Source organism: Falco punctatus, assembly GCF_963210335.1.
Source record: "Falco punctatus genome assembly, chromosome: 4".
Classification (NCBI taxonomy): Eukaryota; Metazoa; Chordata; class Aves; order Falconiformes; family Falconidae; genus Falco; species Falco punctatus.
In genome coordinates this window covers 111708657-111933303 of record NC_137583.1, presented here as the reverse complement: position 1 = coordinate 111933303, position 224647 = coordinate 111708657, and the positions used below count along the sequence as shown (strand labels likewise).

At 43.4% G+C, this 224647-nt stretch overlaps 1 protein-coding gene across 3 annotated transcripts; it reads right to left on the bottom strand.

Moving 5' to 3' along the window:
• Nucleotides 1–49946: 49946 nt before the first annotated feature.
• RAPGEF5 (Rap guanine nucleotide exchange factor 5) lies at nt 49947–223444 on the bottom strand. 3 transcript variants are annotated; one of them, XM_080382162.1, is made up of 27 exons: nt 215211–216137; nt 184817–184867; nt 183590–183696; nt 182478–182599; nt 181452–181620; nt 175381–175447; nt 167308–167356; nt 151130–151206; nt 145395–145520; nt 116623–116726; nt 116196–116284; nt 87370–87448; nt 85171–85315; nt 83401–83498; nt 82600–82630; nt 81590–81668; nt 78434–78583; nt 75618–75715; nt 73774–73896; nt 72396–72574; nt 69041–69131; nt 66348–66398; nt 65150–65237; nt 61745–61809; nt 57154–57208; nt 53509–53623; nt 49947–52721 (listed from the first exon to the last, which is right to left on the bottom strand). In XM_080382162.1, the coding sequence occupies exons 1-27, from the start codon at nt 215397–215399 to the stop codon at nt 52565–52567; spliced, it is 2754 nt and encodes a 917-aa protein (XP_080238288.1). In that variant the 5' UTR covers nt 215400–216137; the 3' UTR covers nt 49947–52564. The 3 variants fall into 3 exon arrangements, with proteins under 3 accessions (XP_080238288.1, XP_080238287.1, XP_080238286.1); XM_080382161.1 differs by having other exon boundaries at nt 49947–53623; nt 215211–223444; XM_080382160.1 differs by having other exon boundaries at nt 49947–53623; nt 81590–81647.
• Between the last annotated feature and the right edge of the window lie 1203 nt (nt 223445–224647).

Below are 224647 nucleotides of genomic sequence, written 5' to 3'. Positions count from 1 at the left end.
TGCCATGTGGGTTTGCCTGTGAATATCCCATCTCTACATTAGGGCTGAGAGTATAGTGAAAGGAGGGAGGAAGAATGTTTTTGCTGTCCAGGTAGTTTAAATTTCAGGTGAAGGAGGTGGTGTCTTCATTCTGCAATCTTCCCCTTTCCTTCTGGTGCCCTCTGGGAGCTCACGCAGTAAAGTATGCAAGCAGTAGTGTAATATTATGAATGGCACTGCACGTTAAATAACGTATAATAAACAGGTATGTCATCGGTGTCCAGTGTGACATGGGTAGAGGATGCAAAACCAAAGTATAATGTGCTATGAAGTTAAAGTGTCAGATTTCGCCTTCCTGTGATCCAGAGCATTGTGCCACCTGGATTCTCCCCACAATCCAAATCATATAATGTCCTACTGCTTTCCACAGCCACTAAACTGAAAGTGGAACTACCTTATTACCTTATACCAGGAGTTGCTAACAGCGCACCATTTACTAAATCTTTGCAGCAGGAGGAAAAGGAGCCAAGAAAACATGCCAGAGTGGATTGAACAAAGTGCAAAGTGAAGCTGGAAAATCAGGCCACAGCAGCGCAGGTCTGGATCTGGAGGTGAGGAGAACTGGGAGATGAAAGTGCAGAGGCAGAGAATAGGCTCCTGCAGTCTTTGCTTGTCCTCTTCTCTGGCCGCCAGAGCAACACATCCCTTGAGGATTCAAGCCTAGTCCTGACCATGCCACCACCTTTCTACCTTGCTATGGCAGCCAGCTGGAAACTCACACCAGAGGCTGAGCTGCCCTGTCTCAGAGGGAATGGCATGAGATGAGAGGTTCCCAGGACCCCCAGCTTGTGACCAGTATACTGACAGTCTGTAATACTCCCCCATGGGCCATGGCACTCTGCTGCCCCAGGTCTCGGATGGTTTAGGTAATGCATCACTGTTGCCTATTTGCCTGTACTTTATTTTCTGGCAGCTGCACTACGCCTTGATAAATGCCTCTGTGAGAGAGAGAGAGCCTCTTAGAGGAGTTTTTTCGTTACTGGCTCACATTTAATTCTAGCAAGTGGGACTAAGGTGACTACATTCAGTAGTCAGAAACTCTGGCTCTCACACAACTTTTCCATATACCTCCTAAATTAATTTACACAGAGCACAAAAGTGGTACTTATGTTAAGGCACCTTCTCCTCGCAGCCCACTCTTATGGGAACAGCGTTATTTCCCAGTTCTCCTGGATGTAGTCTAAATTCTCGAGGTGCATTCAACAGCCTCCTGGTACTCATAAAAAAAAAAAAAAACCAAAAAAAAAAACCAAAACAACCCCCCAAAAAACAGCATTGCCAACACTTTCTCCTTTTCCTCCCATAGGCTGGGCAGGATCATTGAGTGATAATCTGCCAGCACCACACATCTGCTCAGGGCATCATAAAACCTTCAGCTGGATGTCTGAAATTCAAGCTGATCATCATGCCCCAAAAAATTAGATGGTAGAAGACTACCAGCATGCTGCCTGTCAGGTATCATTTCTTGGCACTTGGAAGCTGCTGGTGGGTAAGTGTCCGTAGGCTTCCTCCAGAGGGAAGCAGATAAGGGCCTCCCATGCGCCCTCAGTGGCCCTGCTCACTGAAAGCCTGCACTTACTTTGGGAACACTGCCCTTCTTTCACCACCTGCAAATGAACCAAAGCACTACCTGCCTTCAGCACGCACCTCTAGCTATGGGTTTAGTGGGTGACTCGCCACTTCCTAACTGATTAGCCAGGGACTTGTAACAATCCAGCCCAGCATCTTCTACCTCTTTCCACCCGAGTCTGTCAGAACTGTGTGGGTCAAAACAAGCTCCTCACACAGCTCCAGAGGTACCGTCTACTCATGCAAAACGTATAGGCTCACTGTCAGGTGTTCCATGTCTTGCCGAGGGTGCAGTCTGTGACTGCAGTGAGATGGGCTTTCCCATCAGTGAGGAGTGTTGCCTACATCTCCAGCTCACCAAGGAACAATACACCCTCCCTCAGGAAGAGTTATCTAGAGCCATAGCTGTGAAAAACTGTTCACCACCATCCTCTTGTGCCTTATCACTGGAGAGAATGAAATGTGTGCAGTGCTCAGCACCTGGTAGACACAACTGCCTGTGTTGGATCTGTCTATGTTTTGTCATTGGCTGGAGCACAGATTGCAAACACAGGGCTGGAGAGTGCCCCGGTGGAATTAGCTTATTTGAATGAACTTTTTTTCCCCTGGCTTCATCCACCCTTCAGCTTCTAAAGGAGCAGGTAAGTCTTCTCACAACACATGGGAAAAATAATCAAGTAGCAGTGCATTTCATTAGAACTCCATCATGAAGGGATTTTTCGACACTGTCTTGCTAGAATAGTTTCAGAATCTCATAGGTTTCATAGGAAGGTAACATGCTCCTGGAAAGCAGGTATTGAGTATTTTAATATCTGCATTTAAAAGTTGCTCAAGTCAGGAGAATTTCTGTTCTACTGCAGAAAACTTGGAAAATGTTGTCTACTAGGCAAGTTAATTTAAATCTGGATTAAATCCAGCCCATAGAGCCTCCAGTGGTCACTTCAAATCACTTTAAAGTGAAATCAAAAAGCTCTTATGAAAACACATCAAGGTTCTTTGATATTCTAAGAAGGATGTTTTAGGCATAAGTTTTGAAAGGCGTTAGCAGCATTGAATGCAAGAAGGCCAAACCCCAGCAAGAGCCCACACGGTACCTAATCAGTACCTGGTGCTGGCTGCCAGGGAGTAATTCTCTGTCCCTCACAGTGTAAGAGAAGGAATATGTAGATGCAATGATCAATAAGTGAGAATGAGAAGAAGAGTCACAAATTCAAGACAGGTCCCAATGGTATTTGTGGTCCCAAACCACCACGATTTCCTTTTCTGGGACAAAAATGGTGCACACAATGGGATGGTTCAAGGGGAATCTTTTGACACATCTATCACATTGCATCTGACTTTCTTTTGATCCTGAACACTAGGTACCTAACCTGGGGTACCAGTAAGGTAACTGGTAAGGTCAGCAGGATCTTGTGGAAAAAATTGTGAGTGCTTTCTTTGACTAAAACAAAGGAGTGCAGTAAGATTCTCCACCTTGTCTTCTAAAGCACAAAATCATAATTTGTTCTGTTTAAAAAATCTTCCTAGCCAATCAGTATTGCACTGTGGCTCAAGGAAGTCAAGAATGTAAAAATAGAGTCTAGTATAGGAACAGCCCCTCTTCTTTCTTTTTATTTTTATGTATAGATAACTAGAATTATCCTCTCTACTGTATCAGTGCAAAGCCTCTCTGGATCAGACCCTATCTTTAATAAAGGTAATCCATAAGCCTTATGGGCATATCTATTAGAGAGGTTTACAATTAGGAGCATATTCTATATTTAAGAGTCTTTATGTCATTTGTGAAGATCTCTCTTTTTTTCTTTTAAATAGTTGTTATAGACTCATTACAAGTAAAGCTTGCTCCACACTTCAGAGGAGGGTAAGGTAGTAATTAGGTGAATTGCACACACTTCTCACCTGCCCTCAGCAAAAGTAGAGTTCAAAGGATTGGTGAGGGAAAGGTCACACTCCCCACAAACAGACAGAAGCTTCTACACTCTGCTGGGCAACAAAGCCTCCATTCCAGGACTCCCTGTGTTGTTCTAGCATCTCCCCTTCCTGCTGTGTCTCCTGCTAAGTAGCTATTACCAACTGACTGAAAGAAGAATACATCCCCTTCTCTGGAAGAGATGCAGTAAGGGATGCAATCTGCAAGATTTGCATATTCAAGAGGGGTCTTGACCTCCTTTATGCTCCCAAACCACAAACTTTTCCCCGAGAGGCGTCAAAGATGGATGGGCAGAACAGGGAAGCCTGTTGATCCTGCCTACCTTTTTCCAACATTAATAAGGCTCGGTAGCCCCCAGTGAGCCCTGTCCCATATGCACGCACATTATACTGAATCTACTTTTGAGCAATTCGTAAGGCAGCAGGTACTGCTGGAGCCTAGTGTAGAGAGGAACAGACAGGAAGGAGAACAGTTTCACAGAAATTAAAACACCAGCAAAAATCCAAGAGAACATTTACGTATCCTTGGTGGTTGGGTCATGCTTTGCCTACATGTTACAGCACTACATACATCAGGTTAGTTAGAGAGCTCATCATGACAGGGACAGTATCTCACGCGTTTAAACAGAGCCTAACAAGGTAAGGCCTCCAGGCAACTGGCAACATGGTTAAAAACCCTATATCCAGCTTGATTGACAGAATGTAGAGAGACAGATCACTGTGCTTAGATTTCTTTTGGGAAGCTCCCGTTACAAAAGTGGCAAATCAGTCACCAAATCCACCAAATCCCTCAGGTCAGAAGATGAACCCTTTGCTAACCTGCCACACCGAACGGCAACGAAAGCCTGGGATTTTTCCATGGGGAAGCATGCCATGAGAAGAGTGTTAATGGCTGGCTTGGCCGATCTCCAGGACAGGCTCTGCTCCTACTGTGCTCAAAGAAAGTAAGGATCCAGGTGATGGCTGAGGAACAAACACTTCTACTGTCTTTCTGAAACCCAAACCCTTGGCTGACATCAAATATTTATTCTCAAATACTACCTCCCTTGGAAACCGGCAGGAACACAAGGAAAAGAAAGACTCACTATTTCCCTGTAGTCACACAGGGAATGCAGGAATGGGGGCAGGTTTGCATGAGCACTAACTCTCTGCCTTACCCTCCTTTCCTCACACAGCTTTGGTCCCACCAGACTGCTAGCGTGGCTGGCAGGGCCCTAGCTCTCTGCCTTGGCAGGACGTGAAGGCAGTGGGGGCTGGCCCAGTCTAGCTGGTTTTTCCTTCCTCTCTCCACTGATCACCTCCCCCCCTGCAGCAAGGCATCAGCCATGTGCCACTTCCCCTTCTTCTCTCATCGATTCTTGGCAGCAATTCTCCTTCCATCATCAGGAGGGTAACAGCTGGACCGAGAAAGTGGGACTTTGGCAGACCGGGAAGAAGCTGAGTTCTCACATCCCAGCAAAGAGGGGGCGGTGACAGCCACAGCAGAAGTAATACATCTCCTCAGAATGGCTTGGCACCAGTAAACTGTGATTTGAGGAAACTCAGATTTGTCTGCTGGGGTTGTCCTCACTCGCAGGAGAGCCTGTCAGGAAGGAAGATTCCTTCAAGATAACTGGGTGATGGCGCAACTGCCACTAGTGCATGTTTTCACTCTGGTCTGTGCAGTGCTAAGGTGCATTTGATACAGCGAAGCTCGTTGAGCAGTGAGGGCACAAGGCGGTCTCCAATGGCAAAGCATGTCATGGGTGCCTGAGATGTTCAGCACAGTCCAAAGCAACATGAGTTCCAGCTCCGCAGAAGCTGAATAACTTGGGCTGTGTGTGTGCACCCTGCCAAATGCAGGGAAACAAAAGGTTCTTTTAGCAGGATATTGAATAAATTAGGAGGCGTGAAGATTTGTATTGGCCTAAACCTAAGCCTGTTGCTAAAAATAAAGTTTCACTAGTATTTTGATGGAGATCCTTCAAAAGTCTATCTGACCGGCCATCTCTTGGACTCACATATTCTAGCCACCACCTCCATCCTCCACCTCCTGCCCATTTTTGGGTGAGTTTCACAAATTTGTTGAAGGGTACCACTTCTTTTCAGGAAGCATCATGTTTTGTGTGCTTTTGATGCCCAAAAGGAGGGATGGCGCATTGCAGTAATGACCACCAGTTGTTGCATCTCCCAAGAGATGGCCTTTTTGTAAGCTGCTCCCTTGGCAGGGGACTAGGCAGGAAACATACCTTCAAGGCTCTTATTAGGGTGCTGTATCTCCAGCGTTATTACCACACAAACCTTTTACTTTGAAAAACCAGACCAGTCACCCTGAAACCAGTTCTGTACCTGTATTTTACTGCCTATACGTTGCACTGGAACATGGGTTATAGAGAAATATGAGCAAAATGTATTTGCTTGTTCAGTCTAGCAGGCAACTACCTTGAGGCAAACAAGTAAAACACATTTTTTAAAAAGCCTTTTGCTTTCTGTAGAATACCGCTTTGTTTGCCATCATTGTTTGGCAAATAGGAAAGAGCTTATCTCTCCTTCCCAGAAACTAGTGCAGCTATAGAAGAGCTCCAGAAACTTGTCAGTCTTTACTAAGAAAAACATATTGGTTTAACAGCCCTTGCCAAGAAATTATCTGAACCTTCAAAAAGAGAGAAGGTGTAAAAATTTGTTCACTTGGCTATGCCATTCTTTCCTGATTTTTAGCGTTCAGTTCCAATTCAAGGATCTTATCAGGTGTATTTGCAAAAGCAAACTACAGTAACCTTTAGCATTAGCATGTTCCCATATTAGATATTTCTTGGTTAGCTGCAAAATTAGCACTTACTCCTCCAGTGCAAAATGTACCATATTTTTGTTTGATTAATTTGTAATTAAAATTTAAGCAAGGATGTTTGGTTTCTAGCAGATGGAGGCAAAGGCATAGCTTTGACCCTAGTTACAGTTTTGTTTAACCCCCTCCAGAGAGACATAGTTACTGTGCGTTAATATACAGCCTTTCACCACCAGACCTGTTAGTGTACATTATGGACTAATAATAATAATTATGTTGTCAAACAATTCAAACTGTGTAACAATACAAGTTCCTGTGAAATGTGAAGCACTATAGGTAGTGAAACCTACTTTTCTTTATACAGTCAGCTCAAACCTCTTTTTGAGCAATCTGGTGTTAAATAAATAACGGGCCTGGCTGCCCCCTCCTCCAGGAGAAACACAGGAGGGAGCAGAGTGGGAGGAATTCTCCGGGAAGTTTTGCCTCCTCGAGACTGTGCCTAAGCTTTTGCCTGAGGGTGGAGATGCTCATCCCCCAGGCTGCCTTCTCCTCCCATGCCTGTGAATGGGGGTGTAAAAGCACGCTCCACCTGGAGGAGATTTTGGTGAGGGTGTCATCTCAGGAGGGCCAGCAGAGATGTGGGCTCTTCTTGTCACGGCTGTAGTGCTTGTGGCTCGCTGGGCACGCAGAAATGTCAAGCCTGAAGCACAGCATCTCTGCTACAGCAGTGCCTGTCCTTCTTCCCGGGAGTGGGGGGGTTCGACAGCCGTGCAGCGATGCATCCTCTTGGCTCTGGGGCTGTGGCCCAAGCGCTGTGGTAGGACAGGAGCCAGTTTTGACTTTACTGTCCACTTCTGCAGCACAGCTTTGCAGTTCTCTATGCCACAGATCAACTCCGTTGACTTGTTCTCATTAGTGCTTCATGTTAATTTAGTCCCTCATCGTAAACTAGAGCTGCGAGGGCAAGTGAAGCTCAAAGCCTGAAATTTTGGTATGGTGGAAGGTGAAGGAATCTGAGATGTCTTCCTAATTCCGAGCATACGCAGAGTTAGGGCTATGAGTGGAAGACAGAGTGCAGCAAGGCCAGACTGGCTTGCCGGGGAGCGCTTTGAGAGGCTTTGTTGGGAGCTCTTCATTTCCCACCTTCGGCCCGGAGGTTGTTTCCCCACAGATGAGATGCTGCAGCAGCTGCAGCCTACGGGGACGGCAGGAGCACACACAGGTTCAGTGACTGTCTGCCAGGGTGACAACCTCCAGCAGCAGCACAGCGACAAGCGAGCAGAGACAATAATGTCTTAAGCTCCTGTTGTCTCAGACGCCGCTCCGGGCCTCGGGACAGCATGGGAAGCAGATGCAGGGAAAGCCGGGGTTAGCGAGAGGGTGTCATGGTGGGGTAGGGGGAGATAATCCATACATCCTCCTCACACCTTGTGGAGCCACCTATGTCAGGTGCAAACCTGCTCTTCTCGATCAAAGCCACGTGTGGGAGGTGTGGTACAAACCCCAGAAGATTCAGTACTTTTTCCACAGACATTCCTTAGCCTTTTCCCGTGAAACCTCCCTCTCAGGTACACACAGGTGCACTTGCCTTCGAAATTTCCTGGCACCTACCTTCGGATTTGCTTCGCCGCCTCGGTCTTCAGACCCACCTGGAAACAAAAAACACCTGGGGAGGAGGGGGGCTCCGAGCCGGGCCGGCCGGGGGGGAGCGGGCGCCGAGCCGGGCCGGCGGGGGGGAGCTCCCGCGCTCTGCCTGCGGGCGGGGCCGCCGCCGTCCCGTTGGGCTGCGGGCGCTGGGCGCTGCAATGCTGCCACCTGCTGGCGGGACGCCGAGGCGCAGGGCCCGGCCGCAGGGCCGGAGGGGCCGGGCGAGCGGGCCGCGGGGCTGTCCTCGCTGCCGTGGCACCCGGTGCGCGGAGCACCGGCCAGCCGGGGGGGAAGGGGGAGGCAGGGGCACGTCCCGGGGCTTGGCGGCGCCGGAGGCGGCAGCGGGGCAGGGCCGGCGGCTGGCGGAACCCGGCAGGCGAGGCAGACGCCGGGGCGAGCGGGCTGGGTGCGCCAGGCTGAGCGAGACTGCTGCGACCCCTGCGGGGAAGCCTCGGGTGGGAGATGCTCGGCCGAGGCACCCGCACGGCCGAGCTCCCCCGCCGTGCGCTGCGGGGCTGCCTGCGGCTCGCTGCGTGGGCCCCGTGCAGCCGAGAGGCGAGCTGGACCCGGAGCAGACCACCGGAGCCTGACTTACCCCGCTGAAAATCGGGCTGAGCCATCCCAGCCGGGCTGCGGGCTTTGGCCACGGGGAGCAGAGGCCCCTCGTTCCTGCCCTCTGTCCCTGCCCTTCTCCCTGCCCCGAGCGACCTGCCCCATAGCAGCGTGGGCAACCTCCGGGTGAGGGTCAGCCCAGTCAAACTGCCGTGCTGTTCCTCCCAGCGCAGAGCAGACGGAACGATGGTTAGTACTGAAGTAAGGAAACAACCGGGATCTAAAACATTGCTGAGAAAAAAATACCAATACCAGAACACCGAAGAGGCCCGTTAGTTTGGTCCAGCTGCCCCCGGCAGTCGGAGAAGCCGTGAGCAACGTCTGCCCTGCAGCACCCTGTGCCGTACCGTGTGGGTCCCGGTCCCCCCCCAATACACAGGTGTACATCCAGAAGCCGGTGGTGTTCCAGCATTATCGGTTCCTGGGTCTCTAAATATGACTGAACCCTACTGCTGGTTCTTCTTTGTTTGCCCGTTACAAACTATTGTTAAAAAAGCACACGCATTTATCCGTAGCACACTGTATCATGTGAAGGGCTCCTTTTATTGGCTTTGATCTTTCTTTTTCCTTTTATTATTTCTTTGAAGAAATGCAGGATTATTACCTCAATCTAGCCAGCTGGCCTGCTGGGGCTCCCTTTGCTACATCAGGGGTTTCTCTTTTTTTTCTAATCCTCTCTTTATGGATAGACCTTCTCTACCTTCTAATGACTCTTGGCTAAGGAGCATATTTTGTTATTACTACCTGTTGTTTAGAAATTCATTTTATTTGGTGTAGGTGTTGCTAATTGTTTGCTAATGAAAACCTTACTACAATCAATGTGGTCAGGATTACGACGGTCTTTGTGGCAATTAACCCTTTCTTCCTGTCAGTTCCGATTTAGATTTCCCCATGCACTTTTCAGTTTTTAAATAGCAAGCTTAATTCTATTTCTTGGGGCCCAAGGTAGAGGTTTCTGTGCATTTCCACGTAGCACAGGGAAATTTGACTTCCCATGAGAGATTTTAGAAAGGCAGAAGCTGGCATTTTGTAATCTGCAAAATACTTGTTACACGCAAATGCAGTGATGCCTAGGGTAAGTCCTGGAACAAAATGTGCAGGACAAATCTACAGCTTAGGACAAGGAATGGACATCATTCTGTTTCATGGAAACATAGATAATCTGGAGGCATGGAAGACCGATACTTCTAAAAAGTCTTTGTATTCCTTTGTATGCTGTTTAGATGCAATATGTATCCCCTTTACTCACAAAGACTGAATAATAAGCCCCACTTTGAAGAATCTACAGTTTAAGAAGACAAAGAGCAACATTTGCACAACATAGTAAATATACAAAGTTTGTTACTATTCTCTCCTCACCTTTCATTTCATTCCCTCGGCCCGACCTTGTATCTCACCTTACAGGCACCTCATCGAGAGGAATAATGGATTCAGGCAGCTGGTGGCCCACCCACACACCACCCAAACTGTAAGATCTCTGAATATTGAGGTGTGCACCAAGACCAGGGCCTTTAGGAGGAAGGTGTGGTGCAGGTCACATCTCCTCGGGCAGAGATGCCCAAGAAGCAGCTCCCCCCCTTCCCTATCCATGCTTTGGAGAGTGGAGTTTCGCCTCCACTTCAAACTGTTGAAAAAAAGGATGAAGCTGGGGAATCATAAAAAGGAACCTGCCTCTGCCACCATCCCTCTCTTCGTTAGTACGGGAGAGGGGAGGCAGCTGACATGGGTCCAGGTGGACCACAGTGCACTGTCTGGGGGAAGCAGCAGTCGCAGCCCTGGCCCTTCAGCCTGGAAAGCCCAGGGGGCTCTTGCTGATGAGGGATTCATAAATCTGACTTCTGGCTCTGCTAAGGGCTCTCACAGCTCATCTGGAGCTACACATCATTCCACTCCAAGGAGCTTCAGAGCCTTTTTGAATTAATTTCACCTTAATTAATTTACCTTGAATTAATTTTACCGTTAATTTAATTTAACGAGATTTGTTTTTAAAAACCTGAGCCTGAAGTATGTCCAGTTTGAATACCGTGGCTCAGAATAGGACATAACTTCATGCTTTGTGTGCCATATACCATGTTAGCTCTTGGTATGTGACAAAGAATTCAGCACTGCAAGTGACCAAAGTAAAACCAGGAGTGCTCCGCTATTGCTGCAGGTAACAGCTGGGACAAGCAAGGAAGAAATTAATATTGAAAAAAGAGAGGGAGGAAAGGGTTGTATCTTAAAGGTCTAAACAGCTTTTGTTTGCTTGCTTCAGTATCTTCCTGGTTGCTGAATAATAATGCCCTTTAACTCTTTTTCATCAGTCTAGACTTTTCTGAGTTTCTCTGACAGCCAAGGCATTATGGTACATCACCAGGATGTTATTCACCCAATCTTGCCATAATAAAAATATAAATGTCTTTATTATTTTTTCCAGGAACCATTGCCAATTCTGCAGCATGCCAGACAACGGTGCTACTGTGTGTGACTGATGGCACCCAGCCAGCCTTGTGTAACCATATTATTCATTTGCTCATTTAGGCTCAAAGTGAAAACAGGTTGGCACTAGCTTTTCAAAGCTGGCTCCAGCAAAGACTCCTTTATTTGAGCAACCAGTCAGCAGAAGGGGAAAAAAGAAGGATAGGAGGACTGGGGCAAACGAGCAGCCCAGAGAGCAGCATCTCAGCTTGCTCAGGTTAACTTGGTGCTACCTCTTTGGGAAACGGAGGGAGAGAGAAAAGTCGGGTAGCCTGGATAATACGACAGAGCTGTGCCGCTGCTGTGCCAACTTGGGTATGCTTCTCATGCTCTCCCATACAGCTCATGCTTTCTGGGCTCAGGCAGAGAGGCACAGCACCAGCACGGGGCCAGGACCAGCCAAGCTGCATGCTCACTGCACTGGCCCCGAGCTAAAGGCCATTCTCGGCAGCCCACCTGCTGTGTGGCTCCAGCCCCGGCGGTGCTGAGGCTGTGCTGAGCTGTCCTGCCAGGCTCACGCACTGGCAAAGCTTCTTACCTTGGGCTTGATGCCATGCAACTGCAGGTGACTGCTGGCTTCAGCCATAGCACTGTGGTGTTTGCACGGCAGCCTCAGGGATAAGCTGATGGGTCTGGTTGGACCTCGGCTGGGTTTCCCTGAAGTCATCATGAGCATCTCTGCACCCAGAGTAAGCCATTGCCAACTAAAAGAATTGAAAGCATAGGGCAGAACACAGTTGTTAGCCTGAATAAAACGCATTTGGAGTCAGAGGGCTTTTAAAATCTGGGTAGAAGTTTTCTTTCATCTTTGTTTCCTTTCCTTACCTTCGAACCATCTCTCTTGCTCTTCTGCCCATTCAGCTTTTCATTACTGGGGGCAGATTCTTCTCCTGCCTTCAGCCCAGCTCACCTCAGCACGGTTCCAAGGTAAGCTTTAGAGACCAGACAGCAGTGGCTGCTGCTGGCATGCCCCGGTACCAGGCACACATCCTGCTGCAGTCCGACTCCTCTAAGAGCAGAGGACTTCAAAGGGCTCCTGGGTGTTCTTCTTCTTACAGCTTGGGCCTCTCCACGCAGCTCAGCTGCAGCCAGAGCATGTCTGACAGACACCTGGAGCTGTGAAAGCTCCGCGAGGGGATGCCAGCGCATCATTTTGCTGCAGACTGGTGCTGGGGGACAAGGGAAAGGCAGATCGGTGTAATGACAGGGAGAAAACAGCAGTGCCGAGAGCTGGAGGCAAAAGGCTTGGGTTCTGATTTTGTTTGTAGAGGTTACTGAAGCAACAAAATCTGTGGGCAGGAGGTTAGTTCAGGCCTAGCTTCAACACACTTCTCTATTATTGAAACTCTGCTTGGATGGTAATTTTGTCATGTGAAACTTTTTTCCTTCCTCGTACCAGCAAAGCTGCAGATACATTTGGCTACCTCATCTCACCAGCTATACTTTTACATACATACACCGGTGTTCTTGCATTAGAAATGAATTGTTCAGTTTTACCAAGGTAAGATCTTGCTGGCAGGATGCTGAAATCCTTAGGGGGTTAGGTTATTGTTTGGTTTTTGTTTTAAGAACCTAGGTGAAAGGGATAATGTGCTCTGAAAGGTGTAACAAACTCCTCAACAACATCACATTACCACATACTCTCTTTTAGCTTAAGACAATTCTGTAGTGTCCCTTACCACAGCAAAGTTTGCTGCTTTAGCAGAAGTTGGTTTCGTATCCTTCTAGCTCAGAGAATATGACAAAACATTTTCCTTTGGATGCCCTCACAGTGCATTTGTCAGGATTTAACCTGAGCCCTTTTTCATGGTTGATGGTGCAGAGCAGATTGTGTTGTACTGTACCTTATTCTGCCAGACTTGAATTTTCACCTGCAGCTTCTGCAAGTCCACAAATGTCTGAAGAGGTATAATCCAGTTCTTGGAGCGTGAGCTAGACCTGAGACACGTGACCATTCACTGGTCACCATCCATGATGTTTCAGCCCATGCAGAGTACCCAAAGTCTCGTGCTTCACATGTTCTTATAATCATCCATTAACCCCTTGCCCAAGCACATTTCTGTAAACTTTGAAGACTGAACATGACAGATGACTGCCACATGCATTTATTTGTTCTTTTTTTATCCACACAAAAAAAATTTGCAGTGCAACATTTTGGAATGGTCCTTTGGAGGTCCTTATATAGTTTTATACCTGAAGCAGAGAAAGATTTGTCCCAATGTCTGTACTGCAGAGTTCACCCTTATAGAAAAAAGGTCATTTTGAGCTCAGGAGTGGTCAAAGACTGTCCTGAACTTTGGGGTGACATTGGAGTTAGTAAGTGCCTTGAAGATGAAATCCCATGACCTTGAATTTGACTTGGGCAGAGCACTGCAGGGTGGGGGCAGGGGTGTGTGTGTGTGAAGGGGGCACTTAGAATGTTGGCAAGAAGCGCTGGTGATCTTTTGTGTAGGGTGGACATTTCTTAGGGATCGGTTTGCTACTCCAGCAAAGTTGGCAGTGTCATTGAGTTGTCTGCCTTGACAATCACCTATTTCTTCAAGTGTCTTTTCTTAACCTTTTGCTTACCTTGTAATACTGTGGCAGAGGCTGTGTATACTTCGGGATCTGTTGCAGTAGCCCATTTAATCTTGTGTACTCCAAAGGAACTATCCCAATCCATGAAACACTGCACTTTATCGTGTGGTCATCTGGCTTCAGTCTTGCTGAGTTGTCATGATATATTTGTTCCTATGAAGGTCAGCCCTTCTTTGAAAACAAGCATCAGTGAAGTTCTGTCTTACAATGGAAGACTTTTCTTCCTGACAGCAATGGATCGAGTTTTTTAGAGTACTAGTTAGTACAATAGTACAAAATCAGAGATCCAGCCTAGGAGGTAGGAGATGTAAGTTTAAGCTCCAGTTCTGCTTGATGAAAATCAACCCTGGGCCCTGACACTGGAAGCGGAGGTCATGCTACTGCTCCCCTGCCTTGTCTGTTAAGCTTGAAAACGCTCTGGGGCAAGTACTGTTGGACTGGGCTTTGCTGTGTCCCAAGGCTAGCTGGAGCAGAAAGCACAGCTGTGGCAGAAGCAGTCAACTTAAGCAGTCATTTCATCAAACCTGTTCGAAGACTGACACATGCAGCATTAAGCTTCTATATGCATCCACCACATAAAGATGAAATTCAGTATGAATTTCAGTGGTTTTTTTTACCCTGCGTGCAAAAACAAGTGTTCACAGAATGAAGCTGGAGATGCATTCATTTCCAGCAACTTTGGCTAGACATATGGAGACAAAAAACCTAATAGCAGAGGTGCAGGAAATAAAATGTAGCTAATTTAAAATATCTTTTTAATCACATAGCTGGCTTTCCTACATTAACACAAAGGCTTCTGAATGGGGAGATTGTGTTTCCCATAATAGTAATTTTTTTGCTATAAAATGCTTTTTTTATCCTTCTCCACTTCTGGACTAAATGAATGATGTGGAGACACATGACTGGCTTGGTGAAATCAGCCACTTAGCAACACTAGGACCAGATGCCCATGCAATAGAGTGCCAAAGCAGAGCGCTGGCGTCCTCCACGGCTTGGACAAATGTCTGGGTCTAATGACTCCACGGCAGCCCTGTCTGCAGAAACTTCAGAGGCACGATCGCAGCCCACAGAGAGCTGCACCCAGCGGCAAAGCCTCAGGTGGCAAATTTGGGTGGCTATTGTGTGTCATCCAACCGTTATTCTCACAAAAGTCTTGGAGACTTTTTGCAAGTCTCCTGGTAAAAAGCACAGTTTCTGTGTCTTTGCCCCATTTCACTAATGGTGACAATCAGCCCACTAAAGAAAAAAAATCCAAAAGCAGCAGCATTCCCACAGTCGCGCAACTTGCGCCTGTTCCATTAATTCTTATTTCATCTTTGTGGGGATTTCAGTGTTTACTCCATAACAAAAATCTGCTTCATGTAGCAGCTCAATAGCTTAATGTGATTCCACTGCAAAGCACTTACTTAAATAAAAAAGCAAACTTCCAGCCCTCCTTTCTGGGGAGAAAAGATTGAAGCTGTGACTAAATTAAACCCACACTTCCCAAGAAGAAAGGAAATACAAAAGCTCAAAAGATATTTTGTTTCTAAATTCATGGCTTTTAAGCCAAGCTCATGACTTTCTTGGTGACCGAGAAATGTTTTTTGAACATTTGATGGCAAGACTTGTATTCAGAGCTACATTTAGTGTTAAGAAAAATTACCATATTGTTAAGACTAATTCTTAGCAGCCAGTCAAGCAAACCCTCTGCATTGGATGCTCTGGTCATCTCCTTACCATTCACAGGCCCATCTATTCTGTAGTGACTGAAGGCACTTGAACATCTGAATAAACAACCATTTGATGACAAATCTTTGTCACCAATGTCCTGGGTTGATTTGAATCATAATCCACCTGGAAACACACAGCCTGTGTGGCTGCACAAATTTTACATCAGTGTCATTTTCCAACGCATGTTGGTTAAGAAGTCAAAGCAGCAGCGTGACCTTTCATCTTCCATTCCTGGCAGGTGAGAGGCAGAAAGGTGGTCTTCATCATTCGAGCAGTTGGCTGGCGCTGAGGAGATCGGGGCTGAATTTCCAGAAGCTGCTTCAGATTTTCCTGCTTGTCAGTGAGCAAACCCCTGATATACACCGATGTCAGTGTAGGAAATTCTTCCCTACATCTCAGCAACATGCTCAGTACTTCTGGTTTCTTAGACTCCATGAAATGTAGGTGGGTGGCTAAATTGTACTTGGGACCCCTGTAGAGGCTAAGGACACTGGGCTGCAGTAGGCAGGGATCAGAACTGGAAAACAGGTGGAAGCAGCAACTGCATCTGGAGCTGCCTACCACACAGCAGAAGTGCCGGATCCCGAAGGTCAGGTCTCGGACATGTGGGGAAAGCTGTGAAGATGCATATTGTTGGAAGCTTTCATCGGTACAAACACTTGTCTGTCACTTATTAGACTGTGAGAAGAAACCTAAATTGCAGCTGAGCAGAGTTACAATGGCTGATTATAATACAGAGCAAAGTATTTCTAGCAACAAAGGCCCCAAGCATATCAATTCATTCAGCTCATTGCATTGTGTGTAATTCTTGCTTACACTTGCTGTCATGCAATAGAGTTAAAATTTACAATCTTGTTGATGTAAGAAGATATTTTTATATATACTACTTTGTTAGCCATTTTGCTTCCTAATAATTAATCAAATCCCCAAAGAAGTATCATGTTGGGGAGTGCAGATTTATTTGTGTTATTAAGCTATTCTAGCAGAGCATTTCTGTGTGGTAACAGCTCTGTTACAATATGGCCCACTTGTTTTATGACAAGTTACAATTTTCTTGTAACGTTAGCTGCAATTCATCTCAATAATTATGCTAAATTAAGTACTCATGCACATATAGAAATAAACATTAAATACATTAAAATAAAGCGAGAAACATAATTTCATCTCTCTCAAGCTAAATAGAGCAGGGATTGCTTAGCAGTCCTTAACTCACCCATCTAAATCTGGCTGAAGAGCCCCAGGGCTTTTAGATTTCTGGAATGGGGGGGCAACGTGGGTCTGGGAACGACTCTGTGGGTCACTGATCTCTGCTGCCTTCTAGGAAACCTGCAGCCCTTCCTGCTCCTGGTGGGCTCCAGCCCTGCCCTTACCCACGTCTGCCCGTGCAGCCCCCCAGCACCCGCCCCGAGCCTCGCTGCTTGCACAGCTGAAGGTCTCCTTGGCCTTCAAATCCAGAAACCAGGAGATGTTATGGTCATGCTGCTGCCTGGGGATGTTGCTTCTACATCTCGGGAGGGGTGGCTCTGGGGAGAGCCCCGTGCTGCAGCCCAGGGGTTGCCGCAACTCCCATCCCGCTCAGCCAAGCTGAGCACTTGGACTGGGACTTGTGAAAACTAATCAGAAAAGCAGCCACAGTGCTAGGGACTGGCCTCAGCTTCTTGGTAGAAGCTCCTGGGGAAGGCTGCTGGTACTACATGGGCAGGAGACGGTACTGAGAACAGAGGGGCTGTATGCTTGCCCCTCATACCCAGCGTTTGTCCCTGGTACAGAAAGCTGAATGCAGAGGGAAGACGATGCGCTGCTTACTTTTAGCCAGCAGCTTTGGACAGAGTCCTGTTGCTGCAGCTGGATAGAAAAATACAAAATACTGTGTCCCGTCAAGGAACGTGGTTTTGCTCATCATGTCCAAGGGCTGAAAAGCAAAGACCTTTTGCGCTCACTGCCATAATCTGGACACTCCACAGGAGAGAAGGGGGACTTTCAGGACCACCCAGGCGATGGACCTTGTGTGGATCCTGCAGTTAGGAATTACTACCATCAGGATGGCACCGAGGACTACTAAGGCCAGCACCTTAGCAGACTCTGCAAAGACATAGCATGAAAGAATTCTCATGGAGTCGACAACACTGGCATACATCCAGCAGCAGAGAGCATTAGGCATATCCAGGAGCACCCACAAGGCATCAGCTGTGTGCCGAAGTCCTAGGGAGGCTTGGGCACGAAGCACCCCTCACCCCCCCGTGTCTTCCCTTGGGGACACAGTGATATGCAGTGAGAGCTGTTTGACTGGGCAAAGGGATGGTGAGGAGCCTGGGAAGAGAGTAGGAAGGAGAATATGTTATCCTATTACTTTCAAAAGTTGCTTAGTCATCCAAATAAGAATTATTAGAAAAGCCTGAAGACAGTTATTGAATCCACTGTCAAATTCTTTGTACGTGAGGTCTATGCTGTTAACTATTTTTCTCTTTTTTGTCTCTCTTTTTCAGTGCTGTTGAAAAGACTTGTATTAAAAGAGCTTTCATAGAGGATTACGTTCAGGATGGCACCTCTTTAAACATCCATCATGAAGCGTGCCTTGTCTGCGGGTTAGACCTTTGAGCCATGCACGGTTTTTGGAAAGGCTCCATTTTCACCTTCCCCCAGAGAAGAAAGGTGGTAAGGGTAATACACAGGAGACCCTCACCTGGGGCAGGTCCGCTGTGAGGCATTCTAGTGAACAGCATGTTTTTCTTCTCTTTCTTTTTAACAGAAAAGAGGTTTCCCTAGAAACCATTTTTCTGGTAAATAAAGTCACTGTTTGTAGGTAGATTTGCTTAATACTGCTGAAAATGCTTTAATGGCCTCAAAACATAATGACAGGTTACATGCCTCTGACTGTCACTGTGAAAAGGAAACAGTGACATAAAGGAAATAAGACAAAGACCACTGGAAAAGCAAAATACTTGGAGACAGAGATCTTCCAAGATCTCTTGCTTCATGCACGTTTCCATCGTCAAAACTACCCAGCTGGCCAGTGCTGTGCCTGTTCCCAGCATTAGCTAGAGTCACAAAGCCAGGCGGAGTGACTACATGGTCACCAGTCTCAGTCAAGCGGCATTGTCCCATGGCTATGACTAGGACTACACTGTTGCCCCAAGAGCTGCAGAAGAGAGTGGAGCAGCACATGACATCATGATTTTTCCATGATACAACACCTTCTTCTATCCGTAATTACAGCTGATGCATCATTGGTACCATCCCAGATAAAGCAGGGACTTTGGGATAAAAAAAAAAAAATAAAATTCTATGGTCATACACTTTTGCAGAAAAAAAAAATCTAGCCAAATGTCTCTCTGAAACATCTCTTCCACATTGCCCCACCAAGCTGAAGTATTGGATTGCTCTGTTTGCTCACTTGGAAGCCAAACCAATCCCTCAGACACAAAGTACCCTGCGCTGCACAGTGAATTATACAAACACATTTGCATGAACAGGTACTGAGGTTTTTCAGTGGTTTTTTCTTCCTTTAAGGGGAAGTGCCATTGCTGTGGCTAAAAAAAGACGTATCCTCTTTTTTTCCAAGCAATTACATAATTTTGATACATTTTGTCATCTAAGAACAGAAACACCATCAAAGATAAAGCCTTGGATGACTTCAGGGCCATAAATGGATATGGAGTTTGAGATTGCTCCAGCTTGTCTGAATCTGGGCTGACTTACCTGATTTATTCATCATCACCAACCAGGAAGGGACCAGCAGATGCGTTCAACATCTGGGAATTATTCTTTGCTACCTGTTTTTTGCTGTAAATCCATTTTCTGTATGATCTGAAATATAAATAGAAGCATCTTTAAGAAACAGACAATTGCTTGGAGCCAGGTTTGTTCACAAGACATGAAGAGGTCCCTGGTCCATGCACACCACCTTTGCCATCTGTGCTCTGTTGTGATGAGCATTAGTTTAGCTGAGAGTCAGACTGATTCAACATCGTGCCCAGAGAAAAATCCCACTAAGCTGAATTTTCTTTTATTGCCATTCAAAAGTTTTAGATGTATGAGTTTGACTGACACCAGTGGAGACAATGGCTTATGTACTGTGTTGTTTATTTATTCCACCCACTTGTCTCAACTTTTTTTGTCTCTTTACCCAGGTAAAGGCATAATCTTAATTAAGACTGAATTAGGGGCAGAATGGATTCCTGTAGGCTATTATACAGTGTGTGCTATAAACAAATAAACAAGCATGATGCACACCACGTCTGTAATTACTGTGCGCAGCTGTATAACATCAGTGAATCGGCTTTGCCTTCCCCACATCTGTTCTCTGCAACATCCTTGCCTTCTCTGCTGCACTGTAGGATCTGGAAACCTTTCCTGAGATGGGTGACTTGTTTCAGGTGACTTCAGTGAACACAGCTCCAACTCAAAGGTCTCCCTGATGACTGTACTGGGTGGGCGACAGGCTGGGCATGTGGCAGGAGAACATATGGCACGTCACTGCTTAGGGTGTCCCTTAGGAGTACCGGTTCACCTACAGATACTACTTGTGCAACTGCTTCTGCTCCTGACAGATGACAACCGTTTTGCCCTTGCAGTTTGCGCGCTCTTCCAGAGCTGCTGTAAGACCAACGCTCCCTCCCTGCCTGAGAATATTTTTCCATTTCGTATTTCTATGGGAAGCATTTTAATTGTTAGTTTGTTCTTGACTGTTTTCAGTAATGGCATATGCCACACACATTTCAAGTGTGAAAATTTCTTGTGTCAAATTTCATGTGCTACATAAGTGAAAAAACTTCTTGGGGATATGCTGCTCTACAAATAGCAACATATGTAATTATAAACATATTATTATCTTTGAGCGAGTAGGCAAGTATTTTCAGGCCCTGGATTTTATTTTCGAATTCATCCTATTACCACTGGTGCTTCACATTCAAGAATTTCTAACCAAGTTCTCAGATCACTCTTTTTTGTTTACTGAATTTAATTATTGTGTTTTCCAAACTGGATTTAACTTACAATTGAAGGCACCTTTGTTTTGTAGGTGTTCAGCAGAAAGGAGCTCTGAAATGTTTTGAGTCAGTTGTGTTCAGATTTGTAGTAAGCTAGATTTTTTTTGCTTTCAAAGCTGATTAAACCTATTGTAAGAGGCTGAATTAAAGAATCTATTGTCCTTTAGATTTTTCCGTATCTGTTAACACTGTCCTGAAATACTCTGTGCTTACTAAATGCAGCTTGGGTATTGGAAAGTAGATCAGTAGCCAGAAATCCACATTTCCTTGAGAAATTTAGAATGTGTTTCAAATGCAAATCAAAATAAACAAAACTATTAGGTCACAAGCCTTGGCTGTTGAGGCAGTTGTGGATTATTCTGATCTTTGGAGGCCATGTGCGATCTCCCTTTCCCCAACCAATAAAGGGCATATCGAGCCACACACCAGTATGTAAACCACCATACATGTTATGCTTCACCGACCTGGAATACAGTAAATTGATTATTTCCAATGTATTTGGAAATGGTGATTGCTCAGTGCACATGAGATACTGAAGTTCACCACTTTTGTTGCAATTCTCTCATTTCTTCAAGCTTTGCTGTATTATTTTCATCCCCAGTGCTTGTTGATGCCCATTGTAATGAAATGCCAAAAAAACGGGTGTCCAAATGCTTTTTCAAATACTGTAATTAACCTTACATTCACATCAAATACATTTGGTGTGCCATCTGTTGCAACACATATAGTGTTTGAGGTATCAATATCAATTTTAAATGATCATTTGCACTATTCACAGGCATCCTCACCCTTCTCTGTTCTCAGAAGTTTTAGCAACTTTACTAATTCGTCTTTCAGTTCAGTACAACTTTTAGATGCTTTCATCTAGTCAAATGGGACACAACCCACCTTTAAGTTATTTCATAGGTAATTTTTAATTCGTCATACCTAATTCTTTATATTCCCGCTGCATAACATGTATTTGACACGTCATCTAATTTTACTTTCTTAATCAAAGTCTCCGGGTAAGGAGTTTGCACAAAACACATTGTTTCTTTTGCGTAATTGCTCTCAGCTATAGTTTCCATCGCAAGCCACCAGTGTGCCAGCTGACAGCATTCTGCAACAGCCTTGCTACTGCAGACCTCCACCACCAAGGGGTGTGATGGTAGGTACGCAACTACATTATAGATAGATAGATAAAGTGTCTCTGTGTGATAGATACGCAACTACAAATATGCGGCGAAACTAAATTTAGTTCATGTAATAGATTAGTCAATTTGCTTTTCTTCCTCTGCTTTTGCATCTGGCATGAAAGTTAAAAAACGGAGAGAAAGCCAGCATTTACACTGAAGTTCACTAACAAAACTCACATTATCCACCTAACTTCACATATTTTTAGCAACACCTGCATAACACGCTTTTTGCACCTAGACCTCAAAACTCCTCAGGGAAGAGTATTGTTGGGATTTCCACACGCGGTGCCACGTGAGAGTGCATCAACAGACCCCCGGCGGGCTGCTGGCAGAGCCACGCACAGAACTGAGGTTTTCCAAGCCCCAGCCACACTCACTGGGACGCCTTGCCTTCCACAAAGCCTGCAGCTCATCCCTTTGGATCTGCAGCAGGGAATAAAAGATCTGTCATTATGATCTTCTCTAAAAGGCCGTGCTTTAAATCTGGAGTAGCTTCACATTCGTTAAAGCTAGCCTGAGTTTCTGCTCCCAGGAGCGCAGCAGAACCACGGTTGCCGGCTGCTGCAGGACCCCAGCGGATGAAGACACTCGGGTGTCAGGATCAATATTGACACTGCGCAAGGCAGCTACCTTAGAGCAGAATAAAGACTTTTTCTCTGCTACTTGGCGACTTTATGGAGGGGGAGGGAGGGAGGGAGATTTTTCTTTCAATAGATTCTTAAAGGTGAGCATTTAGACAGCTACAGAAGAAGGTCTCGTTAAAACAGCATAGCTCTGACTAATGAGCGGGAGTTAAGGAGTTTAATGACTGCTTAGCTCCTCCGAGGCTTGCTCTCCTGCTAGGCTGACTCACAGCAGCCATCCACCGGGAAGAGGCACTGCCTCGGGGACCAGTACAATGAAACCATGGGATTCCTACAAACAATTTACTCTGTGGGAAAATCTCCCTCTTGCAACTACCATTCTTTCCCGGAGCCTTGTTTGACTTTTCATTGCCACAGCAGGGGCAACTTTTTTCCTCTCAATTCCTTCGCTGAAACTCTGCCTGTGACAATGGGGGGAATGTGGCTGCAGAGGAGGCCAGGGCTGCTGCCGCTCTGCAGCACGGAAAGGGTTCCTGTGCTGAGAGAACTTTCTTTTCTGCCGCTACACCATTTTCACCATGGTGGATGTACGGGCTTGCCCCTGGACACGTTGAAGAGAGAAGAAAGGTGAACCGACGCAGCTGAACAAATGCAGGATGAGGATTGTGCAAACAGACTATGTCTGCCTGGATCCAGCTTTCTTATTTCCCTCTCACTGAAACAAACAAATGAAAAACTCACCCGGCTGAAAACATTCCTTTCAACTCTTAATGAAATACCTTGGGTGTTGCTGAAACAAAAGAAGGGCTGGATTCACAAAAGGGGAGGAAACAATATCTCCTGTTTTCTCAGGAGCTCAGCCTCTGATGTGCTAACCCCAGAATAAAGGAAACTCGAGTTTAAACCCCTTCTCACCAATCTGGGACTTTCCCCCTCCTCTCTCACCCTCACACCTTAACCACTATGCTGTAAGCTGCCCTGGAAGTGTGCAAACTTTGTCACATTTTGTACCACTTTGTAAAAATACATTTATATTTTTCATTTTAAAAACAGATAATTTAAAAAACATTTATGTGCGGAAAACATGACAGCAGGTGAACAGGCGTCCAGCTCCATTACCTGTGGCCTGAGGCTGCGTAGTTTTAAGGAGCAGGAGTTTTGTGGTTTAGGGTGTTTTTCTGGAGGTTTGGGGTTGTTTCATGTTATTGCCAGGAACATTAAGGCATGTGTCAGTGTGACCGGCTACAGAGGTATCGTCAGTCTCTCTCGTCACCTACCTGCTGGAGCCTGGGCACTGAAATACAGCTGCCCCATCGCCCAGGGCGGGATGCTGGGGCCGAGCACCACACGGCTCTGCTGTTCCGTGCAAAGCACCACAGCTCGGGCCGGCAGCCCGGGTCACCTGGCTGTGTAGCGGTGACGTACAAGCCTGGGAAATGAATGAGCAGCTGCAGCCAGCGTCGGCTTTGCGCTGGCCTGGGCAAAGGAAGAACACCAATAAGGAGGTTTTTATCAGACTTTGAGAACTCTCTTCAGGTTATCGTAGGATCATAGGATGGTTTGGGTTGGAAGGGACCTTCAAGACCATCTAGTTCCAGCCCCGCTGCCATGGGCAGGGACACCTTCCACTAGACCAGGCTGCCCAAAGCCCCATCCAGCCTGGCCTTGGGCACTGCCAGGGATGGGGCACCCACAGCTTCCATGGGCAACCGCATGGATTATGAACAGCTTCAGCAGTGCTGGCGTTTTCCCCAGTGTCTGGCAGACTCCCTGACCACCCAGCAGGATATATCTGTGTAGCTGTAGAACTGAACTAGATATAGAAATGTGTGCAATGTCTTCCTACTTTCAACGCTGAAGAGGTTTATTCAAATACCTATTTTTTTTTTCTAAAGATTTCTATTACAAGGGTACAGAATATGGGATAGATGCAAACTACACTAATGCTTTTAGCTGAAGACAAAAGTGGCTTATAAAAAACAAAATGTGGCAGGAAGCACTGACAACCATGCAATTTGAGCATTGTACAGGAGTGCCAGCAGCAGCAGCATAATTGTGTTTTTCAGTTTTTGTTTGGTGCCCATGCTGGCTTACAGTGTTAATCTCCATACGATATTTTTTTTTTTTTTTTAATTCAAGTAAATAAAAGAAAAACAAGGCTTTGGATGTGTATACTGGTTTTACTTGTTTCTTTGTCTAAATGTGAGAGGAGGATGGGTTATGGAGTGATATGTAATATACTGAAAACTGATCCAAAGCTGTTTTGCTGCTACTTGCTGGTAGGGGAAAAGAATGTCATTCACAGTTCCTTGGTTAGGAAAGTAAAACCAAGCTAAAAATTATATTAAAAGAAAACTTTCTTTTCCACCAGATAGTCCAGGTTTTGCTGAATGCTAATATAATTTTCATTTTGATAAGCAGAGTATGGCTTTTCATTTTTTTATTCATACCAACTGAAATTAAGAGAGATATGTTTCACTGTTTAGTTGCTTAGAGAGGTAAGTATATTTTTTTCTTTACACCTCTTGCTTTCCATTTCTTCATCCTCCCACCTCTTTATCGAAGTTCTCTTTTCTGTCCTATTTTGCATGAACTTCAAAATCTAATTAACTAATTTTTATCAGTTTAATTTTGATATTCACACAGTTTTTCTGGGTTTTTTTCCTCTTTTTTATGATTCCTGTGATACTGAGCTGAAAAAGTCAGTTCCAGTGTGAGTGTTTGTACATCAATATGCTTCGGTTCCAGAGTCTAAGTCCTGTAATCAGTCTCCAAAAATATACGTCCAGACTTACAGCTTACACTGGATCGAGCCTATCTAACTAGCAGGTGATTATTCCTAACACCAGCAATTTACTTCCCTTGACAGACTCTCTCAATGTTACATTATTGACAAGTCGTAATGACTTTCTTTTAAAAGCAGAAGAATTAAAGGTAATAAAAATAGCAAGCCCTTAAAAAATGAGGACTGCAGTATTTTCTAGAACATCAGTTGTAAAACGATCTTATATGTGGTCACTTTCTTTAGCTGGCTGCCCCAGTGCCACATGCATGAGGAAGGAGACAGGGATCAGGGAAAGAAATTAATTTGTAAGTACTGTTGCCTTATAGGAAACAAAACAGCCGTGCCTGTTTGCCTGTCATATGATCAAAATTTGATACAGAGATGATAATCGAGAGGAATTCTGGCTATTTTTTTGTGCCCATGTGGGACTGTATAGCAAACCAGGTGTTTGGTTTTGAGTCTGGTACACCTGGAAAGCCAGGGCTTGAGCACTGGAGATAAGCAAATATCTCCTCACATGCTGGTCATACATAATTTTAATGATATAGATATGGACTTTGAAGGCTGAACTAGAGACTAATACAGAAATATTTAGAAAAAAATCCTGATTTGAATACTGGAGAGTTCCAGCTGAACTAAGAAAAACCAGAAATATTTTGAATTTCTCTTTTTTTTTTTTTGTACCATTAGGCTTGAAAGATGGGGACAGTGATCTGACTCATCTTGAATTAAATTCAGATTAATTTCTGAATATAGTTTGAAACAAGGATATGAAAATAATTTCCTTGAACTTTTTTTTTTTTCCTCTTTGACTCCATTTCATTTTTTTGTGGGGAGCTTGCAGATAGCTTTGGTTGCCTCCTACATGAATTTTGGAGACCATAAAAAGTGGTGGAAGAGGCCAGACAGGTCTCTTACGAGGATTTTTGAAGATGCTCTATAAATCCTGCATTGTTTCTTTTGCTTAGTCCACTGCTTTTTTAAATAAACTGTTGGGGTTTTTTAAAGGAACTCTGCCACTAGAGATATTCTCAATTCAATGAGTAAATAAATCAACTGCAAAAACATTTCTTAAACATGAGTCATTTTACACAGGCAGCTGTCAGTGTGAGGTCGTTGTCGTCGATGAGGAGGCAGACACTGCACCTCACCATCTGAACACAGGAAACTCGCAAACTCAACACAAGCCAGCTTCTGCTAAATATTTTACAACTTTAACAATTACAACATTCGGGTTAAACAACCGTTCAGTTAGCCAGACTTCACAGAATTCACCTTGCAGTACTTAGGAATGCCTGTCTCAAAGACATTTCAACATTGTTGTAAAGACATTTTTTCATTATATTTGAATAACTGAGCTTTTCCTGTCTCAGCACTGTGCTGCTGAGATGCTGCTCCACTGCCAGATAGAAACACAACCAGCCACAAGCATCTGTGAAAGGTTGTACAAAACTACTTAAAGCAAGAAGCTGAAATTTGCTAGGAAGGCCACGAGTGCCCACATGCCTGGTGTCCTCCAAATCAAAACAAACCTACAAGAACAAAAGACTCTCCCTGTTCATTAATATTGCTGCTTCAACTTCCACACCAGCTACTGGGGAACTATTCTATGTGCCAGGTGAAAACGTACTGCCTTTTATTCATTTCAAAAGTGCTGCCTGACATCGCTCCTGTACGGTCAGGAATTCAGAGTAATCTGCACGCACTCCTTATGATCGTATGGGTCCCTTGGTTTCCACCACTGCGTCTCTTTTCTCAGATGGAAATCCTGGCCTCCAGTCTGGGATTTTTGCTGCCCCTCTCTACACCTTCCATTGCCCTGTCTATGGTGGACCAACTACATGGCCAAACGGTGCCCAAGGTACAAGTTCATCTGTAGTTTACAAAGCAGCAAAATGACGGTTTCTGTCTTGTTCTCAGTTCCTCGCCCAGTAATCGCCAACTTTCCATTCTGAGTACTCAGCTGTTGGAAGACGGGAACTAGTAACTGTGGCCATCTATCACATGAGGTCACTTGTCTAAAGGTTGCAGCACCTTCCCATTGAAGAACAGATTGGTGGATTGCCAGGAAAAGAAAAAAAAAAAAAAAAAAAAAGAAATTCAGAGTACATAGGCCTAGCAAGTTTGAACTGAGCAGAACAGAGAAATCCCATAAGTCTTCAAACAAGGGATCTACAATACCCACGGAAAAACTTTTACTTAGAGTTTATAATGCCATTATCACTTGCAAGTGAAATTAACCTCCTTACATGTAAAGGTTTGCATACTGGGGTGGACAAACAGAGATCTACTAGGAAAACCATTCAGCATAATCTCCTCCTAAGTAGATGCAGCTTGGTAAATCCTGGAGATCTGGTACCTCCTGCTCTGGGGCTGGTGGACTAAGACTGGTTCTGTCCCAGCATTGTAAAGAATCCTCCATAGCTGAAAAACCAGGGGACATGCTTAATGAAGTAGAGGCTGCAAGCTGACAGGAGTGTTGGAAGCGGATGGAGGGAATCGGCGGATCACAGGCGGAGCTGGCAGGCGAGGCGGCTGGCCGTCAGCCAGCGGGAAATCGAGTGGAGCTGAGCGCTGGCCGTGGCCAGCTGGTGAGAACAGAGAGGGAGCACAAGGAAGTACTAAAATCACAAGCTCAGGCAGGACAGGGTTTGTTGTAGAAACCCAAGTTACTCTTGAGGCAATAAACCTTAAAAAAAACCCCAACCCTGCCAGCACTGTACATTATGGTAAGACAATGAGACGCAGAAACTCCCTTCTCCAAGTCCTGTAAGCAAGCACAGAGAAGTGAAAGCTTCTCCATGAACAAAGGCCAGACACGAAACAGGAGAGGAAAACCAAAATGCTTTCACAGAAGGACTCTGGGCCTGAGTTTCCTGTTTTGCATTTTATCATCAGTTACAAAAAGTGAATTTCAAGTTCTGCTGAACAAACAGCGATGTGCATCAGCATAAACAGCCATGCATTTAAGAAACGATTGCATTTTCCTCTTCAATGCAAAGTTCCAGTCCCTCCCTCCAGCATGTTTTTTCTGAGTAGCCTGCTACCAAAATCACTAAAAATGGCATAATTAAAACCTTCCGATTTTCCAATGTTTTTGGACAATGTGTAGCTCAGCTGACACTGGCGGAAGCCTTGCCTAGCTAAGAATGAGGATACTTCAGATCCATGAATTCTTCCAAGTTTTTGGAAGAGAAAACTATTTCTTCTTTGGGAACAATGTTCTCTTGGCTCGTAGGATTTCATTATTTAACTTTATAAAAACTTGCCTCAGCAACGATTCCTGTTATTTGACTGAAGGAATCTACATGCTCTGATCTTGCTTTTTTACCAGTTTGAAGAGACGGGATGGCAGGGTATGTGCGTACGCTTGAAACAAGATGGATTATGAATTTGAAAATTGCCAATTATGTTGCATCACACAGTTCAGAGCACTGGCACAATGATAAACCACAATCCAGATTTTTCAGCTTAAATGGCTTTACATTCAAGCAAGCAAATTAACCATAAAATAAAGGGGGGGGGGGGGGGGGGGGATTTTACAAAATATCCCAAGAAAGAATAAACTGCAGATAATAAGCACCAATCTGGTGTTGAATGCAGCCCAAGATACCAATTGTTTTAAGTCACGACAAAGACAGCTGAATGCTCATCTTGTGGATATAGAGCATGGATGATTGCTTGCCATGAGTATCTTCTCTCACAAATAACAGTTTTTTCGCTCTTAATTTTCTGCTAAATTGGAAGCTAACTGCTTCCCACATTGTCGTTGGAGCACCTGCAGCTGTGCTGGATTTCTGCGCACCATTTCTTTTAGGTAAAACAGCACTCCACTTCCTTGAGCTCATCATTATGTTTATGTCTTCCTTTCATTGCACTGCCGCACTAATGATTCAGGCAGGCTGGTCAGTCATTAAGTGACAAGCAAATGATACCATATGCAACGTGTGACTAATCGGTCTGAACAAATGAAATCACAGACTTGCTTTTCCCATCATTCATTTCACAAACAGTAGCAATGTGGTGCACAGCAGGTAGTTCAGTTAAAACCAGCCTTGTAAAACAAATTTCCTGCAGCCGTTTAAGCGCGCTATGATGGACTCAGTGCTTTAGCTAGTAGATGATGCCCAGGGGAACTAAGGATGGTTTGGGCGAAGGGAAGTAGGGAGGAGGAGAAATGCTTGGTACGTACACTACAGTAATTAAAGGTTTAGTTACCTTATTGGTTTGGGTATTTTGTTTGTATGGAACACAGAAATGACCACTGGATTACCAAGCCCAAAACATGCGTAACATACACAACGCTTACCAAGACAGAATACACAGCTCTTTAACTAAGTTCCCAAAAGGTGCATATTTTATGTAGCAAGAAAAATTACCTCTGATAGCTATAATGGTAAGACGTACCTATGCAAAGGCAGAACTTAAATCTTTACCTTCTCTGTGCCCAAAACGCCTTTCACTGATTTTAATGAGATAATTTTCTCAGCAATACTAGCATAAAAATATTTAATATTTGAAATATTTAACACCTGCATTAAAAATATAGCATAAAAATTAGATGTATACCCTCAGTAAAGTCTAAAGGTACAAAAATAATTTTGTCTGCTGTCATTAAAATTTTGCTAATATTAAATAAAGGTCCTGACTAACTAAAGCCATTTCCTAACTGGCCAGTTGAACTGTTTTACCTCTGTCATGGTTACATGCTAGCTCAGAGCTACAGGCTGTTAGTATCTCACTGAGAAGGTAGCAAAGACGACTTCTGATTTTAATATTTTAACTACTTCAACATGGGCATGAAGGGCCCACTGTCCTAAAAGAAGATGTTCTTTACTCAAAATCATGTTTTAGAGTTGAACAAACCCACAAGGATAAAAAGGTATCAAACCAATCCGATTTTTTAAATGTAAATAAATGAAGAAAATCCAAAAGCATGGTAAAAGGCAGAACACAGATGCATTCACCTAACCCAGATTGAGATTTTGAGAAGTTACCGTCGTAGTTAATGAGGATACACAAGAGGAATTTCTTGAGTTGCTCAGGTACCAATGTTAGGACCCTTGGTAAGAAAGCATGGGACTCATTCACCTCCCAGCGTAAATGTCACCCCATAGGTATTTCTCAAGCCTTGTGGAAATATTGACATAATTAGAATGTGGAAACCAATTCTTAACCAGGATCAAATAGCCAAAGGGGACCCTCTTTTGACCTTCTGTGTCAAAGTAGCTTTACGGGTTTCTGAATCATTGACAGTTCAGAGGTGGAGGATCATGAATACTTATGGACCGGTCATCTAACAGATAAAAACACAAAGCAGGAGCAGGTGGTACTTTTTGCATGTCACAGTAGATGACCACCTTCCACAGGATGCTTCCATGGCAAAGACGGTACAAAGTTGTGCTCGTGGAGGCAGAGCAGTCTGAGTGGTTTGCAAAAGAACCCAAGCAAGGAATATGCATTTGTATTTATAAATCTGGAAAAAAAATATGCAGCACGCCTTTACTGAATGGGGATCTGCTTGGGCAAAACACTAACTGAGGGTAAAAGCTCGGAGTTCTTGGAGACAGTGAAAGTGTACATGTCTTCCCAGCAGGCTACCACTGGCAAAAGGCTAACGTGATTGGTGTGTATACCAAGAAAGGGCTGTCACATAGCTGTAGAGATGTTATATTCTGTTTTTCTTACTGAAACACTGCCTGCAGTTCTTTTACAATTCAAAGCCCGCACTGATGCATTCATAATGGTCAGAGTGCCTTCAGTCAAATCTGCCAGAGAGCATCATCTACATATTCAGAGAGCAAAACCGATAAAACCCTAATGTGTTACTTAACAAAACTTGTAAATACCTGCAGAAGAACTACAAGAACACCCAGAACGGATCAAAAGAACCCATCAGTTCAGCTAAGTATCATCTCTCCAACAGCACCAGATGTGGATGCCTGGGAAAGAGGGTATGAGAACAGAGCAAATTTATGATATTTCTCTCTAAAGTCTCCTGCCCCCAAAACATTTTTTGTTCAGGAACTTTTCTGGGCCTCATGTTGATTCTATGCATTTAGCAATCATCCATGGATTTCTCTCTCAGGAACATGTCCAGTGACCTGTAGAACAGTGGTAATGAACTAGCAATTAAAGGCAATAAGAAGATCTAAAAGCTGGAAGTGGAAGCTCAGCACATTTAGAATATGGATTTTGCAGTTGGGATAACTGACGATTGGGATGAAGTAATGAGGTCTGTAGACCACTAACAAATCTTACATCAATTTGACTAATTAATTTCTGCAAAAACTTATTCTAGTTCAACGGGCTGTTTAGGCAACCAGTAGCCCAGTACTATTCCAAATGCCAGATAAAAACAACACAAAATCCAGCCAAGGACCTTTTAATCCATTAATTTTACAGTTGGGAGATACCTTGCTACTATTCTTCTACAGAAATTTAAAACGCTATGCCTTCAGTGGCATGAATTATTGCATGCCTAAGAGTAGGAGAGGACTTCTTAATTTATATCATGTTGTGGCTTATTGCATTATTATAACCTCAGCAGTCTCCACGAACTAAAGACGTACTGATTTGGTCCTGTTTATTAACGTCACTCTAGTACTCCAGTTTCCACATGCTATGCAGGTAGTGCTACAGTTTGCAAAGATGCCTTTTTGGAATCAAATGTTTCTGCAACAGGATTTTTCCCCCAGTGTTGCTGTTTATTGCTTAAGTCATTGCAACAGGGAGAAAAATACCTATGGCCTGTCTCTACTGCATTTTTTCCTTATGTCATAACACAGGAGCTTCTGGCACAGGATCGCTCACTCAGGTGTGTATTCTTCAGAGAGAATAAAAGGTGTAAATATTCCAATTGCAACAAATACGGGATTTCATAGGGGGCCACATGCCGTTCAATGTAATTTAGTGCTTATCGAATACATGTTAACAGTTCGACTTGATGATCTTAAAGGTCTTTTCTAAGCTAAATGATTCTATGCTTCTATGTTTATCCAGGCATTTGCTGATACCTAGTACACATTTACAGAGTATGCCAGGAAGCCGCAGGACACATTAATGATGTACCTTTTCAATATGTTGCAGTTCTGAAGAATCTTTTTAATCTGTTATGAAGTAGAGCTAAAGAAAAGAGAGTGGTAAAATGGGACGCCACATAAAAATAATTTAAAAAACCTTCCTGGTCTTGCAAACTAAAAATCAATGCTTAGAAATTTCCTAGTGACTTTTGGTTCTTCCTCTTTTTTTCTTTTAAACACTGCCATTAAAAAAAAAGAATTACAAAAGAAGCCCCCCGTGGCTTTCTGTCAGATACTATCTTATTTGTATATACTTTTTGTGGTTTAATTACTCCCTTTGTTGTGTTTTTCCCCTCTTGGTTAAAGAACAACTCTCCAGATTGTTCTGTGATCATTTGTGTCTATGCAGATTAGATTTGGAAATTAAGGAATCTTGCATCAGCTACATAATTAAGTGCATAAAGAGGTCTGCCACACTTTCTTGTTTTTTATTGCTAATAAACACATATAATATGAAACATTTGAAGGTTTTAGGGTTTAAAGAAATATCTTCTGGGAAAGCCATACCATCAAGTTGTGTGATTAATAAATTGCTATTTTAGTAGAAAATCTTTCCACTTTTCCAGTCCCACCACCCCTGTCCATTTGGCATTACACCTTCAGCCCTTCCACCTACTTTAATGAAATATATAGCTGTCTTTACTTATGGCTGGTTTTGTACAAGCATCCCTGAAGTGGGCTGTACAAAACAGGTTACAAGCAAGAAGGTTGAAAAAGGAACAAACCAGACCGTACACGTGGGGCTGGGAACATCACGTTGCTTGTTCCTAACTGGTAGCAAGCCTTTCGTACCCCACAGAGGTTTTTAGGAGGATTTGAACACAGAGCTGCTGTGGTACAGTTTGTCATAGAGTTACTAATGCACTAATCCTGTAAACAGCTGAAGGGGGAAGTCACAGGTTATTTGATTCATCTTGCATGTCTATGCAAGGAGGTTCAAGGGTGAAAACCTGGTCAACACAGAAGACACCTTTCTCTTATGGTGAGTTCAACAGGGAACTTGGCACATGCCTCCTCCAGGCAGCCAAAAAGGCGTTTGGATGAAAAGGTGCCTTCCCCAAGGTCATGATAAACAGGACTTGTTAGCAAAGCTAGGAAGGATTTTACAAAGACGTTCCCAAATTGTCAGTGGAAATGGAGATGAAAACCTCAGTTATTCCTACTCAATAGCTCATTTTGATCACAGGCTACACAGGAGACAACCTGAGTCCCTGCAAAGGACGTGGGTTTCAACGCCAGCAGCGCTTGAATGTGAGTCTGTCACGATCCAGCACAGCCCATCCTCATTTACTTTTCCCACCATGAAAGCACCATGCGTTCTGCTCTGCTCACGCTCTGATGTGGGGCTGTTTCCCCAAGAAGATACTGAAAGGCTGCTGGTTTTATAGCAGAGCTCGGAAGGGCCAGCTGTTCGTTTGAATCCAGCTCAGCCAGCCTTAAACGCCCCAATTCCCACCCAGGGAGCCCCTGAGCCCCCGCACCGCACAGGGGAGGCAACAAAAGGCAAAAGCAGAAATATTTTAGCACAGACTCAAATCCCAGGAAGACCCTGTCACCGTCTGACATACAGCTCGCAGTTCTTCCACTGCCTCGCCGTGCCAGGTGTTTCACTGTCACATTTCTAACAAAAAGCTCAGTGCTCTGCCCAGGACACCCTTTCAGCGGGGCTGTTGTTTGGGGAGCAAAAGGGAAGGGCTCCACAAATGCATTTCCATGAGAGTTACGCGGAGCTTTGTCATTTCACAGTCTCCTTGTGCAGCCTTGCACGAAATGTGAAAGGCTCCAAACATGCATTTAGAAACTAATAACAATTGATCGGTAAATACATGTGTATTTATTAACTCTCCTAGAAACTGCCTCCTGGCTTGCACTTCCATTGGGAAAGTACTGAGACCTAAAGTGTATGTGGGGTCATTCCAGTCTTAAAGACAACTTCAAATGCATGCACAAACCCCCGTACACTTCTGGACAGCTGTTTGGAGGAAGGCTGAGTTCCTCTCCCATCCGTTATGCCACTACTTTTCACTCTCATCAGGGTTTTTTCAGGTTACCCATTTCTCTTAAGCTTTCCCTACATCATCAACGTCTCCCATCGCCAGCCCTCCAATTTACTCATCTACTTTCTCCAGTCAGTATGCCACCAGCTGTCCTCCAAGTGCTCTTCACATGCTCGTGTATCCACAGGGCTTGGACTTCCCAAGCCACTTTAGCCTGGTTCTCTAAAGAAAGGAGACTGATGCAATTGCATCATTCATTTACTATTTAATCCCCCAATTTTAACTCATTAATTCTTTAGCCAACTACAATTGAACTTGACATATAAATTTATCATATATTTTCTGAAAAGTTGCAGCCGGGGAGAAGGGAGACACTCAGGTAAGCATCTTCCCTCTTCCCCTGAAAAACTGTCGAGTGAGGTCAACCCTGTTGTCCATCAGGTTTGTCCTAGCCAGAGCCCAGCCAGGCAACCCAGCCGGCACGTGCCCACCTTGGGGTGAGTCGCGATGGACACAGCCTGATGGCCACTGGCAAAGACCTGAGGGTGCTGAGCCCTGGGGAAAGCTGGCAGGGGCAGAGTCGGGGCCAAAGACAGAGGGAAGGGAGACTGAGAATAAAACGGGACGTGGGAAAAGCAGCAGGTTCTGTTCTAGTAGACATGAAAGGATTGAAAGTATAGAAATTAACATAGAAATTCTCAACGTAATTAACTGAAAAACAGGTTTCATTAATTTCACTGTTCACAGAACGATGTGTTTAGAGAAGAAATTATTATTCAGCATCTCAGTGGGTTTTAATGATAAATTGAGGAGAAACAGAAAGAAATTAATTTTACCCCCCAAAATGGTATTTTGCTAATGCAAACCTGACATCAGCCTTGTTGGTAGCGCTGAAATTTGCAGCTACATTTTTTAAGGAAACTATGTCCTCATGCAGAAACTGCAGGTAAAGGTAGCGCTGCCGCCTAGCTTTAACCCCAATAGCCAGTACGGCAGGGGTTTTGTTAGACTCTCGGAAGCAGGAACAAGAAAATACCATGGAAAGTTTTGGAAAAAAACCTGCAGAACTGGTTGTGATCCTGATGCACTCCCAGAGAAGACCTTGAAATCACTTTGCCAAAACCTGTTGTTTCAGGGAAGCATGAGAGGCACCACCAGGCAGATGGGGGAAAAAAAAAAAAAAAAAGACACAGTAAGAGAAAAACAAATGCTCTTTCCCTGTTACCCTCCTTCCCCAAAGGCAGCGGAAGGGCATCCAGAGGGCTGCGCTTACAGCTAGGTTGGATGAAATGAGGACAGCCCCACCACGTAATTCGGTGCAGAGACCACTCACGTTTGTCACTGCTCAGAGGGGTAGTTAATCTCAAGGATTTTGACTTTCTGGTTTGCTAGCAGATAATCTGATTTATATAACCGATACCATTCTTTAGCAAACTTGCTGTGCTGTGTAACAAACCAGTCTCTGGCACTTGAGAAAAAGCAAGCACTTGTTTAATTTTATTCTTTTTTCCCTTGAAGATGTATAAATGTGTATATGTTGCACATAGACATGTGCCTATATATGAATTTCAGGTTTTTGTATCATAGCATCTAATTAACAAAAATCAACCATCTCGACCTGAAAACAGCCATCATTGTACCTAAATACTGCAGCACCTTCCTACTGCCAGTGTGTGACATTCGTAGCGGCAGGTTGGACCTGAAAGCACACAACAGGAGTTGTGCTCTATTAAGGAGGGAAAATAAAGCAGAAGCAGCAGTTCAGTTTTCAGTGCTGTCTGCAAACATTGCCCTGCCAAATTGTGCAGAAATGGGCAGAAGGTTTGAAATGCCATTCCAAAAGAAAAAATTCCCTCCAAAAAATAGAGGTGGCATATATTATAAAAATGCATCTCCATTTCTTCCTCTTCAAAAAAATATAGTTTCCTTGTTTTCCCCCTCCCCTAAAAAATACCCTCTCTCTTTTTTCACTCCCCTGACACCCTTTCGTTAAGGCTCTGGTTTAGGTGACACTATAGGTTGGGTGGCTGGGGGGTGCCTTCCCCCTGAGCAATAAGGAGCACCACCACCAAGCGCCAGCTCTGACGGGCTGGGCTCCCATGAGGAGCTCACCCTTTCTGTATTAAGATACACGATGTGCAAGCGCCTGTGTGTGCTGGGTTAGGAGAGGGAGGAGATACACATCCAGGTGTAAATACAGCGTGTGTTCAGGAAATCTCAGGACACTGTTTACCCCCAGACAGGATTTTTACTCTTGTCTGAGAGGCGCTGTGCAATGTTGCTGATGTTTCTCAACAAGGGCTACCACCACACCAAAACAAAATGAACAGAAGGTGCTGGATGGAAAAGCCTTCAGGCTGCTGTCTGAGGTCAAGAAGGTGTGGGACCTGTCCCACCTCAGGGCTGGCCTGGTGTCCACCGCCAGCCGGGGGAAAGCAGGAACCTCAGAGGCAACGGGCCAGCGGTGCATGGGCTGTGTAGCCAGGGGGTGGGAAGAGGCCAAGTTGCAAAAACTAAATTTCAGCAGTGAAAGGGTAAAATCCAAAATACACTGAAATACAAATGCGTTGTTGATGTCAACAGAGACTTGGCCAGCGACTTCACTCACCTATACAAACTTATACGGATTGGTACTTAAAGGTAACATCATATTGAATTTCAGAGAGCAAGCCACCACAGTAACGTTCTCCTGACATTGCATCTGATATGATAAACGTGACACATGATTCAAACAGAGCTTTCTGCTCAGTTTTCCTTCAGCTTAATCCTCATCATGCCTGGTACACTCGAGGGATGGCAGGTTACAGACACAGAGGTAAAATCTGAGTAATGCTGCCTGGTGCATGAAGTGATGCTCTTTTACCTGGGGCACAACAACACAGTCTTTAAGAATTCTAATATATATGAATAAAATAATTAAATAATCTACATTTTAATTGTGCAAGCCTGTCAGTTGCAAGCAGATTACCTGGAAAGTAAACAGGAAAAAAAAATCTGAACTAGCACTGCTGTAACCAGTCAAGTTACACCAAAAAAAAAATATTCCTGAGGATATGTGTGTTGCAAGTCAGTGGTTTAGGTCACTTAATCACCACCAAAGGTATTAGCAAAATAGTTCTAATATGAATTTGTGGGAGTGCAGCTTCACAAGCTCAATGGCAAGGTTCACTCTATTATTTATTACATAGATGAACCACATGAAGAATCAAACTAAAATTAAGCTGGAATCATTTACATGGAGACATTTACATTACATGTAAAAGAGTAAGAGAGACCCTCCCGTTGAGTCACAACGTTCCGAGTGAACCCCCTTGCTTTCTAAACCCTTAACAGACCTTAGATGCAGCTAGATCCAATCTTAGTCTCAGACTTAGACAATGTTTTATATTTAAAGCAATAGAAGGAAAGAGGCATATCCTCCTGTTGAGTTACAAGGTTCAGAGCGGACCCCTTTGCTTTCTAAACTCTTAATAGAGCTTAGATGCAGCTGGAACCCATCTTAGTCTCAGACTTGAATGTCAGTTTTTATCTAAAGGATGTCTAAGGTTTACTTACAGCTTAAGGCTGATCATAAGACTCTAGCAGACCTTAATCTTTTACTACGTTTAACATTTACAAAGTTAATTTAGGATTTACTTAAATTACAGATGGGGTGTAACTGTGGATTCAAAATGGTAATACTTATACTGTACTTACTAGGAGGTTCCTAAATCAATTCACACACATGTGCACACAAACACAAAGGAATAGACGTATAGAGATATACTTAGGACTGCTGTTTATAGGGTTGGAGATGACGTGCTTTAATCAACAGTAAACTTCTGTCCCAGCCACAATCCAAGTGGGTAATTACTGGAATTTTTCAAAATTCCAGGGGTGGTGGTACAGTACCGCTCAGATCCAGGTAAGTCAGGGCTATCAGGGGATGTTGATCCAGACGAGGACTGTTTCTGGTACGGCCAGTGCTGTTTCCCAGCTCAGCCATGCAGGAGCTGCTGGTACAGCCAAGGGCACGATCAAAGCACACTTAACCACCCAACTCATTACACAGAGGCCAATGCCTAACAGGGATTCCCAAGATCATAGAGCATCGCAGGGGAGCAGGTGAGATGCACCACCACAATCCGATGTGAAGCAGAGCTTGAGTTCTTAGTTTTGCTGCCTTAAAAATAAGAAAGGACTGATTGCCTTGGAGAGACTTTAGAGTCTCTGGTCTGAACCTTCTGATAAGTTTCAGACGGAAGAAATGGCACTAACAGAGCAGAGCTGCCCCTGCTGCTCTGACGCCTACCCAGCACGGGGGAGCTGCACGGTAAGGGTTGTGTACGCAGGATTACACTCCCTGCGTTCCCGCTGTACAACCGCCACGTATCGTATCCTGGGACGAGCTCACCCTACAACATCCTGTAGGTAGCTGTTAAAGTATTAAACCCTTGATTTAACCTCGTGATAATTGGTAAGTACTGCACCAAATGAGAAGGAATCTGAATGATTTTCCACTCATAAACAGAGCTCTTCAAGCTCTTTTAAGCAACACAGCAAAGCGGCAGGCAAGGCCTTGCGTGGTGCCTCTCCACAAAGCGGAGGAGGCGGAGGATTATTCCAGGATGCAGCATGGCAGCCAAAGGGCTGACCTGGGGTAAAGACGCTGGTCCGAGGCTCAGGGTTTGGAAATTTAACTCCCAACTCTGTCATACCCTGCAAGAGCGATCCGGGGCACAACAGCTAAAACTAGTGCCAGTAGAAATCCTGGATGCTTAGAAGTTAGGACTTGCCTCCAAAATCGGTGCTGACTGCCACCCTGGCCACCTGTGCAGGGTGCGGGGAGCACCAGGCGCTGGGAAGGGAGCTCCTGAGCCGTGCGGGTGCTGAGCAGGCAGGGAGCAGGAGGCAGAGGGCTCAGCCGTGAGCCTCCCCTGCCCGCACACCCGCGGCTCGCGGGCTCCCAGCTGGAGAGCGCTCCAAACCCTCCACGGCACCTGCACCGCTTTGTGCGGGATAATAAACCTGATCCAGCAGGGCCAGTGCTCTCCACCTTGCACCTGCGCTGGGAGAATATAGCGGTCAGAGGGACGACACGGGAGATTGGAGTTGTGTTTCCTCCTTAGCGGGAAGGAGATCAAAGCCGTATCTGCCACCTCCTTGCAGCTTTTCTGTCCTGAGTGGGGCACCCCTCTGCCACTTCGCGTCAGAGGGAAAGTCACAAGATTTGACTTTGGGGTCCAAGTCCTTGCATACCACCAGGGGCTGAGGAGTCCTGGAGGCTTGCCCTGGTGTCCACAGGACTTTGTGCCCCTCAGGCTGGGGTCACCGAGCAAATACAGAGAGAGCTCTGAGCACAGGGACCGAGCCCCAGCCCCCCCCTTGCCCCTTCCAACACACAGCCAGGAGCCTTACCAGGATGCAGAGTCTGGCTCCCTCTTGTGCCCTCTCCTTTTAACAAATTAATTTAGGAAATACGATGCAGTGGAATCATTTTAACAGGCGGTCTAAAAGCAGCTCTAACGTAGGGCTGAGGAATGCTGCTCTGAACTGGAAGCCATTCATGTGAAGAACTCAGCTTCACTTGGGTAAGCACGCTTTTGGACAATAAAAAAAAATGGAATAGAGCTGCCAATAGGGTTTTTACATTTCTAATCTTTTTGCAGAAGGCTTCCCATTACTGTCGAGCTGCAGGTTGTGACCTGGGACGCGTTTGCACAGCCTGGTAGAGAAGCCGTTTCTCTGGAGAGACGCCTGCTTCAGCTCTGCCGGAGGGAAACTGGGAATTTCCAAGGGCAGAAGCTGCAATGGGAAGATGTGACATGTCTAGCCTTCTACAGAAGGTGTCATTGTTGCACCGTTCTGTTTGACAACCCCCTCACCAGTGTTCAGCACTCTTGAGAGGTGCTTTAGAAAACGAATCTTTTTTCTCTCGTTCAGCTAGTCTATTCTATATTAAGCTCAAGATTAAATATTTGCTCTTGCATAATTTAACTATACGTACAGACAAATATTATAGGCTACTTCTCCACTTTATTCCCTTGTAAAGAAGATTAATCAAGTGTGTGTAATCTCACAGAATTTAACCTTAAACTTCTGGTAATAAAAGGAAACGTCTGCTTTAACCGGGTGTCAATAAAAAGCACGTTGGAAAGAGTGTGACAGTCATTATAGCGTGATATCTGCACTGTTTTGCCATGTCCAGCATGCCTGTGCTTGGGAATGCTTTGATTATGACACAGGTGCTGGGAATACTGGTTCCTGAGAAGAAACGTGGCCCAAGGAATGTATCTAGCAGCCGTCAGGAACATGCTGGCTACCCCTGTTCAGAGACATCGCAGTGGTTATCAGATACCCCGAATACCATACCTCTCTGAAGAATGCCCTACTTCTTGCTCACATAATTAAAGCAGGGAAAATCCTTCACATACAAAAATAACAAAAGCCTAAAATAGGTTCTACTATGGTGGCTGAGGAATGGCCCAGGGTGCCAAAAGCCCATACCTTACTGGGGCCTTATACACTTCCAGTTTAACCATCACAACCCAGAGTCATTCCTGCCACTAGTGTTGCTGTGGTTGTATTCGATATGATACCTTTGTTCCAGCACTTCTGCTTCAAACGAACTAAGACCATGGTGGTGCCACTTCCCCAAATCACAGTCTGCCATAGACACTCCACCCACAAACGAATTTAGACTCTCCACGTTTTCAGCAAAGCAAGCGCGAAGCCAGGCCATAGAAACAGGAGCAGAAGAAGGTGAGGACCACCTTTCCTCAAAAGAAATGGACCATTCGATGCCAAGGCCTTGCTACTGTGCGGAGAAAGAAGTCTGACCCGGTTCCCTGCCAGAACTAAGATTATTCTTTTCTTGTTTGCAGCCAGATTAAGGAAATAGCGAATACTGATCCACGTGATTTTCAGATGTGGAACTTACACAAGATATCCCAGGGATCAAACGTATATGCCTATACCTTTAGTCATCGCATCTCTGTGATGTTGTATGGCTCTCCCCCATACGACAGGGCGCTGAGTAATGAACAGGTATCATCCAGTCTGGGGACTGCTCATCCAGTTTGGGGACTGCTTTTGCCAAGGTAAGAGCAGCTAAAATGCATTGCCAGCCCCCAGCTGGGGGAAACTTCAGCATATGCGTCCCCTCAGGCACGGGACCCCCTAGATGGCACTGCAAGACTCTGCTGCCACTCACCAACACTGGGCTGAGATGGGATTTTTTTCTGCCTTTCTGTTTCATTTTCGGACGGACACACACACACACACGCCAAAACCCAACCACTACCTAAATGTTAGTTCACATTACTTGGGCTCACTTCCACGCTACATATTTGAAGAGAAGATGGGAAACTTGGTCCAATTCCCTCCCAGCCTGCTCCACTTAGAAGCATCTCTATCAAATAAAAGCCAAACCACTATGTCTTAGTCGTAAAGTGCGCTTGTACTGTTATCTGCTTTGTGTAACAGCAGTTCTGCCTCAGGTTGGTCCTATTCTGGTCTGTTCAAATTGTCTTGCTTGGCCAAACATCATTTAGGACCTCTGTGGCTCCTCCTTCTTGGAACCCCTAAAGCACTTTGCTTACACTGCTTCAGTGAGCTTCAGAAGAGGTGCTGTAAGGCAGTTAAGCATTGGTCTTTACATCATAAAATGTCCAGGGTAGAAATAGGACTAATACTCAGTTTCTCTTTCTCTGAGCTGCTCTCCTCATACTACAGCTGAAGACGTGAAAAGCGAAGTAGGAAGTAAAAATTACTCCCTCTCCCACTACCAACTAAATATCAAAAATGATGCTGCTATTTTACTTGTAGTAATTAATTTGGAATGGGGCAGCAGTAACACTAGGACATCAGCGTCATGTACAGAGCTCACAAATGGTCAGCCTCCTGCCTGAGACACTGAGACAGCTCACCCTCTTTGTAGGGTGTACAAAAAGGCAGGACTGGAAAAAGGCAGGAGGAAAGGACTGTGATGTGGAACAAAAGAATATCAGCAGAAATTACTTGCCTAGGGCGCTAAAAGCAGGAACTAGATTATGACCCTGAATCAATGTCTTGCTAGCATCACCAGACATTGAAACGCCAGGATAAAAAGCAAGACGTACGAATGGTACTTTGCTCAAACACACGCACACGCTGATTCCTGTGACCAGCAAAATCTCCACTGGGCAAGAGCCAACATGCATCAGGCAAGAGCTGGTTCCTGCTGGCCACAGAGCACCGCGGGGGTGAGGAGCAGTGCTGCAGCCTCCTCTTTGACACACACCCACACCCCATCTCTCAGCTGCCCCCCGAGTTCCCTCACAGGCACATAACTCATAATTATTTCTGAGCCTCTCACGACTCTTCCAGATTTAGTTGAAAATGTCTCAAGTACCTAGAAAGCTAACAAGGGATAAGACAGGGAAGCAAATGAGATATTTGTTTTTATTTAAAAACTAAGTTAAAAAAGCTTCTTCTTTCCCCTCAATTGCATCAGAAGCAAATTCTTGCTCCTGCAAGTACTGCCTCTTACTCCAGAAGTGACTGCTAGCACAAAGGAGACCAAAGCTCAAAAGTAGAATTTAGTCTTGTAGTTTCCTCATCTGTCAATCAACCGATGGTGGAATCCTGTGCACAAGACAGGACAATTTTCTAGGTCAGGTTACCTGGTTTTGGTCACAGCATGCCCTTGCTGGCGTTCAGCCCAGGATACTGCAGGCTAGGAGTACAAAAGTAACCTCCCCTCTTCCAAGGAAGGGATTCACATTAAAAATAAACCCAGTAAACTAAATACTGGTAAAGCCCGAACCGCTAACAACCGGTTGCTCTTCTGGGAGAGTAAGAGACCCAGGGAATAAACTACTGCTAATGCAAGCCATCGAGCAGGGTGCCGAGGGTCAGGCTGGAGACGTGCCTACCTGCAGAGAGCCAGGAGCCCCCCCAGTGGAACAGCCTCCATCCTGGGGGGCTCCCCGTCTGCTGAAGCAGGAGCCTCAGAAAGGTGCTGCACCTTCCTCCAGCTTCCCAAACGCCCCCTGTGTACCTGTGGTTGTGGGCTGCGTCACGTACCCTCATGCAATTCACCTTCCCTCCTCGTCAAACGACTTCAGTTTCCCAGATGAGGCTTCTCAAGCAGCCACTGGCGGTGGAGGGGACTGCAAAGGGGCAGCCACGGTGGAAAGTTCACCAACCGGGACGGACACCCTTCTCGAGAAGCAGGTCTCTAATCCACAGGGGAAGATTTTCCATGTTCCACTGGTCTCCTCAAAAGGAGGTACGAAAAGCCTCAAAGCGTGTGGAGTAAAGGGCCCACACAAGCAATGCTACAGCTGCGATGCCAAGCAGAAAGTTGGGCGATTGCCTGGAGACGGGGGGGCCGTGCCCTGCCGCACTCCAGCTCCCCGCTGCCTCCGCCAGGTTCTTGCCTCTTTTGCCTTCCCTGACTTTTGCTCAGTGTATAATTGGGTTAGTGAGCGAGAGCAGGAGAAGCGCCGACGGTCTGGAAGTGCTCAAGGACAGGTAAGAGCAGTCTGGATGGTGTCCTAGCTCTGTGCGACCTCAGCCACATCTCTCGGGTCTCCCTTTCTGAAGTTTCTTCATCTGTGAAACAGGGACGGCAACTCCCCTCTGCCTCCTGGTGACTTTAACCAGTTAGCATTTTCTATTTGTCCTCATATCCCTCTGAGTGGCACTAAATGAATGAGGGGGTTTTGACATTTTTTTTAGCTGCTGTTCACAAGCACCCCTCTTCCCAATTCCAGGGAAGAGCAAGCGTTAACAGCCCCTGTTATCACCCCAGACCCATCAGTGACCGTCCCTGTGTCCCTGTGACCGTAGTCCCAGTATCACAGCAGCTAGTCTCTGGGGAGACCCGCAATAAGCTGCAAGCACCAGGCCCAGTAGTAGGGTAAAGTACAGTTACCAGCTTGCGTACCTCAGATATGAGGTTTATTGTGTAGAGGAGGCTTGCCCTGGGTGTGATCATTTCCCAGGTTCGTTATTTGTCTCGGTGTGCAGGCTCAGGAGCAGCTGCACCAGCGCAGCAGTGGGAATGATTGATTGCGGCTTGTCTTTCCTTCCTCACAGCTGAAGTCAGCTCATCACAAAGATATTTCTTAAAGTACTTCCCTATTAGTTGTTTCGAGCCTTTTGCTGAGTATGCACGATTTCTCAAACAGCTACAGCTTAAACAAATATTTGACTCTTTTGGATGCTTCTTCACAGCTGTGTATGTGACAAATTCACAGTCCTCCTGCTCGCCAAGTCACACCAAAACCTGATTGACCTGACTTCCCGCAGAGTCCCTACGGCTGTCCCTGGCCAAGAGCAGACACGGTCAGCCTTTCGGGATTTTGCTTATTTTAGCTGTCACTGGCTTATCAACCAGCAACTTACAACCAATTCCCAAATCCTCCCATCTTTTCTATTTGCAGCTTCCCTGGGACACCACATGGCAGCTCCAGCTGTGCTCATGGGAGTACTGCAGATACGGGGAATTCAGGGTGGTTTGCCCACGGTAAAGAGGACATGACCCATGATGGCACAGGGACAGCAGACCAGCCCCAGAGCCCCTTCCCCAGGGCACACAAGCCAGCACAGCCTTGCTTCACACCCTGATGGCCGCAGCATTTAAGAGCTCTAAACTCAGGAGCACCCTTTTTCCTTCCATAGTCCAATTCATTTGCAGCACACGGTATCCAGGATCAAAGCCCAGCACTGCTACACAAAGCAGTTAAGTTGCTCAGGTCTCCCCCTTATCAAAATTTGGGTGTAGATAGCTGCGAACTGTCATCAAGAGCATGCGTACACCAGCACCTTCCAGGGAAAACCTGCTCCGTGGGCTCACAAAACCGCTCCTTTGGTCGCACAGTGAATTCAGCCTCACGCCATTAACCCGGCAGACGGGGGATTTGCTTACTTTTGTGAGATGCTCCCAGACAGCGCTGCGGTGTGTTTGGAGAAGCTGCCCCAGACCAGCTGCTCACACTGCGGCCAACCGCTCTGGGTGAGACGCTGACTGCGGGGCGACCGACAGCTGAGAAGGCACCAGCCTTTATTCCCGTTAGCATCTGTCCTAAGTGAATGTGCACTCTCATCATAAAGCCTGAACGCTAAACCCATGGGGAAACGTGCACAAAAAGGCTGAACAGATAATCCCATCAGGCCACTTAAATGGGAATCTGAGTCAACAAATCTAATAAACTGGGGTCAGTGGACCACGCAGATGACAGAGGAGCCTCTCACCGCTGCATTATGTCCTGCAGTCCCTGGAGGTCACACAGGCGGCTTCGATGCAATAAACTGACTCTCCAGGCACAGGATTTCACCACTAGATGTCAAAGGTATCTCGGCTTTCAGAAGGGATGAGATTGCCTGAAGGAGGTTAGCTGCTGGAAAACCTCGTTCTAGCTAGCAGCAGCTTTTGCTGCGACCAACCACAGCCAGCCAAGCCCTCTGCTTGGCCAAAATGGTGATGTGCCCTTTGCAGAGACTTCCCCCATAAAAACCCTGCCTGTCTTTTTGCAACAAATAGCTCTGGCAGGTTCTTGTCTAGTTATTTCTAGGAAACGATACCCACCTTTGCCACATTACTACTACCTCTCGATGTCCTCTGAAAACCTTAACATTTAGCCTAAGTCTTTTTTCATTTGCACTTGTACAACAGACCAAGTTCCCTGGAGTCACCCAAATTGCTCTGAGAAATAAATCAAGCTGACAAAAAGCACAAAATGAAATCTGATTGGCTAAACTAAATTACTTTTAAATAAGAGTTTCTGCTGAAGAATGTAAAGTGAATTACCTCATTTAAAATGAAGTAAACTTCATCAGACAAGCACTAACAAGGGTGTCTACATGCACTTCAGACATGTGACTTTTCTTCAAATTTGTATGTTATTTTCCTCTGCCATGCTGGATTTATTCAATTCATTCCCAGTCCTCTTTTATACCTCTCTGCTAGCTCCTGCTATCACATCATCAGCTACTGGACCCTCCAACCAACGACGTGCCCTGATGCTGGAGCAGATAGCTGTAGCCTCGAGCCAAGGTCGATGCTGGCAGCTAGCATCAGCCACGACAGTTTTCATCCCTATGAATGTGACAGGGCGCCCCACACCCAGCAGCTCTGCCTGGCCCTCTTCTGGCACAGCACCACGACCAGAGGTGCTGACCTTGTACGAAGCCCAGCATCAGCAGCAGATGAGGCAGTTTGCAGTTATCGGCTGCTTTTGCATTCAGTTTCGTAGTGTAGGCAGGGACTCGGCCTGCCAGCAGACCTTTGGGCATCCAGAGTTTTTAAAGCCCAACAGAAATCAACAGAAAACCAACCTGACTTCACGCAGGCTTTCGGAACGAAAGAGAGAGACACCCAGCAGCTGGCCTTGTTTTGATGGAAGTTTTTCCAAGCTGCTTGATGTAACGTGAAGACTTCAAACTTTTGAAGGATTTATGGCTGATGAAGGAACGTCAGCTGGAGCAGCTGAGCAGAATTCCTCAGCAGACACTTGTCTGTGCCACAGTCACCCCCACCGACAGGCACACTTTGCTGGGAGCAAGCCCCCACAGAAATCAGGCCCCCACAGCCCCATAAAGCTTCATTGCTTCGAACCTTCACCGAGCACGACGGAGATGGAGATGGAGATGGAGAGCTCTCACAAGCATTTGTCAAAAGCCTGTATAACTTACCATGGATGCGCTCGATCTGGGGCTCGATCCTCACCATCCTTTGTCATCTCTGGGTCTGAATCATCCCTGGTTACATTTGCTGGTAAATTCCCCTCCAGCAAAGCGCAGCTCTGCGCTTCCAAGCCATCTGTCACAGCTGGCAGTACCTCTCTCAAGAGGCACTTCACCACTTCGGTTAAATGGGCAAGTTCTGCCCATTCCTCTCGCTTCTCCCTGCTAGGTGACACTCCCGTCTCACCCGTTTTCCTGCAAAGGCAGCTCCACACTCAGCACAGTCAATGGCAGGACTTTTCCTTTCCTCCCCCCCCCCCCCCAGTTTTTTGGTTGGTTGGTTGTTGTTGCAGTGCCATTTACCTCGTGCCTAATTATTACAGCGTACAGAGCGGCTGTTTGCCGTTGCTAACCGCTTTTTCTTTACAACCTTACTCAGAGCACTAGCAGTCCCTCTGAACTAGCTCTTCCTACCACTGCAGGCAGCAAAGGACTTGCACCGGTGACAGTGACAGCAGGAGACCAAAACAAAAAGCTGCAAGTTGCAGAAGCCCTGACAACTTTCTGCAAGAAAACATGTTTGAAAGACCAGGCAATCAATAACCTGTCTCTTTCCACAAACCATCACCTAAGACCCATCTATTCAAGGCAGGCAGCGATTGTCCTTCATGCTAAAAAAGGCAAAGTAAGTTTGGTTTTCTGATCAAATGCTACTCTAAACTATGTTGATTTGCTATTTCTTAGCACCCCCAGCACTGCTCTGACCCCTTCCTACACAGATGGGAGCTGAAACTACATGGAGAGGAACTAACAGCACCAGGACTGTAAAGAGCATCGCATTAAAGCCACCCCACAAAGGTCTCTCGTTAGGCCACAGTACTACCTGCACACAAACCCAGCACTACCCACCTCTCCCTGCAAAGTAACAAACAGCCAAATAGCCAGGTGCAATCAGTCAGACCCCTGCAGACGGCACAAAGGGAGAGCTTCCCTCTCACCTGCTGGGTTTACGTGACCTCCTGAATGGCTCTTCTCCTTCCTGACCCCCAAATAAAGTTTTTTCCTGGTTTCTCTAGGAATGTTGTGGCTTTCTCAGTGGGGAGGTAAGGACGAGGATTGCCTCTACCCTGAGGATTCCCCCTGGGGAGGTGAGCCTGGAAAGGGTCAGCAGCACCCTTCAGAGCAAAGGAAGCTTTCCAAGGCTTTCAAGATGATGCCACTTCTCCTCCTCCCGTAGTCTGCCTGGGATAGGAAAGGGACAGAAAAAAAACATGCTAAAGCCCAGCCAGTTCCCTGAATGCAGATCTGCAAAGATCTTGGTGCCTCTTAAGCAAACGGCAATACAGACCTCCTGGGGAGACAGCCAGCGGCCGCTGCTTACCACTGCGGTGGGCAGTGAAAATCAGAATTATGCAGAGTCTGTTATTGCCATTCTTTGGTGTCTTAAAGGCTCTGAGGCTGGGCTGCTGCTGAAGCTCGCTTTTGCCAGGCTCTCTGGACCTTTACAAGAGTCTTATGAAATCCATTGACCTCCCAGACAGGAATGCAGGGGAGAACACCTCTCTCCTTGCTTAAGAAATTGTTCGTTTGCCCCACGTTTGCAGGCCCCCGGTTCTCCAGCTGTTACTAACCGCACCGCACGCTTCTCACCGATACAACTACGGGCATCTTACAGCGCTGCTGTAGCCACGAGGTAGGGTGCCATCACGCAGCTCTCCAGTGTGAAACGGTGATCACTGCAGGTGCAGAGGTGAACAGCCAGAGGAAGACTCACCTTCTTCGGGTTTTGCTGCGTGTGTAACTTGGCTGCCATTCCCACGGCACAAGAAAGCAGGACTCCAGGGCAGATGCTGCGTGGCACGAAAGCTCACTGGGATGTGAAACAGAGAAAATATTCAGGGGGTTTGCTTTTCAGGCTGGACGTCTTTTTTTCCACTGAGAAGCAGGAATCACCTCTACCCCAGAAGAGCAGCGATCCCCACGCAGGTCAGTCCCACTCTGCACAGGGCTGTGCCGGCCCCAGAGGAACCTGCCCCCACCTGCTGCCTCCCACCTTCGCTCAGCTCCTGCGGGAACAGCTCATCACAGGCCTCTCTAATCACTTCAGTGACAATTCAGAGTCCATTGAGCAGCTTAAATTGAGCAAGCCTTTGCCAATAAAGCTTTCTGGTTGACAGGAATAGAGGAGCCCTTGCCTGAAGTTCAGCAGGATGGTCTGAAGCAGGCGCAGCCGCCTCTTCTTGTGGCTCTTCTAGCACAGGTGGAGCTGTAAGGCAGCTGCCCTCAGCTCTACACCTTCCCGTCTGCAAACCAGCCTAAAGGTACTGTCATTCTAGCTCCTTGTGACAAGGTCCCAGCAAGGCTGCTGGGTGGAAGGAGAGCCCTTTGGTGCCGAGTTAGCTGCTTGTATGTAGCTGCGTGTGGCTTGAAGTGATCCAGCTGATTAATTGCAACTGGTTAGGAGACACTCCCCAGGTCTCCTTCTGAGCTACACTGTGGAGAGCAATGGTCTCCATTGAAGGGACAGTGATGAACAGCTGGGACTGTAAATTCTTCAGCTTGCACAGCTGGATCTGGAAAAGAATGTCTGGCTGTAAGGTATCTTTAATCATCATTATAGAGCTGTGTCAGCAATTTGGGCTTGCACTGTTTTAACTGTTCCAGTTAAAATTCACCCTACCTGTGTATTAACACTGGCACAAACACTCTGTAGGTCAGGCTCAAGGCTATTTAAGGTGCAGGCCCTCGGAGGATGAAGTACTGCCTAATTGTAAAGCTCTTCGAGCAGACATCGTGCTGCAAGTTACTCCTGTGTGAAATAGCCAGGTCTGGCTTAGTGGTACCCAGGGTTCGCAAGTGGAAAGAGTGGAAGGGCAGGAGAAGCCCCAGCTGCCTTACGGCACACTTGCAGCCCATCACGGGTTCTGCCTTCCCTGCTGCAGGCCAGCCAAGAGGAGGGAGAGGAAATCCCATCAACAGGGACATCTGATGACAGGGGAAAGCATTTTCGGCCCCCAGTAAGAGATAAGTGCTGATAAGCAGACTCCAGAGGATATGAAGATAGATTTACTCCTCCCCTCTCCCACACGGACTTCTCATGGTGGCTCCAGGCCCCTCTTAGACTGTGCCGTGATAACAGGGCACAGCTGAGACCCCGTTAACAGCATCCCTGCTTCTGAAACATCCGCACCAGTGAGTCCCGCTGACCAGAGGCGGACACACAGCTCTGAATGGGGTCAGGCTCCAGGGCCTCTACACGGGTCTGCATCCACCTCACAAATGTAGCAAGGTTTTGTGGAACTGAAAGACTGGAAATAAAATACTCCCGTTAGGAACAGTAAGTGCATGTGATAGGCATGAAGGCACAGAGCCCAGACTTCATTAAGGTAGTTTTTATATTTTGTAAAGCAATATTAAAAAACACTGGAAAATGCAAGATAAATGTAACTGTTGCTTCTACAAGTTTTAACCTTGTATTGCTTGGCCATTTTGACATATAAATTATTGCTTACTAGCTCTCATAAATACACAACACAATAATATATACAGAGGCAGACAAGCATGAAATATGAAAAGGACAACATTGGCAACATTGATTCTGGTAAATCAGATTATTTCATACATACCAGGTCTCGTAACGGTGGATAACTACTAGCTGTAGTCCCTGAGAAGTTAGGTAAACACCTTGATTTGGGGTTTTCTATTTTATTACTTTTAATGCAAGCTGACAGCGCGATGGCACTCAGAGAGAACAAACAGGCAGGTGTTCTTACCTCAGCTCACTGACTTCATCCCAGTATTTAACAGTGTATAAGATGACAATAAATAGGCTATGCAAATAAATACTACTCTGCTAAAATGTTTAGTATTTACATCTTTCTGTGTAATGTTACAGCAGCACATCTTATTATTTCTGATAACACCTTTTTTGTTGCCACCGTCATGCAAATGTGCTTTATTTCTATTCAAGATGGGGCTGGAATCAAAAAGCTGTGTCATAGAAACATATAAATTTGATGCAACAAAATCCTGTGCCAAAGAAGTGACCCTGCTTTCTCCTTTGTTCTGTCTAGTTACTCCTCCTAGCTACTAAGAAAATATGCAGAGTATTTAACCTCAGCGTGATTGCAATAAACTGAACTTAAAAATTCATGGATTTTATCCTATGTAACACAATTGCAATATTGAAGGATATAAAAAAATCCTAGTGTCAGCAGTGCTGGACCCTGGCAGAGGCTGTATAGTGTCACCCTTCCTTGTCACAGGGCTCACTTCCATTTCTCCTCCCAACCACACCTTCAAGCTGCTTGCCAGTCTGCAGCCCAGTCCTGCAATACTTCACCTGTTGAACACAGACTCTGAAGGGCCTTTTTTTTCGTACGAGACACGTTACGTACAGATTTGGGCTGTCTGCCTTTCCTTTATGCTAACAGTTTCAAGGTCCATATTTTCAAGTGAAACTGATGCACCCACCTCGGCTCCTCAGACCAGCAATTTATATCCCAAGTTATACAGGCCCCAATGAAAACTAGTTTGTAAAGTTTTCAACAGCAGCCCAAGTAGCCACCACACAGATAACGAGGTTAATGCTGGTTATGTGCCTTCAAACCATTCAGTACAAAGTCGCAGCAGTGCAGATAGCCAGTGCCTCAGCTGGCTCGAAGCCTACTGGTACAAGTTAACCCATCCATTTGCTTCAACCATTTTGAACTGGCAGAGGTGGCTTTGCATGCTTTCAAATCAAAGCCTGAGCACAGAGTCATCTTTCCTCTTCTGTTTTTTGAGGGTTTCTTATTTCTTTTTTCCCCCTTCTTTCATTTCCTGTCTTTCATTCTTCGCTGGCGCTGCTGCTGCTTCACCAGCAATAACTACCCAAACTATCACAGAGCCAAACGCAGCGAACTGAGAAACAGCCCCGCTTTCTCAGCCTGAATCTCTTCTAAAGCTCCCTTTCCCACAGCTTCCAACAGAACAATTTGTGGACTAGAATGTTACACCATATGACCCGAAGCATGCAGGCTGGGCTACACACAGGCTCCTAAAAATAATGCCGTGTTAAAGATTTCACAAGGGGGAGCTGAAAACCCAGCAAACCACAGTCAGGTAACGCCGCTAAGGTGGGAATTCTGCAAGTGCTGTACCCAGAGAAAGAACTGCAGGGACACAGCATCTGGTTTGTGTTCCTGCACCGCAAAAAGGAGCCCACGGCAGCTAGTATCCTCATCTGAACAGTTTTGGTCTGTTTGCACAAAAGAGTTATTTACAATATGTGCAGTCACATCTACAGAAGAACATAGGAAATTTTTACTCCATGGCCAGCAAGAGTTTATTTTTTTTTTCTTTTTACTGGGTAAAAAGAAGATTTTTTTCTAAAAAAAAAAAAAAAAAAGTCATATAGTATTTGATAATAACAAAGTACAAGCAAATACATTTCTGAAACATCTGTTTCCTTTACAATAATAGATCTATACAATATTTCACAGATGGGAAAACCGAATGCATCCTACAGATTCCCCCACAGACTACTTGTTAAAGCTGCTTTTTTAAAAAATCCCTTTAAACCAGAGATAACACAATGATGAACAGCATGCTTACTTCAGTATTCCCACATTTCAGTAAAGGAGCATTTTCTTGGAAGTCTTCATGTGGAAAACATACAGTTGAGATGGGCAAGCAATGCAATGTATCCTCCCTGCCCTGCAAAGGGACCGTTACGGTGAGTGTACAAACACATGCCAGACTGCACAGCACACCGAACACTGCCTGTGGCATTCACTAGATTATTTCAGGGCAACTTCTTAGCACTGAAAACCAGAGCCACGGTGACGGTGATGCTTAGATGTAGGTCAGCTACAGAAAAGACTTTAGAAGTGCTGCCTCAGTACATGCCCAGTAGTACTTTTAGCTACAGGAGAATTGGCATGGGGAGGGGTGTGAGAGAGACAGAAGCAGTAAAGGGACGCTGACGCTGACAGCCTGCTGTGTACGCAGGTAATTACACCGGTACCCTGTAAGGTGTACCCATTTGTTTTTTAAAAACTAGAAGCGCGTGCAAGTTAGGCGAAGTTTTAGCTGCTGAAACAGTATTTCCAGGAGGTGAGTTAGGAATGCAGGCGGACCTAGGCATTGCCTCTGAATAGACACCAAGAAGTCCGTAATCCAAGCAAAGCTCCTGCTATCATAATTTATAACACGTTAACTGCAGGAGCTGGTGCTAAATCTGAGATAACTGAAAGGAAGAAAATAACATTTTTTCAGCGTACAAACAATTGTGTCCATAAATTGCAACAAAAGTGGATTGGCTCTTACAGTGTGATTTATAAAGCAGATTCTTAAGGGGCCATGCCGGCGTGAACAAACGTTTACTGCTGACCTCTGCATCACCACGTGCTCTTGAGTTTCATCTGGTGCACTGTCTTTTTATATTTCCATTCTTGTTTGTCCGCACTTATCTCAGATGAGATACTCCAGTGGGCTCAGGGGAGCTGGATTGCACAGTATTTTTGGCAACAATACTTTGGCAGCCTTGAATTAGTGAGGTACATACTGCGGTGAACTGAAAATCAATCCCTCTGTGGCATGTTGCTTGCTGAAATGTTTTGCTGCTGTGACACGATGATTCCTTTCATTCTAATACTGGCAGAATCTGCATTGAAAGCTACACTGGACCAAACGATATTTTCACAGAAACCAAGCTCCTGAGCTCAAAGGACGCTGCTCCACGCCCTCCCATCCCGGTGACCAGCGCGGATGGCACCAAGCTTGCGCTGCAACTCTACGAGCAGCTGGCTCTTGCCTGATTTTCCTGTGCATGTTGTGTGAGCTACTGATAAAACTCAGTAAACTGTTCTTATATAGGGAAGCAACATGCTTGGCATAAACATTCACTTAATTCAAAGTGCTGCAGTTACAAGGTTATATGAAGCTGTGTACGCTCACGCTCGCGGCTCTATCCTGTGAGAAAGCTCAAAGAGAGCTTGCTGGTTGTCGATGACATGCAGGTGATGGATGTATGGCTTCAGCTCATGATGCTCTTTCGAAGGAACTTCATTGCCTGCAAGACAGGAGAAAGGAGGTGGATCAGAAAGCCGTGCCTTGCCCGCTGCTCTGTCCTGGGCATTGCCAAGTCCCCGGTGTTGGGTGCCAGACAGTCACAAGTACGATGGGCAGTGATCCAAAGGGCTTGCTGTTTCCGTGCAATGCATGAGGTAACAGATACAGAAAAGGGGAGAAAAGGAAAGGAAGGAAGGAAAGGAAGGAAGGAAAGGAAGGAAGGAAAGGAAGGAAGGAAAGGAAGGAAGGAAAGGAAGGAAGGAAAGGAAGGAAGGAAAGGAAGGAAGGAAAGGAAGGAAGGAAAGGAAGGAAGGAAAGGAAGGAAGGAAAGGAAGGAAGGAAGGAAAGGAAGGAAGGAAGGAAAGGAAGGAAGGAGGAAAGAAGAAGTAAGCAACGCTAGGCAGCTAGCGTGCACACAGAAGGAATGAGTGGATGGCAAGAAGCTGACTCTTAGCAAGTAGAAGATTTACTCCTGCTGGCAGTGCAGGCAGTCTGTCCCCTGCAAGGGTGGCTCAAGGTTTCCTTTGTGCTGCTCTGGCAGCACAGTGGGACCTTGAGCTGGGGTGGGCGACCCAGCCTGTAACTTCTAAACAACCTTAACACGAGTACACAAGACAGCAGCCCCCAGATAATTTCCTTCAGAGCAGGTGAAAGGTGACAGCACAGCAGATGGATACGAGCCCTTCAAAGCTGCTCTGACAAGGCCCCTGCGTTTTGATCTGTTATGCTTTTGATTTCTGATCTAGTAACAGAGACGAGAGTCACGCTGTCATTTCATGGGTGTTTATGTGGCAGGAGGAATTAGCTGTGTAACAGACAAACTGAAGGGTGGCCTGAATAGCAGATGGTTTTTGTTACAGGCTCGATGCGCGACATCGGCTTGTGGGAACTTGCCACCTGTGAAACCCTCCAGCACGGCTGGTGACCAGCAGGAGTGGAAAAGGAAAAGCTAAGCCCATGGCCGCGAGACCCACCAGAAGACAGGCAGAGCAAGCAACATCCCCTACATGTTGCTGACTGCTGACAAACGAGTGAAGGTTGAAGAGCTTTGTTCTAACTCCATGTCCTCAAGGAATGTTTAATAACATTGCCATAAATTAAAAAAGAAACCCCCTCAAAATTCCCCAAACCAATCAGCTTAACTCACACCCCCCCTCCTGTCCTTTGTTTCATTATCATCCTTTTCTCCACGCTCACCAGAGAGATGAGAAGCTTGCTGGGAACCAGCCCCCCTACTTGTTTTTAAAGAGCACCGCGGGATGCTGTGGGTAGCGTGGGATGCCAGCGCAGCCAGGTCTGCATGCGGCTGCTGACAGGGCTCCTGGCAGCTACCCCTGAGCAGCTCTAATGCAGAAACGTGGGAGAGAACGGGACAACGTGGTAAGTTTGTGTCAGGATACAGAGATGATCTCTGTGTTCTGAGGGAATACAATCCCCACAGCTGTGCTGAACGTCCTGGAAAACATTTGTATTTCTCATTAACACCTGAAATGACAAAAGCTTGAATTACATTATTTTCTCAGGCTGCTTTGCCTCTTTGGAAATGCTATTATTTGTTTTCAGGATTATGGTATAAAAGTGTTATTTCCATTGAAAAGGTATTTCAGTCTTAATTGGAACTTAACCAGTTTCTAATCCAGGAAGACTTTGGCCTGCAAGCTTAATACACATGATACAGTTCATGAACAATAATTATATTCCTTGCTTAGTTTTGTTTGAATTCTTCCCTACAGTGAGATGCCTGCTGCTCTTAGGTCAATCTGGGAATTGATGCAGCAGAAAGATTCACATTCCTGAGAGCAAAATAAGCCCACTAGAAAAGGAAACTGTCCATAAAGTCTCAATAAATATTCAGTGAATTCATTTCATGCCTAAACGAATTTAAGAAAAAAAAAAAAAGTGCCTACAGGGATGTCTGTATAAGCTGCTTTTTAAATGCCAGCTTCACAATAAATCAAGCCTGTGGTAAAATAAAATAACAATCACATATTTCAAACTACTAGATCATATGATAAATCTCAGGTATTAACCTTGGATTTATGTTGCAACACTTACAAAACCATTTGGGGAAAAAAAGGCAAAAACGAGATGAAAGATTTACAGCAGAGAAGCTGTAAAAAAAATTCACATTAAAAGAAACCAAAACTCCATTTTATAATGCCAAATAAGAGATGTTGTAACTTACAGAGGCATAGTTTGGATTAATCAATATTTCCTTCAGTATCCAGTTTAACAGAGTAAAACCAAAAGGCACGTCCTTATCCCTCTCCTTCTGTCTCTCTCTTGTATATGTATGTATCTCAAAATAACACAAAAACCGTAATACTGAGCAGCCTTTGTTTAAAAAAATGACTGCACACACACGGCACACGGTAAATCTATAGAACAAATGTTCAGCAAAGCTCTTAACAGTATCTATCATTCTCCGAGGAATACGTATTTATACGTAAAATTATTATTATTATTGTTCTTTTTGTCACAGTCCATGCTGACAGCTGCTGAAAATTCAGCTGGAAAAAAGAAATTATTCAAACTCTTTTTTTTTTTCCCAAAGGCTACAGCACAGTTCTAAACTTCTTTCTGGAAAAGAGGTTTTAGTGGCCTCAATAAATGACATGTTTCGTGGGTTTGGCTTAAAACCCAACCACTTCCTAAAGTAGCACTGTGTTTGTCCCCTTGCTGTGGTTAACCTCTCCACAGAGAATGAGAAATGCTGAGCAGGGAGAAACCAAGGTTCTCCACTATGAGCAGCAATGCAAAGCGAGCTGGGGTCCTCTGCATGGTCCTTTAGGGTTGGATTCTCTGGTGGCTAATAAGGTGGAAACACAAAACAAACGAGAAGTCTTTTGTGCAGCTGAGGCACCTGGCCATCCCCATCAGGGTATATCCCCCGTGCCCAGAGCAGGCAGAGCTCTACCTGCAGGCTTCCCCCAGCAGAGGTATTAACCATTAACACCCCCCCCCCCTTTCTATGTCAACCACTTTCACGAAACCTGCAGGACCTCAGTGTCTTCAAAACCTCTACCATTTGGTGAAACGACCTCAAGAACCCAAACCAAGCAAACAAGCGCTTTTGGTGAAAAGCCAAGTGAAAAGCTGTGGTGATGAATACCACCTTTTAGCTACTGAAAGCCAAGACAGCTGCGAATCCATCAGCAAACCCCAGACTAGCAGGAGCCTGAGGTAACTCAGTTACAGCAGGGCAAGTGAGAAAGAGCAGCATACACCAGAGGCCTCATTATCAAGTGGCACAGATCTTGCACTGTATTTTGAAGACGTGATAATTTTTGCAGGAAAATAATTTATCAAGAATTTGAAAGCTGTTTCTATAAACATTTTGTAAAGCAAAACCTCATCCAACTGTGATTTCTGTTACGTTCCAACAATGACGCCCCCTCTTACCAATGGGTTAAGTAATCGTCGACCATGTTTTGCTGCTGTAGTAAACCTGAGCAAGTGGAAAGAAAGTGGGGAAAAAAAACCCTCAAGGATGTACAAAGGCAAAGTAAGTAACAAGTTTTGACTACTCACCAAACTGGTTATTTCTGCAATGTCTCAATGACCGAACAGTATCCGCAATCATGTGCTGCAAAGACCAAATATAAAAAACATCAGCGTAAAAATCTGAGATGAATACTGTCATTAGAAAAGCCTGAAAAAAATCTTCTTACCCTACGCTGTACAGCAAAAAGCAATGGCAGTAAGGTAGAAAAAGAAGACAGCAGGAGAGAGACTTTGCTTTTTGTTTTAGTGATAATACATGATGAAGCAGAGTTAGTCTAGAAGGTCCTTATTGATATCACACAGATCAAATGAGAACTCCCTGAGAGCCCTAAGGAAAGCGGTAAATGAAAAATAGCTCAAAACTGGCTTATTTTTGTTCCTGTGACTTTTATTAAACCAAAATCCTACAGCAGGGCAGGCGTGCAGACTGGATGGGTACTTCTGGGTTCAGCCCCCAGCTTTATTGCACTATCCAAGTCTGCAACCTCACTTTCTGTCTCCATGTGTTGTCTAATTAGGCTGCAACCCCCTTTGTGGTACAGACTACACCTTTACGTACACCTGTACAACGCCTAGCACAATCAGGCACCAGAATCAGCTCGGCAGTTTTCTGCAGTATGATAACCAACACCAAACCCCAGCCCACAGCCTAAACCCTGCAAAGCAAGCACCCTGACGTCTCTGCGGACACCTACCAAGTAAGACTATACCCTAAGTGTATTATTTAACGAAAAGCTGGTGCTAACAAGATGTTGGATGTTCACTTAGATTAAGCAGAGAAAAGAAAAGGTTTAAGTTTGGTTTCTCATTCAGGCTCAGGTCTATAGGTTATAAAAAGTGGAATTGTTCACTATAAATCGGTGGAGTGTGCTCATTTTCACTAGATGTCACCCATAAAGTTCTTGAGGTATTACATTTTTTTTTCTTCTTTATTTGACCGCTTCCGTGGCAACTCTTCACCAAATCTAGTAACTAATTAAAACAAATTGCAGTTAGCAGGAATGATTTAATAGCTCGTGCAAACAGCTGAGGCTCTTCTCACATCTCTTTAAAAAATAATTAGAGCCAGAAAAGATTAACTGTCTTGAGCAGAGTATGTTTAAGACCAGAATGACACAGAACCGCTCATCTCTCAACACTCTGGGAGTGGCTTACAAAGCTCCTCCATAGAAAAGCTTATTCAATGGAAACTTTGTATTCCTTTCATCAGTAAATCAAAATATTTTTTCCTGTTACCCACTGTGCTTGATTTGCCATGAAATCATGCGATCTCTTGTGTTAATGTCTTTGCACTGATTATAATGAAGTTCTAATGAGATGATCTAGATTTCATGCACAATAGTGTGAGTACTGGGAAAGCTACAACTTCCCCCAGTGCTGCTGCTGTGGTATTTTCCAGCTGATATCCTTTGCCCTTGGCTCTTAGAACTGAGAGACCCCACTATCACACACACTGACATTCTTTGCTGTTTCTCCTTTGTAGTCAGTCAGTGTGGGGTCCACCCCCAGACTGGCTTCTGAAGGTGATGCTCTCCTAACAAAAAAACTCTTTGTGTAACACTCTCTTAAAGCAGAATCCCAAATCTCCTGCTTTTAGTAGCCTAATTAGGCATTTCTCTCTGACTGTTTTCGACTCTTTGAGATCCAATTGTAATACAAAAAAAAAAAAATCAGTCAATTCATCTGCAAAGCAAATGCTATTTCCTGACTGTTTTAACAGGTGCTTGCATACCATTAGTGTGATGAGTAACACATTTCTTGTGGCCTTTCAGCCACAAGATCTGGGATCATTAGCACTCCTTTAGCTGCAAAGGATAGCAAAACCTCAGGTTTAGGAATTGCATAGATATTTGGGGTGGGGGTGGTGTTTGATGTCCTTCAGCTGTGTGTACACAGACCTCAGGGCGGAAGGCACTAGGAGAGAAGGTATTTTCTACAACGGTAATGGCCACTGACCTGTATTAAGAGTTTGCTGGAGTGTGGCTAAGACATGTCATTGCTAAGATGTGGGTGATGGCTGACTGGAGAAAAAAAAAATTAATAAGCCACATTTCAGTGAAGCTGGTTAGTAAATACCATGGAAATACCTTGAGATGCAAGAGTATAAGACCATATTCCTTCAGATTTAGCTGGGGAAGTGGGCATGGTATTAAATATTGATGTAACACTATTCTAGACTAGAGTTTACCCACACGGAGTGAAGCAGACCACTGCAATCCCTTCAACTTTCGCTAAAACTAGGTAACGTTAGAGCATTTCATTCCCTTCTGTTTGCAAATTCCCTTCTTTATATTTTGAATTAACTTCGCCTTCACTGCAATGATGTCATGTCAAATCAAGTTCAGTCACAGCAGGATTGTTGAGGTCCTGACAGTCTAAGAATATAAAAGAAGTGGGGATTGCAGAGGAAGAGAGTATCTTTTATTTAACCAACTGATAAAGTTGGAAAAAACAATGGTTCAGACTGACAGGTCCTCGTTCTTCAGGTGAGACGCTTAATACAGAAATGAAATATTTCAAAATACTGATCTACAGGGAGATACAAAAAACCATCTTTGCTTTGAAGTTCATAAGTAGAAATTCTATGCATTTATGACAGCGAGTAAGTTCCTTCCCCAAAGCAGTAATCTGCTACGGTAGAATGATTCTTTTCTTCTTTTTCTGCAACCGCAAATGTGCAGGTGAGGTTCAGTGGCTTGATCCAAACCAAGCAGAAGTCAATGTCAACCCTAATTTTCCTCAGCAGAGGCCAGAAAGTGCTCAGCACAGTACAGAACACCAAGGAAGACGCTCTTCCTTGGGACAAAGCCCTTATACATTAGAAAAGGAACGTGAACACACTGTGATCTGTGTGATGCATCTTGTCGGGAAGTTCACGCCCATTGACTGAACACCTTGGCATCCAAATGAACCAGTGCAATACACATACTGCCTGAGCCTGCGTGGCACTCACAGTCAAATCTCTCTTAAGCCCCCATTCCTAAGTCAGCACTATTGCCTGCATTCAGATGTACACGGGGCTCCTGAGACAGCATGTTCCTGAGGGCGTGATCTGACTAATAATTTGGAGGAAGCGTCAGTCTGAACAACCCTCACCCCACCACCATCACCCCAGACTCCCCCCCTGCCATGCGGAATGCCCAGTCTACATCTGCATGGGAAAGGTGAAATCCTGGCTCACGGAAGTCAATTGGTGAATTAGCAAAGCTCCCAGTGCCTCTGGAGACACGACGGTGGCAGAAAGGATCGGGAATCTTACCCAGCGAGTCCAGCATACAGCATTAAACAACAAACAACCAAACTAACCAGGTCTGGCTAAGATTGAACAAGAATCAGATCCTGCACATTCACTAAATAAATCTATGGACCAGTGGGGAGATTTTAGTATCAATTATTGTGCATCAAGGGCTAGTTTAATTTACATGTTAATTGGATGTACTTCCAAGAGGCAATGAAGAAGAACATGCTAATGAGTTTTATGCAAACACCTAAAGGTCAAACAGTTAATGGACTTGGGACAAGAAAACCTTTCAGCAAATGCAAATCGGTGTTCTTGTAAACTCTACAACAAGAAAAGGTACAGAAATCAAATAGAAAACACAAAAAGAGGAGCTCAGGTTCAAAAGTCAAAGTCTACATCTGCTTGCAAGTTGGAAGACAATGTATATTATGATAGGATGTGAAAATAAGTTCAACATCTGGTTCATGAATAACTCCATGGTTCCACATTCATTCTCTAACAAGTGTAAACACGTGGAGAAAACAGTTGGGAACAATTCATCTGAACAGCCCCATGGCACATCTAGAGCGAGCGGGAAGAATATTTTGGTTTCTTGATCCAATAATCCAGGCCAAGAAAATAAAAATTAACTGAAAGTTTCTCCTCTCCACTCCACCACTGTTCAGATACACAAACTGTAGCTTTCAGTGCTACGCAAATGTTATCAACAAAGAAATGAAATATGCAAATTAGAGAAATAAAACCTCTATCAGTAATATCATGCCAGAGTAGATGTCATATGATATCTAGAGTAGATGTGGCCAAAGATACAACGTCAGTAAGTGCCTTTATGCATAAAAATTAGTGTAGTGGTATTTACAGACAGTTTAATTCATATTTCAGGCATTATTTTCTTCATCATCTAACCTAGATCAAAAATATTACTTTCATTTAACATCCCTGGAATTGGCATACCAGTGGCAAGTGATAAACTAGAGAAACCTTTAGTGCCTTGAGGGAAAAAAATAGGAAATATAATTCAGAGAAAGCTGAGGCAAGAGAACTGAGGAGAAATAGCCCACGAGGTGGTGCAAAGGAATAGATCTCACTGGGGGGTGGGGGTGGGAAGAGCGGAGTGTGACAGTGATGCTGGCCATTGCTGGCTTAGGCATTTTAAACAGGAGTGGGGGAGGAAGGAGTCAGAAAGGAAAGGAGCAGTGAGAAGGGGAAGGGGAGATGGACTGTTGGCTGTTTTATCCTGCTTGCTCGTTTTTAACCCTGTTTATTTCTTCCTGATTCAGCCAGAAGAAAACCTTTCAGTCTTACGAGATGAGGAAGGGAAAGGGAAGACGAAAACATAAACCTTTTTGAAAAACAGGAAGGACAAAATTAGCTTACCAGCTTTTCAAAATTAACAAGGTTATCCAGAAAAGTTTTATTTCCTTCATGGATGAATGTTACATCTGAAAAAAATAAAGGAGAAAAAATTATTTTTCACGGCTTTGTTGTTCAATACAAAGAAATAAAATGACTAAATGACAACAAAAAGAAAAAAAGCGGAAAAGTATCCCATTAAGGATTGGCACAATACCCTGTAACAGTGGAACAAAAGCCTGGCATCAGGATGACATGGAGAGATTATTAGATAGCCCTATGTACACTTCGTGACAAGAGGATTTTCAAGCGGGAGCATGGATTTCTTATTATACCTGTTCTGTGCTACTTCTGGGCACCCCAAGGGATGGCCCTGCATGGCATGCCTGTGCTCGGCACCCTGCGTCACCCATCCAGCCACGCTGCCCACGGCCGTGCCCAGGCTGGGGCTGGCTGGTCCTTGAGTCTAGAGCTCCGTAGGGGCAGGACTGCCAGCTGCTGGAGTCAGCTCTGACACCCCCTTACTTCCCTCTGGGGGACACCACCACGCCGAAGTCTTCTTCAGAGACACTGCTACAGCAGTGGCCAGCCAGGGAGGTTAAACACAAGCTACCAAACCAAAGTTCAAACCCTTGAAACAAGCATTGTGGCTGGGAAACAAATATTTTTACGCAGTGGCGTTGGAGAGACTTTGCAAAGGTAACAAAAAGGTCAGCGTTAGGAAAAGGAAGAGGTCTGTGTTTGGCTCCAGGAAGGGAACTGAACACGGTGTAATGAACTGGGGGTTGGGGAATATCAGGAGAAACAAATGTTGCTAAATTAAGATTACAACTAAAACAGTAGCTTGAGGTCATTTTCTCTGTTTTTCTCATGCACATTACGGACACGAAGTGAGACCTATCTCAGACACGAAGTACTAAGGACATGGAAAAATTCCCTGTGGGGACTGAAGCTCTGAATCCCATAGTGCATCCTCTGCGTTGCCGAAAATACTGGCAGGAGCACCGCCACCATGCCCCCTATCAGCTCTCTTCTGGATGTGTGTGTACCCAGGAGTACCAGAAGTCAGCACTATTGCGATGGGACAGCATTCCAATACCATTACTTCTTAAATGTCACAGCTGTGTCTGCCAGGAGGCAAAGGGCACAGAGTCAATGGGCAACATCTCCCTCTCAGCAGAGGTGCCAGCCTCCAACCCACCAGTTTAACTGTGCATCTCAGCATTTCTCCTGTGCCCATCTCTAGGACTCCCTCTGATGCCCACTTGGTCCCCCTAATTTCAGGGATTTTAGGACTGGGAACCTGCAGCTGACACTGTGGGATGCTTTGTCACGCCATACACCCCCTTCACCCTCCCCCAAAACAGCCAACCTAATTTATTTCCTTTTGTTTCAAAGACTCACTCTGTGCCTGAGGGGCATTTTGTAATTGCTCGGAATGGAAATGATAACGGCTTCATAGCTGGTGGAAACCCAGAGCTGGGACTCATTAGGCAGAGGTCTGCGCCAGGGGTGCAGAGAGCTCCCATGCCCCCAGGGCAGCTGGGCTGGGGTCCACCTCGGGCGGGTGGGCAGGATGGCCACCACGCCAAGTCCAGCCAGCACTCCTGAGCAAGTGGGGCAAGCGTGGCATACACTGGGGATGCCTCCAGCACCTCTCTGCCCCTGGGCAGCATCCCAAAAATCAGGGGCAGCATCCCCAAAATCACAACCTTCTTAAACCTCCTCTACCAGGTTGCTTCGGGGTACACCCAGAAAAAGGGACTTGGAAAGGACACAGCTTCGTGACAGAGGCATTACTTATCCCATATCAGTGCAGTTAAAAATCGTCCATCAGTTTAATGAAAAACTTAGACTGGAAGCAGAAATTTCCGCACAGCTTTTTAAGTCAATGACAGCAACGTGTGTATCTCTGAGGGTGGAAGGAACAGAAATCTGCTTTGCGGCCAACAACTTAGAGTCTAGATAAATTCAGTGGAGCAGAAAATTGCATCTGAGTTGGGTTGTAAGGGTACATCACAGTATTTCATTACACATTTGAAAAATCTGGCCAATTTTCAAAAGCTGTGTCTATGTGCTGTAAGAGAGCCCTACATTTATATTTAATTAACTTTAAAAGGACACTCAACTTATTTTTCATAATTAAACGTTATTAATGATTTTCATTTATTTCTTGAAATTACTTTTGTTCCTTTTGTGTTGAAACAGTAATCTGTTCAGTTGCTAATGATTTCTATGTGACCCACGCATACTGCATAGGTCTTGGAAATGACACTAATACAAACATGCTTGACATGGAATAAAGTCCTACATACTGTGCAACACCTTGGCAACACCTCCTGATGGATTACTGTATTGAAGAAAATTACTGTATTAATTTTCAAAGTCTCCTTGCTGTCTCCAATACAGTTTAGAGCCATGAATGCTGCTTATGTGCACGTTCTTATACACCGTATTGTACTGCTGCACAAATGTCACTGCTACAAGCTACTTGTTTATGTTTGGTGCCTTTGTTTGCAGGCAAGACATGCTGGAGAACACTTAAAGGATATTGATTTTGAAGCCTTGATAATGGTATCCATCTGAATTAATGCAAACTCCTTTGATGTGTGCAAAGAGGGGAAGTGCCTGATGGCTCCCAAACTGTCACTGACTGATCTGGAGAACTGTCTTCAAACATTTTAAACTGGCAGCAGCAGCAGCAGGTTGGAATAAACAGCCTAAAGAGAACACTTTCGGAATACAGGAATAATCAAATGAATTTGCCATGTTCAAAGACAAGGCAATTAATAATTAATGACTCCAAGACAACAGAATATTTGAAATACCTGCCACTTAATTAGCTGCCCTGCTTACTGTGTTAACCAAGTAGTTGTATTTTATTTCAATAGATTTTTTAAAAAGTATTTTTTTTATAGTAAGAATTTATCTCTTCCAGACCTACAAGAGACCCCAAAATCCCCTCTCAGGACAGACAGATGGGGCAGGTTCTGCCTTTCGGGTGATGCCAGGTAGGTCCAGCCTGGCGAGGCAGGGCAAGCATCCCAGAAGAGCAGCATGACCAAGGCCGCTTGTGCGGGTACCGGGTGGCCCCATTCAGGGGTCTGCAAAGTCTTGCTTCTCCACTGAAGAGGACGTGGCCAAAGCATTAACACACCGCTCTACCCACACCTGATGGGAACGTACCGAAGTTTGAAAACCCGTGTGAAAACTGCTCTCTTCCCCTTGTCTGAAAAGGCAGCTGCTTTTTATCCAGACCAAGTATCTTGTAGATACTTTACTACACGTACTGTACTACTAGATACCATACTCCTGTAGTTCCATACTACATCTGCCACGTGCTGATCACAGGACCACATGAAGGAAAAATCACCTTACACTTATTTTAATTAAACACAACGAAGAAAAGCAGCCAAGCTTTAACATTACCTTTCAGAAGTAAGGGCATGAAGGGGATTTTCGGAGATTTCATTTTCTTGAATGCATCTCTGTAAGCTTTGTGATTCAGAGAAGGGTCCTACAGAACAATTTGGGTAATAGAGAGAAAAATCAATAGGCAATAAAAAGAGCAATTCTAAATCCATTACGAGCTTATGATCTGAACATGATTTAGATATAAAAGGTTTCTTCAGGAAATGAGGTAGATAGAGGTTCTCTAAGCTAGATGACTTACTAAACTGAACAGGAAATGTAAACAGTGAAAGGAACAAGAGCGATTGCATTCCTCTAGATGAAGCAGTGCTAAAATGGGAGTGAGCTGCAGAATAGTCACTTGGACTGCTCTGTAATTTCCCCACAAATTTCTATTGGCAAAATCTCTTCAGCTTACTATCTAGCACAAAATGTATCCCAGAATATATTCCTGATTCATTTCTTCTTTTAAAAAAAAAAAAAAACAACAAACAACACACCACTACCACCAAAAAACAACAAAATCCCCACAAAAACTGTTCTAAGATCAATGGATCATACTGGAGAATTGCAAAGTAAATAAGAGTGTATTTCAGTCGTGCTGTGTAAGCAATTCAGAAAGTCATCTCAGTTTCCCATATAAATGAATGTTTTTGTACACCAGCTTGTGCACAATACCGAGAACACATCAATTTATAACAGATCCCAAGTACAGAAGCGTAACAGCCACCGAAGGCTGGATTGCATGTTCCCCACACCAGGCAGCGAGCTCACCATGCACCCACCTCCATGACAGCCAGAGGAAACACTTGTTTATTCAGCTTTGATAATGCTGACAAAGACCCTTAGCCCTGGAATTTTATTTTATTTTTTAAAAAAACTTCAGCTGTCCTCCTTTCCTCCTGACCTACAGCATGTTGCTTTAGATAAAGACTGATTAACCACCACAGCAAAAGAACAGCTTCCAAATTGATGCCGGGGAACCACCACCACATTCTCCTCTCTCTGCTATTCCTCCAGCTGTCAGGAATTCAGCCTTCTCCCTTTTCGTGTTTGAAGACCGCCTCGGAGCTCTGGAGAGCTGCGAGGCCTTTGGCAAATCACAGCTCTGACACGACAAGTTCCAGCTCCAGACAATAACAGGCAGCTCCAAATAAATTATGAAGAAGGCACGTAAGGCCAAGCGATGCCGTTCTGCTGTCAACACCATACTCACCGTCAAACTTTCAAGTTCAGTGAAAAGTTTCTTGAATTTCCCAGGAATTTTCTGAAGTGGGAGGAGGGGGAAAAAAAAAAAAGGAAAGTTGATTTAGGCAGAAAAATGCTGAGGCATTTTTTTTTTCCATGAGACTGCTGTGGGTGAAGCACCTGCTGAAAGTGCAACAGGTAGTTAACCCGCACCCCCCAGCTCCTCAGCTCTAATGACAGACCGTGATCAGTGCAACACCAGAGAGGTACCAGACCCCGCAGCCCTGCCTCAGGGCCCGGCATCCTTCTTTTACGGAGGCTGCTTGTTAGCAGCTGGTTTTATTTTCTTCCCTAGCTCCCAGGCCTGCTGCATTTACCTTACTGTCTGTATCGAGTTAGAAGCAGTAACACCAGCTGAGAATTCCAATAATGTGATCACATCCAGGTTAAATCATTTGCTGTAATCAGTCTTCCCCTACAACATGGGTTCTAGAAATTAACAAGCATCATGCTTAGTGCTGTTTGATATACTGCTCCCAGTGCTGACTGGTATATGCTGGTGCCAGAGAAGGAGATCTTTCCTTTACAGACGACTACTCCATCTCTGATTTCTCATCCTAATCCCACGGCGAGGAGCACAAAGCACCTTCCAAGGGAGCCCGGGGAACAAGCTACCTCCTTGCCCCACACGCTGACACCTGCTCTCCTCCACAAGCATCCGCTTCCTTTATCTGTGAGGTGCTTTAATGGATTCGCTTCATTATACCCAAAGCAATCATTCTACAGTTTGAAATTTCCTGCTGATATTTCAGACTTCAAGAGTGGAGCGTGGACCTTACAGTCTGTCTATTTTTTCCAACCATACTACTTTGTATTGTAAAAAGACATCCCCTCCTAGTACAAATCCTGTCTTGTTTTTGTCTTTAGACCCTGACACCCAGTGACACTACCAAGAGAAAAAAAGATTCAGAACAACTAAGACTAAGTGAATGTGCCGTATGATTAAAACGCTAAAATACCTGAATATGGAATTGCACTTGCACCTTTTTAATATCTTCAATCAGAGAAAGTTAGGCTCATTAAAACACTGCATACTGTAGAAAAAAAGGAGAGGAATATGCTTGGGAGCATACTACTACTTGGTTAAGAATTCAAGTGCAGAGCCAATATAATTTAGTGACTAAATGGTTGCTTAAATTTAGGTGGTTTCATTTACATGTGTAAGTAATTATAATTAATTTATAAACATTGCTCTACTTTCTGGAAGTCACATTACTAATGCAAATAACCTTCTGTTTTTGACATTTCCAGTGCAATGAAGTTTTATAAATAAAAAAAATATGCATGCGACTTCATAAATATTTTACGCACAGAAACATGACGTATTTACAACAATACATATGCAGACGCACTCCCTGTTCCAACAAGCAATATTTTCTGCTCTTCCTGAGAGAAGTCCACCAGCAGCACACGATCTCCAGAGGTCTCACCACACAGCAGAGTTCTGTGTGTTTCCATGTGGGAGAAATCCACACCACTGCCGCCTGGTGCCTTTGATACAATACTTAGTTCCTTCTGCTCTTCTACCACAGCTCAGAGAAACAGGATGAAGGCAACCCGTAAGAGCAGGCAAGGGCAAATGTTCCCTATAGGGGCATTTTAGAAATAGGAGAGACAAGGGGCTTCTGTATCATCATCCTCAGGTATGTTTTTTTCCATAAAATTTTTGCTTTATCTGTTATTGAAAGTTAGCTTCTCCTTGCCTGCCTGAGCCCCTGTAACTCCCGCAGACGCAGTCACTGCCCTTGTTTCTCTGCCTGCCAAAGCCACTGACATATGCAGCAACGCCTCCACATGTCTGATTTCAGCTAAGGGGGAAGACTTTGCTCTGGAAAGTGTTAGATAGGTTTGTAAGTCTCTGATGGCCGTTTGATTTCAGCTGTTGGTGCTCAAGAGTATCACCAAGGCAGGAGATCACAGCCGTTCTCTGTCGCTTTGTATTACAGGTTGATATTTTTCTGAGTACTGCTCACTTGTGATGTTGAGGGCATGGAAGAGGGATAAGCCTTCACCCCATCACACTAAATTACTCCTTCGCCAATCCTTGGTTCATCAGCAGGTATAGCAAGCTTGCAGATACTACCACTCAATAATTTACCTGGATTGAAAAAAAAATCCTCAATATAAACACAGAACCCAGTGGGACCCTCCTCTAAACATCCCATGCTGTTTAGCAACCGGTAGCTTCTTTAGCAGATAATCTTTGCTCCCCAGTATGCTCTTTTCTCAGGGTCAATTTCCTAACTTTGTTGTTCAAGATGAGCAGCTGCAAAAGAGCTGATAAAGGAGAATTAAAGAAGGTTTATTTCTACTTTGTATTTTTTTAAATGACATTGTTCCACAATAAGGTATTGCCACCTTTATAAGACTTTCTGTTCTGACATCTACTTAAAATGCTAGGATAATTTATCGCACTTTTTTTTTAAGAGGGCAAGATCTCCCTGCTTTGTTCTTATTCAAAAACGCTGGAAGGACACATTTAGTTTTAGTTGAATAGCTGTGTATCTAAGGTTTCAGGTTGCAGGGAAGTACTGACACTAACTCTGTGTTTGATTTCAGCATGAAAAAACAGTAATTAGAAAGGAAAGGTAATTCGCCAGTACACAACCTTTGTAAGAAATGGTTTTGACAGCATCTAAAAGATAGGAAGATGCATCTTACCTCCCAGGTCTGAGACAGCCGGCTGACAGATGCAGTGTTGAGACCCATAACAATAGCAAAGAATGAATTCAGATTTCTTTGGGCTTTACAGCTGTGGAATAAAAATATGAATGCTGTATTCTGAGTTTTTGTACTCAGGATCAGAGATAAATGGAATGCACAGGTATCCTAGGTTACTGAGTCACATTTCAACCCTCGGCACTAACATACAATCATCTTCCACATAATGAACTCATTAAATGTCCTCTCATGACCACCTGCAGTCTAGGTGATAGGGCCTCTAAGAAGTTTTTTAGCAAACGTTCCACTGTCTCATCAAGCCCGTTGTTGGCAGGTTATTTTTTTCCCTTTGCTGTCAAAAGTAATTTTCCATTTTCAGTGTTCAAGTTGCTCTCAGCCATCCTTTACCATACAGAGTAATTCCTTGACCTCTATTCTGTTGTAGTATAAATATTTTCAACCCCTATTTCATCTTTTCTCAAGTTGTACATCATTGGTTCCTTCAATTTCTCTTTGTGGTCATGGCCTGCAATCTACTTTTCCATATCATTATTATCCTTCACTGAATTCTTTGTAATTTATTTTAACTTTTCTCTCATCTGTTTCCTTCTTACCAAGGAGATGTAGTGAGACAGTGGGGAGGGAAGGAGAAACGTAATTACTGTTTGGGATCTAAGTTCTTACACCTTTCTCCTACGCAAGTATAAAACAAATAGCAAATTATTTATTTGGAACAGCATCACACTTTGTCCTTGCCTTTAATTTGTCATCTATTATCACCCAAGGACCTCTGTCACAGCACTGTTCTTTACAATCATGCATTTATTTCTTCAGCTCAGTATTAGCATTCTCTGGCTGAATTACTTTGCATCTATCTAAATTAAATCTTATCCTACTGTTGTTTGCACATGCCACTAGACTCCTTAGATCATTCTTTTTTTTTTTTTTTAATCCCCCAATGCATTTGCAATCCCTCATCATTTTTATTGTCTGAAAATCTGATTAATGTTCAAATTACATATCCCTATAAATTAGTTGCAGTTAGCACTGGTTCCAGTCCAGGTCCCTACGGAATGTCCTTGATACCTCTATTCTTTGACATTTTACTATATACGATAAGATCCTGCCTATTTCTAGTCCATAAGGGAATTTGAAATCCTGAAATATTGTGTCCTTTTCAAACAAAAAAGATTCCCCTTTCCCCCGCAGATTCTTGAAGACCACTATAAACATAGGTGTGTGTGTGAGAGAGAGGGAGAGTAAGAATCCTCTTTTAAGATAATTTTAAGTACAAATGAATCTACTGGCTTCACTGGGATTTATCATCAGAGAAAAGTACATGCCCAGGCCTTAGACTGGGAACTTGCCAGCACTTGTTACAGGTTTTACAAAGCTTGCGCTCACCGCTCTACTATCTTGAAACGGTGTGTTTCTCACTTCACCTGTCTTAGTTAATCCTAACTTTGTTGCAAGACTCCTTTTATTATTAAAGTCAGGCAGCTCCCGAAGGTAACTCATTCCAGGACAAGGAAGGTGTCCAACACCGCCTGAGCGAAGTGCCTGCTGGCTGAGCCCATGTCTCACAAAGAGCTGTAGAGAGAAGGTCTGTCTTGCAGTCAGTCACTGCCTGGGCTGCTGTTACAATCCCTTTACTCTAACCCTATGTTGACCTGGTCTGTAACTCCTCAGGACGTTAGTTTCTAACAGCATGCAAATTCATTTTCTTTACTGAATTACTTGTTTTCTGTTTTAGACTAACTCATCAACAGAAGCATATGTATCTGTGTTTCAAAACCTCTGTTTCCCTTTTATGTATTGACACGCTTGTGTAAAAGCCTTCCATCTTCTTCAGGTGTTCCTCAACAGTGAAGCACACAAACGTTGAACATCACATCTTAGTCCTGCTGCTTTCCTGACAAGCTGAAAGTCATAGACAAAGATCAGGGCTGAATCCAGGAGCAGAATACAGCTGCTCACAGCTCCCTACTGATCTGCCTTAGTCATAAACAAAATAGCAGGGCTGCTTGTCTTGTGCCTCGCGGGGAGAGTCCTGTGCTTAGCATGCTGTCTTTCCACCCTAACTGTTCATCTTTCATCAGCTCCTCCAGAACTGATGGGATATGATAATGTCTTCTTTCAGAAAGCTGCTTTCCTGATTAAAATAAAGGATCACGAGCAAACACCACACTCGCTTATCTGTGCATCCATTATTTCACCATCTACATGCTATGGTGATGGGTGCTTCTACAGTGCACTGGGAAAGCCTGTCTACTGTTTACCGACAAATGTATTTAGTCTCCAGAACTTCAGCTTTTCACTTAACCGAGATGGAAATAATTCAAATACAGCAACATTTTAGTCGGATGACATATATATCCCTATTCTTGTGGGACAGACATGAAACTTTTGCTGGAATGCAAATTAATACCTCTGTGGTGCAAGCAAGGCACAGAGAACCAACCGTTTCTGACATAGTTGGACCAAACTTGGCCATTGATAAGGCAGAAAATGAACGTATTACTGGATACCAATCAGCTTACAAACTACACCAAATTACATTTATGAATTACACTAGATCCCATTAGAAGAATTCATTTCACCAAAGGCACTGCTTCAGCAGAGGAGTCCTTTGTATATAAGTGCCTTGCAAATTAAATCAACCCAGCTGATGAAGGGAACAAACTATGTATTTTTCCATGAATGTGCATATTCAAATATTGCAGAAGACCAACAAGTGGGGAATGTTGCACATATTTAAATTGCTCCATTTTCTTTGTTACTAAAATTACAGAGAAAAGTTGTCTGTGTATATGTGTATATTGTATATCTCTATTCTGTTCCAAGGCATAGAATAAATGCTAGCACTATTTAGTAGTACTGCAAGAAATCAAATCTCCATAAATACAAGAGTAGTCCAGAGAAGATTACATGGGGCAACACCTTACTGCAGCTAGTTTCTTCTCTAAAGGTAGGACTTTCAAGATTGTAACAGTTTTTTGGTTTCTGTGTAGTCTTTAGTGAACGGCTGCTCAAGTAGTTTTGTATTATGGTCCTCAGGTTATTTCTGCTAAGAAAGGAAATATCTCTGCACCATCGGGAATTTTGCAGTTGATACTGGAGATAGAGCAGCTAAGCTGCTGGTGAAGATTTGAGCAGCATATACTCTACCACATCCACATCTAGCTTTGGCCAGTGTATGCTGTTGTTACTTAGGGATTGCTTTACCCAGGTATGCTTACTACGCTACTAAAACACAGGATGACAAATTAAGTTTCCTTTCTTTGCTTTTACACCTACTTCTCACCAAATAAAGCGTGTGAATTCAAGGATTTTTCTTGCAACATTAGTAACTTACTGGGCAGCAATCTTGATGAACTTTTTGACTAGCTGTACACGTTTGCAGAGCTGGCTGCAGAGGAGTATCTCGGTGGCAACCCAAAGCTGGACCTCGTTGCACCTTTGAAGCAGAAGACTGAGATTCTCGGTGTTTTCAGCGCTGCCCTGTCTACTGAACGTGAAGTATATCAGCTCTTGCTGGAAGACATTGGCAACATTATTAGGGATATAAAAACAACTTAAATGTAAATAAATCATAAATTATTTAGAAGTACATTTTTGAAACGAGACCTGGTTACAAATGGTTATTTTTTTCATTGTCAATGAGCAAATCTCAAATGATTCAGGGTCCGGGTTTGGCTTAGCAACCTCTAGGGGCTTATCACAGTAGGCAGGTGGCCTCGACGTCCTGCGAGACATGCTCTCCTTGTGAGATTTCCTGCAGTTCCACTTCTGGCTACAGCCAGCTATAGGACATCAACAATCTGTCTCTTTCTATATTTCATCACTTCTGTTCCAGCATTAAAAAGCAACTGTTGTAGGACCTGAAAAATTTCTATTCAAACTCCTTCCCAAAGATAGCCAAATTTTCATCAATAGAGATGTGGGTCTTGATTTCTGTCCAAAAAACCCCAAACGTGACTAGCTAGCAAGTGTCTAACCTGAATAAAAGAATCTGAAATGAAATATCAACGAAATTATCTGATAAGCAGCAAGGGAATTTCCCACTCATTTTCTCAGAAAGCCACCACGCTTTTCAACGAGTGATATTTTAAAGTGACATTTTGTACTGTGTACTGCATATTTTACTCAGCAGCTCACACCAGAACCTATCAAAGTCATTGAAACAACCCAATGGGCACTGAAGTGGGCCATTATCCCATTTTATAAAGCCTGCCCAGTATTTTTTATCTCAATGAAGCCTAACAAGAACAGTAATGTCACCATCAAATTTGCTGAAACTGTGAATTCTTTTGTGGTTAAAGTGATATCAAGGACACCTATTTGTGGAGTCCTGTATTTACTGGAACATTATGGAGTGCAAAGGATAATTTGCATATTTAACATATTCAAACTGTTTCAGACAGCTTTTAAAGAATAATCACGCTCTTGGCTCTCTTGAGACAAACCTCAATAAAACCTACCAGGTATACAGGGAACGTATGAGATGCCCCAGGACAGGGAAGCTACAAACCTTTGACAATTTTTTTTCAGTATCAAGGATTGCAACACATCTCTTGGACCTGATTCAATGCCCCCATCAATAAGACCTACCAAACCATGCTGTTATCACAGCAAACCGAGCATCAAGGAATACTAAGGCCCCCAAATGCATCGTAATGGCACAACTGCTGCATGAGATTAATACACCTGGAAGTGGGCATGGTGCTTCTTACCTCATGAATTGCATTGAAGAGGCTCCAGTCAAAGTTTGTTAGCTCTAAGGCAAGATCCCAGGTGTTGATTCCCAAAATTCTCACAGACCTTTGCTGCAACTCCTCATTTTCAGCAATTGGGTTCTAAATCAATAGCCAAGAGCAAAAGAATCCTCAGCAAATGCCAAAAGTTCTGCAATGGAACAGCTACTGGACCGTGGCACAAAACCGAGCTGAGTAAGCAGTCCTCTTCACGTGCACTCCGAGGGTTGTTCCTCCCCACCCCCCAATCCAAATCAAGGGCTTACAGCCTATTTAATAAATAGCTTGAAACAGTAAATGGGTCACTAGCATCAATGATTTGCTGTTGGATTAAGCCTTCTCCCTCTTTCTCTAAACCTTGAATACAAACCGCAGACAGCATAATGAAAATAAAGTCTGAATTAAGACACCAGGAAATTTTTGTATTATAAGATACAGGAACCATTCTGCAAACGCACCGGATTTAGAATAAAACCACAGAATTTGCCCACCAATCCACCTTTACAAATAACATAAATCTGTACTTTTTACGTTTAATCTACTCCAAATGTGATCATCAACAAAAAGCAATATACTGTAGATCCTGATTCATAAAAGTTACTTAGCACATTACTGTGGAGTGCACTGGTACTGCTGGTGTTAAGGGTCATTTGACATTTCCATTATTAGCTTGGATTTTCAAAGGTTTGCATTTCTCTTGGGTTATTTCACCTCATCAGGCTGAAAACTTGGCACATGAACCGTCTGCCAAGATGAAAGATTATTCTTATCAGTTAAGCCATTACTTTGGTGCTACATTTCTGACAGTTACAGCAAGTTTTGAGATTTTTATTATGTAACTAATGAAACTAGATTGGCTGTCACCTGTCTGCGCTGGAAACCTTCCCTTAATATTCGCATTTTTAGAGGTGGCAAGAACGCCGGAGATAATGGGGATGACAGATTACAATGATAGTGGCGTGTCAGTTCTTCGGGGCACATTGATCCAGCAAAATGTAAATAGACATTTCTCATCCCTAGGATGAATGCACAGATCCCAGCAGTACTGACAACACGCAAAAGTCAGTTGCGATACCAGCCTCCTTGAAACACCTGCATAATTAGCAGAAAACTATCAAAAGAGTAATTTTTTGAGTGCCTGATTGTTCCTGCCTCACTGAGGTTTTGGGAAATCATGGGGGGACGGACTCTGCCGTCCTGTTTTCTGGGGACAGAGGGAATGAGAGAGACTTGCTGCCCTTCGACCTGCTCCCCTCCCCAGCACCAGCGAGAGGATGGAGAGACAGACAAAAGGAAGAGGACATACCACCAGCAACGTATGCCAGCCACAGGCTGACCATGCGGATGCCACAACACTAGGTCACACTGGTGCCCAGTAATTTTGGTAGAACTCACACAACACCCGTTTCTACATGGAGTAATTCCATGGAGTTTGTCCATCATCTTGTATGATTACATTCCGGCCAATTCAAGGGTTACAGAGGCACAACGTGGGGAAGCAAGAGTCACACAAGCCCTGAATAATCCTCATCCCATCCAGTCCTTTACAAGCACAAGTCAGCTTTTCCAGGCTGATGTAGATTGAAAGATTTAAGCTGTAGAGAAGCTTTGGTCTATTTGAAATTGATGAACAAATTCCATTACTGTTCAAATAACTGCTGTTAATGCAAAATATTTTTTTTCCAGGTAGACAGCAGCTCTGTAAGCTTTACTAAGGAAGAAAAAGTAAATGCTTTATTGAAAAAGTTCTCCGAGAGAATATTAAGTTTTTGATCTGGAGACAGACAAATCAGAAACGGGAAGTGTACAATACAGATCCTTACCAAAGAATCAGCCAGATCTTTTCGGTAGACAAACATACGACTGGATGACTCAAAAGTTTTTGAGATAGCCAAGTCATTTGGTTGTAGTTCATGTTTTTCTGTAAAAACAGAAAACAAAATACAAATGCTTCAGAAAAGGAGTAAAAGCTGTATATAAACATGAGAAAAACATCACAAATATATTTGTAAAGTCACATCAGCTTCTCAGAATGCATCTAAGAATCGAATTCAGTCCCTGTGGGGACCATCATCTCCACACTATTCAGGCACAATAAAGGCAAGATGTCTCTGATGGTGGACTAGAGCACAAAAACTTCCAGCATCTGCTTTCAACCTGGACTTCACATAGCACAGAACTGAAAGAAACCCTGAAATCATCTAGTCTAACCTCCTAAGCGTTATAGAACATTTCATTTCAACCCAGTGTTATCTACTGTAAATGTAGTGACTTTCGTTAGGGCAAAGTGTTTCAGCCTCCAGAGACTGAGCTGTTGCATGTCACTGGCAGAAAAGAGCAGGGGTGGAGATGTCATCGGTAGTTACAGCCAGATGACAGCAAAAGAAGTTTAAAGGATCCCAACACCGATGAAATTCACTCCATGGAGCAGAGTTGAAGAGTCCTTTATAGTACAGTATTTACAGAAATTTATCTAGATCTAGAATAATTCATTTAGGAAACATCTGAGTAAAAAAAGCAGGACACACCGAACCAGTAGCAAAGAGAAAGGATGCTTTTTTCTCCACTCGAGAGTACTAGTTCAGCTCTGGGCAATCTTGGATGCACCAGAGAAAGGCATGGGGGAAAAGAAAGCAAAATCCAGAACACAGCTAAAAAGCTGCCCTGGAAAAACTGCCTCTTCTTGCAGGCTGCAAATAATCTTCTGGAGACCTGACACATGAGATTTGATTACAGTGACTGTATTGATGTAGACCTGAAAGCACTACAAGCATGTTGACAGCTGCCTTGGACTTTTCATTGCCCATGAGGGAGGAGTAGGACCAGGAGGAGTCCGAGAGCCAAACATCATTTCAGACAATTTTCCCTCTTCCCCTCCTACTCACACTGACACCAAATACGTTTATGTTGAACTACCAATATGCTTCTTCAAGGTAATTTTGAATAAAAAGAGTTTATTTGCTCAGCATATCAAGAGTACCATAAAAACATGCTCTCCAGTGCTCATACTGCTGCCCTCCAAAAGGAGGGCAGCTGACAGTTCTGAGTCATGAAAAGAGCAAAAAACCCAACCAACAAACAAAAGCATGGCAGGCTGGTGTTTATTGCTCACAGCACAGGAGCGACAATGCATAAGAACAAAGACACTGAAACAGTGGTATCTCTAATTAACTCAGGCAATGTGACTAAATAACATTTTAGGGGTTACAATGGTCATGTATAAATGAAACTCCTATTGTACCTGCATTTTAATCACTGTTTCTTATTGAACAGCCAAGGGGCAACCACTTCTATTGTGTGGCTTTCTTGCAAACCAATGTGGTCTAAAGATAATAGTGTGCTTCATTATTTATGAGTTGTTGGTTTTCTTTAGCTAAGTAGGCAGTTAGCAGCAGATTTATTGCTATCAGAGCAAAACTTGCCCTGCTGTTGAACAGGAGCGCATGACCTGAAACACAACAGCAGCACGGTGATTTTGCAGTGCTGTAAAATGCACTGGAGGCAAGCTTGGGTACACACAAGGGTAAAAAGAGTATGCCTGCAAATGACGTAGCCTGGCTGGCCAGGACACCTACACATAAAGCTCCTGTGCGACCACTCTGTGCCCAGGCTCTCAACAGCCAGAGCAGGGCACCTTCTCCCTGACACCCACATTGGTATCCTGCAGAAAAATGGTTATTTAATTAAGCTCAGCAGGGGTGAGAAAAACGTGACCTTCCACTTCTGAATCAAATGAATCAACAGAGCCAGCCAGCATTTGTATATATTTCATTTAACTAGACTGACAAAGTAGCAGTGCGTGCTGTGTCTCCAAGGGTGCTGCCTTTGTCCCAGGGGGTCAACACCAACTAATGTGATCTGAGAATATGACCAAGATACTCTACACTCTTCGCTCCTCTTTGTAGATTCAGCTTCACATTTCTATGCACCTACCTCAATTGCTTCCTTTATATCCCTAAGAGCCAAAAGACACCACAATGAGCAAAACAATCTCACCAAAGAGCCTGAGACCTGCCAGACACCAAAGAAAATTCTGGGGGTTTGGCTGGTCCCCAGTATCGGCTCATGATCAGTCTGGTCTTCCTTAAAAAAAACAACAATAAGCCTTCCTGTTCAATGAGAAATGCTACAATAATAGGCAAAAAGCATCAGCTGTAAGCAAGACTGCTTACAAAATATTGCTTAGATTGCTTTCAGCATCTCAACTGTGCAAATACGTCTCGCTCCTTTCTGCTGGAGAATATTCATTACCCATGCCGTAAATGAGGAAACAGCCACGCATATAGCATTTGTTATTCCCTTTTATATTTTTAAAGCAAACCATGCCTCATTGCCTTCCAAATTAATTTAAATGTGAAAGTAGAAGATTTATCAGTGCGGAAAAAATAAAATCTTGCAATACTGCTGGAGACTGAGTCTCCTTTGCACTCCCTTCCCAGCGAGATGCTGTATCTGGCAGTACCCAAGAATGAGCTGTTGCCATGGAAACAACTCTCTGGGAAGCAGCTCCTCATTGTTCCCGTGGTCATCCAGCTGTGGGCCCGCACAGGAACAGCTGTACCCTTGCACCAGAAAATGTCAGCCCTCTCTTACGTGATGCATTAAAAGGCAAGTAATCAGATGAAGGGAAGTTATTTACCACCAGAGAACGTGACTGTCACCAGCGCCAACTCCTCCTCCGGGTGCTGGATCTTTTCTGCTACAATCTTCAGTATCTCCTGAGCTGAAGTGGATACTTGAGCTTTCACACTGACATAGGAGTGCTCCGTTATATACACTCGGCAGAAAACTGCACAAAGGAAGACAGACAGGCTCAGCAGCAGGCAGAGACACCCAGAGAGCAGGGGAGCATGTCGCAGACCCGACCATGGCAGTGCCCCGGCTGCCTGGCTGCTGCGGCTGCAGGAAGGGCAGCTGCTGCGCCCTGACCCACAGGGACACGAAACTAAGCATCAGTGTCACCATTTCCCCCCTTCCCACCTCCTCTCCCTGGGAATCGAGAGGGGCAAGCAAATGGAAACAGATACCCACAGCAATGCTTGTGCCAGACATCCTGCCCTGAGGATTTGTCAGGGTTACCCCTCTACTGCCCATCATCTGTGCAAACCCAGCTGCTGCCATCTTTTCGCCCTTCCTTTTACATTCACAGATTGCTGTCCTTTCAGTGTACTTCATACCCATTGCAGAAATTATTTTGGAAGTCCACTTCCACCTGGACAGGAGGCCTTGCAAGAGCAGCGCTCCCTGGTCTCAAACCACTCCTGCTAGCTTATCACCAGAGTATTTTAGCACCAGCAGAGTCTGCCTAAACAGCAATGCAATTAGTTCTGACAACTCTTCCCTTGAATCACTTGCAGCACACATAAAAGGGACTGGTTTGGAGAAATTCCCTGCGCCCATCACTCCTACTGAAGTCCATGAGTCGGTTCGGCTCTGGCAGGGAGATTCCCACCAGTAATGCTGTGGTCACATCAGCTCAGCTAACAGTTTGTTTCTGTTACATAAAGGGCCGTATGCTCTCTCTGCTTGCCAGAATTTTAGGTGTACATCTTTTGCCAAGTTTGCTGTAGCCAATTCTTTGGAATACATCTGCATTAAAAAGGAAAACCCAGAGCTGCAGACTTGCATAGGTATTTCAAAAATTGCATCTGCTATTAAGAATCTCCACAGCTCTTGGTTTCATACTCACTTCAGTGCTTAATTACAACTTTCCATTTCCTTCTACTCCAGAACTTCTTATTGCGGACAGGCTGCTACCATGTCAGCATAAAACAAAACTTATTTTCTCCAGAAATGCTGTATTTTTTAAATTGTTTTTATTGACGGATGTATGTAGCAATGGCTCTTTGCTTGTCCTACAAATCTTCATGCCTTCAGAGCACTTTCATTAAAGGAGACCATGCCAGAAGCAGTTAAAAACTCTATCCATGAGAATACCTTTTTTTTTGTGTGTGTGTGTGTGGTAGCAAAGAAAAAATCAAGATGAGAAGGAAGGAGGAGCTTAATATTTAGCCTTGGGGAAGAAAAGTAATTTGATTTTATAATTTTTTTCTTAACCTGTCTCAGCTGACAGACTGACAGTAAATCAGATGCTCATCCTATGGCAGAATATCTCTTCAGAATGGATATAACTCATGAAAAAATAGAGACATCAAATGGCACTGTAAATTACTAGGTAGAAAAATACATTTTAAAAAATGCGATGGGAATATTTGGATTTCATATGAAGAGTGTGACACAACTTGCTTCCAGTGAATTTGTTTGAAATGTCCTCCTCTCTGTCATTTGGGAGGGGAGAATGACAGCAATGTTAATTTATAACTGGGCTGTTGACATATCCTTTGTTTAACATTGAACTAAACCACCCCACAGGTCAGGTCCTCAAGCACAGCCATCACACTGGTTCCCCCAAAGCCTGTTTCCCCGCGTGCCTTTCAGACAACCTGTCTGCAGTATCTATGGGCATGGACCATTCCATCTCTTCCAGGAGCCTGTGCTGCTCCTGTGAGGTGCAGAAGGGAATGCCAGTGGGATGAAGCAGCCATGGGCTGCAAGTCGCCCTGGTAATGCCTACAATCGGGGATAAAAATGCCTCCAGTCAAGTGGCATGGTGTGGCTTGGACAGACCCATCCTTCACAAGCACCATCAGCCGGCAGCACCCCACCACCACCTACTTAGACGTCTACCCTCAACACCCACCTCCTTTCTCCAGCTCCACTTCTGTTACTTCATTCTCTCAACCCCATCAGCTTCTGTAGCTCAGGCTCTCAAAGAGTGAGATAAAAGCCATTTAACCCCGCTGGAGCTAGCCTTGCTGGGTCCTTCCCTTCCCGTCCTGCTGGCCATGCACTCTGTCCCCCCATCTGGTGGCACCACACTCCCCTCCCCACTCACCCATGAGCTTTGCCTGACTTTTTAAGAAGAATAATGAGTGTGGGGGTTCTCATCTGGAAATAACATTTTTAGAAGCAGCCTTGGTAACATAAGCCTCAAATCTATATTTGAAGCATGGGAAGAAGATACCTATCAGCAGCACGTATTGTGCAGAAAGACTTGGCACTGAAGGAGCTCGCGTTTTATTCTGCCACAAACAAGCACTAGAAATACACTGACTCTATCTGAACCCCCAGAGTTTTGTTCCCAGTGAGAAATGAAGATATATTGCCAAAGGCTGAGACGTCCAGGTAGGAGGTCCTTCTCCCTGTTCTCCGCTCATCCATGGTGTTCCCCCTCCTCTCTGCCTCCTTCCTTGTGCAGGCACTACAGGAGGGTGATGGTCTCGCTGTGTTTGTGCATTAGCCGTGATGAAGGGAAATTGCATTTTGGAACGGTTGCCACTAAAGTGAAGTGGCACTTTGCACTCCACACAGGGAGACGTTTTCGAGAAGGAACTAAGGTGGGTTCCCAGTGAGCAGATCCTGGCCCATTTCATGTGACAGGCTTATTCATTCACCTTTCGCAACCAACATCTAGGTCAAGAGGCTGAGAGCATGAAATTCAGCATGAATAATGCCTGGTAGACGGGCAGCCCATCCCGGGAGGCACACAGCTCTGCTGCAGGGCTGCTGGACAAACTGGACAGGGCAAAAGCCCCTTGAGATACCATGTCACTGTTGAACCCCTGCAAAGCAGGGGGCAAGAAGGTAGTCTTACACAGCCAAACTTTCTTCTTTTGTGACCCTAAGGTCCTGTTCAAAAGCTGTATGACAGTTTTTTAAAAAAATAAATTACATTACGGGCACCTCATGAGAAACAATTTTGCAGTTTTTCCTCCACTCTTCCAATCATACTTACTTTCCTCTGTTTCATTCATGGTTCCTCTGTGCTGCAGCCAGTTCTCCTTTACACTGAACTGGTGGAAAAAGGTTTTATTCTGTGAGGGAGTGGGAGAGAAGAAAAAAAAAAACAACAAACAACAAAACAGTGATTCTTTGCATCCCTGCCCTTTACAAAGCAGTAATTCACAGGACACAGCATTCAGCCCATACGCCTTTCCAAAAAGGTTCCTGTCTAGGAAATCCACCCACCATTTCTAGGGTCAGTAAACTGGGAGTTGCTTTACTAACTGATGGCTAAAGTGGGGATTTTGGAGGAAGTGGGACACGCCAAAGCTAAGCAGCCTGTACGATTCAAGGTTCTCTGTAGCCATGTTCAGAGCTCATTTCTTATACACTTATTCTTATATATGTTTCCTATGTACCAATCTGCCTATTTAGCAATTTGACTACAATCTCGTGTTCTGCCTTCCAGATTTCTGCAGTAACATTTTAAGCTTATTACACACTTCAGCTTCAGCCTAGTAAATTTGACAAGCACAGCAATTCACCTCTGTGCAGTTTGTACGCCAACTTTCACTGCCTGCATCTTCTCCCTCCGGTTAAATAGACAGATTCATGTTCCTCTCTCTCCTCCTCTGTCCCTGTCACAACAAATCCCCTCTTTGCTCTGTCTTCTTGACATCCATGTCAATGCCTGTGCCCAGCCTGGTTTGCCCAGGTTTCTACATTTCTCCACCCCAGTGAGGACACGCTCCCAGGCCTCTCCTGAATTCTGACATCTCAGAGCATCTTGTTAAGATGCTAATACAGTCACAGTCACTGCAGCTGATATCCAGGCTGCACTGGCAGGAAAATAAAATTCCTTAAGCAACATTGCAGGTCTAACCTCACTGATGTACCCTGTCATGTTTTTGGCCATCAGTCACTCTCAGCTGAGAAGCCAAGAAAAGACAGGGAAGCAGGCAGAAGGGGACAAAGTGAGGTGATAAGTTATCTAGCAACCAGCAACAATCAGGTTTGTGTTACCTTTCGATGAGGTGAATACTCATCTACAGTGCTGAAACAAAAAGGAAAATCCAAATTATTCTTTCCAGCCAAAGTTTAGGAAAAGGAAGTTTTGGCTATTACAAAGTTTACAACATCACAAAGTTTTTTAACATTAAATAGTCACCACAGAACAGCTGCAGAGCTCCTTCAGGGAAACGTAAGGGTGTCTGGCTCAGCCGGAAATTTTTGATGTGACTTGCACAGCCGATGTAGTGAAAAGCAATGCTGGCAGCCCACGGAGAGCACAGACACACAGGCCCCCAGGGCAAGCAGTCAGGGTCACTCTCAGGGACACAGCTCCTTCCACTTACCCAGTGGCCAAACCACGGACACAAATGCCATTTGTTGGAAAAACGTGCCAAGGAAATCTCTTTTACAAATATCATAATTATTAGCAAAATAATAACCCTGAGATGACTACTGCAAAAGAGATTTGCTTCGCAGTACTGCAGGCTGCAAAGATTGAGAATGAAGGTACCATCTGAAGTCACAGACTGCAGCTTCTGAGGGAAATTTTGCCAGCTTTTCCACAAAGAACCGCTTTACTGCAAGTCATCCCAACCAAAACTGATGGGAGTGACTGGTGAACCACACGCACCACCCAGCAAACATCAGAGAAGACTGAATAATCTAGCTTCGGTTTAGAGAGGAGACGATTTATAAAAATGAATATAGTGCTTGTATCACTCATCGCTTTACTGAATTGCAGCAAGATGACAACAGGAATAGATTACGCTCTAAATAAAAAGGGACTTGATCACAAACATAATCAATACTTACTGACGGCGATGCATCCCAAGTATCTTCTGAAATTCTTTCAGGTCCTTCTCAAGAATGGGATATTCATACACGTCATCCAACACATTCCTGTATATCGTCTACAAAATAAAACGGTATCTGCAAATATCTGATAACTCAAACATAAATCTAAGGCATCACATCAGTGGTCTAAATCAAATCAGGCACTAGCCTACTAAAACAAATATCATTATATTCATGCAAGACTCATAAGGAGAGAAAGTTCCTGTTTCCATTTCCCAACTGATCAAAATTCAGCTTGCCTTTGGAGAAACACTCTGTATCATCACCAAGTGAGAGAGCAAAACATTGACACTCTTGTCTACAAACAGGAAGATTTAAAACAAGACTTGTGGCTGTTACATGAAGTCACTTATCCAAAATGATAACAGGTTCGTTTGGTTAAGACTTTTAATATGGAGAATGTTGTCCTTTACTTTTCCACATGTTTTCATGCACTTTAAATTGAGTTGATGTCTCTGACAAACAAATAATACACTCCTAGGTGTATACCAATAAATAAATAAATCAATCCTGTTTCTTCTTTTGGGGGAGGTATTGTTTGGACATCATCAGGGTATTAATCAGGAACCTCAGTTAAATGTAAAAGACACTACCTCAGATAAGATGTAAATAAACTGAATCGGCTTTTATATTGTAAGCAATATTTTCTCCATTTCAGAATCTGCACGTAGATCCTTCTTTTTTCCCTTCCAAGAAAATGAGGATCATATATATGAGCTGAGTCATCAGGTTTGCTTTAGCCCAGTTAACACTCCTGCATTCATAAATCTCAGCATGAATGATCCTGGCCTACAATCCTATATATTGCTTTTTGCACATATAACTTCAACCATCATGAATATTACTGCTGTTTAATATTGCACAGAAGCCTCAAGCAGAGAAATTGTGCAACAATACCCAGTCACACACCTCCAGGGTCAGAAAGACAAGCCCTGCATTAAGATAGGTGCAACACAGCGTAACCTAACTGATGGATCTCCAGTTGCAGCCAAAGAGTCTTATTGGGAAAGGTGGACGATCCTGCAAAGTCTCGTAAAATGCTTTCATCTTTCAAACAGCAGGGAAAAAAAACGATTAAAAAAAAAACCCCAAACAATCAACAACCAGATGGAGCTTGGGTTAGTGACAACATGGCTGTTTGCAAATTTACAAGGGAATTACAAAAGCTTCTGGAACTCATTCAGAAAGATCAGAAGATCCTTCTTAATAAGTAAGGGTGTAATTTTATTTATTAAAAATAACATAAAGCTGTGCTGCTTTCTATGTGCACCTGACACAACACTGTGGAACAGCATTTCACTCCTCAGCTGAAGCGGCATCTCTTACAAGGCTCTCAAAACTCTCTCTTTGTCCACGATCCTCTGGATAATGACTGTTGACCCCGTTCTGGCAGACACACCAGTATGTCTAAGGAACATGCCCATCTTTGTAGTTTTATTTCTTACCTTCCTAATTTTTTCCATTGTCTAGAGAAGAGAACATGAATTTCTATAATTTTCGTATCTGAAAGTAGTGTTTTTGACATTGAACATACTGACATTACAGGCTTCCTACCCAAACTATCTCTAAGGCATTCAAGGAAGACACATGTGAATCATTTTATATTATAGATTTCATGGAGAAAATTTAGTATGAAAAATTATGCTCTATAGCTTTTGCTTCTGGGACTTTTTAGACATAGAATTTTAATTAAACAGCGCTGAAATGCATCAGAAAGTGTGTTAATACCTTTAAAAATTGTTTCAAATGCTCATCTTCATGTAACCAGTCTTTGTAGAGAGAAGTCCACTGAGACACCAAATGCAAGACTTTTCGTTTTCTACAGGACACATCAGAGTCATCCTCTTTCCCTTGCTGGTTCTTAGCACAATAGGTACAATAGATTAAGGAACAAATAACAACATTTCACTGAAATTGAAACATTAAAGTGATGGAAAAGGCTCTGCAATCATCTCATTTGCTAATGAAAGATTTTTTTCACTACACTGCTGAGTTTTAAATGTTTTATCCCATCTGGAGCTTTAGGAGTTTCATCAACTTTTTGGAATGAAATTCACAGTAATAGAAATGCCAGTTCATCCTCTGTGCCAACAGGATTTTTTTCCTTTATAGATTAGAGAGGCAAGTCTATAAAAGTAAAATCAATTCAAAAGGAATTATACAATGTTGAGTCATATCTTTTCTGTGGAACTGGGAATAAACCTTTGTCCTGCACACCGACGCCAACTTGAATGCCTGTGGGGAGAAGGGCAATGCATCATTAACAAAAACAAAAAACTCAGGCAGAGGAAGTCAGTTTCTTTTCCTCTGCACAAATTACGCCATCTGCAGAAATAACCCTATTAAAATAAAAATAAGGTGAAAGAATCTATTTCCACCACTGTCCTCTATCCACAAAGCAGAAACACTAAATGTCAGAAGATACCCACTATGTACATTGTTCCTGTCCCTTCACTGTTCTTTCTTTTATTAGGTAAAAAGATGTTTTCACCACAAAAGGTAAAGAGGAAAAAAAGTAAAAGGAAAAAAAGAAATGCAAGCTCATTTTATAGCTTCAAGTTCATTCAAACAATGCTTCATAGCTTACGGAAGTAACTGAAAATACAAGAAAAAAAACCTTTTATCTCCATATGAGTTAGACTAATATACCGTATCATAGGATAAAAGGAGCAGAGATTGCAAAATACTTTATTCTTCATTTCTTCTCTTCATGCATTCTGAAATGTATTACACAGATATAGGTACTCTTAACAATTAACATATAGGTCTGGGTAGGTTTTAACCTTACTTTATATGTTACTTTGTAACAGTTATAGAGGTTTATTTATCTTTAAACAAAACCAGCAGACATAAGATTGCATTGTTGCTGTGAGTTAGGAGTCTTTCAAGCATTCTTGTGAAGTAAGTATGCACATACACAAATGTGTATGTTTTGGATACAGGTTTATTCAGGGGCAGCTTTAGCTTTGTACATTCAATGTCAGAGCAGGAGGTTTCTGTTTATTGATTCCTCAGCTATGCAAATTCTAAACATTTTAACAGGTGAATATCTCCCCCCGGCCTGGCACATGCCAGTTAGGGGAGCTCATATCCAAATTTGAATTTAATGTTTCCAGATTGAATCTTTTCCTCCACAACCCATTTAAGTTAAAAAAGCCAACATAACCTGAATTTTGGGAAGCTACAGATCTGAATCCAATTCCAAGTATCATAAAACCTTATGAAAATCAGAAGGAGAAGAAAAGACCTTGAAAGATCAGCTAAACTAGTCCATCCAAGTCCACCCTAAGAGAGGCTTAAGTATGCCCTGTGTTATCCTCGGAACATATTTTCTAGTTTCTTCTTCTTAATATTCTTCAGTATCGATGATTCTACTGTCTCACACATTTTCCATTCCAGTGTTTCTTTTCTTAATGTAAAAAAAAAAAATATTCCTAATATCTAATATTTAAACTGTCTTACACCAGTTTAATCTCACTGCCTCTTGTCTAGCATCCATAAAGGAACAGATTCTTCCCCTCCTCTTTAGGTACCTGAATATCGTCTCATTTATAGTTTCCCTTTTTTAGTAACACAGCCCAAATTCTTTGCACGTCTTTTTTTTTCTAGAATGCTGGCAATTCCCACTGCTCTCTTCTGAAGTTGTTCTTATTTATTCATGCATTTCTTGGGGTGTGATGCCAAACGCTCAGGTGCAGTCCACCTTCTAAGGATGCCACAGTAAATATTAGACAACTGCTCTCTTCTTCTCACCATTTTTATTCGCAACCTCAAAATAATCACGTGGGGTTGCACTTCAATAATATCAATATGCAAAGAACAAAATTATCCCAGGCATGGAATTTACTATGATATAAGGCTTGACAATAGATAAACCTAGGTGTAAGTGTGTGACCTCTGTTAACAGAACACTTAATAAAAGGATATTGCCTCAGAAGTGCCTGGCACAAGTCATCAGTGGTCATGAAGACTGTGTATGTGAGAAGGAAGTCATCCAGGAGAGTTTCTGCAGAGGAAGACAAAAAAGCCCATGGTACAATACGTTAGTGAAAGGAGGCAGAGAGCTTCTACTCCTGTTAGTGTGCATGGCAGGAATAGGACTCCCTCCCCCCAAAAAAGTCCTGACAATTAAACTCTATAACTCGAAAGTTATAAAGTAGGTATGTTTATTGCGCGCAGATGCACGGGGGATCGCTCCTCCACAAGCGTGCATGCCCGAAGTGACGAACCATCTCACATTTATACAATGAAACAAATGAATATTCAATTAACGCCTATACATATTCGTTACCTAAACCCGCTTACTCTCGTTTCGTATGTTAATTAGCTTATCAGTCCTTTGCCTGGAATGTGGTGGTCTTGCAAGTTTGCAGCTAATTCATGTCCTTGTCGGCCATCTAGTTTTCTTTAGCAAAGAGATTTAGTGCTCCCTCTAGATAACACTGGAATGTTTCTCATCCTTTTTATAAATAGCCCCTTTTGTTAGAGGAAGAAGAACAGACTCTTTCTTTCATTAGTTATTTCCTTAAAACTATATGGTTACGTGACCAATCACCCCACCTAAACTCCTTGAGCATATACAATCACAATCGATGTTTATTATCCCTCTTTCGCACTGTTTCTTCATATCAGTCCCAAAGCATACAGAATACATCAAACTTGAAGTTTCAAACAGTTAATAATATGTTGCCACTGCAGAGATCAGATCTTTTATTTAAAAAGCACATCCTAAGCTCTCAAAGAACCAACAAGCACAAATATGTGCAAAATGAGCCACAGTTCAGGAATCAGTAAGACAAGAGTCCTTATCACAAACACCACCATCCTGGTTGGCCCTGCTGCATGCAAAGCAACCTTTCCATCAGCTAAGTTGTTCTAAAAATTCAGAAGAAAAAATTTTACTAATAGGAGAGAAAAAAATGTGATCAGCATGTACTGTGATTAACACCTACGCACAGTAGTTGAGAACCATGAAACAAACGTATTAAAATCTTTAGCAGGTTAGTCCACTGGGCATCAGTAGAAGTGCTGAGAATTTTTCTCTAAGGTTTATCTAATTAGATTATGGAAGGGTGTTTTCTCTACCCTGGTTTCTAAAAGTCCTGCAGAAATGGGCCGCAGGTACTTGCTTACAAACAATCTCTACTCACAGCAGTTGCAGCATCTCAGAGCAACTTCCTCATTCCTCATTCCCATGCCACACTACTTTTAGGATTTTTCCAAACCTTTACCACACACAGTAGGAGGCTGAAAGGACTGGGTTTGCTCTAAGATGAGAGCTCAGGGCTTATCTCATGGTGGTCTTCAGCAACTCAATGGCAGAGCAGAGATAAGACCAAGCCAGACTTCTCCTGGAGGTATGCACCATCAGAGAGTGCAAAGGAAAGTCTGTCTAGACACAAGGGGTTACGTTCTTTCTCCTGTGAGGAGGGTCAAGCACAGGGATAGGCTGCCTGGACAGACTGCAGAATCTCCAGCATCAGGTATATTCAGGGCCTGAGCAAAACTCCAGAGCATCCTGGCCTCACTGGGCCTGCTTCGAGCAGGGGTTGGACCAGATTCCTTCACAGATCCCTTCCAACTGAAATTATCCCACAATTCGTAAACAAATTGGCTTCCAATTTTAGTAATCTACTCATATATGATGCATGATCTAGGAATGAATTTGTATTTGGTTCACAAAACCCCAAAATCTAGCTTTCTGCAAACAGACAAGAGAATTATATTGGTTGTCTTAACCGCCAAATAAAAATGTTTGGATATTCTGGTTGTTTTTTCTTCCCCAAATGGTAAGATTTTCCTCATGTTTTGAGGAATTCTTATTCACCGTATTTCTCTGAATTCCACCAGGTATACTGTGTTCCCTTTAACAAGAAAACAGGTTTGCACCACCTTCTTTATCAGGTAAGAACAGGAACAAGGACAGAGGCTGAACAGTAACAGAATTCCAGTTATACTGCAGAGCAAAAAATACTTTACCAATATAACTAGTTGTTACTAATTAGGACCAATTAGTTGTGATTTACGTGGTGGTGGATTTAGAACTGCAACGACTAAGGGCCGAACCATACCTCACAGGAGGAAGATAAGGCTGAGCCCTGGTTTCCCTACTCTGATTTTCTCACGAATTTTGTTTGCAATCTGTACCAGCCCAAGCTCATGATTGTGTATGAGTTTGTAACTGAGAGCATCCCAGCAGCATTTCACACCAAGGCTGCAATTGCACAAACATTTAGACCAATTTCAGTTACAACCGCTTTGGACCTCTTTGTCAGTGAATTATTGACCCCATAGCAGCGGTGCAGGATGGCAATAAGAATTAATCCATTTATCATTCAAAGCCAGATATCATGTGGATATCAGATGGATGGATAGCTAATGACATCCCACCCTCTGAGCATGGGATTCAAAATACCTCCATTGTCTTTAAAAAAACCCAACAAACCAGCTAGATCAATGCATTTAACACAGCTGGTCTAGAAAGAACCCTGATCTAAAGACACATAGCTAAAACCCCCTGCATTCAGAAACAATTAAATTCTTTATATTTCACCAACACTGTTAAAAACTTTGGGAAGTATTATCTCTCCATAAAGAGAATATTTTGTCTCAGTAAATGAGAAGACATTGTGAACAGCTTGTTCTTTATCTGAAAGGTCATCTATTCATTCTGTTGAATCATCTTTTGGATGATACAATGCAGCTATTAAAGTTGGAGGTTTCACAAACATTTATTTGGAAACAGCTGATCTTGGAGTCAACAATCACATTTTAGTTCTTCACTAAACTATGTGTCTGTGCGGTGATCCTCATGAAAACAGAGACATTTACAACTGATTATTTCCCCAACTTTCTATTCTGTATAGATGATCTCTGGGGCCCCCAGCATAACAAGGACATGGACCTGTTGGAGCAAGTCCAGATGAGGGCCACGAAGATGATCAGAGGCTGGAGCACCTCTCCTATGAAGACAGGCTGGGAGAGTTGGGGTTGTTCAGCCTGGAGCAGAGGAGGCTCCAGAGAGACCTTACAGAAGCTTTCCAGGACCCAAAGGGGGCCTACAAGAGAGCCGGAGAGGGACTTCTTACAAGGGTGTGTGCTGATAGGACGAGGGGTAACGGCTTTAAACTGAAAGAGGGTAGAGTTAGATCAGGTATTGGGAAGAAATTCTTTACTGTGAGGATGGTGAGGCACTGGGACAGGTTGCCCAGAGAAGTTGTGGGTGCCCCATTCCCAGGAATGATCAAGGCCAGGTCAGGTGGAGCTTTGAGCAACCTGGTCTAGTGGAAGGTGTCCCTGCCCAAGGTCGTGGGGTTGGAACTACATGGTCTTTAAGGTCCCTTTCAACCCAAACCATCCTATGATCCTATAATATCCGAGTTTCAGCAATACATAGCCACGTGTTCAGAAAAGAAATTAAGCACTAGCTGAAGCAAAACTGCAATGCTTATCAGTGAACTCCTGCAATTGTTCAAAATAGTGTTACTTTATCATACGAACTAACATACCAACATACTTACTAACACACCAACTTAAAAGTTTGTTTTGACTACCTGATCATCTGTTTTCCAGATGTCTATCTTCAGTTATTCCAGCATCCCTAAGTGGTGGAGTGGTTAGAAAGGCTGGTTTTGACATGATTTGAGTTTTGTTGCTTTTTTTGCTTAAATTTTTTGCAAGAACTATGCTACAGTGCTATTATGTACTAATGCAATTCTCTGGAAAAAAATTAGTGAAGGGAAGATTAAAACTGTATGTTTGTTCACATAACTTACAACTGTTTTCAAGCCCTCTGTTCATCTCCCTCACTCTCCGTGCTCAATCATACATCCATCTATTCACAGCCTCTGGCTTCTAACCACCTTATGAAAACAAGGTATATCACTCAGCCAACTTAAAAGTTGCACATACGTATACATAGCGATTTCTTTTTTCTTCTAAATGGAGGAAATGCTAAGAAAAAGAAGAAAAACCTCATAAATTATGATTCCAACAGCCTGTACGTAGGGTAGATCTTTTCAGATCTTTGCCTCTGAATTTGTTTAGAAATTTAAACCCTAAAGGAATGTTTTGAACAAAAAGAGTCTGGATTCTACATGTGGCCCATTAATAGCATCACTCATCCATTAAATTACTTTAATAAGTAAGCAATGGAAGTGCTTTTGCTAGATTAAATATCTATTACCAGACGTCACCTAAAGACTTCACGTTAATATTCACATTTTTTAAATGCCTGCACTAGCTTGTAGGTATTTCCCTGAAGTCCTACTGTTCCCTGTAACTATCTTCTGTATTTTTTTCCTAAATGCACTGTAATTTAAAATCATTCCAGGATGGTTCTTCATGCCATAGCAAGGACACAAAACCTGAGGGTGTACAGATTCTTCAAAACAAACAACTGCACACTTCTCAGATACTTTTGGGCAGTAATACATGTCCACAAATAATGATTTGCTGGTCTTAACCTGCAAACAGACAGAAAGGCTAACCATGAAAGGCCAATTTATCCAAAGCAAATTATTCATTCTGTTACTAATGGCCACCAAAAGCTGTAAATTTGAATGAGGAAGGGCTCCAAGTGTACAAGTTGGGCTGATAATTATGAACAGAAATCTTTCTGGAATTTTTCTATTTAGACACAGTTGATTTAAGAGGTCCTTTTTTTTAAAAAAGGCAATTCTAGTCAGACCATTAATTATTCACAGTGCACCATACCCCCACTCAGAATGGCAATGAAATGCATACCTCTGCTTTTCTATTTTACTGCATCACGGTTTCTGCATAAATTTGTGATCATCTTCCCCATTATGCCTGCAGAAAAAGTTTTTCTAGTATTTGTAGCTAACAGGGTGAATAAAGTGCACAGCAATAGTTGGAAAAGAAAAGCTTCCACTGGAAGGGAAGTCTTTGTGTAAAAGCTGTGATGCTATGCCATTTTTATTTCTCTTCTTCATGAATTTTTTATTTAATCATTTTCTTCTAGCCATCAATCTAATTTTCCTTTGTTCCTCACAATTTTCCTTTATTTGGCTAAGCAATTATTACAAAGCATGCAGTTAGCTTGCAGCTACGGAATATTTCATTTCAAAGAATCTCAAGCGTTTTAAAGCTTCATTAAGACATGCAACAGAACCAGCATGAGTTCAACGGGCTCCTGTTCTTGCAGCTTTTTGGGGGCAGCCTCAGGCAGTCATCTCACTGCACCAAACATGTGCAAGTACATAGGCATAAAAATAATAAAAAAGCAGGCACTGTGCTTGTTCGTTATTAAATAATCAATTCACACCAGCTTCCGATGAGACAGTTCCTCACAGGCTGTGCATGTCCCTTCCTTTCCCAGGTGAAATAAGGCAGCACAGACACCCGCTTTACCAGGAGCAGTTAGTACCACTCTTCCCATCTTTCTGCAATCTACAGGTGCTTCTGCAACATACATTCAGGGTGGCTGAGGGATGGAAAGAGCAGTATATAGGCATGGGATGTTCTCACAATGTGAATTACCCAGGGAACATTTGCTTTCAGCTGGCAACTAAAGGACGCAGCAATATGTCTACAAGGGAAGTTGCAAGTGTATTGCACGTATAAAGTGATGACCGCCAGCAGCAACGACGGTGTATTTGGTGGGGAAGGGAGAATCTAGAATCTCAGACAGTAAATGGTCATTTATTTGGATAAATAACACATATTCCCACGTACTTAAAATATCCAGAGGATTCCCTGCTGCTTTCCACGTGCCCACTTACCTCTCTAACCAGACCATACACTTTCTCAGCAAGAAGGCAACTGTACAAATATTAAGTCATTGTGATGGCACAACTGTAAATGCCAGTAGAGTAGAATGGGTTTCTCACATGGGTTTAAATACCAAATTTGATTTTTCAGTGGTTTCTTTTCTCCCTTCTCCACCCTTTTCTCTAGGCAGAGTATCAATTACTAAGCCTTAGGACAGAAACGAATACAAACTGTAGCAAGAAATTGCCCGTGATGCACATTTAACAAATCAGGACAGGCAGTATATTTCATGGTGTTTCCATCTTCAACACCTGTAAGGTCTCAAACCTGAGCATCTTCTTAAACAACCACAGTGGTACAAGTCATCAGTGGAGCAGCCGCACATTGTCAACTTGTTACATAAACATGAAAAGAGACTTAACCTGAAGGAAATGCCTTTGTCAAATGGAGTAAAAGTTAAATTATTTTTATTAAATTAAGCATATTTGAGGACAGCTTTTAAAAAGTGAGTATTTCAGCTTAGATATCACACAGAATGAGTACAGAAGGAAAACGAGGGAAATATTTCAGAGTTACAGATAGATACACCTCCCTAACTACCCACCTAGCAATTCCTATGTCCACGTATTAGTTACTAGTATGCGTGTGCAGCAACCAGTGTCTTTAGACCATCACAGCTAAAACAAAGCTCTACACACATTTACATTACAAACATGTTCAATAGCTCAAGCTGTGTTCAGAATATGCCTATTGCTCTATTGCTAATATTAGACACCTGTCCTGCTAAGCCAGATACAATTATTCCTAATGGCAGCCCTGAGTCATTAATCCCTTTATACCCACAGGAATAGATAACTTGAAGGCAAGTTCCAGTTTTTCCTGGTTTTCTGATCACCTTGTTACATCCTGAATAGTTTTTGCTTTGCTGCTTTCTCAATGGCTACCAAGAAAAAAAAACAACAAACCCCAAAAAACTGGTAAGAAATAAGCCAAACGAGTCCCTTCACTTTCAGTGACAAACTGAATGCTGAGATGACAAGAACCATTCTCTTTTTCATACTGAACTCTACAGAGCAACTTTTCAGACCCTATTCTTCCTACTCCGTAGCATTTCTGTTTCCATGTTCTTTCCTTTGCATTACATGTTTATTCAAATATTAAGAAAAAATAAAGCTATGCAAAACAAGGTGACCAACAGAATTTAAATATGCAATGCATCAGTCTTTTTTCTTACAATTACATGGTTTACAAAAGGCAACTTCCTCTATAAAGAGGAGTATAAAAATATACTCTGCGCATATAGACTCTATATTCCTTTATCTGCAGATTGTCTACGTCACGTACTGTTAGTTAGGGAGAGGATACTGATAGTGAAAACAAGTAATCTGTTCGTTTTGGGTTTGTTTGTTGTTGTTTTTTTTAATAAAACTTATCACCATTCTCAACCCACGTCTCTTCCACTTTGCACTGTACAAATCTATTGTGAATGGCTGTGCAAGAATTACAGAAAGATTTAAGGGTTTTTCAGGCTTGTATTCCCCACTAAATCGGATTACAAGAAAATATAGATAAAGTACTGGAATGCAAGTCTTTTTTTCACTTTATGCAAAGCAGCTATACAGCTTTCTCCAAGGATTTGCTGGAGGAGGCCAAACCTGTACGGAGACTGGGGAAAAAAAAACAACCCAGGAATGGAAAAAGAAGAAAAAAAAAGAAAAAAAAAAAAAAAAAAAAAGATTGCGTGAACAAACAAGCCACTGGAATTCAGTTACCTTGTAGGTTAAAATTACTCTTATGGCAATCTTGCGGTGTCAGTTTGGCAACCCTATCTCATGCCACACAGCAGTTGTGGTTTTCACTATATGAGAAAATTAAACTGAGTAAAAGGATGGAAACTCACGTACTGAATTAAGAATATTACTCTCTAAACTCCCTTTCTTCAAAGCCGAGGAAAACACGAAATGCCTTTACTGCTCAATTTATCTTTCAGAAGCATACCAAATCGAAGGAGATCATAAGATCTTCTTCATCCTGAAGCATGTTAGAACCCGAGTATAACGCACTGGTGGGCAGCGCGCAGGAGCTCCAGCAGCATGAATCATGAATGGGGGCTACACATGCACTGCTCAAACATCAACGCAAACTCCAAGTTTTGTGCGGTAACGAGACCTCGTTGGTGTTTTGTGGAGTGGGTGGATTTTTTGAGAAAAACAAAGACAAAGAGAGAAAGAAATGTATTGTATTTACATACAACATATTGTATATACATACATATATGTATGTATGTATATACATACAACAAATTCTAAAACTCTTCAGCTATGTCATGCCCCATTTGTGATTAGGGCTAAGATGACGGGATGACCATATGGTCAGCTCCTGACGTCCCCTTATATTAATATACTTACCAGTATTAGCCAGAATTCTGAATTTAAAGCTCACCAACAACTTCAAAATCTGCTCTCATTTACACTCACTGTGTCATCCCTATCTTGCAGGACCAGCCGCTTCCCTCTAACCTTTAGTGAGGCTCATCCTCCAAAGTATGGTTGGGGGAAATAAAACCAACAAAACCCACTGAACCTTTTCGGGTTTTCTATCTTCCTATGCATGACTGAAAAGCTAGGCTCGGCGACGCTAATGCACCTTGTGAGTTCAAAGCACATACCGGAAATCATTTTTTAAAAGAAAATATTCACCGATGGGTTTAGCAACACCGTAAGTGCTTGGGAATAGGTAAAACTTGCATTCCTCACAGTCATCAAAAAAAGCAGCCCTGTGAGATGGGGTTACAGCTGGGCAAACAGCTGAGCTCCCTGTGCCTGAGTAAAATGGATGCCGATTACTTACTATTCTATAGGGAATACACATTTTTTGCTATTAAATCTTCACTCACTGGGTTCAAATTAAACTAAATGAGGGCTACAGCAAAGAATTTTCAAGTTTTTCAGCCTCTCAGTGCTGAAAGCTCTTAAGCCTGATAAATTCTTGTCACCCCTCTTACTCCTTTCTGTCAAATGCGAGAAATTATAATTACACCTCAAGGCAGACAGTTACATGCAGATTTTTTGCATGTTTTCGTTCACATAATACCACAAAATCTGAAACCTTTCAGCAATGCAAACGCATGTCCAGAGAGTTGTAGTTGTAATCAGAAAAATGCTTGTTCTGCAGAAACGGAAAAACGATTTGAGGGCAACGCTTTCCAAAGATAGGAGTTTCTCAGTAATCTGCAATTCCACTGCAATTTACAAAAAAATGTCAGGACGTGTCCGAGTACAAACAGTAAATGCAAATTGCTATCATTACTATCTGATCTAGCAAGACATTGTTCATGTCTGAGATGGTGCCGAGTGGTCCCAGATTTCCCTTGCATTCAGCAGATGGCCATGGTGCTCAGTACCTTGCAGGATTAGCCCTCAATTCCAAATCAAATCCTCTAATAATGCTATGCCACTATGGACACAGCATGAAGCAAAAAATGAAAATTATGCTGAGAAAGAAAGGTCAATGGAAAAGAGAACATCGATATATAATTTGCTGCTAACGTATTAAAATAATTATAGTAGTTATGTCATCTAACCACCGAAGCACCAAGAAATCAATGCACAAAGGAATAAAGAGCAAGCCATTTATTTCTGGTATTAGGCTAGAAAAAGAAAATATATAAGGGCAAGATATTTAACCTGTACAACCAGATTTTTTATTAGAGCACAAAAGTCCGAACTAGGAATAATTTCTAAGGTCATCTCCCAGAAATTTCTGGCAGTGTTTTAACATCTGCAGAATGAATCAAACACATTCTGTCTGGTAAGGTCAAAGATCCTCCTAAAGTTCCATTCCAGTTGCTGCTATCACATGTATTGGAGCAGTTTCTTATTTTGTTTGAGGGACAAAAAGCCCTGAAACCACAGGCAGAGAGCAAATGTCAAACTTGTCTAGCTTTAATGAGACACTAATTTTTCCACATAGAAATCTGAGGCTCTTTCATTTTTCCCCAGGTAGGAGGGAGCCCTGGTGATTAATGTGCAGCTATAATGGTTTGGGTTATTTGAAATTACTGGACAAATCCACTACGCTTTATACATTTCTAAGTACTAGAAATATTGCCTATAGCAGTCACCCTAAAACATTGCTACTTTTTGTTAAAAGAAGCCCTTGACTACTGCAACTAGAACACTCAAGTTTTCCATGCAGTGAAACTTCACTTGACAGTAAAATGAGGTATTTTAATGCACATGTGAACTCCTCACACAAGCCTCACTGCAGAAGGCAGCCACTCTGTTCCGATCAGGTATCTTCCAAAGTACTTTAGGGAAAAAAACCCATCCTCTCTTTCCATTAATTGTTTCAAATAAGCCAGCCAGGCCAGGAGCAGCAAGACTGAGGATAAAAGGTTTAATGGTTGCCTTTCATCCTTCTGCCCAGGGTCCAGCTGCCTTATGGGGCAGAAGAACCCCAAAAATATAAATATTTATATATATACACACACACACACACACACACACAGAGACCTTAATTGGCATTATTTTAAAATAAGTTAGGACTATTAGTCCAAAATGTTTTAACTTCAGTACCTAGCGACAGGCTCCAAAATCCACTGTGTTTGGACAATACAAAGTTCAGCAAATTATGATGAACACGGTATGGCGACCAGAGTACATTCCATACCAACACTTAATACGGATAAAGGACAGGACAAACCATACACGGCAATACCACATATAAAGCTCTGCAGGTCAGGTGCAATGCCTGGACTTCAGTGTGCAGTGTTATCTCCATCACCTGCTGCTAACTGCTTTCCATACCAACCGGAGGGAGAGGTCCCTTAAGGGAACAGAAATGTATGGATCTGCACTGTGTATTTTTAAAAGCGTTTAGCGAGAAGCTTTGATCTGTTATTTTCCCCCTACAAAGCAGCAAGGGGAAATTTCTTTGTGCTTTGGCCCAGGGAAGGAGATGTAAGAAGAATCTTGTTTGCCCCTGGGAGCCCAATTATCATAAATATGCTAAGCAGTGCAGGCTCCCCAACATGTGGCACTGGAGCATGTGCAGTAAGCATCACAGCATCCCTTCAGGGAAGCCTAGCATGACAAAGCCTCCACCGGCAAAACGCTCCTGGCTTCTGTAGATTTGGCAGAACTGCCTACAAAGGGAATGACGGCATTTTCATTTAAGCAAGAGCTGTTGGATTTTGTCCAAATCTCTGCGTAAGACAGCAAGAACATGCGCTACACTAACGTGCAGATCACGCACTTCTTCCAGCAGAGACAAAAGCAATGCGCTGGGTCAAGTGACGGGACATCTTTGGTGTACTGGGTCGCACCGCCCAGGTTAGGGTCTTGCACGTGCAGCTGCGGCCCACTGTCACGTAACCTCAAAAGCGGCAAGTCATTTGCCAACATCTTCTGACATATGGAGGCAAAAGGCCCAGCAAAGGTGGGTAGGGCTGAGATGTGTTACAGGCTTTGCTGAGCAGGGGGAAGGAACAGGGAGGAATATACTTTGCAAACCCCATAGGAAACCCAGAGGCCGTTAGCATACCGAAGTGTCACTGCAGTTCTGAAGGACGCCGCTTTTTGCATATTTTGCCCCAGGGTGTACAATACCTCAGGCTGACGGGCACACACTTCTCAGATACCTCTGAAATAACTTAGGCAATATCTAAACACCTACAACACACAGCAGAGACCTCCTTGTCCTGGGAGGGAATGGCAAGAGGGACACAACACCCAAAAGAACCTGAAAACCAAACAGGGCCAATATTTGCATCTTAGATTTCCATACGTGCTTTCCCCTCAGCTCCTCGGGGCAGCGAAGCACGGCTTTACAGCGTAAATCCGCAACAACGAGCATCAGAGCAATCATAAGGCAGTTGCATTTTGCTTCCCTGTGTGGTGAACGGGTTCCAAAAAAATCCTGATGAGTTTTGTGATGATGATATTAAAACACAAGGTTACATTAATGGTAAACGTATTTACATGATATATGTCCTTGTATTTAAGAACTTAAAATTGTACTTGCTATACTATGACACCCAAATCATTCTAATGACAGGTTAACATGTAATTAAAGACATCTTTTCTCCTTATTACAACTTAATGGAAGACAGCAATAAAACCCCACTTTGTACATAGTCTGTGTATGTATTAGGAACATCTAACAACTTCAAACTATCGGGTTTGTCAGCACAACACTGTACTGACAGCAGAATGAAAGAAATAACAAAGGTTTTTGCTTGCACAGTTTAAAGATCATACAGGGGTAAGACATGAGGGACAGACATCATTATCCACAGTTCAGCTGCTTGCGAGTATTAAAATACACGCACGGGCATATTTCCCTGTGGCAGCAGAACTGTGTTCTTGTGCAAGCACCTTTGGCTGCTTCCAATATGCTGTAGTTCAATGTGACACTTTTGAGAAAGAACACCTTTATTTTGATTATTTCCAAATTATTTTCACTCACCGGGGAGCTCAGCATTAGATCCTTCATTCAGCTGTACCAGAATTACTCAGACTATTTGCCAGCCTTGCTTATTTCAGTTAAATAAAGTGGAGATATTAAACAATTACTGGATGAAAGCCCGGTGGGGTAATTTTCTAAAGCTGTATATTCACTTTTACCATTATTTTGGATTTTTTAGTGCTATCTATTGATTTAGTCACAAAAAAATACATGTGGAATACAACTCTCTGATAGGCATAACTTTGCACTGGTATAGTCCAGCTTTCTTCTTTTGCATTTTTCTTTTCCAAGTCTTACAACGTACCGTATGTTTCATGCACACACTGGAAAATGTCTACTGCAAGGGATTTCTTATGCAAGAAGATTTCTTGTAGAAATTCTTTGTTCAGTTTTTTACCCCTTCATCAACACTGCCACTGTTCCTTGGACTTCCACGGGGCAGAGAGGAATCTCCTTGGCCAAGACATAAACACTACTTTTCTGCGCAAGCATACATTAATCTAATGCAGTGTTTAAGATAAAGGTAAAAACCACAAACTGCAGTAACAGACTGGATACTGGGCCTCTTGGCTCATCTGCTCCATGACCGTGTTTCATCACTACACAGAACATCCAGCTGTGACTAGTGCTTGCTGCCATCTTTCATTTCTATAGCTCTTTTTGGCCGTAAGTACCAGCACATTTTTATAAAACGTGGTTTATTTTTCCAGTGTACAGAGAAAGGGGAGGCAGACAGGGGCGCAGCAGAGGCAGGATGTACCTGCCACAGCTGAGGTACAGACCCAGCCTCCTCACTCCCGCCCTGCTCACCTCTCCATGGGCCCATGCACACACCACCAGTGCAACTGGTCTCCTGCTAGCAAGGCCAACATCACAAAAGGTGAAATTCAGATGGTGACCCAACTCCAAATCACATTTCCCTATGAAATTTCCAAACCCTCTTCAAATTAAATAGGACAACAGCAGCATACTTTCTAATTTCCCCCAGCACTTCTTTTTTTCTTGTTCCCCAATGGAAAATGGCTTTTGCAACTGAACTGTCTGTCCAACTGTCTGTCAGTCTCGCCCTCCCTTGTCCCTGTAACCTTTGAATCTGTTGACCAATTTCAACCAAATTTGAGACAGCACAGCAAATTCTCAAAGACATCATGTTCCTATAAGTAATGGGAGTAAGCGCATCTGTGGAAGAAAGAGACAAATCATTGTCTTGCTGAAGTAAAAGGCTGCCATTAAGCACAGCTATGTTTGTAGATATGAAATAACTCAGCCAAAGCAGATGTACTGATAGCACCTCAAGCTGCTGCTGGTAGGACTGGGGTTTTTTTTGATTAAAAGATACAATCTTGAACACTGGGACTACTAGCATCACTGAGATATCCTTTTTATTTAAAATTCTGCAAACTGTGTCCATATCCAGTTTCTCTTACAGGGCTTCCTGTCACTATTCTTCCCATCTCCCTGCTTGCACCAGGTTGCTGGGTCTTCTCTTAGTGGACCCTATAAACTCCCGGGGCAGAGCACTGTCTCTCACTTTGTCTTTGCGTAGCACCAGTCACACACACTGTGGCTCCTGAATGCCTGTATATATGTAAAATGATAACTCCTTATCTTTATGAAAATAAGGTCGTTTTTTTCATTAAACTGCCTTGCTTATTCAGTTAGTCATTAAGGTCAATTATAAAATCCATTCTTAATTTTTTTTCTTACTAAGAAGCAGTATCCTTGCTGTATTCACCCCTGGTCAGTCTATAGAAAACAATCAATGACACGATGACAGGCCCAGACTGCAATCACTTGTCCATGGCTGCAGCCTGGTAGACACTTCTGCTACACGCAACGCTTCCTATAGCGTCTTTCAGGTTACAAAACAGTAAGCATGGATTTATTTTTACTACAGAGTGCCTGTCAGAGAAGGTAGCAAAGCATCTTAAAGGAAGACTCGGAGGATTACATACCACTCTTAAGCTTGCTAAATACTCCCTATATAAGAACACAGATTTAGAAACAATTTTCCAAATCAGTTTTTAGAAACACATCACCGATTACAGTAAATATATAGGAGCTGGAATCAATTCCATTAGGAGCTGCTGTTTTAAAGACACAGCAGCCCACATCCCAGAAGAACAATGACGTACAATATGCAAGCTCATTTAATCACTGTATCCAATTACAAGGAGGAATAAATCATCACACACATATCTATGTCTGAATTTTAAAAAGTAAATAAATCATGAATAGTCAAGCCAAACGCTGTGAATCTCTGGATTCACTGATTAACAGAGTAAGTGGTGCATTCCCTTCCTGTTTGAAATGAGAGCATCCAAAATCTATTAACATCATCTAATTATGTTAAGATAAATAAAAAAGCTGCCTCTTTTTTGTCCAGTTTGGTGCTCGATCATACACTACTGCCATTCTCTGCAGTAGGGAACACAAAATCATGACAAACATTGACCTAAATGGCATTTGTGTACGGTCTAATGACTTTCCTAGTCTCTCTGCCCCGATTCATACCCAGGTCTCTCCTAAGTCACAGGGGTTCAACAGAGGAGCTGCCCTTCTTGCTAACACTACATAATAGCACTTTGGGCAACTGCTCCTTTGCTGTAAACTCCCTCACCCCAGACCTACACCACCGTACCCTCTAGGAGGATTTAAATGTTCTCCATTTGTCAAGAAAACCCAAACCAGCAGTCTCTTGCAAGGCTGATGGCATTTTCATGTTTTTTTCAGACACTTTTGAAAACTGTTATTAAAGATTCACCATTCTTTGTAGTCAAGGACATAGCTGTAACTGCCCAAATTGCTTCTTACTAACTTTGATTCCCTGAACAAATTTCAGTCCTTTAAACTGGGATGTTAAATCAAACGCCTTATTGGTCCATCTGCATGTCAAACCCCTAACCCAAGCAGGGAGATCAATGACAATCTGATACTAACATAATCTGTATGCACACATCAAATAAAAAAAGCTGTTCAAGATATTTAGATAACCTGAAAAAGCAACCCAAACACGTCTTGAAACTTTTGCCTAGAGACGGGCCATCGTGCTGGAGCAAACAACTTGCCTCAACCCAGTGGTGCCTCAACCGCACCAGGACAGGTCCCAGGAAGATGCTATCCTGCTGCTTTGCAATAGAAGAGAAATATTTGGGAGAGTACTGAAGGGGACCCATGGGAGAAACGCAGCTTCAGCTGGCAGAAACCCTCCCCTGCCTACAGGTTTAGACTTCGCTTGCCCAACATGCCCAGGTTTCCCAACTGACCACATCCCAAATCTCCACGTGTGTGTTTTGGGGTTTCTGCCCACAGAACACCTCACAGGTCCAGGGGGGTCCCACAGTGGCAATGGCTCCCCAAGGTCTCACACTGCCCTGGGGACGAGCTCCGAGCCCACCAAGCAGCCCCGCAGGGCTGTTTCCTCGCGGTCAGGTTGGGCTCAGGCAGGTCGATCCAGGTGTGTGCCTGTTTCCCCACCTTATGAATTACTCGGCCGTCCCTGTGCAGCCTCTTTGCTCGTGCCCGTGCAGCTGAAGGGGCAGGTGAGGGGGTGTTTCACCTCCTGTGAAGGAATGCGTGTGTGGGCGCTGAACTTCCAAATCATCCAGTTGTTACCTCCCTGCCACTGCTTGCTGGCACATACCAGGATGGCCGTTTTCCACCTGCCCATTACAGAGTTACCTCTACAGAGGGCAATGCAACAGTAAGAGGAGCAGCTGTAGTCACCTTAACAGGGAACATGCTTGCATTTGCCCATTATCGGTGGCTTCTGTGCTTTGGAGCAATGCTGCACACCCACTGCGGCTTTAAGACTTTGAATGAAAACCCCTGACAAGAGGGATCTGACAAATGCTATTTGTTTGTGGTTGTTTTTCGCTGCTGTTTGTTTGCTTCGAGCTTGTGGCTGTGCATGCCCTATGATGTACTAACAGTAACAAGGAACAAAATCCCACGGACCAGGCTCCTATCGGGGCGGGGACTGAAAACCAACAAGGGTTTCATTATTGTATTGATGCCAGGGCTCTGAATTCACGACTGGAAAAGAACAAAACCAGTATCTGGCTTTCTGTTGTTTTTTTTTTGATCTGCGCTGGTTCCTAGAGAGAGGTCAATCAGTCCTACACCCTAAGAAATGGGGGTGGGGAGGGTTAAAGAAAGGCTGCCTGGGAATCAGTAGAGCCTCTGGGAAGGAGGAGAGGAGGGGGGGTATAATGGCCGAAGGGGGAGGGAGGGTACAGGAGAAAAAAAAAATGGAAAGAAATTGAAAAGCAATAGAAGGTGAGGTATAAAGGCCTCTAGCAGTCCCAGGTCAGACAGCATGATTTCTCCATGATTACATCCCTGATTCTGGCAATTTATACCTCCATCAAAACTGAAGTTCAAGCAAAGGAATAAAATCCTAATTCATCCCAAATGCTGTCACAAGAAAGCCTAAGTTGGTTTTTTTTATTATTAGCTTCCATCAAAATTAGATCCATCAACACTGCCACTTTATTTACATTGATCTATTTTCCCTGTTCTCCCACCCCAGAATGTTTTTGCACTCGCTGTCCTTGAAAACAAGCCATCACATTTTCACTTCAGAGAGAGTACTGATTTGGTTCCGGAAGGATCTCACAAGTGTTTCTGAACTGAGACGAGGTCATCTCATGATCTCAGCCTGGCTCAGGAGATGGTGATGTGAGCTGCTGCTACAGCTACAACTCACATTGGTGTTTTTTACCTTGTCTAAAATACGGGACAAGCAATTTACTTTATTGCAGTAAACTGGTGCTATATTGAAAAGCTTTCTGCCAGAATCGGCTATACTCCATGAGGGTAACTGACATCTCACAAGAAACCTTTGGTCGTCAGAGTAATGTAATTCTACTCTTATTTCAATCTCTGAAATGATCAAAATTGACTTTAAAAAAACAAGCAGGCTTGTCTCCAATGCCAACTACATAGACTCTCCTGAAAGGTGTTATATACCCCAACTGATACCAAACTGCATCAAGCTTTTTCTTCCAAAAAAAGCAACAGCAATTTAAAGCCTGCATTACAAGCTTCCCAACTGCAGTTAATGCACAAAGCTTCCGAATTAATGCCAAGCACATTCTGCTTCACTCTTAGACAGGCCCCTCCATGCTCACAAAAGTGTTCCGACTACAACCACCTCTTCCTACATCCAACAGCCAATCTTCTCACTTGCCCACTAAAATCAGAATCTAGCAAAATAATACAAACCACAGCAGAATCCCCTGCCAACCTCATCCAGCACACAGCAAACCAGCCCTTCAGTAGCTGCTGTCGCAGCTGTCCCTTCCCCTCCTTTTTCCCTTGGACATGACAGCGAAGGCAGCAGCCAGCGTTAGGGCAAGGCAGAGCCAACCTCCACGGCACTTGATAACCCAGAGTGTGTTGGCACCAGTTTGCCAATGCCACAGACAGGCTTTCTCAAGCAACCGTGTTTATTCAGCTACGCAGCAAGCAGAGGTATTTGGTGCTGTAATGCAGCTCAGGGTTCACAGCTATTAAGGGAGGTCTTAAAATCCCACAGAAAACCTCATCAGGCACTATGTATCAGGAAATAGGCATCAATCTGTTTCAACTAATGGTCCACAAATCACTCTTGGGCTGTGGCTTTTTTGTTCTTGATTTCCCTGCATGTCTTTTGAGCACAGGGATTTACAGAAAATGGTAACGTGGGAAAGAAAACGGCTGCATCAGCATACTATACAACAAAGCATCACCTACTGGTAGTAAGGGCAGCATGACAGCGAGCTTAGTAAAGTAACAATAATTGTAGTTTGGCTATAGCCAAAACCAGTCCCACTCCTGCGTACAAAAGGACTGAAGCTGCTACTTCCATAATACCATGAAACTGTTTGAACTCAGGGCATGTTAAGAAGGATTGCAGGGGAAGAAGGAATTAACAGCGTGAAAGTAAATTTAGTTCACAAGGGGGAAAAAAGCAGCTTTGAAGAACAGATTTCTTTCAGATTCTTAACACAGAACCTCAAAGCACAGGTCTTCAGTGAATCCATCCTTCCACCCTGTGGGCAGCGAATGAACATGCTCTTTATATTCCTCAGAAAATGTTAATCTCACAAGAAAATCATTGTATTATAGCAACTTTGAGCACTGGAACACTGGAATTCAAACCCTGAAGACAGTGCATGAACTGTATTCTTGGACTCAAAGATGCAGCAAGTACGTCAAGATACAGTTTTCTGTTTTCAGCATTCTTACAAAAAAATTCCACCACTCGGGGAAAACTTCCAAAAACCTCTAAATTTCAGAGCACCATCTCAGGGTTTTATAATGTTACAGAGAGCCTGCTCTTGGGAAGGAGTGCATTGCTGTATTCTGAAAACAACCTTCCGAAAGTGCTGACAGCAACACAGCAGTCATTAATGGACAAATTATTTATTTTTATATATCTTATAAATATATTTATATATTTATTTATGAATCTCTGTGTTGCAGAAGAAGAACACAAAAAGAGAGTACTGAAGATGGTGTCCAGTTTTTTGACAGTCTGCAGGTCAGGATTCAATAGTAAAAAGCCTCAAGAAGGAAGGAAAGGAAAACAACGTTCAGCGGTGAGAATGAGTAAATACCCAGGAGAGGTGGGGGGGCCGTGGTAGAGGGGACACGGTTGGGGTTCCTGAAGGCCTGCATGGTCTGCAGCTCCCACTGAAGGAACAGGACGTGCAGACACTTCATAAGAAGGAGCAATACGGATATTTCAGTTTTGCATTCCCAGTTCTTACCCTCACAGTTAACTGACCTGCCAGCCCACACGCCATCTGCTGCTATTATCTCCTACAGATCAGGTCCCACTTCTCCTCTACTAGAAACGGCAGCTCTGAGATAACTGGATATGTTTTGTAATCGGTCGGCTTCAATGAGCCACATTCTGGGGAGACAGGACTGTACCTGGGGGCTGAGAGGATCTAGACAGTTGTGTCACCTTCACAGTTCATGGTTGTCTTCTCCTTTCAGACACCACGCGTGGTGGTTTGATCCCTGCAGAGGAGCGGATCTCCAGCAGAGAGAGAAGTCAGTAAGTTACCATGAGTCAGACTGATTTCAGAATTTGGCCGTGACTTGCTGCTAAGCTGGTGCTGACTGCCTTTGCCGTTGCTTACTAGAACCAGTATGACATTAGGCGCAACAGAAGGAAAAGCTCCTTGTCTCCAGACCTGCAGCTGTGGAACTGACCCAGCCTCCAGCGGAGCATTTAAGCCAGACAGGGAATCAACCCAAGTGGCTGGCATACATTTAAGATGACAACTCCCCTGTCACGAGAGATCTCTTTGACATCACCTGTGCAGTGACTCAGTTTTCCTTTTTGCCTTTATGGCCCTCAGTCCCAAGCCTTCCGACTTCAGAACACTAGTTATTTCTACTATATTTGACACTGACCAGCCACACTCGGGTGATTAGAAAAGGACTCAGAGGCAGAAAAGGCAGAAACTAAGAGGCAATCTCTGCTATCCTTTTTATCACTAAAATACAAGCATTTTTATGAAATAAAACCTTGCCAATTGTTTTTTATCCCTTCCATACTCACTTCTTGGCTTAACACCACCAAACAATCATGAATTATCAAAAGCATCATTCTGAAAATTGTTCTACAGAAATATTTCTCAAATAGAAAAACACGCCTCTATAATCTGAGCTACTTAATGCACCTGTTTATATATATATATATATATATACACACACACGAGACCATGTAGCCTTTCATACATCTGAAACACTTACTCCATTGGTTTGATAATTTGTATCACCTAGACTTCCAATGTCATTAAGGCAAAAGTGATTTCACAAATAACTGATCAAAACTCTTTAGGGTCACATTAGCTTTCCAGAAACCTTACCAAATTCACAGTGTCAAAACAACTTGTCTTCCAGGTACCCCATCAAAATGTTTGTATCACCCAAGCTTATTTTGCAGTACAACAAATTAATACATTCTGCCTTTTACAACTTTAAAACCAAAATAAAATTAAAAGCCTTTTTCACCGACTGAAGAAAATTATTGTTCTTTACCTCCAAAAAAACTGTCCTGTTAGACCTACACTTCCCAATTTCTTTCTGTTTAAACCACTAAAATCATCAAAATCCCTCATATTGTCTACAATGCACAGCATAATAAATGGTTTCACACTAGGTTTTCACGATGGCTCCTTATCACGGTCTCACACAGCAAAAGGTGACGACTAGCTATAATGCACCACAGAATTACACAGAAAAAAACGAGGAACTAAGAATCCTATGATCTAATTGATTATCATATATAATGGGTAACTTTTTCCTCTGCAAATTTGACTCAAACACAAACCCCATTAAACCATTGCCTCAAGCTATTCTTGTACATGGTACAAAAACTTTTATTTAGGTGCCCAAGGTGCTCAAAGGTGCCCTGGTTCTTAAAGGTTCCTTGGTGCTTCTGGGCACGTTGAAACCATATGTTTGTCTGATGGCTACCTCAGTTCCTTTCCCACCTTGCTAGGGTGTGTTTACGCTATGAAAAGTATTTGTGGTGCTGAACCGAAAAAACACCATCAGTGTCTACAGAGAGAGTCCTGATCACGAAGACAGCTCTGATCACTCAGACTTATCACCATTCCCCACGCTGCCTCTAGTTCCCCAGGCACTGGGTATCATGGTGAGACGATCCAGGCGCAGCATTCCTGGACTCCACCTTTCCAAAAGTTTGCCCCAAACAAGCTTTAGTGCCCAAGGGCAAAAAAACCCACTTTTTCAGGTTTCAAGTCCTCATTTCCCAGAAATAACTGTCTGAGCTCCTGCCAGAAGACGGCATCTTAGACATATTCCCCTCCCTGGCGTTCCCTATTAGCTTAGGCATGGCTGCAGGGAATCCCAAACACGGCACTCCTCCTGCAAGCTGATTCACCTCACTAACGTTGCTGAAAATAATTCTACCAAAGGAAAAAAAGAAATAGCTTCCTACTAAGATACTTAGATCTACTTGGCACGAGGTCAAACCAAGTACAGCAGAGAAGGGGCTACATGGCAATGAACTGGAGAACAACTGGAGGATGTCAGATCTTCCCATGTGAGTAGAAGCCAGTGTCACTGCCACCAGCAGTCCCAGCTGGTGTCCCACCCTCATGCTATCCCCAGGGCTTCTGCTTCTCTTGTCCCAGCTCCTACTAGCCCTTTGCAAAGCCATTCAGCTGAAAACTGTTAACTCTGCTGCCAACTGAACTGGCAACTTGCTCAGTTGTTCTACCTGAAGGAACTAGTCTCTTACTATAATCTGATTAATCACTCCCAGACTGCAATGTGCTGCACGTGATACACTGGGTCAGATCAAAGGTCCCCATGAAAGAGAACCAGGTCTTTGACAGGAGCCAACAGAGGATACCCAGAGGAAGAAAAAAACTAAGAAAATGACAAATTCAGAGTTATCTCTCTGATGCAGCCTCCTAGCTTCCAGGGTGCAGCGCAGACTTTCCGAACGGGAAGCTGTATCAACAACACTGCAGCCATAGAGTTTCTGCCATGATTTTGCCTAATTTGGTTTTAAACCCTTCCAGCCTTCGGCTTCCACAAAATCCTCACAACAATGAGTTTCACAGTTTTGCTCTTTATTAGTTATAAACCCAGTAATTTCACTGTGTTACAAAACACTTCCCACATTATGAGAAACAATGAATTATCTTTCTATACTCACCTTCCCCACACAATTCATAGTCTCATAGGTCACCATATGCCTCTTTTACAGATACTGCTTTTCTATGATGACCAGACCTAGACTATGTATTCTTAGATGTATTCAATCTATACTTCCAATCACTCTTGCTGTTGTTTTTCGGCTTTCTTTAGTTCATTTACAACTTTTCTGAGCAAGGAAAGAAGGAACCATATTATACACACCATACTGCACAGTTATACAATGGTTGTAACTATGGTTCTTGCTTGTCTTCTTTCCTAATTGTCTCAAATACTGTTTGCCTTTTTGATCAATGCTGATCAAAACTTTCCAAGAACTATCCACACTATCTCCAAAGACCTATTTTCTGCATATTAGCCAATTCAGCACCTCTGCTGAATATGTATAATAAGGATTTCCTTTTCTCCATGTTAGAAAACACATTACTCTGCACTTTTCAAACTCAGATCTCATCTGCAATTTTATCACGCGGTCACACAGATTTTTATTCCTTTCATCTTTCTTCAGCTACAGGGCTGCTTTGAGGGGGCCAACTCCCAACTTATTTTCCCAGTCCTACTCTGCCCCATTCTTACTACTTTCATGAGGCTATTTTTGACTTGGATCAGCTTCCTGATCTAACTCACCTTGCAGGGACACCTAAGCAAAGTTTGTCGGTACGATGACAAGACAACACGACAGCTCAAACAGGCAGTCATAGGTGGGGATAATGGAGTATACAAGAACATCATCTTCAATGGTCACCAAAGGTGAAAAACCATGGCTTAATTTATGATGAGACCCTCAACCATTTAATATTATCAGTACATGCTGTTACCTCAGTTTTCACCCCACACTCAGCAGCGCCCAGTCTTCAGTGGAGACTCCTTTTCATTTTAAACACTGACACAATTTACTCTTACCTTTCATTTTCTCTCTTTTAAGTCATCACCAGCCCTGAAAAGTTTCTTCTCCCTTATCAAAAGGATCTTTAAATTTCTTTATGGATTTCTGGCAAGGGACTTTATCAAAAGCATTCTGGAAGTACAAATATAAGATATAGGCAGACCAGACCATATATACCCTCATACTCCCTCAAATCTTTAACAGCTCTAAAGGATACACAAGATCTGACTTACCTCTGAAAAAGAAAAAAAATGCCTTCCCTCATTGCAGTATTTCTGCATGCATTTCTTCCTTCTACATTTACTGTACTGCCACTCGATTTCCCAGCACAAAGTCCTAACTTTATGCTGCAGTTTTGCATCTAACCAAACTCCTGCAATAAGTCCAGCTGCTGAAGGTCCTTCTCTCCTGTTGTCCTCACCTGCACACCTCCTGCTCCCTGCCACCCTGTCCCTGTGTCACCGGCAAACTTTGTGCCACTGACAGACAAAGTGGGTCAGGAGACCACTCCATCTTAAAATTAATAATTTAGTATTTCCTAGGTTAGTATCAGCTAGGACCAGCTCCCTACCTGAGCCTGCTACAGAATCACATGACAGGCTGCAGAGACACAGAGGGACCAGTACAGAGGCAGGAATGAGTGGCTAGGGAAGGCTGAACTGCTACGTTTGACTACAGCACCAGTTTATGCTGGAATAATGTACTGGTAAAACGACAACCTTATTGCTCAGATGTTCCCCAAACAGAACAATTTCTTTTAATTGGCATCACATTTTCCCCCTTCCTCTGCCACCCCATCTGATTTATATGATAGATTACACAGCACTGTTAGGAGTTCAGTAATTTCATATCTGAGATCCTTTAGAAGTCTTTGGGGAGTAACATCTGATCCTGGTGATTTGCTACTATTCATTTTATTGATTTATTCTAAACCTACTTCTACAGATAAGACAGCTTAGACTCATGCTGCATGAAGCAACGGTCCTGTGCAAGAACCTCCCCAGGTTCTCTCACACTGAATATTGAGACTAATTATTTTAGCTTTTCTGTTATTCCAATGCTGATGTTGCTCCACGCAGTCTGCTAAACTCTTTGCCTCTCCTGTGGGCATGGCAGTAATATGTGTTTAGCCCACTCAGTTCACCAAGCTTTCCTAAGACTTCAGGGAAAAGTTTACAAAATCCCTCAAAATGATGACAGCTAACATTTCATTATAAAGGACTGGTAAGAGGAAAGGCTAGCAGACATTTATTGTCTCCATCCTAAGAGCTGGGAGATAGGATCACAAAGCGTTGGGCAAATATTCAGTCCACGTGCATCAGTTCCACTGACGTCGATTGTATGGAGTCACAGGACTGTTTTTTAACACCTTTTACTCACCAAGAATAAAGCGCAGTGAGCAAAAGTCCTAACAACATCCTTTATAGCCAAGACACACAGAAAAAATATCAAAAAGCAATCAGATTTTTTTTTCTGGGGTTATTAAACTAAAGACAACACCTAGAAAGGAGGAGGCGTATTCCTTTTTTGCAACATCATTTAGCTGCTGACTACGATCAGCTCATGCAAGACAGCACTGTTCTCCTAAAAAAGTCACATACAGTTAATTCCGCAGAGAGTGCTCTTACCCAACATCAAAGCAGTGTCATTGGTGTGAGTGTAGAAACAGGATGGATTAAATAAAAGCAACCCTTACTGCACAGCACTTCCAGGACAAACTGACATGGTCTGAAGGCCCCTCCTAGATGCTAGGTCAGGATCCCAAAGCTAAAACTGCTCCTGTGTGTCAGGGCACAGTTCCCACCAATGAAAGGATCATGCACAGTCCCAGATAAGGTGACACAGCACGGTACAAAGGTCATTACTTCTTTCTTTTCCTATTCCTAAGAAATTCACACCATACTTACACCTTTCTGCATCTGTTTTATCTACATCGTGAAGAACTGTTCCCTTTTTCTGTCCCATTAACACTTCTCCAGGCCATCTTTTGTCATTCTTCCCCCCTTGCCACAATCCCTTCCACCCAGTTCACTAAAAGCTGGTACATCAGTTAAGACCGACACCATCAAGTTCCTCCAGACATACCATTCCTCATTCACATTCTTTTTCCAGATCTCCACTTCCCACTGCTGCTTGCTCTCAAAGACCTTCACAAATCAATCTCTTCTCTCTACTCATTCCCTAAAATGAACCCCACAGTAGGGAGGTGAAAGACATGTAGTGTCATCAGATGCGAAGAGGAAGATGATGTTCTGCTTCGGCGACGTTCTGCACTTAAGCTGCCTGAGAGCGGTGGCCCAGTGGCCAGAAGGATATGGTCTGGGGCATCCAGGCAGGCCTGGAGAAGTAGCAGTGGATGTCATGATCACTGTGTCATTCCAGAGACTGCCAAACATTGAATGTAACCACCACAAAGCAAAACGGCATGTTTGAATAGAGACCACCAGTCAGAGGATATTTCCAAGACCAGATCAAGATAACATCCAGAGAAGTAAATGCTGGTAATGCTCAAGAAATAAAAGGTTTTGCAGAAAAGGATGACAATTCTGAAAGAAATGTTGTAGTCAGTGGGAAAGGACTATTGATCCTGAGAGGCTAAGATTTGGCCTCTTGGAGATTACTTGTTCAAATCCCCGTCCTTGATGAGGATTAGCCCAGGAGGCATGCCTTGCATTTTCTGCCTGGATATTGACATATTTAAAGTGTCTCACTCTGTTCAGTTCTTAAAACTTCAAACTGTCCTCTGAAGTACACACTAGGCAGACATCCCCCAGTGATCCCAACAACCTTAGAGATGACTCAGAGAAGTTGTTCGTCACGGGAAATTTGAAATTTCCATCCAAGTCATGGTAGGAAACAAGAACAGTCTTCTTGGGGGTTGGTACATTACAGGCTACAGTAAGTCGGCAAGATGAAAACTTTCCCCTTTCAGTTGGAAGCCTGGCAAATCTTTGTCACTGGCAAGCCCAAATTTAAGGTGATGCCACAAGAACTCACATATACTCCCTGGCATCACAAATAAACCCTCAGTCATTAAACAGTTATTAAGTACATTAAGCTTAAAGAGTCTTGCAAACCTCAGGCTTCCAAGACATCCTCGCCTACAGAAGTCATCTGAGCAATAGAGTCCAGCATCCTCTTTAGCGTCCTCATTTGCTGTAACAGTGCTCAGCCACGTCAGACAATGGGACGACTCTTCTGGTCAGGTCCCCACTTGTTTATTATAGCAGAGGATGCCACAGCAGACTGCTTAAGGTATCTTGCTACAGGTTTAGCAGCAGCTGAAGGGAGCCTTGAGGCCTGGACTGGAGCCCAGCTAAATTTATTCCAGACCAGCCCCACAGCTTCCTTTACTCACCCAGCTACAAACAGTACCTGCTGACTTGGGCTAAAAAATGGAGGATGGCTGGGAGCAATACATGGAGCATCATTCAGCCACGTCAGTGTTTATAAAAAGCGGTGCTCTGTGACCATGCTAGCCTCATGAGATAGTGGATTTTTTTATTATTTTTTTTAATGACCACAGAGGGTTGCGGTTATGATTTGTTATACAAAGGCTAGGAATGAAAACGTGCAGAGCATCCCTCCTTGGGAAGCAGTGCAAAGAGTCAAACAGAACAACAGTCCCCCATGCACCAGCGTATGTAAGAACAGCTCTTTCTCATGTTCTTTACAGACACAAATAAGCAAACTGGGCTGGGGGCTGCAGGGAAAGCAGGAGGCCAAGGAAGTCATCCTGGAATTGGCAAACTGACAGCAGGAGCAGCAGCTGGGTACAAGAACATCGTCCTTTTATGTTCCACAAATCTATGCCTGCTAAAACACAAGCCTGCGGGACTCTTGCGACATAACTGTCCTCTGAGATTGGCCAGACTGGAGCTACAAAAAATACAAAGAACGGCAAATCCAAGCACACAAACAGCAGGATGCCTTCAGGTACACACACAAAGATGTACACACGTACAGCCGATATGCCATACATCCTCATGTCAAATATCACCGAGTCTGCAAAACACAGCGATAAAAGCCATTACAGGGGCATCTGCCACATAAAACACTGGGAAACATAACTCCCAAAGTCTTCTATTTCGACAAAGTTCTGTATCACCAGATTAATCAAGTCAGAAGAAAACAGTACCTGAGGAACTACCCTTGAAGTGGAGGGCGACTGGGCATGCTTCTTTTGTGATGGCAAACAACTGAAGCCACAGCCACTTTGTTCTGTCCCCAGGATCAGGTTAACCTTGGCTACAGGGCAGAGCTAATTGTTTCTTTCTAAAAGGAGTTAGGATAAGGCACAAGAGGTGAGGGGAAGCCAATCAACCTTTAAATACATCGCCATCTGTTAACAACCAGTCAAGTAGTGGTTTAGCATTTGTTTTGAGGGCAGTTTACCAGCCCCTCTCTGTAACAATAAGAACAGGCTTAGGAACAGCCTCCCGGAGATGTGAGGGAGAGAGCGCAAAGAAGAATGAAAGAAAAGGTAGAACACGTGAGGATGTATACAGCATCTAATGCTTTATGTACGGAGTGCTTTGTATTTACTAACACTAAAATATAATGCGTATCGCTAGTGAAAATTTCATTGTTTTCCAGCAAGCTCGTGATCTTAAAAAAAAATCCAAACAAGCAGATTATAAAGGCGGACAGCTAATGCTCCTTAATCTGCAAATGATAAACATTAACGGGGAAACTTAATCTGGATCCAACATTTGACCTAAAGGGCCAAGGAAGGACCCTTACTACACCGCCTAAGAGCTGGCTCAAGTAAATTACACCCAGAACTAGTCTGCTGAAGGAAAACAATCGCAGCCTCTCTCTGCACTAAATATTAATGCCTAGGCAGACAAAAGCAGCACTAGGAATACCGTAATAATATCACCAGGAGACACTCTATACGTTTCTTCGGGGCATTCATACATCAGGGCTAGGAATATGCCTATTGTCCCACATTAAACTAATGACTTGTCCCGAGAACCCAATCCTGACATTCCTCTGGGAATTGCAGATGTTATTTCTATTTTCAGTCACTTAAAAGGATTAAAGTGTGTTTATTCTCAGTAATCTCATTTGCAGAGAGAGAGAGATACAGAGGCAGCAGGAGTATGCGTTTTAACCCTAGTGGGAACGATCAAACGCACAGCTCCATTTACAGCCAGCTGCCTTCCTCGGCTCTTCGGTGTTCCGGACCTCCGGAAAGTCTCACCAGCCTGGCCGCTTCCACTCAAACCATCGATGATTCGCAGCTTGCAGGCACTTCTGATAAACTGCCCCAGGAGCTCTTGGTGACAGCAAGCTGTGCATATAGCCAAGAGATCCAGCTGAAAATTAAACTGCACGTCAAGTAGCCCGATCAATATAATAATTGCTTTAGGCTGGAACAAACTACAATGTCTGTCGAAGACACACAAGTACAGCACCAGGCTACACGCTGTGCCTCGGGTTATGAGGAAATTTATAAGCCGTGCTTATGACACAGAAGATGAGCCGAATTGCCGGGCGGTGGCAGAACGGTAGTTAGCCCGGGGGCTGGAGTGCGCGGCAGGTATTCTCATCCCTGTAACAACAGCTTATGCTCATCGCCGTAACAACAGCCTGGCTGCGAGGGATGGCAGCCTCTGCCGAGGCGGCCGGTGCTACACGGAGCGGGCCGGCCCCGCGGCCCGGGCAGCGGCGAACGCGCAAGGCAAGAGGGGCTCAAGCTGCCGCCGAGCGCGCGGCTGCCGAGGGCTGCCCCGGCCGCTGGCGTCCCCGCTGCCGGCGTCCCCGCTGCCGGCGCCCGCCCGCGGTCCCGCCGCCCGCTGCCGGTTGAACACCAGGCCGGAGCGCGGCTCTCGGCCGGGGGTGCCCCGGAGCGCCCGCCCCGCTCTGCCGGCCCAGCACCGGGACCTCTTCCCCGCTCCCCCCCCGCACCGGGGACGGGCGCTCCCCAGCCACTGCGCCCCCCCCCCCCCCCCGCGCCCGGTTCGCTCCTTACCCGTCTCTTTGTCCTGGGCGGCTTCCAGGTGCAGGTCGCTGAGGAGATGCTCCAAAATCTTCTCCGGCGTCCCCGACACCACCACGTATCTGTCGGAAAGCAGAGAGTCCCCGGAGTCATCCTCGGTGGAAGACTGCGAGCGGCTGCTCCACTCGTCCTCCTCGTCCTCCTCGTCGATGTACTTGAAGTAAGGCACGTCGAAGGTGGGCAGCGGCCGCTCCCCGCCGCGGCCCGCCAGCGCCTCGGGCACCCGCACCCTGCCGCTCCCCATGGCGCCCCGCTCCCGCCGCGCCGCCCCCCTCAGGCGCGCCCCCCGGGGGCCATCGCCCTGCCGGGGGCCGCGGGCCGCCGCCCCGCCCGCTGCCGCCGCCGCGGAGCCCGGCCCGGCCGGCCCAGCCCCGCGCTCCCGGAGCCGCGGAAGCCTTACCTCCCGCGCCGCTCGGGGGCCGGGCTGCGTGACCACACCTTCCGCAGCACCAGCGCTGCGCCGGCCTCCTGCCGCGCCCGCTCGCCGCCGCCTCCATCGTCCGCCTTGGTGCGCAGGGGGGGAGAGCGACAGAGAGAGCGCGGTCAGTGCCCGCCGCCGGCCGGGGCCGCGGGCTCTGCCCGGCTGGGCTCGCTGCTGGGGGCTGCCCTGGGGAAGGGGCTCCCTGCCCTGCGGGGCCGGGGGGAGGAACGGGCTGCGCTTTGCGAGCCGCGCTAGGCATCGCGTGTTGGATGTAAATTCGCGGGGGGGCGGGGGAATGCGGTTTCCGTGCCCCCGAGGTGACGGCTCGCTCAGTTCCCAGCCGGCCAAACAGGGCAGGGGCAGGTAACAACGGCCCGAGAGCGGCGAGCGCTCCCGAGCACGCCGGTAACGCAGCAGCATATACACCTTCCGCGAAGCATCTCCCCTGTACCTCAACAAAGGCGATAAAACCACTGGGACAGGCACGCGATGCGTGCCGCTCAGCGCCTCCGGAAATACTCCGCGTACAAACAAATCCCGCCCCCCCCCCCCCCCCCCGCCTTTTCAACAACTTTTCAACTTGGGGAAACAAACCGCCCCACAGAAAGTTATGCCCAGTGACCGCCTGGCGTGTGAATCTCGCTGCGATGCGGACACTGACTTTCTCCCCGGAACGGACGGGCGCACAACGACCCCCCGTTTGTGCCCAGCCCGCCCGGCCGCCCCGAGCAGCAGAGGAGGCCCGGCTGTTGCCCGACACGGAGCGCTGCAACGCGGCGGCTGCCGGAGAGCGGCTCGCAGCCCCCTGCCAGGTCCCGCCGGCAGCCTCCGCCACCGGAGGGTGAGCAACACAAAAGAGGCAGCAGGGTCAGTGCAAGTGCATCCACTAGCTGCTGTTCCTCTCGTTCTGACCCGGTTTACTTATATCGTTTAGTATGTCAAACGCTCGTACAGATACTACTCAAGTGAGAAAAAACAGCGTTTGCGCATCAAGTGCACGGCATCCAGCAGTGACAAAGTCTTCAAGTGGGCTACAGACTGCTGAGGAACAGATCTTGGCAAAACAAGGGAAACAAACCACTTTATGATCCCTCTTTCTGTTATTTTATTTCCTATTCCAAGACCCAGCGAGACTGATTGCTGCTGCTGGTTGTCACTGTGGTGCAGGCATGTCCAAAGATTCAGCCCCTGCCCTGAAGAAGTTTTCTTTATCAGTAAACAACATGTAAAATTGATCTGCTAAATTTCTACAAGGTCAGATGTACAGGTACTGAGCCAATTAATGTCAGATATTCATTGTAACGCTCCCAGGGGACATTACTGAGCAGCCGCGTTACAGGAATACTGATGCATTAATTGTAATCTTCCATTTCACCGGCCGTGGGTTTTTGTTGCCTGCGTATCTGAAAAGCTGCAATGAAAGAAGCAGCAAAAGAGAAAGACAGGAAGAACAAGAAACAGGTGCAGCATTAAAGCCATTCACTAACAGAGAGGTTTACCCAAAGAAATAAATCTCTCCATTTCTGTCTTTTCTCTGGCATCCTCTAAACTAGCCCCGATCCTCATTTCCCTGTGCTCGCTGACATTCCACATTGCAGTGCATACAGGGCATATATGTGATGCATAGTGCTGTTTATACAAACCATCTATTTCCACATATATGGGGATGGATTTTAAGCATACCTACATACATTACATACATGAGCAGCTGGCAGCAAGTCAACAGGGAGCACAGGGAGGGTGAAAGCTCTCTCATACTGAAAGGACATTAACAATGGTTGTTCTGGAAGACGGTGTTTCTCCTTCAGCTTCTCACCAAGCAGAAACATTTTCAGAAACCCTCTTGGGTGACTGTACGCAAATTAATTGCATAAAGTGCCCCAACGGTAAGATTTTCATAAGGCTCTTCCTCTTGTCCTTGCTGTTTTATCAGTTTTGAGGAAGAGAAAAATCAATCTATTTTATCAGGAAAGACAAAAATTGTGCAAAATCAAGGCCAATCAGGTTTAGTTTGGATTTTCCTTACCTATAATAACTATTTCCAAAAGAGAAATTCCTTTATTTTGCTATCTTCTTATAAAAATAATTTCACTTTAAGGGAAGAATTATTATTTCATTAAAATCCCAGTTATGCACGACATTTTTGATGTTCAGTCAGACCCCTTAATCGTACTACAAGCAGCAACAATTAATGCAAACAAAGCAAAACACAAAGACAAATCCTACGTATTTTCCCCGTTTTTACAAGTTCTGATTTCACTACAGATATTACTCTAAAATGACATCAAGGCACACTTCATTTATCAGAATCTTGAATGGTCCGTGAAATAATTAATTCTTTCTGGAAGAAAACCAGGCTGCTTGCAGCATGTTCCATCTAAATCCAGTGGCAGATGAAGAGGAGGATGCAAGCGGCCCCCAAGTGACAGCATCGTGCACTGAAGAATAAGGCAGCACCCTAGCTGAGTCCCTAGAAGTCAGCAGGCTGACTCAGGGACATCCTCATCATACCCCCGATCAACAGCAAAGCCTCCTTTTTCAGACCTTTACGCAGCCCTTGCTTGAGCAACCTGCACCAGCCGTGCAGGAGCACAGCCGCCCAGTGTTACCGTCTCATTTTACGGCTGCAGAGATGAATAGGGGCAAGGAGGCTACCGCAGGGTCGTGCTGCAGATCAACAGCGGAATTGTGGTTCACTGGGGTGATGCTACACTGGCACCTTGGCTTTGAGCTCCCCACACTGTCTGTCTGGCGTTTATTTCACTCCAGTGCAGAGGGTAGGGAACAACTCCCAGCTGCCTGCGTCAGAATATATTTGGACTTGTGCTTTCATAGAGGTGGGACAGGATTGTGTAGAGCACCAGGAATGCTGCACTGTCTCAATTCGCATGTGGCCATAAGCAAGTCACTCGTGCAGACTCTCCCTGTCTCGGTTCTCCCTTCAAAAGCACCATTTGCATCCTGCTGGGATGTTAGAATCAGCTGCTGGTGCACACCACCCATCACAAGGAAATTTAGCTAGCATCCATGAAACTGTGCGTGGCAAACATTGAATTTCACACTTATTACAACTTTTAATTAATCATCTCTTGACAGCTAAACACAGTGCTATGAACCTCTACGTCACTTCCCAGCAGGAGTTTCAAGTAAACAGTAAGGCCCTCTGGACTCAGTGGATGTTCTAACCAATATTATGGTAAATTTTCCATTCCTCTCATCCATCTTCCCAATACTGAGATTAGCCATTTATCTCCCAGGTAATATATTTTAACAGCAGACAAGTGCTACCTTTATTTTCATCATGAAAGGAACCCTGGGGTGGTATAAATATTTATATGATTATAAGAATGAAACAGCTGGAAGTCCTCGCTTAGCAGGCCTTAACTTCTGTAAGTTACACTTTGCATCAGTAGGAATATGACCCTCTGAATTACCACTGGGGCAGAAGAAAGCAGAGGTATGTACGGTACTGCTGAAAATAGCCAGTGTGCCGGCTTCCTTATGCAAGACATTAGATTTCTGGGTTATTTGCAATTGGCAGGGAAGAATCTAACCTATGGCCAAAGGAACCGGTAACTTTGGTGTCAGTCAGGGATATTTCCATATTCCTTGAATTCACAGAATCACAGAATGAACCACAGAACGGCTGGGGTTGGAAGGAACCTCTGGAGATCATCTAGCCCAAGCCCCTGCTAAAGCAGGCTCACCCAGAGCAGGTTGCACAGAATTGCATCCAGGTGGGTTTTGAATTATCTCCAGAGAAAGGGACTCCTCAACTGGGCAGCCTGTTCCAGTGCTCTGTAACCCTCAAAGTAAAAAAGTGTTTCTTCATACTCAGATGGAACTTCTCGTGTTGCAGTTTTTGCCCGTTGCCCCTTGTCCTGTCGCTGGGGACCGCTGAAAAGAGCCTGGTCCCATCCTCTTGACACTCACCCTTAAGACAATGGATTACGCTGATGAGATCCCCCCTCAGCCTTCTCCTCTCCAGCTACACAGCCCCAGCTCTGCCAGCCTCTCCTCACCAGGGAGGTGCTCCAGGCCCCTCACCAGCTCCGCAGCCCCCGCTGGGCCCTCCCCAGCAGCTCCCCGTCTCCCGTGACTGGGGAGCCCAGCGCTGGGCCCAGCACTCCCGATGGGCCTCACCAGCCCGAGCAGAGGGGCAGGATCAGCTCCCCGCACCCGCCGGCCACGCTGCCCCTAACGCGCCCCAGGGTCCCACCCGCCTTCTCGGCCACAGGGCCACCGCTGGCCCGCGGGCAACCGGCTGTCCCCCAGCACCGCCCGACCCTTCCCCGCAGAGCTGCCCCCCAGCAGCCCCCCCCAGCCTGTGCTGGTGCAGGGGCTGTCCCTCCCCAGGGCAGGACCCCGCGCTGGCCCCTGTGGGACCCCACGAGGTCCCCTCCCCCCGGCTCTCCAGCCTGCCCAGGCCTCGCTGAGGGCAGCACGGCCTGCTGGTGTCCCGGCGGTTCCTCCCAGTTTGTGCCATCGGGAGACCTGCCGAGGCTGCGCTCCGTCCCCTCAGGTCACCCGTGACCCAGCTGAACGGGACGGGACCCGGTGCTGAGCTGGGGCACAGCGCTGGCTACAGGCCCCCAGCTGGGCTCTGCGCCGCTGGTCACAGCCCCCGAGCTCTGCCCTCAGCCCCTGCTCAGCCCATCACTGCCCACCCGCCTGACCCACGCTCCTGAGCTTGCCCGGGGGCTCTGGTGGGGGACGGTGTCAAGAGCCGGGCTGAGGTCAAGGTAGGCACCATCCACCGCTCCCCTCATCCACCCGGCCAGTCATTCCGCCGTAGGAGGCTGTCAGGTTGCCAGGCACGGCTTCCCCTTGGTCAATCCACGTTGACTGTCCCTGGTGACCTTCTTTTTCTCCACGTTTGGAGCTGACCTCCAGGATGAGCTGTTCCATCACCTTTCCAGGGGTGGAGGTGAGGCTGACCAGCCTGTCCTTTCCTGGGTTCTCCTTCTTGCCCTTTTTGTAGACTGGAGTGACACTGGCTTTCCTCCAGTCCTCAGACACCCTCCTGTTCTCCATGCCCACCAAAGATGATGGACAGTGGCTCAGCAATAACGCCTGCCAGCTTTCTCAGTGCTCGGGGGTGATCCCATCAGGGCCCATGGGTTTGTGGGTGTCAGGTTTGCCTAAACGATCTCTAACCCGATCCTCCTCGACCAAGGGAAAGTCCTCCTGTCTCCAGACTTTCTCTCTTGCCTCCAGCATTTGGGGTTCCTGAGGTCCGGCCTCAGCAGCAAAGACGGCATTCAGTACCACCGCCTTCTCTGGGTCCTTTGTCACCAGACACCCCCCTCATTCAGCAGCGGGCCCACATTTTCCCTAGTCATCCTTCTGCTACTGATGTACTTGAGGAAGCCTGTCTCCAGCATCTCTCCACATGCTTTTATTAAAAAGGGACCAGACCCAGAACTACCCCAGCAAACCCCAGATCCAGAAAGACTCTCACATTGCTGGCTTCAGTGGGTAAAGGAGTAATAGAGCAATTAAGAGGTAACTTATAAGCACCTATAAACTTAATGGAGCATGGAAAATCCAGTCTGCAGACAGATTTTCCTGCTGCCAAACAACCTAGCAAAGGCAAAGAGAATCTTCTTTGGGCAACACGCTACAAAGCAAACTTTACACAGGCTATCTGCTTCAAAATCACATTAAATAACAAAGAAATTCCCTCCTCTAAGAGTTACAGACGGCAGGAACATTTTGTTTCCATAGCACAATTTTGTACAACTGACTCAACGCCATCAGATAATGCTCATCACTTCTGCTGCTATGTCTTTTGATGCTGATGCCAGGGCATGGCCTTGAGAGGTACAGGAAAAGGCATACACAAAGGATTCCTGGGGCTGTTTGTGTTCTGAAAAAGAGACCACTCCCCTCAGTGAACACATGGAGCTTCCCTGCACACACGGATACACTTCCATGTAAAAACTGTGAAATACAAGAGTGGAGGCTGGAAGTGGGTTCAGAAGCACAAGTGTAGAGAGGCTTCCACTGCAGTGCAGGGAAGTACTCAGAAAACTGACAGAACGGGAAAAAAGCCACAAAATGACAAGATCCTGATTTCAGAAGACTGATTGCTTTCCTGGGCAGGTATTTTTTTGCTTTGATGTTATAATCAGTTCCTGGTGCATATTACCCATGCAAAACAAGAATTACAAGAACGTGATTAAGACAGAAAGGTAGAGTCCGAAAACTGGAAAACACTGACTAGTATTCTTTAATATAGATTCTTTTAAAACATAATAAAACTTTTTTTTTTCTTGACTATGCCCTGCTCCATCCCTACAGCTCTGCCTTGTTCAGCACATGTTGAGGTCTTGCTCTGGGACTGGGTCCAAGCTGCGACAAAAGGTCCTTGTCTGTTGGGACCCTGCTGTACCCACTGCAAAGGCTGGAAGCACCTGCCTCCACAGTGTGACACTGAGGTCCCCAAACCCAAACCTGCCCACTGAGAACTAGTTTGAACACAGCAAAAGTTACAGTTATAGCTGCTTTAGCTCATTACATCCTACAAGCAGATCCTGGCCTAAGAGCAGAGAGCTACAGCTGTAAAGGAAACCCTTCACGGCTCAGGCTGAAGCATGCTCAGAGCTTACTGAGCCTTCAAATATTAACCTGCAAAGCTCTAGAAACTCTTTACACAGCGTGTATAAACTGCATTTTTTGGCTCTAACTTGGGCCAGATTTGGGCAGATATTTATGAAGATGGTACAAAAAACCAAAGACTTTTCCCCAAAGGGATTTCAGATCCCACTTCAGAAGTACAAGAGGAAAAGAGCTTTTCAGAGAACTACTGCCAGATTTTTTTTCAACAAAGCAAAACAGTATTTACCCCTAACCTTACTCTCAGCAGCTTCTGAAACATGTTGGCTGCATTTTTCATTAAAAATTTAAATAGGCTGAGGCAGACACCTTTCAAAATAACCAGATAAGATGCAACAACTCTTAGAAGCAATGGAAAATGAAGTCTTACAACGTGAGGCATTTGCCAGTGCTAGTAGTAGACAATGAGATGAGTTCTGGCTATAAAATACAAACATATTTATATCACAGACATGAAAGAAAGTACAACCCCTCCCTCAACATTCTATTAACAACTCCTCCTGTAAGAGACACTCTTTCAGACAGCATCTATCAAAGACTAAGATGATTGCCTGCCTACACTTCACTCTGTTTTCCCCTGGAATCTGTCATTGTGGAAACTGCAGAATTACATTTAAAGTCACCAAAGCACAAACAGATGTACAAAAATGACTCTATTCTTTAAAGGCTATTCCTCTTTATTTTCCAAAAATGAAAATGAAAACACATCACAATTAAGTGGAGATGGATGACAATATATCTGATCTCTGTGGATAATCCATCTCAGAATACGTTGCTGTATTTCGCAGAGTTTTGAGAGAGACCAAAATCTGCATTAAGAGGTTTGATTCTCTTTCAACGACAGCAGGAGAAAAGCATTCCAAAGTCCCCAGCACAGCTTAACCCAGCTATATAAGCAGAAGACTGGTATTTTTTCTGTGGTGGCTACCCTTTTTTTATTCTAGAAAGACAAAACCAAATATGAGCTAGTACTCTACCTCTATTTAAAATACCACAGCACAAAACATTTTCAGTGGAACTGCCTACCTTGTAGTCAGTTGCATGATAACCACTTTTTCCAGATTTCAAGGGGAAAAGTACCTTACAGGACTGCAGGAACATCAACAGCAGCTTTTCATATCACAATTCTTAAGAATCAAGAAAATTCTTACATAAGGCTGTGTTATTTTATATCACTATAAAATACAGCTCATAGCATATACATATGACATTTTATTATTTTTCTCATCCAATGAACTTTTCTCAGGTTCTTCTTTGTACTCTGATATTTTTTGTTTCCTTCTGCAGTTGCTAAATCTACCTTCATAAACATGCACTAATTCACTGTATACTGAGAGAAACAGAAATCCACCAATGACAAAACATAAAATACTTTAAATTATTTGACCACCATGTTCCCCAGTAAAGGGCACCCAGGGATCATACCAAAACTTCCCGCTGGTCTCACGCTGAGCTATCGGTCTCAGAGATGAACAACAAAGAGCCGATATTTGGCTCAACACAACCACCTCTGAATTTATCAACTTTGCAAATGGTGATAAAATAAGCATGAGCTACATCAGAGAAAAAAAAATCAAAATCCTTTGTTGCTGAAGCCGATTTTGAATATTGCATCTGATAATGCACAGAACAAGCCCTTTTAGAAAAACTGTTGGTGCTGTCATCTGCATACTGAGTATCTGCGGCAAAGGCAACGTTAATAACAAGTTACCCTTGTAGAGGGGTCAAAAGGACAGTGCTGGTAAGACAGAGATGACAGACAACAGGCATCAGGGAAAAGATTAATATCCCTACACAGTCATACATCAAGGAACTCAATTTTTGCCTGTAATCCCAAAACTGCTGAGAGTAGGATTATTTCTGCTTTCCCTATTACTAAGAAGAAAGAAACTGCTCATGGGAATAGGGCACTGCTAAATGCAAGTCCTTATGTGAGCGGAAAAGCTGTGGTTAGGTCCTAGGGCAAAAAAAATAAAGCTCAGCCTCACGATGTTCCCAAGCAGTGGTCCCACCACAGGTGAGGTTGCGGCTTCATTGTGCAGGCGACTTAAAAAACATGAAAAAAAAATCTATGTAGCTCAAGAAAGACAAAAGGAGTGAGAGAAGAGGACCCTCACATGGCATTTCATTGCAGATTAGTAGCAAGAAATGCCCTAAATTGAGACCAAATTGTCTGTACCCCTGACTAGCCCCCAGTTACCTCCAAATATCACCATTTAAGGTGAGTGCACTTTTACAGATCAGGCTTTAATGAAAGGAAACAATATGTCTAACACAGGGAAAAGGGCACACTTTCTAAAATGACATGAAAAAACTCATTACTGGTGTCACAACCACCGAAGTAACGATATCATAACCTTAACACTCCACAACTCTTTGTCAGCTAATGAAAAATGTCTTTTTAAGACGACTGAAGGCTATGCATGTTGGTTTTCCCTTTCTTGCAGCACATGCTCTTCAAAGCTCTTAGTAGGTACTTTTGACAGCCTGACAGAGAGCTACTTCCTTGGCAAGGACAACCTAGGAGACGTTCTCTCTGTAACCATACAACAGCAGAGGTGAAAAAAGGGGGGAGGGAGGGAGGAGAAAGAGACAAAAGATACGAGGACGGTATTAATATTGTTATCATTCTCTCACAGCTGCCAGGGCAGCACTTACTTCAAAAACACCAGGATATGGAAGAATTGCAGGCCTGGAGCATGCGTATTTGTAGAAAAACCTGCACCACACCAGGGCAAATTAACATGACTGTAGAACAAAAGAGGCAGGTACCAACCGTCCCTTGCAGTGCCCCTGCAATTAACATGCTGGGGTGTGGAGCTGGCTGGAAATTTTCCAACGCAACTTTTTTTAAAATGTGGATTTACTACAACTCAAACAGTGCCAAAACACATCAGTTCAAACAAAAAGCACCCTGCCAGGCTCCCTGCACCGCCTGCAGTACTGCCCACCCAGGCTGGCAGGGCTTCTGCATCCCCTGCCCTCCAGGAGCTCATCAAGCCTGGAGGTCCAGGTCCCAAGGGAAGTGGTAGGAAAATTAAATCTCGATGTCTATCCTAAGAGAGTTTTGCAATTGTACTATTTTCATCCGAATGGAAACTTCCCCTGCCCCCCACCCCCCGGCCCAAGAATGTAAAGTTTCCTGTAGGACAAAAATTCAAACGCCAGATGCAAGTATCTCATTTGCTTATAGAGTAGAATAGAATAGAATAGAATAGAATAGAATATGTAGATGAAGCAACAGTTCGAGCCCACAGCTACAGAAGAGTGTCTTCCAGTGACGTCAGTGGCAGCGGATAAAGCCTTATCTGCCCTGAAAAGCATGAGGGAAATAATATAAAAAGTGCAGGAGTGCAGGACTTACATCTTGGTCGGGAAGGGGCAGGAGTGCTGAGGATTTGAGGAGGACTGCAGAGTTAACCTAGATACCCCAGGACTGATAAAATATACTACTATTACCATACACCTCAGGGAAAGAAAAACAGAAGATGATTGACTAGATATACAGAAGTTATACTTGAGAATAATCTTAACATCAGAAGAGTGAAATTCTAGAAATTACTGGGGTATGAGGGGAACTAGGTAACAACCTGATTAACATCTAGCAGGGCTGGAACTTGGCTTCTACGGCAGCCCCCAGACAGTTTTCACACAAGAACGAAAACTGCAGCTCACTGACATTAGTGGATTTAATTTATTAATGTAGACTAATATTCACCTTTGTAAGGACACGTGTACAAAGGCCTTACAGCCTTTATAATGGATATAGCGATAAATAAGGTCTCCTGCAGGAATGAGAGAGAGATGGCAGTAAATATATGACACTGTCAGCGTTATATTGCTCTAATTACCCGTGTTGGACACATACGGCTTCTAAGTCAGACAGACAAGATTGCTGATCTCTTTCTTCGCCTTTCCCTCCAATTTATACTTGCTGTGAAGTGAAATATTATTTTTAAAAAACTGACATTAGTTACTACCTACCAAAGCAACCTTTGTCTCTTGCACCTCTCAATGCTGCCAGTGCCGTTACTCCAATAAAAATAAAATAAAATACATACTCTATCCACATTATATGCTACAATTCCAAACTAGGAAGGCTAAAATTTGTCTACTAAACTGAGGTGCTGCTCATTACATTTACCACTGTAAGGCATATATCTTTTTGTTGAAGCATTATGCCCACAGAAGGATTCAGCTGAATTTTCACAAGTGAGTACTCAGCAAAGGCCAGGAGCTGGTTCTGGCCTCGCAAAAGCCTTAAGATAAACTCTGAAACTGAGAATACTATATAAAGCTCGGACTCATTCTCAGGAACTCCAGAATTAAACTCTTTCAAATGCACTGACATTTAACACAATCTTCAAACAGCAAGTGTGAAAAAGCACTGAGTAAAGGAGTAAAAAAAAAAAAGACATCTAAAGCTAATGTTTAAAATAAACCAAATGTATTTAACTTCTAGCCCAACAGTAGATGTCACAAAGTAGAGTGTACATTCTGTGTTTTGGTGGTTGTTTTCAACTAAGTTAGATACAATGCAGTGATTTCTTTCAAGAAAAGCATGAATCACTACAACTACAGTTTTCTTGGGTTTAGATGATGGTTTTAACTCCCTTCAAAACAGGCTGAAATGACCAGCCTTTTAACTAATGCTTTCTAATTCATTCATTTCAATCATTCAAAAAATAGATAAGCCACTAATCACTCACAGATTTGATAATGTATCCTAAGTAGACAGCAATGCGTAGAGCATGCAATCAAGCTGCTAAAAAGAAAGGAAAGAGGAGTTAGAAGGAAAAATAAAACTCAATTCTTCCACCTAATAGCAGGAGATTTGATTCTGCATTTGTTTTGTAGGATGCTCACTGATGTCAATGAATAGTCTACTAAAGAAATGAGAAAAATCAGGCTGCTTCTGTACAGGATGCTTTTTTCTAACTTTACATGCACAGGAGCAAATTAAAGGCTTCTGGGTTAGTTTTTTTGTTTGGTTTTTTGCTTTGGTCCAAGGTTTGCTGTCCACATTTAGCAAAAGTAAAAAAGAAAAGAATGAGGGAGGTGAGAAAGAGCGAGTTAACAATTAACTAGCTGTTGTCATCAATAATTCATTCGAAAGTGGAGGTTACAGCACACAAATAAAGAAATCTTATTGAAAAATTACAAGGAAAAGAAGAAAAGTGCTTTTTTTGTATGCCTATGTAAAGAATAATATAAAACGATAAATTTAATTAGATTTTCAGTATTGAAGAAAACTGAAGTGTCACAAACAATAAAAATTACAAAAAAATATACAATGCCAATCACGACATTTTGAAGTAGCACTTTGTATTTCTCCCATTTTATGATTTTAAGTAATCACATATTACATTACTTTTATTTTGTTCTAGATAGAATCACGTACTTGCTTCTTAACTAGCTATGTGCTCAAAAAATTATTTCAGTACGAATGCTGGCAGTTTCTCTTCTTCTTTCTTTAGATAACGCAATTGTGCCCAACTTTGGGAAGGAGGTAGGTTAGTTACACCGAGGGCAATCTCACCATTTATTCAAGTTTTGGAATGCAAAATGCATGTTACCATGGGAACTGATAAATTACATGGTATCTGCAATAAGATGCAAGGCATCTTGAGTAAACACTTATCTGCGCACTTGTGTGGCCTCCTCCACACAGAATGGTTCCTTTGTGGAGGAATGAGTGCAGAAGCATGGCAGAGTCCAGATTTCACTGTCTCTTCTGCAAAAAGTTGATAGAAGTATTTTAAAATGTTATTTTTACATGGGGTGACTTAACCAGATCTATCATTAGCATAGGAGAAAATACTGAAAAAAAGATCAAACAATGTATGTCTTGCTAGGATTTGCCTCAATTAAGACCGCGAAACCTTACAAATGACCTCTCAAACTCATTTAGTGCTCTGGCATCAGAAGACCGTTCGCAACAGCACGGGACAGCAAAGCCTTCCTAACAGCGTGAAGAGCTGCCAGAGGTGCAGCAGCACATCGCCCTGGGGCAGCTGGAGCTGTTACCGCCTCCGGCCGCCTTCCCCATCCTTCCGATGGATGTGGCCATCCCCAAAACAAGGACATCTGATCTACCCTTGCATCAGCCCCGAACCAGGCTGCTGCCTGCCTTGCTGCACTCTGACCCGAGCAGCAGCGAACATCCAACCTCTCCCTCAGATGGCCTCCCCGCCTCCCTGCTCTTAAGAAGACAGCTCCCCAGAACAACCCCCAAACCGTACTGCTCTTCTGCGAGACCATCCTCACGTGTCAAATACCCATCAGTTGCTGGGCTTTGACTGTACATCCCTCCTGGCCTTTTCTGGCTCTTCTTCTTCAGACGCTGTCATGCCCACACAAAGGCTCTTTCCACATCCTTTTGATTCACCTTGAGAAGCAACACTGACAGCAGATTCCCCAGCAATGTCCCTTGGATCACTGCCTTTTTCCTCCCTCAAAATATCTCCTCCTTCTTGAATTCCCGAGCAACCTGTGGTGCTATCTATAGGGAGAGGCAGAGCACTTCGCCATGATGCCACTTGCCAGCTTCTGATATTACACTGTGTCCACAGTGGTTTCTTCAGCCAGCAAGGGCTCCTCTTGGAGACACAAATGTCTACTGACTCACAGCTTCTCCTGATCCCGTTCTCTTCCTCACGCTACATCCCATGACTGTCAGACAGCGCAGTACAGACTACTCAGACACTGCCAACACCTATGTCACCCAAGAAATATCAAAACTCTCAGTATTTAAAAGGCGTATCGATGTGGTGCTTAGCGACATGGTTTAGTGCACAGTGTTAGGTTTACAGTTGGACTCGATGATCTTAAAGGTACTTCCCAACCTAAATGATTCTGTGATTCTACATATCCCCCATCCTGACCTACCTTCCCTTATTTCTGACTTTGATTCCTTCCTGACCTTCGTAGCTTTGTACAAGTTACATAGCTTTCTGCAGGTTTATACTCTTTTCGTATATAACCTTGAGCTCTCATCTAACATCTTCTTACTCAGGAAATTATTTTTGCGCCTTATGTCTCAGAAAGTCACCCTATCCCCTAAGCCCTTCCAGTAATACTTCTTAAATCTGTTTACTTTGTCATTGCTGGGCTCTTCCTTCCCACCTTGTTGGTCATTTGCTATTTGACCTGAACCTTGACAGGTAAGGAGATGCCGTGGGTGAATTAGAGACATGCTCTGGAATTCATCAGCTGTCACAGAGCATTTGAGTAAAGGAAAGATAAAATGAGATGTGTGAACAAATGACCAGGTCTTAACTCCCTAATAGAACCCTGTGGAGAGGGTTACAATATCCAAGTACTCCAGGGAAATAACTAATGATCCTTTCTTCAGTTCAGTCATGTTTCAAGAAGCAATTGCCTGAGTTACTAAGTGCTTGAGACTGCCTCAGTAATTGCAATGATTTATTTTATGCATCATTATAACTACAGCACTAGGTCAGGAGGACTTGTGCCTTCTAGATGCCTGGAATTTTAACACAAGCATTGGAGGATTTTGAGACTGCAGTCAGAAACACAGAGACCACAATGATTTGAGGGGGGGGGGGGGGGGGGGGGAGAACAAAGTCTAAAATCCTTGGTATATAAAACATTAGGTTTCTGTTAGATTTTTAATAAAATGAATGATGTTTTCAGCTGAGCCTAAGCAGAAGTTGCTGATTTTCCTCTGCTCCCTTAAAATGCAAGTGATAACAATCTAATGTTCCTCAAGATCTTTGTTAGGATTTTTATTTTTTTTCCAGTGTAAGTAATGAATGTGCCATTTACAGTGTAACTACCCACTCAGTAAAGACAAACCCTGTTTTCTCTGTCTTATACCTCTATCTACTCCAGAAGAAACTCTCCCTGTGCAAAGCATGTTTCTTCCTTTACCCCAGCCTGCACTGGTGCAGTAGCTGTCTGTTAACAACCAGCAGAGAGGGGTAAGACCTTAGGCTTGTGAGCATTTACTTGATGTAAGAAGTATGTTTACACATAGCTACTCAGCTGGCCTACCAAAATAATGCTGTGCCAAAGGATATTTTGTGAGGACACACACCCATTGTGCAGGTGGATATGTTTGCATAGCAACGAAAGGGTGTGAGCAGCAGCTTCTCAGGCATCCCCATCGTCCTGACGTTACTTAAACCCTGTTCCCCAGTCACCTTTCCTTTTAGCTATGTGAGGCTTCACTGGCACGGAAGGACCTTTTTAGGATTAAACGATAATTTAGAGTGCTGTCATCACCAGAAGTTTCAGGCTATTTGAAGATCCTGAAGACCATTCCCCTCCTCCCCCACAAACTTCAAACTGCTCCCCCATGGTAACTGAAGTAAAAGCGTTGCTAACCTTCAGCGCTGTTTTTCCAATTACTGTGTTTCAAGGTTAGCAATGTCGAAAATAGTAAATCAACCCAGTTTTCAAGGTCAGAATAAGAATCACAGCAACGATAGTCCACAGTGGCATTCATTCATTTGGTATTCGAGACACATTCTTTCTGAATATCAAATCACAAAATCATTGCCAATTCATCAGATTTTAAGCTTTAGCTTATTAAATATTAGACTATGCTAAAAATGAAATGCAGGCGTTTATTTGATCTTATTAAGATGTTTCTGTACAGCATGATCTAATCCCCTAATTATCTATATCTTTGTATTATCTCAATTGTTATTTCAATATAAGTAAATTCATAACAATCCATTTTAATGGAAAATATTCATATACTAAAAAGTGCTAAAGCAATGCAAGTAAAAAACCTGAATGTCAAGATGCTAAAAATGAAAATGTTTCTCTACATTGTGTGAGCCAGGAAAGCAAGAGCTCACATGACATTTGGCAGTGATTTTCCATGATGAAGCAACTCTTTGGGGCTTTCATTTTCGTAAAAGCCCTAGTCTATTTAGAGCTAGCTCCTAGCTCCTTGCCCTTAACAATGCAATACAGATAAAGTTCATTAAATATATTGTCTAAGGTAGGAAAACCAAGTTTTGCTCTAGCAAGCACTTAATGTGTGCATGGCAAATTGGAAGGAAAAAGTAAAAAGGACTGGAACAAATTATTTGTTATAAAAGCAAAAGTGGTACGGGCATATTGGTATTACATGTTGTGCTGCATCAGCAAAATTGCTCAAATGAAGAATCCCCAGAATGGGAAGTATTATTAGATCGTAATCAATAGGATTTTTTTCAAGTAGGCTGGGCACCCAACCATTTGACGCAGGTCTCTTCCATGCACGAGAGCACTGGAATACTGGAAACCGCAGCTTTAATGAATTACAAGCAAAATGGCAAATGCCTATGATTTTATAGATAATTTTCACATTATAATGGTCAAGCAACTTTTACAGCTTTTCAAAATTTCTGCCGGAATGCTAAACCTTTGTTTCTTCTTACAGCAGGTAAGACATGACTTTCTACCATAATTAAATTACTAAATTGCCTTTTTTTTTTTTTTTTACTCTTTCTGTTCTTAGGGGATCCTTAATACATATTGAACATCACACGAATTAAAAACTAATAGGATTTTAAAACAACAGTTATATGCATGATTTACTGTATAGCTTTTGTCTTATACAAGTATTTACTATGTACATGTCACTGCCATGAAAACAGTGTGTCAACTGATAAGCCAGCAAATCTTAGACAGAATTTAAGTGCATTACTACAGCGGCTGAAAAAAGAAAATTATGTAGTGGAATTGTAGCCTTTTTCCCTACACCGTATGAAACAAAGTTTTGCACCAGGGAAGAGCCAGTCGTACCTGTACGTACACATATGTTATCTGCGTGATAGCTGAGGGTGGGAGAGTGAGAACAGATGAATTACAGGGAGCATACGGCCACCCAGTGCAAGAACAGAGCAGCTCTGCTGTAAAATTGGAACAGTTTCTGCATACACACCTACAAAGAAATATCTAAAGTGGAATAAGAGAGGCAGATTTTTAGGGGTCTCCTGAAATGAAGGCTATAGCTGCTCCTCTGGGAAAAAAAAAATTAATAAGGGCCACCTTTAAGAAAGTATCTGATTTGGGGGTACCCTATCTATAGCATCCTTCAGCCAACCAGTGCAACCTAACTGCTCAAACACCACATCTGCTTGGCAGCGTCCTGAGAGCCTACGTTCACAATGCTCCTGAAAGCAGGGAAGCGGCACTTCCATATACAAATGAGGATCTGAGACACAAAGACATTCGGTCATTAGCCCAAGGTCTCAGAGGAAGCCTACACAGGATGGGGAGCTTCTGAGTCCCTGTCGGACACCCCAGCTCCACCACCCACCCTTCCCCTTCAGGAAAGCAGCTATGGCAACGGATACCTACAACTGTTATCTGCAAGATAACCCAGCGAAGGGACAGCCTGCATCTATCACTTCCTCCACCAGCAGGCACTGGATGGAGAGCAGGGGAAAGGTGACCTTCACAGCCCTGATGTCCCCAAGGTAGGGGCACAGGAATTTGTATGGGTCTCAGTTGTGATGCCGGAAATTGAGGTTTCAACCTGAAGAATGGAAAAGGAGGTTGAAACTTTTCAGAAACTGCTAGATGAAAACTCGATGCAATCTGAAGAGAGGAGGAGGAGGAGGAGGAGGAGGAGGAGCAGGAGCAGGAGGAGCGGGAGTGAAGTGTCAGAACAGATGGGTCACCAGGAGAAAGCAGCTTCTTTCTGTTACCAACTGAGACTGCGTGTAAATGACTGGTTATTTCTACAGTGTGGAAGAAGGTTCCGTAAGTAGTCCTTGTAAGTGACCAGCTTTGCTTTTAGCAAGGTTTGCAGTCTGTTTAACGGATAAACACATACAGCACATGCATACACAGGCATCCATCTCTACGCAAGGAGAACTGGGGGACCACAAGCACCTCAGCTTTCTTGGTGGAGGAAGGTACTGCCATATCCTTGCTGAAGTCCTGAGAAAGGCCCCAGATGCAGGATTGCCACCTGCAACATGCAGGATTTGATGGGATCCCACTGGGGCACTGGGCCCTGCTCAAACTCCTCTGGAAAATCTTGCAATGCCAATGATAAAGCAGTGGGACAATCCTCCACGTGGGCTTAATTTACTTCTTCTGCCTCTGCGGGAAATAGGAGTAAAGAACTCTCTGCAAAGGGAGTTTTGTTTAGAAGCCACATGCTTCTTTTACACAAGTTCATCAAATCTAGGAAACGAAAAAGAAATCAATACAGCCCAATGATTAGCTCACTATAGGTGCTGCGTACAGACTGACAGATTGTTTGGACAGACTGAATCAATGTGTTGATTCCATTGAAAAGATTCAGGTTTCACACATGAGGAGACAAAGCCAGCGTGTTGGCACACTTTCCAGCTATTTGCCATCCACAGAGGAAAACCCAAGCCTGAATGTGTCTGTTTTTTAGCTCAAAGCTTGAACAACCAGGCTTTGCATATGAGAGCTGAAATCCTGGCCTCTTCACTCCAGCCAGCTCTGATTAGTGTCTTCTCCTCTGACCCTGACCACATCAATTCTCTCTATTAACCTGCTAAATATGGCCAAATAGCAAACACTGCAAACAGTAAATCAATCTAACAGTTGTATTTGTATCCACATATATGTTTTAAAGGTTTCTGTAGTGAATAAACCCCTACTTGAAATACCAAAAGTATTTTGTAAAAAGGCCTAAACTGATATTGTGTTCATTGAACAAATGTTAGTGCTCTAAAAAAGGGAAAAGACACTGTTGTATTGCAACCAAACCAAAAAGGTAATGCATATTTACATTCTGTGCTTGGCTTCTACTCTATGGAAAGAGCAGGTTCTTTTTTCCCTTCCAGCACCGGGCTAAGGAGAAATGCTGCTCCTGACAAAGCACGCACAGGTCTGCTCCCCTCACCTTCCAGAGAAAATGGAGACAAATTAAGGGACGGTGCTCTCAGTCCAGCCCCTCCAGGTGAGACAGCAGTGTCAGCCAGGCTGGTGGGGGGACAGAGCTGATGCACAGCAGCCAACAAAGGGATGTGAGCTGTATGCCTTTCCCTTGATCAAAAAGGGCAGCGTAGTTCAGCATCACCCCCTGTTCAGGGCTTACCCTTGTTCAGAGCTTGGAAATTCATCTAAGATGTGATTTTCAGCAAGCTGTTAAAGGAAATACCATCTGCTACTCACGCTCTTCCTGAGTTAGGTCATTCTATTATTTTCCCAATCACCAAATGAGGCTAAAGTACTTTTTCCTGCAACCAGCAACTGCTGCCGCTCCCACACGTCACAGCCTTCCCTGCCTGGATGTGCACGTTCCAACCAGTGACAAAAAAAGCAGGGGACTGACTGTCTGCCACATGGTATCAGAAAATATATTCGAGGAAGGCCGCAAGGTCATTGTTAATTTCAAACCCTGTTTCATGTCTCCACATGAAACATCTAATTAAAACTTTTCACTGGGTAGTTAAAATGAAATCCACGCATATGCACTTGAGACCTCATTTTCATGTGCTGTGAATTAGAATATAGGAGGTGCTGCACACAGCAGTAGGAACACTAACCAAGGAAGGAGAGGGGAATACCTGCTTTGATTTAGAGGAAGACAGTCAGCAAAAATACCACTAATCGCCTGGGTTTTCATTTCTTTGCTCTTTGTGCTGCCACATGCAACCAAGAAAAATGAATGCAAGCAGCGTATTAACTGCTACCAAATCAGCATTCTCCACAGGTGACTGCATGTCAAGCACATCTTGCAAAATGCCACCACCTTCCAAGGCTATGACACGACAAAAGCATTAGACCCTAAGGGCTATACTCTGCTCTTACCAAAAAATACCTATCAACATCAGCAGGAGCCAAATTAAGCTTTAAAATGCAGACACAGTGAGTGACAGAACAGCCAGAGCAAAAGGACAAGGTTTGGAGTTTTTAGGGATGTCTCATGATTAAAATAAATCCTGGGAAAAAAAGAAGCCTGCAAGAAACGCAAGGTCAAGTTGCCCTTTCTTGCACGGAAGAGGCTTCAGCAGTGGAGGCAGAAAGAGACACTATACAGCTGCCCCTTTCCAAAAAGTCCCCAGTGCAGACAGCCTGACTCTGGCACAGGGGAGGCAGCTCAATATAAGGAAAAGGCTGAGTCTTCACACTGGCGTGCTCCAGGTAGTCTCCAGCGCCTGCCTACAGGAACAAATGCCAACAAATGCTGGTAGCATTTGTTCCAGTGAGGTCCTGACACAGGCCGTTGGATCTCCGCAGAAAGCTGGGTTGCTCTGGCAGCCGGGGAGGGCTGTGGTGCCAGCCCAGCAGCACCTGAAATCAAACGTGACCCCACTGACTGCAGAGCATCCTGCCACTGAACAGCACTGACCTTAGCACAGACCTGCAGATTTTAGTAAAGAGTTTGCTCTGATGCAGCTTCTACTCCAAACAGGACCAAAGCTTGCCATGTGGAAGCATGTTGACCTGTTTAACGACACTAGCCACACATGTTCTGCATTACTGGCCCAATCTCCACTTCAATGAAACTGAAGATTCTTCCTGAACTTATTTAGGAGGTTGGGGGGGAAAAAAAAAAAAAAGAAAAAAAAAAAAGGGAGAACTGCTGAAGCACTGAATCCTTTTTACATGACTGATCTCTGGGCAGGCTACCAAATCTCAGAAAACTTCCAAAGAGGATGATGTGGTGAACAGCCATCAGGTTCTGGCTTATCAACAAAGATTTCCCATTATCTTGGCTGTTTCTTCTCAGCCAGGTCCACTATAAGCCAAAGCCAGGTGTCCTTGATTGGTTTCAATTCCAAGAGAAAAGTCTAGTAAAACAATGAATGACTTAAAAAGATCTGCACCATTGAAAGTTGAAGGACAAAATTACTTCTGAATTTCAGAAACTGCTTGGAATTTCTGACTTAAGTTTGCATGGTGCATATTCAAAGCATTCTCACTTTCCTTTTTAATCTTTTCAAATTTACATAACAAATCCCCTAACTTGACAGAGAGATCAAGGCACTTTTGTTACTCGGAGTTCCCGGGACAAGAGTAGAAGTAATTACATGGAAATAGATAGCAGGATAGGTCCACTGTATTAGCAGCATAACTGGGAGTTTATCGATGTCATAAATCAGAAAAATAAAGAACATTCAGAACATCATCAAATGTATCGTTCACACAAAGAGAGGGATGGAACAGTAAACTTAAAACTGGAAAACATTAGAGCAGGTGCTTTGAATTCATAAACTGGCAACTCCTACTTCTCTAAAGGGAGAAAATGATAGATTAACTTTATGGAAACCTTTGGGCAGAAACAAGCAAGTAAGTGGTTCAGAATTTGGAGAGAAACACAGAATCAGAGGAGAGTGACAACTTGCAGCTGACAGCTTTCAGAGAGTTCCTCTGCTTTTTCACATAGATAAATGCAGCAGAAGGAACCATGTTTTCAGTGTTGGGGCTACCAAGAACTGTGTAGTCCCACTGCCCGTGAAAAACAGCACTCTTGTCCTCTACTTGCTCCCCAGATGCTGATCCCCACTTGTCATTCATCCCCTTCTTTGTGCACGTAAGCCTTCATGAAGCCACGTGGTGAAGGACAGATGAAAATTATGCCAACCAAAAAAACCGCAAGAACGTTTAATTTCACCCAGGTCTGTTTCTGGGTTTGGTAAGTCACAAGGCTTTGGGGAATGGAGGAAGAAGGCCACGTTTCACTGTGAACAGCAGAGCAGCTCTTGCCAGGAAGGGCCATCCCTGGCACCACATTTCATTCTCACCCCAGATCCATATTCCCGTGTCATGAGGGAAACTAATCCAGTTGGAAAACAGGCGTGTTTATTTCATTTTTCAGCTGCACTATTCCATGTCTCTTCACAGAACACAACACGGGGCAGCCCAAGGCTGGGGACAGGTTGGGTCGGGGTAGGGATGCTGCCAACGGCACAGCCACTAAAGCGATGCCTGAGGAACTCAAGGGCTGCATAGCGACTGCAACTGCTTGGCCTTGCCTCAGCTACGCTTAGGTTTTTAAAAAACATCCCCCAGCCCTCAGCGGTTCAAAGTCCAACGCACTTCCAGCTTGCTGGGATCCCCAAACCACCTCTCAAGGATCTCAAAGCAATTCCATCAACATTCATTAACTGCTGCAGGTTTTATAGCACCCCTTCAAGGTCCCACATGTTTAAGACCCCATTTTATACCTGGGTAAACAAAGGTGCAGAGAAGTGACATGATTTGAAGAAGGTTACTTATTAAATATCCAATGGAGTCAAAAATAAAAATTCAGTGTTCTGGCTCCCAGGTTTTAGCCTGCTAAATACCTTAGGCCCTTTTTACCCCTTTCCCACCAGTAGCTGAAGTATTGTCCCGTACAGGAATGAGTCACCGTTCCACACCAAAGAAAGCCCAGCATGCGAAATGTGTATGTGGAATTTCCTTCTATACAAAGTAGTTTCACGGTACAGAATAAATCAAAGAGGAGCAAATTAGGCTTTCTTTTCTTTTAAACACTAGGCCGAGCATCTGGAGGAAAGAACGTATTATGGGAATTTGTAACTTGACTCAAAGGGAAACAGTGACTTTCCCACTCAGCATGTTCCTACCCTGTTCTCACAACATATCATGTAAGCACAAGCATGTCTTCTCCCAAGTGTTTTATTCTTACTGGAAGAAGGACTGCATCATTTCACCACTATTTTGCACTCCTGGCAAGAGGGCATTCTCCTCCGAAAACCTGGCCACATTCAATAGACTCAACAAAAGGAGTAGTAAGTCCTCTTTGAAGTATGTAGTAAATAAAAATTACTTTTCTTATTATTTTAATAAATGTGTTGAAAGAGACTGAAACAAAGCTTTTCACAGCAGCCAAACGATCCCAGTCCCACACCTGAGCAGGAGGATCTTTATCTCTGGCAAACTTTTCATTTCAGAAAGATGCCTGTGACTGTTCTGCACTGAAAAAGACATCCTAGGACCTGCAGAAGTCTTTTATTCTCAAGATAAAGAGATGAAGAACAGGTGATCCCCTGGGGCTATGCATTCATTCCAGCAGATGAAAGATCGACCGCGTGGAATAGGACACTCTCTCCAGAACATGACGGAACTAGATTCAAGTCCCTGTTCCTCCTGATTCCGACCAGAGACTTGAACTTCAGGTTACCTCCACAAAAAGCATGTACCTACCTCTTAATTACTTACTTTTACTCAACACAGAGCTATAAACTGACAATCTCATTGATAGACTCGTTTTCTTCTTGGCTTGTAGTTGAAGATTAGGTCAAAATTGCAAACTATCATCTTACCCTGGTACAGCTCTTTCTGCTAATGCTGGCAGATCTAAGAGGTATGAAGGGAAATGGTGAACTCCTGTGCTGATGTCCTAAATCCATTCTCTTTCAATGACTTCAGACATCTATACCACTTTGCAGCTATTCAAGCCACAAAAGTTTCTGCAAAAACATGTACAGCACTGTAGTTGTTATGTCCGCTTGATCCACAGCTCTGCAAGAGATGCAGAACAGCTTCCAGAAGCAGTAAAACTGCACTCAAGCTACCCAGTAGATCTGTCCCAGGCAGAGCAGATACAACAAAAGCAGCGATGATTTTTTTTTAAAAAAAGTAAAGCACAGATTTCAGTCACTGACTGCGTTCAGACATTATTTGATGTCATTGGTTTAAAGACATCAGAGCCCTGATGACTGACCATCAATTCAACAGTACATCAGCGCAAGGCCACAGCTTTGTCAAGCTACAAAAACTGCAGCTCCGGACACGTCCTGACCTTCATTCTTGTCTCCTTGCAGGTGACCAGCTGGACAGGTAGGTGCACCCTAAAAATAACCTTGATGTGTCATGGCTGGAATTTCCTCAAGAAATTCCTCGGTTGTGAGTAATCTATACAACGTGAGGCTCTAAATCGTTAATCTTCTTTTGTAAGCCTTTTTAACAGCTTTAGCCCAACCACCAACCTGCTTCAATGAGCAAATCATCTGTCTTCTTAATGAGGCCGCTGATTACAAAAGTTAGTACCCAGTAAATTGACAAAACTATTCTTCAGTATCTGTTGCCCTTCTGAAAACATACCTCTCCCCCTATAATATACCTCTTTCATCTTGAACTGGCTAAGTCACAGAATCAATACATTCAGGCTGTATGTACTTACATACTTTTAAACAGTATGTAACTCTAATTAATATATACATTAAACTGTAAAGAGATTACAAGGTGGATTCAGGAAACATTCCCCTCCCCATTGATGCATGGAAGTACTAGAAGAGCCCCAGCCTAGAATACAATTTATGTAGTTGAATGAAGAAAATCATATTCTTTAGTTCTCTAATGAACGCATTAGAGAATCTTAAATTTCCTTTGAACATTGGTGTCAGTTTGTAGAAAGCTTATTCCGTTGATCTGACCATGAAAACAGTACTATACATAATCTAAAGAGTATTTTCCCCATATTGATGAGGTGAAACATTGACAATTTTTCTAAGACAATGACACTATAAACAGTCATGATTTTCTTAATGAATGCAATGCTTCATTGAAATGATAACTGGAAACACTGTACAAACAGTATCATGTCTATTATAAAGGCATTATTTGAGTTGTAGTTGCTTAAAAGGAGTTCCATAAAAATACGGTTTAGTGCAAATATGCCTCAAATGCATCTCAAATGTATGCTTGAGCAAAAAAAGCTATGACAAATTACTTCAAAAGGCTTCACATACAGAGCTTGCTTTCTATATTATAATTAATGCTAACAGTAAGCAAAATTCTCAAAAAAGCAGGCTCATTTTATAGCTAAATATTTCAGTACAGATTTTTCATCTATTTTCTGTCAAAGCAATTGTTTTAAAGGAATGTAATATTTGAATAATATAAAAATACAAATAGCTAGTTTTACATTTCCCTAGGCTTATGAGTCTGATTTGAATGCAATGATAAAATTAGAACTGCAAGCTTGCAGTGTTATTTTTATTTTATCCCACATATGGTAATAAAATAATTTCTGTTTTAGACAACCATTTTATTTTATTTATTATTAATACATTGAATCTCATTGTAGAAATGCAACAGCACAGGGAAGAAGCTTATCTACCTGTTTAGAAGCTTATTTACTACTACTTAATTCTACTCATTAGCAAAACAAGTTTTAGGAAACCTAACACATATGGTAGATTCAATGCCTTAATTAAGAACTTTATTCTAACACATTAGCAAGTGGGAATGGGGAAAAAAAGTCACTATAATTTAGCTTGTGTTTTCCTCTACAAGCCTGTGAGCAGCATTACAGTTAAAGCACTTTGCAAACGTTATATTCACCAGAGAGGATGCTGGCACTGTGTGCTACGGAAGAACACCGATTCCAACACAGCACTAACCTGGTCACAGCAAGCTTGCGGTGCCAAAACCAAGCAGCTCACATGTAACAGAGTTTGAGTACAAAACTTTTTAAATTACAGGACTTGTTCAGGACGCTCTTTTTTATCTAGACCGTAAATCTGAAAAGAAACGCTAGCGTACCAGAAACCCGAAACAAAAGCAGTATGGACTTTCTGACTTGAGCATTTGAAGTAAAAATGTATGCAGGTACAAAATCTTTGCATATATATACCGCAATTTTGCACCCTACAGAACGCATCCAAACTCAGGGAATCTATTCCCTCTCCCATCACAGTCCCAAACCAAGCTTCCCTCCAGTGAACCACCCCAGCTGTCACATATTTTTCCCTCTTTCAGACCATCTGCTTTTTCTGAGAAAACACAATTGTATTTCATCTCCTTCTGAACCAGCAACCTAAACCAACCCATGCTTCACCTGCCCATTGTGGACCACAGATGTCCAACAGCACACCTTGAAGAATACCTTTAGGTGCTTTATCTGCCTGAAAACCTCTGGAAGACCAGACTCTTGTGCATCCACATGTCATCTACCTTTCCTACATGAGTCACTAAGTTCTGTCCTCAAATTCAGATGAAGATGGTGTCAATTTATTTGAATGATAGGAGGGCTCACCAGCACTCCTCACAGCCTGGCTCCCCGTCATGCTCCACACCTCATCCGCCATACAGGAAAAGTTACTGGGGTCATTGGGTACCAAATTCTTCAATTAGACTGAGTTGTCTTCCTTCTTCAAAGGAATGCAGAAAAATCAGCAAAGCCCAACCATACTACATGTGTGTTTGCTGTTAATGCTGAAAAAATCATGTGAGGTCGTACTAATCTGAAGGGACCCGCTTTAGAAACACAGTGGGTAGCACTGGTGGCCCAGCTCCATTTCCCATTACGTCCATGGGACACAGTACACAGACAGGAATTATGCACGTGTACACTTCTAACCCTGTGTTTGGGGAGGGGGGTGGTGGGGGTTGTGTGTGTGGGGTGGGTGTGGGGGGGTGTATGTGTGTGTTGGGGGGGGGATGCGTGTGTGCGCGCGCATATTCCTGGAGGAGAACAAATGAGAACTGCTTCAGGCAAAAATTCCCCCTTGGCCATCTTGGAAAGAGCAGCTTTACTTCCAGGTGGGTTACAAAGCCCCCAGCCTTGAACAACCACACTGCCCTGGGCTGACCAAAACACACAATCCTGTAAACCAGCAGCATTTCTGCTGCAGGATGGGCTGCCAGGAGGCCAGGCCAGGTAGCCAGCTCTCCAAGTGCAGGAAGAAGAGCCTGGCAGGGTGTTCAGGCATCTCATTTAAAGCCTGGATGCCATCCCTTTGCGGAAGGCAGATCATCCATGAAAGCACAGTTTGAGGTCCCCAGCAGGGAAAGCTGGTGAAAGCTTTAGTCCAGGGATACCTCCTGAGAAATGAGGGTCCTGTGGAGAACGAGCAGAGCCACTCCTTTTTACTGTCTACATTGGGTGCCCATTACCCTGTGTTTCTAAGAAAGTGATGTACGAGTAAGCTATGCTTTTAAAAATAAAAAAAGAAAGATGGGCATGTTACACATAATTTTGTAAGGACACCACACCCTGAACATGTTGTTCCTCTAACATTTACAGTGAGCACAAGGGACCAGGCAGCAAGCCGATGCCAACGAATCTGCCATCACTTCTGTAGCAGCAGGATGAGATGGAAAGGTCTGAAAGCCCACATCCGAGCAGTACTCACCACAACCCAGCCTGCTGCTTTTCTCCTTGGAGAAAAGAGGGAACAGCTGCCCCGAGCAGTGAAGTCTGCCCAGCCAGCCAAATCACGCCACCTGCACATGCACCAGGGCAGCTCTCAGACCACAAGGGAGGAAGGGAGGGAGAGGAAGGGATGGAAGCTCACAGCTTCCTGGACGTATGTGACCCACTGCTCCCACCAACGCAAAGCGTGGGGGTTTTTCCAGGGAAAGTAAATGACCTGAGTCAGCTAAACCGAGAACCCTACAACAGCCCTTGTCCACGTTCAGTAATGCTTTCTTGGTGGCCACAGTAGAGTGGCTGGGGGCTTGGCAAATAGACCCACACCGAGGGCTGCAAGTCTCTCTTACATCTGGGCATGGGCTGCCCAGAGCGTAGGGAAGAGTCACGTCACCCTCCGCCCTGCAACAGCCAGCAAAGTGCAGAACAGGGTGGGGGAAGCACACCGCCATTTGTTATTGCTAGCACTAGCTGCAAGATGTTCCCCGCCCAGAAAAAAAGGGCACAGGGGAAATGACCTGGGCTTCTGCGGTCTCTCAGACGACATTTCTCTTTCCTGTCCCCTCCTAGGTCTAAAGGCACATCCTTGGCTGAGAGCACTAGCTGCTGCCTTATACCACTCAGAATGGACATGCGCAGCTTGCTCTAGCTCCTGCTAAGCTGAAGTCACTCGTCTTTCTAAAGAGCAGCAATTGCTAAGTACCATACTTTTCAAAGGAGAAGAAAAGCTGAGCACTTCTTTCCTTTCCATTTTTGGAACTGTACTGTAATCCATGCAGCTACAGAGCTGCAGCTGACACCACAGCACCCTTTGCAATGACCGCAGCAAGCAGCAGAAATTTCTACTGAATTTTTGGAGTATCAGTCCTGACATTCCCCTCTCTTCTATGCCCACAGCATCTATAATCTTGCTTCCAAATCCTGAAACACAACAGAAACCTTCCCTGGCTTAAAATCTTTTAAGACTAACCTAAACTTTTAATTGTGCTTTGCTGATACAGTTTAAAGATATACAGAAATTCTGCCAGATGTCCACGGCTAGCAGCTCAGCCGAGGAACAATCCAGTCTCAGGGATTTGAGCCTGGCTAATTACCGTCTTCCCTCATGCACACCTACCGATACAATTACATGTTTAACTACACCAGACTAGACCTTATACACTGCCGAACGGAACAGTGTGAAGCTTGGAAATAAGACTTCATCTTTCTCTTTGCCTTTGTGCAGCCTTACTTCAGTAGGAATGAGCTTGCAGATGAGCTGAAAAGTATTTCTTTTCTAAATCACATGCCTTTTTTCTACTGTCCAGTGAGCAGAAAATGGAATAAATTACTTATACATAATAGCAAGACATATGAGGACTAGGTAGGATTTTTGTTGTTTCTTGCAGTTATTATCCCGGGCACCTTTAGATGAATATGCAATCAGAATAGAAATCTTTCCTAGGAGAACAAAATTAGGATACATTGTGCTATAAGCAGAACAGTCAAGTTTTAGTGCATTTTAAATCCAGTTATTAACATCTGAATAAGTGTTTTCAGAAGCATTACACAGAACAGAATGCTGCTTTCTTCAATGTAACTTTTGGTTGAAAACACAATTTTTTAAAAGCAACTGCTGAATTCTCTATCCAGACCATTCTTTTTAATTCACACTGAAAAGCTCCAGCCAATACGTGCAGCGAAATGTATCAGCAGCAAAGTAATTTTAAGACAATTTAAAGTACATGAAGCACTCTTATACCTTAATCTTTATTTAAATACATCCTAAACCCCAAATATTTCATAATCACTAACCACAATTTGGTAGAAAGCATCCTGAAATCATCTGCTATGTCCTGTGCGTGTAAGACATTAATAACAATAACTGACAGTTAATGACAACACAATAATTTAAGTGTGTTGACAATTATTGAACTGAACGCACTTCAGAGAAATGTAAATGCCAGAGGAGAGCAGCTACAGTTCCATGACTAATGTGTGCCCTGGATCCTGACCATCAGCTTTGCTATTCCAGTTTTGTGACCTAAATCTCCCTCCCCTACCAGAAAGAAACAAAAAACCCAAACGAGAAATGTCTTACGTGTTCTGCCTTCTCCGGTGGTTTTCTATCCGCCTGCAAAAACTGGCAGTTCTCTCTTGCCAGCTTCTGGACCAGCTCAATCCGTCCGATGTCATCTCTTCCCTGAAGCTTGCACAAAACCCCTGCCTTAAGGGTGGGAGAAAGAGCAAACAAATACTTAAATCCACAGTCCCAGGACATGACACCACCACAAATTTCAACCTTAAAAGAAATGCATCTGATTTCTCATGTTTGTGGTACTTCTGTGCTGCTTGCTGACCACAAACAAGTTGCTGCTTCCTGGGAAACAACTGGAGAGGAGCTGAGGCACAGAGAATCTGCAAATGTATCTACTTTGGAAGAGCGAAGGCAGGGCTAACTAAACCAGCGCTCCTCTGAGTGTGACTACCAGATACACTGTGTTTTATTTGTTCCTGTCAGCCTGTTTCCTGTTACATAAGAGAACAAGAGCAAGAGGTTAAAAACTCATGGGAAAGTTAGCCAGGAACAGCCCTGGAAAAAGAATGAAGCGCAACACAAGGCACTCCTAAAAATAAAAGGCTACAACTCCCTCTGCTCCCGCTCCAAACATTTTTCACATATGCAAGCCTCAAGATTTAAGACAGTTGTGCCACGTTTATTTATTCTGTAAATAATAAATCAGTATCCCCTGGTTTTGTTTAGGGAAGAAGATGAAATTTGCTTTAAAACTACATTACAACTATTTTTTGGCTACTGTTCAGCCAGTTATTCAAGCTATGCTGACAGTATTTCATCAAAACTTTCAGCACTGGTTGTTTTCTAAAAATCCTATATCTACCTGTCTATCTATATCCATATGCATATATATATACATATATACACACACATGGAAAGCGAGAGGGAGGGAGAAAAAGACAGATTTGTGCTTGCACACAGGCATGCCAGACCCACTACAAGGTTAGGTGATGAGGGCTAAATCGCTCCCAGCAAAGTCAGTGGCTAATATCACTGTCCGTTATTTGCTTATGTATGTAGCGTCCGCGTAACTGAGACCTGGCTCAGTGGTACCACATAGCTTTTGGTAGCCCAGATGTTTCCTGATGGGAACAGCATATGCCTTGGGAGGGCCAGTCACGCGACATGGCTACGGTATTGCTGTATCACTTTAAAGGCAATCTGCAAACAAACCTTTTTGCCCACTTCCTCCACCCTTTTCATTCTACTATTCATCCTGAGTTCAACTGAGTTGGTATCTACTCCAAAATACACAAAACATCTTGTAAGTCAGGTCCAAAAGCCAGGGATGCCCTGACCACTAAACCACAGTGTCCTGCTGGCTCCAAGCCTTTGGCCTTGAGAAACTGCTGCTCACGACAGCTGAAGGTGTGAGAGTGCCCACCCAAACCATCCTACAGCCTGCTGGTTTCTCTGAGGAAGAGGGAAACGTGGGTTAAGGTTTCTTCAGCTGAGGAGTAAAACAAATTTACTTTCTAAATAAGTACTTTAATGCTGATGGAAAAAAATGGATTCTATGACTAAGTGCAAAGAGTCATCCTTACGGAATTATTCGAAAGAAATTTTTACATGCCTACATTGCTCCAGTCTGGATGAAGGCATCTCCTCACAAGCTTGCATCAGGCATCTGTGCTCTGGAGAAGAATTTCAGATACAGCCTGTGCTTTGCATGTCCTATGCTTAGCCCTCAGCCCCCTGAGGAACCCAGCTTTCCCACACAAGGAACCTACGTGCTGGTTTGAAGGTCAGAAATCCAAAGAGAAAACAAGGAATTGCAGTGCCTAACCTGAAGGTCCTTACGTTTTCTATGAGATTAGCTTTTTAACTTCTGAATTGAGGACACAGATTTATAGCACAGCATTTTCACCTGCAGATCAGGAATAAGACTGATTTTATCAAATGTGGAAGCATATACTGAACTAGTTGTCCAGACTTATTTAATCAATAGAGATAAAGAGGTACCTAAGAAGGTAATTTTTTTTACTCTACAGTAGACATTTAAAAATAGTCAGATGAGTCGTTTCCTAAAATTCTCCTTCTTCTCCACTACTTTACACAGGGAACATAGGCAACCATCGCAGACTTGGCTGAAGACTGATGTCTGCACTTCACAACACTTCGATGGCATCAGCGAGAGCCAAACCTGCTTATTTCATGGCTTTGGGATGTTTCTAGCAGAGTATAACATCTGGTGCTGTAATCCCCCCAGGCTTGTAGGCTTAGGACAACTCAAAGTCTTAGGGCCTATTAGGGTCTCGAGACTATAAAGATGTATAGTCTTTCTGGATCTGGGATCTTAGTACTATGGAATCACTTTTCACACCTTCATGTTTCACCCAGACGAGTCAGACCGTGACTTACGAGTGGCATAGACCGTTACAAGTCCCCGTACTTCAAATGGCAGATGGACATCAGCAGAAACGCGGTGTTCCCTCTGCTGAACAAACACTTCATGATCTCCAGTGTATGAAGCAAACCCACTTACGTTCAGATGAGGGACTTCAGCTGTGGGGTAACAGTTGGCTTCAGCATGTTCAAGTGGAGGAAACACCCCACAGAAAGACAACTTTCTGGACACGAGCCCCTCTTTCACCCCTCGGTCTCTGCCGGTGTCCAGACAGAGCATATCAGTGCTTTCTGCGTGAACGCGCAGCTCAGGGAAGAAGTAACTCTAGATACAAGCCAATTAGCCCTGCCATAAATATGGTCTGTATTCAAATCAGCAATTTCATTAAAGAACCATATTGTCCTGTTTCAAATAACTCCCAAGAAGAAATCTTACGTTTTAACCTGTTCCCTCCTTCCTCAATTATTCCTTAAATTAGGAATTACAGAGAATGTGAAAAATACATTTATTTTATTTGGTTTCCAGAGGATAAAAGATCATCTAAAAATTTTCTGGGAGGGCTAAGGTATTATTAAATTAATTGTATATGCTTGGCTCTGGGAGTAAAGTACACACTTGAAATATGAAAAAGCACGTTCAGCCTTTTGTAATTAAGAAGAAGATGATGAATCCCTCGCTTTTAATTCTGATTTCCTCAATTATTCTTACTTTCCGCTATAAATCTTTCTGCTGAGTACTTATAAGAAAGCATCCTGATAAACTAATTAACTGATGACAGCTTCTAAAAGTTGGTTGGGAAGATGTTGTTAGAGTCTCCTATTACTGGTCATTTTCACTTGTCAATATAAATTGAATTTTCAGGCAGTGCTTTTGAAGCTGTTAGAGGAAAGGATAAAGGCAAGTCGCCCTACTTGCAAAGTGCAGTTTCCATTTGTATTTTGTGCGGGCACACACCCTCCAAAATCCCACATGCCCAGATATTGGTGCTTAGTCCTCTAATTCACATACACCAACAGATATACAAATACTAACTTATGTGAAGGTGACAATCGTAAAGTTATGTATTTTAACTGGCTTTAATTTAAAAGGAATGATAAAAGAACGTAGGAGCTTTATAGTAAGGCTCTTACTACCATTCACAGCCCAAAATTATTACAATTAGAGGTGTTTATGCAATATGTGAAATGAAATCAAAAAGTTTAACGGGAAGGAAAGTTAATTAGTCACTACTGAGTTTGGAAAAGCAAAGATGCTGACAACACATTTTCTGTTTCAGCACATCTATTGGAAAATATTCCCTCTGTGAAGGCCAAAAATGAATACGCTAGCAGTGACATGGAGGTGAATTAGGACATCCCTAGGCAGACAAGATGGGATTTTTTTTATTTACAAGCATGCTTGCACCAGTTTTGTTAACTAACTCCAATGTAAATGAATCCTTAGTCCCACAGTGTGGTGGTTAGAGCAGCCACCACACCCTGCAACTCTGCTAACAGAAGAGGTTTGTGGTGGTTTGGGTTTTTTTCCGCAGCACCACTGTCTCCCATGTCTGGTGAGAAAACCCACAGTTATTACAGGCTTCACCTTTGATGAACCTGAAAACTTAAACCCATATGCTACTGCCTCAAAAGATCATTTGCTTTGCCCCAGCCACATGCACAGTCTCAGTAGAGTGGAAAAAAAACCCATTCACACCCTGAAAGCAACCTGTATTCTGTGTTTGCAGGATGCTGCGTTTATGGCGCTGACAAACAAATTGGAGCAACAGGTGCTTTGATAACGCTCCTGCTCTCCTCCTGGTTGTGTACATGAACACTTGTTAACTGCTCGCTTCATAATTGTTTAATTTTAAACATGTTTCAAACTCTTTCAAACCTTAGAAGCTGGTTTCCAGCTAAATAAAAGCTGAGCGAATAAATATCCCAATAATAAATTCTTAGGGGCTTTTATATCCTGCCCATGTAAATATATTAGCTGGCTACTTAGGGCTTCGAGTACACATGTCGTAGTCTTTCTTTTTACACCTCTGATATGAATGTGAACATTTTCAAAAAATAATAACTACAACAGTCAAGCAAGACTGAGCATACGTGAAACTTGAAAAAGAAAACAGAAAGCCAGGTCTTTTGTGCAGTCAGGTCAGTATTTCCCCTTGGGTCTTTCCTATAGCTCTGTAACGTACACCTGAGCTCGAGAAGGCTGATCCTCAACCCCACACTGATATGAATTAGGAATCAAAGTCAGGTAACAAAATTGTCACACATTAGGGCTTCTACTACACTTTGTTGTTTGTTGTTGGTTTTTTTTAATAGAGTTGGAACTGTGTGCAATTAAGAAAAGAGCAGGCCATTTCTGAACATCCTGCTTAAGCATGACTCCAAAGGGCAGGCTAGTAAAGCCCACATACATCCTGATGCAGTAGGGATATCTGCACGGTCCCCAAACCTTCTGCCTGCACTCTCCAGGTGCCTGCCATGGTCCAGAGCTGCTACCAGCGCTGCCTAGAGCCCCTCCTGGGCTCACTGTGGCTAAGACAGCCCCTGCCTTTAGAAAGATACACATATTGCTTCAGCCAGGCTTGCTCACAGACATTAGTGCAAATCCTGTCTTTCTTGCACACAAGTTTTTAGCAGGCAGGGTGTTAGGAGATAAATCAGACAGGAACTACAAGTTGCATCTGTGGGAAGGAGAAAAGCAACTGGTGGGGAACATAAGATTTCAAGAGGAATAGAAGAAAAAAAAAGTCAAGACTGGGTAAAATCGATTTTAAATTAAAAGCAATAATCAGTACCAATACAATGAGCAATATAGTTGCATTTGCACAGTTTGAATGCATGAACTAAATGATTGAACGAACTGGAAATTAATCAAAAAAGATTCACAGAATCAAAAAGTGTAAGCAACTCCACAATAAAATACTCTAAAATGCAGTTACATTTCTTCTGAGCAATATCTAGAAGCGTGCTTTGGTTGTAAATGAGGGACATCAGGAAAGGAAAGAAAAAGGATGTTGCTTACACTCAAGTGACCAGTAAGTATCCTCATATCATTGCATGTCTACTTACAGTGATTAAAATTCAATCAAAATGTCACATGCCCTTGCCTCCTAAAACACACCTTATTTTATCTTCACATCAGGTATATTTTAGAGCATTACGTGTATGCTCTAAAAAGAGCAGAGATACAGTTGAAGAATGCTGTCCGATCGCAAAACCATGGGATTAATTCCCAGCATAATCATCAATCTTATTCTAAAGAGTCACATAAGACAATATATAGCAGACGACCCCCTTCCTAGGGCTCCCTGTGCAGAACATTGAGGAAAATCCATTTCCCAGAGATACTGAAAGCAGATCTTTCAACTTGTATGTCTGAAAAACTTCCCAAGACACTATTAATCTCACACATTTACCTGAGCATCAGAGGTATCCTTGAGTTCTTCTAGTCCTCTTATTTCTTGACTGCTGTTCTCTTCATTTTGATGAATTGCTAAAATAAGAAAGAGGGAACGTATTGGAAGCAGGCAGGTTTAAAAAGAAAAAAAAGTTGTGGATCAAACTTCTAATTTCCAGAAGGGTCAAAATCAGAGTTATCAGTTTACCTAGCTGAAGAAACGAACACCACTTTTGCAGGGACACATCAGACTTCTGTATTGCAAACAGCTGTATCTATAGGTGGGTTTAGTATCTATAAGCCAAGATACCCTTCCAGTCAACATACCCACCTATTATATTTTGGTGGGACATTAAGCCCTCAGATGTTCTGAAATGTAACACATGGCGGGTTAGGAGGGTCAGACCCGATGAAACACATGCAAAGTGACTTTACCTTACCCCATACTCATTTACTTACAAGCACCATAGTCAAATATCCATCTTGTGTATGCACCGAGTGCTTTGCCAGTGTAGCCATAGCAGTTGTGACTGAAAAACCGTCCCTGGAGTGGCAGAGCTGGCAAATCCAAAATGCCAGGCTCATGGTTTTGCTGGAGGGGCAGGAGGGTTCAGCTGGTGTGCTTCCTCTTGTCCACCTCCTCTCGCCTTCACCCCTGGGTACCTGAGCTGGTCATCAGGCTGCGTCCGAACAGCCACAGTGGTTTGGGGCAAGGATCACCAGTCCTGTTTTGCTTTAAAACAAAATCCTGAGGCAGCCCAGGATTCAATTGATGAAAAAACTGGCTGTTGAGCAAGCAAAAGGGCTGGCAGGTAGCAGTGCCACCTTCACCAGTCACCCTCACCTAAGTTCTCCTCAACCCTTAGCCCGAATCTTTACACATAAAACCAGGTTACCACGGCTGAGCTTAAAACATAAAACCAGGTTACACACGGCAGTGTGAGCCGTGAGGTGTAGCTTGGTGTGTCTGCATGAGTGCTCTGGTTCTACTGCAGACAAAAAGCAGCCTAACCTTTAGGCAGCATCCAGCAAAGTTAAAAGTAACTTTAGAGTGTTCTTGACCTCTAAAATAAAGCACATAGATTTATTTTCTTTTTACTGCAAGATTTCTGCTGATATTGCTATGTCATATAGGGTATAAGTCTTCTTTCTTCCCCCACAGTCATGCTATCAATAAAAAAAAAGTAATAAAAACATAATTATAAAAGGAGGGGTTGGGAGGAGTCATTTTGTCAATACAGTTTATTCTATTCAGGGATCTTTTTTAATCTGTTACCAAAGGAAAACAGGTCTGGTATAAAACTTCACTAGTGGGTCTGCTGGCATCACTTTACCAGCCAGCCTCTGAAATTCAAGGTGAATGCTGAAAACACAGGATCAATCTATAGCTATAACAGAAAACAAGTATAATGGGGTTAGATAACCCAGCAGCATTTACAGCCAGGCAAAATGAAAACACTGGGACATTGTGGCACATCTCTGCCCCAGGTTGGAAAAGTAACAGCCCCAGGCAGCAGTACCCAGTGACTGCCCCAACAGCCCCGTGCGGCCCCTGCTTTCCCAGATTTCCCAGGGCAGGGTTTCCCAGGCCAGCCTGTTCCATCCACGCAGACTCAGGCTCTTGCAGCCCCTTCCCTTGTAACCCACCTCCCAGCCTTCTTCCCCAAGAGCCACCTCGATCTCTTGCACACTCTCACGCATACGTGACCCCGTTCTACTCACTGCCGCTGTGGGAGATGCAAAGAATTCAGGACATCCATTGCAGAACGCTAGTCAGAAGAACCAGCACAACACAGAACACTGTAATGCCAGAAGGCATTAGCAAATGCTAAAAAATCATTGTTTGAGCAACCGCAAATCACTTATTTCTGTGGCTGTGTTAGCAGAAACACAACATTTCCCCAACTCTCCTTTCAATTTTCTGATTTCTCCTAAAATCAATTTGCTGTAGCCACTGATGGGCAAAACACCCTCACAGACACTGGCTATTAATCACGGCATTTAAAGGAGTGGCACCTTGCTAGTAACAAGAACACAGGTCCAGGTTTAAGTGATTTCCATTGATCCCACCAGCTTTTCCGACAAGCCGGAGCAGATGGGCACTCCGCAAACAGCTGGGCCAGGGGAAAAGGTTAGTGGCAGCCAACTGGCTTCTCATCACCAGCTTCTAAGTGTCCCCTTCCCTGCCCAGTGCCAGGATAAGCACATCAGAGCATTTTCCACCAAAGCAAACAGGCCGATGTTCAGGAGCAGCACGCTGTCGCTAGCCTGGCTGGCTGGCAGGTGAGCGAGGGGACGGTATCTGGCCCGGGAGCTGTCACAAGCAGTGAACACCCAGGGCTGAGGGCAGCAAAATCTTATACCTGGCACAAAAAGAAAGAGAAAGAGGGTGCCTGTCCACAACCGCAACAGACACAGGTATCCCTTTAGTACTGAACAATTTTAGCATCAGCAATTTTAAAGATGATGAGAAAAAACCCTCAACTTAGATGTACCCTAAAGGGAACAGCTTAAAAAGAAGAAAACTGGTTTTATCAGCAATTTCACAGCTCAACTCTAAAAAAAGCTGAAGAAAGTTCATAATCCAAACCCAGCTCTCATTGGCGTCAATGTTGTTTAGACAGTGTAAGGAATGTAGAAAAGAACCAGTAAATATTTTCTTAAAGGAAAAAAAAAAATCACCCAGAACTCGCACTGATGTTCTTGCAGCCCTCTTGGGAGAGAGGGAACAGTCGGCCTCTTTTTCATGGAATTTCCATCATGAACTTGATTTTTTGTGTCCTGTCCTCTCTGCCTCTTATCCAAACCCGTAAGAACCAGGCACTGTTGAACCATTTAACTACATGCAGGGAGCAATACTGAAGGAATCACACCGCCTCATACATTTTTTTCCACTGCAAGAATGTAGACCCTTGAAGGCTGAAGTGGCCACACAAATGAATAACAACCCTTAAATATATTTTCTTGGTTTCTGTATGAAAAGTTTACTACATATTTTGCCTATGAAATACAAAAAAAAACCACATTAATTTCTTAGAGTGTTTCTGTGTATTCAGAAACTTATGTTACTGGGGATCACCACACACACATAAGAAACCAATTTCGATACACCTCGTGCCTCCTATTACAACTCACAGGCACCCCCTGAAGTGGCCCAGGCGCTGCCCTCATGGGCTTTTGTGCATGCAATAAAAGGTGTGTCATAAAATATAAGAATTCAAGGATAACTTCCCACTCACTGTCGGTTCGCCATCTATTTCTTAATAAAAACGCCTGATGTTGCAAACTCAACCATAGGAAAAGTGACCGGAAGGTTAGGGTGGGGTGGGAAAGATTTCCCAGGCAAGTGTTGATTCTGGGACAGTTCCCTGAAAATGTAACATGTACATACAAAAAAGTTGTGAACTTTGGAGCTGGGCCAAACCCTTCCTTCTCCGCCAGCATAAACCCAGCCTTGCTCCCTGGTACAAATACCCCAGCAGGTCTTAACAAAGCCGCAACACCAGGGAAAGGCAAAGGTGGTTTACCCTGATCTATAGGTATCTGTTTGATATTATGTTTGGGTTCATGCTTGAGACCCAAGACAGGAAAAAAATACAAACAAAGATAGAGGGACCAATCCCCTTTTCTATAGGCAGCATTTCTCCTCCTTTGGAGGTCACCATGAATGGAAGAAAAAGATGTTAAATGAGCATTAGCTTGCTAATATGCAGTTCAAATGTGTCCATTTGCAAATTAGCCTAGGGAATTCAGGATGTTGATTTTTTATGGTCACTTAAGGATCACAAGGGCCAGCGTTTGATCTGAGTTCCTTGTGTCCCCATGGACCAGAGCTAAGATTTTGCTAGCAGATTCTTCGATAAAGTAATGTTGGAACAGAGAATTCTTGCGGGGGAGAGCCTTGTCCTTTAGTAATCCCATTTCAGCTCATTAAATCAGCAGAAAAAATAACAAAGAAATAAGAAACAGAAGTAAATCAGTTTATACTAGCTACCTCAGCAGAATCAGCCATCGCATGGCATTGTGAAGGGAAAGGGAACGTAACCATCACTCTCACGCTGGAACCGAGCACATCCTTTCTGTCACCATTACCGACTGAGAGCACTCCCCCACTTTTACTGCCACACCACAAAGTTTAATGTAGATTTAAGGCATCGGAAGGGACTTGTCTTCCTCAGCAGCACAAAGCATTACAGGCACGCTAAAGGGCTCACCTTAGCTAGACAGCCTGGCATGCAGGGAGGGTCACATCAGCCACCCGCAGCAGGATGGACCTTCTCCTGGCTATGGAAGAACCCTGCCAAGGGCTACTCACAGACCTGTGCCTCCACGATACGCTCTTCTGTACGCCCCCAGACTTGAGGATAAATTAATTATGTTTGCTGAGTAAGATTTTAAATACACATTATTTCATTTCAATACTTTGTCTTATTCAACGCAGAAGAATCTTTCAACCCAACTGAAAGTGGAAAGGACAGTTTAAAAAAAAAAATAATCCACACATAAACCAACTCCTGGAACCCGTGGCACTGCAATCTTCCCAGAGGCTTTGCTGTATTGTGTTTTCTTCCTTTTCTATAAATGAAGTTTCTTCTTTCTACCCCTTCTGGCTGCAGAGATAACCTTCACAACACAAACCAAGGCACTAGCGTCATTCTACTGCTGCAGCCAGCCAGACTGGAACAATAACAGCAGCAAAGGTGTGAACTTCCTCCCTTTGGCTTAATAGGGTGTTAACTTTGAAAGCTAATTATTTAAATGTTTGAGAGAGGACTGCCATCACAGTTAACCATTTTGCTGCTGAACAGCAGACAGGAACATCTGTCCATCCGTAAGCAACTCACTCTAGGTAGCACCCACATGGTCATTCCAGGACAGAAAGCCAGCTTAGCTCTTCATCACTGCTGGCTGTCCCACACCTCCTGTACTTACTAGTCCCTCTCCGTACTACCATCAACCATTTGGAGTTGGTGAATTGGCAAAGTATTACTTTTAACCTGGCTCAGTTTGATGGTCTGGTTGTGAACAAAGCCCCCCAGCATCAGGCAGGACAGGGGACAGGACAACCTGCAAGCCAGCACTGCTGCCAGACCCCTCGTGCCACACAACTCCAGCTCCAGCCCTCGAGCTTGCTGTGAAGTCCAGCTGTGGGGACCAGGGCTGCCTGCCTTTTGGGGGACAGGGAACCCATAAACGTCGCCCTCGGCAGTCATGCAGTTTACCTCTGCACTGCCCTAGGCTGCTCCCAAGGCTGAACTTGCCTCACAGGCTGCAAACCCCCAGGCATCGCCCTGGGAGCAGCCCAAGGGTGCAGGGACCCCAGGTGCACAAACACACCCGGCTCGCCCCCACAGCCTGAGCGGGAGCTGGATGAGTTCACTGGCCCCACGGGCAGCTCTGCTTGCCACAGAAAGCTCGGTCACGCCTTGGGCTACGTCCCTCATGTTTTCAGATGTTGAAACCCTTCATTTCAAATGAGAATGTTAATTTATTATTTAGTGTTCTTTAACCTGCTAACATCCTAGAACACCAACACACTCTGCCCTTTGTAAGATTTCAATCCTTTCAGTACTGTATGATCAAAATTCATATATGCATCTCTTTTTCCTAGCCAGTAAGCAAAAGGCACCTACGTGCCCTCTACAGATAGGAGACACACACCACCCTGGAACTGGTAGAGACCACTTCTGAACAGAAGAACTTTGTTTATTTGACAAGCCAACAGATTTTCACTGTCTTATCCCTCCTAGATGGTTATAGCCTGTTTTTTTCTGTCCCTGTCCAAGTATCGCTGTTGAAAAGACCTCAGGAATCTGCAATAACATTCCCCAGGGTAAGCCTCCAGTGCTCTGAATTGCCAGCAGCCTGCACCAATTGATTTATCATCAGCTGCTGGGAAGCTCACAACTTTTAGCATTCTCATATCCCAAATTTTTTGAGAGGCATGTTTCTTTTCTTTTTCCAAATGAAGTTGCTAGTGTAAAGCTTTTCAGAAACAAAGAGCAAAAAAATCATGTCATTCTAAGCTAATTTCATGATTTTTGAAAACTTTATTGTTATTTTGAATATCCGACGTTATTCTTTGTGGAGGACATACAGCAAGCCTTAGTTACAGCTGGTTACTATGGCACCTCTGAGCTGTTTGACAGTGTTAAAATGTTTGCTGATGCTTATTAATTTATCAGAGTGGGAAAAAAAATGAATAGCTAGCTCATCCTGATACCGCTGGGGAAACTAAAAACCAGATCCTCTAGGTTATGTAAGGCACTAGCACTGAGCAGTGGAAAGGAAGATGAGCAGCAAGTAAATGCTTTACAAACCTCAGATTTGGGGACCATTTTAAGCCAAACCAGGTCCTCGTGCATACTCCTGTATTTTCCAAGTCCATTTTCCAAATTAAAGGGGGAAAATCAACACACTGAATACCTCTGAAATCCCCCAAATCTGCATATAACAGACAGCGATAATCCCAGGAATAAAACCCTCAAACTGAGAATTGGTTCCTTATTTACCGTGAAACTGTAATCTTTTCCCAGAAATTACTGAAAAGAGAAAGCTTTTTAAGCTCATCCTTAACATGTTTCCTTTTATTAGCAATAAAAAAATTGCCTTTGAGCTTTCTCATTCCTTCCCACTATTTCTGCATATATATATGCAAATTACTGTACAGATTTTCCTTCGCTGTATCTCTGAAACAGTTGGCAGACCCCTGGGGGGGTGTTGCCCAGACAGCTGTGCAATCAGCTGAGTAAATCAGCTAATTAAAGAAACAAAGAAAATGCAAAAATTATTAAAGACAGACTCCTGCTTACAGCATTATTCAGCACCTCTGTATCTAAAAAAGCACAGCAAGCATGGGATGGAATAAAGGTGCTTGTAAATTGGGGAACAAATTATTGCACAAGTGACAATGATGCCATTTTCTCTCAAACATTAATCTGGGATTCATGATATTTATGCTTTGTAGTTTAAATCAATTTAATATAAATTACTCCATCATTTCATTTCATTTCATTTTAAAATTACAAAACCGTGAAATGTAATGTTGGTTTCATAACTGATTTCTGTATGTAAAAAATGGTCATTAACTTCAGCTTGACCTTAGGTGTAGAACTAATATTGAATTTGCACAGAGGCTACTCATTATGCTGGTCTAGTTTCCACACAGAAAAATAAGTTCCCAAGGGTCCTAGTGCTACAAGCCATTTCTCAGATCTCAAATAGGAAACAGGGCTCCCAAAAATGATGCAAAAACATTTCCTCTCATTGCAGAGTTTATCAAAAGGAACAGATAACGGCAAGGGTAGGAATCTGCAATCTAAACAGAGCAAAGCCAGTGTGGTAAGAAAGGAGGCTGACCGATTTAGATTTGGTCTTGCTGATCCACACACCATTAAGGCGCTGTTCCTTTCCGCTGCATCTGAATGACCACAGGAAAGACAAGCCTCAGCTCTAACGAGCCACGGGCTTGCCTCTGTTATATAGCCGGTGTAAAGTAAAAACGAGTGGACCACGAAAAGCCACCGGTATTTCCCAGCTAAGTCAGATTACAGCCAGGAGCCTTTGCTGCTGTTCTTTTCACTTTACCGTACAACTGGTTTTACTAGGAAGCTCTGTTGATTTTATTTATCAGAACTGAAGCTTTTCCTATGGGTTCGAAGGCCCGCATGTCATCCAAGGTGGTAATGCATTAGAAGAACATAATTTTAAAACACCTCTGCCTAAACAAGGGAGGCATTTTTTAATAGATAATCAACTACTGTCGATCCATGTGGCCGGGGGAGGTTTGGTTTTCAATGCCTGGCACTTTGTGATACATACAAAGGAAACCCTACATCTGATACCCACTTTGTGAACATAGGAACTCACAGAATTTTTTTATCACAGAGGAAAAAAAAACGGAAAACGAGTGGCAAACACTGTAGGATTACTACAGGAACAGACAAAGGCACTGTTCTTTGCAGCAGTAGCAGCCCAAGGAAAACCATTCAATGGCTGAATACAGAAAGCTTTAACTTTTACCCCATGCTTTTAGACGTTCATTCTCACGTGCACGATATTTAAAATTTTCAAAAATCAAGTAGCAGTGGTGCCTGAGGTGTTGGAGGTGTGGAGAAGAGCCCATTACATAATCAGCAGGCATGAGGAGAATGATTGCTGGGAACTGATCAAACGAGGAGGTAAGGGCAGTAGCTGAGCAGGCTGGTGCAAAGCAAAACTCTGCTCTCTGTTCCATGGAAACATCCTCCAGGCACGGCCAGGAAGGGAGCAGGAAATAAAGAGGACTCTGAATAAATAAAATTCTGTGAGCTGTCTGTAAATGCCTCTCCCAAAACACTGGAAACAAAACATTCACCTGGGAATTGGTTTTTCGCACAACTGCTGTCTTTCCGACCTTACGGTGCAATCCCTTTTTGCATATGTGCAAAATGTCTGTCACCTACACAGCTATTCAGCATTGCTCATTTCTTTGGTGTGGCTCACAAATCACACAGAAAGTCTAAAAAGTTCTGCAACAACTGCAAAAAACAGACCATAAACTGCCAAACCCCCTCTCAGTGTAATTCCCTCCAGAGAACTCTCTGGACCTCTTTTTCTTCTTTTTCCAAGACCGAGTCCATTCTGCTTTACATCAGCTGTTGAACAGACCAAGGCTGGTGAGTGTGACTGCACAGAACGTTCACGGGTGTTGTCCAGGGCACTTCCCACCCCCAGCATTGCCCGGGGTGGTCACAAAGCGGCTGGTCACTGCTTGAGACACGGCACAGCAGAGGGGTGGGTGGGTGTCTGTGTGTCTGTGTGTGTCTGTGTCTGTGTGTGTGTGTCTGTGTGTGTCTGTGTGTGTGTGTCTGTGTGTGTCGGTGTGTCTGTGTCTGTGTGTGTCTGTGTGTGTCTGTCTGTGTGTGTCTGTCTGTGTGTGTCTGTCTGTGTGTGTCTGTCTGTGTGTCTGTGTGTGTGTGTCCGTGTGTGTGTGTCCGTGTGTGTGTCTCTGTGTGTGTGTCCGTGTGTGTGTCTCTGTGTGTGTGTCTGTGTGTGTGTGTCTGTGTGTGTGTGTCTGTGTGTGTGTCTGTGTGTGTGTGTCTGTGTGTGTGTGTCTGTGTCTGTCTGTCTGTGTCTGTCTGTCTGTGTCTGTGTGTCTGTGTCTGTGTCTGTGTGTGTCTGTCTGTGTGTGTCTGTCTGTGTGTGTCTGTCTGTGTGTGTCTGTCTGTGTCTGTGTGTGTCTGTGTGTGTCTGTGTGTGTCTGTGTGTGTCTGTGTCTGTGTCTGTGTGTGTCTGTGTGTGTCTGTGTCTGTGTGTCTGTGTGTCTGTGTGTCTGTGTCTGTGTCTGTGTGTCTGTGTGTCTGTGTGTCTGTGTGTCTGTGTGTCTGTGTGTCTGTGTGTCTGTGTCTGTGTGTCTGTGTGTCTGTGTGTCTGTGTCTGTGTGTCTGTGTCTGTGTCTGTGTCTGTGTGTGTGTGTCTGTGTGTGTGTGTCTGTGTCTGTGTGTCTGTGTCTGTGTGTCTGTGTCTGTGTGTCTGTGTCTGTGTCTGTCTGTGTCTGTGTCTGTGTGTGTCTGTGTGTGTCTGTGTGTGTCTGTGTCTGTGTGTGTCTGTGTGTGTCTGTGTGTGTCTGTGTGTGTCTGTGTGTGTCTGTGTGTGTCTGTGTGTGTGTGTCACACAGTGTTCCTGACCAGCCACCACAATGAGCACCATGTGCCAGGGCCACAAGGCATCAGGTCCTACCCTTCTGAAGCGCTGCTGGTTTCTTCGTATGCCTGATCTCTGGAGTAATGGAAGAATCCCACGGGATGCAACAAGACATTGGCCCTGAGGGGTTAGCATACCCTTCAATAAGGCATAAAATGTTTAAAAAGGATCACTTAAAGAAGTCAACAGGATTATGTCCCTTCCTTCAAGGCACGAAATCCTTAAAGCACAGTTAACTTTATTCCTAGCCGTGTTCGAGGTGCAACTTTTATTTTGAACCACATTTCAAAGCACAGAGGAAAAGTAAAGATAAAGTTACCAAGTTCTATCAGGAGCGTGACACTCCCGCACCTTTACTTTGAGTGGCAATTTCTCCAGGATGAGTGCTATTAGTAACACTTGCAGAAGAACTCTTTATTCCACACATTTTGATAAGTTCAACCCTTGCTTTAAAGAAGTGGATGCTTGAAGGAATTGAAAGTTATAATGAAATAATGTCTTACTTAAGTAAATAAACCCACTGAAAAGAGACATAAGGGGACAAGACAAGCAGTAAGATCCTACTGATACTAACCTTTTCCCACCCTTCAAACTTTCTCAATCTTTCCACAAGGGACAATGCACATCTCTCTGGCACAGGACTACCACTTTATTCTGTGAACAGGAGAATGTTTTTTCATCCCTCTTTATGCCCTTTTTTCAGTGGCATAAAATAAGTGCACATTTTACACCATAGATACTGTAAATCTGCTTGTTTACAAAACCTATAAATTCAAAGGTTACTTAATATGTTTGAGATTTAGACACAATGCTGAACTGTTCCGTTCTTGAATGACCTCTTGTATTTGTAACCTAATTTTTCAAGTATGCGTACAAATCTAATTCAAATTCACAATGATTTCCATTGTCTATATAACAAGTCTGTTCTACAAGTAAATAAAACTAATGACATAACACAGGACATTCATATAGCACCCAATGACAAAGTTTTTGCTAATTATCGTGGAGTAAAGTTGCCAAGAAGTCTCTCAAGGATCTGTGCTACTTGGGGAAAAGGGCTGAATGGTAAAGATGCAGTTTCCTGAATTAACTAAGCTGATAAAAGAGCTTACTGCTGCCAAAAGTGTCTTACTGGGCTCCTTCCCACAGCCCTCCACCTCCCCACCCTGATAAGAAGCTTCTCACAGGGGTATGACAGAGGTGCACAAAATCCTGAACAGTATGGTGATGAACTGGGAATGGAAAATTCACCATTTTCCACAACCAAAGAGCTATGTCACAACAGAGTAAGGGTCGTGGTGAATGTGTTTAAAATAAAAAAAAAAAACAAACAGAAAAAATATGCTTTCACATAGCACACACCTGAATTATGGGACTCGATGCCAGAAAAGGTGATGAAGGTCAGGAGCATAAGCAGGCTCAAAAAGTAACTTGATAAATTAACGGAGAAAAGGTCCACTAAGGGCTACCTAACACGACAGTGTGGGTATAGCAAAATCCCTCTAGCACAGACTGGTAGACGCTGAGTATATACATCAGAAGGAGAACTGTACTTGCTCTGTTTCTCTGCTCTGAGCATCCCCTACTCATCACTCAAAGTAGGATCGGAGCTGGATGGACTTCTGACCTGACCCAGCCTCGCTGTTCTCATGTTTTTAACCGGGATGACATTGCCTGGAGTGTGTTCGAATCAAGTCACACAGTCAGCTCTGACAGCAGTGCTGTCGAGGTGGCGCACGGGCTGGGAAAAGGAATAGCTGTTCACAGCTTGCTTTTTATTCATGTCCACAAAGCTCAAGCCCCAGTGACCGCTTCATATTGAATCATCTGTCCCAAAATAAAAGTACTGAGCAAATCACATAGGCAGTTAAGTCCGGAGAGAATCAATACAAAAGAAAAGGGGAAGAGTGGATATGCATACATATATGTCAGAATAGGGTGGAGGTAATCCAGAAGATCTCAAATATAACGTTAATACATTGCAAAAGCCATATTATAAACAAAATGTAAATGACCCTTCAAAAAAAAAATATCAACAGAGCTTGTCAATTTAAGAATGGCATGACTAAAAAGTATCTAACTATATTGTGGACATCTGAGTATCATTCTTAAGAGGGAGCAAAACAACAAAGTGCTGGGGCTTTTGTGGCTGCCCTGCCCTTCTCACCAGCCCGGTCGCTTGCCGCTCCAGCAAGCTTGGAGAGAAGCTGCAGTTGCCCTCTTTCTACCTCATCAATACTCTGTCAACTGTTATCTTAATTAGCCTCTAATAATACAGAAACACAAGGACCAGAGTCCTGCTCTTATGAATGGCCCTTTGCATGAATGAAGTTACAGAAATTCCTTTAGATATAAAGTTAAAGGAATTTACTGGGTGATGTCATAGGATGCAGCTATGTTCATGTACAGAAATGCAAGGCATCTTGTTTGTGGATGGGATTAACACCAGTTCCTGACAGATTTTGATCAGTTCAGAGGTACCTGTGTAGCTACGCCACCAGCTAAAGCCTCCAGCCTTAGGCTATTTGCTGCTTTTTATCCTTGTTTTAGCTACCATCTCTAACACATAAGAAACATGTCATGAGTCATGACAAGCAATTGAGATAAATGCCAATCCTTGTAAACCTCCAGATGAGAGGCTGCTTTTCTGTTCTGTTTCAGCACACTTGCAAAAGCCAGCCAGATATAAACACAATTCTAATGCCAAGTGCCTACAATTAAAAACAAAGTTCTCTTCTTCTGCTCCAGTTATTTGCTTCCCCAAGACCTTTTTTTACCAAGCCAAGGAAGAGAGCATTTAATCTATTTATTTCTAAGGTTAAGCAAGAACAATGTTAATGCATTTTTATAAGCCACAGAGAAGCGCGCAAGCTCATTTCCTCCTCTTAGGTCACCTTTCCCATGAGACCTTTATTCTAATGAAATATAAATGCGCTTTCTAGTCAACAGTGTTACTGAAGGTCCACCAAAACTTCAGGATTACAGGCATTAATTTTATCCATTTTTTATTTTTATTTGCAAAAAAACCTAAAAATACTGAGCTCCCTCTGCATGAGGGCTCTCAAGTACCTCTCTGTTGGCTTATGCCTTGCTCTTGGAGTGGTATACCTGTGGTACACATCTGAAATACAAAAAAAGAGCTTTTTTCCACAGAATTTTTTCTTTTTTGGGGTTCTTCACTTGTCCTTGAGCCATCTGTCAGTTTTATGTGTTTCTCCTATTCTTCCACCCCACAATAAAAACAGAAGAACACCTCTTGGGCAAAGGCATTCTCCCCCACACACTACTGACTTTTTGTTTTCTGGTAGCTGACATTCTGCATCAAGTCAGATCCTGTACTAGCAAGAATTTGATACTCTGCCCTACCCCATAGCAGGCTCAGGTCCCTGCTTTGGTTTTCAAAGCATTTTGTAAGTAGATAACAACGTCTAAATCTCCAAAGCAACCATTCTGGCCCAAGAACTGAAATAGTAATTACTACTTCTCATATCCATACACTAGGTAGCAAACCCACACTTCATTTAAACAAAAATAAAGTGTTTCACCCGGTAACCAAAGGCAATGTTTTCCCCCTCCAAGCATAGAAAACCTCTCTAGTTGGACCCTCTTCACCTCTTGCAGAGGGAGCTATGGTGTTTGTGTGATTGTATAGCATTTTCCACGCAATGCAACCCAGTTATTAATACAACAGCTCTAGACAAGTAATATTAAAGCTTTAATCAGCCAGTTTTTCTAGTACAATTAAATCACTGTGAAGTGCCTCTCTAATGACAGAAATATATCCAGAAATTAAAGTAATCCAGGAACAAATTATACAGTCCTTCCATTAAGCAAAAATACTCTTTTTTTTTTTTTTTTTCCCTCTTAGTGGTAGTACTAACCAGTTATCTAGAGGAAATATTTTGAAACACTGTAATTTAAAAACCACCAAACCATCAAAAACAGTACAGGAACCTCCGCACAACAGCTTTGGCTTTTGGGCTGCCAATTCCTAGGAAAGCTTTTGGTTAATGAACCAATTAGCCACTGCAGGCAGGTTTCAGCCAGCAGGTTAGGACCATGCCCATCATCAGCGCTCGCCACTCATGAATCCCAGGGCAGATGAGCCAGGCACTCAGGCCATTCATACCAGTCTGGAAGCCACCCAGGGCAGCAAGCCCAATCTATTTCTGCCAAAATAAACTCTTTGCCTGATCTTTGTTGGTTTATTTCCTGTAATTATATGGAGTCTTGGAGAAGGTTAGAAGAACAATATCTTTGAAAGCTACTGTGGTTTTTAGCTCCAGAAGCGCTTTCTCTGAAATAAGCTTCACTTCACCAGGCACAGCATACCATAGCTTGATTGCTAACAGTGACTGCTACGCTGTGAATTTAACCATCAGCAATAAAGTAAAAAAGCATAATCAACCACCCTAATTTACTCTGCTCCTACTGTACTAAAGGCATTAACTTAAATTAGACCTTACAGTTATGCCTGATCATGTACCCATTCTTACAGCCATCCAAGATGAGGCATAAAGAAATGCAAATTCCAGCACAAGCATGCACTAGTTAAACTTTCTAAAGAGGTATCTTTTGTTCAGATCTAAACCCATATTGTAAGTGTTTACATTAATTTATTAGGAAAGCCAGGTCAGCGCTTGAAAGGTCTATATAGGGAGCTTTGTTTATTTAAGGCTGTGCGTTTTACCTAAAATACGTCTACCTTCTCAGTGTGGGTTGCAATTACACCAGTATAAAGGACACTACAAGAGCTATACTCCTTTGCAATTTTCATCTCCTGCAGCTCATTCCTTATCCAACTCCCACCCCATTTTCTACTGACAACCATTATGCAGCCATCCTCCAAAAGGAAGTGAGAGGGCAACTCAGGTTGAAATCAACTCTTTTGGGGAATGGAGTTCTCATTTATTGCCAGTAGCAGTAGTAATATTTGCCAACACAACTGCTGAGAAGCAGGGAAAGAGATTCCTTAGAAACCTATAAGCACTAAATGAAAAGGTACATGGCACCATACTCTTAGCCCATTTTACAACAAAACAAAAGGTTACCTTGAGCCCTTCTTTAAAACAGCCTGGGTTTCTCTGCACTGAAGCAGAGCAGAAGCATTTCCATGTTCAGCCATTATAATTCAGGTGGGACTGGGGTGATACCAGGTAAGTGCAAGCAGCTGAGGGGTGTTAACTTTGTAAACTACCATAGCAGTTTCAGAAGCAAAGCTATTACACAGAAACAATTTAGGTCTGAATTCACATTTAGACTTGTGTTTATTTTCTGCGGATTTACATTTACAGATGACTGTGGATATAACCTATGGGTACTTCTATTTCCAGCCAAAAATGAATTAAACCATGTCTAGAATATTTTTGTAATACTGACATTTTCACAAGGAAATATTTGCAGGTATGCCAGCTACATCTTCCTGATGCCTCCAGTTTAAGATAGCATGTTGTGTATAATGACTTTGTGCTGTACAGGTAAGCCACAGATAGACAAGACACAAATATTACAACACAGTATTATTAACAGGTCAGAAAATAGCTCAAAAGGTGCAAGATCCACAGTCTTAAATTCTAGCAAAATCACTGAAGATCATAAGAGATGCTCAGTGCAAATGCTCCCAAAGACCTCAATGGCTTCAGGAACACACCAATGATTTAAGGCAACTCCCCTCTGTTTTACTCTAGAAATATATTCAACTCTCATTTTACCACGTGCCATTTGCCCTTACTGCAGATAACTGCACCGTACATGAAGACACCAGAGAGTTAACCCTGTATAGAGTCAGGTCTGACCAAGAAGGTTTTGCCACTCCCCATGCAGTGCCTAGAAAACACAGCTCAGCAATGCCGATACCTTCTGAAAGTGGCTGTGCTACCAAACCCCGACAGAGCTGACCTGACTACGTATTTCAGTGCCTCTGCACTGTATCACCAGCATTTGCTGTAAATGTTTATGTCAGAAACTCAGTTATCCATTTGCTTTTCTCCTTCTACTACCCTGATAACCGAGACTTGCTTTTTACAGCCATACGGATGTACAGACAAGTCTTCAGGAAAGAACGCTTTCATGCATGATGTTGTCCTTTTGCTTTAGCATAAAGAAATACACCTGACTGGGCAGGCAAAACAGGGAAGATGGCATGAGATACTGGGCCATAAAAGGAAACACAGGAAAATTATCAACTTATTTGTCTTAAATGTAAGTCACATAAAGAAACAATCTTCTTTTATAAAGCGCAAACCCTGAGAAAATAGTGAATTTGGCCAGAAAGAGAACCCAGTTCACATTCAACTGTAACACTCCGATTTTATCAGCTAGGTCATTAGATGTGACTATCTAGGGGAAGAGAAGCTAGACTGTAATTACATTGTGCTATATACACGGATTCTCCAGTGAGAGAGGAACACGATCCACTGTCTTTGCTTCCCCATGTTAGTAAAATGGCAATGGCAATTCAAATCCTTCAATAAATTGCAAAAGGGAACAGTGTTACAAAACCTGCTGACTCACCTGACTTCCTTGCTTTTAAGGCAATGACAGCAGCCAGTTCTCTCTGTACCTAAAATATCAGGAAAGAAAAGGATGGTTATAGTTACTAGCACAGTTGAACAAACCAAAAATGTAACACTGGTAAGATGCTGGTTATCAATCATTTGGAGCAGTCAACTGCATATGGAATTATGCAGGTACTTGGTTTTGAAACTACAGTCACTTTTCTTAGCAAATCTATTTCCTCTTCAGCTGGGAATTCTGTGGTAACTATTTTTTTTAACTTTAATTTCATGTAAATACTGCACATTCTTTAGGGAGTGGGCAATTCAGCAGCCTGACCTGTAATTTATTTGCACAGCATACCTCTTTACCTCTTGCCACAAGCACACACTTGAAGCTTCTTCCTTTCCTGGTTAAATGTTTGTTTTGCCTCTGCTGAGCACACCGTAACGTTGGATTTATTGTGTGACATTTGCTTTTTGGAGCTTTCAGAAAAAAACAACCTCTCCTAACAGCATGCCTGAGCATTTCAGGAGCAATTTAGCTTGAGATGAACACGCAGAAGTAAGATCTACATGATTTCCTGGTTTACAGGCTACAGCCAGGTAGTAGCCAGCTCCCTTCCTCAGCCTCTTGTCTCTGCATTCTTCGTATTTTCCCTATAATCTCTGCATAAACCGTCCCTTTAGCCAGCTCAACTCTACATCTACTTCTCTCCATAGGTCAGTTCCTTTCTCTATCAGTAAAATTCTGTATTCTGCATTATTTTTATGCTTCATTCTTTCTCACTGCCATCGTCCATCCCATTGCGGCTGCTTTAAATGGCCTGCACTGAACCTACAACACCCTAGACTCTCTCTCCTGCATACACCTCAGATCTTCCCTTCCTCTACCCCATCCACGCTCTCAGGCTCTTCTGTTCACCTCCCACCTTCTTCCAGTTTCCCTCATTTTCCCAAGATAGCCTGTCTTTAGTATTAAAAAAATTATGGGACATTCAACTATTTGTCTAGGGATTATCTTACCTCTCTGTACAGTCTCCTGCAGTGCATACTAGCCATCTCGTCCTAACAGAACCTGGCAAAGTTCAAGACCATTACGCAGTGGGAGTTTTGACACCCAGTTTCTGAGAGCATGTGAAACTTAAAACGTCATTCACAAGACGTGTGGTATGATCAGAGTAAGGCACAAAGCCCATGAAGGATCCCTGAAGTAATACAATTACTAACAACCGTCAACATGTCGCTCCCGCAGCTCTGAAGAAAAGTTTAGAAGTGTGAAACAAGAATAGTTAACGTTACATTGGTCTGAGCAGAAAGACAGACAAAATCACCCAGGACATCTCAGTACAATGGTAACTTCAGCATCCACTGATGAGATACTCAGCAGCCACGCAGCTGTATGATCTAATGTGGCAGAAGGCAGTCATACCAGAGGCCACATCCTTCCTCTCCTTGCATCCTTCGTTCCCTTGTGTCAAAGGACCAGGAAGGTTTTTTGTCCTTGCAAGGTAAAAGGATCTTCTCTACTCCTTGATGCTGCCCCACTGAGAGGGACAGAGTTTTCTGCCACTCCAAGGGTGAAAATATGAAGCTAGTGCCACAGATTTCTTAAATGTCATCCTGTTTCCAGCACAATTGTGCACGCTGGCAGTATTGCCTTCCCTTCCTTCCTTCCTTCCTTCCTGTACACTCATTCCCATGTCTGGAGAACCATTAATCATGATTAATGTAAGCATAAACTGCAAGTAAAACGGGAAAGAACATTTCTTCTGTGGAAAAACAACTTCTGTGCATGCTTGCTTGCAGCAATATACACTAGTAATAATACATACGAGCTATCCAGAGTTAGAGTGGGGTTTTCAATGAAAGCCCAAGTTGTTTCTGAATAACACCACCACCAATTCCCTAAACTGCTCAGATCCTCTCCCTTCATTAAACTCAGCAGGAGGTACCAGTGTCGATGTCTTGATCCTGGTCTATTCTCGCAGGTTACTGACAGTAAAAAACAGTGCACTGCTGTCTCACCTTTATTTTTTAGCATTTAATAAATATGTTATCTCAAGATTAGCCTTAGGAGACATTACAATCTGCAACAGTTATAAACATACCAATTAACCCAATCAAACAATTGAAAAATGCAAATCTCTCCATAAGTGTCAAGAAACCCCACCTTTTCAGAAGAAAAGACAGCAAGCAGCATTGTGGCATCCTACAGTTATATTTGCAGTATTACATTTGCTTATATGGTGGCACTTTTCAAGTTTGAAAGACAATGCTAACATCACAGGCAATAAAAAGGTTGGGTTTCAGTATTTTGTCTATGTTATGCAAAGTATCTCATTGTTTGCTGTGTGCCAGGAACACAGCTGGTGTATTACTTAATCTGAGCAAAAACCTTCAGTTAAAGCAGGAGAAAAAGAAGTTCCTCTAGTCTTAATGTTAAGCAAATGTTCCTTCATCAAAGGGTTTAATCCTGACAGCCTGAGCTCCCTCTCGTAGGACTCATGCAAATCACAAAGAATTGGTATTGCTGAGCATCCTTCTGGATTTGCCTGGTGTCCTTAGATTTCATAATCTATGTGCTTTTGTCTATTTTAGCATAAACGCACTTGACGTCTCTGCTGGACATGTAATTCCTGTGCATCATGACATCAATGGAAATCCATGTACAACATTCATTCTGCACTGCACACAAGCTACATAACATAATATCATACTTCTTCCTAATAGGATTCCAGTTACTGCCTGTTTGACAACATTGATAGTTGCGTATCACATTGAAGATAATAATGTGGGCTCAAAGTAAAACACACATTCAGACAAGATCTATGTTTACCATATAGAGATATTAAATACAAAAAATTGGTTTATATGTATAGCTTTTAGCTACAATGCTAACACTCTCTAAATAAGCGTTACATTTTGAGCAGCATTGCAGATGTCAAAACTGATTCCATTTAAAGGCCAGCTTACCACACAGTATTTACAGAAATATTATGAAAATTTGAAAAAGAACATTCTGAGTAAGCGTTGTTGGCATGTTACCACATCTTAATCAGTTTTCTTTTTTCGATATGAAAGAGCAAGAGTATTCATACAGAGTGGAACCTGTGTATACTTCTGCTTGATTAAATACAAATGGAATACTTATATGATGAATCTTCTCATCTTCAAAGGGAAGAGGTAGAGATTTTTCAAAAGTAACTACTGTTACTACTGTTCTTTTCTTGTCTACAACTACTACAACCACTGTTCTTTTCTTATCCATGAATCTGGTCATTTTATCACAGAAGACATAGTTGTGCACCTAGTAGATGGCATGTACCACCCAAACTTTTTGCCTTCTGTCTTTTTTCTGCCTATAGTAGTATTTTGTGAAACAGTATTCTAGATGTCAATGTGCCAAACAGGACTTCATATCTAGAGACAAAATGTCAATCCTTACAGAATCTCAAAATGAAATCCTGTACCAGAAAGCTCTAAACAGCAAGGTTCTGCAAAAGAAGAGTCTTCACATTTTTGCATCTCAAGTAACGATAAGTTGATGGACTCTAAATAAACATACTATTGGCTGACATCTTAAAGTACCAAAAAACTGTATTTCCCAGATACACTACATTAACATCCTGATATTCTCTTCTGTCCCATCACAAGGTAAGGTAAGAGCTTTGCAGTGGAAACACTCATCAGCCATCCCACTGTGCTCTGGTTTTAGCAGGCAAGAGACTGAACATGAAGCTGCTTTTTGGGACATGACATGGGATGCATGACAGCTCTGGAATACTTCTTTAAACCTAGGGGTAATCATTGCATTTTCTTAAAAATTCATGATGAAAAAGATTATCTGATGTAAACATATTTCAAATGGCACTTTGCACTGCTTGCACGTCAGCTGGCTTTACAACTGACATTTGATGGTGTTGTCAGTGCCTCACTGTAATGGAGCATATGATATGAGCATATAATTCGATAGGCTCCGTTCAGTTATCTTGACTGACTCTGCTTCTTCCATTGTAGAATAAAGCATAAAGAAAAAGTGAGACTCCCCCAGCAAGTTAGTTTCTTATCTTTTGTATCTGACTCTGCTCTTAAAAGAGGTGTATTCCATACATTATCCACAAATTAAGATGATAAAGAAACTTCTGAAATTTTTTCCCCGCTGCCCTTCTGACTTGGTATCACTCACCACAGCTATAGCTACTATCTTTACAATCTCCATAACCATTGTTTAAAAACAAGAGTGCATTTCCCTAACTAATCAGTTCCAGACTGGCTGAATTATCAAAAAAAAAAATAAATCACAAATTGTGCAGTGGATGTGAAAAGTGGAACTGTACAAAAGCAACAACACCTGGTAACAAAAAGCAGTAGGGAACAAGTCATAAGTGAAAGGCCAGCAAAAAAAAAAAAGTCAGGCTAAAGTAAAGAAAAAAAGAGAGAGAGAAGAATTCACCAAACTTGTACAGATGCCTATGTCTGTGCTAGTCACTCTATAACCTCTTCACAGAAGGTGCACACAGGACCAGTGGAGCCTAAGGTATGACTGTTTTTCCCTAAAGTATGATTTTTTTTCCCTAAAGTAGACTTTCAAAATTAATCACATATTTAGCATCCTAAAAGTGCCTGCTTCTGCTCCCTGGCTATAAGGAGCACCTGGGGAAGCTAGCTCAGATGTAGATGCCTGCCATATGGACACTTATATTTAGGTGAGGCGAGTTCCACCCTCTGCAACAGCAACAGCTTTTACAGAGTTACAGAAATATATAACTAGACCTTACATGCATGCATGCCTACAGTTTTTCCTGTGCTTTTAGATGCTAAAACAGTGATTTGTATTTTAGGCACACAGATTCCTCCAGTGTTGCTTGGGCTGGATCTTCACAATCAGCTTAGGTTTGAAAATTAGGGAATTTAATCCCCCCAGAAAGAAATGCTGACACAGAAGCATCCTTCTGACCTGACACAGAATGTTTTATTCCATTACAAGAAAAGCAAAAAGAAAAGCAGAAGAGAAGGTGGTACTATCACCACTGCTGGGATGTGAACGTCCAAACCTAGAAATACACAAAAAAGTCAACTCTGGTCTCTGACTGCTTTAGTGCTGGGTTGGAAGCAAGGGTTTTGGTTTTATTTTTCCACTTCTGAAACACTGGTCTGAAGAGTATTGTGAAAAGGATTCTGAATTAGAAGTTCTTCAAGGAATATTGGTTTGATTCTGCAGAAAATACATAAACATTCGGTGAGCCAAAAAGCAAGATAGTGTGAACGTATTTCCAGTCATGGCTAATACCTTCACTTTGGGTTTCCAGGTTTCTTTCCATACAAATTCTGAAGCTGGCAGCAAAAATAAAATTGAGAACATGTATCCTGGTGTATCCAGCCCTCTGCTGAGTAGTGCAAGGTAAGGGCTGTTCATATTCCCTTGGGACACATGAAGGCTCTCCATAAATTCACAGTGAGTACTTTAGATCCCATTCAATTGTATAGAGGAAAACAATATTCTGGAGGAATAAGAGCGAGAAGTTCACATACAGATGCTAGTATTTGGAGGATGCTGCTCTGGTCTTATGTCTTTTCTCCAGGGATAGACTAGAAAATCATTATAAAAAGCCTGCACAGTTTTGTGGAAAATCAGAAAATGCAAGAGAAAATATCAGTATTTTTGGCAGTACCATGGCAATAGATGGGTCTCAGGCCATCTGGAGATGCAACTGTCTGATTTTTCTTTAGCTAGAAAAATGGTTCATTTGAAAAAAACAACAACTGTCCATGTGCCCTGCTGCTGGAATCAGTCAGGATGCAGGTCAAAGGTTTGACCTTGTAAAGCTAGATGTGAAGCACTTGGAACTCACTGTGAAATATTCACATATTTAAGGATATGCATTTTACTCAAGTGTATCCTGCAACAGTTAGATCCAGTTGTTAATACTCAGAAAGTCACTTTATTTTGTTGAGTGCTGGTTTTTTCTTAACTGATGAAAAAACATTATTTTTCTGATTTTTAGAGATGAAGCTTTTGAGGGGTACTGGCAATGTTTTATAGCATTGGTAGTTTTGTGGATTTTTAAAAAGATACAACTTTGCAAAAAGTTTTTGTAATTTTTCTGTTTTTTTCTCTTTATGGAACTAAAAATGGAGGATATTGAGGTTCTGAGTTCTTTCATTTTCAGTGAGGAAAAAATGGTAGTGAGCACAAGGAATTTGAATGTAGAAGATATTAAAAATAAAAAACAATTTTAAACCACAAAATTTTCTAATGTCATACAATTTAAATTGTTTTTGCATAAGGTTGAGCATACAGAACAACTGGCTTTCAAGAAACACTATAAAATGTCTCCTGTGAAGGCATTTGTCTTAACAAGATATAGCACAAATTCTCCTTCCCTTCCATTTTTCAGCAATTTCAAGATAGTACTTTATTAATTTTACTTAAAATAGCTTTTTTAATCTCATGCCTTTTTCATGACAACTTTACCCTGCTTGGTTCACTTTCATCTCTGTATTTTCTCACAAACCTAAAACAGAACTAGCACTACTTCCATGTTTTGCTCATACCATGATTTAGGTGTGACGTTTGCAGAACCATACAATCGCAGAATGGCTGAGGTAGAAAGGCACCTCTGGAGGTCATCTGATCCAAACCCCTGCTCAAAAGCAGGGTCAGCTAGAGCAGGTTGCTCAGGACCATTTCCAGTTGAGTTCTGAACATCTCCAAGGATAAACACTCCACTACCTCTCTGGGTAACCTGTTCTGCTGTTTCATCACCCTCACAGGAACAAGTTTTTGCTTATGTTTAAGCAGAACTTCTTGAATTAATTTTTTGCCACTGCTTCTTGTCCTGCCACAAGACATCAGTGTGAAGAGCCTGGCTGTCTTCTTTATTCCCTTCCATCAGGTATGTATTCCATACATACACATTGATAAGACCCTCCCATAGCCTTCTGTTCTCCATGCTCAACTGCCAGTTCTCTCGGCCTCTCCTTGTAAGCCAGACACTATACAACCCCGAATGATCATCTTCATGGTCATTCACATGCGCTCCAGTATGTCCACGTTTCTCTTGTACTGGGAATTCAGAACTGGAGCCAACACTCCAGATGTGTCACACCAGTGCTGAGTAGAGGGGAATGATCACCTCCCTTAGCCTAGGGTAACGCTCTTACTAACGCAGCCCAGGAGGTCCTTGGTTTTCTTTGCCACACTGGCACATTCTTGGCTCATGTTCAACCTGTTGTTCATCGGGACCCCCAGGTCCTTTTCTGGAAAGCTGCTTTTCAGACAGTCAGCCCCTGGCCTGTACAGGAGCACGAGGTTCTTTCTCCCCGATGCAGGACATTGCATTGCCTTTTGAACCTCATGAGATTCCTGTTGGCCCATCTCTCCCACCTGTCAAGGCCCCTCTGAATGGCAGCACACCCATCGGGCATCTCAACCATACCTCCCAGTTTTGCAGCACCTGCAAACTTGCTGGGGGTACACTCTGTGCCATCATATAGATTACACTGGGTCAAGTGAATCTAGCGTAACCTTCTGAAGTCCTGTCGGTCTGCTTCTTAGAACAATGATCTTACAACAAGATGCACCAAATTCTAGCACAGACAGGATAAGCTGTTGTTTATTATGATGGAGTTTATTGAGGCTAAACCTAGGTGGGAAACCAGATACCCAGGCTTCCCAGGTGGGTCTCCTCAGAAGCTTACAATAATCTACACCAGGGTTGCTGAGGCCCTTTCTCTCCCTTTGTCCCCCACCCCATCATTGCCTTCACACTGATGGCTACTTGACCAAGAGGATCTGAGTGTAAGCTCCCTGGCAGGAAAATCACCATGATCCTCCAAATTGGTATCTCCTGGGCCATGGATAACATGGATTACAAGAGGGCAGGCTGCAGCAGTCCTTATTTCGACTGATTTTAATAACTGGAATTGCACACTAAGACCTCAGTAAAAGCTTCCTCCTTTCAGAGATAAAAAAGTAGTTTGCATTACAAACACCTGCTCACTAAGACAAAGTCTTTAATTTGAAAGGATCCAAAACATGACAATATTTCAAACATGATCAGTAGAAACTTTGATGCAGTGACCTTACCGCAGAAGTGAGACGAGCAAGAATTTCAGCATTGGTTTCTGCTGTATCTTCTATTTTTTGATCAGGCCTTAAAAAAATAAAAATAAGATTTTATTATTCCTTTCATTCTGTTTCAATATCCTTTGATTCCTAGAAAGCAAGGAACTGTGTAGCCACAGGCACTGATGTAAAAGGGCTTTTGAGATTCCACATCAAATGATGACTGCAATATGACAATAATTAATTGTGTCAGTAACGACAGAGTACACCCTTTGTCCCTTGCTGTCAAGAACTCTTTTGATTGGACTACTGTAAAACAGTGAGAAAATTCTTCAGCTATAAAAATATGATGAAGAACTGAAGAATGCAGGACCCTCTTAGTTCATACTCCATCAACAGAGCAAAGACTTTTCCCTCTGTCCACCAGCCAGCTTTGCTAAGGTGTAAAGTAACACCTATAGAATGCAAGCTCACATAGAGAGAAGCATACAACATAAAAATCATTATGTGACACATAAAGTTCGACATCAAAAAAAACCATGACAATGAAAAGAATACCTGTAAGAAGCCATAAATCGGCAAACTAAAGCAAGGGCTGAGAATATTTATTAGGTTGCCTTGACAGTTACTCACAAGACAGAGAGACTTAATGTGCATTTGCAAAAGTGAGGCAGTAGAGGAAGAATCTTCTAGAAACCGTCACAGAAGTCTGACCCACACGGAAAAAGCCAGACAAAAGCTGCTGTGGACAGCAGGGAACAGGACTATGTTTTTCTTTAGAACAGTCTAGTTCCCTCAAACAACTGCAAGCTTTTCGGAAGGTTTATTGACCATCAGAAGACAGATACTAACATGAAAGGGTTATTACTATGGGAAGAAGAAAACAAAAATGCCCTTGAGATCTTTACTGTTCATGGTATTCAAGAAGTATGGCATGCCAGCAAACTGAGCAGACAGGCAAAACTGCAGCTGCTGTAATAAACATAAATCCCAGGTATTAGCAGAAGCTTCTACCTTTAAATTATTTAATTGCTTATATGCCTTGATGTGTTTAGGGAGAGAGCTGATAACATGTCTGGAATATGCATCTGATATATTATGGTTCCTATATCCCATGTCCAAAAGTTTCTTTCCCTGATTAAATAATAAAGGTCAGAAGGCACATAACACATGAATTCATCTTGGGGCAAGCATATTCAGACCAAAATGGTAATTCAGATTAGAAATCACCATTATTTTCACAACTGCTTTCCTATTCAAAGAAAAATGGGATTTAACGTTTCAAGTATTATAAACAAACCAAAAGAAATAAATGACTGCAGTTTCATTTACAACGACTGATTTATTTCTTCTCTTTATAATTTGTAAAGAGATTAAAATAACTGAGCTTTTTAGATGCCTGTGTTTCCCTACACAGCTGATCTCTTCTGATCTCTCAGAACCAGGCTAGGACCTGATTCTTCTAAACTGAAGGCAAAAGATAACAGCTCAGTAGATGCAGCCACAGATGCAATTTATAAACCCAGAACAGCATATAGCGTAGCTATTTCCGTCTTGGGCCTTTATCACTTCGTCTTCTATTTAAAACCACTCCCAGTATGCATCTGCATATGAGTACCAAATACTTTTGAAACCATTAATATACTAAAAATTATAGTCAGCACTCCAGTATCAGAGAGGAAGAGTGCATTACGATACCCAGGCTAATGGAAAAAAATAAGATAGAACGGACACTAAGGAACAGAATCAGGACAGATATCAGCCTATTTTTTTTCAAAAGGGGCCAGACAAGACTTATCAGGACTGGTACCGAACAGGAGATACAAAGCCCAGGCAAACAAGCCTAATGCTTCTACAGCTCAGCGGTTGGTGGGCTCGGTAGCGTGTTAAGCAGAGTAAGATACAAGGATGTTCGTCCTAGACCTTCATGAAGGCAAGTCAGGGCCAGCACAATTATTACTGCACACCACGTGAAATCAACTACAGTGCTTCCCAACCCGCTGAGGGAGGAAGCGATACGGATACACCCATGGTCCTGCGCCTGCACCTCAACTGCCCAGCGTAGAGCCACTACATATGTCTCTACACTGGCTTTACAATCCACCTACAATGCCAATAAAAGACCCATGAATACCTTGGAGCTGTTTGCATTCAGGAAAAGCTTTCCAGGAACTCCACAAGGCAGTAACTAAATGAATATCCAATCATGGCTATTTACATTAGGAACAAATTACTTCTAAGAATGGTTACTTTTCTGAAATTAATAAAATGTAAATTATTTCAGGACAGAAGGTACAGAATATAATGTAACAGTTTTAAAAAGAATGTCACGGGCAGTATGGGAGAAATAAAAAAAAAACAAAACCCTGTTAACATCTCTTCAAATAATTAAAAAATATTATGGGATACATTTCAATAGTCTAAGTTATCCAATTCATTCTTGAAATATTCACTGAGTCTATCAGTGGTTCTGAGAATTGGGTGTTGCTAAAAACACCTCCATTTACAAAGGAGGAAATAGAAGCACACCAAGATTAAACACCTGATACAAAGCCATTACAGTCACTGGAAAAGAATTCAGGAGGCATTGGATGAGAGCCTGTTTGCCCAAGGTTGTAAGGGAGTCCATGGCACAGTTTTCAATACAGATATTTAGTTCCCAGGCTATTGCAATATTCACTTTTTTTCCATTCAAGAAGAGTTGGCTGTGATTAACACAGGGTCTCTAATGACTCTCAGGAGGCCTCTGCATCAGTCCCATCTCATTTGACCAACATTTAAAGGGGTTCAGTCCTGTGGAATACACGTAACATTACATTTCAGTTTAGTGTGAGCTGCTAAAAATCTGCTATGTCACATCTTGTTTTCCGTGATAGCCTCCCACCAATATTATGTTTAATGTAGGGAATTTGCCAAGGCAAAAAGCAACAGGGAGCATTTATTCAGGAACCATAAGCACGTCTCAGGTTTCAGAATGTTATTTTCACTGTAGAAGTTACAATATAATTATTTGGTAACACTGCTAATACTGACCAGAAACAAATACAAATCCATTAAAAATCTGTATAGCAAGTTGAGCCTGGGCCACATTTATTTGATAGGGTTTCCAGAAGAACTGTTGAAGGAAGTCCCCAGAGCTGCTACTGCCTACTCAGGTCTACAGACTCCAGGAGAGCAGATCCATGGTGCTCCACAGAGACCCACGGATGCACCCAGCATCCCAGGACCACCATGAGATGTCCAACACTGCTTTTTGGTGCACAAGCAGTCACTTCTGATTTCATCAAAAGCAGGGAATCTAATTCATAAGGTACAATTTCTCTGTCCCTATATACATACAGAATTAATGCCATCAATACAGACTATGATTTAAAAAAAAGACAGAAATCTTCAAAAATATTAAATTTCAAAAAAAAGATTGTGCTTCCAATGGTATGCAAAACAGCTTCTACATTTGAGAAAAGACAAACACTCACTACAAGGAAGAGTTTTTACAATTGCCCTCTTTCTTCATGAAAAAGAGTATATGGGTTTATTTAACCTGCTCAGGTAACTTTAACACCTCATCACATCTATTCCCTTTCAGATTTTGTTTTAGCAGTGTATTAATTTACATCAAGCATGGAGAATTTTGAACCTGGTGTCCTGGTTTCAGCTGGGATAGAGGTAACTTTCTTCTTAGTAGTGGTTACAGTGCTGTGTTTTGGATTAGTACGAGAATAATACTGATTAAATACTGATGTTTTAATTGTTGCTAAGTAATGCTTACTTAAAATCAAGGACTTTTCAGTTTCCCATGCTCTGCCAGTGAGCGGGTGCACAAGAAGCTGGGAGGAAGCAGAGCCAGGGCAGCTGACCTGAATGGCCAAAGGGATATTCCATACGATAGAATGTCATGCTCAGTATATAAACTGGGAGAAGTTGGCCAGGGGCTGCTGACTGCTGCTTGGGGATGGGCTGGGCATCGGTCAGCGGGTGGTGAGCAGTTGTATTGGGCATCACTTGGGGTTTTGGGGGTTTTCCTTCAGGTTTTATTGCTCTCTCTTTCTCTCTCCTTTTCATTACAACTGTTGTTATCATCATCATCATCGTTATTATTGTTAATATTATATTTCAATTATTAAATTTTTCTTATCTCAACGCACAAGTTTTACCTTTTCCCTATTCTCCTCCCCATCCCTCTGCTGTGGGGAGGGGGGAGTAAGCAAGCAGCTGTGTGGTACTTAGTTGCCAAGTAAGGTTAAACCATGGCACCTGGAAAAGCCTCCTTTCCCTTTAATATCACACTCCCTTCAGAGTATACCATTATTTAAAATTTGATTCCTTTGATATATATTTTTTTTTTAAAAAAAGCATTCTTACAATCTGACGGGTAAAACCTCCAGAAAATAATTCTTCAGTGACAATGTTCCCAAAAGGAATCCAGCTTTAACTAAAATTTGAATAATGTGAGCAGGAAGGAGCTGTAAATGTACATTAATAAATAACTGTTCAATTTGTGTGACAGGGATCATCCTCCACTAGAAATGACAGTTGCACTGGAATGACAAAACTGCAAAGCAGACTGTAAACTCAAACCTAAAAAGTCTTCAATCCACTTTCCTACCCAGCATCCTTCATGTAACACATCAATATGACCTTTCTGTTCTTTCTTTTTGATTCCTTTGTACAAGTAGTCATGAACTGCGATAAGTGGTCTGATTTGCAGTGATAATGAGGAAAACCCCAATTCCCACTGAAATCAAGATGAAATTGCCCTGATATTAAAAGGACAGACAAACTGCTTAGCACAAGAGCAGGCTGGAAGACAAGAATTTCTATTTGCAAAAACATTCGAAGTTTTTCTCCCATGTGAGTCATTTGCTTAGAAGATCATGTTCAGTCCCCTGCTGTAGCCAATTTGGGGTCCTTGTCACTTGGCTACACTCATTAAAGCTGACCTAAGAAATACGCTTCCAAGGGAATCTCCACTCCAGAACTGCCAATTTCTTGTTGGTAAGGGCAGGCAGCAACAGGAGAGGGAATCAAGATCCTGCCCTGAGCAATGAAGAAAAACTATTGAGATTTTTTTTCTACCAGCTCAACATGCCTGAATTTAAGAAGCTGGGCTTGAGACAGCTTAGAGGACTTTGGGCTTTGTGCTCCTTTAAAATATTTCCATTGGACATTTATTTGAGAGTGTGTTTTTAAAATCTAATATGTAGAGAAGGAAAGTTCTTACAGAAGACAGTTTTGTCTTTGACATCAAAGAGAATAAATTCCAGTACTGGCAGAGTAATAGCTCTCCACAGTGTATCACATTTGAGGATTCATCATGCTAGGCATAATGAAAGAATTTAACTCAACTTATCTATCCAGGACAGTTCCTGCAGATTTGCTAAGGCATGAGGGGTCATGAGCCTCCAGACCTCTCACTGACACCTTTTTCATATATTATGGCCTCTCACTGTGACACAAATAACTATGGTTTCCTTCTAGCTGCTCTAAATAGGCAATGTTTAGAGCACAGCTGTACCAGCACAGAGGGTGTGATAAAATCCAATAGTCAGGTGAAAGAGGGGACATATAGGAAGCGAAACTCTTAAAAGGCTTATTCTGAAAAAGGAATAATAATGTGAGACTACAGAGCTCTGGCAAACATGCAGTAGGAAACTAAAAGCAGATGACTGAAGCTACCACATTTCTACCCATCCTCTCTATCCATCTGACAGCTGATCCTGACACAGCACAAAGGCATCTGATCTGCTAGTCAATCAGCTCCACAGCATGCCTGCTGCCAAATTTGTTCCAAACCCTCAAATGTAAGAGACCAGAAATATGATAAAGCCATTTGCCCAGGTAATATAGCAAGATAGAGTCAGCAAGCTAGTGCATAAGAACAACAATATGCAAAAAAACTCCAAGTTGAGTGCCTTCATTTATCTACCTGCACTGACTTTCTCAGATGAAAAGCCTAACTCTACAAAACTTGTCAACTCTGAAAAGAAAGCTGGTTCATTCGCATGGTGTTTGGGGGTCAATAGTGTGATTATAAGCCAGCCATTTACAAAACAGTCAGAAAAAGTTGCAAACAGCTGTACACACACACTTACAGATTACACATGTCAATCCTGGGAGGAGACAACGGCAGTAGCTGAAGTAGGAGCTTTACTCCATTCTTCCATCCTTCCGCTTTCTCAAATTCACAGAAAAGATAGGTGCATTCATCTGCTGAGAACTGGTAGAAAGCATGACTGTCTTGAAAATAGAGTTGTCTGTCCACTGTTGGAAGAAAGAACATTAGATAGCCTTTAAACCTTTACCATGTAAAGCTGCTGTGCCCTCACCACATTCTTATTGCACTTGACTTCACTGGTGAGCTGCACCGCCACAATATACTGTCAGCATGCACACGCAGAAATCTTCCATAACACCTCACCTTTTCACAAGGAGGACAGTTAAGTGTCTAGCATAGACATGAGGGTGGGGTATCCTCTGAGTTGAGCTGCCTAAGTAGACCCAGCTACAAAAAGTAAACTCTATCAGATTTCCATAAGTTGGTTACCAGTGTAATGATCACCAACCACATTAGCTAAATTTGGTGGGAAAAATGGGGACAGCCAGGTAGAACCTGGCATCACCATTGTCTCAAGGTGCTGAATCCTGAATCCTCTCCCAATCCATTGTAGTCTGAAACTATGAAAAACCAAGAGAGGAAGAGAAAAATTAATAATAGCTAGAGATGTCGTCTGGTAAAGCCATGATCTGCAGTGACTAAACAGCTGCTGTCCCGTGAAAAACCTAAAAGAGCTTGTGTATTAAAAAAAAAATAAGGCTGGAAAATACATGCATGCTGTCTGCACCCTGGTAACAGGCAATTACATTTGCAAAAGTAAAAGGAAGGAAATTGACTTAAAAAAAAAAAAAAAAAAAGAGAGAGATAAATCTTTGTTGTTTACTAAATGAAAGGTCACAGATGTGAGCCTACCCAAAAGACAGTAAAATAAACAACTGTCAGGAAAATCGGATTAATCTGCATTTTTTTTACCCTCCTTCCTCTCTCATCAAAACCATGATTTTTTTCCTATGCAGGAGAAACCGATAGCCTTCCGCACGCTGTAAGCACTATCAAGACTGACCTGATAATATAATGCCCATATCCAGGAGAAGCTGCCACACTCCAACTGCTGTAGATCTGCACTTAACAAAAGGGCACTGCTCCAAAAGCCAATCTACGAGTTCGGATCCAACACAGCTTCTCCTGAAAATAAGCAAAACATGTTTTCTTACACTACAGTAATATTAAAGTGCTCTTTTATAATAAAGAGCTATTTTTTAAAGCTATTAAAAGTGAATCGTTTTGTTCAGCAGGGCAAACCCTTTGTCTCATTTACTAGTTTTTGTAATCCTATTCATTTCAAGGGAAGAAATTATTCTGGCAAGTCTCAGGGGATGCCCCTAGTTACAACAAGGGAACTCGTGTTAAATGAGTAAGTTCCCTTACATACCTAATTCATGTAGCACACTTTACAATATGTAATATTTTTATCAATTTGTGCTGCATACAGTGTTATCCAAAGATGTGTAAGAGCTAAATAAAATCCAGCTTTTAGCCTCAGAATTTTATTTCCTTTCTGAGCATAGGCATAAGCAATACAGCTACACAATATATGTGTAAGACCTCGAGTGTCCTTCACCTTTCACATTATTGGTTAACTTAACTTTTTAAATCATCCAAAAAAAAGGAGTTACAGCTCTTTCTTAAATACAGATATGAATGAATGCTGCTATAATAGAGACCTGTATATTTTGGCATGACTGAAAAACAGGGGGAAGTATTTGTGCTATAATGCAGTACAAATAGAAAATCACTTCATTACAGAAATACGACATAAATTACATGCAAAAATCACTGTGTAACTAAATCTCAGGAATCCAATCAATCTGTTTTATAACTCCAGACCAGGGCTGAATCTAATACTCTTCCTTGTCAACAAAATAACAGACAAACACAATTTTGTGTGAAAACATAAGCAATCAGGACACTGCTGTTTTTTGATCACAGACAAATTAACATAAGAAAAGGTATTGAAATATATGAGATTTTAAAAGATTTTTTTAGAAAATATTTTTGATTCTTATTAACACACACAAAATCTCATTCTTAGAGTTTACCCTTTTGTCAAATCAGGGCATAGACAAATGCAAATAAAACCCATCCCGTTGATTAAAATGAATGATCTCGGGTTACCTGCAAATGCCAGTAAGGTACACCCTGTCTTTAATCAGGTCAGATGCTTGTAGAGTAAAAATATTCCTGAGAGCTCTCCCAGCACAGGAAGAACTTTCTCCATAAATCTGAATAAAAAGAGAAATTGTAAACTGTGACAAACAGGTCACATTTCTGCTGTAGTGAATCTCCTTGCCAGTGCCTACTCCCTCCCTCTGTGCAATGCCTTCCCCCCAGCTAAATGACAAGCAAACGTTCAAAGCCTCATAGGAAATGCACCCCAACTTCTGCCATACCCAGCTGTATCACGGGTTGCAGATGCCTCCACAAACTGGGGTACTTTTACAATTGCTGCCTTACAAAAGCAGAGGTTTTGCTGTCCGTCAGCTTTAACATCGAACAACAGACAAGGTCAAATGAAAACAAGTGTTATTCTAGCAAAACAAAAAGACTATATTAACTGTGGTAAACCCACACAAATATAGTTAAAATTAAACATTATTTCATATGTATTTGAGTTAAATAATTTAACACAAGCCTAATCCACACTGAAACACCTTTTTTTTACCTTTTTGTTCAAAACTTTGGAGCTACCCTGTGATAGCTACAGGTCAGTTCATCCATACCTTGCCAGGAGGATCTGGTCTTTCAGACAGGACACACCTCTGACTTCCCCCACACCTAATTTCTACCTTACACCTCAAGGCTTGCAGGACTCAACTACATCTTCCATAAAACTAAGTTCCACCTGGACTCTGTATACCACTCCTTACTGACGATTTTAACTCAGGCTTCTGTTGTGATGTTTCCTCATCATCCCAAAAAAAGATGAGTAACATAAATGATTAACTTGAAAGAAAAGCAATGATGCAGTTTCACCTTCTTTTTTTGTTTGTTTCCTATGTTTAGGAATCTTCCAAGGAATATAAAATTGCCCTGAGACAGGAAAGTCTTGTGACATGGAAAAACAGAGCTCTTAAATACTGCAAAAGCAAGCTTAAATGGTGGTAATAGTTTAAATGGCTCGGAAGTGAAGGCATGTCAGAATTCAAAACAATTCAGTTTGCAAATTTAGTAATAGAAGTAGACAATTTCTAACACACACAAATTATAACTTGTTAACTGGATTTAACTGCAGGCCATATTCACATATGTCTTCAAAGCTATGATTAAGAGGCTGAACCAACACAAAAAGATTCCTAATATGCTGTTTGATTAAATGGAATTAAAAAGAAGCTTGACAAGTACCTTGTTTGAAGGAGTTTCCAAATAGGGATTTGAAATTCTTCTGGACAGGGTCTGTAAGACAATTTGGTAGATCTTTAGGGTTTTTCCATTTTTTTGTAGGGAAAAAAAGTAGCAGCAATCTAGTCCATTTAGCTATTGAAATCTAAATAAAAAGAATTTATCAAATCATCTGAGTAGTCTAACTTAAGTCTCCAAATAGTATTTTAACATCAGCAAAAAGATTTGGTAAACTCAGATCTGTGTTGTTTGCTACATTTATTCTTGATCTGGAAAAGAAGACGAGCAATGAGGTGGCAAAGTCTGTAGACAACACACAATTATTTGGGTCAGGAAAGACCAGAAATGACAGTGAAGAATTTCAAGTTAAACCTAAAAAAAACTAGGTGAAAAGACGATGAGGTCAACATTAAAAGCAGCATGCACTAGAGGTAGAAAATGTAATTACACATGCTCTAATACCTCTTAAAGCAAACTTTATCAATTCAGTAAAGACACTTCAGCATCACAGAACACTTCTCAAGGAAGACCTCTCTTATAAATGAAATTCTGAACTGTAGTTAAAAAAAAAAATAGGATAAATGAGGAATAAAATGGTGACCAGTGGGGAGGTAAACTTTGCTGTAATGCAGATCAGCATTATCTTTGCCATGCCACATGCCACATAGCATCTCAAAAAAAGAACGTTTCAGTGTTACAGGGGATTCAGACAATAATAGTAGTAGGAATAATAAGGGATTTGGATACATTTTCATACGAGAAGAGACAGAAGAGACTGTGACTATTTACATTACATAGGAGAGAGTACAGGAGATATAATGTTATTATATAAAATAATGAAATAGCACAGAGAAAAAAACAGACTTTCTGTGTCATGTTTTACGTAACATGAAAATAACTGATCACTCAATGAAATTAGAGAGGACTCCTGTTTGAGGAGATAGAAAAGAAAATTACATCTAACTGTTCACAGCAAGGAAATACAAATGGCAAAACCTTATTGCTGATCAATAAAGATTGGGGATTTAAAGTTATAAAATTAACAGTGAACCAGACCTCTGGAAGGCAAGCAGAGACAGAATAAACATCTCTACAAGAGCCTGGTTAACTCGCCTCTACTCACCATAATACTCTCATATTTTGTCAATGTTAAAAGACAAAACATTGTCTACTCTGATGCTTACTGGCAACTTCTCGTACTAAAAGACACAAATAAACATTGCCTGAAAGAAGTCTGGAAGTGTAACAGAAGACATTGTGCAGGTGCACTGACAGCACAATGGGAAGATTGTGTGATGCTCCCTCACATTATTCCAACTTGTAGGCAGTGTAATTAGCTCCTCACTTTGAGAAGGATCCAATTCACACTTGGTATATTGTAATCATAAAAACAAAATCATTCTTCATACCCTGTAAGAATTACAATTACAGCATCCATATCGCAGCAATGCCACCTGCTTTCCCCCCCACCCCTATATTCTTGTTACTGTATTTATAGAAAAGGGAAGTGACAAGGAACAACAGAAGCACTTAACGCTGTTTACCCTTCCACACTCATCACAAACGTTAGGGCAGGTCCACGTGTAACAGTAGCTCCATATGGAAATACTGTAACACAAGAGTTTAATTCCCCTTTTGCATAACCAACAAAGATGCTGCAAGAGCACAACGCTGCCTCAGATCCCACTTGCTTTTCCTCACCAGCACATTACGAACACCTCGGTTCTGCAGCAGCCCTACATACCACCACTTCACTTGGTTTCTGTCCAAGTCTTTCATTCAACAAGCCTCACTCACTGCAGCAGCACAGTCGAAGCTCATACATCGATTTCCCCCCTCCCTGCCCCATTCCCTGGCTGGCACCAACAACATTATCATCAGCAAGCTAATTCCAGCAATGCCGGTGGGAACTACAGCCCCTGGCATTGCACTGGCCCAGTCCCCAGTGTTCAGAGGATGGCTAAGCCTCAGCCAGGGAAAATACTGCTACTGCAGCTTGCAGTTACATGACAGCATAAGCTTGAACTCAGCAAAAAGGACACATTTGGTGGCCTTCTACAACAGGGTTACAGCATTGGTAGGTAAGGGAAGAGTGATTGACACCATCTACCTGGACTTGTGCAAAGCATTTCATACTGTCCCACACACATCCTTGCCTCTAAAATGGAGAGTCATGGATTCGATGGACCACTCAGTGGGTACAGAATTGGCTGGATAATTACACTCAAAAGACCTGCAGTCAACAGCTTGATGTCTGGGTGGAGACCAGTGATGAGTGGTGTCCCTCAGGGGTCCAGGACCAGTATTATTTAAATTCTTTGTTGGGGTCATGGACAGTTGGATTGAGTGCACCCTCAGCAAGTTTGCAGACGACACCAAGCTGAGTGGTGTGATTTACAATCTAAAGAGGATGTCATCCAGAGAGACCTTGACTCAGGTTGCAGAGATGGGCCTATGTGAACCTCATGAAGTTCAACAAGGCCAAGTGTGACATCCTGCACCTGGGCTGGGGCAATCCCAAACATGGATACAGGCTGGGTGATGAGTGGATTGAGAGCAGCTCTACAGAGAAGGACCTGGGGGTATTGACGGATAAAAACTGAGTATGAGCTGACAATGTGTGCTCACAGCTCAGAAAGCCAATTGCATCCTGGGCTGCATCAAAAGAAGTGTGGCCAGTAGGTCAAAGGAGGTGACTCTCCCCCTCTACCCCACTCTCATGAGACCCTACCTGGAGCACTGCATCCAGCTTTGGGGGCCCCAGCACAGGAAAAGACATGGACCTGCTTGAGTGGGTCCAGAGAAGGGCCACAAAGATGATCAGAGGGCTGGAGCTCCTCCACTATGAAGACAGGGTGAGAGAGCTGGGAGCTCTGCCTGGAGCAGAGAAAGCCCTGGGGAGACCTTATAGCAGCCGTCCAGTACCTAAAGGGGGCCTGAAGGAAAGATGGGGAGGAACATTTATAAGGGAGTGTAGTGATAGGGCAAGGGGTAAAGGTTTTAAACTGAAAGAGGATAGATTTAGATTACATATTAGGAAGAAATTGCAAGGAGTCTGCAAAAGGTGAATGAGGCTGAAAAGTAGCTGAGAGAAAAAAAAAAAGCTTCTACTTTATCCTTCAGACCACACAGTGCTAGCTCTGGTGCAGGGGAGAGGGAGGAATTCACAGCCCTGGAATGGGAGGAGGGAAGACAGTACAACGGCTTCTGTCAGTGGCACATCAGCCTGGAGCAAGCATGAAACATTGGAGAGCCCAGAAGAGTACATTGAGCCTGCCACACAGGAATCTACACCCCCAAAATTTCTACAAACATAAGAATATGGAAATTGCATAGGAGAAAATAAAACAAAAGTAGAAGTAGAAAATAATCTTTCCTGTTGATGGTAGTGCAGCCTGTGTAATGCTGAAACACTGCAGTTAGGCTGAAATTGATAAAAAATTTTAGGATTATATGTCCTAGCTACCAAGATAGGTCCCCTTTTCCTTTTTTTTTTTTTTTTTTTTCTCCTTTTTAATTTGCCTCAATAAATATTTAGCTACTGAGTGCGCTTCAGAGGTTCAGCAGACTCTACTTTGGCTGTTGGAGCAAACTGAGCATTCCCCTTCCAGAGAGAGGAAGAAGAGAGAGTGGATCGGGGGTCCAGGTTTTGTTTGAATATCCCAACCTTTGGGCCCTGTGTAGGGGGAAGCACCACTCCTCCCTAAAGGTATTAGGTAAATACAGGCTGCTCCTCCAAAATTATTTTGAGAAGCACACACCAATTCAAAATACATTTGCAAAAAATACTCGTCAGGATGAGCCAAAATGTGCTTTTAAAGCAAATTAATTAGTCACCAAGCAAACAACCCATCTCTTACGAAAACTACCTTGGAATAGCTATTGCTGCCCACAGCAAGTGCTGTTTTCAAGGCGCTGCCACGCCAGCATCTCCCTGTGCCTCTTCACCAGCTTGAGGAGAAGCTTTGCCGAACCATGTGTCAGGAAGGAGATGGGCATGTGGTAGCACTTATGGTCCTGGGATAGGAGACCATATGTGGAGCAGATCCAGAACTCTGGGTGTCCTCCAGAAGGGCTTTCCTATTGTACATGAGCAGGTGTGCACAGGTAGCCTCAGCTTCCCTGCTGGTGATGCAGGAACAAAGAAGCAGGGAGCTGGTGTCTTGGGCTGGGCAATCAGGAGTGTGAAGTATGAATGTGGCACACGGACAGCATCCTAGCTTGGGGACACAACTTGCATGTGACAGGAGAGGACAGCTGGAACAGGTGGCCCAGGAAGTGGTTTTGGAATAGGTCTGCTAGGATTCAAATCTGAATACATCACAGATAATTTAGTCTGAAACTGGGAAATATTATAAAGGAGTTTAGTGTGGTATTTAAAACCACTATAAACACAGGGAGCAGAGCAATGGTGCTAAAAGAATGGAAGGATCAGAATGAAGTGACCAGCAAGTAATTTAAAACAACCAGGAAAACAGAAAGAAATACTCCTTTACAGTCCATACCAGCCACTCTTTGGCTAACAATTCCAGCTCATGGAATTATTAGCTAAAGAATCAAATAATCCAGCTAGATTTTTAAAAGCAGTAGCTAATTCAATGACTGATACTACTATGCAAGGTCTGTATCTGGGTTTACATTAGTATTGCTTCAACTGGACAAGCATTTTTAAACAAGTTGAGAACCTCTGCCATTATTTAAAGCTAAGCATGCAAAGATATTGATGGTAATATTCCAATATCTGAGCATAAACAGATTTTTGAAAGGTTTGGAAAGAAATTGCCACACAACAAGCAAAGTGTACTAATACAGGCACTTTTTGGTCTCCTTTAGAAAGATCAATTTGTATCTTACTGTGAGATGCTGACTTAATTCTTTACTCAGCAGAGTACTGAACTGGCTCCACCACAGCAACTCCCTATGCATTTACTACAACCTGGTTAATGTTCTAGTCAGGGGCTGAAGATACTATGGAGCATGTTTTCAGTCATACCTTTTGGAGATATATTTGAATTTTCTCATTGTTTTTAGGTCTGGGATTTTCCTTTGGCCTCATCCCAACTTCTGAGGATGACTTGTCCACTAGTTTCTCATGCTTTGCCTCCTGCCCAAGCTGTTCCAACAACTGTTGATATTTCTGCCATTGCCAGCACTGCAGTCACAGTAGCATCAGCAACACTCCATACATCTGCTAGCAATTTAATCACCATCATGCTCAGAAAGAAATAAAGCAAGAGTGCTTGGAGCTCCAATTCAAGTGCTTTCCTCAGATGGGTTTTTAGTACAGTGGTAGCAGTCAGCAACCTGTCTATGCTAGAAGTTACACTTTAACACTAAAGAAGAGGCCATAGAAATTGTAGGACAGTAATAATTTCAAATATGGGATGCAAATGTTTTGCCTTTCTTCTAAGAGCTTATCATATGCCTGTGCAGTTAGCAAAAAAAAAAAAGAAGTCAAAATGTGTTAAAAATAGGGAAGTGAAAAATTTTTTTTATTAATCAGGAATATTCCTTTTTCTAAATCTTTTACAGTGGGATTTAGGTTAAAACTAAAAGGAACAAGAAAAGGCAGGATCAGGGCTCTTCCTGCACCCCAGTAAATTGTTTAAGATTCCCCTCCAAGTTTTTCAAATAATCAGGTTTTTAACTGGTTGCATTACCAAAAATTGAGCATAATGTCATGAAAATTTACCTGTTTTCAGTTTACAACACAGTCACCAATATTTGTCTGTTTGATCAAGGCTTGATTTGCAAACTTGGCCATGATCAGCTCTATGCTGCTGAACAGTTCTAGGAACGTTTTTGTGTACAAATACATGAAAAAACAACTGTTCATAGTTTCAGGGCACTATCACTATGCCCCTAAAGAATTCAGCATAGTACTTGTGCATTCCAAATTGGATTACTCAGTATACTTAAATTAAGCAAATGCTTCAGTGTTGTGCTCTGTCAGGGCTTATTCCCTAAATATAAATAGCCTGAAAAAAAATCATCTCATTTTGAAATGCACATCGTGTAGCACAGACTACCTGGTAATGAGATCATTTCTATTCCCCGACAGGGGGATTTCTGTAACTACTCAACACCTGAATCCTAAATTGGCTAATGTGACCACAAAGGAAATTATATATTCAGACAGATTTCCAACAAGCATTTAAGCACCCAAGCCCAAAACACACTTTCACCAGTATTCATGCTGGAAACTCCTCACGTTCCAACCGTGAGAGACAGAGTACAGAAAAGGATCACAAATAAAGCTGAATCCAAATTCACTCTCAAAAACAATCATCCATTTGTGCTTTTCTCTCTTTACTGATCACTCAACACTAACAATACAGTGGCTCAGGAAAAATTAAAAAAATCCACCAGAGGTATTTACTTAATTTCCCTCAGGCTTCTGTCCCGCTCCATGCACAAATCAAAAAGTAATTATTTTTGTCCTAGACAGATTTCTTTCTCTCATTACAAACCATGACAATGATAATGCTGTAACAGAAACTACTGCAACTGTTAAACTGATGGAACCCTGTGGGTTTTTTCTTCAGAAAGATTTGCCGGAGTTGCTGAAAGCAAGCAGCAACAACAATTAAGAGAGTTTCCACTCCAGCCCCGATCTGAACACGAATCCTGCAACAAACCTGGGCTATACCTATCCAGCACACCCTCCTCAACCTGAAACACAAGAAGGCAGCAATTTCTGCAGGAGTAAATGCTCATTTATTCCCAGTGCTTACTCATGCCCAGCAAGGAGCGGGGGAAGGGAGGGAAAATTACTGAACAGTTTGGCTTATCACTTTGCTACCTTCAAATTTTTGCATTTGAAGTCGCTTGCTACTGTCTAAATTATAGAAGGTTTAAGCAGAAATAAGACATGGGTGCCGTGTTTAGTAGGTGAAATGCTGCCATTGTAGCATTTCAGGGCGGCTGGATATAGGGAGTGTTGTCATGAATCCAAATCCGTTTCCATGTGGCAGCAGATTTTTCCTCATGGTTGCTAAGGCACAGCAAGCAGAGTTGGTTGGAAAGCTAGCTGACTTTCAGCAGATATCATTCATATGAAACCATAGAATACGCCTGACTTTCTGCCAAATAATATTCATAACAACCAACCTTCTCCCACTGCTCCTCTTGAAATCTGCTGTCAGAAATCATGGATAACAAAGAACAACCAGCGGAACAGTTCTCTCCATTAATATTTATTTAGGATTCAATACAAAACTATTATAAATAATCATTTATAAAGAATCTTCTTTTTAAAGGGAAGATTTTTCCCTGATCATCTTAAATGTCGTATACTTAGGTGTAGCACAAAAAGGTCAAAAAGCTGTAAAAAGAGAAACCTGTATTCAGCAGAGCTTGCAGCGTAGGGTTCTCAGGTGAGCCTGCAAAGCCCTCTGGAGAAACCCAAATGGGGCATTACGGAAGGAAACTGAAGAGTGTATTCCTGCCTGTTCTTTGTATAAAAAGAACCTGCAAAATAAGTTAGTTTGAAAAAGGGATACCCACAACTCATGGTTCATTCTTACCTCTCCCAAAACAGAAAGGGATCTGCAAACAAAATGGCTGCTTTAACAACAAGCAGTGCTCTTTAGGTTTAAAAAATTATTTCTGAGACAATGATGGTCAGGAAAGCAATGCATTTAGAAGCATTTCTGTATTTTCCAGTACCTACCAAACTAAATACGGATGAATGGGTTTACGCTTCAAAAAACCCTCTTAGTTAACCTGGCATAAACCAGCCACTATTAAAGTCTCCATAGCCTGGCAAGAAGGGTAATTTAGTGCACAAAAGCAAATTTTGTTTGCAATGCCCTTTTCTTTACCCAAAAGAAGGTAAGTATAGAAAACAGTATCAGAGAAGACAATATGACAGGACTGGCTCGTTGCTCTCCTCCCTCTTCCCCAGACCTACCAAAGAAACACCCTGGTAGAAAATCCCTGGATAAATCCAGCTTCGGGAACACAACACCACAGGCCCAAACCTCCTCTGTCCGTATCTTGCCCCTCAAGCAAAACTGTGACATCCTGACACAAAAGACAACTCAGTTTGAGAGAAAGCTGATGTCACTCCAGTCTACAAAAAGGGCAAGAAGGAGAACCCAGGAAAGGACAGGCTGGTCAGCCTCACCTCCACCCCTGGAAAGGTGATGGAACAGCTCATCCTGGAGGTCAGCTCCAAGCATGTGGAGAAAAAGAAGGTCACCAGGGACAGTCAACGTGGATTGACCAAGGGGAAGCCGTGCCTGGCAACCTGACAGCCTCCTACGGCGGAATGACTGGCCGGGTGGATGAGGGGAGCGGTGGATGGTGCCTACCTTGACCTCAGCCCGGCTCTTGACACCGTCCCCCACCAGAGCCCCCGGGCAAGCTCAGGAGCGTGGGTCAGGCGGGTGGGCAGTGATGGGCTGAGCAGGGGCTGAGGGCAGAGCTCGGGGGCTGTGACCAGCGGCGCAGAGCCCAGCTGGGGGCCTGTAGCCAGCGCTGTGCCCCAGCTCAGCACCGGGTCCCGTCCCGTTCAGCTGGGTCACCGGTGACCTGAGGGGACGGAGCGCAGCCTCGGCAGGTCTCCCGATGGCACAAACTGGGAGGAACCGCCGGGACACCAGCAGGCCGTGCTGCCCTCAGCGAGGCCTGGGCAGGCTGGAGAGCCGGGGGGAGGGGACCTCGTGGGGTCCCACAGGGGCCAGCGCGGGGTCCTGCCCTGGGGAGGGACAGCCCCTGCACCAGCACAGGCTGGGGGGGGGCTGCTGGGGGGCAGCTCTGCGGGGAAGGGCCGGGCGGTGCTGGGGGACAGCCAGTTGCCCGCGGGCCAGCGGTGGCCCTGTGGCCGAGAAGGCGGGTGGGACCCTGGGGCGCGTTAGGGGCAGCGTGGCCGGCGGGTGCAGGGGGCTGATCCTGCCCCTCTGCTCGGGCTGGTGAGGCCCATCGGGAGTGCTGGGCCCAGCGCTGGGCTCCCCAGTCACGGGAGACGGGGAGCTGCTGGGGAGGGCCCAGCGGGGGCTGCGGAGCTGGTGAGGGGCCTGGAGCACCTCCCTGGTGAGGAGAGGCTGGCAGAGCTGGGGCTGTGGAGCTGGAGAGGAGAAGGCTGAGGGGGGATCTCATCAGCGTAATCCATTGTCTTAAGGGTGAGTGTCAAGAGGATGGGATCAGTGACAGGACAAGTGGCAATGGGCATAAACTGCAACATGAGAAGTTCCATCTGAATATGAGGAACATCTTTACTCTGACAATGACAGAGAACTGGCACAGGCTGCCTGGAGAGGTTGTGGCATCTCCTCTGGAGACATTCAAAACTCGCCTGGACACGGCTGTGCAACCTGCTCTGGGTGAGCCTGCTTTAGCAGGGGCTTGGGCTAGATGATCTCCAGAGGTACCTTCCAACCCCGACCGTTCTGTTATTCTGTGAAAGAGAGGAGTGGTGAACTGGCAGAGGGGGATGCCTGGGTTAGAGAAACTTTATATTCCTTAAAAAAAAAAAAAAAAGAAACAGCTACACTCTTGCTAATGGTGCATTTCCACCACAGTGAAGGACCATAAAACATGGCTGCTGACAAGCAGGTCATGTCCTTCCTCCATCTCCTGCTTCATCTTCCCATCCCCACCACTCTTTTGCTTCATGCTTCCATGCATGCCTGTGAAGCGATATCCTGAATCGAGCTGAAGGACTGGTAGCTTCAAACTGGCTTGTTAAATAATGACTTATTTTAACCCAGGTTATTTCCCTCCACCAGGTCACTGGGGAGCCATGCAAGCATGATCGCTAGCAAGATGGGTGGCAGGGGCACAGGCAAAAGCAGTGGGACATGGAGGGCGGCAGGAAGGGACAGCTGTGCTCAGAGGAAGCACTTGTTTATGTTAAATTAAAACTATCCAAGGAATGATGGCATAAAACACGGCTAATAAATCCTCAATGTCTCTGCTGTGTCAACATAAAAAGGAAGTTAACTATGCCCACAAAAACTGACAAGACAAAATTCAAAGGCGTCAGTAATGGGGAACTTCACCTCCCACCTTCATGTTCACATGAGTACATCAATTAACTCCATAGATCAATTGTAATCTGCATGGGCTACAGCTGCAGTGTGCAATGTAGAAACAGAGCTTAAACAATTTTTATCTTCTCTTTCTTATAAAACATTATGGACATTTTCAACCTATATGTTAATACAATGCTTGCAATGAAAGTTCATTAACTATGAAAAGAAGAATCAGAATTTTACTGCTTTTTATCATGCTTTACATAACATTAAAATATGCAGAGTACATTCAATTGACTATTCATGCTCCTCGATTAACTTAACTTTATGGCAGCATTTGTGCTCTAGCTTGGCATTTCAGCCATACCTTTTCTAATGCTACCTTAAAAGCTTCCTAGTGCACTTCACTCTTCCTGGCTGTCAGCAACATTTCACAGGGAAGTAGCATCCTCACTTTTTTTCAGTACAAAATAGGCACTATACAGACTCCCACCACAAAAAAATCAGCAATATTGCTGCATTTATTTCTCTTTCAATCTCAGCATCTAATAAATAGATTATGGTCTTTGTAATCTACCATCATGTTCCTGCCCATCAGCATATGGTTTAGTTTTCATCTGGAGGGTAGCACACAGGAGCAGATGGGTGTGTTTTTTAGTGTACAACGTTTTATGCAACAATTAATATTTCTAATGATGCAAATTATAAGTTAATAATGCATTATTTGAAACTTCCAAAAGAATGCACACTGGATATTTCACACTATAATTTAAAAGATGTTCCAGTGACAGGTTACCATTTCTTTTCAGATAGATCTAAATGAAGACATCAACAAAACAGTAAAAAGAGAAGTCAGAAGTAGGAAAATATGGATTGTCTGCATACTTAAAAGCTTTTCAAAGTACCTCTGTTGGCACATTTCTTTCATTGCCAGCTAAATACCTTCTCATGACACATTCCCCCCCCCCAGAAAAAAAAAAAAAAAAGAAATCAGCATGGCACATCAACTTGGCAAAGACATTCTGCAAGCCAGGCAGCCTGACTCACAAGCATGCATTAGTAAAAAGAAGTTCAATGAGAAAATCATGTGTCAGACACAAGAACTAATGCCCAGGCTGTGCAGTCTCCTTCCTGGAGTTTTCATAGCTTGACCAGACAAGGCCCTGCACAACTGCTCTGGCTTTGAAGTTAGCCCTGCTCAGACCAGGGGCTGGACCGGACAACCTCTGGGAGGTCCCTTCGAACCCAAAGTATTCTGTAATTCTCTCCTGCTCCATCACTCCCAGACACAACTTTATTCTGCTCTTCCTACCAGCTGCATCAAGCATGGCAGAGAAAGTCTGTGGATCTGCAGAGCAACCAGAAACACTTTTCTAGATGCACCCTGTGTTTAAAAAAGGCTCTTAAAATCACATATTTCCAAGTTAGCCTTTCACCAAAACTCCTCCCCATCACACTACCCGATGTGCCAGGTCTCAGTTGCTGAGGAGCAGATGTACCTCTGCTGTCAATATTACTGCCATATTATTACCAGTTAATACTGGTGCCAGAACTCAGCCTTCAGGAAGCCACATTCTTCAAAGATTAAACATCATAAAAATTTTAAAGCAGACAATCAATGAAACAAATGATGCATGTCACCTGTCACTACCAACCAGCCATCATGTAGATGTAAGTTCAAATGCTCCCTCCCAGGCAAAATCAGCATGGTTAGGTACTTTATTTCCCCTAGTACAGGCGCAGGAGCCTTCCTGTGAACTGACCCCGCTGCAAAGATGCTCACCTCTGCCACAAGAATTGTTAACAAGCAGCAGAAGGAAAAAAAAATCCAGTATTGCTGCAGCTATATTAGTGAACCAGATGCAGAAACAAAACTACAAATATCAGCAAATATTCAGGAGATCAGCTACGAACGATGCTGACAATATACAGCTAACATTGTCAATATAAATCACATATTATTGAATAAGAAAATCTATTAAAATCTTAATTTATTCAGAAGAAATTTGCAAATAAAGAACCCATTTTATAGGTTTTGATACGTACAGTATATTTAATGTTTCAAGTACAAAAAGACAAAGTTAAAATTCAGTGCTTTGATTATGATTTATGAAAATACCTCACAGTAAATTGCATCAGTTTAGTTTACTATTTGAAAAATGCCTATGTTTCTGGCAACCAGTTTTTAGTTTGTTGGGTTTTTTCGGTTGGATTTTTGTTTGGTTGGGTTTTTTTTGCATGAGGTGCTCACAAACAGTCCATGAATTGCTTTACAAGCATGCAAAGGTATGTTTTTAATGTCCCTGCTGTCAGATAACTCCACTTTTACCACTGCCGGCAGAAAAGGTGGGTCACCCAGTAATTTTCCAGACTTTATTCCTAGAAGTAGACCACAATTATTCCTTTCAGGTACAAGACATTGAAATTCTTTACTCTGTTTCTGAGAAATTGATTTTCTGATTTTGCAGACACCAACTGACCTACTGGACAAAGCACCAGATTTTGTACCTCAACTTTACTCCTAAATCTGGTGTGGTCGCAACCTTCAGCAAGTCGTTTCCCTTCCCACGCGATGGGAATGACCATGACGGCTCTGCAAAGTGCTTTGAGGTCTACAGGTAAAAATCAGCTACCAGCTAAGGGCTATAAGCACCCAAGTTCTCTGCCACGTTGCCAGGATAGCCCCACTCCAAGTTCAAATATCTATAGGACATTTAAAACATGAAACATCATATAAAATATGATAAATTCATTAATAAATCATGAATGAAACTGGCGACTTTTGTTGTTTCCAAGGTTTTCGAAGTGTGGGAGCAGTCTCCAAGCTGAGTGAACAAGCTCTGGTTAAAGAAGCTTGTATTACAACCTTACCAGTTTGAGAATCTGCAGCGCTGCTGTTTGTATTGGCAGCACTCCGTTACGTGACCTCTTGGGGACAATATAAATTTCACTGACAGTAGCTCTTGGCACAAGGCAGTGCCAACCTACTATGGACTGGTTAGTGGGAGTTCTTAACCACTTCCAGAAGAACAGCTGTAATTTACTTTTTTGTAGAAAAACTATTAAAAGTTTAACTGTTTTAGTTTCATGAAGCAGTCGAGGCCTCAGTGTACAGAGAGCTTAAAAAGCACTCAACAGGCAAGCAAAGAAAAGAGCGCGTTCCCTTGGATTGCACAAGCAATTCCTTGGCAAAGTAGATCCAGAAACTCCTGACCTGCCCTCAGCAGAGCCTCAGCACTACTTGGAGCTCTGCTACGGGCACCTTCAAACACTCTGCAGAATGGGATCACACTAAGCCTGATAACACCTTTCTTTTTGTGTGCTTGAAAACCTTTGGTCTGGCTGTTGAATCAGGAACAAATGAAAACTAAAGTGCACTCCACGTCCAAAGAGAGGTTTGTTACCTTTGAGTTGAGGAGGGAATTGAAAACAAGGCAGTTCAAAAGTCTCTACCAGTGTGCCAGAAACCACTGCATGCCTATCATTCAATCCTGATCACTTAGCACACAGAGTAACATGGGAAGCAGTGTGCAATAACCGTTAGATATGAAATAGGATTAGAACACAGACAGGAGTTTGGCATATACAACCAACCACTAAAAGCAGCTTAGGTAAATTTAGCCTTCACTAGACTGAGAAGTTACAGAACCAGAAAGTATCACAGATGCAAGACACAGATGAGCCTTGTAAATCTTTGGACGTGGAAAAACAGCTCAAGTGCCAAGTACCGAACACATAAAAGTTTGACTTAGTACAATAAGAACATAACCAAATAATATAAATGACATATCTTATGCACATTAAGCTGTTCAGAAAGCAAAAGATGTGCTCAGCACCCCCAAGGTCAGAGAAAGAGTTCAGCCAGCTTTAGATAGGAACCTCCTTCATGTTCAAGAAAAGAACACAGTCTTTGAAGTTAGGCAAGACTTGCACCCTGAAGAGGCAGATTTCCTTACTGATATTCTTTACCCTTAAATATATTACCTGCCTTTCTTCTGATATATATCTTTACTTTCATTCTTTATTCATCTAACAAACATTTGTACACATTTGATACCACTAAAGTACACAGATATGTCACAATGCTGCATTATTCTGAATTTACATGCTGTAAATTTACTCACTTAACTCGGTTAACTCTACACATCCTTATTCCTACTGCTGTGGATGTTTGATCCCTCTGTGTGAGGGCTGGGGGTTTCTTTATCTCTTGAAATTTTCCAGCTGGTTCCAGGGAGTTTTCTCATGTTGGTCTTCAGTTTTGAAGGGTAGGACTTCGCTCCAACAAGAGAAATTTGAAAATGTCATTAATGGAACTGGTCCTTATAAGGATGCTCTGCATTCATCATTTATTTTTCAGATAACATGGGCGAGATAAGACATGGCCTGCACAGGTGATTCCTGCACCTCCCCTCAGGCTTGGAATACAGATGCGCAAACTCATTTTAAGCAAAAAGCCACAAAATTTTACAAGCTACTCTCGTGAGATTAATACTCTCTGTGATGATAACCCATGCAAATTCATAGAAAAAGGAAGTATTAAGCTGTGTTGCACTAAATCTTTTGTGAAGAAAGTATATATGAAAAAAACTATTTTAGGCAGCCTAACTAAATAAACAAACAACAAACCTTCCTTCAATTTGTCCCACATCAGTCTCTTGTCCCACGTGAGGTCACTAATCCTTATAATTTCCCAGCCCTCAGAAAAAAAAAAAACTCCAGCAAAAGTTGACATGGCATTTAAAGCATAAAGTTTTGTTCCTTGTATGCATCAGGAGGCCTTTAAAGAGTTAAAAAGGCACAGTTCCTTTTTCCTTTACAAGGCAGGTACTATTCTTTCAACAGAAAAAAAAAAACAATCACATTTTGAGTCAAAGGATTAGAAGGCTTTTCTGGTTTTACATCCGATTAAATTATCTGAATGAATTAACCTTTAATTGCATTTGCAACTATTATCTAGTTTTGCATCCCAACAGAAGTCCCACCATATGATGTCTATATCCTAGTTAATCTTATTCCCATATTCAAAGGCATATGCACACACGCGCACACACACACACAAAGAAGCACTAGAGTCTAAATTAGCATGCAAAATGTGTGCAGTGGAAAAAAAGAAGTCCATAGTATTACAGCAGTGCAGGGATCTGAGGTGAATTGTATATTATGAAGCTGAACATATATGCCTGCATAAGACGTATCTCTTGACACTGAGATTGAACTTGCTATGATTTCGACAAGCTCTCTGTACATCAGGTGCTGTAAGGAAGATTACTCCTCCAGAGGAACTGTTTGAGGGTTGTCTCACCATCCACCTGATATGGGGATAGTCCAGAAAATATGTATCAGAAGATCACGGTAAGGGTTTAACTGTAGTTGGCACAGTCCAGTGAAACCCTATGAAGCATCCATCCTATTCAACTGTTTATAAGCTTTTATTTTAAAACTGAGGTCTTTTGGTTTTAAAGTTGGGGATGACTTTTTTAAGGCTGTTTCAAAACATACATGAGGCAGTAACTACAGCCCACATCTGCAGAATCTGAAATAACCCAGACGAGTACCTCACCCCTCACTGAAGACAGCAGTGGTAGCACTATAGCTAATTTTAAAGAAATACTCATTAGAACACATAAGAGAGAAGCAAAAGGACACAATGTGAACATAAGCACGCTTATCAGTTGTGTGAATCAGGACGTATAAAAGAAAAGTAGAATAGCCTCTGCATTACTCACAGCCAAAGTATAGCTGAGTGTATCCTGAACAAAGCAACCTCAAAGAGCCAGCAGAATGGTCTGCTGGTGCCACAGTACAATCAGAGGAAAGGACTCACACATCACCGCCTTTCTACGGGGTCACATTTCCAAAAGGACTCACACATCACCGCCTTTCTACGGGGTCACATTTCCACCACCTGAAGACCATCACACTGGCAGCCAGTGTTAGGAAAAAGTACATTTGAGGAACTTCTGACCAGCAGACTAAGCAGCAGCTCACGCATTCCCTGTGCTACTTGGAGCTGCATCTTCCTTGCCGTACCACAAAAAGCACTGTGCAAGGCTTTCCCAGGGTCCTCCTTTACATATCCATGTAAAGCAGCAACAGAGAACCGAGCCACCTTCCTCTGCTTCACCAGATCGTCTTCACCCAAAGATTCTTGAAGGGGTGCTTTGTCCCATGGAAATAAAAGCACCAGAGGTGAAGACTGACCACATTTTTTCCCTTCAAGGGACAAATAGAATTAACTCTCTTCCTCTTTAATATTCTGCATCATAGCCAATGCTTGCAACATTGATCACTTCAATATTCTGTTATGCTCCTTCCACTTGCCCACTGTATCCTGGTTACCAGCCCACCCAGATTTAAAAGTCAGTAATAAATATCATTTTAAGTCAGTAAATGTTTTCTGACCTATGCAAAGCAGGAGGTGGGAGACAGAAGAGAAGGGGGAAGATGGAGAACTGCTGTCTTTAAAAGTTGGTTCAAGCAACATGCCCATAGAAGATGCTAATTTGTTACAGAATTTAGACTGAAATCAGGGAAGCAAAATGGTCCCGAAGATTAATATACTGCAGTATTCCCCACCGCAGTGACTGATCTGTCAGAGACTAGCAGAGATGCTCTGTATATGTTTCTATAAACATTAACAAAAAGCAGGACGTCAGTGACATCCTAACAGTCTGCTGTGACGCTCAGTCTGCCCTCATCACTTTACCAAGGAAGCCTGGCCCAGCCTGTATGCGCTACCAAAGCAGGTAATACCTGTTCAGACTCTTCCAGCCCCTTTGCCACGACAATTGCAAAAGTCCATCCAGCTCAATCGCTCATTCTGCAGCAAGGAGACCCAAGCCATTGGTTAAACTCTGGCACTAGAGCAGATTGATGGCAAATCACCACTTAGTGTAAGAGAACTTCATTTTGAGATACACTGTCTTCAAAAACCAGTTGATTTTCACCCCAATCAACTTGCCTACTACTCCATCCTTTCCCACACCAGCTTTTGAGAGATGACTTCAAACCAGTTGTTGTCTCAGTGGAATCACCACCACAAACCACGTGGCTTTTCACCTATGCCAGCCTAAGCCTATGGGATAACGTATCGATTTGATCACCTCTCAAGAGCCAAAAAATAACTGTAGCAAAATTAAACGGTTTCAGCACCTTCTTGGTATGCAGATACACACATATAGACTTCTTCAAAAAGCAAAGCTTGCAAAAAGATTAGAAAAAGTTAACAAAAGTTTTTTCACCTCTAATCTATTTGTTGCCTTTTCTCTGTGCAATGCTGTAACATCTGTTGTGGGCATTGGACACACGAGCAGAAGTTAACGGGAGAGGGCCTCTAGGACACTGTTCCCGGTCCATAAAGCCTTGCTTTGGAATTCACCTCCCTGCTCCTTCCACCAGGGTACAATCAAAAGATCAGATGGGTTCATGAACAACAGAGTAATGGGAACGGGAACAATCTGGGGTTTGGAAGATTACACAGGAGGTTTGTTTGCATGTTTTTAGCGTGCCTCATGCTTGTTGACATTTTTAACTTCTCCACTTGTGCCAAGAGATAACAATGACTAAGTTAGGAGGGAAAAAGTCATGGTATAAAGAAACAAACAAACACATACTGATACTGGAGTTGGCTCAGGCTGAAAAGATGATGACTCACAGACCCTCAGTATTTAGCTTTGTTTCTGAAAGTCAGATAACACCAAGAACTGCTAAAGCAAGGGATGAAGATTCAGTCTGTTTTCTTGGTTAACTCAAATAAAAAAAATGAAAAATCAGGATTCTTGGTTTGGAAGTCTCACAAAATTTACCATTATTTCAGTGACAGGACGGTTTTTAACTCAGGTTTATAAAAATAAATTATTATTGTCTCTAGATAGCTTCTTTGGAATTTTTTAATTTATGTAATGTTTCCTTATCCACTCCCACCATCCTGCCACAAACTGTCCTGTAACATGTTTTGCTACTAATAAGCAACAGAAGCAGGTCCTTTTCTACAGCCACAATAAATAGATTCTCAAAGACAGTAAGTTTCCATTGTTTTTAATAAGACCATAACTTTGATTTAATTGCAGTGTTGCTCTGTTAGCTACACTTTGTGCTTAAATAACAAAGTCCACTACAGGGACATTTTGTGCCTCTGTTTTTAACAAAGGGCTTTAGAAGATTAGGGAACAGCTGTCTGTAATGTGACATTCTTCAAAAATCTTTGCTGATTTACCTGTTAGATAGTTTTGTTCCTAGCAGCAGTTTTGCCATGAGGTTGTCTAAGCAGAAAAACAGAAAACAAACAAAAAGGAACAAAACGTGTTTTTCCCCTCCCTGCTCACTCTGATGTATTGGACAGGTAGCTGCTTCTTAACATTGTATTCTCGACTCTGTCACTGAAGTTTTAAAAGAAAATCCTGATAGTAGCATAGCTCTTGCAGAGCCATGCTCAGAGATTATTTGACAGAGTTGTTGATCACTAGTCAGTATAGAGCCTTCCGAACAGTTGCCTGTCCACCCACTGAACAGGAGCTTCCCCAGTCATGAATACTCTTACATTCCTTACCAGAACAGGAGAGCCTTCGACACACCTTGTTGTAACAAGGTCAAGGCTGACATGATATTAGCTGGGTTTCTTATATGTTCAGAAACCATCTACACAGTGATACTCCACAATTGTATCTCCAACTTCAGAGGTAGTATAGACACCCTAACACACAAAACTCCTCAAAAGAAGCTAAAGCAGTCTTTCCTGGAGAGACAAAACATTGTAGTTGATCAAGCAATAGCAAAGTAATAAAGGACAAGAATGGGATTAAAGAGGCTGTTTTCATTAAGAACAGGAAAATACCAAGATGCCCACATGCCCCAATGTTATAGTCTAGGCTAAATGATGTTTAACAAAACATATCTGTGATGTCAGCATCAAGATAACCAAATTTTGCATATGCGATTTTGGTTGGTCACAATCAGAAGTCTATAAACAACTTCAGATGAACCTAGTCAAGGTAGGTGAGTGGACAACTCCGTGTTAAATTATGTTTATCCACATCAAATGCAAAGTAACACCCATGGAAGGAAAAAAAAAAAAAACAACCGACAACTTACATGGTTGTAAATTAACTATATCAGCTTAAAGAAAGCAACCTGAATGGCTGTGAAGATATTTCCGTGAAGAACTGATCTGTGCCACCAGGAACTCTAAAACAATAGCAAATTGTGCAGTTTCCTCCCTCACTCCATCACACAGGCTTTTCATCCAACAATCTATGTATATCAGCAGTGCAGTCTCACCTAGAATATTACATTCAGCACAAGCCATCACAAGTTCAAAGTGACACTGCAGAACCAGAGTTCAAAACAAGGTAAGAAAAATTATTACAGGTGAAATTAAAGGTGGGATAGGGTCACTGAAATTAAAGGTGGAATATTCAAAACTGAACAAAATGAAATGCTTTCATTAACAACAGAATAAAACAACACATTTTTCCTTCCCCTGTAAAGTCATTACCACCAAACCCCACACACAAGCTCTGTAAATGTAAGTTCCAAGATGAGTCTGAAGCCAAAATACTAGCCAGATTCATTAAAAGGCTGGGTTTGCATATGTGTGACATGAAAAGCTGCAACTAGAATGGTTAATGGTAACAACGCCCAAGAATCACCATATAAAGTACCCCTGGTTATTTGAAACCAGAAAAAAACCAACAATGTAGAAGGCAGACTATACAACACTGGCCCACACACTCTCTTGAAAGCACAAGAAATTTTATATTTGTGGATAAAATCATTACCTGTTAGGTTAACTTTAAAACTTACGGAGATAGGACCAGGTGAACCATAATCTTGACCCACTACAACATGTTTTTTATCTGCATTAGCTTACTCTGAAATAATTGTTTTGCTTTTTAATAAAACCTCTACCAGTATAATGTAAATATTTATTGCCACATTGAATTGCAAATGATCAACTCAAAAATGGGAATTTTAAGCAGAGCTTCAGATAAATTCTCAGTTTAAGCATACATGGTAGAAACTGTGGACAGACATCTCAATGGAAAAAAAAAAAAACAAAAAACCAAAAACCAAAAAAAGAAACAACACTCCTGCTATTCTAGCTTGGGGACTCACCAGTTTTAATGCATGTCCTGGCAACCTGAGAGACCTATTGATTTGCAGCCATTCATTCAAGTGCAGTGAAAGCCATAATTAGATAAACAGCTTTGGTAAAACTAATCTGAAACTCATTTGTTTTGGGACTGTCTGTTTAACGAGATAAAACAAGAAATTAAATATCTGCTGAATGTTCCTCTTTGCATCCTTCAACACAATAATAAAATTATAAATAAAGAGGTATACATTTAACTACCGTTATTATCTTTTGTATTTTATGTATTTTGTTCCAGCAATTGCTGTCAAAGACAATTACAATTCATTAATTACTAAGCTCTAACAGGCTGACCAGTTTTATCAGTCTCTTTCATACATGTAGATACTGTGGAATCTAATCTTTTAATTAGGTCTTTTAATCATATGTAAACACTCTTTCAGCTGACTGAGTATAGCTCTAAGATGGTATGCATGGTATAAGTTTTTAAAGTATCAAAGTCCATTTTTTACACGATTACACCATTCTTTGTGAACAGAAGTTAAATTCTGGTTAAGTTTTCAAAAGTATTTATAAAGACTAAATCTAGCAGGGTTATTATATTTTGTTTCTTAACTATTTTTTTTTTCCAAGAAAATGCAGAGGAAGACTACTTTAAAGAATTCCTATGCACAAATCAGTGCCAACATGGACAGATCTCACAGCTTATCCTTCTTAAGCCAAAACACACTTAAGCTTGGCATATACTGTGTCCTCACCTTTCTTCTTCGGCAGCTAACTACTAGATTCTGGTTTTGTTTCTTTAGGACTTGCATCTCCCGTAAGTTTGGCCTTCCTTAACAGACACCACAAATCTTGGTTCATCCTGCAAAGCAGATTCAGCAGCAGACTCACAGCCCACCCCCCCACATTTACTTTTGCTGCCAAGAGGCTCGAGGCGCTGCAAAAATGACAGACTGCAACAAAGCACTGGATTGTACGCAAGCTGGGACCCAGACCAGATCTAAGGGATTCTTTTAGCTCATTCCTCCAGCCATCCGGTAAACAACAGCTTTGTGACTTTCAGAGCTAACCATGCATGTGCATTGTTTTTCTCCCCTTCTTTCCATATTTTAAAGATCAATTCATGCATCACTGAAGTGCGTTCACCTATGGGATGAAATGGAGCATCTGTTTAACAGTGTGCAGTAGCAGTCTACGACAGCGAATGATTACTACATCCATCTCGAATTACAAAGTGTTTTAGGATCACTGGGTCTAACTCTCTTGGCCAGAACTTGGCCAGAAAACCACAATTAAATGCTTATCACCCTAAAAAAAAAATAAACAAAACACAAACACCTGCTCTCCCTCCCCCAAGCCACATCATAAATTCTCAATGCTCACAAGTGGTCTGGATCTCAATTTTCTGTTGGGTTATTTCTTATTTGTTGGTGTTTTTTGGGTTTTTTTAAATCAAAAATGTCGTACTTCCTCTGGTTCACTACTACTCAGTACTGACCTGCAGACTGCATACTGTCCACTGCATCATGAAGGGCACGGTTTGACATACATTTCTTTCACCAGTGGTATCACTGCAAGCAACCACTGCCCCTTGTTTGGCACTGCTTGTTCCATAGTCCCAGCGATGATGCTGACACAAGGCCTGCAGAGATGCTCAGAAGGACCAGCTGCAGGAGAAGCTACCAAAGGATCATGACGAAGCACACATATAAAAGACTGCCAGAGAGGCTTTGAACTATTGCTTTCCTTACTGCTTTAACTCATGTAGCCCATGTGTGTCTTAGTCACATAAAGACTTAGGTATGAGATTCAAAAAGCAAGGAAAGAAAGGCAACTTCCCCCAAATGAAGGAAAACAGGAAGTAAGTTGCATTCCTCACAATCAGTCTTTTAAAAAAAAGCAAACTAGAAATCATCTGACATTTTAAGCTTTAATGGGTTAATTAAGTTGTAAAACTGAATGCAAAAAGTCCTTAGTGATGCTATGAATACAGCTCTACTGGTATTTATATAGACTGAAGGGATTTTTTTCCCCCCTCAATCAGCGGAATATTTTCTTTTACACTATAAAAAAATATATTGACTTTTAATCAGTTAGCCTGCTGTGTCCTCTCCAGGAAAATATCTTGTGAAAAAGGAATTCATCAGAGAAAACTGTGTACTGTAAGATTTAAATATTAATTATCAGCCCTAGCATAATACAACAGCCAGAAGTAGATCATTTTACAAGGTCAGACTAACCCAAGTCAAACTGTAAGTTAACTGAGATAAAAGACATCATGACAGTTATGAATAGCTACTGCTTTCTACACCTGGAACTTGAAAATATTCAGATCCTGCTTCCATGGGTTTTAACTTTAGAGCCCCAATGACTTCATTTTTATCCTTAAACTTCTGCCAAAAGCACAGATACAATGAAAAATATTTAAATCAAAAGGTGTCACAGCTAAAGTTTATACAGCAGACACTAAGAAACAACCTAAAATATTCCACTGAAACAGATCCATGCATATGAACCCTACAGGATCTGCAAAGCAGCCTGATTTGGGGGGAAAAGAGGTTTAGGAGATTGTGCACAAAGAGCAGAGCAGTGTATGGATGGCCCGGCTAAGGCAGCCCTGAGGGACTATAAAAGAACCGGGCACTCTTGCTCTACCCAGAATTAGAAGGCGTCCCATTTTATTTTCAGTCCTACAGCACCATACTGAGCCCCAACCAATGCTAAGGCTCTTTTTCTAGGCGTGAGTACGAACCCCTAAGAGAAGAGGGCTCACATCCCAAGGAGACGACTGCCCGACCAGACCTCCAGCACCGGGGTGCCTGGTGACCAGGCACAGAAACGTGGCGAGACCTACCCAGGGTCCTGAGCAGCTCAGCAGAGGCACCCCAAAGTCTGCACCCTGACCCCCAGCCCTTCATACACGGGCTGTCGCACCCTGCACCCACCTGGGGTGAGGTGAAACCAGGGTGGACAGGGGCACTTCAGCTATTCTTGAATAAGCAAGTTACAGGGTGTAAGTATAAAGAACAAGCGCCTTGCTTCCCCATATGTGAAATACTACTTTAATCGTTACATAGTAAGGATAAATCTGTTTTATTACAATGGCTTTCTGTGAGTCAGGGTGAAAAGATGGCACATTCTGCTTTCCTATTTTTCTCTTCCTCTTTTAAAAAGCTATTGCTGTCTATTTTCAGCATTTCCATCAGCATAAAAATGCACAGCTTGTTTTGCAATTTCCTCACGGTGCAAATGGAATTCAAACCACTAGGGCCATACAAGTAACAACAGCTGAATACAAACCTTAATGGAGTTTGTCATAATTGTACAGGGCAGTGTTGTTCACTCATCCGGGCGGCTGGGAAATCTAGCGTGAATTAACCAATAATACCGGTTCGCAATCAAGCAAATTAAAGTATACAATTCCACAAAGTGAATTTTGTTTATCTCCCTTTAAACGTATAACTAAGGGGACAATCAGCTCACATTTAAATTGAGTCTTTCATCAAGATGTTACACTAGCAGAAATTTTGCCAATACTCGAATACACTCCTTTCAATTCCAGTGGAGCTGATCTTATTTCCTACATAGATTTCCTTGATAGGTTTCCAAGCCACACACAGCAGCATCACATCTGAGGATCAGCAGGCTACATCCCTTAGAAACAGAAGCAAAACCAAAAGTGAAAGTAGTGAAATCCTTGTCCAACCAGGATTACAAAAATGTGCAGGGGTGATCAATATTTTCTTTCAGAGTCCCTAACCCAATAATATTATTGGGTAATAACACCCAATAAATTGAAGGTGTTATTATCAGCTCAAGAAAAGCAGCACTTAAAACACTGAGCATGGGCAAAATTAACTCAAGGTGTTTTCAGCTTGAGCTCAATTTGCAGTATGGGCAACAAAGACAAAACCGTGTTTCGTAGCAGCCAGCTTTGGGTCAGAGAGGGACTCACGAGGATATGCTCTGGCCAAAACGGGGAAAGGAAACAGAACCTGTCCCATAGCTTACAGCAAGCTGCTACATTTTTTCTGCAACAAGGGGTCAATGTCAATTTTATGCACCTTCCATGAGCACCAGCCGCACGATGGCACCTCTTCCCCATGCACTGGCAGTGGCACCTGCTAGTGCTGCATCTGGACCTTCACAGGGACGCTCCAAAGCAGCTGACATGTCAGTCCAGGCATTGCCAGCCTCATACCCAGTGCCAGAGTAAGACCACAGGCAGTGGACATCATCCTGGCAACCAGACTAATCCCCAGCCTCAGGGAGAAAAATAACTTTGCATTCTGCAAAACTTATTAGGTTACTTCCTAGGGCAGAAGAGTAGGCTTGCATTCCACTTCATTCAACTGTAGTTAATCAAAGCCAGGCATAATTTCTCAGATGTCATAACACATGGGCTAATTAAGAAGTATTTTCAATTTAGTAATTCACTGAACACTGACTATGAAACAAATTATTATGCATATAAACACAAGGGACACTGAAATTCCCCATCAGCTACTGTGGTCACTGTCACTAAGCTATTTTATTCATTAATCAACATTTCAAGTGTCACCAGTCACAGACCTGGTAAGTGTGAAAGACAATTATCTTAATCAAATGTTTAGCAGGAATATATCATGAGCCTGATGACAATAAGAAAAATTCAAGACTACTTACCACAACTATTTTTGGTCACATAATAACTGCAAAAGTGACAGGGGTATTACATTACTGAGCAGAACCTCTATGGCAGTCTTGAAAGCCAAATGTCACCAATATCAATCAGCCTACTTCAATAACACTGCTGACAGTAAAACTCCCAACCAGTATTTTTGTGCACTGATTTCAGCCAGTACAGCATCTCCTACACACTGCACCTCCTTAGAGAAGAAGAAATTCCAAAATTAAAGCCTCTATAGTATATATAAACATAGGTACCAGAGCAATTGTTCTCCTGACTTTTTTTCTCTTCTTCTCATTAACAACACTGGTCAAATGAGCATAAAGATGCTAATGAAATGTGTTGACGGCACAAAATTGGAGGCACTGTCAAAATAAACATAAATAGAATGGCATACGAGAAGATTAGGTGACTTCAAGAACTGGAATATTAGGGAAAAAGTGTAATTCAGCAGCATGAAATACAAGGTCACTCAGGCACTGCTAAGCTGAGGAGCTGCCAACAAGGATATGGACTGCTACAAATGTCAGTCATTGGTGGGAAGATTACCTGAGCACGACGCAGATCTATATGCTTGGCTCAATAAAAATGTAACTATCAACCACCAGCATAATGTAGCCGTGGAAAGAAGGACTGGAAATTCTGAGTATTTCCAGTAGTGAATTACTAATGTCCTGGCAAAACCTCATCTACAACGCTATGGTTTCCCTAATCACAGCATGAGTTGATTAGAGGAAAGTAACTTGAATGACATAAGCAACTGAAAGCCTCTTACAAGAGATGAATAAAAGTTGAGCAAAATGTAGGTTGAGAGGTTCAGATACTTCATTTAATTAAAACAGATTGCATATAATTTGATTTTTTTCCCCTGCCAAAGAAGAGTTGTCTCCAACAGCATGACAACTACTAGTGCCAGAATATATGATAGATATCTTTAATAGCTCCAACCCTCTGGCTATTTTCAGCTCAGGAACCTTCTGTGCCTGGTGAGGATTATGCATGTTCAATACATTTCTCTTCCATGAACTTCTCCAGTCTCCCCCTGAACTCACGTAAACTTTTAGCATCCATACCCCAACTCCTGTGGTTTATTTTCAACCCGTAAGCCTACAGTAAGTTTACATCCTGACATAGACACACAGCAAAGTTGTCACTCAGAACAGAGCTAAGGTGAAGACAGTCTGAGAACATTTCCCTGGCCGAAGACCTCCAGAAACCTCACAAGTCATTACAGGGTTTCAAAAAAGCAAGAAGTCATGGTATCTCTACAACTTCCAGCAAGCCAAAAGGCGTGTCCCATGGTGAAGGTTTGTACAGGCCAGCAAGTTCTTTCACAATATCAGAGTAATGGGATTTGACACCATGATGTCCAAAAGGTTTTGCAGCTCCACTACTGTGACAGAGCAACATCCATGCTCACATACAACAACAGCATTTTGCTTGTGTGTAAACGTGAACATAGAAAGCAGAAGAGGTCGTTAAAAATGTGTGTGTCCGTGTGTGTATGCAAGGTAATTCCTCCTCTGACTTCTGAGCACTTCCCTGCTCTCTCAGGAGGCATCCAGTAGCTCCACTAAGAGTGCAGCGGAGTGCAGTGAAAGGAATTTTGGCATGATGGAGTGACTGCTGCATGGATGTGCCTGCAGGACCCCACAGCTGGCATTCTTGGTACTTCTAGGGGCAGAGACCCCTATTTCATCACTAATTACAAGAAAAAGGGGAGTGGAGGAAAACATCTTTGGCAAGCACCAGGAAGAACAGCAAAGACAGTACATAACCATGCTTACTACATGCACGCTTAACACACACCTCAAGGAGGCAAGCTTGGAAACAGAAGGGTCCCATTTTCCAAAGATTTTGAGAAAGCATATGGCAGAGTGGAACGGTTCCACAGGGCACAGCAACCCACTGCAACAGATCCCTCCTCTGCTTCTGACACACAGACACAGCTACCACAGCAAAAGAATGGATCATTTTCTATGGCTTTATCCAGCAGAAACAAAGGAGCACCAAGCAGAGGATGAGGAGTAAAGCCCACACCTTGCACCTGCAGCCTAACCCCCAGTGCCATCTCAGACATCTGTGCTGCACCTGCCCTAAGACCAAATTTAAGAAAAAAACCTACCATCAGGGACAAGGCCAATGCCCAGTTCAAAGTTCAGGAGCTTAAAAAAAAAAAAAAAAAGAAAGCACTGGGCTTCCCTAGCCAAGGAACTGGAGGTTGTTTTTACCTAAACGGCAGAAGCAGTACAGTACGGCTCCACAGCGCACAAACAGGCAAGCAGAACAGTTACTGCAGCTTTTCTACAAGGTGTTTTTCCACCCCTAAGTTCTTCACATGTATTAAAATTAAACATATCCCAGCACAGTAAGCCAAAAATACCCACTTGTACTCCAGGGTTTGGATTCACTGAACTGAGAGGGAGACAGTTATTTTGTTACACTACATTTTCATTTACCCCCATCTCTGGTCCCAATTTTTAGATAGTCTAGTGCCAAGGGCCAAGGGCTGAGGCACCCAAACAGATTTAAAATATTTATTCCACCCCATACTGGTTTGCAAAACGTATTCAGGTTTTTTTGGTATACTACTCTCTACTATTCAATGCTTTCCTCCTCCCTGCACCACAGGAAGTGGTTGAACAGCATGCAGTCGAGTACATCCTTAAAACAATTATAGCACCTTTAACACTTCCATTCTATTTTATTATCCATAGTCCCCAAGCATGCACACATGCAGATTATCCCCGCTTTATAGATGTGGACACAAACTGCACTGCAGGCGGTCCCTCAGCAAGCCAGCATCAGAGGCAGACCCCCTGTTCAGGGGTCATAATATTTTTCTAGGAAATTAAACAAGCCAGAATTTCAGCTAGTCAGCATTTACTTGAAAACAGCTCACCTAAGTGAGCAACATTCCTGATGAAACCAGCTGGACAAATAAGACTCTCAGCTTGGTGTTTGAGCAAACAAAAAAGCACAAAGAAAAAGTCACCAGAGAGGAAGATCAGACTAAGTTGGTTTTGTTTTTTTTTTTCAAAGGGATAGAGTGAAGGGAGATTTCATAAGCAAACAAAACCCTCCAAAAATTAACTTTGGATTAACTTGAAATATTTTGTTGAGGTGAAGAAAAAAAAAAAAAAAGCATCTTTTTTCCATATTTGTTTTATTCAACCTTTCTCCAACCTTAATTTAAGACTTTTTTAATTTACGAGTTATGCTTAAAAGGGAAAGTATAAAAAAGGAAAAAAAAAGCTGTATTTTATTACTCTGACATATCCTTTCACTCTCTCAAATACTGTCATTTTCAGGGTTCAAGTTATTCTCTACATTGAACAGAAATATGTGGAAAGTGTCATGCCCCTAAAATTCCATTTCTCAGTGGGGCGGAACGCATGTGCATGGAACGGCCAGGAATCACCACAGGGCACTAATGACAGAGCAGGCTGCTCCCTGGGGAACCGCTCGTGTAGGACAGACCCTTCATGCACCCAGGAGTCCACTTTGTTTCCAAAGGGAACAAGCGACACTAACATCACTACTGGACTCCTAGCACTACCTGCACCTCAGAACACCCCACTAGGCACTTGCATTGCTGAATAATTCCATCTGTGGGAGAATCCCTGCAAACCCAGATACAGTAGAGCACAGCAGTCCCATTCTCTGCCCGGGACAAAGCCACCGGCAAGAAGGTCCTGCTGGAGCCACACAGCATCTCCACACAGCATCACCCAGCGATCCAAGATCTGCTGGGTTGACTTCAGACTGCCCTACAAACTCACCATCTTCTCTCCAGTCTTCTTCCTACCAGGACAGACAGTTCAAGAAAAACTCTGCAATATGACCTACAGGGTACTGGGAGGCGAAGCCACAGATGACACCACCACTAAATCTGTCACGTGCTGTTTGCTGGTCTGTAACATGGTACATCAGCAATGACAGGCAGAGCCTCAGCTGGGACTGTATGAAGCAAGATGGGTCCAAGGCTTCAGCAAGCGCAACAGAGAGGCTGCCTGACCCAGGAGCTACCCAGGCTTCTCACCAGGGTGTTAACTCACACGCTCAAAATATTTACAGAGTAACAACTGCTGTACCAGTCACTTGTCAAATGCTTTCAGTAGTGGTATGAGGATAAACCTGAGCCTGTTCCGCATGGCGTCTCCCTGAAGCATCACAAATTTGTTGTGCTAAACCAGTATTTCAGACCTGCCTGCAAACAAACACTGTTACCAGCAGTGGTTCCACACTGCTTCTTACCTCTTCACTGCACTCCACTCCTTTCGTAGTACGCTGTTAAAGTGGAACAAATGCAATGCAATTCAGAAAAGGACTCATCTTTATTGGAAGAAAGATATCAGTCATAAACATCCTGTTAGGGCAGGGCAAGACTTGGCTATTTAAAATTAACTGATTCCTGTTAGCTCTGTGTTTATATGGACAACTTGTTAAGTGGGTTACTATTTCACCTGAACAATAAAAATCATTAGGCATCTCCATACAGACTTGCTTGATTCTGTGGGTTAAGCTCACTTGAGGAAAGAAAGAAATCCAGAACAGGAATCTGAATCAAAACACTGCTCAGAAATAGCTATTATGCTGCAAATTCATATACTACCTTAATCCTCTATCTTCCTTGCCTGTATATCTTCTTATAACAAAGCATTCAGTCAGGAAGTCTGGTTTTAAATTCTCACCCCATTGTATTTCACAAGAACTTCCCAATGCAGAGAAAACATTCGTTTACACGGGTGAAGTACTGCCAAGTGGATGAAGACACAGATACACACCACGCTGACTTTTCCCCACTAACTCCCTGCAGGGGCACTTATCGGTGCACCGAAACCACGGGGCAGCTTGCTTGATCCCGCACCTGGGCAAGCCCACCCCCACGCAGGTAAACCCACTCCTTCATTTCGGCTACTCGGATGATGGGTTGCAGTCTAGTTTGGGCCCGCAAGTAAGGTTCGCCGTGCCTGGGTGGCGATCCCGATCCCGATCCCACCCCGCCATGTGGCTCCAGTCACAACTGGGAGATTCCAGAGGCGTGAGGCGCTTCCCGGCGGCGGTGGTGCCACACCGTACCGCGGTGCCCGGCCTGCAGGGCCCTGCCACCAGCCTTCCTAGACGAGGGCGATGGCGTGCGCTGTGGCCGGGGATCTCCACGGCGCCCACCGGCCCCCACGGCCGCAGCCCCGGCAGGCAGGCGCGATGGGGCCGGCCGTGCCCAGAAAGGCACTGCAGCGTCCACGCTGAACTTCACGGCTTGAACTCGCGTGTGCACAAGCCCGGGCACACCTGCCCGTCGGCCCGCACCGGCGGTGCCACACGGCGGGGCGCGGGGGCAGCGCCGCCCGAGGAGCGCGGCGGTGGGACGGGGCGCGGGTGCTACCGGAGCTGGTGGGGCCGGACCGCGGGCACCCCCCGCCCGGGGCTGCCGAGCAGCCGCCCCGCCGCACGATCGCCCGCCCCGCCGCCCGGCCGGCGGCCCCCGCGGAGGGCCAGAGCCGGCGGCCCGCGCCTCCCCCCCCCCGCCGCGGCCCGGCCGGGGGCGCTGCGGGTGCCGCCCCGCCTGGCCCGGGCACCGCCGCCCGGCGGGCAGAGCGGGGGGCGGCCCCGGCGGGGATGCTGCCCCGCGCCGCCCGCAGCCTGACTCACCCGGCCGGCGGCGGCGGCGCTCTTCCTCCGCAGCGTCAGCCCGCTCCTCAGCAGCGCCGGCAGCTCCCGCAGCTTCTGCCGCAGCTGCACCGGCGGCGGCGGCTCGTGGGCTCCGCCGCCGGGGCTCCAGCTGCGCGCCAGCTCCGCGCCCTCACACGGCGACGGCATCTTCACGGAGCCCACGGCCATGCCGCATCCCTGCCGGGCTGCGGCGCGCAGACCCGCTCGCCCGCCCGCTCCGCCCGCCTTCCCCTCGCGTCGCCCCGGCCCCGCTCCCCCCCCCAGGCACACGGGCGGGCCGGCGCGCACCGCCCGCACCCCGGCCCCCGCACGCCGCGGCCCCGCCGGGCGGGCAGGAAGGGCCCCGCCGCCGCGGGCAGCCCCGGGCGGCGCAGGAAGCCCGGCCGAGCCGCCACCTCCCGCGCCGCGGCTCCGGCAGTGGCGAAGCGCAGGTAATGAGGCGGGTGGAGGAGGCGCGGGCGGGAAGCGGCACAAAGTCCTGTTAACTCCTTTGCGCTCGGGGGCCGCCCCCGGCCGCCTCCACACCTGCCGGGGCCCGCGCCCGCACAGAGCCCGCGCCCGGGGCAGGGCCGGCCCGCTCAGGGGCCGGGCGGCGGCCGGAGGGGCTCGGGCTCGGCCCGGGGGCGGGCGGCCTCGGCTCCCTCCTGGAGGCTGGCAGGGTCGGGCCGGAGGAAGCCCCGAGCGGGTGGTGTGACCCGGGGCCGAGCCGGCGGGGCCGGGGGCCGCCCGCCAGGCACCCTGAGGTCCCCAGGGCTCGTTCGTGGCAGCAGCGGGTGCGGGCCTTCCCTGCGCCCTGCCCGGGAGGTTCTGACTCGGTGAGGTGGCTTTGGCCTCCGTGTGGGCACTGACGCTGGGGAGATGGCCAGCTCGCCTCGGGTGGGTGACTGGCTTCCAGTCATCCAGGTGATCCCTGGAAGGGAACCCTCAGCGCCAGAATCGGTTCCTGTACTCCTTGTGTGAGGAAGAAAGATACGTGCAGGGCACTGGCCTGGAGCGCGGTGCCTGGAGTTACGGGGCGTTCTTCAGCCTCTGGATCCTGGCCTTTCTACCTCGTGCTCCAGGCTTGCTCTGCCAGGCTGGATTCTCATCTGTTTGGGTCAGAGAACTGGTTGTGAGGTGGGTCTCCCCTTACATATCTCTTCTGCCTCAGAGCTACAAATAAGACTGACCTTGCTCTTCCAGGTTGAATTCCCCAGTGCCTAAATGTCTCAATAAATAACATTATAGTCAAGTTAGTTTCACAGACACATTACAGAAAGCTATTGGATTGTCCGAGCCGAGAGGTCCCATGGGTTTCAGGGACTGACCCTAGTACCCCTCCGGCTCTGCAGGGAACTGGCCTAACTATGAAACTTGACCTTGAAAAAAAAATAAAGGAATATTGTTTTCTCCACACTGCTGTGCTCCCTGAACCAGTTCCTCTGGTGGTTTCCACGCCGGTACCCATGGTGGAAAGAAATGGCAGATGTGCCCAACCTGTGTCAGGATGCCAAGACACAGAATAGCCCCTTCCAGCATCAGTGTGACACTGGGTTACCAGTCACCGAATGCAGCAGCAGTAGCCTGGCCTTTCAGGTGCGCTGAACCCGACAGCAGGCTGCTACGAAAACGTGATCCTGCCCACAACCCATGGATGTGTACTCCCTTCACATCTCTTCTGCAGGTTCTGGTAACCATCTGACTCTAGTCAGCTGATCAATCTGGTGGAAAAATAACACCTCAGAAAATAATGAATTTTCCATTGAGCAGACAGCTGAATTGATCCACCTTGTGACCACACAGCCACAGGATCGAGGAAGGCAGAAACCTGGAAGTGAGAGAAAGCAGAACTGTTCCTTTCAGCAGCCATCTGTCATTAAATCAGCTTAACTTCATCCTGTGCACATGACTTCATGAGCAGCACAAACCAGGCCAGCTTGGGTACTCATGAAATGGATAGGGTTTGCTCCAGCCACATTCTGCCACCACCTCCTTCCTGCTGGTATCAGCAGCCCTTGCCCATTACAACAGCCAAATCTGAAAAGTTAATTAAAAAAAAATTACATTTTTTTTATCCAGAAAGTTGATACAAAAGAAATCAGCTATTTTAGTGGAGTGATATGGCCCGTCACATGATGCCTATTGCTGACATAAGAGACAGAAAAGGGGCAGGAATGTGACAGCCCTAACTCAGATGAAAAGTGTGCTGCAGACCCCAAAACGCCAAAGAGATCTGGGAGCCCAAGTTGGCAACATCAGCACCAGTCCCTTTGCAGTGGCAAGTGGGGTTGTGCCATAAAGGTGCTTTAGCCAAGGCTGCACTGCATAATCAGGTATGAGGAGCACGACCAGCACTGGCTGTTCTGCGTGATGCCTCGTGTCCCGAACATTTCTACTTCACTTGACTCACTCCCCAACAGCCCTGCAATGTGGTTTTGACAGCTGTGTTGCCTGGCAGCCACTCTGTCACAGCTCAGGATGTAATTATGAGGAGAGGTGTATCTACGCTCAAGAGAGTAATGGATCCTTAGTGTACAGGCTTCACAGAAGGACCGTGTTCTTTGTCCGCGTCTTCAGGCACTGATACAATACAAACCGCAGTAAGACAACTCAGTAAAGTGTGACTTAATGTGACAGACTGGGGTATAACCAGAAGTAATTTGATTATGTTAAGAAAGGGTAAAATTATGCCAGTGCTCGAATTTCTTGTTGTTTTTTTAACTGAGCAAGGTAAGTATAACTTGCCAACAGTGTTGAAAGAGGAATAAATATGGTCTGCAGTGCATTTAAAAATTAACAGCAGCTGGATAACATAATTTGGACTAACAATTGTCAGGAAAACAGAGCAGATAGTAGCTAGGTCTTTCTGTTTCTCATTTGGATCATTCCTGGTTTTGGGAAGATTATGATAGGAATTGTTTAAAACAAAATCCTGTGTTGCATTTTTTGTTGTCGCAGAAGGTTTAGCTTAGCTGATAATGGCTCACGAATTCATTATCATTCATAATGATAATGAATCTGATACCTGTTCTTTTTCTTCCCAGGAAGAGGGGCGGGGCAGAGAGCAAAACTAGATCGGTCAGGAAGCATTTGGCAAAACAGTTTCATTTAAAAAAACAAACAGTGTGTTGCACGCAAAATGTTGTGTTCAGAGCATCTTTCTCTCAGTGAACTGTCCTGGAAGGGAGAGCAGGGCTCTGAGGGAACACGGTCCCTATCCTCGACAGGTCTGCCCCCTGGCTGACTGTGGGTTTTCTGCCCCTTGCAGGCAGCTGCAGTAACAGAAAAGGGGTATCCGATCTACTGGCCGTGTGCAGGCACTGGGGAACTTAGAGTTGCCCAGATTAAACACTTTTAATTCAGCCAAACACAAAGCAAAACCAAGGAGCTAATCTCTCTGGTGCTTCTAGCAAGACATCTAGGTTTGAATATACCTCCCAGAGTAGAGCCTGGACAAGGTTTTGTTCTCTTGCCTGCAAGAGACTTCATATAAATATAGAAACGTCTATGTTTAAATGGATACAGGATGTGGTCTGGAGACCTAAGCAACTCTAACGCAACTTTACAGATGTGGGGCCTGGGAGTGTCTGCTTTTTTTGAATGTGTTTGTTTTTCTTTCATGGTGTAGCACAATCAAAAGACATGCAGTAAAAACAATACAAGTTGTTTCATGCCTATATGTGTTTCATATCAGTTTTTAAGTAGATCATTGCAAAAAAAAAGAATTACCTGGAATCAGACATTTCCTGACAAAGCATAATAAACTCTCATTTTGGACTTAAGATATTAGAGTTCTTGACGCTGTAGGAATAATTGATAGATGCAGCTTTGGTTTTCCCTGCATGAAGTGAAGATAGGTAGTGCAGGGGTAGCGCTGCGGAGTGCTGAGGTGCAGGAGCCAGATGTGAGGAAGCCATGACAGGCAGTGATGCTGCACCAGCAGCTTGCAGCAGTCCTTTTTGAATATTTGCTCTCCCTGACCTGGCAGGAGGCATTCAAAAGAAAGCAAGATTTTTCCAAAGCAACAACACCCACTGTACAACCAGCCAAACATCCCTTCCCCTTACCCAGGCAGCTCTGCCAGAGTGCGGACGGGGGGCAATGCTTTTGTACCTTTTCAGAAACTGCGTTGATTTTCTTCTTCCCATCCCTTCAGGAAGGAAGCAAGCAGGTTTTCCTTCACACCACCTCTTCTCCCATGCAGAAGGAGGTGAGCTGTGTGCTGCCCACCTCCCCCTACCACATCCAGATGCATGTCAAAGGAGGTCCCTTTCTGCGGGACTCCTGTCCTTTCACAAGAATCATATCCTACAAACTTCAATTTGCCAAGTGTTACTTGAGGCCCGGTGTATGTGAATTGCAGACTCCCTCTGTCACGCCCTGCGACCCTGCCAGCTCTCAGGCTCCCGACATGGGGTAGCCTGGCCTGGCAGATCTTTTATTTCTGGCTCTAAATGCACTATGTGCAATAATGCTGTAAAAGGGAAGGGCTGGGGAAGGCTTTGCACCATCCTGCTGCTTCAGTGCCTCCCAGGAGTTTTGGGGCACATTTCCCGGTCCCAGGAAGGGACGTGCGTGCCCCTCATCACTTCACCCACAGCACAAGTGTGGCAGGTGACCATTCAGTGGTTGTTAGCTTTTGAGTTGTTAGCACCCTTCCATCTGATCAAAGGGTGGGATCCAGCTGAGTTTTAAATGTTAGATATAGGCAAGTTATTGTGGGTATAAATAGCATAAATCGATTATCAGAGCCATATACATCAGGGGCATGTATGTGGGTCACGCGTACTTCTTGCAAATCATTTAGTTTCTCAAGTTTGGGTTTTTTTTTTCAAAGAAAAACTTCGAGCTGTTTTAGTACCATGTCATCACGTAGACCAAATATTCAGTGACTTAGGCTCAGAAGCACTGCTTGCAGCATTTCCGAGATGTGAACGGCCTGCAAAATGTAATGTATGCTCAGCAACAGAAAGATACCAAAATGGCAACAGGGGATGAGGAAGAGGGAGATCAGTGCAGGGTGTGACTTGAAAGACAGCAGACTAGGAGAATAACTACAAAAAAAGAGGGAAGAGGTGAAAGATAAAGGAGATGTATGAGTAGGTGAAATATTTCAAGTAGTTTCATGATTTGTGTGACTCATAGCTGGAACGGCTGAAGCGGCCTCTATTAATTCAGCCCCCAGTTTTCTCTTGACAACCTGTGAACCTCTTCACTTCGGTGTCTGACCCTTTCCCCCCCCAGCGCTGCACCAACAGCCGCCTGCCCTTCTGCCCCCAGCGCCTCTTCCAGGCTTCAAAACTTGAGGCATCTTCAAATGACTGCTCAGCCAGTGTCTTGCCCACGATTCCCGCAGGGAACTGGAACACAGTCCCTGCTATTGATCCATCAGCACTCAGAGGAGAGAGCTCAGGAACATCCTGAGCCACTGGGTTTGTTGCTGCCACTGTTTGAACCAGAATCACACGGCACTGGTCAGAGGATGGGTGTGCTTGTTTGTAATCCTAAATGGATCGCCTTTTGCATTTCCTTTAGTCATTTGGTCCTTTTTAAGAATCACTGGGCCGTGATGACAAGGGCAAAACTAATGTAAATACAGCCAAAAGCATTGTATGGCGTGCAGCAAAACTTCTCCTTTAACACAAACCCAAGGCAGAACACATTCGCTGCTGTAATTGTGATTTGCCAGAGCTAATGGACCTGACTCAAGTCTTCAGTTTGATTTGTCTTTTTAACATATTTGGAAGCAGGGGACCTTATGACCCCTCAGGGAGATTAAAACTCTTAAAACTCTCTTGTCTGGCCTTTTCTGTCAAAACAATGTTGCCATTGAGCTATTGCTCTCTCTCTTACAGGCCGAAATTAAACTACAAAACCAATAACATCCCCAACAGAGTTTGTTCAGTATTCCTTTTTCAACAAAACACAGAAATCTCAAAATGACAAATCAATATCTTTTAATTAAAATTTTAAAAAGAACCACATAAATGGGCCCATAGAATCAGAAAGTTTTTCTGACAGCTGCAACCAAAATTCAAGTTCCTTTACCCCCAGGTACATGGGCATATATGTGATTTTATTTTATTTTATTAATATCTAATGTGAGAAGCTTTGCATACATTTACAGAAGAGATGTGTAGGAGATTTTGAAAGAGGCAAATTGCAGTTAGGTGCTAAATCCTCACTGAAAGTCAATGGGAAATCTCCCGTGTGATTGATGGTTTATCCGCATATTTATTTTTTCTTCCTTAGCTATTTATGTTTAAATTCATGTTTTCTGTTTTAATTCATATTTTATGTTTCTTCTCCATATGTGTAAGTGCAAGGATGCTTTAGCCTGATTTTGTAGAAACTGGGTTTGAGACACTGTGCTGCCTCTTTGTACGCCTGAGACCTCTCTGTGAATCTTCAAACGCATAAGCTCATCGAGTACATTTGACGGAAGTATTGAAATCAAAAAACTAAGTCCTTAAAAGTATTCTGAAAATAGACAGCCAGTTAAGAGCTGTAGTTAATGCTTCACTGAGGTAAAAAGTGCAGCATTTCATGAGACCCTAGAAAACCCAGATAGGGTCTCAACCTCAAGACACAAATCCATAGAAAATCAGGCTTCATTGATGCCCCTGCTCACAGAACAGAACACTCACTACAGAAGTGTGAGGGAGATCTGTGCATGTTTCTGTATCCCATACATCTCTACAGTGGCCACTCATCTTTCGTTTGAGCAAGCTACTGTAACGTAACAGTAATGACTTTCTTGTACGATTATATTATCATTTGCAGAAAGAGATATTTGCATCTCTGTGCCCACACATGTGCAAGGTCATCTTTTGTTTTAAGTAGCATCAGTTTCCTTTGCTGCCTCCATGTGAACAGACCTTAGCCCTGCATAATCTCTTTGATGAAGGGAAAATACAAACCCACATGCCAAATATTTTGAATCTTCGGCATAAACCTGGATCTATGTTGACAAGCTTTTCCCAGGGATAGTAACATCAGTAAAATATTTTCATTCCAATTTCTGGAGAGGTTGGAAAAATCAACAAAAGAATAGCATGAGATCGATTGCCAGAAATAATATTACCATTTTAAACATGAAGACATCTCACAACATCTTGTGAGTAATGAAATGCTTCAAAACATTTTCTTTAATTTGGTTTGTTTGTGTTGTGTTCTGGGTTTTAAATGTGCCTGATTTTTCCTGCTGAATAAGAACACCACAGCTGTGGAACAGAAGCAGCAAAGCAGATGACTGGGAGAGAAAATCGCCTCCGATCAGGGATTCAGAAGAGTCTCCACTGTACAAGGGATGATGTAGGTGTGCACAATGACTGGACAGATTTCTTTGGTTTTGTTAAGGGTAACATTTCCTACTGGTAGAGGTAGTCAAGTACAACCAGACGAGCACCAGCAGAGGTAATAAGACTGTGGAAAAATCCAGGTGGCTTTCTCCTTTCCATTTCAGAGGTAGTAGAGCAGGGACGGCACACTACAGCAAGTCTGCTGGCACAGTGTGGGAAGGCCAAGTGCTCCTGCAGCGAGCGTGCGCCTCTGCTCTAGCAAACGGCTTTTGGATGGACCCACACAAGGGCATTTTCAACTCTGTGTCCAGAGTTACGGCTGACGAGCCATCGAATCTCCCTCCAACAGCCCTCCTGGGATTTCTGACTGCTTTAGTTGTCCTGTGGGACAGCTGGTCAAAGGGGCTGTGGGAAAACATGATCAAAGCAATCTTGTAATTATTTTTTTAATGACCTATTCAAGGAAGACAGCAGAAGTTGCTGACCAGAACAGCTCTCTCTGTACTGAGATACCCAACACACCTGGAGGAAAGAAGAAACTGGCTGTGTCCTGCCTACCCCAACCTCTTCCCCCTTCAGCCTCTTCTAACTGCTTACAGGCACCCCCGGAGACTTCTGAAAGGCAAGAGGAGTCAGGGAGTTAAAGAAATTGGGAGAACAAACCAGTTTGCCCTAGGACACAAACTGGTGGGTCCAGTTGAGACTATCCATGGAGGATTATGGATGTTGGCTTGTAAAGAGGGGTGGATTTCAGTGAGAACCTCAGGTACAGTGGCTTAAAATATTCCTGATTTTTGATCTTGCTAGGTGTACATTTCTACATGAGAACAGTATAGCTCTGGGGTGTGCATGCGTTTAGCTGTCTGCAATGTGTTTAGGTTACCTGGGAGCACCCAGCACCGTAGAACAAGACAGCTGTGGTCTGGTCCCCTGACAAGCACGTCAGCAGCTGTGTAAAAGCTGCCAGAGAGAGTCACAGTAAATGCACAGCATTTTTCTGGACCTATGCATGAAAAAGACATGAGATGAATTTCCTTGCCCATAAGAAAAAACTGTTCCCTCTTCTGAAGCCTTGGAAAAAGACATTTTTATACTTTGCTGGCAAGACCTTTGTAGTGTTTCTGAGGCTTGGTGCACTACCATTCTAAACAATGTTATATCTGTAGCAGTAATGAAATGAAATTATGAAGTCATATTAAAGTTAAGCTCTTTCTAACAAAATATGAAACCAAAATAATCTAATTATCAAGTCGATATGAACATACTAACTTACCAGACAAGCAATTCCTAGACTATCTAATGATGTATGAAGCTAACAGCCCAAACAACAGTGTGTATCAAAGGAAATTTAGACATTCTGCCAACTAGAGGACTTGGCTAAACTAATTACATTTGTAGCTGAGACTAATTTTTGATTAGAGCTTCAATATACTCTTATGGCAGCCTGCCTAGACTGTTGTGGTTAGAAAACAGCAATTCTCCCTTTTCTTCCAGTATTTTTATTCATTTGCAACATAGTTTGTGAGAATATAACTTGAAAACCAGCCCAGCATCCACATCACAATTAACAGTCAACCTTTAAGGTAATAATTAAGACAATTATTGCCCAACCTTACCTGTGATTCCTCAACACAGTCCAGATGTTTACAGCTAGACACGTATTTCTAACATTGTCCTCAGCAGCAATTTTTTTCAAAAACTGAACAGACATTAAAGAAGGAAACGGATAAATATTTAATTAAATATTTGAATTTTGCTTCCCAATTCTTGCCAAACTGTGTTTGTCTCAGGGAGACTGACTCGCTTTTTAGTTAAGACCTAGGTAGCTTTCTGGTATTAATAAAGTAATGAACCAGTAAGCTACTCTTTCTGGCTTGCAGTGACTCAATGTTTGATTCTTCTGACTTGTTACACAAGGAAAGAGTAAACACCTGTTGTGAATCTCTCAAAGGTTCATGTGTCTCACTTACCACAGTTTTTCAACAAGATAATAAAAGCCACCTGGGAAAAAAGGAAAAAAAGGAATATGAGTGGCTGAAGAAGGCTGATAAAAATAGGTTGACATATAGTGAGTCCGTCCAAGCTTATATTAGGTCTGTATTACAAACTAAGAACATCGTCTTATCAGCCTTTACT

Excerpts from the sequence above, each read along its gene's own strand:
- RAPGEF5 (XM_080382162.1), bottom strand. The coding sequence starts at position 215,399 with ATGGCCGTGGGCTCCGTGAAGATGCCGTCGCCGTGTGAGGGCGCGGAG. Across the intron at positions 167,357-175,380 it reads TTGCTCGTCTCACTTCTGCG|GTACAGAGAGAACTGGCTGC; the intron begins GTAAGGTCACTG and ends CTGATATTTTAG. Across the intron at positions 53,624-57,153 it reads TTGCAGAAATAACCAGTTTG|GCAATGAAGTTCCTTCGAAA; the intron begins GTGAGTAGTCAA and ends CCTGTCTTGCAG.